Below are 243,793 nucleotides of genomic sequence, written 5' to 3'. Positions count from 1 at the left end.
AAACACACATTCTACAGAAATGCTGATGGGCTTAGAATAATATATAAAAAAATAAGTGGCGGGTTTATATAAGAAATAGGCTTAAACTAATGTGACGGGGAGGGCTGACTAAGGCTAGTCAACCGGAGGACATGCATCTCTTTTTTTCCACTTTGTTGCTAAAGTTAGGGCCTCTTTTCTTCTGTTACGTCTCACCATCCAGTTTTATGGCAACAGGAAATCCGTTAATACGTAAAACTGCACAGCAATTAAGGGCAATCCCCTCTGGTGACGGGGGGAACGGTGAAGGGGTCCCGAGACCAACTCAGCAAGAGTGCGTAGGTGTCAAATCCAAACACTCACAACATCAAGGACAGATGTGCCTTTGGAAAACACACAAAACCCAAACCATTACACACAATACCAAGTTTCAAATGTTCTTGGGACAAACTGATACCCATACAATGATCTCTGAACAAGTGATTCAACGCCTCACTGTAGTAAGGCGTAATGTCTTTGGCTGCTGTGGCAGGTTCGTCATTAACACCGAGAGAGATCGCCCAAACTCACAAACCTTTATTCTGGATGGCCATGAGGGTGCCAGCGTGGCCAAAAATATTAAATATTGCGCGCCAAATTTATAAATTATGTACATTTTCCATTCAAAATTAGGGTTCAGCAAGAAAACACCTCCTTGATTTGAATATTTAACTCTGAGTGTGATATAAGTCCCAGTGCATGAACAAGTAGATACACACTCAGAAATTTGACACTGGCCAAAAACATTTGATTGCTTATCTGACTGAAGTGATTATTGGGAACACTGAGGTATAAATGGTCAAACTTTGGTGGCAGATTGGTTCTAGGGATAACAATATCGGATTGGTCAGTTTGGATTGAGATGATTTTAATCTATTAATATGTTCTCTTTTAAATTAAAACTCACTGAAAAAAGCAAACGCTGTGGTTGAGATGGGAAAAATAAACAAGAGACCAAGCGAAAATTTTAAAAATAAAGAAAAAACAAGTCTTAAATCTTCAGTGTTTTAATCCACCGTTTTCTGCTTCTGAATCTAATCAGATTTTATGAAACATTTTTCTCTTGTTGATCCCAAACCGAGCATCTAAGTAAAACAACAACGCTGCTCTGCTTCCACATGGGGAGGTCACCTTATTGATTGCACAGGAAAGAGAACTGCCATCTCTGAGGCCTATGCATTATACATTATGGCTGTACGGGATTGAGTGATGCTGTCACCGGAATCTCTCATAGATAGTCGGACAGTCTCTAGAACCTCTCCCCCATTCTCGCCATGCAAACGTGTGGCTCTTTGTCCGTGTTCACCTCTCCCCTGCGTCTTCATGCTTCAGCACGGCTCTTTAGTTACAACGGACCTTTCCAGTGATAACTGGCAGGATTGCCCGTTGAAATGGAAATGATATGGCGTTCCCCTCTCTCCAGAGCAACACCTTTTTGTGCGTGTGCGTGTGTGTGTGTGTGTGTGTGTGTGTGTGTGAATACATGTATGTTATAATGGGAGTGTGTGAGCACCGAGGTCTTGGTTTTCTTCCTCCCTGACTGAGTATCTTTATCTTTATACGTGTGTGTGCTATTTTGAGTGTGTGGTGGATAATGAGTGTGCACAATGAAGGCCTCATGTTAACCCTCTAGGGTGTGTGACATCATCGTTTCTGAACAGGTTGGTCAGTCTCTAAAAAAATAGCCTGGTCATGGTACACACACACACACACACACATTAAATCAATTAACGTTTTTGGGGGGCAAACATCCCGTTGCAAAATTGTTTCTACATGAAAGAAATGCACAATATCTTGGCGTATCTAGCACTGCTAGCCACAGGGCTCTGTAGATGAGAATTTTGGTCGTTTAGTCGTTGGCTCGTTGATCAGTCCACCACTTTTGTCTAGACTGAAAAATCAACTGCGATAGATTCAGATGGGACTTTGTACGAGCATTTGTGGTCCCCAGTGAATGAATCCTACTAACTCTGGCAATGCCCTGACTTTTCCGTTTAGCGCCACCACTTAGTTGAAGTTTTTTCACTGATCCAGTGAAATATCTCAACATCCATCATAACCATGGCTCTGAGAGGATGAATCTTAATGACTTTGATGACCCCTTCGCTCGTCCCTCTCATGCCGTTGATGTTTGAGGATGTAAAGTGTAAAGTGTCCTATCTGTTAAGTGCATTGCCACGAAGCGTCGTTGAGATTTTCATGTCCTCCTTGACTTTTCATCTACTCTCATCATCGGGTCAAAATTATAATTTTGGCCATCTTAAAATGTGCAAGCTTTTAGACTGCAGTGCCGCTGTGCCTAAGTACAGCCTTGCGAGGCAGGCCTGTACACTCTTATTCTTGTTAAATATTTATTGACCTGAGGTCGGGTCAACAGTCAAGTCTCAAGACGAAGGTTTGCTCCTCAAGCCCTAATTCCGAATTTAAAGTCTCAAGTTGCCTGTTCTGATAATTCATATTTCAAATGCCCTCAATGATTTCTTAATCTTCTTCTGCTTTTTCCATGAATCTTTTCAACTTTTCTGTTGCTTCCTGTCCACCGTCTTCCCTCCTCCTGTCCTTCCCTGTCCTCTCCTTGTTTTTCCTCCCCTCCACTGCTCTCGCTTTATCTCCTCTCATTTCCTGAGGTATTGGGGGTATCGTCTCGCCACTGGGTCTGAGCTCGTGCTGTCTCTCCTTGCACAGTGGGGCTGATCTCTCCCTTTGGACTCTAAGACTTGGATAATGTTCCTGTTAGTCTGAGGTCTCTCTCTCTCTCTTTCCTCTCCGCTGCCTGCAAACTATACATCCATCCGTGGAAGTAGGACAGGTGGATGGAGAGAGGAGAGAGGGAAAAGATCAATGAGTGGAAGATCAATAGGAAAGCCCTTGATCCTTCCTACTCATTCCTCCCACTGGACATCTCAGACACTCACAGAGAGCTCTCCCTCCCTGTCTCATCTGCCTTTCTCTCTCTGTTGGACAGTGAGCTTATGGATAGATACTGATCTTCTCTGATTACTTAAACATTATGATTTGAACCATACCATACACTGACACTGTTATTAGTCAAAGACACAAATGAAGTCTGAATCTTCAGAATATATTTGACTTGAACATACAGAAGTCTCCAGTGGAAGCATGTTTTTGCAGAAGCATGGCGTTGCTGTTGAGTTCAGTCTGTTTGTGTTGTCTGATGCGACACCTGCTGGTGCCTCGCTATAACGCAGCTTGGTAGTCTGCTGTGCACGCTTTCCCGCCCAAAGTGGCCTAGTTGCACAGTGGAGTTTCTGGCAGCTCCTTTTCTGTGTGGGAGGAAAATGTGCAACTAAGAGAAATCGCTCAGGTCGACGCAGACACCTTATTTATGAAGCCGAGCAAACGAAACACCTCTGACGTTTCCTTTTCACCGTACGTTACTGAAGTGCTGTAGGTTTACAGAAAACCAGGACACCATATTGTAAACCGTGGCCTTTACCATTGTGTTTAATATGCCAATTATTACTCCACATTAACGCCAGGGGTAGACATGCTGCAGATTTCTGCCTTGTGTGATGTGTAACAGCAAACTTCCCCTCATACTTTCTGTGGGTTTCTTGGCCTCTGTGACGTTTAAGCGACTCTGTAAACACGCGTCACACGACTTCTACACCATACATGTTTGAGGCGGGACGTTGAACCCCGCCCCACGTTGGCGGTTCAGTTGTGAGCTTCCACGCACCGCGCCGCGGCTGCGCAGCGCCGCTGACTCCACAAGCCGCAGAGCTGCGCAGCGTCGAGGAACGTGATGTGCAGATCTGCGATCTGTTTGGCGCCTTCACCCAAGCGCAGTGTTTGTGAGAGGAAACAATGCATCCTCATCTGCGCCGCACGAAGGCCAACTAACCGACCCACTAGCCGACTTCTTTTGGGATTTTTGCAAATGACGATGAGCGGCTTCTTTTGTCAAAGGTGTTTCGTTTTGCGCAAGAAGTGATGCTGCGCATGCATGCAAGAGGAAAGGTGGTGTGAAGAAGTCTCCCCCCCCCCAGCCACGAGGATCCGATGACAATAACGCGGCACCACACCAGCACATGACAGGAGCATATTGGCTTTCAGGTGCCTTTTACGCGCAGCCGCCGCGCGCGGTGCAGGAAGAACCGAGAGTATATCTGCGGGCGGCCGCGGAGAGAGGGAGAGGGATGGTGGCGGAGATGGCGTGCTGCGGGGCGGCATGTCAGCTGGAGGACGGGTAAGACTTGAGTTTTTATGGCTGTACCTCAGCGTTTGTTGTGTAGTTGTTGTTTTACGCGGACAACATGAACGTGATGCCTGTCGTGGATGCGGCGCTGAAAGAAATCGCTCCGCGTCGACACAGGAAGTGGCGCTTTTGTTGTTGTTGTTGTTGTTGTTGTTGTTGTTCTCGTCGTCGTCGTGGTCGTTCTCATCTGTTTGTGCATTTTAAACATACAACAGTGCAAAATGAACATAACAGAACTCGCTCCATGAAGGCGAACGACTGAAGGTGGATGGAGAGGGAAGGTCACCGAAAAGAGTCGCGATGTCTTTGTTGGTGCCTGCGCGCTGCTGTGTCGTTACACCGCGATGACGCACAGTGTCGTCATGCTGGAGGACATGATGGTTTGATGATTATTAAAGTTGAGATCTAAAGTTATAGCTGAAGTTGTTGACAAAAAGTAAGTCAAGAAACAGAAATCCTTATAGAAAGTGTAAAATAAGAACTAATATAAGAAATATGTGCTGAAGTAACTTCATCATACCCTGGACTTCAAACAAGCACTTAAATGTAACTAATGTAAAAAAACAACCTATAACTTCTGCTTACAGTTATTCATCATGATTGATTATGTTAACAAAAACGTGCCATGTGACACACTCATGCTTTTACCAACATGCTGTCCCATTTCAAAATATATTTTTATTTTTATTTTCTCACGATCTCTTTTATAATCATTCAATATTAATCGTCAGTTCTATTGTGAACCGCAGACATGTAAGGTGATAGCCATGACTCACTGTTGATACTACTGTGTTGTTGCCTGGGTATCACTCGCCTCACAATGAGGGCTGGAAAAGTCCCTGATAGTACAATACGGCACAAAACATTGTAATTTTTCCCCCATAAACTTAATGTTTAATGTCTATGAGCTAACATGAAAGTAGATTGATTTTTAAGAAAACTTTATTTAAGAAGCAGTGGCACTAACAGGACACCATTTGCTCACCAGGGTGTGATTTCAATAAAGGTAATTAATCATTAATCTCTATTTTCAAACATCAATTTGAAAGTAGAGAGGTAACACACTGATAAGTAGAGGTGTCAAAGGTCAACATTGTTTTTGTATGCCATTGTAGTAGAAGCAGGCCAACTGACAGTTGTTTATCTTACACACAGATGTCCCCTCTTCGAGTTGTGTTTATGGGAGGTTCTACAAAGCACGTACAAGGTTGCAGCCTTTATCTCTAAACCAGAGACGCACCAAGACCCTCACAGAAGATTCTGTTATCATGTTTTTTTTTGTGTAGGAGGAAGATAGAAACAAGTGAGAACAGAGAAAGTGGGAGACCTCATGCAGGGAGTGTGTGTTCACCGCCTGAAAACATCTGAGCAACGAAACGACGACTACCATGGCAACTAATGAGCCTCAGTGTTGTTGCGGTGTGTGACTGTCTGGCAGAACGGCGAACACGTTGACCTTGGGAGAAAGGAAAACTGTTTCCTGGACAGATGTTTGAATACAAAGGAAAACCACACACGCCTTATCACGATTAACAGACTCCAAATAAAAGAACACTTTTTGTAGAGGCACAATATTCCTAATTCCACAATATATCATTTTGCTTTTAACCACCCAGTACCGAGGGAGCGAAACAGGAAAAAGACACAAGGTGCTGTGTGACCTACTTTGTCACGGCTGGTGGTGGTGATCTCGTTCTTCTTGTGGGGGTGGGTCTCCGTCTTTTCCGATCTCAGGCGTGTTGCCTCTTGTCGGAGCTCAACAGGTTGGTCCAGGCCTCTGCTCAGACACAACATCTGAAAGATTGCACTTGGCCATGGCTTTTTTGTTTTGTTTTTTTTATAAATCACATTCCTGGATAATCAAACACAGATCAGAAGATTCAGAGGGTTGAATAGACAAGAAGAACTGGTTTTTCTTTATTTGCCGTGAAGGGCTGGGCAATGTGACATAAACTCGGGTATCACAATATCATAGGAATATTCTTTGACACCGATGTCTTATGGGAGATGTCTGCAACATCTTATGAAAAATAAACTTCCAATGACTGGTGTTAGTTTTTTAATTACAGTGTACTTTGTATCCATAATTTAGACACCTGTATTTTTTAAAATGAAAACACTGTACGATCATACCATCACAATTCCACACCACTGAATGTAGATAAATTAGATTCATGTTATAAATTGATTATTAGAAACTGCTGCACTGCTGTGTCTGGCGCTGAGTTGTGGAAGACAGTGCGAGTGTCCACATGAAACGGGACCGTTTTTTGTTTCATGGCAAAAGTACGTAGCCAGTATCTTTCCACGGCTGGTTTCCTGCATCATCATCAACGCTGCTCAGAAAGTGGGTCAGCGTGTGAGTCTGGGTGGGAAGGTGAATCTCTCATTCAACAGGACGTGTTGGTGCCATTAGTGTGAGAAAGTGAGATGCAGGCAGCTTGCACACACTTCCTGTTTTCTCCAACTCATTCAAAAGCAGAAGTGGTGCACTGTGAGAGCCTGCAGCTGCACCCTTTCAACAGCCATAACTTTTAACCACTAAATTCCATCAATTTCACCCCACATCCCGACACGACTCCATAATGTGATTTATATAGTTGTCTGAACGCTGTTTCTTCTGCCCTGTAGGGACGGAGATATCCCTGCGCCTGAAAACAAAGGTAAACATCATCCATTTTCATTCCTCCCTCCCATCTGCAGCTCTCTCTCTCCTTTGTCGTTCTCACAGAGCACATGTGGGGCTACATATGTCTGTGTTGTTTGTTTTTTTAATACACTGACTGTGCCGTGTCCTTCCTCTGGCACCGTTTCGATATTTAGAATGAGTGGCAATCGCATCTATTATTTGTGACTACTTTTGCTCTCCCTTTACATGCCCTCCCACCTTCCACTCCTCTCACGGTTTGGCCTTCCTGATTTACATATCATTTGACTCAATGGCAAACAAGACTTGAGCACAGTCACGCAATTACCAGTGTTCCCAGTTTTGCATTTGCCTTTTTTTTTTTTTTAACTCTGCACCCTAGTGCACCAAATTCTATTTGATCTGTCAATCTAATATTTACTTTTTTCCCTTAGCGGGCTGGTACCAGATAAGGCCAAGACCATAAAGGCCTCAAGAAAATAAATAATTAATATAAAGTATCAAAAGCAAACTCTGCTGATGATCTGCTTATGCTAGATAGACATAAGCAAAAGGTTGCAGGGCGTCGCAGCACGACCCTGGACGACCTGTCAGAGCTGTATGAGATGAAGAAGGCCCAGTCAGGGGCACTGGATCTTTGAGACTTTATATTTTACAGTTTAACCCTGAGCTTTTTACAACTTGAAAATATATATATATATATTTTAATGAAAATTGTAATTGTAAACATATTTTTTGCATTGTTTATTCTGTAAAGATTTCATATTGGCCCATATTGGTGAACATAAACGTCAATGCCGTTATGTCTGTGACAGGCTCATATCAGCCAATTTTATTGGCCAACCGATATATTATGACAGCACAACAAAGGTACCCTTGATTCTTGGTGTTGGTGATGATCAGCAGTTCCGTGCTGACGTATTCTTGATTACAATACATTAACTAAAGCTGCTCATACTGATCGCAGATCCAATATAAGAACCTGTATTTATTCAAAACTTATATACCACATTGTTTAGAAATCATTGGACCATTTTTTTATGTGCTCATGCAACCACATTTTGCTCAAACCTGAATACAATGTATTTCAAATTCTTGCGGCGATCCTAAAGTTTCGGCTTTACGGCGAAACAGTGCTTCAGGCGGAATTCTTTGGAAATACGTATAAGGTGATTAATGAATGCATCTCTATGAGACATGAAAAAATTCTTCCATTTGACAGAATGTTGCAGCCATAAAAACGTGAGCATGAGTATTTCTAAGCAAGCTATCGGTTCTAAGAGCTGGAACAAGCCAATGCAGAATAGTTATTATACAATCAGACAATGGAGCAATAACATGATTTTAACTGTAAAGCGACTTATGTGCAAACAAGGGGGGTAAACTAGAGAAACGATAAGGAGAGACAAGCCAAGAGGTTAATAACTGCTGCTGTTCGCCAGACAAGCTTTTTATACTCTCGGTTTTGCAATTTTTCTTTAGACCAGCAGATGGCAGGCAACACCCATGAAATCACTCAAACCTTTGAAGCTGTAAACAAGTGTGTGTGTGTGTGTGCGTGTCCTTGTGTGTGTGTGTGTGTGTGTGTGTGTGTCCGTCCGTGCGTGCGTGCGGGTGTTTGCTCTCCACCTTGTTTGTCAGTCTGATGAAGGGAAGCGGCCATGCCAGAGTGAAGAGAGGTGCAGCAGCAGTAGACGAGGAAGAGAATGGCCATAGGAGGCATATGAGGACAAGGAGAGAGAGAGAGAGAGAGAGAGTGCAGAGAGAGGTGAAGCAGACAGATCGAGCGAAATGGAGGAGAGAGATTGATGAGGGTGGTGCAGGCGAGCGGAGCAGCGATGGCAGCATCTGCTTGTTAGTCTAAGATAAAACTCTGTGGGCCAGGGAGGATGGGTTCCATCCATTAGCTGGCCAGGCACTTTGCCAGATGGCCCAGTCTGCAGACAGTCACTGCTGGGAAGAGACGAGTAGTTGCAGCTCCTCTGGACCCATCTGTATAAACGTGCCAGGATGTTAATGCATGGCACTTATCCCAGGCTTCGTCACAGGGTGCCACAGTTCAGCTGCTAAGGAATGATGGATATGTAAAACCTGGTGGGGCCTGTTTTTGACGACCAATTTGGACTATGCTCTTCAAAAAAAAAAAAACACAAATGTAGAAGCAAACTAACAGTAGACGTCTCTCACTAGAGCGACTGTACCTGTTAAAGGAAGACTCCTGGCGACAAAATGTTTTGTCAGACCCATCAAATCTATAAGTACATTTATGAGCTTTAAACGACGCGTTGGAGTTATGGTTCTCCTTCAGTAAAACTAGTCCTGAAACATATAACTGGTCATACATTAACTGCTGGGCATGTTATCAAATCTTTTAAAAGTAGTAAAGTCCCCTCTTATGATGCAATGCTTATCCTTTAACAACTACTGATGATGATGTAGTGACGAATAAGATGGAATATGTCCAAGGAATTTTCTCACATTTTGACATTAGTATAATGTCTTAGTTTTCTTTTACAGACTATAACCTCACAACATGTACTAATGTGTTACAGATAATCTGGCAGAAAGTGACAGCAGTAGTTCAGGTAAGGACACCAAAGTACTCACTCATGGACTTTTGGTCATCTGCTGAAAGGCAGATTTGCTGTGAAATTATTTCCTTTGTTTATTTCCATTGTCGTCCCCCTCCCCTCCCCTTGTAGCCTTTAACTGATTTTTTTCCCAGTGGATATTCAGTTCAAAGTTGTCAGCTCTCTTGCATGCCTCTTTTGTATTGATTTATCCAATAGAGAACACAGGAACATCCGCTGAGGAGAGCTCTGAGGAGGAGGAGGATGAAGAGGAGGGTGAGGGCTCTGGTGAGAGACATATAATAAATAATCAGACCATATCTAAATGGAATAACATCATCATTTTGGACATTTGCTTATTTGTTTTCTTTCTGAAAGTTAGTGGTATCGACCTTTCTCGCTCTCAAGCAGAGAAGCACATTTACCAAAATGTTGAACTACTCCTTTAATTTCTTCGTTCTTCCCCCTCTTTTTTTTTCTTGCATGTTGACTTTCACCACAAGGCTCTGCTGAGAAGGTTGGAGGAGAAGAAGGTAAGAATAACATCCTTTAATAAACCCTAGAATATAATTGTAACTCAAGCATTTAAGCACAGTTTCACTTTGTTTGTTTCTTGTCACGTTTTTCTGCAGAGACAGAAGAAGCTGATGCAGAGGAGTCTCAAAATGGTGAGAGACTTCGTGAAACGGCGTCGCGTCTACAAAACATTACTAAGCAACTGCTCTGCTTTTTAAAACTGTTTGTTGTTTACATCTATACCGACACGTCAGCTCGTTGTCATAGTTGCCGTGACATTAGTGGTAACTCATTTGACCACAGTCACAACCGCATCTTAATGGCAGCCACGCTACATAATTAAGCCACAAGATGTCAGACTCTGCTGGCGTTTTTGGATTGGACCTGAGCGTGCTCCACCCTCACTCACACCCAGAAGACTGGCTCTTAGTGTAAAGCGTTTGGTCGGGTGTCTGCCAGAGGCTCTACACTGGATCTCAGCCTCTGACATACTGTATGGTAATATTGGACTTAAATTCTTTTCTCCAATAGAGTCAGTCGCTGGACCGGAGGCGGTGTTTTTAAATGGGAAAGGTAAGCAGATCATAGCCGATGTCTCAGCAGTGCACAAGAGACAGTGGCACCTGTCTTGTTAACTAACTTCCGATGTGCTGTCATACTTTCTGACAGATGAGAGGCAATTCAGATTATGCTGTGAAAAATGCAAAGCCATCCAGCAGGTGAGAACCGAGACGTTTATCCGACAAAATGTCTCGTTTGCCTGATGTTTTTGAACATACTTGTATAGTTGTAATCAACAACCGTGAGGAACTTGCATAAGCCTCATCAGCTTCCCTCTGCATTTGCATTTAACTCATCTTTTTTTTGTTGTGTGTCTTTACTGTGGTGTTTTAATCTGATGTTATTATTGTGCAAACAAATTGACAAGATGTGTCGGTGTTTTTGACAGAGCCATGGAAATGAGCTTGTTTCACCTTGGAGGACCTCCAAGGGACAATTACAGTGAGTGCAATATTGCGTCGAAGTAGCACGTTCATATTGATTCTGTACGGCGACTCAGATTCCCCCCCCCCCCCCCCCCCGTCTCTGTGTGTTCTAGGGTGCAGCTGGAAGGAGAGGGAACGTACGAGTGTTCGGTCACCGGCCTGGTGTTTGAAGCATCGGAGCGTGTTCTCGTCAGGTACTCGGTCTTGTCCTGGTCCAAGTACGGCGCTTTCCTCCGGGACTCCTGGAAGTTTGCGGGACCCATCTTTAACGTGGACACGGTCAACAAGGATGCGTCTGTCCTCAAGTCCATCCAGTTCCCTCACTCTGTCTGCCTCTATGGTGAGAGCATTAGGGCTTTCTCAGGCCTATGATGCACATAGAAGTTTCAGATGTATATGATTGCTAATTAAGATCTTTCTCCTTCTGCGATGACTTCATGGCCTGCAAGGATATTGCATTGTTATTAATGTCAATTATATCCAATAAAGATGTCACCCAGAGGCTTTCAAGAATTTAATGAAAAGTAAATTTCCTAATTATGTTTTGCCCTACCATTTAGATTAAAATATAATAAGAACGCTCTCTTTAAAAATCTATTTTGATGTAAAAATAAACCTTTCATTCTGGGTTAATTAACATATGACCCACGCTAGGGCCTGCAAGAATAGTTGTAATTATGAATGAGTATCTTTTTTTGAACATTGTCTGAAGAATTTCTCACATAAAAAAAAAATGGATCCATAGTTAAAAGCTCTTCCAGAAAAAACATAAAACCTTATATTCACTTCACACAGACCCAGATAATGAGATGACTTTCAGCGTCCTACACTTGAAGGACAACCGTCCTGTCATTGAGCCGACGGTGGATCACTCGGGTAGTCACGTTAAATGGAACGTGACGTCCCTCTCGCCCCTGGGTCCCATCATCAAGACGAGCCAGCCCGTGGAGCACCACGGAGTCGTCCTGGTCTACAAGCAGCTGGGCAGTGATGACAACAACTGCAGCTTCCATATCTACCTGGCCACCAACAGCTCATCTGACATCAAGGTAAGTGTTTGGGAACGCTGTAGGGCCACTACCACATTAATGCGTTTTCGTTTAAAACGTTGTTCATCCTATTTTAGTTTGAAGTCTCCAGGGCTGCGTTGTCGTCTGGACGGGCAAAACCTGAGACGTTTGGAAAACTATGACGCAGTCACCTGCATTCACTTACTGATTGGTTCTTTTCAGTCCCGACTAGTCTACTAGTGGTGATGGCTAACTGTTGTAAACAGTTACTTGAAGTACTAGTTCTACCTCGTCGTTCCAAGAAAAGCAAACCCTCGTATTAATTTTTCAGCATTGTTTCCCCTTTGCATGTATTTTCTGTAACGAAGCAACTAACTGCAGAGTTGACAATCTGCTTCCTGTTTACACCGGCACGCACATTTCTCAGTGTACGTGAATGGTCATGTGATGTGCATTTTCAAAAGAAAGTGGAAACTAAAGCGCAGATCTGGCAGCCGGTTCTGTTAGAAGAGTTGAAACAATTGTGTTCCAGAGGTTATATCCAGAGCATGGAGCAAAAACTGTCATAGGCACTGCTGTTTTGGCTGACCATTGCATCTTCGAGTTTCAGAACCCTTCAGTGGCAGTTCTACACCCTCTGTTTCAAGCCTCCAGTTCTGGTAATGGAAACGTTGAAAGAAGTTACTGTAAGACGCCTGGTCATATTGTACCTGACTGCCTTACTGCCCTAGAACAAAGCAGATGGCTAAACCTGTGGTTCTGATTGGTTGTTTGCCGTGACGGTTCTCTGCTGCCAAGCTGCTTAGAGAATTCGGAATCCGCAAAGGTTGAACCATTTACCAGAGATTGACTTGTTAGTATGTCAGAGTCGGAACCTGCCATACCTATTCAAATGTTGCGGGATACTGGCGCATTTAAGTTTATACTCTTACAAGGAGTTTTCCCTTTGTTCTATTTGTTGGCGGTGACGGCTTATTACAGGGGAGTGAAATGTCCTATCTTAAAGGGATAGTTCAGTGATTTTGAAGTGGGGTTGTATGAGTTACTTATGCATAGTTAATATGTTACCTTATGGAGATGGTGATCAGTGATGTCATTTAACGGAGTTTGGAGGAGAATTGGATGTAGCGTAAGTCTGAGTCACACTCTTCCAGAGGGGACCAGCGGAAAACATCTTTTTCGCCACATTTTTAAATACTTACCTTAAAAAAACAATATCCGTTCAATTGTACACTAAAGGATGTATTTTTTTGCCTAAGTAACTCATACAACCCCTCTTGAAAATCACGGAAATATCCCTTTAAGGCACCACTGCACACTGTGTATTTGAATTGTGGTTTTGTTCTTGGTACTTGCGCCAGTGGGATTGCACCCTTATATCTCAGTCTTATTTCATGCAATGGCCTTGCTGGTAAAAGGGTGTGAACCAAATGACCAGAAAGATTCAACCTTTCCGAGCCCCCGTTGTGTATCTCGCTTTTATCAGCACTTGTGCTCAATCTTGAAAAGCTGAATCCTTTGGCCTTTCTGAAACCTTGTTGTTGAACTTACAGAAACCACTGAACCACAGCCGGGATTCTTTTGCTGTCAAGAATGAAAGTGCAGGTATTGAGAGTGGTAATGAGTGAGTCATCTGCTTTTTCTAAGTTGTTGATTTGACATTGTGTAACCCCAGTGTTTCTGCCAAAACTCCACTGAGGCTTGGGTAGGCCGGAGCTTGCGGTGTCTCAGAGGAATGGTCCTTCTTCAGCTAATTGTATTTCAGCCGTTAAGACGAGAGGGGACCTGTCAGCTGTCAATGTTGGGTTTTGCCTAAAAAAGTGATGTTCTCATTGATAAACTGCTGTTCCTGGTGCTCGTGACTGGAATTCAACTTACCAAATTTGTGGCTTCCTCTGCGTAGCGCTCACAGATGCTGAAATCTGCTCATGATGATGATATGACTGGCCAGTGGCCACCAAGATATAAAATTGAATACTTAAATTTTTGGGGCCTGGTTTGAAAATCAGACGTTGTTAGATATTGTCCTATATGTCATGTATGTCAGCTAAGTATTCATGATATTCAAGGTTTTCTATTAAGTTCTCGAGGTAATGGTTGTGAAGCATTTGCCAAGAAGCCTTAAAGAGATTTCACCCAACCTGGAAGACCATGCACACTTACTACCTTCAGCGTGGTCCAGAGTGGGATGAAGCTGTGGATGTTTACAATCCATGTTGACCATCCATGAAACCACGAGGGAGTCATTGGGGTTCAGTCCTGCTGAGTTGATCTTTGGCCACATCAGAATCAGTCAGAAGTCCATTTAGGTTGCTGCGTCAGCAGTTAGGATAGGTATCATTAAGATGTTAACAATACGACTTCTCTCATCGATACTGGTTATTGATCTGGTACTTAAATGTCACTTTCATGGTAGTTATTTGTAAGGTAAATACATAAAAGATATCCAACATGTTGTACCTTGAACTAAAACAGTTAGTGTAGGACTTTTTTGTTTGATAGTATTTTTTATGTGTTTAACTGCTGCCTGCTGCCATAAAATTCACCCCTTAGTGATCTGAAATGGAAATTCAGCTCAGATGATGACAGCTCAGATGATGACAGCTCAGATGATGACAGCTCAGATGATGCTTTGACCATTTCAGGTTGGAATTTATAACCACACCACAGCTGGTTATTTTGAATCATTTACCCCTCCCACCAATCCATTTAAGACAGTGGTATCATTAAGGACAGAAATAGCTTTCACATTGATTCACAAATTCTCACGCACATGGAATTAAAAATAATAATATAAATGATGTGAATGAGTCAAGCTTTATTTGCCAACCCACCATCACATTTTAATGGAGGAATTTTCTCATAACCTTTCACTTCAAATGACCACTTTTTGTGTTTTTAATGGAGGAATTTTCCCATGAGGCAAGAGCAAAATCAAAACAAAGCAAAATAAAAACTTTCTTTACATGCACAAAAAAGCACAAAAACATTCTGTTCATGAGACCAGTAACCGAGTCTCCGTAAATTTTCCAACCAAGACTTTAGTTCATGGCAACTGCTCATTGCATAAAACTCCAGAAAAATGCCATGCCTTTTAAAATGACTGAAGAGAACAGAGTTAGAGAGAAAACGTAACTTTCACTTCTTGTTTGTTTGCGCTGTCTATGATTTTGTCAGACTTTTATAGCAGAGGCACCAGGTTTCCAGGTTTGTATAATACAATGAAGCAAAGATCTAACATAAATTTGCTGTGATACGGTTAAACAGTGTATTAACATGCAAATAATATAAAAGATATACTGTTGAAAAGTAACAATTCCAGCATCTGGTGATCATTGATCTTTCAACCATTCACTCACCGCACAAATTACTATAACATACATCACAGGGATGAATGAGGTCATTGACAGTGAGATGATACTTTTATTTAAAGAATGGCCTTCATTGCAAAAAAGAAAAGGTCAGTGGTATTTATTGGCACTGATGCCTGTAGTTTGGGCCTTACTGTAAATGCGTTACGTAATTGTGGCAGCTATGACGATAAAATAAGACTCAGTGGTTTATTTTTTGACACTGCACTTCTAATTTCACTCAGGAAGTATGCTTATGGTTGTGTGAGCATTTTCTGTTTTTGTGAGGTTGCAGCTGGTGAATAATCTTACTACATTTATCGTAACCCTGAAAAATATCACTTCCTTAAAGTGTACTATCCATCAAAATGTACATTATGTTGCTCTGAGGAAACAAACCACTCAGACTCCGGAAATGGAAAGGTTGTTTTTTTTTTTATTAATGTTAATCACCATTCAGCTCATTGCCTGCAAGAAACTGACTTCTATCCTGTTTCATCTTGTCATCCCGTTGTCCTCATGTAAATTAGGATATATGCAAACAAGTGCGGGGCTACAAGAATCGCTACTTCCGGATAGAGAAGCCTCCCACATGTAAACTCGACGAGGGGACGTATCGTCTCCTGAGCGAACCAGAGGGAGACATCAAACCTCAGGTTTGTGTTTAACATGTGCGTGTGTCTGCTCACATTAAGTCAAGGATACACATTGTTGTGACTTTTATGTACAACAGTGTTATCATATTGAGAAAATAAAAAAGACCAAAGCACACCCTCCCTCCCCTTCCTTATTAGGCAGGTATATGTAATATCTTCTCCGTAATAATATTCCTCCTTCCTCTTGACATATATATATATATATATATATATATATATATATATATATATATATATATGTATGTACGTGTATATATGTATGTATGTATGTATATATATGTATATGTATGTATGTGTATATATATATGTATGTATGTATGTATGTGTATATATGTATATATATATGTGTGTGTGTGTATATGTATGTATGTATGTATATATATATATGTATATATATATGTGTGTGTGTGTGTGTATATATATATATACATATCATTTTTTATTAATGCTTTGATATGTAGTTTACCATGATTAGGCCAGGAGAAGCACTGCCGTACATGGAGATCTCCCATTCTTGTTAGTGTTATCCTTTGTTTTGGATTTTTTTCATGCACCAACTAACAAAGTTCAATTATGTTTCTGCGTCTCTGTATAGGATTTGAAATTCACCCTTGCAGTGACAAAGATGAAAGGCTACTTTGAAGCTTTCTTTGAGCAGCCTCCTCCATTTAAATTGTCTCTTATAGAGACTGAATCTGATGAGACCGTGTGGTCCGCCACCATCAGAGAAGGTACCGGTGCATTTAGTCTGACTCTGAACACGTTTGATGATTTGCTGGTGGAAAATACCTGTAGGTGTTGAGGCTAAAATATTTTAAATGTCATTCATTTAACTTCATTTCAGTTCAAAGAGTTTGTCTTTCACATCTGATGAACGCAGCAGGAGATTGTCTGAGTCAGACATGTTTACAACTGCAGTAACATTTCCAGAAAATGCTGTGGCGTCTGGGCAGTGTTTTGGATTACAGTCATCTACACCCCAACTCGCTTTGTCGTGAATTTTCGGGGATATTTTCCTGCTGTATTCTCACAAAAAGTTTAGGAAAATGTCCGAACTGCACGTCTTAAGGCAGCATTAGATCTTTTTTTATCTAGAAGTTAACAAAAAGTGTTTATTGGGCTCCAAATGTTTTTATTAGGTTGTTTCCACTACAGAGTGATGTTTATCTATTGCTCTTCTGTCAGGTGATTGTGTGGATAAAACAGAGAGGAAGCCAAGGAAAAGTGCACTTGGTAAGCTCCTTTCTTCTTTTTAGTAGATTTGATTTTCTTCCATCACAACGTGCTTTTTCAGGTTGACTCGCCTCATTTTTGTCTCTCAGGCAGACGGAGGAGCAGCAGCCCCTCAGAAGACGAAACGTTCTGTAAAAGGCCTCGGTGGCAGGATGAGTCAGGTAACTTTCTGCCTCATTTATTTACTACTGACTTGAGAAGAACTTCAGGCAGAACATTGTTTTGCCCCAGTCTATTCAACAGAAACCAGTCCACACCGGAACCATTTCCAGATGCAGCTGTCTGTTGAAAATTATACTGAAACGAAGGACCTGTGTGTGTGTGTGTGTGTGTGTGTGTGTGTGTGTGTGTGTGTGTGTGTGTGTGTGTGTGTGTGTGTGTGTGTGTGTGTGTGTGTGTGTGTGTGTGTGTGTGTGTGTGTGTGTGTGTGTGTGTGTGTGTGTGTGTGTGTGTGTGTGTGTGTGTGTGTGTGTCCAGATGGAGTGAAGGCAGTCATGACTCATGGACAGGACATGTCAGAGAAGCAGCTACTGCAGTTGGCCAAGCGGCTCGGGAAGGAGTGGAAGCAGGTGGCCATCTATCTGGACTTGAACTCCAGGGACCTGGATGACATCCAGGCAGCAGAGAAAGATGTGACCATGCAGAAGCTGAAGATGCTGGTGGAGTGGAAGAGCAGAAGGATGTCGGGGGAGGCCACGCCGTACCACCTGCTCAAAAGCGTGGAGGAGCTGGATGACTTGCCGAACGAGGTCCGTCAGATACTGCAAGGTAACAAACTGCAGACACACCCAATGGGACTTATCACGGTCCTGCAAGGCTATCTCCTGGACATTTCAGTCACAAAGGGGGCTGACTGTGAGCCAGTCCACTGCACGTCCACCTACACCTGCACCTATTGGAGGGTACTAGCTGTCAATCACGCTGTATGCTTTATTGTCCATTTTACACTAAATGAGACCACAAGTTAGAAAATGAACATCATGCTGTATTGAAGAAGACTTGAAACTAGGGATCGATCCATAAACTCCTCAGGAAAACGTTTACTGATGTTATAAATCAAGTGAGAACTAGAGTAGTGTCCTCGTAGACTTCTATAGAAACTAACTTTGTTTTACAACCAGTGGAGTCGCCCTCTGCTGGTGATCCCAGAGAATACAGGTTTCAGGCACCTCCGCATTGGCTTCACAGTAGCATGCATCATTAGACCCTCCCTGCTGTCTGCCTTCTTAATGCCCACGTCTTAAAAATCCATCACCTTTCAGTCACTTTCAAGCCCAAGCTGACATCACACACTCATACACACGGGTGACCACAAGATATATAGATTCGATATTTGCTTTAACAAATAGTATTGCTGCAAATATACAACTGGTGACGGCTAGTTGGAGAAGATCTGTGACTTAAATGTTCAAAATTGTGGGGGATAGTCAAGCAGAACGTGGTGCAGTGTCAGCTCCATCAAACGGTCACTTGTACTTGTTTTGAAAATGTTTATATTTTTGCAATTTCAGTACCTAAACTACATATTAATTTAGCTACATTATACAATTGCGCAGTGGAACAGACAAGTGATTTTGTTTGTGTGTGTGTGTGTGTGTCTATTTTCAGATCTGATAAACAACCAAGTAGCTAAATGAGAGGGATTTGCTTGAAGTGGATTTCTGGTCCTCTGGCATCACAAAGGAAAAAAAAAAGATCTCAGGAAGACATCAAAGCAGAGTTGACCTCTGGACCAAAAATCTTTTCCTCAATTTTTGTTTCTCTTTTGAATATTTTCTGGACATGGAATTCAAGTGAGGAGTTTTTTTATTTCTGCATTTTATGAAAAGAGCCATTGTCATAACTTTGGACAGGCTTTTTTCCCTTATTCTGTTCAAACGTCTTTGATTTTGTAATACAGAATAGTTGAGCTGTAGCTAAAGGCATTATCAAAATGACCAGTTGAGGTAGAATTGTAGTTTGTTGAGATATTTAGCAGCTAATTATGTAGCCATAGCTGAGCTAAATGTAGGTGCTGCAGTGTTGAAACTGCAAAAAATCAGGAAAAATCCAACCTGTGTATCTTGTTTCACTTTTAGATGCTACATTCCTGGGAGTTTTTATAAAACGATTAGGCATTACATCACATGCTCATGCATGTGACTGTCAAAAGCCTTATGGACTGAATTACTGAACTGTTTTGCGTCTCGTACATTTTTTGTTTATTGTGCACAATATGTCCTGTACATATCTTTTTTTACACCAACTTTTTCAAACCTGTGATTTATTTTTTTTAAGTCTGTTCTGTGTATTCGTGTTGTATTTGAAAACTCTGAATCTGTAAAATATAATATAAGGTCTGTTATTATGAATATGTTTTTATATCTTGAGTTGTGAAACAGTTCCTGCCGTCCTGAGACTGGAGCACTCGGACTCAACATACCAACATGCCTATATTTCGACTCATCTTTTCAAGGCTCATTTAAGATGTAGAGATTAGAACTAAATTTTGAAGAAGAAAAAAACAAACCCTCAAAACTACAAATATTTCAGTTAAAGTTTCTCAATAGTGGTTGAGAAACATTAGTCAAAGTTCTGTTTTACCAGTTTCCAAACATCTCAATAGTATTTTTGGAAAAGCCACAGAAATGGCATTTGTCATGGTGAATCCTTTGGAGGAATGTTTACAGTCAGGGATCAGGGTTTAACACCAACATTCCAGTCAGACCCTTTTTGTATCAGGTCTGTACCGTCCATCCTTTTGTAATAAAGGTATAAAAGCAAATGTTGTCTGATTAAAACATTATTTTTTACAGTGTTCATGCAGTTTCATGCATAAAAAATCACTCACACTCCAGCGCTTGATACCAAAAATACTTTATTATAAATATCAATAAATAACATCACATGCCATCAAATAAATAAATAAATGTAATAAATAGATCTTAAATAAATAGATACATTCCCCCAAATATTGGAATACATTCATACATGTAAGTAGTCCGACGTGGCCTCCACTGCTAACCTGAGCGAGATTTTTGACTGTCATTCAGCTGAGAGGCTGGAATGGAGCCGGCTAGCTTATGCCTGAGCAGTTACCATGCAGACAGTCGTACAGCATGTGCAGTGTAAAGAACGACGTGGTCGGTAGTTGTGATGGTAGTGAATGATCAAGAAGGCTTGTTCAGTGGTGATAATTTAAACGAGTAGAAATTCAGTGGTGTTGATTGGAATGATGGTGATGGTGATGATGATGATGATGATGATGAGGAGGAGGAGGTTGCAGGATGTTTACTTCCTGTGGTCTCCTGAGGAGATGTAGCCCATAGCTCGGTTGATGGTGATGGTTCGGACGTAGAAGCCTCTCATCATCTTACACATCTCCTGTCTGTTAGTGTAGGTGTCGTTTCCCCACATCTTGGCCACGTCCTTCCGAAAAAGACAACCCAGATGTACACAGTGTGAGTACGCGACAATCTGTAGGTTTCGCAAAGCTCCCAAAAAAAGGATTAGGATGTTTTCTTATTTTTACAATATATGAATACATTTTCCTTTTGAAGACTTAAAGATGAGTAAAAAGGGAAAAAAAAACAAAAAGAAGCAACGGAAAAATACCTCAGTAGAGTCCTTCTCCGTATCTGGCACCAGGGAGCAGTTCTGTATAAACCAAGGAAGATTTCATCAGGCACAATCAAATGTTATTTCCCCGGAGACTCCTTCTGATGTTAAATCACGACTTTGTTTCTGTTCTATGTCTCTGAGTGTGTGTGTGTGTGTGTGTGTGTGTGTGTTGTTTACCCCTCCCACACATGCATGATAAACACACCTTCAAGCTCTCTATTATTCCCAGAGTTGTGTTCAGAAGTGCAACTTCTTTGGGACTTCTGACTGGGAACTCATGGTAGGATTTAATAGCAGCGTCATAGTAAACCAAGTCCTTCATGATGTTCCTCAAACATTCACTCTGTCAAGAAAATCAGGAGAAAAGAAAAACTGTCATTGGTCATCTGTCTGCTTTATTAATTTTATATTTTTTATATTATTTTGTTTGCGATATACAAACAATGTCTTTTAATCGCACAAATAATTTAAAAAGAGAACCTAACAATAGCATACCTCACTGAAGGATGAATTTCTTGACGTCACACAGCCGGAGTTCTGTTAGGGAAAACATTTTTATCATGAGCAGTTAGTTGGAGGATTTGATTTACGGGTGGAGTCAGGTGCACATAGTCTTTGGTCCGTTCAAATTATTCATCATATAAGCACAAGTACAAGCACAAGTTCATATTTCCCATGACGATTAAATTCTTGTTTGGATTTTTTTTTTTTTTAAATATGAACAAAAGCTGTGGTGTCTTTATGCTTCATATTTCCTTAAACAAAAGAAAATAAAAGAATATTCAAAGCTGAGCAGGTATTTACTGTAGAGCATCGTTTGACAATTCACAAGAGTGATGAATGAACACGTCACCTGAGTCAGGGTGGGTGCGCAGGCCAGTAAAGTCTCAGCCTCACTCCTCACCACCACCTCAGTGGACGTGATGCCGAAGCATAACACGTCCTAAAACACAAAATCAGGGTGGTCATCATTGTCGAAAAAAAGCACAACAACCCTCAAACAAAGCAGAGGCGTGTGATACAGTCCGTGGGTGGTACTCACACTGTTGAGAAGCTCTTTGATATTCAGCAGGAGGCTCCTGAAGAGCCGCGGGCAGCGCGCGCACTCCTCCGCGCGCACGGGATGCGCCGAGGACGCGCGCCAGCCCGAGGTCAGCAGCAGCGCGCAGCAGGCGAGGTCTGCACGGCAGAAGAGCAGGCAACCAACAAATCAATCAATCAATCAATCTCTCGCATGTGAACTTTGCATGACAGAAGGCGGCGCAGCAGCGGAGCGTGTGTGTCGGTGCAGTGTCGCCTGTCTCCGACTCACAGAAATGGACGCTGGCCATCTCTCTGGTCAGATGCAGATGTTGTGGCGGAGCCTGGTGGATCAGCAGGACTGTGTGTTGTGCCGCCACCTTCTTGTCTGATAGTTTTTATATGCAACTCTCGGGGATTCCCTCCTCGCGTCCTCCTCCCCCGGCATGGAGCCACAGCAAAAAGGAAACTAAGACGTCATACGTTATTTCCTCGTTGAACTTCCAGCACACATTGGTTGAAAAAACTGGACAAAAACTGAAAAACAGAAAAAAGAATAAAGTGTCGAGAGAAAGGGTCTGCGGGGGGGGGATGTAACTGTGGAAAAAAACAAAATTGAATTTGTTTTTAGCATGCGTGTACACTGCTCCTCCTTAAAACGAGTTTTCCTCAATGCTGTGAGTAAAGTGTACATTAACTGTTGATTTCAGCATGAGGTGACGACAGTGATCAGATGGGCGTGGAGAAAGTGTGTGAAGCGCAAACTGCACCAAAGTGAATGATGCATGTGGGATCATAGATCCTGGATGGATGCAGCAGCAGCATCACATGGGGTCCTGCAGCATTTTATACAGCTACAGTCTTTGACATTGGCCACGCCCCCCCCCCCCCCCCCCCCAACGTATGGGATCTTTACCTTCAGTCAGCAACAGCCTCAGCAAGAAAAACAATCACAGCACATCACAGAAAAACAACAACAACAACAACAACAACAACAAAAATTCAAGGTGTCAATTAAAGATATTCTACCCTTGCAGCTTGTGTAATTATTTCTGATACAATAAGACACTGTGCATTAGGCCTAATGCATCATGACTCCAGAACCACAGGGATACAGCAGAGCTGTTGCTGTTTTAGTGATGCGGTACAGTCTCAGCTTGCGTAGTCATTACTGTGTGCTGAATCAGTAGTCAACTCTTATTTTGTCCAACTATGAAGAAAATTGTGGGAAATGAATCAGAGTGAAGTTAAATTGTGGCAGTAAATTGAAGGGCAGATAAACCCCCGGCTCATCTGCATCATAGAGACCATATGCGGGTCCCTTACTCACTTGTGGTGTTTCATTCATATTGTATATATTTTGTGTACTGTGTGAAACATACTGCAGTTACACCGGAATTTCCCAGCCTGGGATCAGTAAAGTAACTATCTATCTATCTATCTATCTATCTATTCACGGTATGGTCATTAATTGGTGCATCACGTTTCATCTTCATCCTTCCTGTCTGAGGACCTCACACTCATCTGTGTGGGCCACAGACTCGGGGCCCAGTCAGTTCTTCTGGTAACATCACCGTAGAGAAGGATTTGTTTATTTCCCCTCTGACTAGCATTTCTTTTAATTTTTTGCTACTTTATTCTTCTACTCAACCACCTTTCAGAGGGAAATAATGTACTTTTTACTCCGCTGCATTTTTTTCCAGACGAACATGGTTATAGTTCCTTTAAAGGTTTATACACAAAATACATGATCAAATATCAAACGACATTTTAAACTACCCAACAGCACATGAAGTAGTTAAATCTAGCTCCACGAGCAATATTAAAATACTGCTTAATGCATTGGCCACAATACATATGATAACTATTGAACATCTTTCTAAATACATTTCAATTTCAAGAACAAAGTCATTAAGATAAATAAGAAAAATTAATAATAGTAAATATAGCTCTAACCATCTATATTATCTTCATGTGATAAGGGTCAACAGGACACCAGTGGACCTGAGTACCCCCCCATGGTACTGTACGCAAAAAGTTTGTTAATCAGTGCCTGACAAATTCACAAGGCTCAAAATGACAATACTTTGAAACTGTCATTGATATGTAATGATGTCACTTTCTTCTCACAGCCACTAGTCCCAGTTTACAAGAGCTGTGATCCATCCGCACTTCATGAAACTGCAGTGGTGAGTGAGTGGTCGGTAGGAGTTTCCTGGCCTTTCTCTTGCTTCACCGCAGGACCATCACCTACAGAAACTCAACCATCACTCTCTAAATACAGTATATGTTCACATAAACAACATACTGCGGGGAGGGGGACTTCCTTGGAGGGACATCTATCGTATTTTACAAAGACAAATAACTTCTTATTCATAACTAAACAAACCGCTCATACCTCGTTTTTTCTTTGCATTTTAACCTTGACCCACAAGGGACCGTTCCCAATATTAAAGTGATGACCTTAGAGGGGTTGCCAACATGAATATGGAATCCTTTTAGAGCAGTGGACCAACCACACCTGGAGCAGGGAAAGACAAACAGTGTCATGATGAGGCAAGACCGAAACAGACGGTGTTGAGTCATGCTGTTTTATGTAATATCTCATATTCTCCCTGCAGTGAGTGACTCCCTATGTTCATTAGAAAGAGGAAGCTCGTGTGAATGAGCAAATTCATCCAGTGGTGCCGCAGCAACATAGCGCAGCACAAAGCATAACAACATAACTGCACAGCAAACCGATGTATATGAAACAAAGTTTATTCTTTATTTTACATATCTGTACAATAACATATCTTTTTCCTCAAATAAAGTTTCTGAATACAACAGGATGAAAACGATATTAACACACTTATTCATTTAAAATGACTCGTGTCAGAAAATCAACATTCACAAAATGTTGAAGAGCAATTAGAGTGAATGTATTACCAAAAGCTACGACTCCACTACAAGGCAGGCATGTTTCCTTAACACTCTTTTAGCACCTTCAAATAAACATTTCTCAGTTGAAAACTACCATTTGTGCAGAATAAAAACAGGTCGACTTTGAAATACTTTAAAATTACTGTCCAACTTAAAATGGTCTGAAGAAGTTAGTTTTCCGTCGTTTTTTTTTTTTTACAATGCTGTTTCCTTTTCTAATGAATGACTTTCTACTAAAGTTTTCACTATTATTTCATTTTTTCCCCCCCACAATTTTTGCATTTGAACAGTTATAATTTAGTGGCAAATGTAGAAAGTTAGAAAGAAACAAGAGCAAAGCAAGGCCGATCACTGCACAGGAAGCTGGGGGACAGAATCCATGACAACAAACAATCGTCTTCTCCCACAAAGCAGGAAGTGCTCCTCCGTCCTTAGCGCTGCGGGAAAACCACAGAAGCAAATGAAAGAGAGTGGTCTACCTCTGTGCTGCTGCTGCCGCTGGAGCCAGTGGACTGGACAGGGAGGGGGACAAGGGGGAGACAGGGAAGCGGGGAGGGGCAAAATACTGGGGACAAGCGGGCATGATTCGGATTCGACTCGGGACAGAGGTTGAATGGCCGGAGGGGAAAAGTCTGGTTTGGATCCGGGGCTAATCTTGGAAGAGGGGAGCAGGGTAGAGCGGGGACGAGCATTTTATTTGGATAGGGTTCTCTCAGCCAAATGTTTCTGCTGGCTCTCAGCATGCCTGGAAAAGAGAAAGGGAAATAACATCATTTAATAAATAAATTTGATCGAATACATATCTTTCTTAATGTCAGCAAAACCCAAGAAAAGACCAAATCCAACACTGAATTCATCCCAATAACAAGTATCATCTCAAGTAATAGAATTACTGTAGCATATTTCTTTGTGCTGTGGACCTCTGTTATTTTATTTTTAAAACTACTTAAACATGATTGTGGTACGCTGGTGTTATAGTCCTTCATTATTGAAGGACTATTACTGAAAATAACCCTAAAAATTAACACGTATTTTACACATCAAATTCTGTTTACAGGTTTCAGGGAATACAAGTGCATTTTTAGTGAAGGCCTTTGTGACTCTTGAGGGGGCCGGTTGAAATGAAGCCATGTCAGCGTTGGTCGGGGCTGAAAACAACAAGTTTAAAAATGAAAGAAAAACCTGGGATGCTTGGTTAGAAAGAAGTGAGCTCACCCCTCACCCTAATGTCTGCTTAAGGCTGGTTGATCACATTGCATAATAATAATAATAATAATAATAATAATAATAATAATAATAATACATTTCATTTATAGAGCTTTTTTCATTGCTAAAAGCAATCTCAAAGTGCTTTGAGAGTGTGGGTAATGTTAGAAAAATGTCTGAAATAAAAGACACAATTTCTCTGGTCCTGCTGCATCACTTTGGTGGAGTGCCCTTCTAAAAACACCATGTTTATATATTTGTTTTATATTGTATATTTATTAAGTATCGCAAGACACTCTGTCTTTTTTACATACAGTTTCGAAACAATACAATCATTCTTTACATTTTTCTCAAATACTCTCTCATAGATGAGAGAGTGGATAAGTTCCTCATTCAGTGCCCCATCACCTGGTGAGGTCCTCGATGTCAACCAGCATGGCATCCTGCTCCATGTGTAGCTCATCTCGGATCAGCAGCAACTGTACAAGTTCCTCATTCAGACCTGGAGGGGTAGATACAATGAGGGATCATATAAAAGGGATGTCGGGCTACACGGATGTATCACGATGGCAAAGTAGGAATTTGTCCACATCATATTTATGAATTCGTCAATATATGGACAGTATGGTGCTGCATAATGTGACCATCTTAAATCTCCCACTCTGGGTTAATAAAACGTCCTCATAAAGCCATAGAAAGCATAACGAGTATTGACAGTAGGACAGGCACATCAGTGGTGGTTTTCACATCACCTATTGTTCCTTCAGCTTTGCCAGAAAATATCATTCTCGGACCAAAGAGAATTTGAGGGGGAAAGTCTGTTTTGGAAGTAAAAACTGGCTCATCGTGTTGGACTCATGGGGAATTTTGCAGCTGTTTTTTTGTAAAATGAGAGATTATTCATCATAGAGCACCAGGATCAATGATGTGCACAGTGTGGTAACAGTAAATGCTCAGGGGAAACTGGGAACTGGTACAGTTCTTTGAAGTGACTAACATATATAAATGTACTTTCACATTCACTGAAAATGGTTAGGGTCAGTATGCATGTGCATGTTATTCCCCATTTATTGTCTTGCTCATTTCTGCCATTGAAAGGTGAGGTCAATAACTTTGTATGTATGTGTGTGTGTGTGTACAGTATATATGTTCTGCACTGCATGAGTGTGTGGGTGTGTGTGGTCAACTCACTCTCAATCTGGGAGTGCAGGTCATTGACTATAACCTGGAGCTGACCCAGTGTCATGTCTCTCAAGTCGGTGGGCTTCAGGCTTCTTTTCATTAGACACTCACTGATATGAGGCATGTGTGGAAGCTGCAGCAAAACAAACAGAGACACAGGAATATGAAAAAACAACAACAACAACAACCCATCAGACAAACTGTTTTCTCTATACGGATGTTGAGACCTGAAGCATTTGTGTCAAACAATTTAAAACAAAAGAAAGTGATATTGTACATGTTAAACTCATAGACTTATTTTAAATGATCTAAAATCCATGGTTATATTAATTATATTGTGACATAAATATGAATCAAAATTAAAATTAATTCAGAAATCGCTTTCACTGCTTCGACGTCATGTACAAATAATGGCAGTGTGGAGTTTTTAAACAATTTATCAGTTTTTAAATGAAAAATAATAATGCAAACATTGACTCATACCAGATTCTCAAATGCGAGGTGTTTCTGATTTTCTCTCTGTATGAACTGACAATAGACGTTTTTCATTATCTATTATTTTTTATACTAAATAATCAATCTATTCACTGAAAAACTTTTTTATTAACTCAAATATGGCAAAAAGCCACAATAACATGACTTATCAGCAAGAAAAAAATTCAGTCAAACAGTAATCGGTAACTGAAAGAGTCGGATGTTTCGATTGAATGACAACAACTTCATTTCAGTCTCTTGGTTTCTTCTGACCATGTCCCTGCTATGGGGAATATTGCTTTTTTCTATGTGGAGGTCAGCACCCTGCGTAGGGACACGGAAAAGTTGGGGGATTTCAAAAAAGGTGCTGCTGTTTGGTCACGAGCAGCTCGAGAGCGAGTGTTTTTACCAGACAGTTTACACTACATTCAAACTGTGATCTCAGAGTGAAGATGAAAAGCTTCCCTCTAATACAGTGTCTGGGAAGTTTTATGGTCTGTATTTGTGCCAAACATTGTACGAACCGGCGCTTGAGCAAATATGGCTCCAAACAGAACCTTTGATTTATAATAATAATAATAATAATAATAAGTAGCATCTAAGGTTTTCAAAACTGAATTATACTCATCCCGGTGCTTCATTTGTCTACATGAGTGTGTGTCCCAGTGCCACCAGTGGTTTCTCCGTGCGCTCAGTGAAGCCCCCACATGCAATAGGATCACAAAGCGTTGTGTGTGCTTTCTCAGGCACACACGTGCCGATAATCCTTTTTGTTTTGTTGACCAGACGCTGCCTGTGTCAACACTCCCATCCAGCCCTTCGACATTCCTTCTCTTTCCCTCCAACACCCACTTTCTCTTTCCCTGGCTGGCTCCTCTCGCCGGTTTCTCACCCCTCTTTCACTTTCACATGAGCACTGGTGCAACTGCGTCGGAGGCTGGCCACGTGTCAGTTTCACTTGTGTCTCGATGGGCACACGGCGGTGACTTCACAGTGACATAGAGAGAAATGTGGTGAAAAAGTCGACGCGAGTAGGTGATGGCAAAGGCTGTAGGTTTTGTGTTGGTCCTAACTCAACGGGCCAGTCTCCTGACCGCAGTGTGTGTGTGTGTGTGTGTGAGTTTCTGTGGTTGATTTATCACACTACCACTAACAAATGTTGAACACCAGCTAAACCCACGTCCAGCTATGACTCGTTGTCAGTCTGAGGGACTCGTGTTTGTGCAGATTTAGGTAAACCAAGACTCCCAGAACACACAGGCAGTCATTTCTTTGCCTTTGACAAGTGAAGAGAGTTAAGTTGGAACAACAGCGTAGCAGAGTTATTGCGCTAAAGAACTGATCACATGAGCTCAAGTATCTCCTCACCCAGTTGATTGTTGCAATCATTTTTTTCCCACAGTTAGTTGGGAACACATGTTAGTGTTTATCAAAAAGGACCTTTTAACCATTTATACATTACTTACAGCAACAATTTGAACTGATTATACATTACTTTTTTTTTTTTTTTTTTTACATTTATCCATATTTTGAGTTTAATTAACTACGGTTTTACATCTGATTCAGGTTGATGGACGGTGAGGACTGTGCCATCAGCCTGTCATGGCTAGTGGCTCAATAGTTACGGAGACATCAAATTTGCGATAGATAAGCTATTGATAAGATATATAATAATCTATTATAAGAATAATATCTCTAAGGGTGTATGTTTTCAATCAAATAATAATTTTGACCTCTCTATTTCACCCAGGCCCATGGCAATTGAAGAATTACCCCCTGGCTAGGAATAACGGTTCCAGGTAAATATTAAGCACATGTAACATCTTCAGTAACAACGGTTCAATAGATCTCTGGTGTTGTGGACATCGCAGGTGGCTGCAGCCTTAATACATCTTAATATTCGCTGTGTGTTTGACCTGGATGTGACAGGGATGTCTACTGACTGCTGAGCATTGCTACATCCCTAAACACTGAGGGAAATGCTTTCCGGCATATGAATTATAGATGGAAGCGACCGAGCTGCCCTTCTCTTCTCTGAATAAGTAAAGAGCTTCTTCCTGCAGGTCCGGGTGGAAATGTAATGTGTATAAGTCGGAAAGTGTCGGCGTGTTGGTGTGTGTGCTCCTGACGAGGCAGTGAGGCATATAAGAATTGATGAAATAATGATGAACAGGGTCGTCATCACATCCTTCTCTTAAACGGGGGCAGAGGAAGAGACTGAACCAGCGCGTGGTGAGGGGAAGGCTTCCTGTTACATCATCACAACATAAACATGACCTGTTAAACTGTCAAACACTCGTGTGTTACGAAAAATCAACCCGCCTATCTGTTCTCCCTCGCTTTGACGAATGGAAAAATCAATGTCATGTTAACCATTCTGTGTCTGACATTTTGTTCAAAAACTTGATAAAAGGTATTGTTACTTATGTGACTTCATGAGAACGGCCACCATATGTAAATTGTACTGCCTTACCACCGCTATAAAGTATTGGGTTATTTCGGTTACAATCTCAGTGGGTGAAAATATTTAAACCGTCTTCCTAATTCATCAGTATAATTTCATCAGTGTATCAATAAGTGTGCAGTCACAACATCTTTTGGTTTTGCTTTAAAATTAACATCAGGAGCAGGTAGACGAAGCAACACTTAATAATAAATACAAGGTGTGTGAGGTGATTGGTCAAATAGGCTGACGACGTCAACGTGCCTACACTCTCTAAAAAACAAAATTATTTACTTTTTCTTTTTCTGTACTTGTGTATTCATGTGTTCATATTTGGTACCTTAGGCACAGGAGACCGGAATTTCCAACATAAGACAGCGTGATGGAGTATGAGATACCAGACAGATAACAACTCTATGATCGATATAGAAAATGAAATGAAATAATTGATAAGAGTAATGGGGCTTTTTCTATTAGCAGACATAATATGAACAGTGGTATGAAAGCAAAAAGGAACTGAACAGCTATATTTATATTGACATTGTCATTAAAATCATGTTGGCCTGTAACATTGTCATCATAATTAATGCAACTGCGCATTATCATTGATTACACCTGCAGTAGGTGATTTTTCTGGCCACTTGGGGGCAGGCCCAACAAGCTGTAAACACAAACACCAACATAGGGCGGCTGAGGGTCGACGGTTCGGTCCTCGGGGGTTCTCCAGTCCGCTAGCCAAAGTGTCCTTGAGCAAGACACTTAACGCTAAAATGCCCCTGACGACTGTGACAGTGCGTGAACAATGTATGTGTGTGTATAGCTGCCCTGTGTGAATGTGACTTGTACTGTAAAGTGCTTTGGGTGGTTGATAAGACTAGAAAAACCCTATATAATTACATTCCGTTTACCATATTGTCACCTTTGCATTGATATAGACATTTTTTTTCTTTTCGACATTACGTCATGTTTCTGGCAACTAGGTGAATGTAAGTGCAGCACTCCCGCTCCTCTACACCGACGCCAGAGAGAAACACGCTGCCAGATGTTCCACTTTCTTCATCAGCTCCCTTCACTGACTTTGTCCGCCTGCCGTTTGGTGCTGGACAGGCAGCAGAAAGCAGGCTGCTATAAAGCTGCGGTGAACTACAGCCGAGTTCGTTGACAGTTTTCTTTTTGGTCGTCATCACTAGTTCCCCTTTCATCACTATGAGATATCTGCCGTCAAAACCAAAATACTGAGCTTCTTTAAAGTAAATCTTTAAAGCTTGATTCAGTAGATAAGCCTCCCCCTTTTGCCTCTTAATTTTGTGTTGTATTTGCGCGCTAAACTTATTTCTAAAACTGCATTCATACAAAGGTACAATGGCCCACTTGAAATTACTTTCATAGAACATTGCAGTGAGGAAGTTGTCTAAATGTTTCCCGTCTTTTGTCAAGTTGTCTTTAACAGACAAAGGCAGCTTTGGATTTTCCGGTACTGACCAGGTCGGCCACTGGCGACTTTTTACGATTCTGTTTCTCCACTTCCACCTGCATCTTGGCCATGGGCTTGGCCATCGCCAGGGCCAGCTTCGCCTCTGCCTGCAGCTTCTTCTGTCGACTCAGGAAGTCCATGTCCTCAAGAGACTCCGAGTCGTCCTCTGTGGTGTCCCTGTCCGAGTAAGACGAACTCTGCTTGGACTGCAGGGAGGAGGAAGAGGGGAGAAATGTATGTAGCATGGCAAGGTGGAATAAAATATGAAGGAGAGAGTGGATTGAATAAGCAATGAGGGAGAGAAAAAAAGGAAAGAAAAAGAAAGAGAATAAAAAAGGGGTAAGGGAAGAGAAGAGGATTAATGTTCATGTACTCTTGGTCTTTTTTTGTATATCGATTTTACACACTGACGGGAACGCCATTGTACATCGGCTGGGACGAGAGGAGAGCGAAGATGTAAAGAGATGATCATTTTCTTGTTCTCCCTTTCTTTCTGTTAAACGTGTCTCGGGCTGACAGGAGGTTAATGTGGCCAGCCATCCATGGCCTTGGGTGAGCGTATTCCTATTCAGCTCTCATTTACTGCTCGTGACTTGGTTAACAGGCCAGAAAACTTGAGAACAGACATTCATAAAGCAGCCAAACCGTCAGCTATCTCTCTGATTCGCGGAGAACACCTCGCCCGTTTCACTGCTCTCACTGTTGTTCTCAGTCTCGATTTTACACAGACAGATCTTCTACACTTGGACAAAGTCAGCCTTGTATATGATGACATCAATTTTGCGGTGATTTAAGTCAATTTCTTTCATTCTTGAACCCTTTGAATAAGTGCACACATGCGCATCCATGCGTACCATGGGGGACAGAGGTGTGTCCAGGCTGGTCTCGGTCTTGCTGTCATCTGCATCACTGTCCTTATCGCTGCCGCTGTCATTGACAAAACAAATCTGCAGGTTCATCCCGCTCTGCAGCCTGCAGGGAGAGACAGATGTAGACAGAGATAGGTTGAAACAGACAAAGTTAATATTAGCATAAGAGTCAAGTCAGTTCAGTGATGGCTGCTCCTGCAGTAATTGACTCGGACCAGGGCCAAATAGACAGCAATGTCAACAGCCCTGCTGCTGATACAAATCACCTAAGGTGAGTTCAACAAAGTGCTTTGTCTCAATAGAGGATTTAGAGCGCCATGAATATGCACATGATACTGAAGTGAGTTAAAGAGAGGAATGAGCACCAAAAACAGAGAGAAAGAAAAAGAAAATCCAAACGAGGCACAAGCTATTCGTCGCCAGCTGAAGATAGAATTAGGAAGGGCTTGTGTTTTTAATCACCCCACCCTCTTGTTTCCAATATGGATCGATCCAGGATGCGTCCATCCTGTTCTAATCCGGTTGGTGGGGGTGTTTTTGTGCCACCCAGGAGCAGAGTATCACTAGGTGTAGATCCAGCCCACTGTGGATCAATAATCTTTTTATTCAATGCAGTAATTACAAACGGAGCTGATTGATTACACAGTATGGATCCAATCACTCCCAATTAAAATAGGACCTGAGTGGTCGATTATTTCCCCCCCCTATTTTTTCCCTGAAGGTGGCAGCATCAAAAACCTCTCTGTAGCTTGAATTTAACAGTTTGTCGGGTCCACTAAAGTTTCCACTGACTCTTTTGGATGTTGCTCGTAACATTCAGCTGAGAGCCTGAATCATATATCACACGATATACATTTAGTGCAGATTTATAAGTATTCATAATCCAGTAATATGTGGCTCTAACGTCTTTATGACTTACCCATCTCAGACAAGTGCATCATATTTTCACACAGCACTGTCATTTGACTGTTTCCCTGCAGTCATAATCAATGGGGCATTTAGCATCACAGTCAGTCATCAATTGAGAAATCCACGAGGTTCAGATCACAAGTGTACAAAGAGAGTGTTTACAGAACATCTAGTTCCAGTAACGATGCAGTGTAGGAGGCAGCGGCATTGTGTGCAAATTTGGGAAGTCACGAGGGCCGTCTGGCTCATTCACACTGCACAAATCCTCTTTGCTTCCTGTCATTCTTCCTCTCTGTCTTTTTCTTTTTTGAAAGGCAGTCATGACGGTAAATCTGGACTTTTACATTTATACCCTATGGTTATTTTTCTTTTTAACCCATTTTTTTTTTTTACACAGCAGAAGGTCATGTTTCTTTTTCTTGTAAGATTCCCTTACAGCAGGGCCCTTATTTGGAGAATTATGGGACCACCGAAACTTGTGTTTAACGAGTTTCAATCACATGATCATTGGTAATAAAAGGCGTAATATGACAGAGGTCAGAGGTGTTACCTTGAGGACAGGCTGGGTTTTCCACTCTTGCTGCAGCTGGTGTAGATGCCCGGCCCATCATCGAAGAAGCTGCCCAGGGCCAACTTCTGCCTGATCGACTCCCTCTCATTCTTTTGGGCCTGTAACAGGAGATTAACAACATTAGAGTCTATTTTGTAGGATTGTTTGGACCAATGAGGTCAGAGGTTAGCGTCAGGGTGGCATGATCTCCCTCAAAGATACATCATCAGATTGGATGTTTGTTGTCATGGCACCATGAAACCAGATACTTATTTTTAGTTGCCAGGGTGCAAGATCACCCTAACACCCTCTTTCCCCACATGACTGTGTTGCACAAATAGAAACGCTGTTGTCCCCCAGCACTTTCTGACAGTCCAAGTCACAAGTGCAAGTATATTAATAGCAGCAACCTTCTCTGAATTTGCAGTAAGCGGTGCAATGTAATTTAAACAAGCTCTGATATGAAGTGATGTGAACAAAACATGTAAAAAATGCCCAAGCAGGAATCCTTACAAGCGGACAATACCAGTATTCACCAGCAGATGCTGCTGTTTTCTCAGAAAACACACAAAGCAGGACTTCTCCTGCAGGACAAGTTAACATAGGGTGAACTCCAGAGGAACAGGAGCACTAGCTGTTTACATGCTTTAATATGCAAGAAACCCCCAAATTGACACAATTCCAGAGTGACTCTCACTTGGCCTCGTCCCAATCATGAATTCCTGACTCAGCGCAGCCTCACGTTTGGCAGCACTTCACACACGCTTCCCCGTTGAGAGCAGGTACACACATCCAGCTGAGAAGCAAACGACGGAGACTGTTTGTGATCAAATTCACACACGCTACTGTTGCACACAAGCATTCGATCTTTTTGATCTTTTGTCATTTGGTCTTAAAAACCATGTAAATCTGTACAAAGCGTTTGGTTGCAGAGCTCCTTCCCTTCCTTCCTCAGATATATTTCTCAGGAACCATTAAAGACTGGAAAAAAGGCAGGGAAGGACGTTTTACATGGCGTTTTCTAAATTTAATAGAAAAAGCGAGGCACTGTGATGCTTCGTTGACATCATATGAGGTGCATGATGGAGAATAGATGGGGCAGACTCCCATGTGTATTAGTGCTCATGTTGTCAGACAGCTGAAGACAGTTATATGATCGTAGAGTTGGTCATATGGACGTGGAAAATACTATGAACTGACAACATGATATTATATTCATTAAATGTGGGGGTTATTGACTTCAATTATGGCCTTTGTGTATAATGAGGTCTGCTTGTTTGGTTTTTTGACATTTCTCTATTATTTAGCAACACGCCAGAAGAAATAAACATAATTTCATGTATTGAAATGTTTGGTGTACTTCTTTCGATCCCTAGCATTATCTTTTGACAGTTTGGGGGAAACACTAATTTATTTTTGAAGGTTTGAAATTTACCCCTGCCTCACATCCAGATATGCAGGGACTTCCTTTCCCTCTCTCCCCCTCCCTCCATAGCATATTTGTGACCTGTTTCTTTGACTACATAATAAAAGCAAAATGCCCAGGAAAAAGAGAAATGAATCAAGGCGAGAAAGTAGAGAGAAGGAGATGCCAGAGGCGTTGGACTAAAGTGTAATCTCTATACTTTGCTTTTCTGGATCTGTCTTTTTCCCATTATTCCCCTTAATCCTCCACCTTTCTCATCCATCACTGTTCCTCACATTCCCATGCTTTCTTCATCCACCTGAACGAGCCTCACCGGTTGTTTGTCTCGCTCTCTTTTCCTTACTATCACCAATTCCGTTCATCTCCGTCCGGCCCCACGCCTCTCCTTCAGCCTCAGGCCTCCATCGATTCTGCCAACTCTCTGTTGTTCATTTTGCTCTTCTCTCTCCAAATCACTCATCACACCCTCACCTCTTCTCGTTTCCTAAACTATCTCTTCGCTTCCTCCTTTCTTTTCCTCTCTTTCTGTCTGTCTGTCTCTCTTGACAATTATGTGCAGGCGTTGGTGAGAGTGCCTACACCACGGACAAATTAACATAATCCCACTCCACACAAGAGCTCGCAAGACGCACTTGCCACTGCCAGCACACATGCGCACGCGCACACGCACACACGCGCACACACACACACACACACACACACAAAAAAGAACAGTGCCAGCCCCACTCTTCCACGTGCGTGCGTGCGTGCGTGCGTGCGTGCGTGTTTGAAAGATAGCCTGGGGAGTCAAGATGAACACACTAGAGAGTCTCAATACACAATTTCAAAGGGCGCAACAACAGCCTGTGAGGTACAGTGCAGGTCAAACACATTTATGTACACATATATCACTCATGCCAGCCCGACAACAATACAGCTGACACACTGTCAGTCAAGTAACTGCACATAAGAAGGAACCAGCGGCTGCAGGTTCGCTGAGATTTGATGATTGACTGATTTCTCCCCTCATGTGGTGATGGGGGCTGTGCAGGTGGGGAGGAAGTGTGACACGTGCGGGAGGGGTCGGGGAAAGGTTTGTTTCAGAACACTGACTTATTAAAACAGCTCCGTTAAAAGACAAGTACTACTGTGACAGGGTTGGGTGCTGATGTGAAGATGTACAGTGGTTTGTACCAGAGTACGATCTGTTTCACTGGCCCGACCCTAAATGTAAATAAAGTTTTTCAACTGCCATTAGAATTCAGAAGAAAATTAGGCCGAAACAGCATGAGACAGTCCCTGCATTTAATATTCAGGTCAGTTAAAACAATTCTTTATTGTCGAAGACAATTAATACATTTTTGGAAGTAATCGTTTGGTCTATGAAATGTAAGAAAGCAGTAAATCTTTAAATGTCTTAAAAAAATTATGTTTGTACAATGTCATTGTAAAAACATCATCTGTTTAGGGCACGTCTGCTTTTGTGTGTGTGTGTGTGTGTGTGTGTGTGTGTGTGTGTGTGTGAGAGAGAGAGAGACTGGGTGGGCTGTTTGTGGTGAACTGTCATCATGGCAGCCCCATAAACTATTCACAAAGGTGTGGAATACACCACTGAGAGGCGGAGGTGCAAGATGGGTAGTAAACACATGCCCCTGCCTCTCTTTCCTTTAGTACAAATCCAAACCAGAAGCTCGTCTTCTAGCTTTTCCTCTTGCCTTTTTAAATGTTATGTGCGATCACGTCAATCCCCCCCAAAAATTCCTTCGTTATAGGTAAAATGGATTAATTTAAAGCAGAAGGCAAACAAATCCTGTCAAGTTCACCGTTTCAGTTTTAGTTTTTGGTGACTTCGATCTACACTTTTCAAGTCATTGCCTGGAAACACACACACACCTCCATTTGATTGGCTCCCTCACTCAAATTGTCATGCATGAGATGTTATTGTAACCTTTTGAGTGTGTTACTGGGTGATTTACGTACTGGAGCTTCGAATAAAATCTTATATAAAACCTGAGATTATCTGAACGCTGGTTTCCACATGATGGTGACATGGCAAATTGCTGGATCCATCACATTAATATTGTGGGCAAAGGGAGTAGAGAGAGTGGAGAGAGAGAAAGAGAGTCCTAACCACCTCATTCATTTCATGGCCTTGAGCACGAGAGCCATAACTGTCCAAATTAGATTGGACACAATTGGGCTAATTCGTGTTTTTCTTTAAATTCACCAAGCAATTTCCCCAGCTGAAAAACCCTCATTGACAAAGACATTTTCTCCTCCACTCCACACTCTAACCATTCATCCGCAGGCCTGGAGGGCGGCTTAGCCTTGGCAACGCAGGGTGCTTGTTCTGAGCCCTCAAATCTTCCTTGAAAATCTATAATAGAGGAAGGACATGAATTAAATTATCTGTACTAACAAACAGCATCCTCCCTCTCCCTTCCTCAAATTGCTGGCTCTTGCGGCCAGAGAAACTGTTTAGCGGTTGAGATCTAAGATGTGTATAAATGTGTGTGTGTGTGTGTGTGTGTGTGCATGCCTATGGCTTTCTGTCCTCAGATTTAACTGTACTTTTTCTAAATTCTAAAAAAATATTCTAAAAGCAGAGGTAAACCTTTATTTATTACCCCTTACATTATGAATATTTCTTTTTTCCCCTCTCTTTTCTTTCCCTCCATTTCTCACTAAGTGCTCTCCCCTGTTCTGCACAATGGAGGCTTTTCACGAGCCAAGACCTCGCTCCCTGGTTGGAGACAAGAACCCACTGTTCACACACACACACACACACACACACACACACACACACACACACACACACACACACACACACACACACACACACACACACACACACACACACACACACACACACACACACACACACACACACACACACACACACACACACACACACAGGTATGTGACTTTTTGAGGGTATGAAAGAAAACACATTTGTTACTTTGTGTGGTGTCCAAACAGGGACTCACTTCACTGCGATATGTTTTTAAGGCCTGACAGTGATCTGCTGCTGAGCTCACAGCTCCACAAACAGATACAAGGTCACCGTGTCTTCCGTGAGTGCATGTGTGTATGTGTGTGTGTGTGTGTGTGTGTGTGTGTGTGTGTTTGAAATGTGTTGTATAGCTCTACAGTTCAAACTGATTTCCTCACATGCTCAGATTTAACCAATCTGCACCTTTCTGCATAAACCCCCCCCCAACCCATTTTGTGGATTTTGTGCAGATCCCTTTCTTGACTGGGTGCGGTGACTACATAAAGGTGCTGTGCAAGCTGCTGTGACAACCTCACAGTCACAACAGGCCTACAGGAAGGTTGGACTTTGTTACCTCTGGACAGAGCTAGGTCGTGGACCAGAGCGAATAAAAAAAAAATTGTCCAACTATTCCTTTAAGAGAACACACTTCAAATCTACATCCTGTCTTTGGATGCTAAAAATGTCTGTGTATGTGTGTATGTAAGACTGACTTCTCTTCTCTTGCTATCTGAGAAGTGTCTGTCTAGGCAGTGCAACATTCCAACCCAGATAAAGGACCTGACCTCTGACCCCCCATACAGTTCAGCCGCAGGTCGGTGCAAGGCTGCTCCTGTCACTCAGATTGTAAGAGAGCAACTCAGCAAGTAGTAGAGGGTTGTATGTATGTGTGTGTGTGTGTGTGTGTGTGTGTGCGTGTGGTGCAAAAGAAGTGGGGGAGGGTCATGGTGGAATAAAGGAAAAAAAGAAAACAGGGGAGAATGACAATGGGAGGGTGGAGAGATGGGGAGCATGAAGTGGGTTTAGACAGGACAATGGGTCGCCGGGTGACATTTGAGCTCCTCTCCACAACAAGGCCCGACTGTGAATCTGAGGGGGAAAGATTCTGTGCGGGAATCTGCTCTTTTTTTCTGCCTATGAATGAAGCAGATTTTATAGAGAAACGCCTGGTTACTCACAGCATTATGTCACGGCTTTGCCCCAAATGTCTAAGCACTTTAATACCCATACTTCGAGCATAACATCAGCCTAAGTCTTTGGCCTTTCTCACGTAGCTGCACGCAACACACAAAGCCCAAGGAAAACAGAGAAACGCGCTCATTTGTTTTCTTTTCTAGAGAGTCATGTGTGATGATTGACACCAATTTCTTTATCGATCTGTTTAATATGAAGCTGGCGCCAAGCCGCCAACAGGTTGTCTTAGCTTAGCATGAAGACTAAAGAACAGGGAACTACGGACATGTTACAGTGTTTAGGTGGGTGAAGTGCTGGACCTTTTCTTGGCTGGAGGCAGTGACTTCCTGAAAACTGCTTCTGGCCATGAAATAGTCGAGCACACAACTGAACACAACGTGTCCTTTTTATACTTTGGAGACAAACAATGATTATTGGTGAGCTTCAGAGGAGCCAGACCTCAGCACACATCAGTTTTGATTCATTAATAAATGAAAGCTGGACCACTGGACAAACACGACGTGGTCCTTTACCTCTTTGTAGTCATCAGTGAGGTAGAGACTGGACGCTTGCCTGATGACGTCATCCACTCCGCCAGATCCATCCACATTATCCAGCGCCTCCCTCATCGCGCATTCCCTCACTGTCTTCCTGTCTTTTCCCGTCTATTCCCCAGTCATTAGGTTAGTCCAGACCGACTCTCGAGGTTGATCCCCGTCAGAACACATCATATTACCAGCCAACTCACCGCGGCCACAAACAAAAAAAAAAAAAAAGGAATCTATTTGTCTGCCGGCTTATCTTTCTCTAACATGTTGTGACACTGTTTCTCTTCCACTTCCCTGCTCTTTTCTAACAACTTAACCTCATCTAGGATTGCTGCCTCTCCTGCAGGACTGTGAAAGCACAGTGGTCAGAGGTAAGGCTCTAGACCCTCCCTACCTTCCACCCTCTGGACAGGGCGGCCTCTCACAGCCACAGAGACCCACGAGGGAGGAGGCAGAGGAGAAACTCACTCTGATGTTTTTTTTTCTTTGGTTTAAACGCCCTGACGTGAGGAGAGCAGCTGCTCACCACCAGTTTTTCGAAAAGACACACCTCAGCGATGGGATAGGAATACTGCGTGAGTGTGTGAGTGTGTGTTTATGGTGTACTTGTGCGGTGTGTGTGTGTGTGTTAAGATGGCTCCTGGTGTGTCTAGAGCCTCTCCTGGACACACTCTTTCCCAGTCTATGTGTATTCTCTCGCTCCCAATCTCATGAGTGTTTGTGAAAGAGAGATTAACCTAACATGTTGATTTGAAGAGGTCAAAATGAATGTGAAAATCATGTTTATGTAACACAGCAGGTAGTGTGCTCCCTTCCTGCTAAGGTAAAAATAGTGCCCTGTGTCGACTCCACAGCCATCAGCTCCACAGCTCCGGCCAGCTGAATAAACCCTGACAGAGCACAATGGACCATTAGTCTCGCGCACACACACAGACACACAGACACAGACACACACAGACACAGACACACACAGACACACACAGACACACACACACACACACACACACACACACACACACACACACACACACACACACACACACACACACACACACACACACACACACACACACACACAGACACACACAGACACACACACACACACACACACACACAGACACACACACACACACACACACACACACAGACACAGACACACACACACACTCAGTCTCTCACATACACAGAGATTTCCTGTGCCTCGAATCAGTGACTTACATTTTCAATCTGAGCTCTCAGTTGTGCGCACTGATCTCATCTTTGTCAGACGCATTATCGACCAATGACTCATGTGTTTGTCATAACCGCCCAGACAGAAGATGATATCCACATATGGCAGCAGAATGACACCGCAGGGGAACATAACACAAACGCGTACACATTCACAACTGGTTACATAGAAAAATGAGACATGAAGGAATTGAAATAAACACATAATTCATTCGCACCAAAACAATGGATCTCATATGTTTTTACTGTGTTAGGATTAAATGGAGTGCAAATCTGGAGCTTGGAACTAATGGCTATTTTTCTTGATTGAATAAACCTTTTAACCATTTTTTGGTTAATTACTTAGAAAGTTAGTTAAATAGTGCAGAGACTGGTTGACATCTTGTTAAATGTTATACGATCTTCCCATTTACCCAATATTTTCTTTAATATTAATTTATTGAACTCTGTTATTTGCAAATATTATTGATATTATCTATTTTCCCTGCTTGGTGAAAGGTTGGAAGGAAACAGCTAGACGAAACTGACACAATAGCTCTGTGACAAGCCTATAGGAGAAATAAATAAGGCTTTAAACCTGCACTTATTCAGCGGGAAAGCTGTTGGAAAGTTTGAAGCACTATTTCTTTTTCTTTCTTTTGAAACATCCAATGAATCTCTCTGCAAACCTCCGAATGCAGACAGATTCAGAGGATGAATCACGCTAAATAGTCAGGGATCTAACGGAAGACAGGGATATGAGATAAAAAAAATAAATAGCCAAGGACAAAGAGGTACAACAGAGACGAGAAGAGAAAGATGAGAGGGAAGAGAGTACCAAGTGATACTGATAAACACAAGTCGCTCTCATCTGTTACTCTGCTGAGAGAGAGACAGGGCGTAGACGAGAATAACTTGAGAAAAATAGAATCACACATGAAGACAGTTGGGGAATAAAGCATTTGCATGATAACATCAAAGAGCATTTGCACGCACGCACGCACACGCATCGAGGAATAGAATAAATGAAAAATAGGAAGTAGGTTTGATTCTGAGTTGATCCCTAAGGATTATGGGTAGAGTAAAGCGAATTGTCTTGCTGTCTCTTGAATCCGCCCACATTACATTGGACTGCTGCTGCTGACAACACACACACACACACACACACACACACACACACACACACACACACACTGCTACAGGGTGGGGCAGAGTCGGCCCCGCTGGTTCTCTGCTTCATTACTGAGGCTGACTTCATGGTGGAGGTGAAGTCACTGCTGATTCCAATGGGATGTGGGGATGTGTGGGGGGAGGTCACCTGGGTTACCTATGCACAGGAAGCAGGTAATGGGAATCTACACACACACACACACGCACGCGCACGCGCACACACACACACACACACACACACACACACACACACACACACACACACACACACACACACACACACACACACACACACACACACACACACACACACACACACACACACACACACACACACACACACACACAGAATGGCTTGTTGTTCCAAGTGAACAGAGGGTGACTGTGGGAGAGAAGGTTCCTGGCACCTCCTGTAAGCCTGGGATCCAAGGCCAATGGCGCTGTGTGTGTGTGTGTGTGTGTGTGTTTGTGTTTGTGCGAGCATATGTTTCATACAAATGCACCTACACTCGTGATGCATTCACTCTTTTTCTTATCAGTGCCACTCAACGTTTGTCTGTATGTTCTGTCTCTACAAACATGGAACATCGCTCTTTAATGTGTACACTTGTGTGATGCCGTAACACGATCACACTCACTGACACATACGAAGGGAATGTTGGAGACAAACATCTGATCTTATTTTGGAAAGAGGAGGAAAAGAAAGGGGGCTGCTACCATAGCAACGTTGTGAGAATTTCTCCATGGCAATGCTCTGTGTTCCAAACAAATTGGGCTGCTAAAGGAGCACGGGGCGGCCCATCGGGAAGTCCACAAACTCACACAAAGGCCATGTGTTCGCGGGAGCTGGGGTTTTGACAAATGGTATAATATTAGCAAAAAAGTATATGCCCAAAATGCCAAAAGAGAATGGCTGAGTTGATACACAAATCAGTTTCACACACATCACAGTGCAGTGAAACAGACACACACAGTCCTATATCTTTAAAAATGGCAGTTACATCAATATGGAAACTTCAGAACTGCACTTGTGTCTTGTTTTTTCCAAGTGCATTTCTTGGAATTCAAATTGTCCAAGAAAATGCTTTTATTTCCCAATTCAACGCTCCTCTCTACATTAATTTAAAAGGCTGGTCAAAATATGACCCAAAATCTATGTTATGTGTTTAGTTGTAACAATATACCTTTAAGATATATTAGTTCATGATAGTTCCTTTCTTGTGTTGTCTCTGCGTGCATATTTCCATAAACAAGAACAAAAGTAGAAGACTGATATTGACCCCATGTTGGTGTGTTTGTAAGTTCGTGCTGTAACAATTTCCTGGCAAACTAGACGACTGTATGCGGTTTTCTTATTCAGCCTTATTGATCAATCCTGTCCTTCTAGCGTGATCCATCTACTGTACTGCTAGTCCTCATTTATAATTCATCAGGCCACACCTCATATACTGTTACACTGACACTGGAGCTCTCCTTCACCCCTCTCCAGTGAGGTGTAACAAAAAAAGAGAGAAGCTGCATGAGCTTGTAGGCACATATGCATATCATGCTGTCAGTACAGTCTTAGACGACCTTTCAGACCCCACTGTAAATCTTCACACACATACAGTGTGTGAAAGGATTCAACATTCACTCAGCGCTCAAGAAGCCTTGGCGAGTTGACAGTATACCTACGGCCGATGATGACATACTGGGGCCAAACTGAGAAATCTCACCATCACCCTTCTTCCCCCAACTGCTGCTGCTGACGGCAATACGTCACACACACCAAGATTTATAGATTTACATGAGAATCTGAAAACAGGAGGACATATGCCTCCAGTAAACACACTGAGGAGCAGTGTGCTTTTAGCTCACTTAAGCACTTAATGAAATGAAGTGCAGCATCTAGATGAAGGAGGCGGTTTCAGGGGATGATTGGTTATTCTTGTTAACTATATCCTCTTTTTGGCCTCATGGTCAATTTGCAAAACCGACGGGGCTTAAATCGATTGATGGTCTTTGTTGACCAGGGGTCAATTGGTTGAGTTATTGTTTTTTCCCCCCCCCTGCATCACCCCGTCATTTAATTGGCTAATGGTTTCTTACATTTGGTAGAAGTCTGCCTCGAACGAAATGGGATGAACAAACAGGGAAGGAAGGAAGATGTTTTTCATTCTTTCCTCTCCTTCCCGTCAGTTGTCATTTCTCTGTTACTTCTTGGTCTAAACCATCAACAGCCAGGGGGAGATGGACCACATCTTAACTAAAGCAGGGGAACACAACAAAGCAGATAAACCAAAAATGGAGATCGCCCCAAGACATGTGCTGTCCCATGAGACACAGGGACAACACCCTGCCTACCTCTCTCTTTTTCCACTTAATCTGTTTACTCCTTGTCCATTTCATTCCCTCATTAAACCCCTCACTCGTTCCCTCTTTGCTATTCTTTCCCCCATTGCCCTTTGCTTCTTTCCATCCCTTGATGTGTGTGTGTGTGTGTGTGTGTGTGTGTGTGTGTGTGTGTGTGTGTGTGTGTGTGTCATATGCGTGTGAGGGGCGCTGTCTGCCTGCTGGTTGCCAGGTTACCAGTCTAATTGAGGGGCCTCTAGAGAGTTGCTTTTATCAGAGTCTGAACCCTCTGTTCCGCTTACCGCTCTCATTCTTTCTCTTATTTGCTCCATCTTTCTCTCCTGGTACGGCCCTTGTATTCAAGCCATCGCATGCTTTAATAGAGCAATTTCATTCACATTCACAGGTTTTTCCAACGTCTTCCTGAATTTTCCTCCCCAACATCGATCTGAGGTCGATTATTTCTTCCATTCTCCCACATCACACATCATCTCAGCTGCCTGAGAAAGCTGCACACCTTTCTCAATGCTCTCTTTATACTCGTCTCTCACTTTGGTTTTCCAGCCACTGTTTCATCTCTGCCTTTCATCCAGCAGCCCTTTGACGTCACTTTTTCTCTGCTTATCAGCTTCTTTTTTTTCTCTCATCCTGCCATTTCTGTGTTGCCCCAGCTAGATTTTATCTGCCACAAAACATGGCAGGAAATCCTTATCGTGTTACACAACGACTCCCTCAGTCAGACAAGCACAAATCCACCATCCTGACATGCAGTGATAATATGTAGAACATTTAAGACTGTTAGACGTGAATTTCTTCATCTGAAATTCAGAACCTGAGGAATTCATTAATCCACAAAACCCTAATCTCAAGCATTACGTGGGAATCGGCAAGAAATTTTAAATGTTGAAAATTCCAGTTGAGCACTTATACAACTGATCACCTCAGCTGAAGGAAACAGCAGCACATACTAGATCAGTCACACTTTCCACAGCATGTACTAAAAAAGCTTCTCCATTTAAACCCAAAAGAAAATTTCAGATTTGAAACTCTCAGGCTTCATGTTGCATGTTGACAAGACACGTTAAGTTCGCCCACAAGGCCATTCCATCTCTCCAGTGTTTCCTTCTCATCACTTCCTCTGCAGCTTTTCATGCATTGCTCCCGTTGCTTCAACACGTTCTTCCTCCCCATCAAAGAAGCTCCATCCTTCCCCCTCAATGCCTCCCCCAGCATATTCAGCTCGTCTCTTTTGCCTTTCATCTACCTCTCTGCCTTTTTTTCCCCACTCTCCGTCTCCACTGCATTGCAGACTTTCTTCCCCAGCAGATAGTGGTTATAGAAGAGCAGATGTACAGCTGTGATGTACTTGCTTGCTTTTAATCACGGCTGCTTCATTTCTCCCAATTCCTCATTACATAAAGTGGGACACTGCTGTCACACGTCACACAAGAATGGCACACTCGTAAACTTGCACACATGTACATTTACACAACTCCGAAAGCAGCCAATATTTAAATTCTCTTTATCACTATGTTGTCTGCAACACAAACTGCATAACCTCCTAATAGCCTCCTCTGCAGGAAACTAACAACTGAGAATACATTTACACACACACACACACACACACACACACACACACACACACACACACACACACACACACACACACACACACACACACACACACACACACACACACACACACACACACACACACACACACACACACACACACACACACAGTTCAGTGGGCACACAATAGCTAGATGGACAACTCATCATACCTCCTTGACATGGATTGATGAAGGTGGACGAGGAGGAGGCGGAGGGGAGGTAGGACATTACTCCCTTGAGTCAAGTGCTCTCTTAGCAACCAGCCAGACATCGGATTCCCAACACAATCAAAACATTACCATTAGAGACAGAGCAAAACTCCTACACGGGTCCGAGGCTAAGCAATTACACATGCACAACCTAGTTTCAACTTGACACTCAAGGATTCACGATAAACTGAACAGAAGGAATGAAACACATTCGTGAAAACAGGAATATCAGCATTTGCTTCAGGATTGTGGAAATGCCAGAAGAATAGTCAAATGACTGCACTGTGTGTTACGCCCTTTAGCTCGGTGAAGTACCTGCTGGGAACAGTTTTCCTGGTGGACCATCCTTCACAGCATCCTACAGCTGAGCTGGCTGAGCTGGGGGAAACAGGAGCGGGACTGGGATAAGATTCCCAGCCCTGCAGTGGTATTCCAGTGAGGAAAGGAGAGGAGAGGAGGGGGGTATGATCCCACCCAGTCCTTGATCCAAACTATACAACAGTTCTCCTGCTTGTCTCTCCAGTCGGTTCAGTCTTCACCTTCTGCTTTCTATCTCTCGTCTCTGCTTGTTTGTATTTTGGGGTCTGTCTGTTCGTCAGGAGAGAAAAAGCAGGGTTTGATCGCTGCCTCCCCAAAGCTGAAAAGAGGAAGGGGAGTGACAGGCTGGAGGAGGGGTGTGAGAACGAGAGAGAGAGAAACGGAGAGGCAGGGAGGGAGGGAGGGGGGCGGTGAAGCGCAGAGTACACTCCCGCTCGCCTTTCTCTGTCTGGTCAGACTGAAAAAGGGGGGAGGAGCTGTCGGGCTGAGTGTGTGCAGAGTTGGCCAGTGGGGAGAGGGGATGGAGGAAGAGGGAGGGAGGGTGTGGGCAGCGCGGGTCAGGTTCAAGATGTCAATCCGCGGTTTCATATAGAGTCATGCCAGACAGAGGGGAATGGGACAAGGGCGGAGGAATGACTTTCATCATTGAATCTTGATCTTAATCCCCGTCTGTGCTGTCATCTATGATGAGATGCCAAACACTAAAACTCAAACTAAAACATGGCTAGGTATCAAACCTTGAATGTGATTTGAACACATTTAGTTGAAACTGTTCAGAGAATAGTTTGAGGTGTGTGAGTCTGTGACATTGTTGCCTCACTGTATTACAGTTTCTCCTCATCTTCTGTCGGTGTCTTTGTCAGATTATAATCCCACAGTGGCAGATGGCCGGTCTATAATCCAAATGCAGGCCAACCTCCTCAGTTGATCGCTGCCCTCTGCATCTCTCCATCCTGACAACCACTCATTACTGTAATCTCTTTGTTTTATTTCCCCAAAGTCCCTTGTTTTATTACTACGAACATTTCCAAAACCAAATTATTTTTCATTTAAAAATATATAAGAGAGAAAAAGGCACATTTTCTAGACAAAAGTCTATAACAGTCATGACATTATCATAATATTTGTCAATTTGGATTATTTCATTTTTCAATTAATTGTGTAAATATTTCACAAATCAGTTCTTTATAATTCATTTATGTTGTGCTCTTTGTGCTGCATTTTGACAAATATCTGTTTTCCTCCTCGGTCAGAGCCATGAAACGTATTTGCACAATGCGACATCGTGATGCAGTTATCTCATACATCTGTTCCATCTTTCAATTTTTCGTCTTTCATTTTGGCAAAGTTTCTGGTGTTGTGTTATCTCATCCCTCCTCTCAGGCCAAATCTCTCTATCTGATATTGATCTCTGTTGGGTGACGCTGCTTTCCCGATAAGACCACTCTTGGGTTTAATGAGCTGGACGTGGATCGATGAACGCCCCGCTCCGATCTCTCTGCTCAACCCTGCACATCACAGGCTCTGGGCTGGTCTTCTATGTGGGGCCCAGCTGGGCCCAGACTGGAACATTGCCCATCCTGTCACACTAACCTTGGATATAATTATCTGTGCATGACATCGGCCAGTGATAAACTTGTTTTTCTTTCAGTGAAGGACACCAACTGCGATTTATGAATTTAAAGATGAGATTACAAGCACAGGGGGGGGAAAAAAGCAACAAATAGCAGATTAAAAAGTAACCGGTTAATCAGAGTCAAACTTAATGGTAAATTGAGGTATCCTCTTAGCAGATACACCAGCCATTAAAACATGATGAATTAATTCAGTAAAATAGGTTTTATTGCTATGAATTTGAGTACTTTCTATCTTCTGGTGATTAACAATTAATTAAGATCAAGATGATGACTTTTAGTTGACATTTGATGAACATTAAAATGGAGGCCAGTACCGAGTGTTGGCGAGTCAATGACCGAATCTTTACAACTTCAGGCTCACTAAAGCCTGACGCTTCCACTTTCTGAGTACAAATGCATCGTGATGATTTCACAACCTTGATGTCCAACATCTGTGAGCCACGCTTTGATAAAAGAAGCCCCAGAAATCCCCTTTCTCTCCACTATCACCATGGCAGCATGGTGATAGGCCCCCCGCTGACCTTCACATGGTTGTCAAGGTTACAATCTGAGTCACAGTAGAGGTGGAGATGGAGAAAGAGACGGCACTTCTTGATCCACAATAGAATAGAAAACAATATCCGACAGTACCCAGACTGAGGAGTGTGTAGCCCCTGATTGTATAATGACACGTATGAGTCGCCTTTTAGAGCTCCAAAACACAATCGCGGCAAACAAACCCCCAACAACTGATTATGTAAGTGGCCTAAATCAGCACAAAAAAAAGAAAGAAGAAAGATTCAAAACAAAGATGATTAAGTGGAGACAGACAAACAGGCAGACGGCAGTTTAGCCTCCTACACACTGGCAATATAATGAGATGCTCCTCTGAGCTGGGTGGTGTGAAGGAACTACTGATTGTACAGAGAATGTCCTGCTATTATGTTCCCATATGAAGAACTGGGCAGGAGACTGTCAGAGTCGGACGCAGGACAAACAGCAGTTACATTTCCGTAACATTCAGGTCTGGGTAGAGAACCCACTCACCGGGAATCTTCCGGAGATTTTCCTGCTGTAGTCTCACATTTTCCACAAATGTTACCAGGGGGCTTGGCAGGAAAAGTTCAGAAAAAATGTCTGGACTTCAGTGCATGTCTGAATGCAGCTGCTGTGTATTTAGTTCTGCTGTGTGGGCATACAGTATTTATACATACAAACAATAATCACATCCAAATAATCCGTCACTGACAACAGAGTGAAAAACATGGTGAAAGCCTCGACTGTAACTATAGTGGGCTGCAGAGAGAGTTGGAAATGATACTGTATAGGTGGTAATTAATATCCTGAAACACTGTACAGCTCATGGAAAACAGATGAATCCCAGCCACTCTGCGACGCCTCCTCCCTTTCGCCAGGCCAACAGCTTGCCCTCTCTCTTTTCGGCCCGTGTGCCATCCACCCCTCCCTTCTCTCTCTCTGGCCTTTCAGTGCAGCTACATTTGCTTTCTTTTCACAACTTTTCTGCCTCACACCGTCTCTTTCTCTTTTTTTCCCCGCTGCCGTCTCTGTCTCAGCAGGAAAAGGGGAGCGCAGATGCTTTTAGTGAACTGACATTTTGTGCCAGTGTCAAAACACTGCATAGCGAAGCAGGTTGGCTCAGTGTGAGGGCCATATTCTGGCAGTAATGAGCTCACTCTGACAGGGAGGAACTGATGTGGAAGGCCTGGCAGCAGCAGTGTGTGTGTGTGTGTGTGTGTGTGTGTGTGTGTGTGTGTGTGTGTGTCTGTGCTCGTTCTTATGATCAGCCACCAGAGGTTGTTGTAATGAGGACTTTACGTCTATAGTTGGTGGTGGAAAGACTAAGCATACGTCACAGAAATGTTTTATACCACACTGAGTCAATGACTTACTCACAATTTACACTTGTGCAAAGGCACAGTCCATTACAAAACAGTATTTGTGAGTCCCAGTGAATAAATAGGGAGCAGATATTGACTAGATCTCTTATTAATCATTTTAATTTTACAGTGAAAAATGCCAAACACTCCCTCATCCGATACCTCTTAAAAGTGGTGGGGCAGTCCTTTGTTTAAAACGTATGAGATAGCAAATATTTTTGGGAGTTAATGTCATCTTAGGCTTAAGGAAATTGAAACAGGTCCTTTTTCTTCTACTGTTTTTTGATATTTTAGATGCAAGATGATATATAATAATTAGTTGCAGCCTTGTGTAGTGGGTATGCAAAAAGATTGGATATGCTCTGTTCTCTACAGCAACAGATGAAGCTCTGCGTGACCTGGCACGAAGTGTCTCTCTTGGTCTGTCTCTCACACCCATATGCATGCATGCACAAACGCGTGCACACACACAAACGCGCGCGCGCACGCACGCACGCGCGCACACACACACACACCCACCCTTCGCTAACTCACAGTCTGAAACATGAAGACAAAAATACCCTTAGTTTGTTGGGGTCTGTGGGTGCAGAAATGTGATTTTAAACACGCCTTGCCAGAAATTCACAACCGCACACACACACACACACACACACACACACACACACACACACACACACACACACACACACACACACACACACACACACACACACACACACACACACACACACACACACACACACACACACACACACACACACACACACACACACTCTATAATTAGCTACAGAGAATAACAGTGTTTCATGTTTCAGCTCCACCCAAATTAACACATGTCAAAGTAAGCACACACACGCGTGCACGCACACACCCGGCACAAACACAGGCCACAGTCTGTGTGTCTGACTCGACCTTTTTATTTGTCCTACAGGACACAGGAGAGGTGATGGATAACAGTTTTTAAAAAATCCTTCACCGCTCGGACAACATAAACCCCCTGTCTCTCATTTTCAATTTCCAGCTCTCTCTTTCTTTTTTGTGGCCGTCTCGCAATAAACCTTGTTTTTTATCTCGCCCGGCCCCATTACTTATGAAGCCGGCCCGTGTGCCGGCGAGTGTGTATTTGGCCGTGCTCCGTCGTGACTGTGCAGTATGAGGACTGACACGAAGCTACAACATTAGAGGCTGTCTCCTCGCTGCTACATAAATCCCCATTTCCTCCACAGCACGTTCTGCCACTCACAGCCCGCACCCCTCTTTGATAGTTTTCACAGGGTGGAGAGGGGGAAACACGCGGTGGGGGTGGGGGTCGGTCTCCTGCTGTATTTTTGGCTGTGTGAGAACACGAGTCTGTAATGCTTCCTGACAGCTCGAGGAAGAGGACAATTATCGGGGAACAGGAGTGGGAATGGTAGTGAAGGTCAGGGGGTGTCTGGAAGGGGAGAGGGAGAGAGAAAGAGAAGAGGGCGGAGATTTGTAACAGGGTCGTACAATGAGTTTGCAACTCGGTATGAGCTAAACTGAGGGGTTTGTGCATTCCATCAACCTTCGTCAGACCTTGGTGAATCACGGAGGAATGAATCAGAGGAAGGGTGTGTTTGCGTGAGTGTTTGTGTATCCACCGCCGGGCGCGACCACCTCAAACGTTATCATTTCTCAGTCTCATTGTCACAGTAACCATCCTCCTTTTGCTTCCAGCTTGTCTGTCTTTGGTCAGTAGATCCACACCTACAGTCTCATTGTCACTCATTCGTTCACATACATGTAGGTTTGTGCATTTCAGGTGGTTGTTTACCGGCTCAGACGTGGTGGGGTTATCGGACAGCAGGTGAAAGTGTACTTTGACACCAGATAAGAGCAGCTTAGACAGTACCACCCCTGTTCAGACTGTCTTCTCAACAATCTTGGGGTTTCTTTGTCCTAATACCCACTAGCCGACAGGTCAATCTAAGCAGATAAAGTTTTGATTTTAATGTGTGTGTGTGTGTGTGTGTGTGTGTGTGTGTGTGTGTGTGTGTGTGTGTGTGCGTCTGTGTGTGCAGGTGCACGACACCCCCCCACCCTAAAAAAAATGATATAGCGGCTATGTCATTTTTTTTTTAACTGCCAGGCTATATTATAGCCTGGCAGTTAAGTTGTTAAGCTGGCTTGGGGTCAATGCTGGGCTCCTCGGTGATAAAACTGCTTCAACAACAAACACTACAATATGTCTTTGGGTCCTAACACATCAAGCCAACAGTCAGCTGTCCCACTGAGCATTCTGAACTGCCAGTGGTGAGAGAGAGCTCCTACTGACCGACTATTCACTCTTGTGAATTTACCCATTTATGGAAGTTTGTTTTAGTTTTGCCTCTGCCTTTTCCTTTCTTCTCCCGCAAGGAAGACTGACAATGCCAGTTGAAAGCAAAGCTTTACAGTATCAACTGGGTCTCCTTATCAGACCTATTCTCAATTTGTCTTCCACAAGACCCTCCAAACACATAAACCGGTTCGCTTTCTTTGTCTTTGTGCAGCATTTTGCAGTAGGCGTTTTTTTTCCTCCATGCAGGTGCACGTGAAGAATGTATGTGCATGTCAGTCGGAAGTCTGTTTTTTTTGATTTGACAGATTTAAAAAGATTTTAACAGAAAACCAGAGTATTCAAAGCTTATGATCAGTTGGCATGGTGTGACACACACACTTTCTCTACAACTCAAGGTAAAAGGAACTTTCAAAACAGGAGTACAACACAAAGCTTTGCTTATTTCAAACAGGAATCAAATTCACATGCAAGGCATATTTGACATTATTCTTCCGCTGCCAGAAAGGGAGAAACCAAAGTGCTACCAAGCAGCAAAGCCCCATATGGTCAAAGTCCTGCCAGCACAAACCTGCTCTTTGTTAAAGGGTCACACAGAATCAGACCGAGGTGCACACACAGATGTACAGCTGGCTCTACTTTATGGCCCATTCCACATTTCCAACTCTTCTGTTACATGCACTACAAATTCAAAAGACAACTTGTCACAGTGGAGGAATGCAGCATCCTGAGCTCAAATAACTTCGGTGAACCTGAACTCTGTGAGGTTTTGTCTTGGTCTGACTACAACCCCATCACATGTGCATGTACAGTTGAAAAGGGGTCTGGCAAACACAGAGAGCACAAATTGAATATTCATGTTAAAGTCACATTCTGCTTTACCTGAGTTAAGTGCCCGACTTGCTGTGAGGAATCCAAGGTTAAAGCTGAGATGAAAAAATACTCCACTGATGAAAAAAAAAGAAAAAGAGAAAGGACACCTACAGAACCAGCACTGGCAGACTGTCAGGATACCATGAGCAGAAAACGATATGCTTAGATCTAGTGAGGTGTGTGTGGACTAACAAAAGACAGGCGGCAGAGGCAGTCCAGTCAGTCTGTGTAACTGTGCATGTATGAGCTTTGGTGTGCAGCGAGACGGGCGTGTTTCAGCTGGTATCGGCACATACACACACTCACAGGCACACACACACACACACACACACACACACACACACACACACACACAAGGAGCTGTGGTTCGGCCTAAGGGGCTGAACCAGACACCACATACTTCACACACCTGGGTTAAGCCCTGCCCCCCGTTTCTGAAGCCTCCTCCCACTCACTCACCACACAGTATACATGTTGATATGAGTTATCCTTCAACTTTCCAACCTCTCTGGCTTGACATCATTTTTCTTCACTACATATTCTGACCCCCACATTCCTCCTCTCACCTCCCTCCTCTTCCTCCTCCTCCTCCTCCTCTCCCAATGGCTCTCTTCCCTCCCTGCTATCCCTCTTTTCAGGCCTGTCCACTTTGTTTTCCACATTCAGGACCTAACTCTAGTGTAACTCCTTGACATTCATTGTTTGAGCCTTATATCCACTATAACCACATGCAAACCCTGCAATTTCTTCCCTCTCCCACTCTTCCTTATACGTGGCACTGTCTGAGCACTGTGTGCAGGCAGTAGTTCGGTTGTTAGTGGAGGGTGCCGAGCGCAGTTCAACTACTGAACTCGTACATAATCACAGGGAGAGAGAGAGAGAGAGAAACCGCTCTCTGCTATTTGCTCTTTTCTCTAACCTCTGTCTCTCTCTACTTCTTTCTCGTCATTTTATTTTCCACAGCCCTTGAGTGCTTTTCTGGGGCAGAGCTCTCCACACTTGTACAATTTGGTTTGGCTCTTGGCCTTTTCACTGTTTATATGGTGTGCTCGAGCAGCACCTTCCTATTAAGCAGATGTTCATCGACTTGTTACTTCTACTGTCACAATCTGTCCCAACTGTGCAGAGATAATACACCGACTTTTTTTTCAAAGGCAGATTTTTGGCAATTTGTAGTCTCAACATAAGTGGTGTGGTAACTTTATAATCACATTGTTGCTCATTTAGAAGACAATTATAGCAATCATTTATTTCATTTATATAAATTTTGGGTTTTGATTGATGCAGCAGAAACTACTTGAGTCAAAACTCCAGAAGCATGGATCCTTCACTACCCAGAATGCAACTTGATACGGTGTGAGGCTTTGTCTGCTATGGGGTCAGTCGCGAAGGTTATAATTAAGGTTTTTTGGGCACGAGGTGTTAAAGTTAGTAACCTGTGACGACGTGTGTGTGTTTGTGTGTGTGTGTGTGTGTGTGTGTGTTTGTGTGTGTGTGTACGAGAGAGAGAGAGAGAGAGAGAGCGCTTTTCTCTAATACTGCAGGTCTCAACACAGGCCATGTCTTTATAACCACAGTTTGCCCATGGGGTGTTTTTAAATTGTGTGAGTAAGTCTGGGTGTGGTTGCACTCCGAGATCGAAGAAGACGTAGCCTGTAGGCACAGATTTAGTGCTTTTCCAGTATGCAGCCCACCACACAGGTACATTTTTTGAGCCATACATGTCCACTGACCCCCGTCGCTGCCTTTTTCACCTCAAGACTATGGCTCGGGAGAATAATATTATTGTTTACCTTTCACGGGTGTGCAGCTAAATGGAAGGTCGGGGGCAGTGTGCTTGAGGTCCCTGTGGGCCCCGATCTGCCACGCGCCACCAGAGTTCATTAGAATCAAATTACAAATAAGGTCAGCATTCCCCCCTCATCCTCCATGAATCCCCGTGACCCCACACCCACAGCCTGCGGGCAGATGCTGAGATTACAGCAACCTGAAACCACACCCTAACTAAACACACCTGCAAAAACATGACTACTTCATTGATAAAAAAAAAGTGTAGTTGGAGTTGGGGATGAAGCAACACAGGATAAATGAGGCTTTTTAAAGGCACAGGGTGCACTACAATCTGCATTCTGTAAAATCTACAAGAGAGCCCACATAAATCATCACCTCATTAATGTAGGCAAAATAATATCAAAGACCTGCAAACTCTTCTGTTATTTTACCCTGTCTTCTACCAGACAGCGCAAAGGTTAGCAAGGACATTGCCATGGAGATGAGAACAGGACAGCCAGTAATGCACAAAGACGGTCTGTCTGGTGATTGTGGACCACAGATTTTACTGCTCCTAACTGCTTTATATTTCTTATATACAAGAAAACGTCTGTCGCTATGGTACAATAACCAAATCAGTCTCGAGGCGCCGCTGCAGATCATTAAGTCTGAGCTTCTCTGCGTCCCGTCTTTTTGAAAGCACAGATGCTTTTGAAGGTCTACTGAAGCATGAATATCTCCGTCCCACCGGACCCCGGCAACATCCTGTGCAGACAGACCCCTCTATACATGAACACATGCGCCCTCTTGGTGGTGGATCCCACCTGAGTGGATGTCTAAATATTTAACAACATTTTAAAAGCACCGGCCCCCTTTCCTCCAAGGGTGTCTACTAAGGCCTGCAAATGTGAGGATAGAGACATCCAGATGCCCCCTGACACACACAGAGACTGGGGATGTCTGTTGGGAATGTCTCAGTTCCTAAATTGCCACTTGACTGCTTTCCGGCTCTTGTGAGCAGGTTAGCAGAGCGTCGATCTGCCTTTGTCCACTTTCAGGATATGCAGAATGTCAGAGATAGGACTTTAAAAAAAGGTCAAATTACATATCCGAAGTTCAGTAATTGATTGTACTTGTGTGATCCACAAGACAGACAGTCATGTATAGAAGTAGCAAAAGCACTAAATGATTTTAAGAGTGGGATTGTCCAGGATATGAGATTGTGTCTCCCGTCTTTTCTGGTGTATCTCTTCCGCTCTAAGCTCAGCCGGGATGACAAGGCTAATTCCAATTTCTTATCTACGCAGGGCAATCTGACTCTGAGGTCCATTTTTTCTTTCTTTCCCGGGGGTAGGCTTGTGCCATGTAATATGAGAGACAGCGGGAAGCTGTGGCAATATCAACATCGAGACTGGTCAGTCTCTATCTATCACAACAGGCACACACATGTAAAACACCAGCAGAGAGCACAGATGGGTCTACAGGGCGATAAGCATTAGTGTGAATGTTTGTGCTAGTGTGTGTGTGTGTGTGTGTTTGTGTAGAAGATAGAGGCTGCATGTGAAGACTGAGATTTTCTTCCACCCAGGTCAATAATATTACATCACACTGCCTAAGGAAAGAGACAGAAAGGGAGAGCAGACTACCCCTCACGACTAAAGCAAACCAGGAGGCGACCTTCCTGTTTAAGATAGACAGCAGGTAATGAACATTGACACAAACACATGAGCCACGTGGCCCTGAACTGCCTGGTCCTGAAGATAGCATCTCCCTTTCCTTTCATGCCCCCCCCCCCCCCCCCCCCCGCCCCTCCTTTTTTCCCACTGCATTCCTGACATGCCTCAGGGAGACAGAGGGGGCCTCCAGGACGGACAAACAAAGACACACAACACACACAACACACTCACAATGGCACTGGCTGCAACTATTGTCTGTGTGCACTGAGGAAAAGGTCTTGGTGCTCGCATACCAAAAGAGAACACCAGTGCCCCTCTCTGAAACACATACTCACACAACACAAGAGCTATGAGTCTACACTGTAACTGTGGCTGGTGTAAATAATGTCCTCCTGCTTCTCCGTAAACATGTTTAAAGCTCCACCCTTCTGGACCCACAAACTGACGATACACCACAGAACTCTGGCTCTGATTGAGTGATGTTAAGACATTGCGAGTAAATCATTAACAGCCTGAAGAAGTGGGGCTGCATCTCAGCCCCGAATCATCATCTCTACAGAGAGTCAATGCAACACTGACCTCTTCTGGTAGAAAGACCACATGACAAAGAACTGACAGACAATTAGAAACTAGGTTGCACAGTCTCCAAGGTCAGCAATTAATCCTTCCTGTAAAGGTTTTGTCCACTTTTATCAGATAACAACAATTACTTTATGCTTATGAAATGACATTTCTTCTTTTAAAAGAGTTAAAAGAGTCTAGTTAGTATTCAATTTGCTTCAACTGTTGGACCATAAGAGCTTCTCTGAATCAATGTAATCCTGTTGATGTCTGTTTGAATCTGCAGGGAGATGTGCTGAATCCCATTTCCCTTGTTGTGCTGCAGCCTCTACCCACCTCCAGCTGTGGGGCACAAACTTCCATGATGGTCATGTTAATAGCTAGGCCACATAGCTTAGCGCTACATTAGGCAACTAAATCCCTCTTTCTTACTGCAGCTCACCCACCCTCGTGTTTCCAGGGTCCATCTGACACGGATAACTGCTGGATTACAGCAGCACACCAGTTCATGGGAAAAACTAAAAATATACACATTTGTGTGTGACATAAACGCAGAACAGCTCAACTTCTTAAAATACCCAACGAGCAGTGACAACATGTAAAGTCCTTGCACACTTACCGAGGTGTAGTTCGTCCTGCCCATGTTGTGGTTCTGGTTGTGGTTGAGGTTCTGATTCTCCTGCTCTCTGCACTGCAGCCCAGCCAGGTGTTTCTCCAGGGCTGCCCAGTCCATGGTGGGGAGAGGCTCTTCCTCTGCAGCTTCCTCCTCTCTGTATCCTCCCATCCGTGCCCCAGTCCCCCCTTCGCCTCCTCCACCGCCACCCCCGCCACTGCTGCGGCTCCCTCTGCCTTGACTGGAGCTGCGGTGGCTGCGCTTGGGAGTCCCTTGGCGTATCCCTTGTGGCGTACCAGGGGAGTGGAGTTGGTTGCTCCTGGGCAAAATCAGATTGCCATTCTGTTTCAGTTCCTCTGGGACGGCTGCGATTGAGGTGGCGGTGTGTCCGGCAGGGGCCGGCAGGGGCGGGACGGTCTTCACATCCTGGAATTCTTCGGCGAGGCTGCGACTGTTCACTGTCTTCCTGTAGCCTTTGCCAAGGCCGTCAACCTCCACAATGCCTCCTCCACTTTCCTCCAGACCAGGAGGCTGAGGAGAGGCACAGTCCTCTCCATACTCACTCTCCCACTCCTCTATCACCTTCTTCTTATACTCTTGGTAGTCCTCGTCCTCCTCATAGTCCTCTAAGGTGACCAGGTCCAGAGAGGGGGAGGATTTGTAGTCATCCAAAGTGGCCAGGTCAAGAGAAGGGGAGCAAGGTGTAACCTTGTTGGAGTTGGACTCTGAGCTGGAGCGACTGGACACATCGCTCCCCAGGTCCATGCCATCCTCCCGGTAATCCTGCAACAACAAAGGAACAGAGACAAAGAAGGAGATTGAGGCCGGACACGGGAACGCGTGAAGAGAAAGAGGATGAGGAGAGGGAAGTATAGGAAGGAAGATTGGAAAATTAAAAGATAATTTAGGGAAGTGTGAAGACTTAGATTAGTCACACCAGTGTTGTGGTTTCACACTGGCAACCACAAAGAACTTCCTGTCCCGTAGAAACTTCCTTTCTGCACAGAATGTTGTAGTCACTAGCTCCTTTGGACTTGTTTTCTCTGCTACAACTGCACTGCTCCAAAGCTTCCCACACTTTCTAGACTTTGCTAACCGATAATCTCATTCCTTTTGCATTCCTCTATATTGGTATCTGTATGCGTGTGGAGGGGCTTGTGCAACACTTAACACACATGCACGCACACACGCACGCACACACGCACGCGCACACACACACAGACACACACACACACGCACACACAGGGGACGGCGTAGTCCATGTGGCTGGATGTGTCAGAATAATATCCCACCACCCACTCCTACATCTGCACAGCACTACGGGAACAAAAGAAGGTGTGAGGAGGGCTGAGGGTGAGTGACACAGACAAGTCGAAACACCAAACACTGACATGGACAGATGAGCCCAGAGTTGTAGTCTAACCTTGACTATGTTGCTCCCATAGAGCTCCAATCACTGCCTGACTGATCAGCTTGCGGCTAATGAAAATGTCTTTGTTGTTTACAACCCTCCACAAATCTTCACCTGACCTGAGACTACTCTTGTGCAGTTATCAGTCTTCTCTCCACAGGAGTGCATTATCATAGTGCCTCACAACACTTTTAAAAATTAATGAAAAGCAAGGAGCAGCACAATTTCTCTCAGGGCAAGGAGAGCTTAACAACGCATTCCAACATGGAGCTGCTCGGGAAAATAAATTAATTATGAAGATTGGTAATTACTGGTTAAAACCATGAGGGCTGACACTAGATGTGCCTCTTACGGAAGATATAAAAGGGAGGGAATGTACTGTATTAATCCTAATGAGAAAAAAGCTTTCACGAGTTATGGCTGCTCTAGACCACACCTGTGCAGACACGGGCTGATGACGTCAAAGGACAACAGGCTACAGAATATATCTGAGGTGGCCAACAGCAATGTGACTCAGCATCTTGGAGATCGGACACACAGACTGCTGATGCAGAGATGCAGAAAGACGTCAACCACTTTGCGCTGGGAAACTTAGCTCAAAGAGAATAGAGGTGATGTTGCGGCAGGGATGGCTGGCACCGGCTGCCCAAATGAGGCCACAAGAACCGTGCACCTTTTGCCTCGACATGATGTCAAGTTGTCGTGAGCAGTGTTATTAAAAATGTCTTGGTAACATGTTCCACCATGTTGGGACCTAGTTAAAGTTCAGTATTAATATTTCAATGCATTACAGCATATTGTTTTGTTTGCTATCCCAAAACACACACAGCAAAACACCTATATCAGTTCACTGGGATCATTTTTAACAACCTGTGGGTTCTTTACATGAAACAATGAAAAACTCCTGGAGCCCCTGTAGGTTTACAACTGACACACGCACGCGCGCGCGCACACACTCAGCATTACCAGCCTACCGGACTAATACTCAAATAATAACCCAATTACACGGTGTATTTGTACAGCTAAAATAACTGCAGTCACAATTGTATGAAAACGGGTCGAATGTCCCATTTGATCGATCTTATAAAATGTCCCACTGTTCGTCAGAGCAGCGGAGATGAACCTTACCGACGTGCTCATCGAACGCGCTGGATCATTACGCGTCATCTTGGCCTCGCCACCCTTTAATTGCTATTTCAAAAAAACCACAAAAAAAACCGGCTGGGTTTTCCTTCTCCAAAGTAGGAGAAGACCTCCCAGGAGTGGAAGCAGAGACTCCAAGCCGCAATCACGCTTCGAATCTCGGTCATCGATTGTTTTCCTTGGAAGTGTTAACGGCGTTCGGTTCCCAGATATGAGCGCGTCAAACGCACGGTGGTGGTCACACGAGCCCGATTACAATGGTGTAATGGTTTAAAGTGTGTGTGTGTGTGTGTGTGTGAGAGAGAGAGAGAGAGAGAGAGAGAGAGAGAGAGAGAGAGAGAGAGAGAGAGAGAGAGAGAGAGAGAGGCTGGGGCGGTAAAGCTGATCCGCCGTGGGATTAACCGAAGCGCAGTCAGACTATACAGCCTGGATCTGGGGCCAACAAAATACATGCAAATTGACAGCTGCACCGATCCCCACCCCGCCGCCGGGCGGGTGTTTTTATGGGGGGGGGGGGGGTTAATTTATGTCAAAGACTTCCCTCACAACTCTGCCCCGTCGATCCACACAGCCGCTGTGCAGGAGGCACCATGGCACACGCCCAGTGTCCGCGCGCGCCGAGCGCGATCCGGAGCGGCATGTTTGCACGCATGACAGTTCCGTGGCTGCGTCCGGCGACGTATGGGCTGTGCACAGGACTCGGCGTGTGCCATGGTGCCGCCGACCGAGCACTGCGAACACGCGCGGGTCTGTCGGATTTGCAGAGTCATTCATAGGTAACTCAAATGATGTAATGTTCCCACAAAAAAAACAGTAAAGTCCCAGGAGGAACCTGATACCCCCCCCCCCCCCCCCCCCAACGGCGGTGCCAGAAACGCCCAATATCGCAGCATCACACGGCGAATGACAGCCACCACAGCTGTGCCCAGACCGAGCCCCTATCGACGCACGAGAATCGGTCAGAATCAAAGTCACCGGCTCTGCGTGAACAGAACCGGCCCCTGGAGACGAGCTAAAAGTAGCCCCCCACCGAGCCTATATATACTCACTGCCATCATCCGTGTAGCTGCCGCTCCGCGTCTCAAGACATAGTAAAGTGTAAATCCCGGCTGTTGGACAACGGTGCCGACTTGCTCCACAGCAGCTTTCTTTTTATTCTAAGGACGGGTGGTGGTCGGGCTGGCTTCGCCGGGGAAATGACAGAGAGCCGGTGGATAATTCGGCGCACTCATCGCTCCACGGAGGAGTCCGTCCACAGAGGGGCCAGCCTCGGGGGCTGGAGTCCCGACAGAAGAAATACAATAAAAAAAAAAAGAAATGAAGAAATAACGCGGAGGGCTTAAAATCCCCGTGGGTCAAAGCGCCGCTTCTCTGCGCTCCTCCCCTGCACGCGGAGCACCAACAGTTCAGCCTGTGCCCTCGCTCCCACGTCAGCTGGAAAAAGAACTAGGCTCTCGGTAAAAGAGCAAACCAAGCACGCTGCTGCTGCTGCTGCTGCTGCCGCTGCCGCTGCCTGGCTGGCGCAGGTCTCGTGTAAGTGGCGGCTCTCCCCCTGACGCAGGCTGCAGCTGCGAGGACAAAGTGACGACGACACAACACAACTAAAGCCCAACCTTCTGCACCCACTGACCTTGCCAAAGGGAGACAGAGAGAGAGAGAGAGAGAGAGAGAGACAGAGAGAGAGAGAGAGAGAGAGAGAGAGACAGAGAGAAAGAGAGAGAGAGAGAGAGACAGAGAGAGAGAGAGAGAGAGAGAGAGAGACAGAGAGAGAGAGAGAGAGAGAGAGAGAGAGGGGAAACTATGTAGGTAAATTATTAAACACACTTCTAATGCTCTCAATTTAGAATAGTTGGCCCCTTCTCCACAATAACAACCCTCGGAGCCATTCTGTTGTTAAAATGTAAAGGTTGCATTTCCACCTGGCTCCGGGATTACCTGTTACTGTTACACCTGTACTGCAACTGCATCACCCATGCAGTGAATCCATCCTCTGAGATATAATGCTCCGTTTGTGTCGAGGTTGTGTCTCACATGGGTGGATTCAACTGTTTCACGCCAAAAACATGCGCAAACACGGTTAAGCACAATCAGTTATATGTGGTGCTCTGAGGCCCAACAGTCCCCTTAAATCCAATCAAGCTGCACCAAAGTCACACACCCATAGATGCCTGATTGTTTTTCTTCATGAAAATCCAAGGAGTGTTCACTGGGAAATTGGTAAACATCTTGCAATGGTAAGGAAAGTGATTAAATGAAAAACTCCTGGATACGCGCCAAAGTCAAATGGGTTCTCTCTTGGCCCGTGGACCATCCTTCTACCGGATTTTGTGGAAATCTGTTCAGTTTTCCCCTAATCCTAAACACCTTCACGTGAACTATTACATATTGCTTGGAGACCTCCATATCAGATGAACAGAGAATTTTCAATTCCCAAATTGAAGTGCAAAAAAGAGCTCACAATCTCTCCAACAATCTCTGCGCCATTAGAAGCTCTTCACACGACCGACCCGACATACTTCCTCTCTCATAGCTAGTGTCAGGTTCACCCTCGCTGAGTACGACACATCTAATGCAACCCAGTGCAAAACAAGCACTAAATACATGTCTCCAGTCAAAATGGCAATCATCAACCCTTCTGTTTTGAATTACAGTAGTGGTCAAACTATCTGTTTATTGATCAGTTAGTCAGTTCGCAGGCAGATATGCTTTATACCCTTAGCTTGTTCCAGCTTCTCAAATGTAACAATTGGCTGCTTTTCTCACCATCATCAATGATAGTTTTTAGGGAACATAGAGTTTTTGTGCAGCTGGTCAGACGAAAAAAAAAAATGCAGTGTGAAAACTGAAGAGGGGTTAGTACCGACACAGCATGGTTTCTTCATGATGCATTATGTTTCCTATTGCAGCAGCTGCTAATTTACATCCTCCAAAATAGAGATCAAGTTAAATGTCAGTGATGAACCGATTTGATCACAGAGGCAGTAAAAGGTACGACAAAGCATTTGTTGACCAAGTGCTATGATTTGGAATTGGATCTGCGTCTCTTGAGTGGTACAGGCTAAACATCTGGAGTTACAAAAGCACAGTCTTTTGCTCCTGTGACGTCGTTGGGAAATCTCACAGAGTCACAACTTTTTTTCTCTGCCCTGCACGGCTGGCTGGGCGGAGCCTAGCTTTGTAGTTGTTTGAGGGATGGGAGCTGTCTTCAGATATGGTGCGTTTAATGTATAATGGCGGCACAAAGGGATTCATCCATGTAATAGCAGAGCAGTACTTCGCAGACCCCTGGCTGAGTCTCGCCCCACACTGCAGTTGGGACAACACTACTGGGGATCTCCCTAAAGAAGAGACAGCAGGAGTCCAGCTTATTGCCACCACTCCATTCCCCACTGCTGCTTTCAACTCTCTTATCTGTCCTTCCACTCCTCCCTTCTGCCTTTGCCTCCCCCAATCCCCCAAACATTAATCGGTCATTGCGAAGTAGCTGCAGTTAACTGAATGTCTTTAAGGAGGATAAGCCACCGTTGGCTGTTTTTATCTTTGAGAGAATGTGAGGAATATAAGTCCATATGCTCATCAGACAATTAACCTTAACTTTATTAACAACAGGAGGTCGTTATTGTTTAGGTCATGCTTGCACGATAACACGCGCACACACAATTCTTTGAAGTCTCCAGTTTTCCCTTTAGTGTCAAAGCCTCTAAGACAGTTTGGACATGGCATCCTTCCCCTCAATGTGTTGTTCCTCAGAACAATAAAAGCACTGACAAGCCTAGAGTCAGGAGGTTCAGATGAAGATGTCCATGATCTGTCACATCAAAGCCCTCTGCCTTCATCACATCGTGGAGAAGAACATGACTTTTACTGTACTTTTTGATTGAGGAGGTGGTCATAGAAAGTTCACCATGAAACACTTAAGGCACTTCGCATCATCACTCCGCACTTTTTGTTTTTTTCTTCCACTCCACTAAGAAGTCAGAGGTGCAGTGTCTGTCTGTCGGATTTACCGGTAGACAAGGGATGGAAACGTTGAAAAAAAACCCATCCATGTCTAGATCTACAGTATCTGGGAAAGCATTGCTCTATCTGACTGCCTAACGGTCCATCCACAACAGCTATCTGGCAGGAATCACTGAAGGCCCATTACTGACAGAGCGATAAGGCCGGAGAAAGGAATGCTCCTCGGATAATACCGAAAAGTCAGGGAACATCTTCCTCCGCTTAAATCTGTCTCACAAGGGTTTAAAAAACAGCAAGCTCCTGACAGTCGGTGAGAAATTGAAACTGTCTCTGCCTTGTCAGAAACTCACCGAAAGTGACCTTGGAGAATTCTCCTTGTCTCCCCCTCTCCCTCTTCAGTGACTTAGGGGAAGAGCTAACCTTGAAATAAGACTCGGGCCAAACCAGAGGACAGAAAATGAAGCGTCACAAACTTCACTGTGGTACAAGGCCAGAGACCTGCAGATGAGAAATGTCCTGCCATGTTATGAGAAACACGAGGCCACCAGAGGCCACTCAGTAGACTCAACACCCAGGTCTCTCACCATGTCATGTCTTTTTCACATGAAGAAGACACAGTCCTGCCTGTCATGAAATAAATCTTGTTATTGAATTGTTATTGGTCTGGTTAAATGTAAGTAGCCCACAGTCACTCCACATCACAAATTCAGTAAGTTACTATGAGAACATTATTAAAACATCATGTAATTGAATGACAATATTACTTCTGAGGCTGAATTATGGCGCCTTGGCACCTACTGTATGATGGACCATGTCATTGCAATTGCAAAACACAGATACAGTACATTTTCTGGAAAAACAAGAATGTCTTTGTCTCATCAAATCATTTAAGATTCAATATTACTATAAAGCAGTTTTGCAATAGTTTCCCAATGACCTACTACACTACACGTTTTTTAAGCTGGAGATAGCATGAAATAAGTTGGCAAATCTCAGCAGCATCAGCAACAGGATGCAGACTGAGTGATGATGAATAGAGATGTCAGATGGCCACAATAAAGGTTGAAGCCTTAACTGGCTGAATGACCCGCCATTTGAAATAGAATGGGGGGCCAAACCATTGAGATTGGCCATCCTAAACACAATGATGATTTACTCTATTCAGATCTCTGGGTGATTGAACAGGGGGAACAAAGAGGAGTGCGTGAGTGTGTGTGTGTGTGTGTGTGTGTGTGTGTGTGTGTGTGTGTGTGTGTGTGTGTGTGTGTGTGTGTGTGTGTGTGTGTGTGTGTGTGTGTGTGTGTGTGTGTGTGTGTGTGTGTGTGAGAGTGGATTTCTGTGTGTTCTTCATTTCCCAGGCAACTATAAATGCAAACGTGTGTAAAAACATGCATTTATATGTACATTTGTGATTGATATGTGCTCATGATGCATAACAATGAATCTCTTTATCATGTTTTCGTAATTGTGTTTACATAATCTGTTGAACCTTCAGCGTCTGTATTGGATTGCACCACTAATACCTGGCTGTAATATATTGATTTTACCTTCTATACTGTAAATCCGGCCAACAAGTTCACTTGCTAATGAAGTGTGAAATGAATTGTCAGAGCAACATCTTGTCCAAGCTTTTTACAAGCACTCAACGCTACTAGATTCATTTGAATGGGAAGCATGTCTGCTTCCAGTCTGCAGTAAGTTTGTGCAGTGTACAGCTTGTCACCCCACGAGGACAGACTCAGACTTACCAAATTTATTTAATCTACCTTGGTTTATAGCGGCTGAATTCAGTGGTAGACAGCATTTCTCGCACATCAGCATGCATCATGAAGCCTCAAACCCAAACTACCAATTAGAGAAAAGATCAGAATATGCACATATGGCAATAACCATAAAGAAAGAGATGGGGGAAAACAAATAGCAATAAATGTGATGAAGGAGAAGGCAATAGTATAACTGAAGGGGAGGAGGAAGGTAATTACAGTGATGAAGACGCTGTGGAAGATAAACATGTTACTCATGGTAATGTTGACAATCACTAAAGAAATCAGAGCCATTACAGCCATGCTTGTGCTAATGAAAATGATAGTTTTAGTTTGATTGTTAGGAATTATGAGGATGATCCTGATGACAAACTTGATTAATCTAAACCAATATGGTCTGGATACATCTGCACACTTAAATTGCACATAACAGAAAAGCAGAAGCGTTTCTGCAACTGCTGGGACCTGAGAAATCTGTAAGAAAAAATGTAAACCCAAATGTTAAATTCAATCAACGATCTCTATGCTGCAGGAAATCTAAATTCAGGCCCCAACTCCCTGGGGGACTGAAACCAGCAGAGTTGGAAAAAGTCAGCCAAGTAGTAAATGAAGTTATGACCAGAGACCCCGCTGTGGCATGAGATCTTAATCGCCTGCATGAGTGGAGGGCCGGGACCTACCTCAGACCCATTTAGACCATGGCACACTAATGTTAATTAGTGGGAAAGAAGGGATGGTTTGTAATCTGTTCAATTAGCCCAGTCTGGAGAGGCGTCCTGTGGGGCTGAGGAGAGACTCAGGTCCAGGACTGAAAACCATTTTCATGAATCAACAGGAAGGCACCTAAAGGTTAATATAATGGTCATGTCCAGATTTTCAACACTTTAAAAAAAACCTCACATCTCTCACATACTGGGTGAAGATTAGGTCAGATGTTTTTTTTCCCTCTCCACCTCTCACTCCTCTTTATGTTTCCCTGCACCTTATTACCTTGCCCTTTTGCTCTTTCTGCAACGTGGCAGAAAACATCCGGCGGTTAAAGAGTCAGATGTAGAGACGGAGAGTCTGAGAGTGTGTCAGGTCCCAATCCCCAGACCCTCTCACTCTTTCTCTCTCTGCTGCCCGCCTGGCTTGCCTCCATGGCAGTTTCTTTGCCCTGTCAGCGGTACAGCCAGGCAAAATGATATGCATCCACCCTGCCTGGTAGCCAGCTCCGCACCATGCAGTGCACAGACGTCCATCCAATTTACTGCCCACACCAAATTGGATGACTTCTCTGGTGTTTTGTGCGGGTCTCGCACCTGCTGTTCTCCACCTTTTCTCATAAACAACTAGACATCCAGAGACTGAGAGGGAGCAAGGCAGTAGGACGCGATTTAAGGAGCAAATTAAACCAGGAAGCACTGAATGAGATAGAAAAAAAAAGACTGGGAAGGGGTTGGATAAAAATGACACTTTTCTCCAATTTTGCAGTAAATACCTTTCCTACACTCGCACATCTTGTGAAAAGATCCTACTGTACCACAGATCACAAGGTTGTATAGTTTGACCTCAGAGGCAGCCTTGTCACCAGCCTGGTCACCAAAGAGTTGTCAGGGTTAAACGCAATCCGGCCAGCCGTGATGTGACAAACCCAATTTATACTAAGTTGATTGTGTATAGATCATTACGTTAAGGGGGGGGGGGTTCAGTGTTTTCTTGTAAAACATGTGTGCAGGTGAACCCTGAGAGACACAGGCAGGTGGTGGCAGACTGTCTAGATCAATTATTGATCCTTCCCGGACTGCCAGGTGAGATACAACTGCATCACAGTCAGATGTGGCCTCATAATTCATCATCAGCAGAGATGGCGAGTGCCGCTCAGCAGCAATCTGACTGTTCAGCCATATTGTGTTGTGCCATGGTTGGAGCGTTGCCGTCTCTGGAGGCCAAAAGACATGACATCCCTGACACCAGACAGAACGCTGATATGAGTTTTCTGGATTATGTTCAATTGGTAGAAGTTTAATAATATAGTTTAAGTTTATTGTTTTTTTCTGACATTTTTTGCATTTTTCTTTGTGAATATCAGTGTAGTTTGTATCGTTTCAGTTGATGGCCAATCTAAGGGTTTTCTTAGTTCCTAAGAGCATGCAAATCAAAATAATCAACCCCAGCTTAATAGTGTATTTTAAAAATATACAATAAATTCTCCTACAAAAGGTTTTGCTGTCCAGGACAATATGGCCAAATATTCCACTTCTTCAACCTGAAAATCCTCCATCTTTAACAGGATGTTATTTCGAAAGTAAATAATTGCAGTCCTCCTCAAGGTGAAGGCTCAGTTTTAAGGGCACATGCCAACATCCTTCAGTCTAATACCAGAACTATGTCTGTAAGTGTTGAAAACTTCATTGATAATTTTATTGCAGCATTTTCACACTGCTCATTTCGGTGTAGATGAGAGACGCATGCAGAGATTAGCTAAACGGTGGAGTAATTGGGGAGACAGTGTAGGAAACGAGATCAGATTATTGCAGTTTAAATCATAATAGCCTTCTTTTTCATGTGGATTATACAGCGATGATTACAGCTAATCCATGACCACAGAGCCTGGATAATGGGAGAACCAGTGAATAGACTGCCAGAGTTTGTATGAAACAATGGTTTGGTTGCTGTAATTATATCTGTCATTTTTTTAATAGAACCATTCTGAGGAGACCACGGTAAATATCAGACCCACCGGCATTGGCTAAATCATTGCAGCTCGGCCTTGTTAACAATGGCAGGTGGACTGGCGAAACAAACAATCAGAGCCTATTTGAATAAGCAGAGGTGAAATATTTGTCATTGTGACAAAACTGCCCTAACAAAAATAATAGAACAGCAAATGGACCTGTCAATTAAGTGTGTCGAATCATTCAAAAGCGCAAGTACAGAGTACAGAGTAGCACATCAATATAGTTGCTGATAGGTTAAACAGCGTACATGTACGTGTGTTTGTGCTTTCACAAGACTCGGTAATGTTCTTCACAGGCAAGTTTTGGGGTGGGTGAGCAAGTAGCTAAGAAGCTGAAACCTCATTCAGAAGGACAATTTGTGCATGTGATAAGCTGCTACAACTGAAAAAAGTGAAGATTTTTCCTTTGAATCAGTCTGTCTCGAGGAACTGTCGCAGAACAAGTTCATGATATGGCACAAGATGTTTTAAAAACACTGAAGGACACCAAGAAATTCCCAGTTTTCCTCCGTGGCCTGCGATGAAACAACAGACATAATAAAATACTACCCAGATTGCCATTTTTGTGCATGTGATTACTGCAGAGTTTAATACAAGGGTGGGATTACTATCTTTGCATGTCATGCATGGTACTATTAAAGGTGAGCATTTGTTTGAGCAAGGTGGTTTGGATAAGAGTATTATCATCATCATCACCAACACTTCCATCTGACATCGCCTCTGACGCCTCATGAAAGAGAAGCAGCTCCAGTCATTGCATGCGAGAGGTTAGTGTGGTTTATGTGCTCAATAATTTACTATGACCAGTGAAGGATGTTATAAAAATGGAAAAGGCCCTTGATAGGAAAAAGGTTTCCCAACCCTGAGGTAAAGACGGCACAAGGGGCTGTTTGTTATCTAAGTTATTTTTCGGGCCTTTATTGGATAGGGACAGTGAAAACAGAGCGGGAATGTGGGGAGAGAGACGAGGAATGGCACATGACAAATGAACCGGTCGCCCAGGAGTCAAACCAGGGGCTCACTGGTGAGGGCATTTTTACCCATGTGGTATGCACCCTGACCACCCGACTATCGGATTGCCCAAGGCAAGGTTCATTTTATGTAAACATGCTGCAATTTTAATGACCACTAACGTCCTTAGCAAAACCCGCCCCCCCTGTGAAGAACAGAGGGAAGGGAGGAAGTGGGAAGCTTTCAGACCTCGTTGCTCCTTTTAATCTGTCAATTTTGCCCTGCTCTTCCCATCCTCCCTCTCGGCTCATCCTTCCATCTTCTTTCACCCAAGGTCTACTCATGCATGTTATCACTAAGCTGGCAGCAGTGGGAGGCTACAGAGGAATTCTTATGCCCAAAATGCTCCCCTGGTGCCATCTAACCCTCTCCTCTCCTCTCCTCTCCTCTCCCGTGCACAGTGGCATGCAGACTGGTTGTGTGCTCTGAGTTGGAAAAATACTCTGATAACCAGAGTGAACCTCAAACAGGTGTGACAGGTTTGCATTTCTCCCACCACCAACTGAATCCCTCCCCTCCAGTGGAGCCAAATTGCTGCGACTAAATCCAAAATCCTCCATCCTCAATTGCTGCCGGGGTTCTATAGTTTACCCCTCCAGTTACTGGGCCATGTCCCAGATATGCGTGTTCCAGTCACCCAATGATTCTCCAGTGACGATGATGACAACCCTACACAACCATTCAACAGCTATATCCTTCAGAGACTTATCCATGTTCCAGTGGGAATGGACATGCCATCAGAGGAAATGGAGTGAGCATACGCAAACAAGCCTTGCATGTGTGGCTTGCCTTGTTAGCATGTCCTGGTTGTATCCAAGGATTTGGGAAGGTGGACACTCTCATCCAGACACATTACTTGAATCCAACGTGGTTTAAAGCAAAGAGAGTTTCCATCCACTTATTAATTTCAGCTCAAACTGAAATATGAATACACAGAAAGATTGAACACTTTAAAAAAAAATGTACTCTTGTTTGAGGTCCAACAGTTTGTTTAAAAGAAAAATCATACAACGATACACTGAAAACAGACTTAGTGGCTGAATCAGGATGTACAAGAAGCACTTACCTACTTGAAATGTCTGCTTCAATGGTGATGAAAAATTGCAGCAGACAAAAACATGACATCTGAGTGGACTGATAAAGAACGGAAACTTTCCTCATCCCACTTAAAGCAAATGCTGTTAAAGGCCTGTATAGCACAAATGATCATGGTGAACCAACAACACTAGTGGATGGAAATACACATTTGCAACGTCTTTTTTTGTCTGGAAACCTGTTTACTATTTGGGTAACTGTAACTACATTTAAGCACCAGTAGGAACCAGTAACTATTTCATTGGTACTGATTTATTACTGTGGAGTGTATCGTAAAGTGTCACCATCATTTGCTCTAAATGTGGATGTGAACGAACATGGCTCGCCATTAGAGAAGAGTAGATGAGCGTTCTGTTTTCTCCAGGTTCACTGAGATGAGATGCAAACAGATGGCAAAACAATTATGCAGCCAAAGGCTGATGGTTTGGCTTTAAGTTGAATTTATCATTGAAAATTTGGTCATTGTGTTTTCACGCAATACAGTGAGCCACACAATTGCCACATGCTCAGTTACTAAATCTGTAGTAAAATAAAACGATAGAAATAAAAGTGAAAGTAAATAATAAGCACGAATGTTTTTATTTTAACAGCAGCCTGGTGTCACTTGTGCATAGTTTAGTCAAAGTAACCACAGAGGATCATCATGTATAATGGTGCTGCATTTTGGCAATATGCTTTTTAATTCAGGGGCTACGGAGACAACACACATACAGTGCATGTCTTTTAACTCTCAGTTTATTGTGTGGGAGTTTAAAGGCAGTTCTTAATGTAAAAATCACACTATAAACTGATGTTTTTCAGATATCCACTACTGTAATTTCTGATGAAAAAAAATACCTCCAAGCCCCCCAGCATTTAAAAAACTCAACGTTTGTCCAGGAGGTCAATGAATAATCCACAGATATTTAAATATGGCCTCAAAACAACACCATGCCTTCATCTTTGCTTAGCTATGATGCTCTCTTTAAAAAAACAGAGACTTTTGTTTGTCCAATACTCCTTCTGCCAGAAGGACACATGAAAAACGAAAAGTAGGGAATAAAATTCACTAGGAGCTGCCAAATATTGCTTTATGCACCTGTTGAACCTGTGGTGGGGGAAAGAGTGCAGGTGGGTTGGGGGAGCGCAGGAGGAGAGGAATGAGTTTTGAACAACTTCCAGCATCCTGGCGCAGTGTGAACAAGGTGAGGTCATCTCTCAGGGAGCTGAGGCTGAATTCTAATCACAACAATAAGGTCAACTGAGTAATCCCTGTCCACTGAAATGTCATTGTTCCCCTGCTCCGACATGTCTCCCCATGCACGGCATCACAACAACCAGCTATCGATCACACACTAATTAGGAATTGGTGAGGCCCGCCGCATGCTGTATTGGATACAAGGGTCACACAAACGCAGGCAAAACTGCACACATACACAATAGAGTTAGAGACAACAGACAACTCTCGTGCCCCTAGTGGTTACAGGTGGTATCACAGTTTGGTCACGGTCATAAAGACGCTGCAGTAGCAAGACACCGGTAAGGACGCAGGACCTTAGAGTGAATGACCATCTTTTTCTATCACTCTCCTTCTTTGCTTTAATGACTTATTACGAATTAACGACTTGCTTTTGTTCCTCCGTCAACGGGAGAAACAAAAGCAAGTCGTGAATTTGTGCCAAACCCGCATCTCCGTGGCCGAGAGAATGACATGGTGAAAGCAAGGCTTATAGGGGACCAAGAGAAGCGTTTTATTATCGCCATTACGCTGTGCAATCAGTTTTAACATCATAATGACAAGTTTAAGACAAAAAGTTGTCTATTCGTGCTCTAAGTAAAACACACACACAATTAGTTGACTAAGTTGTTTGTCTTACATACACTCTCCCGGGGCAGGAATTCATCCGAGTAATCTCAATCTGATCTGATCACACCCTGAGAAAAAAGGAAATGGGATTGGAAGATAAAAACTAACAAGTAAACAAACGATAGCAGGTAAGTAGGAAAACCTCAGCATTATATTTGGATCATTGGTGCTCTTGGGAAAGATTAGTGTGTGACTAACTGATTTACAGCAGTGAGAAATTGTGACTATGCATTTTCACCGGACTGTGATTAGACTGGGAACATAACCGGCGAGTGAACGGCTGACCTCAGGTCAACAGGCTTAATTTGCTCAAACTGTTGCAACCAAATGAAATGTTACTGTATGTTTGTGCGTATGTTTCCAGGGTTTCCAGAGACTACAGAAGATGAGCACTTCTTTGCGCTTCCATGCATGTTGTGGCAGTAATAGGTCGCATGGGTAAAATCATCTATTACAGTAAAAAAATGTGAAGTGGGAGGATCCGCTGGTTCCTAGAGTATCGAGTCCTTAGTAAAAGCAACATTTCTGGCAGTTGAGAAATGTTCAATGTTCTTCACAACAAAGAATAAATAAAGAATGAACCTTTTAAAGTTTGGTGAGGGACCACAACTCAGAGTTATGTACAAGCAGCACAGAGAGTTTTTAAATCAGGGTTTAGTCCCTTTAATACAATATGGTCATGGTCATGGTTTTTATTTTTATTTTTTGTCAAGTTTCCATTTGTACATAAATGGGTTTCTGTTTCTTTTAGTTTTAAGACCCTACTAGGGGAGTTAACCACTGTTTTCCCCTGACTCATACGATTTAAGAGTGCTATAAACTAGTCACTTGAATCGGCCGTTGTCTGTTTTATTTTTCTTGTGGGGTGTTTTGTTGTATTACCGGGAGACTGAGGGAAGAGTAGCCATCGTGCAGACATGCTTTATTGTGTGGTTCACTTTAGCTTGCTGTGAAAAGGGCAAATTTGAGTGTAGAACAGTTTAGATCTGATTGGAATTGGTTTGCTTGATTGTGGTTTATTCATAATTTGAAGTATTTTGTAATAGCATCTTAACAGGCATAACTCTATACTTGACATTTTTTGTGCAGTCTAGCCTCACATTGTTTATTTTCCTGACTTGTTGACTTGATTTATGAATTAACGGTACAATTTACCCCACTTCTCCTGCATTTAGGCCTCCTGATGAAACTCCCTTCTAGCTAGTGGAATGGAGAAGAGCTTTTTACTTCAAGGGTTGTAAATAGATCTATATTTTGGTACAGCAGTCTTTGCCTCCAGTTTAATATAGGTCTTGTATCAATGTGTCACTAAAGGACCTAAGAATGTTTTAATGTACAGAGTGAGAGGCATATGGACTCTTTGTGTGTAATGAGTCTGTATTCACATTGACATTATGGTATTCCATATGGCGCCATGATTGATGAGCCAGGCTCTGGTGACATTATTAAGCTGATCCAGCTCATTAACATTTTAACTACCTGGGTGCTTTGGCCAGAAGGGCAAAGTGAAGTAAAAGAAAAGATGCTAATGTAATGCAAAGATATCATAAAGTTGGAAGTTTTATTCCCTTGCGTGTCACATTTTTATCATCCAGAAAGAGTAAACTCATATCCACACTGGATAGTGACATGATGTGTGAGATTTTGATGGTATCATCGATGTATGTTATTCCCAATACAGCTTTATCTTTCGCCTCTATTCTTCTGTCTCGCCCCCTTTCAATTACCCCGAGTGTGGCTTTATAATATAGTTTGCTGACTAAGACATGCATTATCTATGCATCCACAGAGGATCACAAACAGCTTATTGCTCATAAAATGCAGCCACGCTTTCAACCCCATATACACGCACACCTACCTACACAGGACCTGTTTTTCATTCAAATTAGAAGCATGTCTGTGCAATCTAAACCAACTTAGAGCTGTAAAAATGGGCTGTGAAATCTGGCCTCCCTAACTGTGAGAAACAAAAAAAAATAGTGGCAATCGTTATAGCACTGAGCCCAATCATACCACCTCCGTCTGCCTCTGCTGCTCTCGGGAAAAATGGATAGGTAGATTAGTTTTGCACTTGACTGGCTTTGTCTGGCAGCTCCAGCCGTTCTAGATGTCACACACTGACGACAAGGCCGCCGCTTCCCCCGGTCTGGTCACAGCTAGACAGACTCATTTGATCTGCTGCACGGGCTCTGTCATTGCCATCCAACCTCTACCGTACTGCAAACATAGGGAGGGAAAAATTGATGGCACGGGGGCTATATGACGATATAAGCAATAAAAAAGGTTATTTGCAATGAGAGGTGATGAGAGGAAAAGACGTAGGGACTGGCAGATTCATGGGAGTGGTCGCTGATAAAGATAAAATGTTCCATCAACAGTATATGCAATCTTATACCCCAAAGATATAAAGTACTGAGAAATATTGACAAAGTCAAATGTAAGAATATCCTCGATAAAAACTTAAGAATTTTTCAAATTACCTCGGCATCAATATGTCACAAAACAATCTAGCGCTCACATCTCGCTCCTCTCTCCGACAGCGGACTTTTCACCACATCTGGAACACCTTTGCCTTTAGAGGTGGTGAACACCCCATCTCTCTTTACATATGAATGAGTAATTGTTCATTTATTCTCTCCAGCAGAGTCCAGAGACTTTTAGAATCAATACCAAAGAATTCTCATGCTGTTTCTGAGGCCAACACCTTACTAAGAGATGTTTATTTTAAAGTGTCCTGTAAATCTGCCACCCATTTTGACCCATAACCAGACCCAGACTATATTTGATCTTATATAACAATATAAATATTGTATTGATTTATTACCCAGCTCTCATATGGGGACAATGGTGATAAATGTATTCACAAGTAAATGTGAGGGAAAATTAATGGATTTGTAGACGTATAAATATAGGAACTCACTGAATAAGGGAAGAATAAATAACTATAGAGAAGAAGTGAATAGATGAGTACAACAGAGTTGGTGAAAAGAATCGCAGTAAACCACTTAAAATCTATGCAGCACACTGTATATATCAAGTATCTCTCTATGTGTGTGTCTGGCTCAGTCCCAGTGCAGACAGGAGTAGCTGCAGCCCAATACACAGTGGCTAGTATTTCAGTCTTGTCTCCATGCTAAGATTAGTCAGCCATGTGTCTGAAGCAGTGGCTCACTGAGAGCTCACACATGCTGCGTGACCTCAGCTCACACACACAGCAGGATCTCACTACATTGGCCAAGTGTAAACAGCGCTTCTGTTTATTTGCGTGCACGTCACACGCAGATACACGTGCTCAAGCACGCCATGCTCGTGCTCCATTTTGAACTTCCATTTTGGCCATTCCACAGCCAGACCCTTTCCCATCTCCCATTTCACTCCCCGGGCCTATATGTATCGCTCCTCTTGTTCCCGAAGCACCCTCGGCCCCCAGGGGACAACAGGCTGCTTAGTTGTCAGGGTGCGGAGCCCTCAGAGATGGGAGGGATGACAACGTACGTCCCCTCAGGGATTGGCTGGGGACAGAAGGAGCGATAGGAGATCAGAATGCAGGGATGGAGAAGAAGAGAAAAATTCAAGAGAGAGGAGTTATAGTCTGTGATGTGATTTAACCCCACAATGTAATACTGTATGTGAAAGAAGAGAGAAGAGTCCTAAACCACCTTCCCCTGGCCCAAATCCCTTTTCCTCAAAGTGAAATATTCTCTGCCCTGTCCTAGTGGATATGGAGCACATAGAGACGGTATAGTTCACTTTAATGCTATCTCTACTACAATTCCCTGATGAAAAAAGGGACAATGAAACTTTATAGAGTGAAGAGAAAAGAGTTTGTGCCTTCTGTGTTGCCATAGGGCTTATTCTGTTTGGCCTAAAGGTTCAATTAAATACATAGAGACAGAAACATGAAAGAGAAGAAAGCTCAAGTCAGAATATAAATGAAACAAAGACATCAGACAAATCACAGAAATATCTATGATTTTCATAGTAAAATAAAATAAGATATAAATTAATAAAAATTTTCATAAAACATCCAAAAGTAGGGTCAGAGTAAACATGTGACAGTGTGTGTGTGTGTGTGTGTGTCTCATTTGCCTCAGTGCTGTCCAGCCTCTCTCTGGGGCCCATCTGTGTAACCATAGTGATTGAGCAGTTTCCATCTCTGTGTGTTAGTCTAGTCTTCCCTGTGGGCTGCAATGTGTGCGTCTGTGTGGTGCACTCAGCATAAGAGCTCATTAATTTCACTTAAACTGCTTCTGGCTAACACCCACTGTCTGGAGGATATTTTAGAAAAGGTGCTGTGCGTGCGTGCGTGTGTGTATGTGCGTGTGTGTAGGTCATCTCTAGTCAGGGTTGTGGAGAGAGAGAGAGAGAGCAGGTTGACATGTACTGGGCAGCTGCTAGTTAAATTGAGCCTAAGCAATGTGACATGTAAAACACACACACACACACACACACACACACACACACACACACACACACACACACACACACACACACACACACACACACACACACACACACACACACACACACACACACACACACACACACACACACACACACACACACACACACACATTGAGGAACATGTGAAGGATGGTTCTCAGTCAGTCCCTCTACATATGTGTGTAGGTGTGTGTCTCTTTGTGTGTACACAAGTATATGCGAGATAAGGCTGTGAAATAATTAACTAATAATTAAATAACTATTTGCATTTCTTATGCAGTGCTATGAGAATGGCGTAGGAGGCAAATAGTTCAGATTCAGATGGAGAGTGTGTGACTATATATATGTATATATGTGTATTAGTGTGTTTGCTCTCAATTGCTGCCAAAAAACCCCTCCACTATTGGTCTAGTATTACTCCTTCTACATTGGGGACCAAAAGTTCACTTGAATGGGTACTTGTATTTACTTGAATGGGAGAGATGAATGTCCTTGGTGTTACAGGAACTTGGTGTTTTAGACTGGTGTATTAGATGACGAAATGAAGGGTGAAAAAAAGAGAAGTACTCATTAACATCCAATTACCCATGCACATTCATTCATCGTGCATGTGCATGCTGAAAGATGCATGTACAGTATGTATGTATGTAGCATGGCAAGCAAGCTCCCTCTCTCTCTTACACAAACACACGCTGATGAAATACAAAAGGTCCCTGTGTGTGTCCATGTATCTGGATAAGTTTCTTTGACAACTAGCAACTATGTCTGAATTAAATCATAACTCTGCCATGTCAGGGCCTTCAGTCAAAAACTAATAAGAGATTCAGAGACTGAGATGACTAGGGAGATAGGAACACGAGAGAGAAATCAAAACAATACAGAAGGGAGTCGAACGAAAATGGTATATAAAGAAGAGCGAAAACAGAGAGAATACACAGCATTTATCATCCTTATTGGGAAATTTGACATACAGCCCTCCAGAAAGTATGCTCAACTGTTCACAGGAGGCCCAGCAGAGTGCAAAAAAAAGCTGTCTTCTGGAACTGCCTGGCAAATCAGTCTTCCTTGGACCACAGGGATGGAACCTCAATGGCAGCAAACTGCCTGACATATCAGTCATTCCAGTCCAATGGGACACGAGCTGCACGGGAAGACACAGGTGGCTGAAAGGCATGAGCTTGCAGGTTCAGCACACAGGGAGAGGTCGCCAAAAACCACCTGACCTGTCGGTCAAACAGCAGATATAAAGCTGCACACTTAAGATTTCCACACAAACTGACAGACAGAGACGATCAAGACAGTTTGACAAAGTCATTCATCCACCCATCCATCTAAAATTAAAGAAACATAAGAACACAAACAAATGCATGTTGGTCTATATATATATATATATACATAAAAAAATGCAACAATCAGGCGATCATATGCTTCTGGGCTCTTCTAAAACAGTGGACCCGAGGGAAATTAAACAATATGAGTAATCTCGGTTCCCATTTCCATCGAATTCCCATGACAAGATGCAAGAGTTTTAATATGGTTGTGCATTTACAAGTGTGAAGTAAAAGATAGAGGGAAGATAAAAGCGGAGGACAGAGAGAACAAAAGGAGGCATGTACAGTACATTGTGTGAATGTATATGAATATGTATTGTATTAACAGATGGGCTGGCAGCAGTGTCAGGGGGTTCAGACCATGATTTAAGATGAAACGCACACATTTGTATGAATATGAATTTGGATGCCACCGACACATCCAGACCAATGTATGTGTGTGTCTGTCCCGGGCTGACAGGCAGAGCATCTGTTTCAAGGGCTGAGGAAATAAAAAGAATGGGGATTGCTGTTAATGGTTCTTTCCTCAGTTTCCTTTTTCTTTCATGGGTCATCAACTGGAACCATTGGAACAGTTGGGAGTTGTAGAGTTTTGTGCCACAGCGGCAGGTTTCTTGCTCAAAGGTTTCTGGAGAAGTACTAAAGGAGAGATAAAACAGACGAATAACAGCGACTCAAAGACAGAGGGTGTGCGATTGTCAGGTGCACCTGTTGAAATGATCTTGTTCATACGAGGCGTATGGCCCCATTAATTTATTTGCCTCTCTCCCGTCTTAATGTGGAAAGTGGAGGGAGGATGAGGGATTACAGCTCAATAATAGCCTGGCATTATGGCTCCCTGTCCTCCACCCACACAGGGATTAGCTAGGCGGGGAGAACCCCACGTAAGCGTTGTAGCCTAATAAAATGGCCATCATATAGAGAGGCATTTAGGAGCAATGAATACCAATGAGTGAATACAGAACACATTGCAAACCAGTAAATGAATGCCATGCATCACAGTGATGGAGTATAATCCATCTGCTGGCTGACTGGAGCTCAGCTGGAGTGCAACATGTTGGTTTCCTTGCAGTGAGACTCGTCTTACTGAGTGGCTCGGAGCGGAGCGCCATTTCTTGACATGCAATCAAAAATGGGAACGTGTAAGCAGAAATTTTTTATACATATTACTATCAATTTTGAAATAAGATTGTAACTAATCATTATTTTTGTTGTCAATTAACCTGAAATAATTGAAAAAAACTCCCGCACATTACTACTCGCAGTGATTTATTTATTTGCGAAGTTTCGGTGCTAGATCTTCATCGGGCAAAAGGTCTAGTACAGAACAGTTTCAAATAAATATATAACTGCAAGTGAGTGTGCAGGAGTTTTTTTCCAATTACTTTTGGTCCACCTACTTTTCTCCTAAGCACTTGTCACTTCAATATGTTTAAAATCATTTTTCTCTCGTCAATTAACTCGTCATTTATTGTTATCTGATAGAAAAATATAAAATGTAATGTACGAGAAATATTGGTATAATTTCTCAGATATTCAGGGGATTTCTTGCTTTGTTTTGTCACAAGCAGAGCACGGGAGGTCTCGGGGAGTCTTAGAGCCTTTGATTCACAAAAGGATATTTTAAAGTCTAACTACATGGACTTTCTAATTGCAGGAAGTTGAGACGGCATTAAACAATAGAAAAAGAAAAGGCAGAAGGGAAACAAAATGGAAGCATGGTACTACCACCACATGAGGAGAGGAGGAGACAAAATATTGAATTGCAATTTTCACAGGTTTGCTTGCAGTCTTCACCCCCGACGATGATGTAATAATGTTAGCTGATTAATGTGAACATTTCATACTCATCACATATGCTCAAAGTTAAGCTTTTGGTTTAATCTTAGAGGGAGAATAACTGCTGATGTGAGACAGAGGAGCGCGGCGTGAGGACAAAACCTGGGTGAGTCGGTGTGACGAACAGAGAAGCTGAGAAAGAAAGAAAGGGGCACGACGATGAGTATGGTCCTGCTGTGTTAATAGTTCTGCCCTGGCTGGCCGTCTCTCCCCGCCATGCCAAGCCTCAGTGATTTATGGGCTATTTGGAGATAGCTCTGCTACCGAATGTACACAATCCCTCACACCCAGCGGGGAGAGAGAGGAAGGCTCGAGGTATTGGAGGGAGATAGGAGGGTCATGGACTATTCCTCACACAACCCATGAGAGTAAAAAAAAAAGAAGGAACAGAGAGAATTCATAGGTGGGAAGGAGGGCAGGCAGAAGGGAGAAGTGAACAGAGGAAGAAGGAGAATGGAGGAGGAATAGGTGAGTGAGCGGGGATGAATGCAGCGAGGTGAGGAGTGTCAGAGCAGAGAAACAGATGAGGCAGAAGGCTGCAAAAGAGAAAAACCCCAGTCAGACAGAAGGAAGGGGAGGACAGAGCGAGTGAAGTGAGGGAGGAAATGAAGACAGGGAGAGAGGAAGAAGAGACAAACACGGGGATGGATAAGAGGGGGCCACAGAGGCACTGGTATTCACCTTCAATATGAATTGATAGGAGCCACAGACCCGCAGCTGTTTTTCTAGTTCTCATCTGCTTTCTGTAACCACACCCTGCTCCATCTATTGATTTGCAGTGATAGATCTGTATGAAAAGAGAAGCCGAAGAGAAGCAGGTACGGTGATATCAAGACATGTTAGAATAATCTGTCAGCCTTACTCAAACTTTTGCAAGTGTAACAACTTTTGAAAAAAAAAAAAGCATTTGTATCATATTTTGAATATAATATGAGATCATCTGTCCAAGGCCATGACATTACATTATCATTATAGTTAACTGCCTGTTTCTATTTGTCTCTCATTTTTTGGACTGTGTAATTTCCTCCAAAATACCTGGATGTTTTCTAGACTATATGTTCTGTCTAGCACGGACATGAACTTTTTAAGTTGTCATGTTTTTTGCCACAGCTCTCTTTAATCCTCCATTTCCCTTTTAAGTAAAACCTTCACATCCATCTTTCCCCCACTTCTCCACCATTGCCTCATTTGAACTTAATATTATATCACTGCTCTACAGCCTCTTTGTTTTCTTGTTTCCTTTATCGTCTACTCGTGAATCTTTTGAAGTATATGAATTTCATGCCTTTGGTTTCCAATTGACATTCTTATATTGCTCATTAAACCATGCTGATTTATTGAAATAATAAAAAAATAATTGAGGATGGAGTTTAAATCCATATGCTACTTTTATTGTACTTCAAGGCAGCATCCCATTGTCTTTCATTTCTGCTCAACAATCAGTCACAGCCCTCTCCTTCTTCTCTATCATCTTGACCAGCTGCTCGCAGACAGTCCATCAAATACGCTGCGTGAAGAGCTTTACTGACTCTTCCCCTGCCAAGGAGCCAACGCCAACAACCAAACCCCAGAATAGCAGAGACTACTGACCACAACAGTGGGCAGAGAGGGACTTCTGCTCCACTAAATTAAGCAGGATTTCCTTTTCATGGCCTCCAAGCTGACTTCTGAGGTCTTCCACCTCCTCTGCTACTGACAGACCACTCTCCAAACAGCCAAACAGCAACAGCATATAATTAGAGAACGGCTCTTACCTGATTCTAACCTACATGGGGAGCTGCCAAGATGGGACATCTGCCACATATTTACGTGTTCATTCATGTATGTGGGTTAGTATGAGATTGTAACCGTGTATGGGGGGAAAAAAGGGGATTTAAGAGCTCACGGATCACAATATGACTTCAAAGGAGGAAAAGAGGATAAAGGGGATTTTACTTTTCTGATTAGCCATTTAAAGTGTAGGATTAACATCATGTGGCATTGTCTGGCAACGCATTTAGATTCTCATCAACACACATTTATTGTACACTGTCAGACTGGCTGTTTTAGGCTTAACTGAGACATAATATCAGCTTACAAGTGCTGTTAAAAGGATATGGAATGTGGCCGGAGGGTGCCACAACATTAGCTTGCTGCTGATATGAAAATGCAGTTGCTACGCACTCCTTTGTAAACACTTGATGCTAATGATCAGACCAAACAAATAACTGCTGGTTATTGGTCTTGCTTTCCTACTGCTATTCAGACTGGATTGCCATTATCAGCCGGACACGGGCCTCTTGTCAGCCATTGCGTTGTTTCGCCCAAACCAATATTTGCGAGCTACAGTCATCGTGGAAAGGAGTGGTTACCTTCATCCAATAAAAGTTTCATTATTTGTTACATGTTGAGCAACCTGTGAAAAAGCTAATTGTAAATGAAGTATCTACTATTTCGATTTGGCTGCACATTCAGAGCCATGCTGTTGTCAAGCAAAGACTCAGTTTTCTTCACTTAATCCTCCATCAAGGGGACTGTGGGGAAAAAACAACTATATGAGCCAAATCCTCGCAATTTATTCACTCAATGTACCGCAGGGGCCAAATGATGAATTAAACCTTTTCCCAAAACCTGTGGGGAAAATACCAAAAACATTACTCTTCTGAAGAAACATGTTAAATGTGCAGGGCAGGTCTGATTTGAAAGCTTTCATATCAGTTGTTTTAATTTACCTGATAACTGTCGTCGATTTGCTCTGATCTGGGACAGTTAGAAGATGTTCCCAGCTTCAATCCCATCAACACAGGCAGGCGCTGATTGGCTTTATACGAGAAAGTTAAAGTGCCGAGTAAAATTTTTGATGTGGTGCGTGATTTAGAGGTGGGGAGGCAGCCCAGCTCATTACAAAAAAATATGCCCAATCTGTCCTTTGACTGAATCACAATTACAGACACAACGGTGTTTGAGAACTGAAACTGTGCAGCTGCAGAAGAGAGTGAATGTCTAGATAACTTGGTGTCACATTATGTCATAAAAAAGGAAATTACAATAAAATTCATGAATTGATATTTACTACTAGAATGAAAATTCTCTCCTCCCCTCTCCTCACACACAGTATGCCAGTGGGCTTCTGTGTGTGTGTGTGTGTGTGTGTGTGTGTGTGTGTATGCTTATGTTTTATGTTACTGAGATTGATGGAGTTGAAGGCCAGTGGGTAGCACAGTTGTGCGGGTGTAAAGCCAGCAGCCCTCTGTCAGCCTGTCAGAAACCAGAGGCATGCCAGCAGGTGTGTGTGTGTGCATGTGTGCACGTGTTTCACCTTCTGTGTGTGTGTGTGTGTGTGTGTGTGTGTGTGTGTCTCTGTGTGTTTATTAGCGAGCGTATATTTGCGTGAAAGCAGAGTGTGTGAGTTCTGATGTGTGTTGGTTTGACATGGGGACAGCGTGGTCCACTGCCAACGGCTCCACATGAGCCAAGTGTCCTCTGGATATGACACCTGCTGGACACCGGGGACGGCCTGGATGGATGGTGGCCACTAGATGTGTGTGTGTGAGTGTGTTGTTTGTGTGTGAGCGATCTGTGTGAGGACAAATCTATCACAGCTTCACACTGTGAATATATGAATGAAGCAGACATCTGTGCGTTCATGCGTGACAGTGATGAGCATGTTGGATCCCAAAGAATTAACAGGCTCCTTTGGTATGGGGCTGGAAAGGGAGACAGGGGGGAAGCAAGAGGGAACCCCCAGGCACTTTGACTGCTGCCTCACAGATAAGTGAGCCCAAATCTGCAGCCCTTTACGCTTTCATCCGTCCATTCAACAAGCCAATATCATTGCTTCTTCAGCTACATCAGCCTATTTTCAAAAATCTCCTCGAAGCTTTCCCAACCTCACTTCACTTACTCCGTGCTGCGAGGTACCTTCTTTTCATTCTTTTTTAAAATACCAGCCTTCTCCCATTCATCTAGTCGTCACTTTCAAGTATCTCTTTCCCCTCTCTCTAACATTCTCCATTTTCCTTCTTTCTTTTTTTTTTGCTTCTCTTGTCTCAAAGATTGGCCATTGTTTTCATTCTCATTGCTAATCTGCTAGCAGCAGACATTGCTGCACAGACAGCATTTGCACATCCACACGCAAACATTCAGAGATACACAAAAAAATCATACACACAGACACACAAAGAGCATGGAGTGCAGCACACCCAGACATACAGGCTTAAACAGCGTTTAATCCTCCTGCACAGTGTTTCTGTCTTCCACTGGGCAATACTGGGCCTGGTGCCATCCATCCAGATGAGTGTGTATTCACCTCCCATCCACTCCCCTTCCACACACACACACAGATGCACAATGCCGCTGCGTTACAAACACCACAAGACCACTCCAAATGTGACACAATTGCACGTCTTCGAACGGCAAAAATCCCTAATAACGGTAAAAAGGCAAAAATATTTATTTTACACTCCAGCATATGATTGGGGACAGTGCAGGAAGCAGATGTGATGATACATTGTTGTTACAAATAAGAAAACCGGGTACGACAATATGGCACTATGCGGTTGATGGGATTATAAGAAACCAGATGAAAACCTCGTGCCTACATTGAGCTAGAGGGGCTTAAAGTAGCTCTCAACAAGCCTCTGACTCACAGAGCGAGAAGAGAAGTGGACTCCAGAAAACTGGCGAGAGAGGAGTGAGGGGAGTAAATATGGGTCTTTTGAGTTTTGGCCAGGCAGACGGATTGGGTCCGCATCAGAAACAGAGCACATGAAAAGAGGAAATCTGGGCAATTTCTCAATTTGCCATGATGGAGGCCTGCACAAATGAAACTATCCTCTGTCCATCAACTTCCAGGAATCCTCCATCCCTTCCTCTGCCCGTCTTTCACTCCAGCCTCTCACGTCTCTGCCCGTCCTCTCCACCTTCAACTCTGCTGTATATTGGGTTCCTGTGTCACCATCAGTTTCCTCCGTCACACCTTTTATCCACTCCTTATGTTAATCTGTCTCTCACTTTCTCTCTATTTCATTACCACTATCTCAGAGTTTTTCTCTCTCCCTCTAGCACATATTCCTTCACTCAGCTTATTGGTGGGAGAACGAGGTGCTTTAATGAGTCTGTTCTTTCGCCCTCATTAGAGGGTGGACAATGATTGATGCAGGGAGGAGGTGAGAGCATGCAGACTAGAGAATGTGCCCATGCAAACACACTCAGAATTGTGCACAACGAACACCTGGACCAGATTCGTCGCGTGTGTGTTTGTGATACTTCAGAGGAAATGCCTGCCTGACTAAACCTTTGAGGGATGGTCATTTTGCCAGGGCCCGACGGGAAGAACAGTTGGTAATGACCAATTGGCAAAAACACATGGCACCGTGTGTGCACATAAGTAAACATGAAGGCCCTTGGAGGCAGGATAGCTTTGTCTGTCTCCCTTTGGGCTCCAGGTTTTATGTGGCACCATCTGAGGAGGAAGTGCGCCCCCTGCCTCAGTAACACAGAGGAAACACACAGACACTAAACTCCTCTACTGTAGGAGGGAGTGAAAAGGATAACACCCACAAAGGAAACGAAATGTGAGAAGAACACATTCAAAATCAGTGTGGGAATTCACATTCTCATCTCACACACACACACACATTTTTGATTAAACAATCAGCATCAGGCCTCTCTATATGATGAAGTAATTATACAGTGGTTATTAGATGTCATTATTATTAGCTGATATTAAGGGGATATTGAGATGCTGATAAAGCTCAAGACCTCAATGCAAGACAATCCATGACAAGGAAGCTTGGAAGCACCAGGATGCTGTTAGCCGTCCGGCCACACTGAGTAACAATGGAAGACGGACCTTGGTCAGGCAGGTGACCAAGAACCCAACCGACACATCCATACTACTATGTTCTCATTTTAAAATTGCATTTTAAAACTGAAACCTTCTCGGTCCAGACGAGCCCTTAGCAGAATATACAATGAACAAAAAACCCAACAATAATAGTAAGGCCTTAGAGCGACAACTAGGTGGAACTGTTACTGACAGCAGTGTTTACAACGTCTTGCATTCACATTGAGGGCTGTGCTCAATGAGGGAAAAAAGAATTGTGGAACGGTTACCGTAGGTGAGTATTAAATATTATACATTTTGAGGCTAAAAAAAGCACATTTTTAGCACTTAATATTAGTGGAAGCCCATACAAACAAAACTGTAATTTGGTGGCAGCCAAGGTAGATAAAGCGTATAACAAGAAACATAAAAGCTACAATTTTGCTTATATACTCCTTTAAAAAAACTTTTAGCCCTGAAAAAAAGAGTAGAGAGAAGGTGCGAGAGCTGGGTGGTGACACAAACACAGAGAAAGAGAGCGAGAGAGAGAGCCAGAGAGAGTGAACTGGGGTTTGAGTCCTACATCAATCACTGAGATGAGAGGAGGCATGAAAAGAGAGGAAACCAGAGGGAGAGAAAGGCGAGGCGACAGGGAGTTGTTTGATGAGCTCATACAAGTCAGGTCCTGGAGTCAGGGATTAACCGTTTGAAAAAAGGCTGAAAGGTCAATATTGATTGACATCTCTCCGCTTTATAGATGGAGGATCCTAGTTCTGTACATCCACGAGGCGGTTCTCTTTTGCCTGCGATCTTCAAGCGAGGCTTTCAATTAATTTGTTTTCCAGCCTCGAAGTTTCTTGATGATAACTTCCGCACCTAGCCCTGTACAGAAATATTCCAGAATTAATTTGGTCACTTTAATTATTTACAAGTAAGACTCACAACACAAACTGTTGCAGCTGCGGTATTATCAGTGGAAGGCAGTCGTGTGTTTGCGACAAAGCACTGCATCAACATTCATCTCCCTACAATACTCACCTGCCCTTGCCTTCCGCTTTCCCGTAAACGGGAACAAATGGCATTTTATCTTTCTCTTGTTGTGATAAGTCTCACATGAACCTTTCCTGCTGGAGCCCTGGAGGCTTATTGCCTTCAAAAGCACAGAATGGCGACATTAAGTAGGAAAAAGCTGCTGCATTTACTTTGTTTGTTTGTTTGTGTCTTAATTTACAGTATATATCAACTTGTACCAGATCCCAATGCAAAAATACAGCCCACATACAGTAATTCATAATAAGTCTCACTCTGCACAAGACAAAGAAAGAATGGGGTATCAATCACAGAGAGCTGTTTTTAACCACCTAACAGCTTCTCTTTATGGTAATTTGCACCAAAGCGCATGGTAAAAATATATAGTATGCGTGTGTTTGTGTGTGCAGTGATGGGTCTCATGTGAAGGTGAACAAAAATTGACTGAAACCCGTCAGCCACTGCAATCAATCACAAGAACAGATCAATGCTGTGAGGTTCAGCCCAGCCAGCACTGCAGAAATGAGAGGTGTGGTAAGGGCAGGTGTGTAAGAGTGTGTGTGTGTGTGTGTGTGTGTGTGTGTGTGTGTGTGTGTGTGTGTGTGTGTGTGCATTCTCTGCAGGTAGAGAGGTAAGAAGACGCAGCTGAATGAGAAAGTGAGTGGAAAGAGGAGGTTAAATGAATCGGATTACTGTGTGATATGACTTCCATATCAGATGACATGCTCTGCCTCTCCAGTTCCATGGAACAGCAACATGTGACACACGGAGGAGTTCCTAAAAGTAGGAGGCCGTAATGACGATAATGCGGATTCCAATCAAACATCGGGGAATCCTAGCTATCAGTTTTCCTGCCCTTTCCTCTTACAGTCTTTCTCCAAATAAAACCCTGTCTCATGCACTGTGAATAAAGCTCTGTCTCTGAGGCTCTTGAATCAAATAACATGCTGTAATACAGTTCACAAAACTCTTAACACTGGAAGTGGAAGAGAGAAACAGAGGCAAGTTTCTTTATACTGACATCACACATTTCATTCTATCCTCTTGAGCCAAAGAGGAAGTGTTGGAATATAAGTTCATTATTCTCATTCTGATAACTAGAAGTATATTCTTCTCAGTTCACCAAGTTCAGACATTTCTATTGAGCTGTCATTTCCAAAGGCAGGAAAATGAAAACTGACCTGATGAGTTTGATCCCTGTAGGACGCTGATGCAAAGAAGCCTGTATAACTAGGTTTTGATTGGCAAATAGTTTGAGAACAACAGAAGAAAATGTTGGCATTACATGATAATGCAAAAACAGCACATACAAATATTTATTTGCCAATATGCAGATGCAAATATTTTTTTTAGATTTGCATTTATTTTGAATATTACTAAATACTAGATTATGTTTTTTTTTCAAAATCTATAATGCATGGATATTAAGAATTGCATTTGCATTACAGGTCGAGCTCTTTTGCAGAACCAGCAGCTTGGTTCTGTTTTCTATTATTTTCTTCTCAATCTATAACTGGAACTTTTTCTGACCTGTTCAAATCGCCCCTATTTCAATACTCAATTAAAATGACACTGAAAATCACCAAATGCGTCAAAGAATCAGATCATGGGGGGAAAACAACCAGTTACTTTAACTCCCTATGTGGTTACATTGAATTGCAACTAAAAAGTCATCCTTGGACGAGAATTACAGAGACGGTGTGTGATATCCATACCCCGCAGATGTGATTAAGATAATGAATCTAATGAGGTCAGGAGTTACACGTGCAGAGAAACAAAGGTTAAGAGAGTCCAGCAAAAATGGCTGCAGGTCTCCTGCAACTGACTGGAGTCATCCTCAGTAGGGAATCACAGTCTACACTTCAATACCAGAAAATACACTGCAGAGGGCACAAATTCATCTATACACGCACGCACGCACGCACGCACGCACACGCGCACACGCACACACGCACACACGCACACACGCACACACACACACACACACACACTTGGGAACTGAAGTAGCGAACGCAGCTGGTGAAGTGTCTGGTCAGTCAGAGGAAGCCGTTGAGTAGAGATGAACCATTGACCTGCAGTTCTATCAGGAAGTGATCTAGCTCTGGTTTGGCAGGGCAGAAACTGAGGTGCATTAGATGGCAGAGGGATGGCGTGACTAAACGAAGGCTGTATCGATCGTTCATCCGATGTTTTTCCAGTGCAGTCCGCCCGGCGCGAAGTGTATGAGAAGATATGGGGATAAGGTGTTAACAGGCTACAGTGGAGGAGGATTGCGAAATAATGAGTGTGAGTTAATAGGGTGAATGTGTGACGGAGGCAGATGGACTGAAGTTACTCACTTCTGCTTTTAGAATTATTAACATACATAAGCTTAGAAAGATGTTTAGGAAATAATATGGCGATATGACCGCACCCCTGACTGAACACTTCCGTATTCATTTATGAAGAACTGATAACAAAACAGAACAAATATGTGTAATGTTGTAGTTTTGTAAGGTTGAAATGCTACTGTGGGAGGCGCAGACACAACCACTTGATGAACCTGATTATGATTATATGAGTAAATTCTCCTACTTCTTGGACTCATCAAATCGTTTCAAAACCAACTCAATTTTGTGACAACATGTGGGGTCTTTGTGCTATTACTAAAAAGTTCCCCGGCGCTTTCCCCCGAAAAGAAGAGCCAATATTCTAAATTTCACTTGAGTCTCATTCGTGACTTCGGGATGGGTCCCAAGAGGAATGAGTCAGTGTTTATATTAGCAGTCAAGATGGAACACATTTTCATAGTCAAACTTTCTCTTCCTCTCGAAAGGGTCGGCCTGCCACTCTGTCTCTGGAAGAGAGACACCCAATATCGATCTGGCTCTGACACATCACCCATGACTCAGAGAGGGATGGGGGGATTTGTATGTCAGGGTGTGTGTGTGTGTGAGAGAGAGATACAGGAAGAAAAAAAACTGTGACCCTTCAATCCAACAATGTCCTTTAAAAAGGAGTCAGCAGCTCTTTTTCAGTCTTTCACAGAGGCCCACATTGAAGATAACAGCAGGTTCAAGCATGATGACCATGCAGAAAAAATGTAGATTTGGAACTGGTCGACACATTTGCATGTTGACTCGATCTCTGCTTCAACATCTATGTTTCTCTATAGGTTTTCCCACAGTCTCTTCTTAGGTTTAGAAATCGCCCCCCCGCCCCTCAGTTTTTCCTCTTGTTGTGCCTTCGTGTCACTGATCGTCTCCTCCTCTCCACCTCCTGCTCTCTCTGTCTGTTGCACCACTCTTTACTGGTTTGAAGGAGATGGCTGGCTCCGGTGTACAGATTAGGTCCCAGCTTGCCTCGCTTTGTGCGTGATTGTGAGGTCAGCGCCACTGTTGAAAGCTGGACCTCAACACATTAGGAGAGTTATTACACCTGGGAGGGCGAGGGAGCAAGGGGATGAAGAGACAGAGAGAAGAGGTAAAAAGGCTGACTCGGAAGCAAAATATTCCATTCTCATTCAAAGGATGATCTCCTCAGCTCTTCATACATATAGAAAATCGTTGAGAGTGAAATGAACAAATGTCTGCATTTGATAAAACTGAGCAATGGATAATTTCTTTTAAAGGGGATTTTATACCTGGAAATGAAAAGCCTTCAGCAAGATAAGAGAAACCCAGAGAAGGGGGAAATTAGAAAGAAAATGATTATTCTTTATGAAAAAAAGAAAGTGGGAAAAAGGACAGGAGATATTATTTGGACAGAGAGGGGAGAGTGAGAGAAACAAAGAATGAGAGAAAATAACTGCGGCATGCAGACACTTTATTCTCTCTCAGTTTTACAACGCAAGGTAATGTTCCAGAGCAAATCACAGGCAGCCTGTGCATACTAATAGATTAATACACCAGTCATTACTGCAACCATCAGCACAATGGCAAATATTCCCCTAATTGCATATCACAGATAACACTACAGCTTTATGTTTTCATGTGTGTATATGTTTGTGTATTAATCCATGTTCATGCGGGTGTATGTAAAGTTAATTGGCTGCCACAGATAACAGAGCAGTGTCGCGTGCCATTGCTTCTTTTCTCCGCTGGGTTGGACCATGTGAATGAAATGTAAGACAATAAAGATAAATTAGCATGATGATTGTAAATACACAATCACTTGGATGAGTGAACTGTGAACCTCTGCAATGTTGTGGTGATTCGTCGATATGTCAGTCAACAGGAAATGAACTGCAGTTAGCTGGTTGTAGTTCCTGAAATGGGAGGATTTGCTTCGCTTCTTTGTTCTCGTTGATACAATTGTAAAATAAAAAAATCTGTGTATATATATATATATATATACACATATAAATATATTTGGGTGATGGACAATTGGTCGGACAGAACTAGGAATGTGTAGGAAATGCCCTGCGCCTATGTCGTCTTGTGATTGAGGTATTTGTGATGTAATTTTTCAACATTTATTAGGAAACTCTAATAATCACTACAGCAGGTCTGTGAGGCCGTAGCTGGGCACAGCTGTTATCTGAGCTAAAGTCACAAAATGCAAAACAATGCAGGTGCATTTTGAAATGTTTTGACTTATTAACTTGTAATGAATGTTATTGTCACTTCAGTTCTCAGGAAAGGTTTGCCACAAACCGAACTGACCTTGTAACTGCATGAACAATGCATGAGCTTCTAACTTCTAATTAAAGTGGATTTTTATGTAGTGGTTCGGCACCACCATGCAAGCAAAGCTGAGGGTGCAGGCTAATTTCACTAATGCATTAAACATTTGCATGCACTTCACAAAGTTACATGGAGTGACAGGAACACATGACAACAACAACAAATGTGGGATCAATGGTCTGAGTCTGAATGATCATGTCTGCCCCCCCTCACTAAAAACTCTATTCAACTATTCAGCCTGATTTTCATTCATGAATATTACATTGCTTGTGATTGGCTGCCAGATTATTGCACCGATGAGTGAGAGCAGGCCATCTGGTGGAGGTGTAAAGACTATCATGACTCTGCTCCACTACGCAGCCCACACTTGTGGACTGGTTTGCTGAGAGTATTGTTGTGTGTGTGTGTGTGTGTGTGTGTGTGTGTGTGTGTGTGTGTGTGTGTGTGTGTGCCCAGCTGTGTTTAAAAAGTGTATAAGCACAGAAGAGAAGTGATGAGAGATAAGAAATCCCCTGCTTCCTAAATACAGATCTCTGGGGGAAGCTCTGGTTCTCCTGAGGGGAGGCAGGCTGTGTGAGGTAACTACTCAGCGGGAGAGAACTCATGACAGGCTGCTTATGATGGCGTCCTGGCCCCCTTTCCTGGGACTCGCTGCTCACACAGGTGTTGGGTTCAGGTGGGCGAGCGAAGAGGAAATTTGGCAGGCGGGTAGAACGGAAGAAGTGAAGGGCAGGATCGTGGGCGGGAGGAAAGGAAGGGGGGAGGAAGAAATAAAGGAAAGGACGAAATAGATATAGCTGCAACCTATGAGCTGCACTGGTCTCATTTAGTCAGCTGATGAACCAAAAACATATGATCATCTTTTTCTCTGCGTGCGTGAGTAACCTGTGCAATGAAGGGTTAAGGAAAAGAGTCCTTTGCTTTTGCAGCTCCCTCCCTTTGCTCTCACTTCCTTTTCTGCACTCTAAAACAAGCCGATATGCATCTCTGGGGAACACGTGAGTGAGGAGAGCTGAGAGGTACTCAGTGTCTGTCCTGCTTTTACATCCAGCACACACACACACACACACACACACACACACACACACACACACACACACACACACACACACACACACACACACACACACACACACACACACACACACACACACACACACACACACACACACACACACACAAGCATGGTACAGAGTCATTCACTATTTAAGAAATACCCTTCACCACAGGAAAAATGGACCAAGCCCATTTGCAGTGTCCATTCTGACTCTTCACAACACTCCTGTCATCATATGTAGTATCACCGGCCTGTGCCCCTCCCTACAGGCCATGTTTGCCTGCGCTCACTTGACCATCGCCCAGTCAATATGTCCCTAATTGAGCCTGAAATGGAAACGGTGATAGTGCATGTGTTTATTGCGAGGCAAGCGAAATAAAACAAGACAGTGTTTGTTGCCACGGCATCAATACTAGAAACCCCCTTTGGTGAAAGCCGTATCACTAAGTGGAAAGCACAACAATCATGTTCCATCCCATAATCATTTACCCCATGGGCTGCTTTGCCACTATTAAATGCAGAGCCATCCCCCTGACTTGTCAAATGATCAGTGTTTATGAGTATTTACAGACATGCAACAGTTAGCTAAATCACACCAGTACGCAGAGTTGAGCCTCAAGAATTGCAGCGTGTGATCTTGTACCAGTAGCAGTGTAACAACTAACTGAATATTGGATACGTGGCACCATCTGGGAGCCACTGTAAGTCCATTCAGTCGCTGTAGCAACTTTCCAATGTTGTAAAACCTTCATTACCTGGGTTCGGCATAGTGAGATTAGACCCCCCCTCCAAATAGAGAGCGGTTAAGAGGGTCCGATGTGAAAGTGTATCCTGGTGATTTCCACAGAGCCCTGAGGTAGTGCCACCTAATCTGCAAAGCCGCAGCACTCATTCACGTGGATCAATGGATCACAGGGCAAATATTAGCACACGTTTCCTCGGGCACCTCACCCTCCAGACTATCACTCAGTCTGTCTGTATTGAGGAAAAAATAATCAGCCCAAAAACTATGTTTATGTCCATTGAGGACCGTGCTGGTTAACCCAGACAGACTCTTCAAACTAGAATTCTACAAGAGCTATAAATGTTTTACAATGACTGTCATATATGAATGAGGTCTAACATTGTCAATTGATCAAAAACGCTGAAAGCACTTTGTTGATTTTCAATGAAAACTTCAGATATCGTTTCACAAAAACGCCACCGTCTGAATACTTCCAAGCAATTTGGAATGAACATGGAATCAACCAAATCATTTGATTGACTGTTATGTCCATCACATTTTCATGTTCAAGTTTTTTTCTTTTCTTTTTCTGAACAGTTTACAGACATTACGCATCAATTAACAGAGACGCAGGAGGGACCCACACACTGTCTTTGTTACACTTTGGCTTCACAGGTGTGGGTAAGTGGACCTTGTTACTGCATCACACTCACAGATCTTGCAAGATTACAAATATACTGTATGCATGGTAACACAGATGGTCCACATATTGCATATCTGTCTCCACTTTCCAGACTGTTAGTTTGGTAATTGAAGCACATCGTGGGGAGAATGGTGCATGTGTCTAGAACTCCGAGTGGTTCAGCTTCTGTGGGATGTATAATGTGGAATTTGGAAGATATAATGTTTCTTTGTTAGTGTGCGTGGGTATGCTGTGTGTGGTTTGTTTTATAGGCTGTAGGGGGTGTTTCGCATATGGGGGCGGAAGACAAATGGGTTTACTCTGCGCTGATAGTCCAATGCCATCTCTGCTCACATCCCCTTCATCTCTCGCTCTCCTTGCATCATTAGAGTTGTTGTCTGGGTTTGCGAGGCCCTGTGGTGTGATATTGAACATGTTGTAAAAGTCTCACGCCCCGCACATTAGAGCTGCAAGCTCACACACACACACACACACACACACACACACACACACACACACACACACACACACACACACACACACACACACACACACACACACACACACACACACACACACACACACACACACACACACACACACACACACACACACACACACACACACACACACACACACACAGAGAAAGAGAGAGAGGAAGACGGTGGCATAAAGGCCGTGCATGTGTCACAGTGCTGAATTACTGCAGGGGCTGTCTGGGGCAGCAGTGCAGAGAGGACAAAGAAGAGAAACCGAGAGAAAGAGAGAAATAAGCTTTTCTATCCTGCTTTAATTTTCCTGTGGGAGATGAGGGGAGGGGAGGTATTCAGCAGATCAATAGGGAAGTTTGTCTCTGTCAATGCAAAGTTTGGCTCAGAATAGAAGAGGAGCCGGCAGAGTGAAAACAGGACACTATTCATAGCTCCTCCGAAGAATGATGAAAAATGTGATTCAAATCAAAGTTGTACTGATGCTGATGGGGTGTAGCAGCAATAATCCTAAAAATAAACAATCGCAATTTCTGACTCCTGATTTTAACACACATGCACACCAGAATTTATTAAAAGTATGTTTGTTTTGTCCATATACAGGCATTTTTTTTTTTCTTAAATGCGGGGCTTATTCGCCTTAAAAGACAAGAATTTGAATTTTTTTCACATGACTGTGAGCCACAAAGTGGAATGTCCTCCTGAGCAGAGAAATAAAGAATAGGTCACCCATCACCCATACAAGCCATTTGTATTTTTAAAACAACAGATTCACACTAAGTGAAAATTACAAACGCACACACACACACACACACACACACACACACACACACACACACACACACACACACACACACACACACACACACACACACACACACACACACACACACACACACACACACACACACACACACACACACACACACACACACAAACACACACTGGCTGGATAAAGAATTCGGCCTGTTGCACAGACACATTACAACACAATCTTACTATTCACTAACAAACTTCCTATTTTCCATGTATTGTGCAGGAGCCTGCTCAAGGATATGGGTTCAACCTTCTGCATTAAGTACGCCATGTTGAAACACTATCAATATCAGCTCAAAAGATTGAACCGTGACTGTGCAGATCCTTGGAAAGTTGTCAAGAAGGAAATAAAAACTCTGCTCGACAAGATTCTGGTGAGTGTGAAGTCAAGCTTCTGCTCTGCCAAACAAAGGAGAAGGAAGAGAAGTGCTTTTTATGGTTTGGAAGAACGCAGCCACACTGTTTTGACTGAGCTCCTCTCACTCTGTGTTCCACCACCCACCAAACAGCCCGAAGACTTGATCTGAACTCCGGCATGCGTGCAGCCTATTACTGCAACGCCTCAGAGGTGGGGGGAGAATCAGATGACACAGAATTCAATTTATGTAACGCAACCTTGTAGTGAAATGTAGCAGCTGATAGTATTAGTTAGTGAATAAAATGACACCCTTGATATTCTTTTCACTTTCTCAGTCTTTCTTAATCCTATGATGTCAAGCTTTTAGCAGAGAGAGAGAGAGACTGATTATCGAAAGCTCTCTGACACAAAGAAAAGACATTTACCTCCTCCCTTTCTGGGTTTTTTCCTCCGCTACTTCGTTTCTGTCTGTGATACACAGGAAATCGATAAACCCAGCATCAACATTATAACGCGTTCTCTCAATTCTGTCAGTGCAAAATCGGGCCGATCTTTACTGCGTTCGGAGCTGAATCAGCATTCTGATTGGCAGCGAGTGCAGCATTGATTTATCTGTTACCGAGAGGAGATAGCATTAGTGTTTATCACACAGACTTGAGGTCGAGCCAAAAGAAAGTGATGGACACAATTGGTGTGTACAGTAGGTGTCTGTCTATGTATATTTATTGGCAAGTTAAACTAGAAATGGATATTCTAGCCTGTGGCCAAATTTCAAGGTCAGTCTAGAAATAATCAGATTTTTTTTATGTCTGATGTGCACTAAAATATTTGTCTTCGGGTTTGCAAACAAAATGTCTTGTTTGTCTAATGATGATTTTCTGAGATGTGGAAATAAAAAAAACCAAGGGCATCTGAAACAAGACAAGGCATAGTTTTACACCAATGGTTGCTGGGAAACTGTTAGCATCTGGTCTGGTTGCCTCTGTCGACAACCACTTGTCCTATTTAATAAAAAAAAAGCCTGCAGTATCACTGCAGTGTCATGGAATCTTCTGCCAAGGGGGATAAGAGAGCCGCCCTCACAATGATTCACTCCTTCTGACATGTTGAAACAAGTGAAATTGAGCGCGGGGAAAAAAAAGAAATAAAGTTAAACGATTACCTGTCAGCATCACAGAGAAACCCTCAGGAAAATACTAGTACTGATACAGCAAAACCTGAGAAAAACTTCATCACAGGTTGAAATTGAAAAAAAATAATACAAAAACCGGTGCAGAGAGCTAAAACTGTGAGGCAGAGTGTCGAGAAGTAAAGGCTCGATGGACACAACATGACGATAGCAAACAAGCTGTACAACTAAAACTTGCATCCGGTGTTTTTTTTTTTTTTTTTAATCACAAGCAAACAGCTCCAAGTAAAGGTGTGAATGCAACTAAGATGCACTGAGGACACAAGTTCCAATCCCTCAGACAACATCAGCAGGTGGTGTCTGGGCCACATTTTTACCAGTGTGAACACAAATGCAGCCACAGCGAAGGATCACCTACTCACACACACACTGTTTCAAATGAGTCAAATTTGTGTAGAGGATGTAGTGGCAGGATGTGTCCTGATTGTAATCACTGTGAACAATATCTTGTTGGCGCTAATCATAATCATGCCGGCTCCGATGTGTCCTTGCTGTGACCAGTATCTTGTGGAAGCTATCGAATGTAATGACATGCCTGTCCAATGTCATGTCGAAGATATCTAGTATGATGACGCAGATGTCAACGTGTGTGGACAATCAAAAATGTGACATCTCACGCTGCCTGTTTCGTAGATAGTGGGTACACAAGAACTGTACACCCATACGCACTCTCGTCTTCGTTTTGTGCTATGAACCCCATCACGAAATAAACGTCTCCCGCTGAATCGGCTGCCCCGACTTGCCTTTCTGCAAACCTCCTGAAATTCCTTACACAGAGAGTTATAGATTTCCCAGGATTTGTAATCGTTGGCCATTCTTGATAAGTCCATGACTGAAAAAGAGGTGTTCTCTTTAATCGTCACTTCAAGTACAAACATTTTTTCATATGAAGAAAAAACACCATGTTGTTTTTGCCAACCAAGGTTATGCCTGCTTGCCAACTATTCAGAAAACCTCCATGAAAGGCGTAGTCCATCTCTTCCTGCTTCTATCATGCTATACTCTGCCCAATCCACTTGCTCAAAGCATTATGTGAACGACAGTGGGTTCCCGTAGAGAGCAGATAAGAGGGCAAATGCAATCTGTTAAAAGTCATGTGGCCACCATGCAGCACTTGACCCAAATCTGATTGCCTCGCAGCATTGTTGGAGGCTTTTGTCTTTTGTGTGTTATTGTCATGTGTGTGAATGATAAGTGTCTGAAAAAAATGGTAAGGGGTTATTTCAGCCGGGGCGTGCCGAGTTGCTAATGACTAAGTGTATTCACATCTCCTATTATTCAATGCTGAGCCCTGTATTAAAGTCCACGCAAAGTATCTATTTGCATCCACTTGAGCCAGTGCTCAGCTCAGACTTTTGTATCAAGAGAGCGCCACATCAGTGAGCCTCTAGTTTACTGAGGCATAGTCATGGCTCAGAGAGCATTTTATTGACATACATATGGAGAGCAGATACATAAACTTGTAATCTATCAAAACAAGGAGTTTATGCTAGATTGACAGGAGAGTGATAAAATAATTGGAACGTTTTTTATTCAAGTGTGGCCAAAAAAAGGCTGATGTATGAAACATAACACAGTCTATTGAAAGCATGTGTGCATTTTGTTGGCAGAATAATTACATGACATTACACTCATTTAGCTGACGCTTTTGTCCAAAGCGACTTAGATTAAATGTGTGAAAAAAGTGCTAGAATCATGTGAGTACATAAACATTTATCAAACAGACTGAAACTACATGCAGGGGAATAGGTGTGTAGGTATGGAGAAAGTAATCCAACATTTCTTGCAGTCAATATTTAACCGTGTGGCTTTAAGAAATATCTCCTTTTTTATCTCTTCCCTCATTGCTGCTCTTTTCTCTCTCTCATTCCATTGGTTTCTCTTTCTTTCTTTAGTAATCCCCCTGGTCCCAGCATGAATGCATTTTTTGTTTCCACATCACCCCCCTCACTCTTTTGCCTGTCTTCATTTGAACAGATAAAAGTGCTATCCCTCTTTGACAAGACACATTTGGTTGCTTCCTCCTCCTGAGAGAGAGAGAGAGAGAGAGAGAGATTTTTGATTTTTTTAAAAAAAAAAATGTTTATTAAGATTTACAAGAGAACATCACAGTCCTCCACAAATGAAATGAGAAAAAAAACAGAGAGAGAGAGAAAGTTGGAAAGTAAGTGATTGAATGAGGAGAGGGCTGATACATATGCAGGTACAAAGGTTCACTGCATATATATATGTATATATACATATATATATATGCAGCCTTTGATCAGCTTAGCACCTATCTGCAGCCCTGAGGGACACCACAATTCACCAGGTCAGCAATGCAATAATCTGCCACTCAAAAATGAATGCAATGTAATTTCCAGTGTAATTGAAATATGGAGCTGTAAGGTAACAGCTGCTGTGCACCAGAAATTTCCAAAAGAACACCTCTCATAAATATAGAGCTTCATCTTTTGTCCCAAAACAACCTAAATGCCATTGTAACAGAAGGACTATGATTTTGATAATATTCAGTTTTGAAAGAACATAAGCAGCAGTATTTTGGCCTGATTCGGTGGCAGGTACTGGCCTTTGAACAGCTGGCAGATTGAGCAGGCGTCTTATATTAGAAAGTGAAACACAAGCGCATCAGAGCCAGGGGAGACAGAGCAGCACAGAGGTGATGCCTCCTTGTGTCTGAATAGAGACCGTGGGACGGAGGTGGGTGGAGGTGGTCGAGGTGGGGGCAGCTGGCAGCAGCTATGGGAGCGGCATCCCTGACACAGAGCTGCAGTGTTTGGATTACATCACATACATCTTCCAGACCCATTACTATCACTCCGACTGGGAGGAGGTAGGAGCAGAGAAAGGGAATCGAGGTACGGAGACAAAGAGCGGGAGGTTGAAAAAAAAAAAGAAAAAAAAAGAAACTGTGTGGATGAAAATAGAGAGAGAGAGAGAGAGAGATGTAGGCAGAGAGGGAGGAAGAGAGAGGTTAGAGGGAAGTAGGGCGAAGTGGCGGAGCACAATTCATTATGGCTCCCTTTCTCTCGGAGAAAGCCCAGGAGCAGTGGCAGTGTGAAATATTCACAGAGGAACCAGGGACAGAAACACCAGCTATCGGTGACGTAACACAGCCGCAATGCTGGAACAACGCCCACAGAACCCTGCTCCTCTTAAAACCTTGTTTGTGTGGCCAGCTTTGATTTTCCTTTCCAAAGTTATGGAACAATGAGTCACATTTGGTCTCAAACAGAGAAGTTTCCCAAGAAACCTATTCCAAAAATATCTCATTTGCTACATCTCATTAGATTGTTTGATGCATTTGTGATGCAAATTCTGCATCATGATTTAATGACTGTTTCCAACAAAGAATCAAAATGAATATGCAAAGGGATTGGAACCTTGAAAATAGGTCTCTGCCTGTGGAAGAAGAAGTATTAAAAGAAGTAACAGATGTGGAGCCTGGCATCTTCTAATCCTCCGCTATGAGACTTTACCTCGACAACCCTCTTTCACAACGTCTCCCTCGCAATCTCTTCCTGCTCTTGAAAGACTTCTGCCATTACCCTTGTCCACCGCCTGCCACGAGTCTCCCCCTGCTAAACCCAAGCTTGTCTTTCACCCCCTGCAACCTTTAATCAAAATCTACCTGTCTGTCTCTCGTCTGTGTTACCAACCAAGGTCACGCATTCAATCATTCACCCTCTTATCCAGTCAAATTTACCTTTCTACACCCCCATCCCAACGGACTCTGCCTCCAATATGTCCTGGAGCAACCAGAGGAGAATGTGTGCTTTGGTGTGCATGCGTGAGTGTGTATGTGGGTGTGTGTATGAATGGGCTGTAACATTATGGATGATTTCATTTAGGGGGGCTATTAACAGAGCATGTCCCTGGGCTGAGGACCTTTCATGCGAGTCCCCCCTGGAGAGATAGCCAACAGGGGGAACAGAACGGAAAGCATTTGAGGGTACGCAGAGGAAAGTATGTGTCACTGAATGTGTGATGTGTGTTTGTACACAATTTAAAAGTCAGATTTGATAACCGTGCCCTGAATAATGGCCATTATTTCCCAACTCAGAGAAAAATGTGCTCTAAAAAGTCCCCCGACTCTGGATTGCAGTGGTGTGGTAGAATACATGATTAGGTCCAGGGACTAATATATGCATGCACTACTCTCGCATGTAACCTTGTAGGTGCAAGCATGCACACGAGCACACACACAGTTTAGTGTGAGTGAGTGAAGAATATTGCCGACATTACTACATTATTCTGGGCAGATAGAGGACCCAGCAGCCCCCTTTTACTGTCAGTCTGCCTGCATGAGTGATGATACTCATAATATCCTACTGATGTTGTGTGACCCATCAATCACATCATCAAGAGGGAAAGATATACAAGCAGAATTGCATGAAGTGAAATATCAACCTTGTGTCTCCCTGTATATAAAGAGAGTTTGCGGTAGGTGTTGCAGTTTGCCACAATTAACCGATAGCTCTTCTTATACACTGTAGTTTGTTTTAATAATATAATATAATATTATAAAATATAATACAAGACAACTGTATTTGCAATTTTGCTGCTGTGGAGAGCCGCAACAGCTAAAATTAAATTAAAAGGAAATTAAATCTGCTGTACTGGTCAACCCTCACATGGTGAAGACTGGCTCAGTTCAGTGGTTTAACGGTGTCTTTGTTCCAAGAAAGATTGAGGTGTTGTTGGAAGGCAGACGGCTGTAAAACATGTCACCTATAATATACCAAGAGACAAGTTAAAGGCCAGGGCTCCTGCCCGCTGTCTTAATTGCTGCACCTCACAGTATATAATGCCAACACCTACAAAATGGTCAAAGGGAGTGAGACAGGAGGGGAATGGAGGTAATGGGAATTAAAAATAAAACTGTTCCATTTCTGAGACTGTGTGAGATGTACTTGATAGATGGAAAAAGAGAGAATAAAAGGTGCAAGGGTGTTGGGTAAAGAAGAATGCAGAAAAAAATTGGGATATATACAACACAGTATGGTTGGGGGGGGGGGGGGACATGTGAGCGTGTGTGCTCTCAAAATCCATGAATTCACCTTCAGCTGCTCCGTGCATGCTTGTCCTCGGCTTACTTGGCGGTGGTAGTGGATGGGGGGGCGGGGGTGGGCTGGGGGTTGGGTGGGGGTGGAGGGGGGGTTGAGGTAAATGAGAATCAATAGAGTTAAAGAAAAAGAGGAATGCTTCTCCACCACGACATTGATTCTCAGCTCCTTGGGGTAATGGTACAAATGTTGTGGGCTCTGGCCTCACACACACAGAACAACTTTGATTAAGAAGAAGACCCACCGGCCACTTTACAGCCACATACTACAAGAATAATCTAATCTTAACCTCTCCACGATGAAATGTACATAGAAAATATAATGTCCATGGAATCAGCTGCAGAGATTTGTTTTCTTTCACTGAATGAAATGATTCCTTTGCTGTTCGATGGTGTGGACTGATTAAAAAACTGTCAATATTACATCTGGGCAGTTGTCATTGAAAAGCTATCGATTTAGCTATACAAACAACCCCAGCTCTTTATCTTAGGCAGAATAACGACTGTCCATTTGCAAATTTCTGGTTTCAAAAAGGTTCTAACCAGCCAATAAGTCAAGGATTTTCAGTGATATAATTAGGTTATGATTGGAAGTCATAGCCAGTAACTGGTAACTGAGAGTACATGTCTGTTGCATGTTGCAAAATCTTTGGTTTGGATGCTTTCACTGGAAAACATTGCCCTTTCTGCTTTGTCAAAAAACTCGCTTTTACGTTGATGTCTTATTTCTGAAAACTGAAGACGGTTTATTCGTTGACCTCAACTTCTTGAGCCAAGTTCTTTTGTGCAAGACTTGTGCACACATGTTACATGGTATTTGCGAATTGATGGAATCCTTCGCTCCAACAGCTTACTTGACCCTGCCAAACTGTATCTAAAACTTTCAAAGGAAGGAAGCACCATAGCACGGTGACGCTCCACTGCAGCACATGCAAAAAAATTAAATAATTAGAACAATATGTCATGTGGAAAGCTTGTGACCTCTCAGGCTGGCAATCAAACGCACCTACACACACCCACAAAGACTACATTCCACCACCTATTGGTCGGCTCATCTAATGACAGTTTCTCTTTAGGTCAGAGGCAGGAAATGTCAAACCAATTAACAGCACGACAGAAGGACATGGAGCTGTGCTGCCATAGAAAGACGGTAGACAATGAGGAAGGAGATGTGCTGTAAATGTCAGCGTCTTTGCAGGAAAATATATTAATAACATTCGGGAGTGCTTTGCAATTTACTTGTTTGTTCCTCAACAGAGAGGACACATATCTTTTTATGATTTGTGTTATATATTGCAGTGGTCCTGATGTTAAAAAAACAGGGCATCGCGGTGCACAGCTGTGGTGAGAGGAATGAATAAAGCCATATGGAGGCATAAAGGGAGAAAAACTAATCTTGACACTGGGGTGTAATGATTCAAATTTTCTCCCTCTCCGTCTTTCAATACGCTCTCTCCCACACCATAAATGGATGGAAATGAGAGGCAATAAAAGGATGAGTGAAATCATTTTCAAAGGCAGTATATTTACCCCCCCCATTTCCCTTGTTAAATGCTGTGCTCTGCTGATGATAACCAACATACGGACACACAAACATACACAAGGACACATAGCGAGAAGACATAAATATAAAGACTTACACAGACACTCTCACAGTGTGTAGATGGTAATACAAGGGGAAATAGTGAGACACAGGCAAGCGAAACAAATCCTCTTAATATATTGAGCTGTGTAGAGATATATACAGTACAGCGCTACCGTACACATACTGTACATCACAGAGACACAAGGAGAAAGGCATCACATAGATAAGGCAGAAAACCCTCCCTATTGGACCGCATTCACACATACCAGACTTTTAATGGTCTCTTTACAGGTGATTAGAGGATGGTGGAGCATTGACATCTTGACTCACGGTGGGTGCTGCTGGTAATGTTAAACAGCACGAGGCCCCTGTGACCCTGCCCTCACTGAGAATAGACCCCATTTACATACAAACCCTTTCCTGAAGCCTTTACCTCGGCTCCCACAATGCCACTCACAGCTCAGAGCGGCTTGGCCTTTCATCTGAGGACCAGTATGTTGGATCGTGTGTGCTTTTGCTCAGGCGGATTCGATATTCTAGCACCAACAGCACATAGCCTACTATAGCATGCATGTGTGATGTCAATACAACGTCGATGTTGGTGCTGCCTCAGCATATTTTGGTTTTTGTTTGGGTGGGAGGAAAGTGGGAATGTCCTTTCTCTGTTAGTCAATGGTTTAACATAGAGGGTCATGGCAAACCACCGTGACGTCACCCATTGGTTTGTGGACTGCCGTTCTGAAGCCTCGAGTTTGACATTTTAGCCAGCTGCGACCTGCACCCATTGGACGGTACGAGCTGTCAATCACACGCTTCCCACTCCCCAACACATACAGTGCTTGATCGTCTATTTTACACTAAGGACCAAATTTACAAAATGAACCCCATGCTCTCGTGAAGAAGACTTGAAACTACTGTAAAGAAAGAGACTATGAACTCATCAGGAAAATGTTTACTGAGTCAAGTGGAAAGTAGGGTAATTTCCTCATACACTTCTTTTGAAACTGACTTTTTTTTTAAACAAGTGCTGGTCATTAGAGAGAATACAGGGTTTAGGCACTTCCACATTGGCTTCACTTTCGGACCCGATGACTACGTCCAGGTCCTAGGTGGGAGGCTGGATGTGTGAGCAGGTGGGCAAGTGTGTGAAAGGATACACGTGTTAGTTGTACAGCTTAGGTGTGTAAATCAAAGGGGCTAAAATGAGAGTGTGTTTTCAATCATTACAGTTTTCCAATGACAAGAAGTACCAGTGTAAAGTTGTTACAATACAACTATTATTAACTCCCTTAAATATAGTCTTGAGGTTCAGCAGAAACAAATAATCATCTCTCTGCCCCCGGGTTATTGTCACCATAATAAGTTGTTAATTCGTTTTTAATTGAAAGGAGGAAAAAGCCCTCCGTGATGGGGGAGTGTCTTTTCTCCAGGTGGACATATTCAAGGTAGTTTGATTTTATGAGGATTGCAATAACAACGTTCTCAACTGTAAAATCTCTCCAGAGCAAATAACACACAATGTCACCCTGCTGAAGTACCCACTTTAGGAAAATTAAAAGAGCAAACATTTAAAGAAATCCAGCGGCCAAGTGCTCAGTTTAACATGCAGCACCTTAAGATGCCCCCCAAAGAGGACGCAGTGGTCACCGAAAAGAAATGTTCTTGAGTCTGGAGAAATGGTAGTGTATTGCAAAGGTTTTTGTCATTTGGGCATATTAAAAACTAACCAGAAACAAACGTAATACTTCATGTCACAAAGATAAACCGACCAAAATAATAAAAACAAATTATATGTAATACAGTTGTTTCAGAGACTAAAGTTTAGAGAAAAAAAGTAGTCAATGACAGTTAACAGACAGAGAACAATACAAGAAAATATCAATTGGCGCAAAAACACATGGAGTAGCACTCAGCATAGGATCAAAACTAAAATTACTTGCTCTGAGAGAGTAACCAGCATTACCGGTAACTGTTAAAATGATAAAAGGAGAGAAACACTGTAAAGGAAGCCAGGAGGATCAGGTGTGGAGGGGTGACATTGTCTGCATAAATTGCAGCATGAATCCCATCAGCCCTTTCCCCCTTCTCCTGAATCATTTCCTCCACCCCTTCGTTCACACACATCACTGCCCTCTCAATGCATGAACTTCCCTCCCTTACAACACACACACACACACACACACACACACACACACACACACACACACACACACACACACACACACACACACACACACACACACACACACACACACACACACACACACACACACACACACACACACACACACACACACACACACACACACACACACGGATTGATTACACTCATAATCCCTCACCTCATTAACATGTATGTGTCTTTGATATGTGGGGTTTCACTCGTAAAACGCATCATATGTTATAATCATTTTGCACTTGACATAATGTCCGCTATGGTAAATTGGAGCTATATATATTGCTGGTCAATACTTGTCATGTGCAGCACAGCTGCCCAGGCTCTGCTTAACCAGGAATTTCTGCTGGAGGCTTTTAATGGGATCTTTGATCTCAGTGCTAATATTTTGTTTGTTCAGGCTTTAATATCGTCATCGTTTTGTATCCGTTCTTTATCTTTCTTGTTTCAGCTCCATACAGCTTTTTATCATGGAGTCAGTCTCTCATTGCCTCTCTTTTCGCGTTCTCTTTTTTCTTTAAGCATTTTTAGTATGCAAGATATTGTCTCGTGTAGTGGCAAAGATTCCCTGAGTTGTTTTTCTCCTCTCCTCTCCTCTCCTCTCCTCTCCTCACCTCACCTACTTGGGTTTTAGTTGGCACTCTCTCGCCCATTACACACACTTGCCCGGATCCGACTCTTGTAAGTGATTCTTCCTTGCTCTTTCTTCTGCTCACACAGTGTCTTACATATTTCTCAAAAGCCCTGAGGTCTCAGAGCGACAATTAACTTTGTCTGTCAGGTGTGCAAAACACACGCACATACGCACGTACGCACGTACACACGTACACACACGCGCACACACACACGCACCCACGCACACATAATGTTATTACAAATCGACTGTATGTAAGCAGGATGTGCGGCAATGAATCAATGTGACATCAGCCACGCAGAGAGCAGGCATCTCTACGCCTGTGTGTTTATTATTGGCCCATGTCTTCAAATGTACAAACAACCCACCCGAACTTCCTCTCTGTTTGACTAAGTTGCAATGAGTTGATAGGTCATTAGTCATTCAGCACTTTTGCTAGTTATAATGATTTCTCTCTTGATCTCTCTCTCTCGTTCCCTTTTCTTTCCCAGTCTTGGCTGTGCTCCTTCTCCACTGACAGGCATATTAATGTAGCACACTATATGGAAGTGTTTTTTACAGCCATTGGGGCTGCATGCGGCTGCGAGGGCTGGTGTGCTATGGAGTGAGCTCAGGAGAGCCTGGAGGTTTTGCTTCATGAGAAATTAAGATAGTATGAAAGTTTAATGATCCCCCTGGAGAAAGTGGGTCATTGCAGCAGCGAAGACCATGTGATATATGAGATTATGGACAATAGATCAAACTGAATAATGATGCAACGTCTTTGTGGAACCGATATACTTATCCACTTCAAATAATGCTCACTTTGCATAGTACTGACAGATTGCTCAGTGCATGCTCAAAAACCAACAAGTTGACATAACATATTTTAGGCGACTTTTCAAGCCCAAATGAACTATGGATTACTCAGTGTGACTAGAACGGATGCCAGAGAGTGAAGTCAAAACACTTTGTTCAGGTTTGGAAAGTCAACTGACGCAACAAAGCCGAAGCGGATTTATGACAAAATTAGATTATGATATAACATTCTCTGAACTAAGAAGTCAGAAAATAATGTAAACAACAACAACAACAAAAAAAGGGTGGATTGTGGGTCCACTGTTCAAAATAATGGAAAGAAACTGAGGTGCCTAAGCTTGCCTTCCTCCGCAGATGGAGTTTGTCCAGTAGGAGGAGAGGGATTGTTTTTGTCGAAAATGCGGACAACTGGGCAAAATCCACCTGCTGAAGAAGATCATATGAAACAAATGAAAGCTCCACAGCAGCTATTTACAGTAATGGGCCTGGTGGTGAGATTGTCATTTTGTGTCAATAATGAACTTTGAATCTAAATCAAAGGAGAAAGTTCTCCTATAAATAAGAACAAGCCCAAAGGTCGTCTTTGTGAGCAAAGCAACTCATTTTGACCCATAGCAATGTTGGTGACCTCTAGTGGCCAGAGTAATCCAGACAGGAGCAAAGAAGGAAATGAGGTTAGTAGTGTAAACAGTGGCCACAATGGGAGACTGGTGTGAATGATGCTGCTGTTTGTCTCATGTGTGAAACATTGTTGTATGTTTAATCCAGAACTATTCAACAAGCCTAACCATTTGTTTATTATCAAAACTATGATTATGAAGGTCCTCTAACATTGAAAACGTATTTATTTGAATCCTGACAATGACATTTTTCTAAACCTAGCCAAGTCTTTTTTTGTTCCTCTTCAAAACTACAACTCTTTGAGAACTTTAATTTGTGTTTTTATTGTTACCATGATGGCAAGGGTAGGACAAGCGATTTATATATATTGATATGGTTGAACCACTTGTTAATCTATGTATTGGATTTTAAATTCCTCACTGTTGTATCCCCAGTGGAATTATCGAAAAAGACTCTATACCTGTAGCAGACAAACAGTTGTTAAAAATGTTTTAAAAAAGTACAATAACTAGTCATAATAAATAAATACAAAATACAAAAAGCTGCAATCAAATGAGCTATTCATTTGTGGGCCTTTACTGTGCATAATCATGAAATGTAAAATCGTGTGTTGGGATTCTTGGGCTGTAAAGGTTTAGAGAGCAAGACGGACACACACAGTACAACTACCTCTACGAGTCAGGGCTCTTGAATGGATGATGAATGGGATTATGGGTATGTGAGGTGGTGTGGAATGGGAGTTGACAGGACACTGATGAAGTGAGACAGCAGTCATGTGTTGAATCACGGCTTCAGTCTCCTCCAGTGTTGAGTAACCTGCAAACAAGATCGACAGGTAGGACAGAGCAGACAATTCCCTTCTTCTCTTCAGCTGAAATGAACCCTCGCCGCCTCCTCCATCCCCCTCAGGGCAACTATCTGACACATGGGATGGCTGGGTGAAATCCCTGTGAACAGGAAAAAAAAGTTTCTTACATCTCTCTCCTTCTCTTCTGCTTCATCCCTTTGAGTGACAGCAAAGCTAATTTAAAGCCAGATCTGAATTAGATTATCCATTTTTTTTTCATTGCAAAAAATTATAACTTAAACGTAAATCATTTCCATTAGTCCACACGTTCACACACCTGCCTCCCTCTGACAGGTCTGTCTTTCCATGCACCCATCTGGTTTGTGTAACCAGATGGGTGCTGTGAGAAGGAGACTTGGTGACACTCTGACGAATAGAGTAGAGCTAGCAATTTAAAGTTAGAAAAATGTAAACGAGTGAGACGGAGGGAGGAGAAGGGACAAGTGGGACGAAGGGAGAAATAGGCCATGTGTAGTAGATGTAGACAATTACTCCTTCAGGTTTCCGACAGCTGTGCAGAGGGAGTAGATGCGATTGTGCTCGTGTGTGAGTGTGTATCTACAGTTTTTTTAGTGCATGTGTTTGCTGTCTGTAAGAGTGATAAGAGGAAGAGATCATCATCTCCAGGCATTTTTGAGAGAGACACACACACACACACACACACACACACACACACACACACACACACACACACACACACACACACACACACACACACACACACACACACACACACACACACACACACACACACACACACACACACACACACACACACACACACACACACACACACAGTAATGCAATCCCCCTGCCCCTCTTTTTTTCTTTATTTCTTTAACTTATTGTGGCCATTACTTGTCCACAAGTATATTTTTTTAGAACCCTGCTTCCAGCCATTTATCATTTTAATGACTGGTAAAAGCAAATGGGCTTCATGGGCCACTAGCGGGGGGGGGGGGGGGGGGGGGGGGGGCACATTAATGAATTGATTACATGATCAATTATGTGCGTCTGTGGGCAAGTGTAATTAAGCCACATGCGCCTTGCTGATGTGACGAAATCCCTCACTGAGATAGCCTATCACCACTGTACACACTGCCATTTGGTTCCAAGACAGAATGATTGCGTGTGTATGCGTGAGACAGACTTCTATTTGTGTGTCTCTCATTGTTGTTTTTTTGGCACTATTTGTGCGAGAGAGTGTTTATCCCAGTTGCATGCCAGACAACTCTGAATTGCATTTGCGTATGAGGGGATGGTGTGTGTGTGTGTGTGTGTGTGTGTGTGTGTGTGTGTGTGTGTGTGTGTGTGTGTTTGCGTCGTCCCCTCCAGGCCTGCAGGCTGATAAAGACTTAAAGGTCAGGTGTTCCCTCTCATTTCTCTGGCTCTCCAGGTAATTACTCCAAAGCACAGTTCGAGGCACACAGAGAGACAGGAGGCAGGTACACACTCACCACAGGGATCAGACAGAGAGAGGGAGATAAACTCACTTCTGCTCCTGCCGTCTAACCTGAGAATTAAAGACAGACGCCCGGATAAAACATAAAAGCCAAGCCAAAGGGAGAAGAAAACAAAAAGACAAAAGCTTGAATAAAATTACTTGTGATTTGTTTGAGTTTATTCCCACAAATATACTGTGTGTACAATCTTTTGTTATTACTCAAGACCGTGCCGCATTATTAAAACCAGCATACACCTCTCGCCAGAGCACAGAGCCTCCAGAGAGTAAAGGCTGCCTTGATCAATATGTCATTCAGTGGGGCGAGGCAGGGCACTGCAGTAATGGCACAGGCACATAGTTAATGTTAAAGTGAAGACACGTATAGAATGATTCTGGCCGGCACAAAAACAAGTAACTGTCACTCAAATTGCAAGAAAAAAAAATCTCACATCTTGTATCAAAGCAGAAAAAGAAGCATCATACTTTCTTCTCTATTTTCTTTTTCTTCTTCCAGTTTGATTATTTCTTTCCCTCCGGTGGAAGTGTATGCTCGCGCTGCGGGTGGTATATGATGTTTTTCTTTTCTGAAGATTCTCTTTAACATTTGCCTGTAATCCGCACTGATAATCCTCCTCCCTGAATAGCAGCAGTGATGGTAACAGTGCCGATTACAGTCTCATACAAAATACATGTGGAGAAATCCTCTTAGGGCCAAAACATGCTGATCTAATTCAATCAAGGATCTGATATGGTGGATGAGGACTCAAACATGATTTGGCTTTAGAAATATATGAGCCTAAGTGTGTGTGTGTGTGTGTGTGTGTGTCTGTCTAATGTTTGCCAATATCAAGAGGCCTCCGACAGTGTGTGATCCAAGTAAAAACACTCTCAAACATTCACGAGCGCACGCAGTAGTATCGAAATGCTCAATGTTGCTGTCAGCGTGCTTAAGTGAAGGAATCTCAGAACATGCCCATGTTCCCAGACAGTGGAACATCTCATTCCCACCACTCCCCTCCCCTCCTTTATCCCATTTCTTATAGTCTTCTTGATCCGATCCCCAGGCCTCTCCCTGGTGATCTTGGCTTCAAAGCATATGCAGCCAAGAAAGACGAATCTCTAATTCAAATAAGACTCTCTCTCCGTCTTTCTCTTTTACCCTTGTGTTTATCATCTGTTGCCTGCAGAGGGCTTTGGTTCGTCTGACAAACAGTCAAGACATCACAGAGATCCGATTACAAAGGCACAGGACACGAATACACTGACACAAACAGGCCGACACGTGCACACGCACACACACGCACAGGTGTCACTGAAAATTGTTAAACCAAGTGAGCACACAGAGGCTCTGTGTGTCACCCTGACTTGATCTGCTGGGATTTGCAAGGACAGAAGTACGGCACGATGTCTAGGTTGAGCGCAACGCGCCGACAGCCCTCTGACAGCTCTCCAGCAGCTCCTTGTCATCCTGCGGCATGATCAGAGCCTCAGTGTGCCAAATTAACCCTGCTAATCATTGTTATGGCTGACGAGTGCACAAACATTACACACACACACACACACACACACACACACACGCACGCACGCACGCACACACACACACACACACGCACACACCTTAGCACCAGGCCTCAGGATATCGGGCCGTCAGTACCAACTTGACTGGGGAGAAGTGACCATGCGTGAAAGGAGTCACGATTAAGCTGGTGTGTGCCTGCGGATTAATTGTGTAAAAGACTTCAAGTTGAAAAGAAGTATTATCAGGCAGGCATGAAAAGACACCTATTGACTGCGGGGGCAGACTGACAAGATACATTTCAGTGCTCGACTTTCACCACTGGGCAGGAGCAAAAGACTGCATCCTCCTGGGAAGCTCCAGTGGGACTGGGACTGATGAACATGGACTGTAATTCCGTTTACTGTTCCTGCATTGGAATTGTGTCCACGGCAAAGCAAACCAATAGACCATTAGCTCTAGTCATTAGCCATGTACTAGCACAGAGAGGTGGGCAGCATATGGGAACGCTACCTCAGCTACAATTAGCCAGTAAACTTTAATTAGCATTGTGATTAAAGATGGGGAGGCAGAAAATCCTTACGCAAATTCCTCAGCTTCCCACTCCCTACCAACTTTGACAAGAATGTCCCGAGTTGCGCTGTGTCTGCGTATTTCTAAACAAATATCTGGCCTTGAACTCACGCAGCTCAGCACTTACACGCGCCGAGGATGAGGACACAGCAGCTGACGAAGCGGGGCTGTGCTGCGAGACAAGAGCCTGAATATGCTCCTGCACAGAATCAAAGAATTATTAGGTTTAAACATGACAATATAGAGACAGCCAGAAACATGTGCACCACTGCATCTGCCCCTTCTTTGCACCCGTTCTCACTTTCATTTGCACCAGAGCAAGTGAAATTGATTTACAATAACTTGTGCTTCCTGAATGGACAGATTGATCTCCCCGAAGTTTAACTGACTTTGTGTTATACTGTGATGATTAAGTGTTCCCTTAATTATTCTGGAGCAGTTGTACATACCTTCACATATACCTTCATTACCCATGAGTCTGCCTTAGGCCAGGTAGACATGACTTGAACACGTCGGAAAGAAGAACAAAGACAAAGTGTGGATTATGAAATATACTTTCGAGACGAGACACAAACGACAAAGAAAAAACCCAATTCCTTCTAAACAAAGTCACGCAGGGCCAAACAAAGGAGCAGCCAGTGACATAGCCCCCTCTGCCATCACCACTGCAGGTGCAATGATTCATGGGAGAATTCATCTAGGGATGAGCTGGCAGGCCATAAATCACCTCCACTGCAAGACATCTCCACACACCAAAACTCAACCTGCTCGTTTGGTGGCTGCTTGCTGAAGTTTATGATCGGCTGCGTGCATATGGAAGGGAGTGGTGGTGTGTGCGCGGCTCGTTATTTAAATCTCGACCACAGGATCCCTTCTGTTGATTCCACTACATTTTCACCCACTGATTTGTGACTGAGCAGCGAGGCGTATTTAAAACATGAAGCCACTGGGGGTTCGCACAGATAACTCCACCAACTTCTCAGATTTATTGCTCTGCGATGATACCTGCAGCAGTTATTGCAGCAAACCACACAATCATTGCACACAAAGGGCAAAATATGCAAGTCCGTCCCGAGATACAACAAAAGTACGAGTGCCATGCATTTATGAAAAGGCATCCGCTGAGGAATTATCAAAATCCTCTTGACATAAGCCAGTTACAGACTTCACTTGGTATAACAGAGAAAAGATGACTGCAATTTACTACTGAATCACAAGGTCGGGGAGATGTTAGACCTTTAGCTGCAGTGCATGGAGAAGGCTTCAGATGATCTCGGAGAGTAAAAGAGTGGACACCCACAGGCACATGAACAGCCTGCTGCAAGATGCGGGAGGGCTGCAGCAACAGGTGGGTCATGCGGAATAAAACTAGTCAGCCAGCTTGTTTTCCTCCCTGTGCCAACATTTCAGCCCTTCTACTCGTTTCTGCGTATGTTCTGCATCTGTATGTGTTATGTGTATGAACTATCTTTGTCTGCAGCAAGTTTAGCAAGTAGAGTTTGTCACTTGTTGCAAAGGGTGAGGACCATTCCCTTCTCCTGTGATTTTGTTCATGATGTCATCATCGCATTGTCGGCATTGACTCAACTTTAATCCCCAAAATTTTGACTTTGTAGAAACCTCAACACGTGCAACACCTAGAACTGACGGAATTTACCCCTCCTGTCTGCCACTCACTCAATCTCTACTTGTCTGTCATGCATCATATAGCAAGTATTCGTTATTAGAGCAGCGCTTGGTTAAAACAGAGTTGTTCTGTCCGTCTATGTATCTCCCATGGTTTCATTCTGCCAAACCTCCCTCTCCCTCTGTCTCTCTCCTTCCTCTACCTCTCCGCACTGCGGACTGTCCCTCAGCGGTGAGCTGGTCTTTAAAGCAACATATTTATCTCTGCATCAGTGACATCACCAGCGAACAGAGAGGCGCGGAGAGAAACAGGGAGAGAGTGTGGGGATAGGAGAAGAAATAAAAAGGATATGTAGCAACCAGTCTAACGTCTGTCTGAGAAGAGAGGAGAAGAGAAAGCTTAAGGACAGAAAACCAGGAGAACAAAAAAACCATGACGCCCCTTACATGTAAAGTATGGTTTAACCCCTGTGCGTCATGTCACTCCATAGAGAAATCCTCCTTCTACAGTGATATCTTGCAATTTGTTGCCCCCTTAGCCGCTAAGCCTGGCCTGAGGGTAGTTCTGGGGGTTTAGTCTTAAACTACTTGCCCCTTGCTGTCAGGGAGGGATAAAAAAAAAAACTGAGAGAAAACACAAGAGAAAATGAACAAAATAAAACAAAACATAAAAAACAAGAGCAGAAAACGAGCGTATCAAGCTATAGCGCCCTGAGGAATGCTTTTCTCAAACAGACAAGCTGACCTTTTTGGGTTTTAGTTCCATAAGAGTGCCTTTAGTATTACTCACACAGCTCACTTTCACAGTTTCTCTCTCTCTCTCTCTTTTGTCACCTTTGCCTCTTATTTGTTCACATTTTTCTTTTCTTTATTCTGGATTCCAGTTTCTCCCTCTACGCCTATCAATGCCGATTTTGATCCCATGGCAGTGAGATGAATAGCACAACGGTGGTCTCCATTGTTGACACACATACATGCAGACAAAGAGTCTTCCGGTGGCTCATATGGACCTGGTCAGGTTCACACTGAGCAAACACTATGAATTAAACCTATAACGTGACACACAGAGACACATTTTCCACTCTTCCATGCAAAAATAGTTTAGTGCATTATCATACAGCAAGTGGGAAAGACGGTTATTATCATCATTATTATATATATATTACATCATATAATAATAATATATAATATTCTGCATGATGAAACTAACCTGAAAGGTTCACTCTAATTCTGAGCTTTCAACAGCTTTTTGAACACACAACAGCACATAGTATATTATCAGTCTACAACCCATTAATGTATTAATCAATGAAATAGTAACAATTTGAGATGGCCACCATTCATTTGGTCGCTGAGGGCATAAGCTTAAAAAAGTTAATTATAAATAATTGAATGAAGTCAAAAACATGACAACATGATGTTTTGCATGGATGGGACTGTCCTCCCTGAAAAACACCCCCATAGGTCATCATCATCATCAAAAATCTTATTATCACCCATAGTTAAATGTAATTGTTTGGCGATCTCTATCAACCGTAGTAATTATGATGTGAGCAGAGGAGGAAGTCAGGTGATGAAATATATTGGGTTATAAAATCTGCGTTAGGAGGTCGGGTGGATGTATGGATGGACAAAATGCAGGACCTCCACACTGGAGACTGATATTCATTTCTCATTTCAAGCCATGACCGTGACCTTTGTTAAACCGTGACTGTCCGTGTTGTTTCTTCTACCCAGGACCGTTCCACAACCTTGTTTATTATTGTAACAGTGCCAACAAAGTTTTTCTAAAGTACTCATTTTAACCTGAGCCATGACCTATTCATAAACCCAACCAAGGAGTTTCATCATCAGTTCATTATCGACTGTCAGGGTCCAGTACACCTACCACTGGTACGGTCCTATAGGTCGCATCCCAGGGTAGGGATATGTTGGAGAACTTGTTGGGATGGAAGAGGGGTAAAACATTTGTCCACCACAACAGTAATTACAGTTCATGTCCTGCCACTTGGTTCAGTGTTCCAAAGAACACAGTCTTTGTTCGTCCGTTTGGTTAGGAATTAAGTCAGGGATTACATCCCTCAGTGTTGCTGCATGAATGGCACTGGTTGGTAAATCTTCGCATGTTACACCTTCGTGTTCGAAATCTGTCATAACAGAACTGAAAAAACTGACAGGATTTACACCCTTTTGTATTATCAGAAATAAGCACTGCAGCACACGGTACTGAACACTCTGAACTGAGGAATAAAAAGATGAAATAACAGCCAGTCAAATAGAGTACAAACAATGCACAAGTGTAGGGTGGAATACCACAAAAATGATAACTGCCCTGGTTGTTATGGTTACAGAATATGGCAACGCAGCTCTGAGAATATGTTTAACAAAATAGGACGTGTAAGATGAAGGAGCCCAAGAGGGGAGAGTGGACACGGAAGCGAGGTGTGAAATGAAGAGACTGGGTCCGACTTTAAACAAGCTGTAGCAGTTGTGACCCTATGTTCTCCACCATTGCTTTCCTCTTTTCTCACACTCTCATCCTGCCCTCTTACAACGTGCAGTCTGGGACATATTGGCTACTTTTCTATTTCTGGAAACAGCCAAGCCCACCCTCCCTTGTCCGTTATTTCAACACCATATCAGCTCTTCCTCCCACTTGTCCGTTGAGTCAGATCCAATTATTCACAGCTTGATCCAATGGTTCTTATCAGCCTGACTGTTTATCTGTTTGCATTTTGCTGTCTTATCGGCTGAGGTGTTGTCCATCTTTCCTATAACCAACAAAACACTGGCTCTCTTTATTTGACGCAATTATTTACCAAGAGAAAGTTGAATGAGCACAGCACTGCACATCACATTGATAAGGCAATGAAGAACTCCACAGTTTTCCCTGGGCCCCTGCCAAATCTAAACAGTGATGACCTTATAACCTTATTTCAACATTCAAACGGCTGGGTGCCGAGGTAGTGTAGGCTTCAACACATTGATTTATTTTGTAATACTAAAACCTGGTTGCAGCACACTAGAATGTGTGTAACTGTATTTCAGTCTGTGTGTTCGTAATCAGATTTGTAAATGTGTCAAATAATCTGCAAATCAGTCTCTTACCCTAAGATGGAAAACACAAAAACAGTTCTTAAGGAAAACATCCTATTGTTATTTACTACAATTGTAAATGTCAATTCAACGGTGGAAAACTCTGTTGGCCCTCTGAAAGAGAAGGTGGTGAATCAGGGGAGGCCATAGCTCTGTAGTACGATCCACAATGAAGTGCTTCAAAGCAGACATGGCATACGTTGGAAAAGAGGTGTCACTGCACCAATCTAAAAGAATGTGACCAAGCCTTGACAGAAAAGCATAAAAGAAAGCCCTCCATGATGCCAGAATGTCCTATTATTCATCATTAAATTATGAAAATATAAACATCCCCTGGTTTCTTGTCTGCACTAGTAGTAATGACATCATGAGCGTCTTTACAAGTAAAATTGTAACTATCAGAGTTAATTTTCAGTTATAAAAATATAGAGGCTTGGATGTCAAGGATGTTTTAACTTTAATTAACACGTCAATATTAGATTTGATCAATTTATCTTTACTTACAGACTACTTATCATGGGCTTTTAAGGCTGCAGTCAGAAAACGTCTATGTAAAAAGCCTATTAAAAAACACATACATTTTAGCCGATGATACAGACCTGCAATTTTATCATGTGTTAAACTGAAGTTATGATACCTGGCCCTAAACACCCCCAGAAAACAAACAAACAATGTGATGTAAGGAACCTTGAATTAATTTTTGATCAAGATGTGTCCATCACCTCGCACAAGTCTGGAGAACAGCCTTCTTCATCCTATCTGAAAAGGATGCCAAAAAACTAGACCATGCATTTGTCACCTATACAGTAGATCGGACTGTAATTAATTGGCCCTTAGAAGTTTGTAAAACCAGTTGAAACAAAATGCCACAGTGCAAGCACTGACAGGAACTAGTTAATCCTAAAGTTCCATTGGCTCCGTGTAAAATTCAGAACAGATTTCCAAATCTGTCTCTGAACAAACACAGCCTTGAATTACCCAGCTCCATAGAACCTTATTATCCAAATATCCGAGGGCAAAATAGAGTTGGGGGATGAACCTTCAGCTATTAGGGTTACAGACTGGGAATCGAGAGGGACACGCCTCTTCATTTACGATGAGGCTTGCCCTGACCTCCATGTCCTCATCCTGCAAGCATTGGACTCCAGAGCTGCAGATCTTTCTTTTTCCCTCTAGCTATTCCTATAATTCTTAGTAGTGGTAGCATGAGCACTAGCAGTAATTGGTTCTACTATGATATCTTAATAGTAGGGGACACCAATACACCTATGATAAGTATTGTTATTATTACTGTCAATATAACTGTTGGGGAATTTTTGGTCCTGCTAGTAAGAAAGTTTAGACTTCAGCAAGGTCAGGTTGCCCTGTGTCCTAGATTATACTCAGACAGAGACAGGGGGTTTCTATGTTGATAGGCGAGGAGCCATTCTGTCTGTGAGATGGCGACACGTGATTCTGAGATAGTTAAATGCTCAGGAGGGAGGTTTTTTGACCACAAGTTGACCTGTGTAACAAAGCAGAGATCCTCCTATCCCAGTCTTGTACCAGTGTGACAGTGTTTGGATACAAAGGAGCAGCTGCTCCTGCAACCCCACCCCTCTCTCTCCCCTCTCCTCTGTCCCTCATTTCAAAATTGTGGCTCCGTGATTCATTTTGGTACAACAGTGGAGCTCTAGCACAGATGGGACAGCTACAGCAGCCAGAATGGTAAAGCTTAACAGAATCAACATAACAGTGTTTGTTCACAAATAAGCTCCATGAAGTATCTTTGAATTTATCCATGAGGTATCTTTGAATTTCTTGCTAAGGGGCAATTTAGTGGTACTTTGCAGTTGGGGGGATAAGCATTTTCTCACCCAGTTTGATTCACAAGGAAATAAAATGGCTAAATACCCACTTCTGTAGTCTTGACTGTGGAGAAATGGTGAGATGATTTGCATGAGGTAAATGCAACTCTGATACAAGGTATCCTGAGAGGCTACACGATGGAATATACTTTATCCCATTTCCTGAACCACACCTAAACAGAGCTCCATGTCTCCTGTGGATTGAACTGGGTGGTAGAACACACAGTCAACTCAATGTGGAGAAGATAAACAAGGAGGACTACTTTTGTTCTAAGGTAATGTAACTTTGTATTATTTCCAAAGATGTTATAATATACTTGCAGACTGATGGCTGCCATTGTTCCCCCCGATGATGCGCTGATTGAAGAAAGCTAAGGGGAAGATAAAGTCCCTTGGAAATTGAAAAGAAACTGAGATGTTTGGCAATGCCAATGCGAATGTGTCTGGTGATGCCAGGCCTGCAAAACACTGTGGTTGCCATGTTTGAATTAGATCATGGAGTGCAGACACCACTACAGCACACCTCTAATGAGGGTTTAGGTGGCCTGAAAAAACACATCTGCGGGGCACCATCCATTCAGTCGCCATAAGCCCATAGATAGGGTTTCTTGGTCCCACACTGGCAATCATCATCAGTCAGTAGCAGGCCTAAGCACCCATACCGACCCAGAGTTCTGTCTCCTAACCAATTAAGCAGCAGTTATGAGTCCAGCAACACAGCCCGGATGGGGAAAATGACAAATAATCAGACACGCTCAGTCCAAAATGAGCCTGGGCTTAATTGGTGGACATTAAGCACACTGCAAGTAACTTAGACCAGACAGAATGGTTAAGAGCCTATAAAAGTGTGAGTGTGTGGCAATGGGATTAGAAGGAGGGGGATGGAAAGCATTTACAATTAACTAAGCTGCCATATTGCTCTACATCTACCTCTATCATCAGATTTTTTTCTTCCCCTACCTCTGCTTTCTCTTCCACCTAGCCTGAAACACATCGGGATGCAGATGGCCGCATATCGGCATAAAGTGTGATCTTGAACTGTGAATAAGAAGTCAGCCTGACTTGAGAGTAATAAATGGCAAAAGAACACCAAGAAAAAAAACGGAGCTGAGAACTCCAGAGCATGAAGGATTGAACAGACGGCAACATTTCATCATCTCCAAACGCCAACAAGTAGCCCTGAACTGTGTCGATTTGTTCCAGAGGGTGAAAAGCCGACGATAGGATCAAACAGGCCTTTGATATTTCTGTCATGTAAAAAAGGGGAACCATACTCTTGGGAGGATATACTGGTGAACAAGTTCTTCTTATATTCACTGTTTGTCTTATGGTCTCTGTACATACAGTCAGTATATGTCTGCGAAATCAGTTCCGAAACACACTGCACACTTCTTTTCCCCATTGCATATGGATGCAAAGGCGTTGTGCTATAGTGTCGTGACTGTCTGTTGTTGTCGGAAGAATCACAGCATCGTATTTCTTTGTCCAAGCTTCCCCGGCTGTCATAGACCCCCACGAGCAGCATGCAGTGGTTCAACACAGTGCCACTAAAACGGCTTCTGTGTCCATCCACTTCCTTTTTCTGTCTCAGTGTTGGATCACTGGCCAGACTGATCTTGCCTGGACAAAAGACATCAAGAGTTGAAGCTACAGATGAAGAGGAATGGCTGTGGAGTTAATGTAATACACTGTGGGCAAGGTATTAAATGGGATGAAGCAGAGAGGGACAGAGGGCTAAGCACTGTGCCATCAAATCGTTTTCTATGAAAATAATTAGCGCCTCTGTGATATTGATGGATCCTCTGTTTATACCAGGCTCCGTCATCATGCCTCTCTCTCGCCATCTCTGCGGCTTTCAATACCTCCCAAGTTTGTAATAAAGAAAAATACTTCAGACAAAGTGTACAGTCACCCTGCTGTCTCTCAACCATGGGAATCAATTCAAAAATGAAGAAAAAGTGGACTCTAGCTAAAAGTATGCAATGGTAAATCAAATTACCTCGCTGAGAAATCATTATTCACAAGCCAGTAGAGCTATCTGGCTTTTAGATTAATTCTGTTTGTGGTTAAATAAGGCCAATAACTTATATAGCTCCATTATATGAATGACAATACACACATGCTGCCACACACACCTTCAGATACTTCCAGTCGCAAAGTTCAAAGGTGTAAAAAGAAACAGTTAAATGCTGCACTCTTGGTTGACCTTTCTGCACAAAGGACACACACACACACACACACACACACACACACACACACACACACACACACACACACACACACACACACACACACACACACACACACACACACACACACACACACACACACACACACACACACACACACACACACACACACACACACACACACAGAGAGACACAGACACACACACAGAGACTGCACTCCTATTTCTCAGCCAGGAGAGCTTAGCACATGACAGTGTCCCAAATGAGCTGCGCCGCTGCTGATCAAATCCGTCCGCATTAGAATTAATTTTGAGTTTTAGGGACAATGAAAGAAGAGCCAATTATTAGGATTTTATGTAAATGCAGTTCCACTGATTTATGAACAGCCTGGAGTGGACAGTTGGACAGTGGGGATGATTAGGGGGATGAGACATCAATAAAGAGCCAAGTCATGGTCGAGCTTTGTGCACACCTTGAAAGCCTTTATTATGATGCAAGACAAGGAAATGTGTGATGCCCTGAATAGAAATGTGGCTGTGTGCGTCAGTGAAGATTTTGTATATTTTAATATTTTGTACAAATGTGTTCGGTGTTTATTTATGCATGTAAATAAGATGTGCAATGCTCTATTGGAGAGACTGGGTGAGGGAGACTCTGTGGTCTGTGCTTATGCCTACAGAGTGTGTTTGTGTGTGCAAGTGAGGCAAATAGGTCTCTGTGGATATCTTTATGTGTACTGTATGCGAGTATGTGACAGACAAAGCACGTAGAGGAGCTGTATCTCTTTTGATGGTGGGCCAGATTACATCAGAGAACCATTTGGCTTGTGCTGTAAGTGCCTGCAATAAATCCAAAAACTCTTGTTCTCTCCAGGCAAGCTCATTTTATTCTGGCAAAGGGTGCGTCCTCAGTTCCTTATGGCAACAGAACAGCTGGAGCTTCCTCAACTTGACAAAGCAGGTCTCAGCAGCGCTGCAGTCCCACTGATCCACTGCTCATCCAGGGAAACTGGACCAGTGGGAGACATTCTGGGTCTTAGCTGAGTGCCTCACTCACTCCCATCTGCAGGGATCTGTTTTTGGAGCGCTTAATTGGAAGAGGGAAAATGATGTCCGAGGAAAGTACTGCGTGGTGAAGCATAATGAACCTGCTCTCCCTCTCTTCTCCAAAACATTTTCTCTATTACGTTACTTTGTTGTTTTCACATTTCTTCTCTTTCCTCAATTCTGTACCATTGACTTGCCCTTACTTACAGTCTATACAAACATCCTTGGTGAAAGAAAAAAACAAATAAACTAATACAGGTAATAATTGACTCCTGCTAAAGAATGACAAAGTCGAGGCCCCAAAAATGTACTTCTGCCCATTGGCCGCGGAACTGTGTGCCCCCCCCCCCCCCCCCAACGCCCACAGCAGAAAGCAATAGACTCTGCTATCTAAAAATGTATTGGCTAATTGTGTCATGTGACGTGATTCCAATTTGAAATGCGTCACGCGGTCTGACTGACTGACTGGTACACGTGACAAACACATGCATTTCAACATCGAACAGACAGAAAGAGGCGTCGAAGGTAAAGGACAAAAATGAAGCAGAGGAATACACTACAGATTTATTATTACTTGCTGTATATGATGTTGATTAATATTAGCTTGAGGCGCAGATCCAACAATATTGCATCTGAATATAGAATATATTGGAGTCTGAAGTTTTGCCACATTACCATATTATTTACATAAGTCTTATGGCTCCGCTCCATGTCTTGAGAAATCACGAGATCTGAAATGAAGCCTCCTTAAATACATAATGTCTTCCACCACAGCCCCTAAGCAGCTGCATAAACGAATGGATATGGGGGAAATTAAAAATGGAAATTAATAAAAAGGAGTAATTACCTGTGGATTATCTCTGTCTAGAAATATAACAACATTGACACTGATTTGCCTGCAGTGTTCTATGAATTATGCTGATGTCAGATCAGCCTACAGCTATTGTTTTGCTTCATCCAGAGCCCTGGAGTGGTCACAGAGAGAAATATACATATTTATCAAGGCCATTTTTTAGGACATTGAGTGCACGGGAAGCTATTGCATGAGTATCAGATACAATTTGTTAATGTGTTTTGATTCAGTGGTCTATATACTTATCTCATGCACATTATATAAATTCAATTAATCAAAACATATACAAGAAAATGCAATCCATTTGTGGATATAAATCAGGGAATAAGCCTTTTTCCAAAAATGATTAAAGGGAAATTCACTTTGATCTACCTGATGAAACTACAGTATAAAAAGGAGATTCTGTGCTTAATTTTGAAAGTCAACTCTAGGCTGGAAATTAAAATGACCCCTTTCTATTATACTGGTACAGCTCTTAAATATCAAGTGGAAAGCCAGGCACATGTTGACTGTGGCTCAGTGCTGATAGTTCCCTAAGCTGCTTTATTACCGCTGCCATTTCAGAAGATGTACAGCTGACCTATTCTGTCTCTAATCGTCTTTGTGCAATTACGCCCACAGCTTGTTGAATATTGTTCTATACAGTCATGGAACATGTGCTGAGTGGTATAGGCAAACCAGACAGTAATGACACCGGATGGTACTCATCAGGCTCAGCTGGAATAACTAACTGTTATCCGTTCAATTTTGATATCCTAGGCCTCTGCTGTTATACTGAAAGTAGAAATATTTTATTCATTTTAATGGATTCAGTGCCCTTCAGCCACTCGGGGACAGGCACGTATAGTCATGCATGCTCAAACAAACAGAGAGAGTGAGTGAGAAGGACAGACAGCGCAGGGCGTCGTCTCCCCTCTGTCGTCTCCCGAGCGAGTGTCCATCAGGCTAAATGAGAGATGAGCAGTTCAGCTTGGTCTAACTTGGATGAAATCCTAATGACTGAAACCTGGCTGACAGATGGACCAACCGCATTCAAGCATATGGACGAGCACAGGCAGGAACGCAGGCTAACAATCTTGCATACAATCATGCACAATTATGTAAAAACGCACAGACACACAATGAAAGGAGGGAAATCCAGGATATTGGCAGCTGTCGCCCTCAATGAAAGAATTATTCTCCAGGTCTGTGAGTGTCTGTGAGGCGGGGCAATATAGGTACGAGTTGAAGCCTTAATGTCTCCTCTAAATGAAAGGAAGCAGGAGAAAGGACAAAAGACAAAGGCTACTTATTTTTGCTTGATTACGGCCACACACTCACACAAGTCCCTTTTAGGAGGTATTTATAAGATCTGCTCAATGATTTATGGCTGCAAAGGAGGTTGGTGCACGCGGATGTTTTCACGCTACACAGTCATCAAACAAGAACAAACACACACACACGCATGCACACACGCACTTGCCTCTGTGGATGTGACATTGGGAGCACGGCTGATCTACCTGTACTTAAGCTAATGGAATGGAAGGGTCCCTGCTGGGTGCTGTTCAGCTCGAGTTCCCCCTGACGCCAGTCAGCTGGGACTGCCACTGCACGATTATGCATGCATGCATGCACACACACACACACACACACACACACACACACACACACACACACACACACACACACACACACACACACACACACACACACACACACACACACACACACACACACACACACACACACACACACACACACACACACACACACACACACACACACACACACACACACACACACACACACACACACACGACCATAGCAAAGCTGATGTCTACTCCAGTGACCAAGTCGGTGCCTGTGGTTCTCTCTGTTTCATAAAGCCCTTAGTTTATGTCATTAGGATAATTGTTTTTAGTTTTTGGTTTTTAGTTGTATGTGTAAATAGTGTGGGCTGTAACACAGTATATACTCAAACAACAATTTTGATAGCATATCATCATATCTATATCATATAATCATTAGTTATCTAGCAAAATGACTTAATTGTTTCTTGATAAAGCTTCTCACATGTGAAACTTTGCTTATTTTCTCAGATTTGTTTAACTGAAAATGGAAAATGTACTATTTTTGGTCAGTCCACCACTATTGTCATAAACACATATACACAAAAACATTAATATGTGCTGCACATAATTATATATGTAGTGTCTATCAGTGTAAGTGCGCACTTATGTCACAAAGCTAATTTGTGTGTGTGTGTGTGTGCGCTTTTATCTTTGTGTATGCATGTGTTGACCTTTCCCTGACTCAATTATTTCTCTGCCTGTAGCAATAAGGATTAGAACTTTTGGTCACAGCTACAAAAAAAAGAAGTTAATTTGGAGGAAATGTGACAATAAAAATGAAATTGGTTTTCTTTGGCTGAGGAGATTGCAAAATCTGAAAATAATTTTCCACCCCTAGATGATATATTGCGGTTCAGAAAAGATGTTTGGTTTTATTTTTCCTGAGAATATCACTTCACATAAGGGGCTGGGAGATTAAATAAAGGCTGTGCCTATATAATTGTCAACAAGAATATAACATATTGAGTCAGAGGACCATACAGCAACGCTGTAATTCATGAGGCACTAATGCTCAGTGAGGGCTCAGAAAAGCTGTGGCTTTTAACATCACAGTCCACCTGAAAAGAACAGAGTTTGTCAGACTTAACAAACCGTCTCCTGATTCCTCATTTCTTGTCTAAATTACACAGAAACTCGACAAGTGAAAGATGACTGGAGTCACAAAGGCCATTGGAATAGCGAAAGAATACCTTCGTGTGAGTGTGTACTACAGCTTAGAAATGACTGGAGCTTTTGTATATGCAAAGAACAACACAGACAACACAGCGCATGCGTTTCAATTGCAAAAGTTTTGCCAAAAAGATGCATTGTGAATGTGTGTGTACCACATGTTCAAAGCAATGGATCACTTACAAATCACAGGTAGCAGATTAGGGCTGTGATTATGAAATGCTTCCTGAATGATGTGTCATTGTGTGGGTGTTTGAGAACAGTAAAACTATTTATCTTGTGAAACAAGGTTATTCGTCTCCATGCTTAATATTCAATATTAAATACCAGAGGAGACATCCCCTCATCTATTGATCAACTTGCCTCTGTTTCTTCTTCTCTCTACTTGGCTTACAGTCAGCCACAATTGGCTTCATCCTCTCATCCATCTCACTCCCTGCTTCTTTATAAATAAACAACCCATTCCATTTACTGCCCCGTTTAAACATTTTTCTTTGTGTTAATGCATTAAAGTTAATGTGTTGTCATCATCAGTTTGGTGCAGGCTGCTGGTTTGGTGACTGAGTTGAGTTGAGCTGTGTTTTCCAGAGTCCCTACAAGTGAGGCTGGACGCCATTTCAATTTCTTTTCTCCCTTTTTTGTGTCATCAAAGAAAATCTTTTGAACGCAGCAATGCCATCTTAGCACAAGTATTGTGGCAAGAAAATAGTATAAAACTGACAAAGATATGACATAAACCAGGAAATATCTAATCACAGAATATATAAATAAGATGACAACTTATGGTAAGTGACAGGCAATGCTACACATTTAACTGAAACAGAAGCCAGAACCCAAGCCGATCATGTCAAACGTCTTGGCAACCGATTTTCTTTGGCGTGTGTGACATTGTTGATAGAGCATTCATGCTGCAGAGGATAATTATAGTAAATCTGTAATCAAATAGTCATGGTGGATAAAAGAAATGACATGCATTAAAACCATGTTTTGTTGTGATAATTTTAGAAATGCTTAAACAAATAAAAAGTGAAAAACTAGCAGGACACTTAACTCTCCTCACTCCCTGAGGGTAAAATATCACGATGGTGTCTCAGTGACATTAAGACCAACTGGTGTTAAAAGTAATTTGTAACTGAGAATAGAGAGGAGCACCATCAATTTTACTATGGACTATCAGACACAACTGCTGGTAAAAAGACAAAAACATAAAGTGGAAAGTTTTTTTTGCAACAAAACAAGCAGCACATACATCCAGGATCTTTGACTGATGCTCCCTTAGGAGATCGGGGTGGAGACTCTCAGTATTACCACTTCCCACACAGTCGTTTAGACAGGTTGATGATGAATGCAAGCTGTGTTATTACTGTCAGCAGTAAGGATGAATGAGGGAAGCAGCAGAATAAGAGACGGGGAAGATGGAACTGAATTAGACTGGGGGAAAAAAACCCGAAAATAACAATAGGAAGAAGGTAAGTAAATTAGAGGGAGATAGAGCAATGAGATAAGATTGCCCCAAAAGTAGCAGAATTGGGAAAGTGATGAAAGTGAACAAAACAAGATGGGAGAAGTCGGGGACAGTAAATGAGAGACAGAGACAGTCCTCAAATCCTGGAGATGCCTAATAACCCTTAGCTGCTGATCGGGCTGTTTCTGGCGCCGACACTAAATGTTCTGTTCACTCGTCCTCAGTCCCATAATCCTCTTATCTGAGTTTACTTCAGCAGTCTGAAGTCACAAGCCGACTGTTTGCTGTGAAACTGTCTGTGGCGGAGCCGTGATGGTCGTCTTGTCTTCAGCTCAGGGAACAAAACCCCCCGAAGGAGCAGAGGAGGCAATAGGATTGATGGTAGAGGATTGAGGTGGGCATGAGGCGTGTTCGAATGAAAAGAAACTAAAGCTGCCTGAAGTATTCGACGTGAGATAATGGTTTGCTGCATTTCTGGGAGAAGTTGTGTACCTCTCTGAACTTAAAACTAGCTTCAGCTGGAAGGAAGAAATACTCATAAATCTTCTCTGTTATTCCCTGCAAGGGCATGCAGACAGGGCTCTGTTAAATCCATGAGGGGGTGTTGGGAGGTGATCTGAGGTCAAGGACTCAGTAGTTTGACTCTTGACCTCTCCGTGGAAGTCAAGCCTCAGTCCCGTGACGTCTTGTATGAACTGGTTACAAATTGCAGGGCACGTTTAATCACATTAGCATCTATACAGTATGCAACCTTGGGGTGGAAGTACATGCAGGCTGTAATGCAACAATGCACTGGAGGAGCCATAGGAGGAGGACTGTGCAACAGTGATATTAATAAAAAAGAGAAAAGGCAAACCTTGTATTCAATAAAGCCGCCGTGATGAAAGCTTTCAGCACTTTTTTTCACCTTAATCCCTCCTTTCCACCTGGTTTCCCCTAAAGAATACCTGCAGCTCTTCAATTTGCTCTGGGTGAAGAGTGAGGCAATGAGGATTTCTGAGTGTGTGTGTGTCCCGCTGTGAGGGAGATGGCTGCCCAGCTGATCCGCTCTGCAGGATTCTCCATGCTCTGTTGAAGAGATAACATTTGCAAGGACCGGGACCTATGGCTTCCAGCGTGGGTCACTTATGCACGCATGCATGTGCGTAGGCGCAAACAAACACACATGGATGCCAAATGGAGAAAGTGATTGTACAGAGGCTCTGGAACATTCCAGGTATGGTAAAGATATTTTTCTGTTTCAGCCATGAGTAGGCTATTTTCAGGAGTTCAGGAATCCAGCAGCACTCATGCTCTCGAACAAAAAAATAGAAAGAAAGAAAAAACAAGCTGTTTCCCTTTTCTGCCAGTGACTGCTGCACAGTGAGGATGAGAAAAGTATGCAGAAAATCCTGACACATGCAGAAATTTTCTTTCTGCAAGCGTTTGTTGTGCTCATGCATGCGTAACCAGTAACCACGCACTGTGCGTTTGTGTTTACTGAATGAGAGGTGAAAGATTTATCATTTGACTGGGTTCACTCTTTGATATCATTTGGAAGTCTGAAATATATTTCAGTTATTTAATAGCTGAACAAACTAGTGCAGATGTCTCTGCCGAGGCTGGTTTCATATCTCGTGTCGTCTTATATTACCACGGTGTGACTTCACACCTAAGCAGCTCATAAACCCCGTGAAAGCCAAAATGTAGACATTATTCCACCCGGCTCTTATTGCACACAATGGTGTTGTAATCTCCCTCCGTCTCATCTCTTTCTTTCTTATCTAATTAGAAGGGGCTCATCTCACTAATTTTTTTTACTGAATGATGATCGGGATTGAGCAGGGGGGCAGATAGCACACGAGATATCACGTAATTAAGGCTGCAGTGAGATAGTGGCCAGTGAATTACTGGCTTCAGTATTAAAACTGGACAGAGTAGCTGGGATTTCCATGTTTCAGCTAAAGAGTGAAGAGTCGAAAATGTTCCTTTTAGTGATGGGTTGAGCTCAACTATGCGATCTGGCAGCCAGTGGTGTCATTGAGACTATTCATTAAAGATTTCATAACTCACAGTTTCTCTCCACCCTTCTCATTTCTACTGTAGCTAATATGCAGAATGGTCTCGGGTTGGGTTGGAAAACATGCAGAATGTGTTGTGGCCCTTTCCCGCCCAATGTCCTCATGTCAACACTAAATCTCTTTTTTCCTTTTTTATTGTGGTAGCCATCTACACTTTCATACACTGTAAGGGGAAACCACCACAGACTCTTTGACTTAATAAAGTATCCACAGACACTGCTACCACACATAACCCAGCCTCAGTTGATGGACTACACTAAACTATAGATGGGTATTGTAGCTGGGCACTGGGTGCACATCAGCCTCTACAAAGGAGCACGAGAATTGAACAAACAGCTGCGATAGCAAACCTTTTGGGATAAAACATTTTATTCTTCATCGTGATGTGCCACGTTGTTTCCACAGAGGTAGATAAGACAATGCTGAAACAGTTCAGACGGTGGACGGCGTCTTATCTTGTTTGGTGGAATTAAACGTCAGGGCTGATCAAAGGGACGTGTTTGATCGTGGGACCAATTGGTGAGGGAGCAGGGGCGCAGCGACGCGTAGAGAGCACACCCACGTGCCATGATATGCTCAAATGTGAGATGATCCTAGCAATTTGTGACAGAAAACTATATCTTAAAACAATTGCATTATAGTGCTCAGTCTGTTCACGGTAAACCCCTTACCGTCAATCTCTGTGTGCCCGTCACGCCCGCAGCGGCCTGTTTAGCACATGCGGTCTATTCATGGAAAATTTATTCAAACAACCATGCCATGCGTTCTCTCCTACAGGATAATTAGCTGCGTGGAGATAAACACTGGTTCACCGATATGACAGTTGTTTATGGAAAATCCATCGCAGGTACAGTTTCAAACTGTCAGTGACACCTCTCTGGGTCTACTGCGTTTATGGCAGATCATCAATGTGAAAAACCACACAGCAAACACTGTGTAATGATGGATGCTCTTCTAATGTCGATTCAATCTGCTGTTTCTCACAACAAATCCTTTAGTGCCCCTAGTGGTTGCAGGTGGTATCAGTGTTTGGTCACAGATGTAAAGACGCTGCAGTAGCAAGAAGGCGGTAAGGACGCAGGTACGTCTCCTCAGAGCTCCTGAGCAACAGCTAACGGACGCAACAACTAACGGACGGTGAGGAAATATTCGCAGATTTTTTTAAAACGGGCATTGCTTTAGAATCGCTTACTGCCCCTTTAAGCCACAAAGTTGTCTATTTCTGCTTCAATATGATTTAACAACAGCACACTGGCTATGTTTTTTTCCCCCCACACCACATATGGACCCTTCCGATGCTTGTCCATCAGGGACAGAATAGAGTGATGGACAGAACAAAGTGTGCTGTTGAGCAGAGCAATCTGCCTTGGTGAAAAATGAATTAGCTCATCACAGTGCATAACTCAAAGACAGTGGCTGCATCAAAGCCAGACATATGGAGGCATGGTCCAGTGAGTTCTATTCAACAGCGCACGCACGCACGCACGCACGCACGCACGCACGCACGCACACAGGACTTAACCAGCCAAGTAAGATGAAATACGTGACCACTTGCTTTCATATAATAAAGTTTGCTTTCGGTCAAACTCTTTTAATCTCCCTGTCAGTCTGTATTCATCACTGCTCTCTCAAGGCTTTGACATATTTCCTCTGAGACAAACTATCTCCACAAATATGTAATGTGCTTTAATACAGTGGTCCAACAACCACAAAAAAACTATCGACAATTTTCACTCCCTGCTGCCAATTCACCATTACACCAACACACACAAGAATAAAAGATGAGAACTTTTTTTCAATGTGTAAAAACATCCATTATAAAACATTCGGGTTCCTTGATGTCACTTGAGTGCTGACAGAACTGGAATATCTTACAGTGTTATTAAAAATGGATCTAAAAGTTAACATAAATCGATCTTGATTTGATTTTTATTCATCTCGAACCATCAAAAACAAAAGAAACAAATATCAGATAAAAACAAATTAATGGACTCGACTATAATAGTTGTGGTTTCATCAGATTTAAGTGTTTATGGCCCCCAGCAGACTCCCCAGCTGCAACATGTTTGTACCACTAAAATCATCTTATGCCCCTTGACTGCAGCAATAACTGCTGTTCAACAAATTAGTGTCTGCATAGTCATTTGTCATTTAATTATGACTGTTGACTGAAATGTGGTAGCTGTGTCTGCTATGCTGCCTTCATTCACTGAACAGCATGGATTTGTGTGGAAAACCCAACACAGCTGTTTGGAATAAAGATTTGTGTTCTGCATTATGCATGCAGAGAGGGGTTCCTCCATTCAAAATTGTACTTGTAAGAGCGCGATGTTGAATTTGTAAAAGACTCTGAAACATATGCAAATGACGGATGGTGGTATGGAGGTGTGTGTGTGTGTGTGTGTGTGTGTGTGTGTGCATATATACAGTATATGTGGTGATTGATGTTGAGTGATATGAAAACATTTACTGTGCCAGGGAGACTAAAGTCATTTCCATACTCCAGCCTTTATGGTAGAGAGACAGCTGCCTACCGGAGAATGGAAATCATCCAATGAAATATGTATCCACGTTGATGAGCAAAACAGCTGGTGAGCGCAGAGAAGGACAGACAATAAATGAATAACACAAATATAGGACAGAAAGGGACCTAGAGCTGTCATGTCTGGCAATAGATTCATTTCCAGAATAACAATTAATGAAACACAACTGGAACTTGAAAACGTCCCCGTCTCTAAACGACTCAGCTTCTCCTTGCCAGTACCTGCTGAACTCTCTACCTCAGCTCGTCCCATGTGAGATCTGCCTACTACAAAGCAGTTAAAACGCTTCTTTTCTCACTAGTGATGTGATCAACTTTCTCAGCAAAACCTCTGTTCTGCCCAAAGTGCTGGAAGGCCACTGAAGAGTTTTGCAGGGACGAGGGAGTTCTTGGAAAGACTTCTCTTCTCTGCCTCACATACCGCATCTTTCTCTCATAGCTTTAGGTTTTATTTCCCTCTCTCTCTACTTCTCTAGTTGTCTCAGTGAATGACTGATTTTGAGACAGGGAGATGTCCGCGAGGGGAAAAACTTTGTCATATCAAAGCTGCCAGGCATTCCCTGTTTGCTCTATGAATCCTGCCTGAATCGTTTTCTCTTGATGTGAATAAGCAGATGTCGTATTCGGGGACAGTCTGTCTGCTGTCACTCAATGAGGGTGCACGCGTATGAGGCAACTTGTAGTGTACTACTAAAATACACCAACAAACACAACCTGAATACTTGATAAACTTGAAACCTGACTCAGTTCTGACAATCTATGTATGTGGTTGCCTGTTTATTCGGGAGACCAAGCTATGTAATGCAGTATGATACAACATCCCTACAGTAAACCATCCCGGAGAGGAAAGGTTGTGGAGTGGTTGCTGGTCAGACACAGCAAACAAAGAAAGATGTTCTACAGGCTAAAGGCTTGTTGTCACCAATAGCCACAAACTCTGGGTTTACTGAAGCAATAGATCCGAAACAACAATAAGAAATCAGGTTTCTCTCTCAACATGATGAAAAGCTGGAGAATCCAGTGGAGCTTTGTGTTCGATCCCTGCTCCGCCAGCAGGTCGAGGTGCCAGCTCGGGAAGCCATTAATGTCAGCCTATAAGAACCTTTCAAGCGATTTCACTGCCACGGCCGCATATACAATGTTCACCTTAAAACAGTCTGTGACACATTGTCTTTAAAGTGTGACAAGACGGACTGTAGTCTTTTTCACTGACTACGAGTGCACGTTGGGCATGGGATGGTCACACTACACACTGTGCATTACACACAGGTGTTCAGAGCATGACGGACCACGGGAGTCTTTTAGTCGCTTATCCAAACAAAAAAACAGACGGGATCTCTTTCCTTGGTTTCCAGGGGAGCAGCTGGTGGAAGACTCGTAGGTTATTCTGTGTGTCAGATTCTCGCAGTCACCCAACTCACTATAAGTGGCAACTATTCTCTCTTGTACCACTGCCTCATTCCAAAAAACAACAACTATATAACTCACAGGGAAAAACTGAAAAAGCACAATATGTCTCCCCTAACATATTAAGAACATTGTTGCTCTCCCTGCATGATGTCGTGCGATGTCTCCCCTGTGATTGACAGGAGCAGGGTTGCATCATGGCTTCGGATCTTTTAGGTGTGGTGTGATTTTCTTTTCTTCTTCTCACCTCTATTACATCTGTACACTTACAAATCTTCTATTTCACTTGCCCTCCCCATCATTTCCTTCCTGTCACACCGCAATACGTGTACAGTTCATACACAAAATGTCCTGCTCCCCTTGGCCCTTCTGTATTTCACAGACTTAGAATTAGGAGATCAAAGTGATGCCCTGTAATATCAGTGGGTGAGTGCTGTGCCATGGCACCTGGTGGTGGAGGTGATGATAACACATTGAAATGGGCTAATGAAGCATGAAGGCGCTCCACACAACTTGGGCTCTCCATCATTCCCTTCATCTGTAGGTCTCCTATAAAACCCTCTTATTCTTTTTTTAAATGGAACTTACTCTATATGCTGCATCATCACCCGGCTGCATAATCTTAGAACAGAGCCCACAGGGCTAGTTCACACTTTGTTACCATTTTTTCTAAATTGGTGACGGAAATTATACAAAGTTGCTGTGTAAGTGGAAAGAAAGTTGCGCAGGAGAAGCCCGTGACTTTGTGTTTTGTGAGAGGTCAGGTGTTTACCTCGTGATAACACGTTATCTCCATTTGCCAGCGGAGTAGTTGTTTGATGATAATACTGTATACAGTAGTGTGTTGTTGTGTTCTTTTGGCTGATTTCTCTCTTTATCTGCTGCCTAATCACAATGCCCCCCCCCCCCCCCCCCCCCCCCCCCCCACCCACGCACGCACGCACGCACGCACGCACGCACGCACGCACGCACGCACGCACGCACGCACGCACGCACGCACGCACGCACGCACGCACGCACGCACGCACGCACGCACGCACGCACGCACGCACGCACGCACGCACGCACGCACGCACGCACGCACGCACGCACACACACACACACACACACACACACACACACACACACACACACACACACACACACACACACACACACACACACACACACACACACACACACACACACACACACACACACACACACACACACACACACACACACACACACATCATTACCGAGATGGATTTTCTGGGTGAGAAAGTTAGGTTAGAGGGAAGCCTCTTCTCCATCTTTTCATTAATCACAAATCAGTTTATTTCTCTCCGGAGACCAGACCACTCAGTGGGAAGGAGAAAAGGCCCCTTTCTCCCCTCTTTTTTTTATCTCCCTTCTGTTCAATACATTTCCCTACAATCTTCTTCCCAGGATTTCTCCCGTCTCTAAATGCCAAACCAATAAACCGAGAAACAAAATCCCTTTCTTCTTCTTTTTTTTCCTTCTGCAAAAGACTGCATGTTCAGTATTTTAATAAAAACCATAGCTTAGTTGGTCACGTCTGAAGGAGCAGACACACACACTCAAACCCATGCAGGCACATACACAACAATCGAAGGGCAGTATGCTTGCTGTCTATTTGATATTTCCAGAGTCGGTTTAGTGTAACCTACAGTTCCACACCCCAGCAGTCACTGCGACTATTAGAGGGATCTCACAGGGATGAATAAGCATTGGGATTGTTCAAGTTGAATAACAACATGGTGGGTCGTCTCAGAAAAATGGGCAGGCAGTGGAAATCACAGAGGACTTGTCAGTTTGACAAGAAAGAGAAATGCACCAGAAGAAAATACGAGCACAGCAGTGAGATTATTTGCGTTACTACTATCTCCCTTCGCTGATGTTTCCTCTAAGTGATGATTGCGATGCTGGGACAGCTATAGCTGTGGAATGGTTAATGCTCCACTTCTTGTTATCCCTGTCCGTGTACATAGACAGATGAGTCCCTTCATGGGCACACAAACAGTATATATATGACCTTGTGATGCAACACAAACAGCTTTCTGTTATGCCCAACAGAGCAGTATACACATGCATGACAGAAGACAAGGGGTGGTTTTCTACTGGTAGCAGGGTTGAAACCTTAATCTCATTTTAGCTATCTATCTCTCTCTCCATCCGTTTCCTGTGCATACTAATATAAGCATCAACTGTGGCCTTCAAACCACAGATGTCCGGAGTGAAGACGCACATGCATGCACAATAACCTCATTTTTAATAACTGCCACAGGGATACCGTGCCAATAAATAACAAAACTTTGCACCAATCTCTGCTCATCGCCAGCAGTTCACAGTTTTTTCCTTTTTCGTGTGTATGGGTGCAGAATAATACGAGTATTGTGGGTGAGTGTGAGCGAGATGTGTGTTGATGTTTTGGTGTGCCACCTCGTGTCCCGGTAGAAGTAGCAGTGAGGGATCGGGGGCATAGAGGAGAGAGGATAATGATCATGCTGATCATGGAGGACTGGAATCTGGTAAATGAGGGTGGATATGTACAGTTCGTTCCTTTGCATTGCAATGTCTCTCTCTCTCTCTCTCTCTCTCTCTCTCTCTCTCTCTCTCTCTCTCTCTCTCTCTCTCTCTCTCTCTCTCTCTCTCTCTCTCTCTCTCTCTCTCTCTCTCTCTCTCTCTCTCTCTCTCTCTCTCTCTCTCTCTCTCTCTCTCTCTCTCTCTCTCTCTCTCTCTCTCTCTCTCTCTCTCGTCACAAGATCTTGTCACAAAAATTAACTACAATATCCTCACCCTTACCTCTGTTCCTACTACGTGCCTGTGTATGAATGTGTACATGCATAATGAATGCATGTGAATACCAGAGTACATGTGGCTGAGAGCATGACCGCCATCCGCCTATTAATAAAAGATAGTCACCACCAGCACCAGGTATATGACGGCATTGCTTCTTTCACAGGAACAAGATGCAGATTCGCCGCTGCAACCCCCCCCCCCCACACACACACTTCTACGCCGGTGAGATATTTCACTGTATTAATGCACAAACAGAATAAGGAAGCACCTGATGATGTGTATATAAAGTGGTGTCTAAAAGACAGCCGTTGTATAATTCAAATGAGTTTCAACATCCAGCCATGTGATATGAGTTATACATCATTTCACAAACTACCTGATTAAACTGAAAAGTTGCATGTCAGTAAAAAGACATGTTGGATATCTTTCCTTCATGACCTCCTACCCTCGAGTTGAATAATCCACTTATAGTTCAGAAATGTTGCATAGACACTGTCCTCAGATAAAATATGACATTAAGTGGCATGTGACCAATCTGTTCTTGATTACCTCTGCAAAGCCCCAACTAATAGATTCCATAGTGAAGATGATTCCTCACTGTATCCAGCCTTCTGCTATTCGAATCACTGCTGTTCCCGATCAAATATTAATGATCAATTACTGCCATGTTGCTGGGGAAGTATAGATCAATGAGATAGTGTGGTGGTGGTGGTTGTGGGATCAAAGAAGACAGAGAAGTTCTCTTGGTAGGAGAGAAAAGGCACGAAGAAGGGAAAAAAGGAAGGACAGAAAACAAAAAACAATAACTAGAAAGAAGTAGCATTTAAGCAACCCGCATTTTGCTGTTCAAATGCTGAATGCTTTACAGTACAACACATGTTCCTTTGAATATCATTTTGCATACAAATGAAAACATACTTTCATTTTAATAAATTAAAATGTGTGGATATTTCTTAAACAACAAGAAAAAAATAATTAGCATAAACCAATAAGTTATAGGTAGCTGACTTGCTGTTAGACCACACAAAGCCCAATTTATGACACGATTATAAGATGTAGAATCAGTGCTGTTCATGCTGGGAGTAAAATTCTACCAACTGACCCACAAGTGCTCAAGGCAACATTGTTTACAGTTAACCAATTTCATTTCTACCATTACTTTATTTATCTACTTTCATCATTACTGCATCGTGTTGCAGAACATATTTACGTATATATATATCATAAGACTGGCTGGAGAAAACCCAGCAGCTTGTTCACAAGTCTGACGTAATCCTGAAGCACTTTAATATTTAATGTAAGTGTCATGAAATTAAAAGGCTCAAAGAGGAGAGGCAATGAACAAAAGAGGGGAGAGGTGAGAGAGAGGGAGAGAAGGAGTGATAAGATAAGCCACTGAAACACAAAACAGCAGCTCACCTCTCTTTTTAATTACAATATGTTGATAATGGGTCGTTATCTGTGAAAGAAGAGATAAAAGAGGTGCGTTTGCTGACCGAGTGTCATCTACACAACATCCTCACAAGTCCTGATAATTACATTCATGTACAATGATGTAGAGGAATACCCCCCCAGGGTAGGGCTTTGATTTTGGACCCAGGGTTATATTGGACCTGGACAACTCCCTGATACAGTATTCAGCTAGTCTGTCCCAGCTAAGCAGAACAGTGACCCCCTGTGGATTTCACTGGATGATACAAATGCAACATGACGTCACTCTTAAATAAAGAGCTGCTGACATTTGTAAACAACTGTCCTACAAACATCTTTACAGTTATAAGTCAGATTCCAAAGCACCATCCTGGCAGTTTTCCTCCGAACTGAATTTGTTCCAGCGGCCTTTTCGAGGAACTTCACGTACGAGAGAGCAAACCCTCCAGAGCCTGACTAATTATGACTCAGTGTGCATTTAGATCCACCCCCATCTTCTCTCCATCACATTCCCTCACACACATCACGTCCAGCGTGTCACAGGGCTGTAATGTGTAGAGAGCGTATGACACGACATGTCCCAGGTGTGAAAGGGCCCATGTTTGACTTGACATGCCTCTGGCAGGTGATTAGCAGAGAGGGAGACTTTGCTGAGCCCCCATCAGACATTATTGCATAGAAGGCTCCCTGTCCGTAATACATAATTACAAGAGTGGTATGAATGTCCTTCACATGTCTGGGGGGGGGCTCAAACCTAGAGCTGGAGTGCATAGACAGAGAAAGCTACATCCGTTGGGCTGGTTGCCGTGTCAACAGGACGTCATTTCTGCAGCTTCCACATCTAGAGCCAAACTCACTCCATGGAAGGGGATGATGGAGCGGAGAGGGTCACTAACGATTCTGTCAATCAATACCTTGGCTGGTGTGTCACGGCAGTCCTCTTACATCCTGCCAGGGCTGTCACTCTGTCCGGCCCAATACACCCACACCTGCACTGCTACCACACTGTACATCCTATCTAGGTGTGAGATTGTGTCAAGAGGGATTATGTTGATTAAATCTGCAGACCCAGCATCACTCCTGAGGAATAACAAAGAGTATAATCCCATGTGCACCGGAGGAATGAAGACATTTTTTTTCAGCAAAGAACTTGCATTTAATAAACCTTAACGAATTCAAGGGGATTCTTAATTGCCTGACCTAGGCTTCTTGTATCGTCCGCGGTATTACAGTAACAGGATTGTAAAAGCATTGGCTCCAGTTACACCCATCCTCCAGTGACGGAGGAGACTGGTTTGGGATTGCATTTGCATAATTACCATAAATCATCACAGGGATGTTCTGGTCCAGAGTAGAAGAGATGCGGGAAATGCTATTAGGAAAAGCCATTGCTTGGAAGGGGGACAGCTTGCAATAGATGACTAGATAGCTGGCATTGTAATGATTTAAGAACAATCTCCTGCGCCTTGATACTATACAGTGTATAATACAGTACACGGCAAAGGCATGTCCTAAACAAAAGGTTTCTAAAAAGTATATGCGCTACATTAGCTGCAGCATCAAAGTATCAGTTACTGGCTAAATGTTTGCTGCATTGTATATTTACAGAATTTCAATAGATGTCATGTAATGGAAATTCATTTTCTTGTACATTAAAAAAAAAACAGCTTTAATGATCCTGATCTGTGCACTGCTACCGATTCACTAGGATGTGTACAACACCAATCTAACATTTTACTTAAATTAAAAGTAGTTTTTTTTGGGGGGGGGGGGGGGGGGGGGGGGGGGTATTTTCAGCATAGAGAGTTATATGTAAAAAAAGGTTAATGCTCATTACATAATTTCCTTTACATTATTGTAATACATTATTTTACTATACATTGTGATTTTACCAAATCAGCAGCTAAATTATTTTAAACAAAGACCACGTGACCACCGCTTCCTTTTCTAGCAGTTGACTAATTGAAGATTGGTGAGCTGCCTTTGTCTACCTGTCAGTGGTACATCATGAGGTTAATGTACAGTAAATACAGCATGATGAGTGTGAGGGAGAGTCATTCATTCAATTACAATGCTGGGGTCTTTTTTTTGTATAATAACCATTCTCCTGGCATGATTCATTAAGTCACTTTTTCCTACTTCCCTCCTTCAATAGTAATGGAAGGCTGACTTGTACAGTGAAGAGGAAAAAGGCTGTGAGGATTAAAAATGATTTGAGTTCAGTGATAGGCCAACACTTTGTTCCCTGCACTGGATTAAATGGGTGAAAGAGAAGGAGAGGGGTTAAATGCGTCCGTGCAGCCTGTTGGCTCAGTAATCTGCTAAAGTGCCATCGCTAAGTATAACGACAAATTTGAGTCAGCTACAGAAAAGTCAGTGGGTTATTTCAGGACAAGTCGGAGCGGAGCCAGAGGTAAACCCAGAGCCCGTTGTTGTACAATGTCTGTTTTCCTATGGAGTCCACTAATGCTTTAAGTGCTCGCAATGTACATTGAGATTAGATGGAAATTCCTTCGCTGAACCTTGTTTTATCTCTCCTGCCAGGCCTCCATAGCTGTTACTGCAGCTGCATGACCTGATAAAGTCAAGACAACAGCGGGTGGGTGAGTAAGTGATGAAGACAGAGAGACAAAAACAGAGAGCCAGAGTGAGAATGGCATTGAATTATGAAAAGGAAAAGGCAAAATATAAACTATAGAATGACAGAAAAGTGGACGAGTGGGATGTTCAGAGAGTATTGATGGAGAGGGCAGAGATGGAGAAGCATGACAGCTGGCAGATGGGGAAGGCGGTGCCCAGTCTCACTGCACCTTGGCAGGCCAGATGGACAACCCTGCCCTGTGTGCCCTTCACCAGCCGACATACACACACACACACACACACACACACACGCACACACACACACGCGCACGCACGCACGCACGCACGCACGCACTCACGCACGCTATAGCCCACTGTGAGACAGGATCTCCCTCTAGTGTCTAAACGCAGCAACTACATCACATAGTTATTGAATCAGCACTAGGGCAGTGGACAGCTCCCAAACCCCAAAAGGTAGTGGTGCTGCTGCTCATCTGATGCAACACTCCATCCTAAAATCCAGAATATAAAACTCTTCAGGTTTTTATCAATTAAAAAACAAACAAACCAGCATACACCATGTGCACCCTCAGATCTTATCTGGGTGTTTGTTTTTTGTCCCAATTTCTCAAGTGATTTAGAAAGAAAAACATTCAGCCAGTCCCCAGCTGATTGATGTCTGGTCATAAAAAGACATCTATCATCTAGACAGTCTGAAATTGAGGCTGTAGTGTCCATGTGCCTTTGTCTGTGTGTGTGTGTGAGTGTGTGTGTGTGTGTGTGTGTGTGTGAACGTGTAGGTGGTCGTAGGGAAGGGGCGGGTAGTGGCTGTGGTGGTGTTGACACGGTACAGTATTATGAAACAATAAAATTTAGACAGCTGATTCATATCAGGGCATAAAAGTCAGAGTTTTTTAGGTTCCTCTTTAATGAAACCTATAATTTCTGGCTCCCTCTATTGGTGTTGCTATGGAGCGGAGGGATCGATCATAAAGAGAGATATCGAGAGATGCTCCTTTTTGCAGGATCGCCATGGCGATGAGTGAGCTAAACTACAGCGAGAAAGGTCATTAACACGGTACAGAGTTGCATGTCGACTATATCTCAGTCACCCGCAGCTGAAAACATTACACAGTAAATCAAAAATAGCTTTCTTTGTAATAGAAACCTAGTTTGACATACACTATATACACACTTTACACACATGGTCCAACACACACACGATTTGTCAAAGACTGATGTTATAGACACAATTTGTAATTCAATCACTTGAAAGATGACTGCCACATCACTGTGTCTCAGGAAAATATGACTCCATCCTTGTGTGTTTGTGTTTGTGCGTGCATGGTTGCCTGCATTCAAAGAATGCCATGAATGTATAGACTCTTTTGCAGATTGAGAATGTATCGCCGGGTTGACAGAAATGAAACTTGGAAATTCAAACGGTGGAGCGGTCAAATCCAGAAAAAAGACAAAAAACTACATATCATTGTAAGGAAAGCACAGTCAAATAAAGAAAGGAAAAAGGGCCAGAAAGAGTAAGTGTGTGAGACAGAGTGAAAAAAGTAAAACAGATTTTATGTGGTCTGTTGCCTTCAATCAAAAAAAAAGAAGCCATGAAATCACATGAGAGGAGAAGCTGAGCCTCCGTTTCCCACAAAGCAGAGCAGATCTACAGTATCAGCACATTTCACCGGTGAACCAACATCTGTTTTTCATCTTCCTTTCCTCGATCTTCCTTGACCTTAGGTCTCAGTGCACTCCCACCCACCCACCCACCCACCCACCCACCCACCCACCCACCCACACACACACACACACACACACACACACACACACACACACACACACACACACACACACACACACACACACACACACACACACACACACACACACACACACACACACACACACACACACACACACACACCCTCGGTCTCTCATTGATGCTATGCCCTTGTCAGCAGGTCTGAGTCACTGAGCTAAGCGTTTCCCGGCCGTCCCAGAGGATTTCAAACACAACCAATGTTAACTGCCCGATGATTTAAGATAAACCACGACTCGGTCTTTTAAAAGCAAACTAGAGTCACTCATGTTCCGTCAGGCCTATGGCCAGGTAGTGTCTGCACCTCTCTCACTATCTCTGTTTGTATGGGAGTGAGTGTGTTGCACAGACATATGACAGACGTATTCTATTATATTTACACATATGTATAAACTATAAATTTTATTTGTAAATTTATTTGGTTTGCATGTGTGTGTAAAGCTCTTTGAGAGTACTTCGAAAGAAATATCACATACAAATACATTTTGATAGATTTAAGAGTGTGTGTGTGTGTGGGGGGGGGGGGGGGGGTATGTGTATATACAAAGTGTATATCCACAACCTTCTTGGCAGCTCTCTCACATCATGTGCCACTGTAAAACTCATGGAGTACGCACATCTATCCCAGTTTCTCAACACCCATGAATTCTCTTCACTAATAACACCATTGGCCCCCTTTTATCCACCGGAATCCAAATCAAATAGTCGTCTCCAGCGTTAAAGCTTTTCTCCGGACTGATTGAGTGGACAAGTACCACCTAAGTGTGCTCATACATAGAACTCTCCAGGCTGCCTCTGAGATTTAACCTGCCTGTTGACTTCAGGCTCAGAGATTATGGGAGCCGAGTGTACACACACACTTGCTATTCAGCCTGAGGGCTGCAGCCATCGTCAGTATAGAATTATAATGACCGGAAGATGCAGCAGAGAAGATCCTGGGGATTTACTGTGGTCTGGTTAAGTGAAGGGGAGATGTGCTAAATGAGAATGGCTGTTCCGCTGCCGTTGCTTTGAGGGAGAGAGGGAGAGAGTGTGTATGTCAGAACAAATCCTTTTATAGTTACTCTCTGCTCCCAAAGAAGATGTGGGTTGTGAGTGTGCATACTGACGAAATTATTGGGACACTGCCCCCTTCTGGCAGGAATGAATATGCTCCACATTTGCCATGAAAGGCAGCAAGAAACCCTTTTACACCACAAGTCTGTGCATACACAGACTTATTGAGACAGTTGAAGCACACATTTTAAAATCACAGCATGTGTCCATCAGCAGTCCTTTCTATTTAACGGTCTGAGCAATGATTCACGCACGCGCACGCAAGCACGCAGGCAAGCACGCAGGCAAGCACGCAGGCAAGCACGCACGCACGCACGCACGCACGCACGCACGCACGCACGCACGCACACACACTCCCAGCAACACCGTCAGCCAGAGCGTTGTCCGAATGCTTGAGTTTGCGATGGAAAATATGTCTGACTTACTGGGGTGCTGCCATCTGACAGGGTCGTCATGCTGATTGACATGCTCATCTTGTCAGAGGAGGAGAGGGAGGGTGGGGAGGGGCTCCGCTTCTCTGCTTCCTGTCTCTGGAGGAAGTCACGCCAGGCACGCTGAATGCTACATGCATCGAAGAAGAGACAACATATATGAACACGGGATCGTATTGTGCAAATGCAATGCCTGCATTGTCGTCATGGTAACATTGAGTCAGGTTTGTTGATTTGAGAATCAGTCGGGAGACGGCTTTTCTTTAAGATTTGGAAACGTTCTTAATATCAGTTTGTGTCCCTTAAATGTAAGCACTCCTTAGATAATTCCATATTATATTAGAGGAAAGCGAAGATGTGAGAAAGGTCACAACATGCAAATGTAATTTTGCCCAAGGCATTTTGTTAATTATCTTGGACCTGTCTGATGTCTGATTCATCCTGCAACTGTATGGTGGCCTTGAATGTCAATATGGGAACTACTAGGGTGAGACACACACAGGTAAATATACAAAGAGGGAGCTTTCTGTTCCATTAAGTCATTTGGTATGTAATTAAAATGAAAGGCAGAGATAAAAGACATACTCACATGAACACCTTGTTCTCAATGGGCGGCATGTTGATATTGATGTTGTTATCTAGGTCCATGGTCAGGTGATTACTGACCCCAGGAGAGAAAGGGAAGGGGTGTAGGGGACATTCAGAGGACACACACACACACACACACACACACACACACACACACACACACACACACACACACACACACACACACACACACACACACACACACACACACACACACACACACACACACACACACACACACACACACACACACACACACACACACACACACACACAGGTCCAATCTCAGTCAGGGTCATCAGTAATTAAACAGAGATAGCCTGGTCCCATCTGCAGGGAAATCGGCTTCTACATCAGTACAAAGGCAGAATGTTCATTCATGTCTCTGTGTGTGTTTATTGTGTGTGTGTGTGTGTGTGTAAACCTCACCTCTGCAGCTGGAATCCTCCATCATTAACATGCTTGAAGTCACTCTGGAGGCTCTTCAGCTGCTCCTGTGTGAGAGAGACAAAAAGAGAGACAAAGAAACAGAAATAAGAAAGTAGTTGACATCTCAGATATGTGGCTTTGGTTCAGACACATAGGGAGATGCTTTTGCAGAAAGAAAAGGAAATCCCTACTGTGTGAGTGTGTGCGAGTACGTGTGTGTGTGTGTGTGTGTGTGTGTGTGTGTGTGTGTGTGAGTATATACAAACATGAGTGAATGTTTGGCAGATGTGCAATCATTGTGCTGAGCTCAGGGACCCCTGCAGCAAGTGGTTTGACAGCATTTTGGCTCAGTTAGATGTTTTCTAATGTAGTCAGCGAAGTAAACTTTTGAAGAACTAGGCCAAATTGCTGCCTCAGCGTTTTCCAAGCATTTGGCCAAGAAGCACAGAGAGAGAGAGAGTCAGTGAGGAAAGTCAAACAGAAAGAAACAGGGAAGGCAGAGACAATACGGCAGGACATAATTCATAGACAAAGGCACAGGTGTTGTGCAGATGTGGCTGACACATCGAAGATTAGAGCAGTGAAACTTCACTTTCGCTAAAACGACTTTCGTCTGTGTTCTCTCCTCCTCGCCTGCTGCTCGGCTCCCCTCGGCTCCATTCTTGTGCTTTAATGGTGCTGTGTAATGAGCACAGACCTGCCCCGACATAATGGAGCAAACTAATTCAATTACAAGAGAGCAACAAAGTTTAAGTGGAGCAGTTTTTGGTGATGAGCCAAGAGGGTCACATCAGGGCACCGAGCAGCCACACACTTGTGTGTATGTGTGTGTGTGTGTTTACAGTGAACCTGAAAAATTCTTCTCTTCAAGTTGACTTGTGATTGTCCCATCACTACATAATGAAGTATGCATGAAGGGAACGATTGCGTCTATTTGATGGCAAATTGGCCTTTAATGAAAATCACACTAAGCAATGTATTACATGGTTAACATTCATTATGTACCAAGATATAAAGGTTCCCTCTATGAACGGCTCTCAGGAAGTCTCTTTAAGTGTATAACAAATGTATCTAATTCAAACCAACCAAAAGAAATCACACCAGCATCATATCTCTTCTTTAAAAAAAATAAATGATCTATTTTGTTTGGCTGTTTGCCCGGTTCCGTGTGTGGGGCAGTGTTGTTTTCCTCACTGCTCTGCCTCCCAGAAGGAACAGGCAGCTCATTAGACAGAATCAAGGTTTTAGACGAGTGATCAATGATTGCTTCAAGGAGCTCTTTTTCATCTCTTTCTGTCTGTTTGTCCCTCTCAATCTCTCGCTGATGAGAAAGAGGATCTGTAAAAAGCATAGATGTGGCTCGACTGCGAATTCTCTGCAACCCAAATCTTCCTGATCTTTCTTCTGGTTTTAAAGTCAATGTCACCTCAGCTTTTCCGACCCCCCCCCCCCCCACACACACACACACACAACCAGACAGACTTTTTAAAAAAAAAGGCCATTTGGGAATTTGCCAGACAGGATGAAAAGAAAAAGCAAAAGTAGGAGGCACGGAGAGAGAAGACTGAACATAAAAGACACTAAAATAACTTAGAGCCAGAGATGCAGAAGAAAGACTTTGGTAGTGAGAGAGACGACACGCAGAGAAAGGCGCAAGTGACAATGATGGAGAGATTAGTCGAGTATAAACAAGGAGAGAAGATGTGTCTGTCTGCGTGTTTGATGGTGAGGTTCTGGATAATGGAGTTGCTGGGAGACTGAATGAGCCGATCATTTCAATTTCCCCCTCAGAGTTACTGATGACCCTGTCACAGGTCTGGCCAGACAAGCTATTAGCCCGTCTCAAAGCAAAAACACACACGAAACGCATACAAATCTGCACATGGACAAATGTATTAGAGGTTTAAAGTCTGCAGCACCTGTGCACATTCATGCGCGCTTGAGCATGACGTTGCACACAGAAGCAAATCCATTTACTGTCCCGTAAATTAGACCAACAAAAAGGATGTTAAATTTCATTGTCATGAATTGATGAGGGCATACAAAAGCACAGAAATGATATACAACTATATAGGATATTACTCTATAATTTCAGTTTGCTACAATATATATCAGTACTTTCTCAGTTAAAGATATATTATCAAAAATACAGTAAATCTGAGCAAAAACTTCATGTCGATAATCACATTCCTGCCACAGAAGAGAAAAGAAGAATATTACTTCTCATACTCATAATCTGAACAATCATTTGCTGACATTTGTGCTGGTTCTTTTTGTTTTTGAGGTAAGTGATTTGGATTTCATTGAAAAAAAACAACAACTTTGGTTGCATTCAGACAACTCATTTGCTGACGCAGTATTGATGTTATGTACATCTATAGTTAATGTGCATTCTTGTCTCTTCTTTGTAAGTGTTATACGATATCCCACCTTGTAAATCACACATAGTTGAATTTAAGACCCCAAAACCAACCCCGAGTACATTATTCACTACTTAAACAAAACCTTGACTTCAGCGGGACATTTATGATGGTCTCAATGCATGGTATTGATTTCAAAAATATATAGCAGTAAACATTTTTGCAATTATTGAATACTATACCAAGAGCTGTACATTTGAAGTCAAGTACAATGTATTTTGTCCTGTTGAAACCCCCCCGTGCCTGGAGTAGGAACACCAGAAAAGTACCGGTTCATAAACCAGGTTTGCATAGTTTAGTGGCAGAGTTGACAGAAAATCAATAGTCATTTTTGGGCTTTGGCAGTGCCAAGCAGGCTTGTATTGATTGGTGTATTCACAAGTGTGTGTGCGTGTGTGTGTGTGTGTGTGTCTTGGTGGATTTATGGTAGAGCCAGGCAGAGCAGAGAGAGAGGGAGAAGGAGAGAATCAGGCGGAGGAGGGACCTTGACCCACAGGACACCATACGGCATCGGAGGAAATAGAGCTGCTGAAAGCCAAATACAGACCACGAGCCTCCTCTCCCCGTCTGCACCTCTACCTCTTCATTTTCTCTTCAACTCCACTTTCCAAAATAATGAAGGGGAAATTAAACAAGCACAGGGCACGAGGTGCAGATGACAAGAGAGAGCAGAGACACACGAGGGGAAATGATGATTTGATCGCACTGTGACAACATTTGTTTGGAAGATCTTCCTTGTTATCTGAGGGGAAAGTAGCAGCATCAAGAGAGTTCACCAGGCTCCCTCGTCCTTACACAACCCCGTATAGAAGAAATCCATGGAAGTTTTCCACTAACATTGATTCTGTCAAAGGCAAGCAGGACAGGCTTGCTGGTGGACCTACACTGCAGACTTCTTAAACAATATCAACAAATTGAAAATATATTTTTAGTGGTTGTAGTGGTGTACATGCAATGACACCACTACAGCTGCATTTTCTTATATATGTTATCAAGGAAAAAGCTCATCCCTAAAAGCCCTCAATGACACTTTTTCCCATATGAAATGTGTTTACAGCTTAATATAATATGTCCCTACAAATTTGTATTCATTTAGTATTTAGTATTGTAAAAACAACAATCTATTTCCCCCCGAGTGTTACAAGGAAAAAGTAAGCTTTTTATAATTATGCTGCTCCGGTGACTGTATTTTTTCTTTGTTTGTTTTTTAATTCAAAAGAGTTTTACTCTTTGTAGTGAGGGATATGGCTACAGATCACCTGTTCTGGAGACAAAGCCACTCTTTGTACGTATTGTACTGCTCTTGATACACTGAACACTGAATAGCTCATGCACATGAACAGCTTGGATGATCTCATGGGTTTATACTGCTCATTGTTTTAATATTGTTTTTTTAAGTGTTATTGTTGTCACTGCCTCATAGTGTTTTTCTTTCTTTATTATTTTTATTGTTTTAGAGTTGTGTGTGGTGACTCTGCTGTGTCATTATCATTTTATTATAATATTTAAAAAATGACCTAACCTGACTTGAAATCAAAAAAATGAACTTAAAAAAGATAAATACTATATATTTTTTAAAATTATGGATGAGAATTTTTGTGGGGGTTTTTTGTGGGGGTTTGAAAACATTATCTTGATCCTTCATCAGATCAGTTTCAATAGAACAGAAGACTTTGTTGACTTTTTCTATTGTTATTGTAAAGGTTCGTACGATGAAAAAAAAGAAGCTGTGTTGTTGGGGAGAAACATCAGAAAAGACAGGAGAGGAGGGAGGGGCAGAGTGATTGACGCTCTGCGGGGTTAGCTGCAGGGGACAAAGGGGAGAGGAAAGATAAAGACACAGCACTTTGCAGTGACAGAAAGTGATCCTGTTGAGAGTCCGCGAGGGAACTAAAGAAGAAGGGAATATGAAAGTAGATTCTTCGTTGGCGGCGAGAATAAGGGATATGGAGGTGAAAGAACAAGCCCGTTGGCTCGGAAGAAATTAAACTGGACCAACGCCAACCAGCCGGCAAGAGAAACACAGGAAAGAGAGAAATGGCCTGCCTGGGAAATGGCCTTCATCTCTCCTGCACATTGGGGTGTAAATCTGTCCCTTGCCCCCCGATACTGACACACACACACACACACACACACACACACACACACACACACACACACACACACACACACACACACACACACACACACACACACACACACACACACACACACACACACACACACACACACACACACACACACACACACACACACACACACACACACACACGATTTACATAGCTCTCCTGCTCTTCTAAATGCCCCCTTAACTCAGTCGAGGGGACCGACTGACAGACAAACAGGGGAGACAAATGCACAAACATAACCATATATAGAGAGCCTATAAAAACACAGAGTCATAATCTATTTCCCTCATTGTTGCACTTTATTTTAAACTCTGTTGCTCTTTTAAGGTCACTATCTTCTCTTTCTTTCCCCATCAATATAAGAAACACATCTGTGTGCATTATTCTCCACTCATCTCCTCTGGTTCGCCTTGTATTCCCTCCACAGTCTCTCAGTCTGAGTTGGTTTTCCTCTTCAATACTTGATGAGCTTCCTGATGTGAAGTACTGGCAACAGACCCGTGGCCGTCTTTGCCGTCCTCCAGCAACCCTGGCCAGATGTGTTTGTTTTCCTGATGAACTCCATTAACTATGGTACAGTCTCCTCACCAACACACACTAACCTAAAACTAACCTGGAGTCTGTAGTTAGTTAACATGGTGCAGGCCGACAGCATGAAACTATGTACAAAGTCATATTTTATATAGAAATTATCCATGAAAAAGGTATACAGAAAAATAATAAATAATAAAAGTAGAGTGCAGGTGCCTCATATTTGTAAGAGGAAATGTATGAAGATACATTAAACCATCGCCCTTCTGTTCCATGTCTTGAACTAACGACAATATGTCAGCCATCATCAAACAAACAAAGACAATAGAGCAGACAAACATTAGTTTTGCCTCCCTACATGCAGGGATTATGTCTTGCTTGCTCTGTTGAACAACGATCAGGTACCTCTCACCTGGCAATGGTATAACCCTGAGGCTACAGGAGTCATACATTCCTGTCAATCTTCAGCCAAAAATCTGTCATTACCTGGTCCACACACACACAGACAGAGAGACAGACAGAGAGACAGACAGACAGACAGACAGACAGACAGACAGACAGACAGACAGACAGACAGACAGACAGAGGACTTGGAGGCAGGCTGTATCAGTCAAGCCTCCATGGGGTCCTTTGGCCCAGCCAGCAGCCGACACCATCTCTGCCATCACACTCACATCGTCATTCCTCTCTTCTGCCACAGGGACAGAGAACCTGTCAGGGCACCATGTCAATGTGTGTGTGTGTGTGTGTGTGTGTGTGTGTGTGTGTGTGTGTGTGTCAGTGTCCTTTGGTTTGCAGTGTCCAATGTTGTCCCCAAGTAACTTTGAAATCAGAGCTGCTGGCTGCACACTGAGGAAAGAGGAAATGAAGCAAAGAGGAAACCTTGACAGACACACAATCAGATGCAAGGCAACAACAGTATAACTGAAAATATTCAAAGAACACACACTCACACGCACACACTTCAGTGATCCCTAGTTTTCTGGCAAAAGAAAGACCCTCTGTGTCGAACCCCGTCGTAGAAAACAGTGGTCCACCATGGGAAAACATAACTCTCAGCATATACTGTGTAGTTAGTGTGTGTGTGTGTGTGTGTGTGTGTGTGTGTGTGTGTGTGTGTGTGTGTGTCTGTGTGTGTATTATGAATTCATTCTGCCAGTATTAATCATAATAGAGTGGAGTGAAAATACAAATCTGCCACTCATACTTGTCAGTTGTCTTTGTCAGTGTTGTCTCCAGTCATAAATTGCAGGGGATTTGTTGCACCAGAATAACAATCAATTTATTTGTTAAGTACAATCGTGTAACCGGATATTGACTTGGTGACTGCTGACAGAAAGCATCTGAGGTCAACAGGACTTTCAGTGCATTAAGGGCAGAACAGCCACCAAAACAGATCACTGCCAAAATGATGCCAAAGTAATTATTGAAATAAAATCATTATGTGTCTTCATTCATGTGTATTCTTCATGTGTATTTTCCCTGCACCAGATATTTCAGGGTCAGGAGAGAACACCGTTCGGTGATCTTCACTGTGACGGAATCCACACCCTGAGGAAATGTACATCGCTACAACTTCCTGTTCCTCGTTGCCTGCTGTCTTCTCCCCTGGTGGGCCATAATCACAGCTGTAAAGCCAGCCGTTAAGATGCCAGAACAAACAGACAGTAAAGCTCCTTTTATAACACTACTCAATACTACCTGTCCTCCATGGCAGCCGAGCAGAACGCCACTGTACTAACGACTGCACTGCTGGTTAGAGAGCAATACATATGCAAAGAGCTGGAGGTAAATGTATGCAACTATAAAGTTTCTTTTATTGGGCATTATGGTCAAACGGAAGGTTCGGCATTGTTGCTTAATGAGACAGTAAAAGGCAGTAGTGGAAAGAGTAATAAAAGAGATGCAGAGTAAGGGACACAAGCTCCCTGGGGGCTTTTGAACTAAGGTGATATGATCCAATTCATGTTATATAATGTTATTCTTTTTAAAACACAACTAGATCTATAAAGGGTTACATCAGCATACTAGCTACCAAAATATATGCCAGTGGTGTGGCGTAGTGGCTGAACTAATCCATTCATGCAGCATGATGTGTTGACTGCATTTTTATGATATGTCAGGGGTTTGCTAGCAAGTCAGCTTCATCAGCCGCTGTTTATCTTGTTTTCAGCAAGATCAGAAATGTCGTTGCAGCTAAATCTGCTGGATGATAACGCAACTGATTTGCAAACGATCAGTCAACCTTGTACAAGGACATGTACACCTCCTTACATACTGTACAGTATCTTTAAGGCAGAATTTGTGAAGTTACAAGAGACAAATTTGAAAAAGCATGGCCAACTCAACACAGTGAAGGCCAGGTTTTCCTGGCTGTTCTTATTCCTTCCTTCACATAATCTAACTTGCTACTGTTAGTATTCTATGGAAGACCCAACCTGACTGATATTAGCAAATGTCTTTATGGTTTATGATACACGATTTGTGTTGTCATCTACAAGGCCAAGCTGAGATACCCAGGTGATGTCAATAGATTTTTCCATATGTGGAAAAAGCTCCCCCAAAGCTTTTGTAAAGCTATTGTGACCATTTAAGGGTGAAATACATAGAATGGAGGTCATCATGGTGATTGCTCCTTTACACCCTTGCACCTCTCGAACCATACGCAAATGACCAACTAAACAGAAAACCTGTTTTCTGTACAATGTCTGTGATGAAAGTTTCATCACAGAGCGCAGGTTCACAGACAGCTCTCACAACACTCACCGACCCACGCACACAAACAATTATAGCCTGGCTTGAGCTGTGAGTTAGAGCTGAGGCCGTCCATTAGCAGTGGTCCATCGCTGTTTCAGGCTTAATGAGGTAGAAAGCGAGAAGAAAAAGAGAGCTTGCAAACCTGACTAATGAGAGGGGGAAGGAAGAGAGGAATGGTGAAGAAGACAAAGGGAAAGATGAGACGGTCAAAAAGAGAGAGATCGAGCGAGAAGAAATGTATAATCACAGGTAATCAAGTAAGAAGGGATGGACGCGAGTGCTTGTGCCAGATTTTCAATTGATCCATGTAAAGCGCCTACTTAGTCTTAATTCCTTGAACCTCGCTACTAAACGGTCTCTTCTCAATGCAATCGCTCAATTTCTTTCTTTCTTTGAAAGTCTTTTGAAGAATCTTTGCATCTGTGACTGTAGCTCTCTGGAAAGCCTGGCTTACCTCTCCTCATCTCAGCAGGAAATGATTAAAGTCACGGTCCAGTTAACTGCTGGCCGCCCTCTGCCCTATGGGCTTTGGGTGGAACCACCCACCTGCGCTGGGCCTCTTAGCAAGGCTAAATGCGCACGCACGCACACACACACACACACACACACACACACACACACACACACACACACACACACACACACACACACACACACACACACACACACACACACACACACACACACACACACACACACACACACACACACACACACACACACACACACACACACACACACACACACACACACACACACACACACACGCCGATGAAATCAGTCACCTGTGCAGGGCCATGCAGTGAGCATTAGGCATTGACTGTGGCTCGCTCGAGCCAAAGCTTGGCCATGCTCTAAAAGGCAGCAGCAGGAATGGCACAGCAGGCTGGAGAGGCAGGCAGGCAGTGTGGGTGTTCATTACACCCTGTGCAGAAACCATTCACAGGGAGAAACAAGGCCATAAAAGCAATTAATCTGCACATAAACAAGCCATTCAGCCTGTCCAACGCACCTACGAGCACACAGGCATGGCAGGGAGAGCAGGGAGGAGGGCAGGAGGGTGAGATGTGTGCCTCTCTCGCTCTCTCTCCCGGTCTGATTCTGTTTCTCTGAACTACTCAGTTAAATCGAAAGATCTTAAGGTTTGTCGCTATCTGAATCCTGCAAGTGCTAAGTTGTAAAGCAGGAGGTGGGTAAAAAGGCTCACGTCACACTTGCTGCAGATCACCAGACTGAGCCTATAGATGCAGCAGCCCGATCCAGATCCATGGTTCTTTTGAAGCTTTCACCTCACAGGTCTGTGACGTTCATCCGTCGTTACAATGTGCTTACTCGCTTCGATTCCGGATTCAGAAGATGGCCCTCGCAAGTCATTCCATTTCACTTACTATTGGCTGGTGAAAAGGACACAAATCGTCAGTTTCCATCCAGTCACAACCCGACGCGCTCGCCTTGAGTTAACCAATGACAAGCTGTGAAAGTTGAAATATCGTCTCTCTCTCCTTTCATTCAGCTGTCATTTCAACAGCGCAATCGCTGCATGACCCACCTCCGCCCGTGCACCACCTCAACTCCGGATGCCTGGTCATGTCCCATGATCAAACCCTCCATGAGACAAACCATCTTCATGCTCCATTCCTCATCGCCACCACTAGTGTCTATGCTTCAGTGTCTCCTCTCGTGTCTGATGCACCTAATTCATTGGACAGCGTCCTTGTTGTTCTTCCTCCCTCCCGGGGTCTAAGTGCCAAAGTCTGTTCCTCCTACTCACAACACATTTAAACGTATTCTAATTTACCTTCACACTGAGTCTCTACTGGTTGATACAGCAAATAATAATAAATGAATAAAAGACACGACAAGTGAAATAATTGCCCCAAAAAATTCAAGTCATATCTATCTGGGGACCTGATCAGGTTCCATTATCTTGTTAAGTGCAAATATAAAAGCTCCCCCCCCAACACATACAGTATCTGTTTTTTGAAGTCATCTTCACTAATCCTCAGAGTTGCAGTGATGATTATTACAGCACAATGAGAGTATCAGTCAGAGTATCTAAAACCTAAACTCATTTCCCACATATTGAGTATAGGAACTAAGGACCTTAATCAGCACTGATACCGCTGTACAATTGGTATTGATGAACCTCCCCTCCTCTCCTCTTTTCAATTCCTATCCCACTTATAACAATACAAAAAAACGTGTGATACACAATAGAAGATAATGAGCAATTGAGTTGGTGTGTGTGTGTGTGTATGTGTGTGTGTGTGTGTGTTTGCAAAGTCTTAGTGAGTGCATTTATTGCCAGGGGCAGAACAGATGATGAGAGATGATGGGTTGCATGCCTCCACCCTATTGTGTAATAATGAGAGTGGTGTGATTGCCTGAGCTAAGAATAGTAGGCTGCTAGTACAGTAGCTTTGACAGTGGGATTTTCTCGCTGCTATACGTCCCTAAGGCTACACTGAGATAGATTTAACACAAGGACAGGCTGTAAAAACGTTGAAAAAGACACACACACAGAGACACATTCACAAGTGAATGAGCACACAAACACAAAGGCCTCATGCTTTAGCTGCCAGGGGGGACTGGTAATAGAGGACATATGGTAAACAGAGATGGAAAGACGCTGAAGGACGGGTGGATTCAAAACTAGGAAGCTATACTGTACATGCAGTTTGGAGCATTAAATGTTTTTCCTCCACCGAAGGTCAACTCCAGAGATTAGAGAGAGAGCCAGAGCTCCCACACCTCCACTCTCACAACATCCAATTATCCTTTTTATATATCCTCTCCTCAGCTTCCTTTGGAATCCACTCACTGTGCTCACTTTCTTTACGAGACTTTGTCATTCTCCCCATTACTTCAGAAAACCATTATATTGAATATTGAATGAAATCCTGCATGGACATACATGTGCAGCATATTTCTGCTCTTGAAACCCTATGGAAATATTTAACGCAGATAAGTACGACTGTAATGTACAAACAGTCAAGTGGGAGGGGAGATCCATGAAAATGGGCAGAATAAAATGTACATATAGGCCTTTGTAAACCTTCTACTTAATCTGTACCTCAATGACAGACTGAGGGATGACAAACACATGTTCCTTTCCCAGTGCAGGTCCCCTTAATTTTATATTTCCCCGTCTCCCAGTCTCTTCTTCTAGTGAGAGGCCATCACTCAAAGCCAATCTTGTGGAAAATGAAAACTATCTGAATATTCTCGGGGAGCTCAGGGAGAGTAGTGTGCTCTCCGAGCATCATTTCACCTGCTGTGTTTACGGCTCCACGCTGAGCTATTGCACGACTCGTCTTTATTCTCCCGATCGCAGAGGGAGAACGAAGTTGAAATTAGCTCCGGGGATATATGTGTGCGGTAAGATCATGCACTTCAAGTGCATATAGGAGCACACACAGAGGTTCAATTAGTGACCAGTCCTATGGGCGAGGGATAAGTCATGTTCAGTGCACCTGTCTCTCCACCAGGACTCGCGCTAGAATTAAGGTAGTGAGTTTGGGAGGTTTGCTGCAAGAGCATAAACTGGAGGTCATAAACACACAGAGGAGACGAGCTGGGTCTATCCTGCTTACGTGATGACTCTTCGGGTTGAAAGCAATAAATAAATCACTACATCCCCCACCGTCAAGCAGACACACTGCTTTAATATGAACTCAGATATGCTGGTGCAAACATGAATGAGCTAAAAACTAAAAACAATGTGCAACTATCCAGCAACACACCAGCACACACCACAGCACCTTTCCAAGGACGTGTGTGTGTGTGAGAGAGTGTGTGTGTGTGTGTGTGTGTGTGTGTGTGTGGTGTTCACTGAACTCTACCCACCTCACACTCTGAGTGACAGGTACATGGGTAACCGTCAGCCGAGTGAAAACTCACTCCATTATTCACGCACACACATTGTTCATTCTTTGAAGCTTGCATTTTAACTCATTTGAACCAGTACATTCGCATACAGACTCAAATACAAAATGAAGAAAGACAAACATGGAAGCAGTCGGACAGGCTGACAAATTTCCATATCTGCAGCTAGCAGCTGACAACAGGGAGAGAAATTCTGCCCACTGGAGTTACCTTGACCTTAAACAGACTTTGACACACAACAGTTAACTCCACAGTTACAGTGGAAGTTGTCATTAATCTTCATTGTGCATTTGAACCTGTCAGTTGCATGCATCACTCTCATCCTTTCCATACCCTTCAGTCGGACAGTCTCTCCTCGTCTAATGCCATTCCTGAATGTCGGAGATGGTCTTTAAATCCTCCTCTCAGATTGTGTGCATGCATGTGCATGTGCTCGTATTATGTGTTTTAAAGCGAGAATGAAAAGGAAGCGACTTCCTCACACCACTGAATAAAACATCCCATTCAGAGCCAACAGCCATACACCACAAATCACCTCTCCACCACCACCGGGTCACTACTCAGAGAGAGAAGGAGAGTTGGAGGCAGGGGCACTGGATGTGTGTGAGAGATAAAAGGGATAAGAGAAGCAAGAGATGATATAGTTTTGAAAGAAAAAGGATGCTTGAAAAAAAAGGTGTTAGATGATTCTCCCATTTTCTCATTGCAATCCAAAAACGGCCAGTCATCATCTCATCTTTATAGGTAAAGAAAACTGATCTCATGTGAACGATCAGGAAGCCAAAAACTAAATTAGCTCATGTCATCAGCCTTGAAATTTAGGATTCTGTAAACATCCAAGGCTTCCGCTGATGAACGAGCATTTGACTAAAAATGTAGCTGATAAAATTCATATTTCTACAACGAAAACGACGACAGTCGCTCAACAGACGTCACCTGATCCGTCGCTCTCACTGGTTGTAGTTCTGTCCAATTGCGTCCGGAGGCATTTTGGTCTGCGTCCGTTGGTGACGCCTCTTGGAAAAAAAATGAACAGACTAAAACGCATTTGAGTATTAGTCTGGTTACGTCAGACTAATAATTTGTGCGCATAATAACGTCTTTGTGAACTTTAATTGCCCTTCCCTTCCCTACAGAATGAGCAGAGTTGAAATAAATCTGAAAGCAGAATGAGGTAGGAGGGCAGGAGGCAGCAGTCATGCAGGGTAAGTGCTCTCTTTTCCAACAGCATGTTTTTTAAGAGCAATTTTAATACAATACTTGGAAGAGGTAATCATATCAGAGTACCAATCATTTCTGCATTAGGGGGGAGAAGAAGTGGGTTTCCGCAATAGGCTGACTATTAGGAGGGGGTATCTGACTCCGAGTGGCTATCAAACTCTCTGTCCTGGGTGAAAGAGGAGGGCTGTGGGTGTTTAACAGCTTGTGGCTGTTCATCTGACCATCTGTCTATGTACCTGTGAGTGTGGATGCACAAGATCAAGGTGGTTCTTGTGTACGTCCACGTGTCTGAGCCTGTGGTGTGTTTCGGGCAGCTATAGCTGTCCAACCTTTTCTAATAGCTTGCCAGTTATTTACAGCCAACACACGCTGCTGCATTTAGCCCGTGTGCCATATATCAGGCCGTGTGTTCCAAGAATGGGCACATGACCACACGCACAAACACCCAAGCACACAATGAAGTAATGCTCTGGACGTGGATGCAGGCACCTTACAATAAATCTCACCTCTCAATTCTCTCGCTCCGATAAAAAAAGGAGGAGAAAATGATACTAAAACACAAAGAAACTGAAATTGCACATAATCAGTGTTTTTAAAGTAACAAAGGGTCAAATGACCTTTGTGTGTCACACATACTGTAAGCTGTTTTCAGACATGAACCCCATGAAAGAAATGGGGTCTGGACATTTTCCGTTCACCAGGGAGGAACGCAGACATCTCACATGGCTCATTCGGATATATTTTCAGGAAATTTGATGATCAAGTTCCAGAAAGTGTGCGGGCAACATTTGCGGACATGCCTTTGCCTTTTCAAACATAGTAATGCCCCGTCTGGAAAAGTACCTTCATCCAGTCTAAGTGAATGGTCATTGGTCACAGTAAAGATGTGCACTGAAACCTTAAGGCAGAGGGGAACAGCCAGACAGAGCTATTGATAATCATTAGTTTAGTGGGACTGACACTATTAAATATGGCAGGCATAAAATCTTACGTACTCGATTAAGGTTAAAATTTGGCCGCTGTGTCATTTAAATTGCACAGTGAAAGAGTTTTTTTGAAGTAATGGGGCAAGCAGGCAGAGGAGTTGTCCGGTAGAGAAGGGCCACTGCTCCCCTGACCAATATGGCATTTTATTTCATTCATCTTGCTTGTGAAGAAAGTGGATCTGAAAAGAATTAAGGGGTTATGCAGATTTTGGGGAATGTTGTAGTAGTTTTTTCATAATCTGTCTCCACTGGCCAGATCACATATCCGATTTTTTGTCACCAAGCTATATGAAAATCAGGTGAAATCCCAGTCTGTGTTTGGTATCTGCCATAAATTCCTCCCACTTACCTATTTGGTTTGACCGATTTCAATTTAATCCAGAGCAAAGCAATCCACCAAATGGACACACGGTGAATACAATTGTAAACTGGGTTCTACATAAAAGTGAAGCTTTGTTTAAAAAAAAAAAAAATCATAACAGACAAATGTGTACTAAGAGCAGAAAGCACCAGCTTACATTTTGTACACTACGTGTGGTTTAATTAAAGCGCTCTCTCTCTCTCTCTCTCTCTCTCACACAAACACAGAGGAAAAAAAAGAAAACACATTACGGGCATGTTGCAGGGGTAATGGACTTGGTAATTGCTTAGCAACAGGCAATGGCACCACCACCTGTCTACCAAGGTACCCACTGAAGGTCAGTGTGTGTGTGTGTGTGTGTGTGTGTGTGTGTGTGTGTGTGTGTGTGTGTGTGTGTGTGTGTGTGTGTGTGTGTGTGTGTGTGTGTGTGTGTGTGTGTGTGTGTGTGTGTGTGTGTGTGTGTGTGTGTGTGCGCGCGCACCTTATCACAGGACACAAATACCCACAATCACACACTATCACGGTCTCATTGTTTTTTCTCTCTTGTTAACTCCCCGCTGGGTTAAGCTCTCCTGCTGAAAGCGGTGCTGTAAGGTAAATCACATTACAGTACACGTCATCCAGCAAAGTTACAGTTGGAAAGCCATATAAAGCCCATCTAGTGCGACAGACCATGATCTTTGTCTGTCCATGTGTGTGGGTGGTTTCCCTGCTGTTGCGTAGGGGACCCGCTGGGTTGTGGTGCTCTTGGTCTTTAATTTGCCTCACAGAAAGATGGAGTGATCTTTCAGCCCCGGGAGAGAAGGTGCGAGACGAAGCTCTGCTGTTATGTCCTGTGTTTACTGTCCAGCCTCTCTCGGCCCCACCCTTTCAAACCCCCCCACCTCCATCCCTCCCTCCCTCCCTCATTTCCCTCCTCACTTTGTCACCAACCCGAGCTCCTGAGTTATGTCACATGAAACGCACCCTCCCTCTCTATCACACCCTGACTGCCCTATCCCTACGTAGGGTGAGGTGTGTGTGTAAGAAAAAGAGACCTTGAGGGTATGCTTGATGGTTAACAGATGGATGAGAGAGAGAGAGAAAGGGGAAGATTGCTGACTACTGCATGCACTGAGCGTGTGCATAATGTATAAGAGTGGGGGCCAACAAGCAAAGCAGTGGGGGGGGGGAAAGGAGCTGGGACCTCCTCCAGCAGTGCACCGACTATATTTTCTCCAGTAAATGAAAAAGGATTGGGCCTGCCACCAGTGTTTTACAGTAGGGAGACAGGCATGAGGTTCAAATCAAATGCAGGACCAGATCACAGTCACAGTGAATAATACATGCATTTCATATTCATGGCTGCTCCTGCATTTCATAAATACTCCACGAGATGACAGGACAGGACTGTTCAGGGTTACTACTGCTAGTTATTGTTATGCAAAAAACATAAAGAAACGCAGAGGAAAACGCTCACCATTAGTACAGCTGGACATTCTGTACCGCCTGTGCCGTTATAATGAGAAAAGCCTGACAGTACACTGTGCGCAGGTGGGCAGCACTGACAAGCTGCGCGGATGTATGAATGAGATAATGGATTATTTTCATCATTTCATTATTTCACCGGTTGATTATTGTTTTTCTTAACAACCAATTCATTAAAAAAATTCACACACGTTCCCAGTGCCCAGGCCGATGTCTTCACATTGCGTGTCCAACGCGAATCCCACAGATATTCACTTAACAATCATGTGGAACAGAGAAAAGATGGCAAGACAACTTTTGTTATGTGATATTCATAATTGCAAGAATACAAAGGGTCACGAACACATACACCTCAGAGGGGCCTATTTTATAGCCAGCAGGGAAAATTAGCAGTTGTTCACTCGACAAGTGCAATCAGTACGTTCCAGGTCAGTGTGACTCTCTGCACCGAACATGTCAGTGCTCCTCCAATCCAAATCTTTTCCTCTTTGTCTGGTTCAACCATGCAATTTTTCCTCATCCTCTTTTTTTCCCTTAATCCTACAACACTTCTTCTCTCACATGCAGCGACACCTCCGGGTTTCTTCAGAAATGTCATTTTTTCATTTTCGTTTTGCCTTTTGGTGAGGTGACGAGCGACACATTGTGGAGTCCAGCCAGCCCCGGGCCGGTGAGTAGAAGAGAACCGTGAGCCGGTGAGTCAGGGAAACGGAGAGAGACCAAGGCAGTGCAGAGGGACGGCGGCAGAGTGAGACAATGATGGGGAAGTGAAGAACCGAGATTGTCATCGGAAGACATAAAATGAAAGGGAGTCTGAGGGACACAGAGAACAAAGTATGATGGAAATGTAAATTACAGGAAGAGGGAGAAAATGTATATAAAGCAGTGGGCCATAGAAAGAGGGCAAATTTGGAACTGAAAGGTTCAGATAGAGGAAAGCGTAAAAGGGACAGAGGGAGGATAGGAAAGAATATGTGAAAAGGAGAGAGCGAAGACCGGACAGTGAGGACATAGGAGATGGTCGGGGGTAGTGGGGGGGAATGGGGGGTAGGCGGTAGTGGAGATGAAAAAATGTTTAGTTGAAGTGAAAGGGCAGTGGAGTCAGAGAGGTGGAGGAGGAACGGAGCAGAGAGGGATGAAAGAGTTCTGCTGCCCAAATGAATAATTCAACCACAAAAACAAGGGATTCAGCAGAATAAAGCTTTTCCTTCTACAACCACCAACACGTGGTCACAGTCATACAGTAATATATGCCAACACTGTATGAACATCACTGTATACATAGCTCATGGAAATGTTTGTTTCAGCCCATAAATAGTGTGTCCTAATAATGCAGTTCTAGTAAATATCCTCTTCTATACACTTTGACCGGGTCTCGATTTTTTTATTCCACGACTCTGAGTTTGCAAAATGTTTGCATGCTTCAACGTGTGCATTAAAAGCTCGGGTGCCACATGCGGCTTTCCAGCGGGTCCTAACCTGACTTTCCTTTAAATCTCTCAGTCTCAGAGCCCCCTGCTGCTTCACACCAGCAGCCTTCTTCTCCCAGATCAGTAGCTATAGCAACACTCAAAAGCAGACCAGGACAACTGAATGGCTTGGCTGGATATTTAGGATGACAGGGAGAAACTGGGGAGATGAGGGGCTAAAAAAGCAAAGAGAACTGGAGAAAAGTCCAAGGTACGGTGAAAGAAAGAAAGGAGGGACGTGGTGTTCAGTTTATAAGTCCATTAATGACATGCTCAATCCCATAACACCTTAAAAAAAAGAGCATAAACAACAGATAAAAACAGCGATGTCTGTTTTTCACGGCACTTATCACTATTGGATTTGAGTATTTTACACGAAGATGTAACGTTAGTCAGAGTCATAATTTTAAAAGAGTTGGCCCCTGTCGTCGCGCACTGCTTCATTGGCTGAGTTGTGGCTACATCGCAGCCAATAACCTCATCAGTAGATATATACCACACGTCACGGCTTTGCCAAGTAAAGCAAAAACAACACTGACGGCAATGAGCTGCGAGGGGAGTGGTAGTAAAAATGGATTTCTCTGCTGATCCGTTTATTTCTCGAAGAATAAGTGTTTCGAAAGCTGGCGGATATAAAATCTGCATTTGTTCATACTCAGCTGCATTGATGTCAGGCGGTCAGTACGCGCACAGTAAATATCGAGTTTTTGGTCGTGTTTCACAGCGCGATCGCTGACCCTCTCTTTTTTTACTGTTTCATCTCTGCATCGGCTCGCCTGCACACAGCTCATCCTCATCCCTGTTGGCTTTTGGTTTTGTTTATATCTTTAAATAAATCCTGTGTTATGGTGCCTTGTAAACAGGTCGACCCTCACCCAGACTGAACTCCAACGTGCACCTTTTCACATAATTTGAGCAGGATGAATCAAAAACGGTGGATCCTGCGCATGATTAGTTTGATTAGTAGCACCAGGATGCTTTTGGCTTGTGTACGTGTACGAATAGAAAAGACGGCGCCTCTGTTAACCTGAGCAGTGGTTTAATAGCGTATGGAATCTTTTTTTTTTTCTTTCTCTCTTTGGGTGACATTCAATTGATCAGTACTTTCTACATCCTACTCTGTGAAGATTACAGCCGGCAAACATCCTCATCAATCAGACGCGGCGAGCGCAAACCCTATAAGCATTTACGGTCTCTTCACACTCACATTTTCTCTTGTGTTATTGAGCTGTGACTTCGCCATCATCACCCCATCGCTCCTGCTCTCTGTCTCTGTCTCATACTCTATCTTTGAGCTAATCTCCTTAAAACACCAATCTCTTACTTCCTTCCCCATCCCTCTCCCTTTGCCTCTACCATCTCTGTTTCTTCCCACAGATTGCCCTCTGCCCATCACCAGACCTCTCTGTCTTCTCACCTGTCCGCATGCCCCCATTCCCTCATTTCTCTTCCTTCGCATCTCCACCCATCACTCTTTTCACCCCAAACAACTCTGTGCCTGTTTCCGTCCATCCCCCATGATGGATAGCTTATTTCTTTTTTTGCTGTCTGCAACTTTCTTACCCTCGCGTCTCATTAGCCTCATTTCAAGGTCAAGTTCATATGAAACAGATCATTTTCCAGCTGATTCAAACCATTAAAAAATATATTATGGATGAAGCAAGTCAGCAAGTAGCCACCTCTAGGCACAATGTTGATCCTTTAACAAATCAGAAAGGGTTGTACAAAGGCAAAGGAAACAAATAAGCTGCCTAAAGCACGCACACACACACGCACGCACGCACGCACGCACGCACGCACGCACGCACGCACGCACGCACGCACGCACGCACGCACGCACGCACACACACACACACACACACACACACACACACACACACACACACACACACACACACACACACACACACACACACACACACACACACACACACACACACACACACACACACACACACACACACACACACACACACACACACACACACCTTACATTTTCATTAACAAGAGGAGAGACAGAGGAGAGGAAACATGTTCAATAGGTAGAACACAGAAAGAGGAGAGGAAATGATGTCTGGCTCTCTGAAACACAGAAGATGAATGTGAATAAAAAATTGGGAAATAGGACAGACAGGACAGACAGGACAGCAGGCTGCAGAGAGACAGAATGGGAGTGCAGGGATAGGAGATGTGAGGAGTGATGGAGGACCAGCTGAAGGGAAAGTGTTACACAGTGCAGTGAGGGAAATGGAGACAGGTGGCAGGTTGGGCTGCTGGTGATTGACTGGTGTTCAGGGCAGGAGGAGATTAAAGCAGAGTCATGAGGCCACAATAGAAAACACACAGAGGGACAACGGGGAGGGGTTGGACTCAAAACAAAAGCAGGGGAGAGAAATGTGAAGGTAAATATAGTGGGAGGCACTGGGGTGAATAATACTCTAGTTAGTGTTTTCACGCTTTGCTACAAGTGACATAAATGAGTCATGGAAAGGGAAAATTATAGTGTTTGCCAGCACAGTAAAAACCCTACGATTGAGAAGTTGAGAATCAGCAGACAATTAGGAACGAGCAAAAATTGTTGGATTGAAAAGAAATCAAATCTTTTGGTTTTTGGAACATTAATCAATTCTAAGATGTCACCATGGACCAAGATGTCACCATGGTGATGGGGATTTTTTGGGACTTTCTTCTTGACATTTTATAGACTTAAGGAAAAAAAACACAAGGGCTTGAACAATTCAACATAAGCATTATTCGAAGCCCCTACAACATTACATGATTTTTTTTTTATGTGGTGTTCATTCTTTAATGGTTTTAAACACTATGTGCAAACCTGATCATTACATAATTCATAGCACAAAATAACATCAAAAGAGAGAGAAAAAAAGAAAGAGAGTTGGTTGGTGAAAATGGTCATCTTAACATTATCTGGCTGCTGTTTTTCTACCTGTATCAAACTGCCTGATGTCTGTGATAAGTGACAAGATTCAGGTAATGGTCTTGTACATATGTACCCTGGTTGTGCTCGTTTATATTGTAATTTTGACCATTTCACTGAAGTTTACCGCAGATGTGCTAACACAATTCCATGTCTTCGCTGTTTCTCTTTAAACTTCTTTCTCAAAACTCCGTAGAATATATTTTTTCTTCTATCTTATGACTTTGTTATTCAGCTGGGTTCACAAATCAAGGATACACTGTATTTTTCACAGGGGAGGATGAAGGCTAAAATATTAGGGAACAAATGGGGACTGAAAAGAAACAGAACCAAATGCAAAAAAGCTATGTGGATGGAATGATACAAAAGCTGAATAAGAAAGAATAAGAAATAAAGGCTGAATAGGGAGACAGCAGCTCCGAGAAAGAAATTGCAGCTTGTAAGAAAAGGAGAAGAAAAGGTGTGAAAGTACAAAGAGGGGCCCGGAGAGAAGAGTATAAAAAGTGAACTATAGGAAGGATGTAAAAATGGACAGAGGTGTCATAGAGGTAAGAACGGGACAATGTTAAAGATTGCAACAACAAAAAAATCATATAAGAAAAGGTGAAAGTGGAGAAGGTGAAAGGAGGCGGGATGGTTGGGGAGGGAGGGCAAGTGGAAGAAGCTGGAACAAAAAAGGATGGATGGAGCAAGAAGGGATGAGCTGGTTGGGTGAAGAGAGGATGTTCAACGAGCCACAACGCAGCCGCAAAAACGCTCATCTCACTCCCAGTATGACATCTTTCCACTCAACAACTCACAGGTGGAGGGGACACGCACGCTCACAGGCATGGACACGTGCATGGTCGCATGGACGGACACACACACACACACACACACACACACACACACACACACACACACACACACACACACACACACACACACACACACACACACACACACACACACACACACACACACACACACACACACACACACACACACACACACACACACACACACACACACACACAGAGAGAACTCCCGTGCGTCCTACACCATGTTTCAGCTCCAGTTTTCCACATGTGTGTCTCTGCTGTAGCTGAACTGGGTGCTAAGGGCTCTGGACAACAACCCCCAGTGACTCCAGCAGCCAAACGGGCTCAATGTGAGGTTGAGAATACACAAGTGAGTGAGTGAGTGTCTGTGTCTGTGTGTGTGTGTGTGTGTGTGTGTGTGTGTGTCCATGTTTTATGCAACAACATTGGAGCTGTGCACAATTGCAAAGTCTTGCATCCAATTACCGTGTCGTTGCTGTGAATGAATAATAAATGTCTCTGTGTTGATTTGACCTGATGTGCATTACGGGGATTATGAGTTTAATGTGACTGCTCATGTTGAATTTATCAATATGTTTCTAGGCTAATCTGATGGACTAAGACTATTAAATGTATGGATATGACTGATAAAGGAACAGAAACCAAATGATTATGTTTAAAATAAATATAAAATTAAAGGGTGCATTAGAGTCAATTAGAGCAGTGGCCACCTTGACACAGAGGCGTGTTGTTTGAAGAGGATGGATTGGCCAACCATCTAGACTGGATGAATTTATATGCTGTACTACGTATGACCTGACATTTATTTTACATATTGCCACCATTTCTGCATGAGATTTTGATGTATTCATGAAGAAAGGGTTCAGAAAATCATTCTATACGCTTGCCTGCCTCTGCCAACAGGAGTTCAAGTTCAGTGCAGAAACCTCAAAGTGATCCCTGACACTTGGAAGTGCTGCCCGTGGCATTAAGATTTATTCAGGTCTATAGGTAGAAATCCTATACTCACAGAATCTGGAGAATTTATTACTCAGGACTGAAATGGTGTTGGGAGTATGAGAGTTGGGAAGGGTCTTCAGGCAAAAGCCTGCAATAGACCTTTAAAGAGGCAGTAAGCGATTTTGGAGAAAGATTGTTTCTCTCTTTGTTCTTATTGATGTTTTAACTCCACTGGCCGGGGCTCGAACCCACAGCCTCAGGTATGTGAGACAGACGCGCTAACCACGAGGCTAAGACCCCTGACAGTGTCTGTCACTAGCACGTCTCTTAACACACAGTGTTGTGGTACAGTCCGCACCAAATTTTTCTTGGTTTCAATATACAGATATTCACAGATATTTTTTTTTACAAAAGGTGGATTAAAAATCGCTTACTGGCCCTTTAACTCTGAACTCAGCATAACCCAGCTCACCTTCACAGCATCTCACTTCATCATGATTGTGGGCACTTTGCCAACACCACCTGCAATCTATAAGTGACTCATACTCAGCTGCCTCTCAGTAAAGAACATAATCTCTGTAATTGCTACATTGGTGAATGTCAATATTTCAATATTCTCTTACAGAGAAGCGCTAAAGCCAATAAAAGCCATTCTCGGAACATGTGCTGCCCTAATTTGGATAAATCCTTAACAGGAATATGAAGCTGGATTCGGAAATGCGCCACGGTGTCCAAAATGGGAAAGTGTATTTGGCCGTGTTGGTCAATGGGTCATTATTCCTGTGAAATGTCTGTCCACACTGCGTCTGCTTCACTGTGTGTTGCGCGTGTTGTTTGTGTGTGTGTGTGCGGGTACCACAGCATATGCTATATTGCTTGATAGGAGTATATCTTCCAACCTGCTTTCTAAGACACACTGACTTTAAAGCTGCTTCTGTGTGAACAGTATGAAGTAGTTCAAGCACAAACATCTCTCATGTCTATATAATGTCATAAAGAAGCCATTTGAGCGAGATCACATCACATCTCATGTAGAAAGAAAGAGACATTCTGTACACATTATACCAACAGTGGACAGTCAGAGAAGTTTTATTTCCCATCTTCCTCAGCTATGCCAACAATGGTTGGCTGCAAGTTTTTTTTTTTTTTTTTGGTGACAACTGCATTTTTCCATTTTCCAGAGAGATATATTGAGACATTGCTATATCTGGCCCTGTGACAGCTGCCAGACATATCGACTAAAATATTTCTGACATCCAGTAAGAATGACAACCATGAGACCTGATATTTGTTGATCTAATGAGTAAGTGTAGCCCATTTACTTTTCGCTGCTTCTTATCATTATCCGGAGAGATGGGCTAATATGGATGGAAATTGCCTCATACAATTACCACCACAAACAGGATTGTTATCAGCGTAATATTAGTCCATTAGTCATGCAGCTTGATGCTGGGGTTAATAATGCAGGGGGCTGTGACAGTACAATAGCACAGCCCGCGCAGAGATGGAATTGGCAAATGTAGGATGGTGCAAAGCAAAACTACGGCTGCTTTCACCTCAATTAAAAAATAAACTAAAATACTGTGTGTACTAATGAATCCCAGATTTCATTCTCAATCATTGTCCAATAATTCTGCCATTCTCGCTGTGAAACACAGTCATTCAAACACAGAGAGAAGGTGATGGTGGCGTCTCTAATCCTGTAAAAGCAGGAGGAAGAGGAGGAGGAGGAGGAGGAGGAGGAGAAGGGGGGAAAGCCTTGTGACAGATAGAGAAAACTTGCCTACAGCGATGTCTCAGCTTTTGGATACACGCCGCATGGTAGAAAGTCATGCGGCAACACACACTAAAAGCGCGCACACACACTATGCTAAAGAAGAGACACGCGTGGTACAAGCACACGCAACACACACAGCCACAATATTCGCTGCCTACTGGACGCTCATGCAGCCTGCGGAGCATGGAAAACAAAGGCAGCGAGCAGTGAAAAGTATTTTGCCTCACTGTGGGAGTGGGTGACTGAACTCAGTTAGCACACACCGGGGACCTGTCAGGTACACCGTCACACGTACGTGCACGCACGCACGCACGCAGGCAGGAAGAAGGGTCGGGCCAAAACTGCTGTTTCGTTCTTTGCAACGCAGTGCAGTTGACTCAGTGTGCCATTCGTGCATCGGCAGCGTGTGGATCATTACAAAAAGGCCAACTGCTCCTGTCACACAGGACACACTCCTTTGTGTGATACTTCAGAAAGTCCTTTGTGCGTAACATCATTTTACAATCTGAATGTTAAACTCAGCCTTTAAGTATTGATCCACAGTAGTGCTGTGGAGGAACACAGATGGACAGGATGACGTTTTGTTCCCACCACAATATCACCAGTGGAAGAAGCCAATTCTCAAGGACTACCAACAAATGTGGGCCATTTTTTCAATAGTTGAAAATCAAGTGTGCTTTCTTTTTATGTCAACCCCAAAAGAAGAGTGATTCAACCAAATTTGGCTCAGTCTCTCGCCGCTGAAGGAGCAGTAGTCAGAAACAGTTTCCCAGGTAACCGCAGGACAAGGTAGAGGGAGAGAGGAGGAGGGGAAATGAGGAGTCATGAGCAGAGAAGAAGAACAGAGGATAAATACGGATAAAAGGCTGCATTTAAAACGTGTGACTCAATGGGAGATATTCAACAAAAGAAAGCCGACACGATTTAAATTAATTCAACAAGTTGAAATCATGCTCACAATCTATAGCATAGGATCATATTCAACAGCACAATAAAAGTCAATCTGGTCTTTCTATCAGCTTGGTGATGAAAACCCGTCTGAAGCTTTGAGGTATTGAGCTTTGACCTTCTCATCCCTTCACACTGTTGCTCCCTTTCATTGTCTCCCTCCTCTCACAAGGCGAGGTGAGCTCGGGAGAAGACAAAGTGTTCGTATCGTTTCCTCCCATTCTTCTCTGCACTGCCCCAAATGGACGCTGAACAAGTTAAAGAAACCTCCGTCACAGCTACTCACAAAGGAAACTAGTTTGGTGTGTGTGTGTGTGTGTGTGTGTGTGTGTGTGTGTGTGTGTGTGTGTGTGTGTGTGTGTGTGTGTTCACCAATGCACATGCAAGTTCACATTCGCGATAGAGGCCGAATTTACCCTCCTTCAAATCTATAAATAATAAATGATGCCGCTTAAATTAAGAGAATGATGTTGTTCTTGAAGGTTCTGTGGCCTGATATAATTGAAATGGGCTCGTAAATGTTGGAGTAAATACTTGTCAGGGACAAAGTGGCTCCTCAGTGGGTCATCGGGAGAATTCATTTCAAGACAGGATTTGTTTTACAAACACTTGCAATGGACAACATTTAAACTAGTTCATGACTATTGTTCGGTGTTTATTTCCATAGTTTTGTTCATACTGCACATAATATTTGCAGATACTTAATAAATGTTATTTGGGTTTCATATGAGTGAGCTTCCATGAGGTTATAATAAAATATAGTTCACTTCAATGTTGCAGTAAATGGGCTTTAAAGGAAGAAATATTTAAATCAAAATTAAATTCTCATTAAACTAGAATAGTCAATGTTAAAAATTATAATTAAAATTAGAATAAAGTTATATTTTTCAGAACATAGTTTTATTCGACAGGTACACACATCAATATGAAACAGTGACATTTAACTTCTAATGACCCCGGCAAAAAAGGGCAATAGGATATAGAGGAATAAATATTTAGTTCACATAACAAAACATTTAAAGAGGTACAGCAAACTGTGAGGGACAGATTCTTAAAAATAATTGTTAAACCTAGTGAAGCAAAGACCAATATAGTGGCTTTTAGTCCCAGTATGGGTCAAACCCTGACAACAGCCTACGTTTTCCATGATGCAATCTACTAACATCATTCATCAGAATTTGGACGCCTGGTAAACCCACATAACCAGCTCATGTCTTTTGCTGTACACCCAGTTTTTTTTTTTTCAAACATTCTGTGCAGAATTTATTTGAAATTTAGCACATAAAGTGATGTCTTTCTCTTGATTTCACTAGGAGATGCCTTCCTGCACCCCCCCCCCAAAACAAATTCATATACAGCTGGGTTTTTTAATCCCTTGTGGATTAAACCAAATGTTTAGCATGACACAAATGAAATGACAACATAAATCGAAAGTTTTCCTTAAGAGCCGTTAAAGTGTCATAAGGAAGATGGTCATGTGATGTGGGTTTTACTTGAAGCAGTTAAGAACCGAACTCCAAATTAAAGAGGAAATTAATTATCTTTACAACAAATCTGTCAGTTTTTAATAGGCTGTGCTCTCATCTTTTGCAAAGGAGCCAACAAATCGAGGGCTGTCTACTTGATTATGCAGTGAATCCCTTCTGCAAGCGCAGAGCGCGTATCCTGCTGCATCACATTACAGTGCAGCCTTCCAACGCACCTTTGAGATGGGAGAAGAGGGCAAAGCAACACCTGGAAGCGTGTTTGCCTCTTTAACAGCCCAAGAACATCTACATAAAACCCCAATTACACAGCCTCGTAAAAAACTCACACAAGCTCCAATATATCACCGCCTCTAAATGAGATTGATGAGGAACGGAAAGGTGGGCATATTTCAAAAGAGCGAGGATTACCGTGGAATAGAAGGCATCAAACTTGCCCACCAGCAATTCTTGGCTTCTTGTAATTAGAAGCCAACATTGATGCCATATTAATGAGCATCGGCACACACTCGCACAAACTGGGAAAGAGGAGAGAAAGAGAGAGAGAGACAGAGAGAGGGGGAATTAAATCATGACGTCAAATTTATGTTCCGGCCATATTTACTGCAAAGAGAACTGCTAGAGGGCACAGAGCCTATGTCAGCAGATATTGAAGCAAACACACACACACACACACACACACACACACACACACACACACACACACACACACACACACACACACACACACACACACACACACACACACACACACACACACACACACACACACACACACACACACACACACACACACACACACACACACACACACACACACACACACACACACACACACACACACACACACACACACACACACACACACACACGTCCTTGTTGACGTGACCTGCTTTACATAATACTCTTTAACCAACCAGCAGCCTTCATGTTGCCCACCTTTATGCAGCTGCCATATTTACACATTACAGGCACACGAGAGCGTGTGCACGTATCACAATGTATTTCAGCCGCACTCCTGGCATGCTATAGGGGTCATCCCTAAAAAAGACAACAAAACGAAAATTGGCGCGTGTGCATACATCTCAGTGTGATCTACCATGAGAGAGATAAGAGATGGAGAGATGCCGAAGGAAAGAAAACGTATGTGGGGACGGAGGACAAGTGAGAAAATTGGTCCGACCTAATTAAATGCCCCTCAGACAAGAGCTGCCTGCAGAGCCGCTCGCTGATAAACCCGTCATTACTCTTTGTCTGTGTACACAAAGCCGTAACAATATCGCTCTCATCATCCCTTTAACTCACTTGAATGTTCACACCTGCATGCAAGGACAAGAATGCATGTAAGAGTGTGTTGTAGCTTCTGTTCTATACACTGTCTGCCATGTAACTCATCCCCAACAGTGAAATGGCTCATTTGATGATGCTGGTGGAGGAGGTGGTGAGGAGGTGGTAAGGTGGTGGTGGTGGTGTGGGGGAACCGGGTCGAGAGCAGCTGGCCACCCTGGCAGCTTGCGGGGCCCAGGGGCAGGCTGTGCTATCTGACTGCTGGGTTGAGGTGGGAGGACGGAGGTTGTGGAGAGGGGGGTGCATGGAGGAAGAGGATAAAAGTCTACTGATAAAAGCAATGAGGGCAGAGATGGACAAGAATCTTAATTAGCCAGACAAAAAACAAGGGAGGAAACCGTGGTGTTTTTGCATGTGTGGTTAAGCGGTTAATTGTGATATATTTACTGGTCTGAGAGCAGAGCTAGGGGGTAACTTTTGATAGGAGGAACAATCCTTGTGTAAGCTCTGCCACACATTACTGAACATATACACAAATGTAATGAGACAGATGACAGACAACTGTACAATTTTCACAGTAACAGAAATTTAATCACGTTTAGTCAAATAATCACAAAATGTCGTCGGACAGGTCATCTGCTGACGGGTGATCTCCTCCATATCAAGGCTGTGGAATTTGAGACTCTTTAAAGTTGCTGTCATTGGTGCATCTGGCTCTGATATTTAAAGCTAACTAATGCGTGAAAATGATTTGCATCCTGTGACAGCTTTAGGCTCCACAATCATTTTCAGAGCCTATGTATCCACTCAATACTGTCCACTTGCGGTTGTTGTGACTGTGATCCCTATGAACATGATGGTATGATGGTACCTGCTGAAGGGTTATTGTTGGTAATATCATAAATTGTAGTGTTTATTGGACATACAGTATAGTGAATCCTCTTTTTCTGTTTTTTTAGGTGACGGTACACAGGATGGCACAGTAAAGCAAACATTTGAAAGCTTTAGGTGGCGTTTCTTGATGCCTTCAAAATATTTCTCTCGCTCCCAAGATGGACAAGTGCTAGTCACCTGTTTGTTACTAGCAATGTTCCCAACTTTCAAGCCCGTTGAGGAATTTTCTGTACAAATTTATGTGTCGATTAATTGATTTAAAAAAATGAATTATAATGGTCTTAACCGGGCCTAAACAAAGTGACACAAGGCACTCCTCTTGTTTTTGGAAACACTGGAACAGATGTCTGCATCACTTGTACCGATATGGACCTACGTGACTGAAATACAAGTTAAAGTAAAGTAATGCCAAACAATGGAACAAGCTGCATAACTTGAATTAGCTTTCTTCGTCCTGGACTGACTTTAGAGGGGTCAGTTCACCTCAATTACATATTACACACATGACCGTTTTTGAAGATATCTGCCCCTTCAAAGTTACAGACCATTTTAAAGCCACGTTTGGTCGAGACTTCAGATTTTGAAAGTGCTAAATGTACGACTCTGATCTCCGGTAATGGGATTTTCACAGTAGAGTTTCATCCTCTGTTACTTTCTCTGTAACATTTTTGAAGCTAAAATTGTACTCATCACGGCTCACTGCTGTACTCATACTTCCACATTGGTGAACGAGATGAAAAAATGTAAAAAAAAAAAAATTCAGTGCCAAAGAGCAGCTGCATCTTCATTAACACACACACACGCACACATACGCACATGCACGCACACACATACGCGCACGCACAAGCACAAGCACACACACGCAAGAGACAAAAAGCTATTTCCCAGTCTGAGGGCGGACTCCTTACTCATGAAGATAAATGTCAGTCTGCGCCCTTCTGTCCCAGTGGATAGGTAGGCCGGAAAGTTGGAAAGAAACAGAGGAGGAGTGGAGGGAGGTCTGACCTCTGGCTAGCTGCCCCCCTGGGGGCAACAGTGACGGGCGGCCGGACAAGAGAATGAGGGTGAGAGAGAAAGACCAAGAGATGGATGGAAGACTGATTCAGGGTGGTGGGGCTGCCTGACATGGGAATAGGGGAGAGAGAGACATCACACACCATAATAATGTTCTCTGGATCCCATAGACCATGTTATGCCTGTGTGTGTTTGTGTGTGTGTGTGTGTGTGTGTGTGTGTCCGTAGTGTGAGCATGTGAGCAGTCAAGGTTAGAGATCAACCTCAGCGCAAGATAGAGAAAAGCCCAGAGGCATTCACACCATCCAGTCGAGCAGACAGACAATGTTCTCATTTGTTTGTTTTTCTGTGTATTGGAGTATATGTGGAAGAGCCAATCAACAAGTCTTCATAGGGAATGTGTGTGAGCCAGATCTTCCCCAGCAAACAGCTGTCCTCCCTCTGCCTCTCTCTTCGTCTCTCTGGGAATCAATGGCCTTTAAACAGGTCCGTCAAAGTCTGACCAGAGGAAATTAAGTTCAGGGCAGAATTTTGAGAACAACAGTGTCGAAGCCAGGACTGAAGGTTAATTTGTTGGAACCTCTGGTGCACACAACCAGACCTTAGTAAGAGCTGGGCCGAGTAAAACAACCAGACAGAGGCGAGAGTTAGTCGACAGATAGATGGAAACACCACGACAACACCCATACTAGTCACGATTGCCACAGTCTATAAAAGATATCAGATGAGACAGTCACTATAGATGATTATTTAGACAATTTGTCCTCATGCAGAATACATCTCAGAGATGTATTCTAAAATTCCAAAAACAGGACCCAAAAAAGAGCCAAATGAACACTTTAAGTTGACTGCTTGATTATAAGCGCATTATTAAAGCAGCATTTGTATAGGAATGATTCCGTCACAAGCTTTTTTGATCCAAATGAGTGGTCGATTGTTGTGACTGTGATCCCTATGAACATGATGGTATGATGGTACCTGCTGAAGGGTTATTGTTGGTAATATCATAAATTGTAGTGTTTATTGGACATACAGTATAGTGAATCCTCTTTTTCTGTTTTTTTAGGTGACGGTACACAGGATGGCACAGATAACGCACGTGTCAGTCTTGTCAGCATGCTTCTTCTATGGTAAGCACACTTCTCTGCCTCTGAGGAGCTATCCGCAAGTGCCGACAGGCACTTCACATGTACAGTGTGAGTTTTCGAGTTGTGGCGGACGATCGGACAGTACAGTGTGATTACATGATGCACTCGGACAGCATGTGTTGGAATTTTAATCATAGCATTTCTAAAAATGCACAGTGTATGCCCAGCTTTAAAAAAAACTCTAGTGGAGCAAACTGTTATGTAACAGCGTGTACTTATTGTGAATCAATGTCACTGAAATGGCTCCGCAGTTTGTGATATGTCTGATCTCGTTACTACTGTTTAATATCTTTAGTACTTCCTTCCAGAGTGTCCTCCTCTGATGACGCATGCACGATCACAATGGGTCTGCTCAAAACTGGTGGAAATGAAGGCCGGTTTGGGAGATGGCACCAAAGTTCAACTAAACCTGAACAGAACCAGCCAAGAACAAGTTCCCCGTTGCCGCAAAAGGGCTAAATGAGGGTGCACGCTTGCAGTTTTACAGTGGAATTTTGTGTGTGTGTGCTTAGTGACTAGCTGCAATCCGCTAAAGGCTAACCAGCAGGGAAGCCTCTAAGCTTATGTTGTTGCTTCCATACACACAGGGCAGCATGCATTAAAGATGAGAGCTGCTCACACCAAGAGAGCGTCCTTACACTTGTGGACACGTGTAAAGCACAAATGTACCATGACATGCGTCGGCTTTGGCTCGTCATGAGGTGTAAAGAGCCACCATGCAAAAAAATCTTAGAGAGAGACAAAAGCAGAGAGCAAGGGAGTGGAGAAAAACTTAATTTAGAAAGCAAACATGCTGTTCACAGCTTCCTCATCAATAATGCAGTGGAGAAAGCCCCAGTGTTTTAGCAGCAGCAGAATGTACTGATGTAATCTAGAGCCCTGCACACATACTTGTAAGTATGCAAGTGTGCACCAGCCGCACATTCATGCATATGTTTTTAAGTGGGTGTGCAGGCCTCTGAGAATATATGTTTTCCATACCTAAGTTTTCACACACACAGTTGTGTTTGTGCATTTCTCATGTTCGTACAGGATGTATGGAAAAATCAATGCCTCAGCTCAACCCGGTTCCTCCGCACACGCAGAAACACAATGACAGACGGCCTTTGGAGGCGGGATGGAGAGTCTGATGTAATGCAGCTTCAAACACTCGGAGGGATCAGAAGTAACATCACACACTGCCACAAAGAAAAAACGAAAAAAAAGCAAACCCTCTTTTCTTACTCTCATTCTGCCAGACAGATTACCAAGGGAAATGAGCTTTGGGAGAGTGTGAAAGAAGGTAAAGAGACAATACAGGTAATGAGAAAACACAGAAAAAAAATGAGTGAAAACTGTATATCTGATGCTACAAGTGAGGTTGGGATGGAATAAAAGTGACAACCGCTCATTACACACAGGAGCAAGGATTGCCAAAGTGCTTTTTGTCCAAACAGTATTATTTGAGGCTGTAGTATTGTCTGGGCATTAAATGTTCCCAGATTCCACACTTCTTCACCAGAATCGTCTGTTGTGCCAGGCGACTGTGTGCTCAGAGAGCCGTCTGGGAGATAAGGAGCTAAATATAACCATTACAGTGCCACATGCTACTACAGCCACAAGCCCTTCTGTCACTGATGCAAACAAGCTCCTTCCAACAGGCTGCAGAATTATCTTAGTGCATCTGCCTTCACAGGCACACTAATTTTGAAAAATGACAGATGTGTTTTGCTGTGAACATCAACGGTTCTGTCAGATTCACCGTTCTTTTGTTCTGTTGATATGGATGAAGTTGGTCTATTGACTCATTATTATCACAAATGAGCTCACCTGAGGCAAGGATAATAAAGGAAATGTTTGACATTTTGGCAAATGTGCCCGTCTGTACTGTAAATATGACACGACTGTCTGAAGCCCTAGTTACAGGTTTTGTACAGATTAAACAAACAAGATATAATATCTTTAGTTAGTGGGTGAAAACGTGAATAATTTCATTTCTCAGAAGGTTAGACTTCAAGATGCAGTGGAGAAACCTCTGTAATAACTCTTCTAGAGTAAATGATAATTAGTTTGAATAAAGCTACTTGGCCATGTATCCATCATGATTATTGTTTTACTTTTAGAGATAATATCGAAGCATCTGTCTGTTGGGCATCTACAGTTAATATGTATAAAGTTCTGTTTGTTTTAGAGACAGAGTGGCAGGGGTCAAGGTGACAAAGATGGAAATTTCAGGAGATTAGACACACACACACACACACACACACACGCACACGTACACACATGCCCACACAAACGTCTCATCAGAGGTTAATGATGGGGTAATTAGTGTTTTTGCAGGTGGAGATAAGGTAGCATTGAAATTCAGATTTCAACACATGAAATTACATATCTGCTCTATACCTTGTCTTTGTACGGTAAATGCGTGCTCCATATATCCATCTTATACAGCAGTAGCAGAAATAGATAATTAGGCTCTTTAGTTGAAGTGTGGAGTGGGGAAAAAAAACGAGATAAGAAAGCGTGTGCGTGTGTGTGTGTGTGTGTGTGAGAAATAGGTCCAAAGAAATGAAAGGTATGAAAAGCGAAATATGAAAGACAGTTGGAAAATGGTTCATCTTTGACAATCCTGAATTTAAAGGTTAACTCTACTTTAAAAAATAAAATACATGAAATTAGCTCTATGCAAGTATTTTAATTTCTTCGAAATTGAATACTAAATTGAATTACTTCATCTAGACTGTAAACATGCAGCGGTTTATACTACAGTAATGTTGGCTATGTGGCGATAACAAGTACTTGCATAGCATCTGTAAATTCTTCAGGTCTGAATTTGTTTTTCAAGTGCAGATTCTTGTCAAACAACAATATCACCTTTTTGCAAAAAAAGAAAGAGGCTGAAAGAAAACGGATATTTATAAGCCTCACGCAGCAAGGAGAGAAAATTATTTGGTGGTGACAGACAAGCCAATTAATAGTCAACACACAGTGTGTGTGAGAGAGGAGCGGGAGGAGGAGATGTAAAAGAGATGCAGCGATTGTAAGATGAGACATAGTTAAAGCTGAGTTTGTAACCCCGGTAATTCTTCCTTGTGCCGTCTTGTATTTTATGTGGACTTCCTACACTTGTGCAGCCATTTTCACCACCGCAGTTCACCACTGCACCAATTAAAGCAGAAATTGTCATACGGAGAAATGTTTAACCTCTTGAAGTCTACTAAGCGTCTTCAGTGCTGAGTAAGTATAACTTCAGAGGAATAATTGGATCCCAAAGCCATGTGGAGTTAGTAATTAGCCGCTATGCTGTAATGGTGCTACAGTCCTACAGTATTTAATCTGGGTAACATACTCTCATTGCTGCCTCACTTGAAATCCTCCATGTGTCCATAAATTGGAAACAGTAGTAAAATTATTTTGTGGGTCATTTTTCTTCCCGGAGCTGCATATTACAGTTTCACAGATTCGTGCCCCCCATTCTTCACCTACGTCTTTAATCTCCTCATCCCTCTGCAAACCAAGTCTCTTATGACTCTCTGCCAACTTCTCATTGAATATAAATAATGTATCATGTTCATTTTTTATGCTCAGGAAATAACTGCAGTAAAAAACCCAACTGGTGACCCTGCAAAATATTAACTCTTTTTCACGTTCTGTCTCACATGCATATGTAATGCATATCCCTGCTTACTGTACAATTAAGCCTTGAGCCAGATCTCAAATTATTAGAGTCAGAGACAAGTGAGCACTCAGTGTGAATGATGAAATGTTGTGCAATGTGAGGGTGACAAGGAGCAGCTAGAACACCCACATAGGTTTGAAAACCCATGAACACTAATTAAGTGTATACTAATGCTGAAGCAAAATATAAAAACAACTAATCTAGTTGCTATAAATGGTCAACTATAAGGAGAATCAAATTGATGATCTAAGTCATTTATCTAGCCAAATATTATTTGGTTAGAGCTTCTTAAATGTGATTCAGAATTTTTTTTTTGGGACTTTCAGACGTAAGTTTAGGTTACCTACTATTTTCTAACATTTAAAGACCTACTCGAAAATACGCAAATGCAAATTAATCAATAATTAAAAATATAAATCAGTTACAGCTCACATTTCAATTTGATTCTGAATGATTTGTCACAGACTCACTATCGGAACGTTATTTTGCTGAATGGTTTGGGATCAAAATGTATTTGGAAAGAAAAAATCTAATTACATATATATATATATATATATATATATATATAAATGTATATGTGTGTGTGTGTGTGTGTGTGTGTATATATATATATATATATATGTATGTATATATATATAACCACAGTATTTATACTGAAAACCCAGTAGTGGAAATCTGCATCAAAGTTACTGCTATGGAGTTTGAAATAACACACATAACAGCGGAACATCTGAATAAAAGATTAGATACTAAAAGAAGAAACTGAAAAGGTTCATTGTTGAGTTAATTTCTAACTTGCGCCATAAACGTATAACTGAAAAGTAATGATTAACTAAAACATTGTTAAAAATAATTAAAATGATATTGAGATGTTACATTTGGTCTGGCTCAGTCTCTAGCCGTCACTGTAGAGACATTGTTTGTAGACAAACAATGACCCCGAGTTACAGCAAATTCTTTGGTCTCGAGAAAATAACCAAAACCAAGCTCAAGAGCTAAGGCTCAGGGCAAACAAAACATTTTACAATATGCTTTGGGTTGTGATTGACAGGTTGGGGAGTGACAGGACATCATTTGAACAGTAAATAAGGACACCTGGAGCAAGTTCAATGTTGCCACGGTGATGGATAGAAGATTCTAAGTACTCATTGGGCCAATGTTTAAATTACCAGAGGGGAAACTACAGTATAGGTACTCTGTGCATGCACACGACACAGCGACACACAAAGTGCCTTTACAATTGATGTAAATGCATATGCAAATACAAGGTCTTTGACAGTGGCTTCAAAGATTCAACAATCTATAATAGACAAAGGCATGACTTAAAAGTGAAGGCTCTTGGCTGAGAAGATTCCCCAACACACTAAAAGCGCAACACACCGAAACAAAACCAACACAGTTTTACACACTAACATGTACACGGGGAGAGCATTGTGAGGCCTGGCATTTGGCCCGCAGCAATCCTCGGTCTTTCCAGTCCTTTAATGTGTTGCAGTGTTGTTTTGTCTTTGTGACACTGCGAAAGAATGGATACCCATTATGTGGATCAAAATAGAGGACAACACCTCATCCCTTTATCCCCGACTCACAGATCAAAAAGACATGAGAAAGGGCAGACGGAGATCAAATGTGCCGGCGAGAAATCCACCCACAGGACATCTCCACAGCCTCCACTGCCATACTTAACACATGTATCCATAAAAATGTGGATGAGTGCTTTGCAGTACAGCCAGCCTAAATCTCACAAGGTCAGTTTTCAATCTGAGATCTTAGAGTGGAAAACATTGATTGAGCATCGACTGAGCTCCGCAGCTACAGGCCTGATCAAAAAGAAAAACGCTGAGGGGATAATATCAAGACTTGCTGCCTCACAAATCTGCTGTAACTTGTGTCCGTCTATTTAACTTTGGCATTGACTAAAAAATAAACTGATGCATGACTCTGCAACTGCATTGCCTAATTCCAGTATGTCTTTCGGAGACCAACTGCGGTCGTGACGGCTTTGAGAATAACTACGGAAAACTCACCGAATCCACTTGAAACCAGAAAAAGACAAAGCAGCAGCCCACTGAGCAGAAATAAAAGATCAGTGGGCTGCTACGGCATGGAATCCTGCAGCCGACACGCCACCACATTGAAAATACTCATTTGCATGCTCTTTCACTACAATCACTTTCAAGACCTGAGGGAAATTGTACAGTGTCTCTGTAGGGGCAACTATCACCACAAAAACAACATCTTCTTAAATGGCTGGAAACATGTTCCTTACCATTAGTGCAGAAGATAATGAGACTAACAGCCAACTAGCTGACACGGCCTGGACTTTATGATGTGCAGGGAGGTGCCTCGAATTGAACAGCCACTGGACGGCTCATCACTTCTTTCTTCTTATGGTTGATGCTTGAAAAACTACAATAATACCACCTGGAACCACTAGGGGCAAGGGGCAGTTGTCTGTTGCCTCTTTAAATGAAAAGAATAGATCAGAGGTGTGTAAGAGAAAATGTGTTTTTTAGAATCATTTATTGGGCTTCCTCTGTCTCTAAGGGTTGTGGTTAACTGACAAACAAGGTGCACATGATCAGATCCCAAGAGAAGAAGTGAATACGTTATGGACCCCACTGTATAGTACATGAGATAAAACACAGCTTGGACTTAATTTTCTCACAGCATCCCCAACTCCCTCCCCTCGCCGGCCGTAGCTACCGGCTCCCGTCTCCACAACCACCAAGCGCGTTGTACACGCAGCAGGGTTGCTGTCAGAGCAGGATTATAATGCCTCTGATCTGGTTAATGGACAGTAATGGTAGAGGGCTGATGAGCGGAGGAGGGGGAGGAGGAGATAGTGGAGTGAGGGAGGAAGAGGGAGGGGCAGTGGTGAGAAGGGGAGAGTTTGATGGGGGTGAACCACTGCAGAAGTTTCCTATCTTACGGCAGGTCAGAGAGGAGATCAACCAACTCTTCTCCCCCTCCTCTCTTACTCCTCTCTCCTCCAGGGATCTCATTATGGGCCGCCTGACTGGCCATGAAGACTGAGCCCACGTGTGTGTGAGAAAGGCTAAAGATGGGGGACAAGCCCTACATCCAAGAGGATGCGAGTACGTGTGGGTGAGAAAGCAGGAGACTGAAAGAGATGGTGGAAGGAACTGCTCGCTGCAGAGCAGGAGGAGAGAGAGCAGAGGAGATAACTGGATAGAGAGACAAAGAGAGAGAGAGAGAGAGAGAGAGAGAGAGGAGGGTGCTGTAATAGAACAGTAGATCCTATAACCTGAGGTACCAGATTGTTATTACTGCTGCAGATGGTTGGTGGACGCTTCCAGCAGATTTATGTTTCGTTATAGTCGGTGTATGTGTTTGTACGTGTCACATCCATGCCTGCATGCGGATATACGCTTGTTTAGTTCAAGTAATGTCAGCTAAATGGCATGTTTTCTACATAAATAACCAATTAGAAGCTCAGGGGAGTTTGCAGTGAGCTGCCGCATCCAATCAAATCCCCATACACCAGCTGTAAACTATCGCTCTCATCACAAACAGTCTGCTGTAAATATTCCATCAAGTGACACAAGATCCTGCGCACGCACGGACAACAGTAAAGGACATAAAATGAAAAGACTAAAACGAGCTGAAACGCTTTCCACTCCGTATTCTTTCTATGTTCCCCGTCTCCTGATCAAGATTTATCTTGCCCTCTTCTCTTTCTCACTTGTCAGTTCTTCTCCATTTGTCTAACATTGATTGATTTTTTTTCTTTCGAGGGGTCATAAGATGCATTCATGTGCCATGAAGACTGTTAATGTGTTTACATTTGTGCACACGAGCTAACGTAAGTGTATGTATCTTTGCAGGACCACATATAATGGTCAACATTCGTCTTTGGACAGTGACAGTGGTGAAGAGGAACTGAGACGTTCTGGCACACATACCAGTGCCTGCGCATATGTTCGATCTCACACACCCACATGAATGTAGGGTCATTGAGGCCCTAATGCAGAGTTATTATCCTCATAATCTCAAAAATCCACCACATCTTCTCTCTATTTACTCACCTCCTCTTTTCAGCTGTTGAGCCATCCATCGTTGTCGCTCCTCCTCCTGGGGAAATCAACTCTCTCCACTCCTCGTTTTCCCTCTCTACCGTAGAGCCATGATAAATCTCCAAGATATCTTCCCAATGGGCTTTCACAGAATCAATGGCTATTTTGGAGCATCACTTTCTAGAAATGAGCTTGTGTGTCGCCATCACTCTGCATCAGAGTAGATCCTGAAATGCTAAATAATTTTCAAATAAAATCTGTCATAAATTATTTCTGGGTCCTCAAATAATAGCTTGTGGGTCACCAGCATGAAAAACTTAAGGAAGGGAACAAAATATTGCTGTGCTCAGAACAGTACAGCTGGGTCGTGACACACGCCCATCTTCGACCTTGGCCATGCTTTTGCCATGATGAGTCACACACACACACACACACACACACACACACACACACACACACACACACACACACACACACACACACACACACACACACACACACACACACACACACACACACACACACACACACACACACACACACACACACACACACACACACACACACACACACACACACACACACACACACACACACACGAGTGGTAATGATGCTGAGAGGCTAAGGCTAATACACTGTTTGGCTGGATATGACATTAAATGCTCTCTGACCATCAAAGAAACACCGTATTAAGATGTAGATTGTCATGGAAAAATTTGTAGCTTATTTTGGAACAAAAAGTTCCTGCCTGTCATGCCTACAGTAGGTACAGTTACTAAGCTATGATTGGACATTTGCTATTCGGGGGACAGGTTCGGCAAAGTGTAATTAGTAATAATGAGAGTAGACGTAACACTGTTTGAATTTTTGCTGTAAAAACAGAATTTGACAATAATAAACACATAAACAATGAAAGCACGTAAAGGCATAAGTCTAATGTAATCATGCAGAGTTCAAGTGAACACAAGCCCTGGCTGCTCTTTTTAAAATGTTCAGTGAAGTAAATTTGTGTTTTTATATGATGGGTATTAAATTTTGTATGTACTGTACGAGTCCATGTCTGTGAATATTCTACTGGAGTTTATATTTTGCACAAGCAATCACATTTTCTTCTCTAATGGATACAAACGCGAGAGCCACTGTCTCTCAGGAAGCCAGCTGAGCTTGGGCCTGTTTTGACTGTAAATAAGCTAATAGGCAAGTCCCATGGCTATTAAATGAGTTAAGCCTGATCGATGTCAACTCCGGGGCAGGGGTATATAAATTCATTTCAAATGAGACACCAACTGTCACCAATAAAGCAAGTAATCTGTTAGCATCTGTCTGCAGAAACACGGGACGGGTGTGTGTTTGTGAAAGTGGATGCGTGCATGTGCCCGTCTGCATCAAGAGGCAGTGGGAGGGAAAGCGAGGGATGACATAGAGTGAGGGTGGGAAAAAGGGATGGGGGGGGGGTGGAGGCATAGATGAAGCCGTCACTTCGCTTTGTGAGATTCTTGGCGGTGAGAGATGAGAGAATGTTCTCCCACGCAGGCTGCAGGAACGCTTACGCTAACACTTTTCCCCTCCGCCTGGGCACTAGAAAAGGAGGCGAAAAAATGTGATGCAAACACGCCACAGTGATAGGAACAGATCAATGTCCACAAAACACTGTCGGCAAACAAACACAACAGCCACAGACACAAACTTGTATTAGCAAAGCCCAAGCAAGCATAGATGATGTAGTGGGTTTTCATCTAACTTCACATTAAACTCTCCTCTTGCATTTCTTTCTACCCCTCTCCTACCGACAGTACTCGTCTTTACTATCCATCACTGAAATCATTTCCTGTGCTATCAGGCAGCCCAGCAGCAGCAGTATTAGTTATGTTGTAATGACAGGCACAGCACTGAAGCATTTCATCATCATTCTCATCTCCAACACTTCAGCTTTGATCGCTGGTTTGTGTCTCTGAACAAAACTCGCCATATCATCCCAGAGGGCCTCACTCAGCTGTAAATCACAGGGATCCTCTCAAAAAAACTAAATCAGCACGTACTTATACTCACATGTACAAATGCACATTTACACATTAAAAATCACCATAAAACAGCACAGTCTCAAATCTATGCAGGGCAAACGGTCAAACAGTGATCTACATTAATGCTAACCACCATTAAGTCCACATCATGTCCAAGCTTGCAGGTCTTCATCTATCCGACCTCACCGGTTTGGGCTCTCTACTGCGTTCAAGACCATATCTGTATTCAAAACTGCAGCCAGTCAGTTTTTAGGTATCTTTCCCAAATTCACCCAGATAAGTGCACATGCAGAATGTGAAGTTTAGCCTGAAAGGTAAGATAGAAATATGGCTTGCACTACAATTAGTACTACCTCTACTGCCTCAAGTATTTTTTTTTTTTTTTTGCCTTAAATATGTTAAGCATTTTGGTGTATACCAGTATTTTAACTTGGGTTAGATCAGAAGACTGGTACCATTCTCATATCAACATGGGTAGAATGAAGCTATTGCCAAGCAACATTTAGCTCAGTTGAAAGAATGGAAGCAAAGGGGGAACTGGTTGTTCTTATTATGTAGTTGCCAGGTATATGAGAGACGCCAGGAGGTCACTGCACCTGGCCAAGAAGTCCTCCCGGACAAAAATCCCTTTGTTTTTTCAACTTTTTGGCTTAAACAACACACCATCCGTGCTCATATTGGTCCCAAATAAGCCTTGGTTTAAAATATAAAACATATAAATATAATATTTTAATTCATGACCTTTAGAGGTACTCTTATGCATATTTTGTTAGAGATTAATAGCAGGCGTGTTTTTTCAGTCTTTATGGTTAGCTAGACTAAGCATCTCCTGGGTGTAGCTTCATAATGAACAGACACGTGTCATCTCAATCTTCTAATTTCAATACTTGGCAGGAAATCAAATAAGAACATTTACCAAGATTTCAAACTATTCCTTTGAGTAAGAATGTCACCGTTTCATATCAAAAAAATATCCTCAGGGGATTTCATTGCATAATTGATAATTGTCTTATGAGTGCTCGCCTACTGGCCGTGTTTTAACTCTACAATCCCCACACCCAGCCTCTTACTGTACATAGTCATCCATGCAACAATCCCAGGAGGTCAGCCGACAAACAGAAGCGGTGTCAGAACAGTCAGACCTATTGATTTACTATCAACTGACCAGGAATGACCAATGCAGGACATGGAGGGCTTGGCCCCTGGGTGTATAAATAATACATTTGGGTCTAAGGTTACTGCACGAGCTTGAGCCAACCATTTCTGGGCACACAACTGCAGTATATGGAAAATGCGCACAGAAAGACAGAAGAGACGACCTGACATTGATAGGAACAGAGTTGAATTCTGGAGAGGCGTTATGAGAGGGAGAGTGTTGATCGGGGATGTTTTGCAGATGAGAGAGAAAAAAACCCCAGTGTGTGCTGCAGTGTCTTATCTATTCCTGTGTGTGTGTGTGTGTGTGTGTGTGTGTGTGTGTGTGTGTGTGTGTGTGTGTGTGTGTGTGCAGGCGTGCGTGCCGACATGCATGTGTGTGTACTGTTCAATATCAGTTCCATGAAATATGCATGGACCCCCCCCCCCCCCCCCCCACACACACACACACACACACACACACACACACACACACACACACACACACACACACACACACACACACACACACACACACACACACACACACACACACACACACACACACACACACACACACACACACACACACACACACACACACACTCAGGCTGTAGCAAGGTCCTTCACATGAACACACACTGATGAATGTCTGTCCTTCAGAGAACACAACAGCCACAGAAGAGGGATACAGCGTGGATGAGGACAGACAAAGAAAGCAAGACAGAGAGCGTGACATGTGGCCACAGAAAGAGAAAAAGGGCAATATATGAAAAAAAAAGGTGGAGGCATGAGAAGTGATGCAGAGGAGTGGCGAGGGTAAAAGAGCTAGAGGGAACAAACTGCAGTGTCTGTCCAGAATTTCTCTCAGAAGATAACAGCAACCAATAAATGATGGTTAGGAAGATAGTAGGTGAGCGATTGTTCTCAAAAGAAATTTGTCCCTTTTTGATGACTTTAAGCTATATATGGCCAACTTTACATATTCAGTGGCAGAGGGTTACTGAGTGCATGAGGTCCAGTAGGAACTGTGAGTGGAACATTCCTGCATGGAGGGGAAATACAGTATATATCTATTTTTTATTCTTTAATTTCACTACTTTCAATTTTAATGTACTTTGTAGTTACTTATGTACTCTTTCGACGAGGATACAAGGCAAGGAAAGGATAAGGGATGAACATTGCTCCAACAGTGCATAAAGGCCCACAAAAATAATAATGTATAAATAATGTACAGTAAACCCATCTCAGGTTAGGGGGATTGACTATACCTACCTTTAGGCAGAGTGTGTGCACAACTTGCATCTTGCAAGACAGCAGACAATAATATTGCAGTCTATTATGTATGTCATGTGTTTACTGCACACAAGAGACTTTGGTTCCCTGAAGTCAGGCACTAAGCATGAAGAGAAATGCGGTCTTAAGGACAAACCCGGGGAGGGGGATGGAAAAGAAGGAGTTGATGAGAGGAACTAAATGTTACCCTTACTTACTTATTCTTTTCTAACTGCTTTTTTTTCAGCCATTTTGTCATGTTGATTTTTAAGTTACACTAACTTTCTAATTAGGAAGAAATTTGCTGCTGTGCTAATGAACAACAAACTCCTTCAAGCAGAACAAACAACCTACAAACAAAGCGCCCCACACACAGACACACACACACACACACAAGCACACAAGCACCCGCACACACACAGTCTCTCACCAGGACACCAGCCCATCTGTTTGCTTAAGAAATCTTGCTTTCCTCCAGCACTTCTTAAAAAGACGCGCGTGCACACACACGCACGCACACACACAAATAGGAATGCAGACATGACATCATGTTTTTCTGTGCTGGGTCTCTGCAAAGTGCGTGGGCAGGGTTGTGCAGGTAGTCTGTGTGTCTCAGTGTGATTACTACACTGTGAGAGCCACAGACTGAGAAACCTGCAGAGCAGAATGTCACGGTGTGTATGTTTGTGCCTCGTCTGTCACTCAGAACTTGGGGTGGTCTAAAGGCATCTTTTTTCCACATCTCTGCACTCATCCCCTCTTCTTTGCCACCACCACCACCCATATTCTTACACCATCCTTCTCCTCTCATTGTTTATCTACTGCTCTTTTTTTTTTGTGCAGCTCTACCTTTTGTTTGGCTGACATGCCCCGTGAGCATTGTTTAATTCTCCCCTTCGCTCCCTTGGGAGAGGGGAAGGGGTGAGGAGAGGGAGGACAAAGGCAGAAGCACTTCATTAATCAATCAACCGCCTTTGAAAATTTACCTAATTAATGGCTAATTACAGATCTGGGCACAGTGCCAGCTGGCATCCCGACCACCTCCACCAGTACGACCCCTGCGGTCCCCCAGATGACACTAGAAGTAAACACCCCTCCCTCCTTCCCTCCTTTGCTCTCTTCTTTATTACTCTACCCATCCATGCATCCCCTCGCCCATTGTTTTTTTGGTTCTGTGCAGAAACAACAAATCACAGCTGACATCTCACACGAGACAGCCGATAACTCAAAGATGTCTAGATCTCTCGCCACCTGCCTCATTCTCATGTTGCACCATATGGTCGTCAGTTGGATTTTCTTGATGCGCTCTTACCGGAGAAATATCGGTGGTCATCCCAGGGTCCTGCTGCTGGCTCTCCGAAGGCACCGTCTCACCCTGATGATGGCTCGTCAGGCTCTCGTCTTGCCCCTGCCAGCTCCCTCTGCGGGACATTCTTGCACGCCAGGCACGCTGGATCCTGGGACCAACAGGAGACATATCAGTGAATTTACTTTCCTTTCCTACATGTATTTCTTGGCTCTTCTCAAACAAATAGAAAAATTGCAACATGTTGAGTTAACTCTAAAAGCCCTTTTGGTTTTTTTCATTCAAATCCATCTATGTTCCTGACCTCCCCCCACACATCCCACATATCTCACCCCTATTCTCAACCTCCACAGACTGCTTTCTGTCTCTCACTTCCAACCTTTCTTTCATCCCTGCATTCACCCCAAAGCCAGGGTTGAGTGTAGGATCAATTACCCGATGGAGGAACACATTCACCTCCAGTGGAGCAGAGAGACAGCTGAGCCAAATGGAACAAATTGAATTAAGCCATAACTCCTAGCTCCAAAACCAATACCTATCCCCCTCTTCCTTCCTCGACTTCTATTCTCTCTCTGATTCTTCTATCTCTCCATTCCTGTTCCTCTGCGAGTCCATCCTTTTTTTTTTTCCTATCCGTTTTCTACTTTCTACACCCCAATCATCGGGTCATCATCACCTATAAAACCGTGGTTCCATGTTGACGTAAAAGGACTTTAGGTGACCGTCTATGAGAGATTGTGCTCTTTGAACCTGCCTCCACAACCTAATCAGAAGTAAGATTGAATTAAAGCCAAACGTTTATTGATCTCACCCCAGAGAAATACATTTCATGCACTTTTGAGGTCAAATGGGTGACAATCACTGTAAAACTGATGCAAGATAAAGAAAATAAACATGTTTGAAAAAATAAACAATGATAGAGCTAAATAAAGGAGCCACAGATGATACTCACACAATAGCCTTGCTCTCCCGGCGCTGTTGTTGTTCCCGGCGATGTGGGCTATGATGATCCCCCTCCTCGCTCCTACAAGGACGGCTTCTATTGGGACATCGGAAACGACAAAGGAAACTCACTCTCTGTTTGCAACTCACCCTGTATGCTGCAGATCAATGGATTTATATTTGACACACTCCTGTGTGGTGGGTTACCTCTCCGCCTTGGGAAGCGCTGGCCCTCCACTATGGTTGCAGTAGCGATGATACCTCTTCACCTCTTCCTGTGCAGTGAAAAGCACCAATATGGTTTTGAGTTATCCATGCCAAGGAAATGATACAAGAGGATATGTGCTGCGATAAGAAGCATCTACAGCATTTTGTGTATGTGTAACTACTCCTCCGCCCACGCATAGCGTCTGTCTGGCATAGCTGCGTAACTGGGCCATAACAGAGAGAACTGCTCTGTTTATGTTATCTGTTTATTAACCTAATGAGTGGCAGCATGTCTGGGTCTGTTAACAGGGGCAGCAATAATTATAATCACAGAGGAGCAGGGGGAAAAAACAACAACTGGTGTGTCATTGCTGGTGCATATAATAGCATGCGTGTGCTCTGCCGCTGCCAACCATTCAGACGTGGGCTGCAGGCCAGGGGGGGAGGCCCATCTTAGGCATATCTTGGGCCACTGGCATGGAGCTCAATGGAACTAGGTAGACGGATGTGCTCGCAAAGCGGCTCCACTCCATCTCTCGTATTCTACCAGCTCTTTGTTAGCCAGCAGGGTGCATGCCGTGAGTGTCTGTTCATGTGTGCGCCCATGTGCTTGTGACTCCATCGAGGGTGCAAGTACACATTCAGCTCACAGCTCAGTACGATACGGACACTAATGACTATATGCATGTGATGAGGATAAGAAGACCCTCGTTGTGATCAACCAAGAGAGTTTTCAACTGATGCTGTTGTGTTTATTCTAGGGCACACAGCTTCACTATTGGTGTCTGTCACTGGTCTCGCCACTCTCATCATCATCATCCATTCCAGCTGCAGCAGACTTCTGCATTTAGCAGCTAAAAAGTCCATGTATTCCCTCAAGAGTTGTTGGAGGCCAAAGTAGAGCTAAATAGAGAGTAAATATTGGATTCATATTCACAGGTTCCCCATATACAGCTTTATAAGTTGATATTATGTCAATGTTAAGTTCATAGTTTCTTTTGCTGCCCCCAAGTGGCCAAAAATGTTAAAACTTCAACTGATCCAGGCTCAAGCATAAAATATGCCAAAAAAAAAATTATATATACTGGATGAGAATTTGTATCCATAAAATGAGGGGGAAACGTTTGAAGTTTGCTGGAATTGTATTTCCCAACTCCTCCAGTCCCCCAAAAACCCAAATTCAATCATCACACACACTGACTAACATGTTGTTAAACCATGAGCTTCTTAACATTTTCAGTTGACATCTCACGAGTACTCAAGAATAATTTAAGTCTGTTGAAATGTACTTGCACCTTCTGGAATTTAATGCATACAAAAGAATTGGCTATAGCAGCCTATATACAGCGTGGCTATGCATCGCCCATTTTGTATTTGAGTTTTGTATTTAACTATTCAAGATTGTATCACTTGCTTGACACACAGCACCTCATGTCGGTCATTTTAAAGCGAGTATGTTTTGTGTGTTTACAGCCAACTGTAAAGTCATGGCTCTCTGGACCGAATAAAATGCTCTAAAGTTATACGAGAGCAAAAGAAATACCAAGGTGCCAGTAAACCTGCAGCTGATGACACATCACTTGTAGCCGGGGTATTAACAGAAACCTCTCCTCCTTGGCATGTAAGCAGCTTAATTGCATTATTATCAAAGTAATGGCAATCAATGCAGTGATAAGCGAGGGAATGTGAGGTAATAAGACAGTAATAAGAATCATGTCATTGAAAAATGAGACAAAGGTGAAAAAGAGGAAGAAAACGGCTGCACATCGCAGAATGTGGGCTTTCCTTTAATTGATGAGTTATTAAAATCATAATTTCTGAGAGACCTAGTTCTATCACAGTGACTGATGGTAGGCGTGGCTGGATGTCCGTGCACGCACGCACGCACACACCCACGCACACACGCACGCACAGACTAAATCTAATTCCCTGCAGCGTGTGAGAGATGGTCAACTCTTTGTGCCCTTCAGACTGTGTGGTCTCTCATTTCGATTAACTATCACACAAATATAAGAACACGGAAATGGACACACGCCACAATGCAGGAAGAAAGCAGACGTGCCTGCATGTGCACATACTTGACAGACGCATCCACAAGTAGACAAACACACATGCATTTTCACCACTCTCCTTGTGAGCACTGCAATGACTTCATTTCATTGTGGACAGCAGTAAAAACGAATCCTAACCTCAACCTGGACCTCAGAAGTGAGGTTTTGCCTCATTAGAACCAGGCTCTGGTCCCCATGAGGACTACAGGTCATGACAAGGTCGATGTTTATACTGGAGAAGGACTCAAAGAGGTAGCAAAAATGTGTACACACGCACACCAATCTGATCTCAGAGGATTTGATTGCAGCACACCGATGTGTTCAAAGATCTGCATCAGACTACTGGATGTTGAGCTGCAGCTCGACTTGCCGATCAGCCCGGGGAAATGTCCAATCAGGAGAAGGGCCTACAAGCGGACATTGCTTGTTAATCGCAAACATCGGAAATCAATTTACATGCGCAGTGCGTGCAAGGAGTAATATGGAAGTCAACATTTACTCTTTGGCCTGCGTCCCTGAGTAAAAAAAGAGTCCACTGAGAGATGGAGGTGTTACTGATGTGTTTGTGCGATTACATTTGAAATGCTTTTTTTTTTTTTACAGGTATGGCGTAAAACAAATACTTGCTACTGAAGGGAATGGGAAAGTCTATGTTGCTTGATTGTGCTCGAACCTTTGAGGAGGGTGGAAGGTCACAAAGGCAAGAAGAGAGATAAAGCAAAAAGACACTTATTGTTGGAGTCAAAATGGTAAACTTCCATTGAGTAAGAAACTGCAGTGAGAGAGGAGTTTCATACTGATCAGATAATAAGTGTGTAGAGACGTACACATTCACACAGTAACCAGGGCACACAGCCGTCATTACCAGGCTGGAGCAGGCACTGCAAACTGACCTGTAAGGCCCTTATAAAGGAGCACACATACAGATGTGAGGTTAATTTCATATCAATAATGAAGCAGCAGCTGGAACAAATACATGCTTGGGATCTCTGCTTGATGAATAATAAGAGATTCAATTACTCACTATCATTAAGAGTAAATGTATTTCCTGTTGTTGATTCCAGCTGCCTGATCCATCACAACCATACCGATCAATACATGCTACATACAATATGAGTTCATGAGATGAAGTGATGATAGCGCAGAGAAGAATGTTGAACATCGCAAATCTGGAAATGTGCGATGAGGGACACAAGAGGATATCAATAAGGAAGAGGAGGAGGAGGGCACAAAGTTATCCTCAAATGGAAAAGGAGAAGACGACGTCCTGAGAAGTGTAGAGGTGGGTGAGGTGCGAGAGTGAGAAAATGATCATACAGTCTATCAAAATGCAAAACGGAGCACTTGAGAGTATAGTCCCCCTGCTACTATTAACCAGTAGAGAGCTGCGCTGATTAACATATGGTGAGGAAGGGAGAGAGAGCATGTTCACACACGCACACACACATATATATATATATACCCAACGTCGGTGAGGGAGCTGCTTTCAGTGATCAAAGACTAGGCTCACTCATTTAGACCAAACCAGCCTTCCAAGACATGGTAATAGGAATGGATGGAAGTAACGGGAAAACTGACAGGAGAGTGTGTATGAGGGACTTGTGTATGAGGGGCTTGTGTGTGTGTGTGTGTGTGTGTGTGTGTGTGTGTGTGTGTGTGTGTGTGTGTGTGTGTGTGTGTGTGTGTGTGTGTGTGTGTGTGTGCGCACGCGCGCCCAGGCGCCTTGTGTACATGTAGGAGTAATCGTAAATTTAAATAAATGCATTTTATTTTCTGTGCACACACACACACTGTACATTTCCCGTCATGTGGCCGTGGCGGCCTGAGAGACAGCTATCTGTCAGTGCGCCGGGCTCATCTCGCTCCTGCGAAGGTTATTATGACTCAATCGCATTTGAGTGAGCTAGCGCAAACAGCACCCAGCAGAGCTCTGTCCCAACCGGGGGAGAGGCGATAATGCACTTCTGAAATATGACACCCTTCCCTGGCACGGCACTCCCACTACATCCTTCTTTATATTAGGAGAACTCTGCGTGTCTGATTCCCACAGTTTGTGTTGATGAACTGACGACGCCCTGCTTCGCAGGGTCTGAACGACACCAGCGCACATAAATGTTGGATTTTCTACTCCCGTTGAGCACAAACACCAGTTCAATAAAGAAGGCCACATACAAGGATGTTTTTCCTGTTCCTGTTTCATGTTTATTTGATCAAGGCTTTAATTTGGGCTTCATGCATGATATTGCTGAAGGATTTCAGAATTCCTGCTGCAAGTGCTGTGTCAACAATATCACCTGTGCTGTATATTTCATGCTTAACCCCCCTTAAACATGCCCCCCACCCCCTCTCCCTTTGCATGGTGTTTAAATGAGCTTTGCGTGGCCGTAAAAATTCTGCTGTCCCATTGATTACCGAGTAATAGTTGGATAGATTAATGGGTTTCTCAGGGGGTTGATGCCTCGGCAATGATTCTGAATCACTCACACAGACACGGAGCAAGTGCAGCAGCCTCCATGTCCAATGCCCTGCATTTCTTTCTCCACTCATATTTCACACACCAATTACTGGTTAGTCCTTCATGAAGCTTCTCCGTGTCTTCCTCACCCATCTGACAAGAACCTCCTCTGACACGGCGAGTGCACGTAGATCAATTTGGAAAATGTCATTTTTGAAAAGCGATAATGAAATTCAGGTTCAAACAGATAAGAATAACAACAGAGGTCAAAATGAGAAAGTTTAGGGTAACATGCAATGAGTATATGTGTGTGTGTGTGTGTGTGTGTGTGTGTGTGTGTGTGTGTGTGTGTGTGTGTGTGGGGGTGGGGGTGGGGGTCGCTGCAGCATTATAATTTACTGTATTGCAGGTTCGAAAGCTGTGATGGAACAGTGCTTTCAGAGCTCATGCGCTCAATATCCCCTGCTGCCGATAATGCGCAACACTACATCACTGGCATTAAATATTCACAAGCTCAATACAACCAGGTGAACTCTTGCACCTACATTCACACAAGCACATGAAGGAAACACTTCTGTAAAGATAAGCAAAACTGATTGACATTATGAAGTCAGTTACAACAACCACTGTGGTCAAACCACCGGTTTATTTGTTCCCCCTGCACATGAGCTCTGGTCTCAACTCGAAGAGGAGGAGGGGGAGGAAGAGGAGAGCATAGCTTCTCTGTTACAGTTCAGCTTTAACTATTCCCCTGCTGAAAATGAAGTCATTTACAGAGGGGGGGTATCAATACGTAGTATTAATGAGACCTTTTCAGCTGCTGCCATGACAAAAATCTTACAGTGGCCTGGAGACAATATTAAAAAGCAATTTCCCCAAACAAACTGAATTTAGCAAATTGTGCCATTTGAATGGGTGAATAATGTAAAAGCAAATATTAAAGGAAGTTCATGTTACTATGTGGAGAGAGGGGAACATATTTACTGTATCCTTACAGCAGCACTGTCCATGGTTCTGATACATGTCTGATGGAAGCCGTCTGTGGGATAGTTGCCTAATATTGTCACACTGTTATTAAAATGCACGTTTGTATGGATTAAGGTTTGTTTTTTTTCTTCCTCTCGGACTGTGACTGGGATAAGTGTCAATTCCCTGCTCCACAAAAATAGATAAATCAATATACATTATATTATTAAAAGAATTGTAAAGATCATAAAGTGAATTGCATCATTGCCGAGCATTTACCTCTGAGGAGACACCATCATCTACTGGCAACATATTCCCAGAGAGGGAGGACACTCCAGTTTACTCTTATGACCTTTCCTCTGATAGACTGTCTGTCTGTTCCGGATGAATCTTACCTGGTTGTTAATGCACAGAGCGAGGTGTTTCCTCTCCCGAGCCACAGTCAGACTCCCGCTGCGCAGCCTCGCCTCCTCTCCCTGGTAAATGCTTCTGGAAGGACACCGCGAAAGTTAAGACGCGCACACACACACACACACACACACACACACATGCAAACACCAAACATCAAATCTGTCTGAATCTCTCTGAGCGCGCGAACAGCCTGTCCTCAGCAGCAGCAGCAGCAGCGAGTGCCATTACGCAGGATTTGTATCGGTCCCCAGCGCCTGTGGAAGCGGCTCCATGCACGAGTCACACATCCATGGATCCCCATCCACACGCACTGTCGCCTCGCGCGTTGCGACGGAGGGGAGTCGGCGGACGTGGCACTGACCTGTGCGAGCCGGTCCTCAGCATGACGAGCTCTTCCCGCGCGGTCGGACAGAGACGAAGTGAACACTTCGGGTCGGGCGCAGCCGGAGAGAGAGCAGACTTGGAAGAATCCCCGCAGCCAATGGGATGCTGCGCGTGTGCGCACCCTCCGCGCGCGCGTGTCCACGGTGTCATTTAACTTGGCGGTGGGCTTTTTATTTTTTTGTATTTTTTTATCTTGCTCTCTGGGGAAGGACAATCGCATACTACAGTATCTCTGCCTATTGTGTCAGGCTTTTTGAAATGATTCACACAGTGTGTGCCAATGTATTTGCTCATGGCCCAGATATGGCGTTGTAATGGTTTACATTACACAGGTGTGGGGTGGGAACAAGAGGGACGCACAAGTTGAACAAACACCTGCATTTGGCTCCCCCCCCCCCCCCCTTTTTTTTTTTTCAACAAGCACGTCACCTCTTCACATCAGTTGGGCAGCAGGCCACAGGCAAGTGAGGAGTCAGGAGAACTCGTCCATTTGTCAGATAATCACGGTTTAACTTGTGTTTTATTATCAAGTTACTAAACCATCCCTCTTGAATGGAGGACTTCAAGATCTGTCCAGTGACCAACTACTACAAAAGGATCCTGCTGCCGGTGTCCTACAGCCTGGTGTTCCTGCTGGGCCTGGCCCTGAACGGGGCCCTGCTGTGGTCCGTGTGCGGTCGCACTCGTCGCTGGAGCAGCACGGTCGTCTACATGACCAACCTCGCGGCGGCGGATCTCCTCTACGTGCTGGCCCTGCCGCCCCTCGTCATCAGCAACGCCCGCGGCGACCTGTGGCCCTTCGGCGACGTCATCTGCAAAACAGTCAGGTTCTTCTTCTACGTCAACCTGCACTGCAGCATGATGTTCCTCGCCTGCGTCAGCGTGCACCGCTTCCTCGGAGTGTGCTTCCCCATCGCCGCCGTGCGCCTCAGGACCCGGCGGCTCGCCCTCTTCGCGTCTGGCTCGGTGTGGGTCCTGGCCACCGCGGAGATTCTGCCCACGCTGGTCTTTGCGCACACGGGCGTGATCAACAACATGACCGTGTGCTTTGAGATGACCAACCCGGCGCGGTTTGGCGCGTACTTCCCCTACGGCCTGTTTCTGGCCATCGTGGGGTTTCTGATCCCGTTCCTCGTGGTGGTCACCTGCTACTGCGCCATGATGAAGGTGCTGTATTGCGGGGCCGCGGGCGCCGTCTCCGGAGCCAGGACGGCCCGCGTGCGCAACAAGTCGCTGAACACCATCATGGTCGTGTTCCTCGTGTTCGTGCTGTGCTTCGTGCCCTACCACGTCGCTCGCACCGTCTACCTGTTCGTGCGGGTGTACATGCCCGGAGACTGCGGTCTGCTGAACGTGGTCATGATCTCCTACAAGGTCTGGAAGCCCGTGGTCAGTTTCAACTGTTGCGCAAATCCTCTCCTGTACTTCTGGGGCTCCTACCGGCGCCGGCACACGCTCCGGGCCTGGCCGTGCAGGAGGAGGAGGAGGAGGGTGCAGCCCAGCGTGGGTCTGGTGGAGGTGGGCTGCGCGCACGGGTCCGGAGGGTAGACGACCTCCACCAGAGGACGCAGTCCGCACAGTGACTTCCACCATGAGTGGCGGGCGGCAGTAATGACAAGGACATGTGCCAGCATTGTCAACAGGTTGGGTTTATCAACTCTTTATTATTTGAGATATAAAAATATGTATTTGGCAATACAGCGGCCCCCTGACTCTTGAGGCATGCTTTTTGAACACTGTCATTCATTATAGTGACTTACTGGAGCCTATCGAACCCGGAGGAGCATCAAACGCAAGGTACTGATTGCAAATGATGAGATTGCCAAGCAGCGATTCTGTGGCCAGAAGTGCTATTAAACATTTGTGGGAATTGGTGCCCTCTGTCGTTTCAAGAGGCTCTAAAGCCGCATCCAGGCACCACAAAGCCACAAACCAATGTTATGACAACTCCCTGTGGTTTCCATAGAAAGGCACAACACCTCAAGTGTGGGGCGAACGGAAAAATATTCACCAATAATCTATGCTGATGAAGTTAAAAAAGCAAACCACCAGGCGTCCATCGTCATATCTGGAACAGAACGTTGTATATTTAATGTAAAAGTGCTACAACAGCTTGTTTAAAAGAAAGAAAAAAAAAAAGAGACAGTGTGTATGAGCATCCTTTTTGTGTGTGTGTGTGTGTGTGTGTGTGTGTGTGTGCATACTTGTCTGGAGCCCCAGTGCTCCAGTGCAGGAGGAGCAGGCAGACGAATGAAGGGCATCATTTCAGAACACTCCTGCGGGCAAGCGATGACAGATGGGTAGAGCAGTGGTCTGGGATCTGAGAGCAGAGGACACAAGACAGCTTGAGTAAAGAGGAATGAGAGACCACAGGTTTAGTTTTAGTAGCAGAGTTACTGGTGTTTAATTGGTGGTGCTGTAGCAGAACCAATCCTCCGGGCCTCCTCGACAGATGTCAAGATTAGAAGCTGGAGTAAAAAAATAAATATTTTAATGGTCTTATCAAAAGGTGTGTGTGTGTGTGTGTGTGTGTGTGTGTGTGTGTGTGTGTGTGCGCATACCTGTGCTGCGAGCCTGGAGAGGTACCGGTTGCGTAGGCCACAGGGAGACATGGGTGCAAATCTAGCAAGATCACCCTCTGTCAATTTACCGGGCCGCTTTTTAATCCTGCAGGAATAAAAATGTGGCCATCTTCATCATCTCTAGTACCCGAAGACTAACATGAGCACAATTATGTAAATTTACCAACAGGATTAATCACCCGCAGCCTGTCGCTAAAGGGCGAGAACGTAAATTATTACCACAGAAAAAAGAAAAAAAAATACTGTAGAAAGTCGTCGAAAAACAGAAGAATCCAATGCTTTCAAAAATGTGTCTTTAATCAGATGTAGTGAACAATCTTGTATCAAATGTGATTTGGTTCTACAAAAAAATACTTATTTTAAGTGGCTTTTCCGGCAATGTCACTGTCATCAATTGTTTAATACATCTTTAACTCAATTTACATTGAGAAACAGATCAGCAACAGTTAACACTTGTATTTTCCATTGAATTAGGTCACTGCTGTCATAAGATCAAACTAGTGCAAATGAGAGACCGATCATTTTAATGTGCAATCCAGACATTTTAACTTTACGCTACTGACCGTTGTTGTGCATTTGTCGGCGGTTTTGTTTAGAATTCGACTGGCACTCAATTGCCCAACTGAGGTAGTGAACGTTAATCCACAGTCTGCGACCCCGACATCATCCCAGGGAGACATGTCCACATTACTGAACCGGAAGAGGGTCAGCAGAGTGCATGAGCATTTAGTTGCACCATTCAAAAGAAGCAAGCAACAATTTGGGGGCTTGATAAATGATCAAAACATATTCTACAAAACATAAGTTATGTGCAGAACTGTTGCTTTATGAGGTCACATTAATAAGACGGTTGGAACTGTGCACACCATTAAAGGAATAAATGCACTCATATTTTTTTTTTTCTTGTTTCATTTTCCTTTCATTATAGTAATGTATCATTTGATGATATGAGAAACAAAACGGTTTTATAAACACCCAAAACAAGAGAAGAGCAGAATTTAAGAATTAAAAGAAGTGAGCAATGGTAAAAATTTAGAAACTAAAGAGCTATGCTCTTTCAGAGATTATCCACCATAAAGGGCCAGTGACGCATATGATTAAAATTGAATATGAACTCAGAGGAGCCGAGTAAAAAAGATTTTGTTTGGGTTACCGGGGAATGCTGACAAATGATATGTACATAAATGAACTGCTGAGTTGTCTGTAATAAGGCAAGTAACCCATTTCTAAAAACAAATTAAAAAAAAAATTAAGAATCATGCCTATTTACAAATAAAAGAAGTGAATTAATATAGGAACCCTATATTAAGAGTTGCATTAGAATGTGTAAAAATGAAGCGCCATTTATCTGCAATACTGCTTTCCACAGTATACGAGTCTGATCTCCCGCTGATCAACTGACGTTAACGTCTTCAAACATTTTTAAACATAAAGCATCTTAATTTTCTTCCGTAACTTCCGGCTGAAGTTGAAAACAGAGTCAGTGGAGAGTGAGAGGTAGAGATAAAGTCAGTGTGAGGAGTCACTGTGGGTGTCTTGATGGGGATGAAATCGGCTATTAAAACAGGATTGTGTAATATCCAGGGCCAGACAGTCAGTTCAGGTGGGAAGAGCCACAGATGACAGCACTGGGCGGAGTCAGTAGCTCAGTCCTGCCCCGTGGCAGTTGATTGACAGCTTTGGGGTGGACAGTGCAGCCTGCTGACTCTGAAGCTCAGGACCATGTGTGATCCCCTCAACATCATCATCTGGAAAATATCAATTACAGCACGGACCGGAAAATATTAGTCAGTCATATATATAACAATATATTATAGACGAGATATATAAAGTGAGAGATGAGTAGATGTAGAGATAGACAGAAACAGAAGTGTGGTTTGTTAATATGTTCCAGAGACGAGACAAACCAACCACAGGTGGTGGTGTGCAGCCAGTATATATGATTATGACAGCTGTAACCTAGATAAATGACCCCATTTCGGGACCACCATTTCCTCCATGAATAGTCATGTTTTTTCTGCTCATAAATAATGCTCTGTATGAGTACCTTGCAATTATTAAAGAAGACAAGTAAAGCCTTTATACAAAGAAAAGTAAAATCAATTGTGGCTTGTTTTTAGTCCCAAAATTACAGTACATATAGCACTGAAAACATAAAGTAGGCCATTAGGTTTGCTGTAACAAACACTCAAGAATGAATGAAAACCAATCAACCAACACGGCAGTGATAATGTGAATTACTAAATCGCCATCACCTGAACCTTGTAAACTGTTTAAAAGTATGCAATATTAAGCACGAGTCTGCAATTGCTCATGTGAGTCATGAGTTTGGAAGATGAGATCAAAGAACAAATCCGTAAAAATGGAATTTGAGAGTCACTTAACGAGGAAAAGATTGAAATTGACTGCAACTACATATAACATTTATTGCCAATTTCAGTAGATTTGGATTAAAATGACTGCAGCAGGTTCAGCTGAGGACACATCCTGTGAATTAGCACAGAAGCTCCTGCAGAGGATCCTAACCCAAGTATGTGCCCCTTGATTATATGAGTGGGTTGTTTATTAAGTTTCTGAGATTCTTGTTTAATTCTTGGGTAAGTGGGTGGAACAGTAGTGGTGGAGGGTGAAGGGTCAAAGCTACTCACTCTGCATCTGAAGTGGCCTCTTTCTGAAGTTTGGCTCTGGCTGAAGCCGACAGGTTCAAATCTCCTCCTGGAGAAAGAGAGGAAGGAGGCGTTCTTAACAGAGGCAAAATTCAGGTGAAGAATTAGTGAAAACGTGAGAAGAAGAGGAGTGACGGAGGGGAAGAAGTGGAAGAGTCTTAAGGCCTCAGTCTTCCCTTACCTCTGACATAATCCACAAAGTACAGCATCACCGCTGCCACCAGTGCAACTGGGAAAAAAAGAGCCAGGAAAAGCGATGTGAAAAATCACTGACAATGTCCCTCTCAAATGTCTATCAGGAGTTTGAAAGACTCCAATCTCATAAGCACACAAAACAAGACAGAAAATACTGACCGCAAATGCAGGCGCAGAAAAACACTTCCAAAACCAGGTATCCTTTGTTGTCTAGGATGGCTCCTGCTGCCATGGCAATGAGAGCAAGTCCCAGGTTCTGGATCGACTGCATGCTGGTGTACGAAGGCACAAGATGTTAAGACAAATGTCAATGAAACAAACAAAACTAATAATATTTATGATGCAAGTTATTGCGGGTACATACAAGCCATAGGCCGTCCCCAGCTGATGTTCAGGCACCACAAAGGCCACCATTGGCCACAGTGCACAGGCCAGTAATGAGTAGGAGACACCAAGAAGGGACTGGAAAAAACAAGAGAGCAAACACATCCTCTCACATTACTTTACATGTTCCCAGGATTTCAACTGAATCCCCTTGTTAAGATATGACTTAGCTTGTATATTGTATGATAACATGCTATTAACATCGTTAAACATCTGTCGTGGAACTTGAGAAATGGCCTATTAGACGCAATGAGGTCTGAAATGAACACACCATTTTCAAGCATGTATTGCTATATTATTTCATTTTTAACAGTTTGGTTTTTTAAACATTTTAGATTTTTTTTTTCTCACTGAGGCTTGCAGCATTAAAAAGGAATCTTTTAATTTCTTGAAATGAAAACTTCTACAGTCCGTACCAACTTAGACTTGAGGTTGGACTCAAAGTTGCCACCAATTAGGCTTCTGCACATAAAATTTCATGTTTGCAATTACAAGTTACAATTCATTTTAAGCTTCAAGAACATTGTATCCACAACATCTGTGACTTGTCATTTATCCATCGACCTTGTACAACATAAACCTTACAGGCCGACAATCCCAGCAAGTATACTGGCTGACATCAAAATTCATTCATTGAACTCCCATATGGGTGTTTATGACTGTACAAGATAAAAAAATTGTTGAGAGAAGAGTAGAAAAGGTTGTCAGGGGCATTACCATGGCGATCCATGGGTTCCAGAAGGTGAAGGCCAGCATCATGTGAGCGGCGAGTGTGGTGACCACGGCGGTGATTACCCACACCACGTTCCTCCCAACCTTATCAACCATAAAGCCCAGGACTGGAGATGCAGGGGCTGAGATGATGTAGACAATGCTGGGACAGAGAATAGCATGAAGGGTGTATTGAACATACAGTATATCCTTTTATGGAAAATGTCATTCTAAAAAAACCTGATGAAGGACATATACGCTGCTACTTAAAAAATTGAGACTGAAGCTGCTTTCAGACATGCACTGAAGTCCGAACATTTTCCTCAACTTTTCCGGAGCGGGCTGTGATATTTCCAGAAAATGTACGAAAGAGTCCACGTCTGAACACAGTTTCACACTGTTGACTACTGTATTTCAAATATGTCTGATCCTTTTTACAATAACCTCATAAATGTGTAATGCAGCTCTTAGGCACGGCCCTTCGTGCTTCTTGCCTCGATGACTATGTCGCTTTGGAAAAAAAGCCTCAGAAAAATTAATGTTATGTAATGCAGAGTTGTTTGCTTTACTTGGTTTCCAGCTTTCAGGTGCCTGAACTTTTCTCAGCAAATTCCACTGGAAATATAATTTGGCCAATGCTCCACTGGAATAAGTACCGCAGAGGTAGTGCAAGATAAATCAGCAACAGCCGACTATAATACTTAAGGTCTCAACAGCCTATCACACCTGATCGGAGTTACCTGTTGACAGCTCTGGCTTCAGCCGGGGAAAAGTTGAATTTTTCAATGAAGAACAGCCTGTAAATGAAAAAAGAAAGAAAAGAAAAACAGTACAGTGGGCTGCTTAGCCTTTATGCTGGTATGACCTCAAGGGGAGGAGAAATCCACCGACTGCACCAGCTAGCCCTCGCTCTTTCATTCAGTATATTGTTTTCTACCACATTAGCATAACAACTATTTACTCTGTAAGCACTGACCCTCTGTGGAAAAGAAACATGACAGTTGCTAAGTGATTTGAGTTTGCCTTTCAGTGATGGAAATACAGGCTGCGATAATTTCAATTGGTTTCTTTCATTGTAAACCCATTTGTCAAACCTCTTTACATTTCGGACTCCCTCTGCCTCCGCTTGTGGTTGGATGACAACGCAGCATTGTGAGGTTGCACTGTTGAATCTTTCCTGAGACATGCATTGTTCTTATCGACTGGAGGAGCCCTATTGAATTCATTCCACACAATCAAACCACATTATCTTTTTGTTTAGGAGGGGATGGTCATTACACACACACACACACACACACACATGAAGTTCCTGTCTTACAGGATGGCATCTTTTAATCTATTCTGATGGAATAGTTTGCAGAAAGAGAGATAATCCCGCTGGTAATTGGTATCAATGGACGCCACCATGTTATTCTGTCAAAAGCATCAACCTTTGAATGATGTCAGCTCTAATGCCGCAGTTAAAAAAAAAAAATTTCATTCATCAAACTACAATCAATGACACAATGCCAAACTGACAATATAATTTTAGAATGTATTTGCACTGTATCACACTGACATAAGTATTAAGACACTCAAAAACTTAGCCCGGGTTTGTTCCATTTCTCTTTATCATCTTTGAGATGTTTCTACACCTTCATCCGAGTCCAATTTAATTCACTGTACGAGATTTCACTGTACGAAAAGATACACACCTGTCTATGGTCTCACAGCTGACAATGCATATCAAACCAAAACCCAAGCCATGAGGTCGAGAGCTCAGGGGCAGGATTGTGTCGAGACAACCCTCGACACAGGATTGTCTTTATTAAACAAGTAATATAAAGACACGTGGGAGACCACAGCAGGAAAGTATGTGCTGGGTGCGTGCGTGTGATAATGTGTGAAAGAGAGATGGCACGAATGCAGTACTCACTGTCCCAGTCCAATAAAGGGGAAAATTGCAACATAGTAGCCGACACAAATGAGGAAGATGAGCCACAGGGGGAGGGGGAAATCTTTCACGTCTGTCAGCTTGATCACCTCACCTAATATGTAAGATAAACACATACAGATTAACTTGAGACCATTATTTCCTTTTAACAACTGTAAAAACCAACAGACTGATACTGTCAATCAAAAGAAGCTGTGGGATCTAAACATACCACATGTCGAATTGAACTGTCCCCAACACATCACAAGAGAGAAAAAGCTGTCAGCCACTGTCTCCCCAGAATGACGATTTTAAGTAGATAACTAAATTAAACAAACTCTGTTGTGGGCCACACTGATTGTGGGACGCACTCTGGTTGATTGGATTGGTTTTTGGTCAAAGAGGAAGATTAAAAATAAATTAAAATCTTAGAATACATTACCTGTTTTGCCTTCTTCCTTTTGGAGGATTTTCTCTGCTCTTTTGTCGAGGAATCCCAACACCAGGGCACAGATTAGTGAAAACAGGCAGGTTACAGAGGCTAAGGAAAGAAAAACAGAAATTAAAACAGAAATACAAGTGGAGAGAAAGATTAAAGAAGTAAGGAAATGTAGTTTTCAGTCATATTTTGTTGACAAGATTATACAGAAATTCAAACTTTGAGAAAAATAATAAAAGAAAACCCACAACTGCAAGGTGGAAGCACTTTTCGCTTAACTCAGACGTAGATGTAGAAAAATTACAAGAAAAGACACTTCTCCCAACGCTGAGTCATTTGTAGCAGCCATCAGCACTTTTACTTCTCTATACCACGTCTCTCTGCCTCTGTTGGCTCTGTTGTGTTATCTGAGATCATGAGTTACAGTATCTCTAGGACACACAGAGCTCAGCACACATGTAACCAGAAACTCAATGTTTAAGAATCCAAGTCCCAGCTAAACCCCGGGAGTATAATATTTACCAATCATGAGTGATGCGCCGAGTGTGGTATGTCCCGGAGAGCCGACAAGGTCCGCCACCTTGCTGTACACCCAGCCCATAATGTTCATGTTCACTGTGCTGCCCTTGAGACAAATGGAGAGTAGTGTGAATGGACTTAAAATCACTGTATCAATGACACGTACTGTATTTTGTTAAGCTGGTTAATTCACCATGGTTACAGTAAGAAAAAGAAAAACATGGATAACTTAATGTTCCGTTGGCAGAGTCCTTACCAGTCGAGCCATGCTCAGCTGAAGGCCGAACACCAGGTTAAGCTCCTTTCCTTTGAACCAGTTGACTGCATAGGTGTTCTGGGCCACAGCCAGTGACTCTCCTCCAATACTATGGAGCAAAGAAAACAGGGAGGGGAAGCTGGTGAGCTACGTGAAAGTACAAGAGCAACACGAGCCTTAGATTTTAACATCCTTGTACGTTGGAAAGACTGTGACCACATAAAAACACACAGGGCTCAGGTTTAAGTACTCGATGCAGGTTCAGAAGAAAAGTTAAGCATGTGTGGCAAGACTACAAAATATGTTTTTTAGTTTTTTTTACCCAAACACAAAACGTCCCACTTCCATCAACCAAAAATGGTTTAGCAAAGCTCCAGAAGCGAATATTACCTGCGTAGAAATGGGAGAAGAAAAACAATTAATTGCCATCCAATCTATGTATGCATTTATTCCGGTTATTACATTATCTCTAGAATATCTTTACACATCCAGATTTAGAGTAAACCTACCTGTCCAACACAGACAAAGAGGGAGAAGATGATGGTCCCCAGTCTAAAAAAAGAGAGGAAAAAAAACGGAAAGATGACACCGACCAAGATGACAAGCGAAAGAGATTCACCATCACTCCTCTTTCACTTTCGCTTATGGTGGAGATTCACCACTGTGACACCTGCTGCACTTTTGTACCTGATGCCAAAGACCCTGTCGAGCAGGAAGCCTCCGAAGAAGCAGAGGACCACATTGGGCCACGAGTACCAGGCATACAGCTGCATGAACTTTGCGGTGTTGAGGTTCAGATCCTGGGACATTCGGGGAGGAAACACGTCAGACTCAAGTTGATGACTGCAGCTGTGTCAGTTTGAAGTTCTACCGATCAAATCTAGATGTAAAACACAGCGTGTACAGTCTAGAGCCTGAAGTCATGTAGTGGAATAGGGTGATTTGACTAGTTGGGCAGTTGCAGCCCTGAAAACAGACGTCTTATCTGTCGTTCAGGTAAAAAAATAAGAAAATAGTAATAATAACTAAATGGGTCTCAGGCAGATATTAATATGAATTGCTGCATTCGTGGCAATGCTCTGGTGTACAACTTTCAAGGATGAATTACCTGGAGGACTTGAGTTTGAAGAGCAGCCGGGTTGTCATAACAGAAGTAACTTCCTGGAACAAATTAAATAAATGAATATCAAGAATGCACAACGCATTTCTTAAAAGTTAAATGAGCCCATAGGGGAGAGAACACTACGTCATTTCTAGACGCCACGTAGAACTAATTCAGTTAAAAGTTAAATCCCCCACAGTGACGCGTCGACGCGCAGCAGGAAGTGAGGGCTGTCTGCTGCTCACCGAATCCCAGGAAGCACATAAACACGAGGACGACCACCCGGTGCAGAAGGTGGCCGGGGTCGCAGATGGCAGACATGGGTCTGCCGGGTCCCCTGGCCGCCTGTCCATCGGCGAGCGGGTCCTCGTGCTCCTCGCCCAACAGGCTCCGGCGCTCCCCGTAGTCCGCCGCCATGTCCGCTTGTTTGGGATGTGGAGGGAAGCGGGCAAGACGTGGGCGGCGGGTCATGTGACGCGCCAGGCGGGTCACGTGGCGCCATGCCGCGTTCGCGTAACATCGACAGCGTGGGAATGTTTTTAACGCAATCTTATTCCGGTTTTCGGCGCATTCATTCATCCAATAGCTACATTTTTTATTAATTCATTTAAATTTAGTTTTGTCTTTTTAAGTCAATTTCCACAACTTCTGCTTTGATTGCAATTTAGATATTTATTAAAAGCTTTAGCAGGGCCAAGCAAATAGCTCAATTAAATGAAGATGCGAAGATTATAAAACACTTACATTTAATTAACTAATAATACTAAACAGAAATAGGTGACGCGATTCGTAGATAACTTATCAATTTGGGGAGAGAGGGAGAGGGTTCAGTCATCTGGCCAGAGCGACAGTGAAAGTGAACTTTTTCTCAGTTTGCTGCTATGAATTACAATTTAAACCATGTATGAACACACACTGACGAACTAAAAGTTCGAAGATGGAAAAAAAACCTCTGTGGTGTTACACAATAGAGAGTTCACCAGGTATGTAGCCCGCTCTTCATGCCTGCAAGAGACAAGCAGCTCAATGCTTCGTCAAGTGTCCCCAGCTTCAGTTGTAATCTGGATCCAGTTTTCTTCTCTGAATCTGTTTAATGTGTGACATGAACCTATGGAGAGTTAACACCCAAATCTAAAGTTTACTGACTGAGCTTTTCCTCCTCGATCACATTTGGCCTTTAATTTTACTACTTGATTTTAAAGGTAAAGGTTTATTTTTATATGACAGCCTGTAATTTATGGTTCACTGCTGCGGCTCTCATTGTCCTCTTTTCAGCAGCAGTAAGTCGACAGCTACCTGTGTGGCAACAACAGACAAGTAGCGTGTGGACTGGATTTGGATTTGACTCAGAGATTCCAATGGAATGATGTTGCGTTATCAAGAAGAATATAAACTCATACTAGCATAATACGTCTATAACGCTCTCACAATTTGGAGAGGCTATTGTCCATCTGTCTGTATTTACATTTTCACAATCATTCATTGGACTCTCAAGTATGATTAGAATTTGGTCGTCAAAGGTGAAGGTCAATGTGAGCTCACATCAGTCCCATAAGGGGAATTTCATTACATCCCACACAAACATCCACTTGGGCTCAAGAATGAAGTGATTAGAATTTGGTGGTCAAAGGTCAAGGACACTTTGACCTCAGAAAACGGTGACATCATAAAAATCCTCAAATATATATATATATTTATATATTTCCATACATTGGAATCATACATGTCCGTCTATTGATAACTTAAATTTCGCTAAATAATAAAACACCTAATATATTTCATTAAATGCCTTCAAGGTCTTCTACATATCTACTACATATATATAATATGAGTTGGGACAGGCATGGATGTAAACTGCAACATGGTTATTCTTGTTTAATTCAGTGAAAATTTGAAAAAACTTAAACCATGTGTCAAAATAACTTTTTTCTACCTACAGCTTAAGGCTAAAGCTCTAATAAGCTGCCCCAAAGCCATCTCTCAATTCATAAACCTCTGCTGATTGGCATCAATGACATATAGACCTGACAGGTTTCTCTGACATGTAAGCTGTACCACCGTGTTCCTCCACATGTATGCCGTTACATGAAACTGTCAGCCCCTACCTCTACCTGCCCCTTATTTATCTGGCTCTTTTCTGTGCCTTGTGTCTGTGCATACTGCTAGGCAATGCTATCTCCTGGGTTTATTTAATTTACATGAATGTCATTTAGAATTTCTCATAATTCACTACTGCAGGGTCATCTGTCAGAGGATTTAATCTGAGTGTGACGAACGGTCCCTCCCCTGGCTGGAGTCACCGCTCCAACTGCTCTGTAGCTCATTAATTTCCTGCCCAAATATCAGCCTCTGTTGTAGCTGACAGTGGGTGGGATGGAGGAAGATCATATTTCATTATTACATTAATCAGACCCACATGCAGACGTGATTGTAAATCAGGTGGGAGGTGACATTAATCCTGCAGGACCAGTTAGTGAATGCCCTGAAACCCATTTTCAGATTTTGCAGTGTTGTAAAAAGTCAATTTATTCCAGTTCTATGCATTTTGTCTCCTCTTGTTCAGTTCAAAAATTAATCAGACTTCTACAATATTGTCAAAGGCTTTTGCAGCCTTGCTCTGCGTTGTCAGATTTGGTTAACATTCAGTGTTATCAAGCATCTCATTTCCTGCAGAGCAAAGAGCTTCCCGTTGGCCTAAAAAAATGATAAAATGTGCCTCAGATACTGATCATCACTGGTGGTACTAGGAAGGTAAGTAAACTTATTTCAAGCTTCTAGTCAGAAGTATAAGGAAATAACCACAAATATATTCCTCAGCAAGCTCCACATTTTAAGAATCACACAAATTTGGTATATTTTATATTTGCTATAGCCTGTTGAACCACGCAGTATGTCAACCGTACTGTGCTAGAGGAAATGGGTTAACGTTTTTCCCCCCTACACTCTCATGGGCTGTCTTTTTATTTTTTTTTCTGCTTGGCTCTGCATGCATACTTTATTTTGTTTTCCTGTCTGGACAAAAATAACATTTCACCACATGTTTGAGACTCATTTTCTACCCTCTCAATCTAATTTCAAACATGTAAATGTATATGTAAATATTGTAATGCAGGATATTTGTGATGGCCTACAAAAAAATGTCTCATTAGTATGGCTACTATGAGTTCAGTTATTATGCATATTAAGATTTCCAGCACAGAGCCTGAACACCATGTAATTGTAGCATGGAAAATATTTATTATTATTGGTAAATATATATTGCACAGAAGTTAGGCCTACAGCTATAAACAAAGCCTATTGCAGTCTTTTGCTCCATACACATTTTGCTATCATTCAGTGCATGGTCACATTTTGCTTGCTGTGTACTCATTGGAGAATATATGCTGTCAAGATGTTCCCCCTTCAGCCAAAGTTGTGTGAGGGGAAAGTGCAGTTTGAGAAAGATTAAAGAGAAGGAAGTTGAACATGACGATAAGCACAATTAAGGAAATGTGTTGGATGACTTTGCAAACAAAGGCGAGAAATGCTCGGTTGGGACAGCATCAAAAACATGTCATGGAACTTGAACTTTCAGACTTTTTTTCTGTACTCACACAGCGTTGTCCAGTTTATCAGATTTTTGTCACCTTGCTTTGATTCTATATTTTTACACCCTTGGTTATAGATAAAATGCTCAATACACATTCTTTCTGGCAGTGCCCCATCTTGCCTTGGTATTACAATTCTGTCCCATTGTTGACTGTCCATTGTCTTACTGTGGCGTCCCTTTACTTGACGGTTTGTTATTGGTTGCCAATTGTGACATTTCCAGCTGAGTGGATGTTCCTGTGAGCGATTCCATGGTACCTTTGTGGAGTGGCTTACGACAGAGTGTAGCTGTCAGTCTTTTCCTGAACACCTTACACAGGAACACGTAAATGAGTGGATCCAGACAAACATTAGTGGCCGATAGCCACAAGGTGGTTTCCTTGGCAACGTAGATGGCGTTCTGAACTTGGCAGTGACTCACCACGCTCCGGGTTTGGGTCAGAGTGTAGGGGACGCGAACGAAGTGGAAGGGGGCAAAGCAGATGAAAAACACCCCCACCACTACAAATACTTTTGCCTTGGTTCTGCGACTAGCTGCCTGGCATCTGCTCTTTGAGGCTTTGTATGACTCATAAACCTTCTTGCTGATGAATGTGTAGCAAACCACCATCAGGGCCAGAGTGCCCCAAAAAATCACCTGCAAATATACAACAACGAATCATTAAGGTCACAGCTTTTCCCACAGTTTATTTTCATATCTTGCAGTAATTCAAAGGTCAGTTTTAATAATTGTGTAGAGAATAGTCCAACGTAAATCTGTGATGTGAAGATTGAGACAACTCTCATGTCTGTACAGTAGAATGGAGCTATAGCTTAGGTTAGCCTATACTAACCTAAACTAGTATAGGTGAGAAATAGATAGCTTGTCTCTGTCCAAACAAAATCCAGATACCACAACTGAAGTTCACTAATTAACATGTTAAACTGTATTTTGTTTGCTCACTCCATGTATAAATCAAAGCGTTAAAACTAACTGGCCAGGAAATAGTCAATCACGTAATTCACTATAAAATCTTTTTACGCTGGTGGATGATGGTAGGCCTTTGCATAAAACCAGGTTGTTTCTGCTTTTGTCCAGTAATTCATACTGCATATTCATTGTACAGACATGAAAATGGTACTGATCCTCTCATCTCACTCTGGCAAGATTATTGGCAATTAGCAGTCACGTAATAGTTACCTGGCAGAAGTAGTTGAACCCTTCATGCCACATCAGGCCGGCTTTACTCTTCATGGAGGTGCACTTCAGCTTGCCTCCGGTCACCCGGGGTGGCTGGTCGCTTAGAATAACGTTGGGTAGTGCAAGAGATAACATCACTACCCAGACAGCTGCACTCAGCACCTGACCAACACGGACCCGCTGCAGGGAACCCTTCCCAAAGGGCCTTACTATTTTCAGGTAGCGGTCCAGGCTGATCAGACCCAGCAAAAGGATGCTGATGTACATCGTGATGTAGTAGAGAACCGCAGAGTATCGGCAGTGGAAGGCACGCAGATGCCAGGAACCCACACCTGCATCACTTAAGACTCTAAGAGGGATGGTCAAGGTCATCAGCAAGTCGGCTACGACCTGTTGTTGAAGGAACACATGTTTGTTTGTTTTTCTGATCTCCTTGCTTTACAATCACAGCAAAATTGAAATTAAATGTAACACCTCATGTCTTACCACATTTTTTAGAAAAACCACAAATGTTGATGTGCTGGGGATCCTGAAGAAGATCCATGCAGCCAGGGAGTTCAGTATCAGGGCAACTATAAAGAGGAGGCTGTAGAGACAAGGGAAAACCACAGCTGTAATGCTGGTATCCCGGACACACTTGATGGAGGTGTTGGACAGGGTGCTGTTCATCTTTCAATCCCTGGTGGGCCTTTAGAGGGATAAGAGAGACAGAAGAGATAAGAGAGATGTCATCTAAAGAAGAAGGAACAGTGTTACTATGCTGTTCTCAGAACATGCTTTACGTAAAGTATATATATAAAGATTATAACATTGTGTCTGCTGTAATGATTTTCTGAATCACCCAGAAATTACTCAAAAGGACTAAATCAGGGTCACACAAGATGTTTTCCACTGAATTTAGTCCGAATGGTCATGCACAATTCAAAAGTTTATGTGATCTTCAAGAGCATTTTCAGTACAAACATTACATAAGACGTAGATGCTACATTTAACAATATTTAGACAAGAGGTCGTCATTGAATCGACCTTTGTCGCAGCCGGCTTATAGTTGATAGACCATCAATTTAGTTCAACAGTCAGAATGCAACTAACTACTCTGATTTCTCCTCTTGTCTTATAGTATATCTATCTGGTGTGCTGCCTTCATAGTGTAAACCTTAACAGCTCAGATATTAATTAGGTCTGTTACAGCTATTGTTACACAAATTCTCTCTTTGTACCCAGCTCAGACTAGTATTTTATCGAGAAGAAGCCAATAATTGAGTCTTACCTCCGTGTTGAGTCCTTATTGTCTGTAACTGTGGGGAATGTGAAGAAAACTGACTAAAGCTATGAGAAACTACACTATTTCCCCCAAAAAAGAAGAAGTGAATTAACTCTTGTTCCTTTTTCTCACCCACAGGAGGAATAATGAAACAAAAGAAAGCCCTTCTTCTCTTTGATCAATTAAGAGACACTACTTCTGAACTATAGAGGTTTCTGTCTCTCAGTATTTCTCTCTCTCCTCCCCTCTTTAAGTGTGTGTGTGTGTGTGTGTGTGTGTGTGTGTGTGTGTGTGTGTTTGATGCTCTTACAATGGGTGGTCTCTGGAGCTACTGTGTGGCTGTCTTGTCACAATCCCAAAGACTTTGCCAGTCTTCCTCCGGGTGAAAGAGCCTTTCCTTCCTCGCTTCCTGTTGCAATTGTATGCTGAGATCCTTGTTCTGCTCCGTGCCAGTCCTCCTGCCTCCGCTAGCTCGCGTCAGTCTCAGTGGCTGTTGACAGGCGGACACTAAAGTCATGGACCCATTTCTCGACGCACATGTACAGACCTTCTGCACCCCGCAGCTCCTCCCTCCACCCTGCAGCTCATTTACCACCTATATCTGGTCTCATCATGAGACCCAATCTCAAAAAAAACCTAAAGTACAGCTGTGGTTTTAGTGGGCGAGAAAGGCATAGTGTGTACCATGTATTGTTCCACTTCTCATGAAATGTTTTTACCTTCAGCTCTTTTATAGTAAATGCAAACTTTTCCCCAACAAAGGAGGCAAGTTTGTGCCAGAGGTTAATTTGATATTATTATATTTACTGTTAATAGTACATGGAATCTGTATTGTTGTGATGACATCTTATCTGTCACATACAAGAACAGTATTAAGTTCCACACATATTTTATTTTTCTTCCAGTTGTATTCCCTCTTGTTCTTGCTTGATAAAAATAGTGCCCTCTGAGAACGACACAACATGATTTCCTGTGTGATATCTAGTCCAAGAATTATGACAGATGGGGAAGCACTTTGTTTTGCTGTTGTTGCATGTGATGCAACAGTAACTTACTTTGTGATGGCAAGAGTTAAGCAGGACCCACATTGACTGTACATTCTAACTAATAATCACAAAAAAAAAAACTCAAACAAACTCTTTTTAGTTTCAGTTTTCATCACATTATACCGGAAGTTAAACCAAAGGGTCTGTCCATTTGTTTGGAAAAATAACCCCACCTATATATACACACCTAGAAAGCTATGAGCTGATACCTCCAGCCTCCAATCTGAGGGATTGTTAAGAAATACAAAAAAAAAAAAAAGCTAAGAAAATCTTACAATCTTACAACAGTACAAATAAATGTATTTAAATTTAGGCGAATAACATGTACTTCAGGCTGGTCACTGGCTGAAAAAGTGTCAGGTCTTGGTCAGAGTGAACAAAACACAGCTCATATATGTCATCGATGACAAGCATCATGGCAACTGTCAAGATGCCCAATGTGTTCTTTCCAAGAGAAATGGACAAACAACTAATAGATTCCCCACCCTTGTTCTAAATGTAGGCCTTCATTTGGTGTTGGTTTTGTATTTTTTTTACTACAGTCAGAGGATTTACAACAAAACTTAATCTGTTTTACATCTTAAAATATTTGTGACCAAAAAAAAGACAAATCAATGCACGAAAATACAGTTCTATACAGTTAAACTGATTTGGAACTTTTTGCACACATCTTTTAATCTTTGCAGTAAACCCTCAATGTCAAACCCTGATTGGCATGCCACAAATTGTTGACATGAGTAGATAGACAGATCGCACATCTGGAGAATTTCAATAAAGACATGACTCATTCTACTTTTACAACAAACCTAATAAGAATTCAGTCTCATTCAAGTATGAGACAACTCATACTTGAACTTGAACCTTAAGAGCTACTGTAAAACCATGTTTTGTTGATATAAAAACTGCAAAATAATATCACCCTTTTGTCTCATGTACTGTTTATCTCAGCCATTCTTATTTGACTTCCTGTTTATGGTTTTCAAGCTTTTTAAGGCCGTAGTGACAAGACACAAAACAGCACAGCAAATGTCGACGTGGGTTTAAAAAGAATATGTTAAGTAAGTAAATAGTGAAAATGTTAATTAAAGCAAGAAGCAATTATCTGAGTCTACAAAGTATGCAGTAACATCTGAGCTCAGTCAATGTGGTACCATTTTCATGACCTTTGTCAGATTCTACTCTGTGGCACAGTAGCCTCTGCCTTGTCTGCTGGAGCTACTTTAGATGAGATGGAAACATTTTTCATCATTGACACCAGTTTCTCTTTGAACTCTCGACACAGAAAGACATAGAGGAGTGGGTCCATGCAGACGTTTGTGGTGGCAAGCCAGAGGCTGATTTGTTTGGCGAACTTGCCCTTTAAGTAAGAGCAGTCGCTTCGGGAAGAATAGTTGAGTTGCTGAAAAGTGTACGGGATCCTGACAATGTGGTACGGTGCGAATGACAAAAAAAAAACAGCGACAACCAGAAAAACACGTAGTCTGATCTTTTGGTTTCCCTGGTTGTTGTTGCTGCCAGAGTTTTTAAAAGACTGCATCACTTTGTGTGCGATGCAAATGTAGCAAACTGCAATGACCACACTGACAAGCCAAAAGAAAACATTCAGGTAAATCACAGTCCCATGATGGAATTCAAGTCCAGCCGGTCCTTTCAACTTCATGCAAGTGTTGGTCTTTGTCAAATTGGCTGCTGATTTGTTACTCAAAATTATATTTGGTAAAGCTGTACCTCCAAACAGTATCAACCAGACTGAGGCGGATATCACTTTGCTAAAGGTCAGATTTTGACCAAACAACTTGTTCTGGGGTGCCATGATCTTGAAGAAGCGGTCCAGACTGATGAAGCCCAACAAAGTGATGCATGTATACTGTGTACTGTAGAAAATGGTGCTGAAATAACGGCACGAAGTAACAGATAATACATGTGACAAATGCGGCAAGTTACTTGCAGCAATGAGTGGGATTATCAATGTCATGGTAATGTCAGCAGCTACTAGATTTTTCAGGTACACCACAAAGGTGGTGGTGGACTGCAGGTGCAGACACACCCAGGCCGCTACGCCATTCAACAACAAAGCTATGGGGAACATCGAAAACTGGAGGGCTGGGACAATATGTGGGTTGTAGATGAAACCGTCACACTTGGGTTTATAATGAGACGTCTGATTCAACGGCATCGCTGCACCTGAGGACAATGAAAGAATTTAAAACACAAACAGAACTACTAAAGTGTTGTCAAAAAAACTAATCACCACATAGGATATGTAGCAACACATATAGTGTTATTTTAATGGTGTCTCAAAGTCACGGAGAAATCAGTAAGCTGAACAAATACTTCTATTTACCTCAAATTAATTTACTAACAGCTGCTCTTTTTTACTGTTATTATTAATTCAACTCATTGACTAGAGTAATAATACTGGTTACTATACTTTACTATAGTTTACTACTCAAATAGTAATACTTTCTAAATACAAAGCTCACAAATTTCTTTTGAACGCAAATCAAAACCTTTAGAAAGTGTCTTAAAAATGTAAACAGGTAATTTTACAAATAAGAAAGGCAATATTGATGGATAGTCATTAATATCGAATCTTCAAATGAATGCCATTAATCGTTTCACTGTGACACTACAGAACAAATGCAATCAATGTACAATATCATAATGAATTATATAAAGTGTTTTCTTTCCTCAGAGGAGAATGTGAAAATAACTATTTGAGTGACTATCTTTGTCATCGTAGATTAACCTGTCATAGCTCAAATACTAGGCTGTGAACTGACCACATTAAGATACATTTTGATAGTAACTTACGGTTGATGACTTGACTCACTCTCCTCAAACACAGTTGTGAGATGGCCCTGTGTTACAATGGCACTAACATGGTAGGTGTTGAAAAAAATGCTGTTGATTTTCCTAGGAAACAAATCAACAGTTTGGCTGCGATGAGATGGGCAATCTATCAGGACATATGCAAAAATAGGGAAAACTTACGGGTCTTTAGCCAAAAGCCAAACAGATGTCATACACTGAGCTCAGAGTGTAAACACCTTGCAGAGCTGAGCTTGGATGGGCTGAAGGCTTGGACTCATGGGGACCAAATACTTCCTTGGGTCCCCCATCAGTCATCGTTCACTACGATTGATTGCACCGGTGATAGCAAGAGTTGACTCAACTCAGCAACTGTTGCAGTGGCATCATCTGACCAAAAGGTGGACTCAGTTGTCAAAGTCAACCAAAAAGTCCCACAGGCAACACCGGAGCGTATGGTCTCCTTGAACAAAAGAAGGCCAGCAGCTGACAAGCAAATGTATTTTACTGATGGGGTTTCATTTCAGTTTACAGGAAATCAGTTAAAATATCTGGTATATGGTTTAAATCATTGTTGCAGTGTAGTCTACAATATTTAAGTATTTAATTGTTGAAATTTGCGGAGGACACTCATACAAACATACATGAACATATTTGTTTGTTTCTTATAAAGCAATTGAAGATAATCAAATCATTTTATGAGGCCATAGAAAACATGAATGTGAGAAATGAATTCAAATGAAAGAAACACATTTGGGCTATTGTTATTCTGCAAGGAAGTTATTACACTTGGATACAGGTTTTGAGAAGATGCTTTCAAATAATATAAACCGTGCCATTAAATTGAGCCATTGCAATAATGGATCAAAACTATGTCTAATACAATTACTGTTATGGCCTTTTGTGCGGAAGAAGATACTTTCTTAGGGGACATTTCACAGGCAAAATAATATTCAAAATCTTCCCCATGTACATTTTTCTATCATACTAACAGGGACTGACATCATTCATTTAAATGCCCCTTTAAAACCCCATGTGAGACAAGGCTGAGTTATATCACAACAAAGACAAGTGGGCTGAGAGGAAGACTACTTTCAGTAGAACATAAGAACATCTTATTTATCAATTCTACTTAACAGTACTAATTTTCACGACTAGCCACAGAATTTTTGTCCTTGGAAACATCCTCATTTTCACCTGAGTACAACCCAACACAGATCCCTCCAGCTTTCATCATGTCAACCAGTTTGTCTCTGAACTCCCTACACAGATAGATGTAGAGAATCGGATCCAGACAGGCATTTGTCGTAGAGACCCACAGGACTACCTTGTGAACGTTCACCACCCACATTTCAGTGCAGACAGTAATGTTGAAGAGTTCATAAAGTGTAAAAGGAAGGCGCATTATGTGGAGAGGCACAAAACACACAAAATACACAAGGAGGATAAGGAAGACTCGCAGTTTGGTCTTTTTCTTTCCTTGGCTGTTGTTGCTCCCAGAGTTTCTGAAGGACTGCAGGACTTTCATGGTGATGCAGATGTAGCAAAACACAATCAGCATGCTGATAAGCCAGAAAATAGTCTCCATAAATAAAACCACAAAGATGTGAAGTGTCAAACCAGCTGGGCCTTTCAGGGACATACAGAAATCTCCTGTTGTATTATTAACAGGATCCCGGTTAGTCAGAATGATAGTTGGGATTGCTGTACTGCCGAACAACACCACCCAAACCAAGGTGGACATTACAAGACTAAACGTGACATCTTGTCCCAGCACCTTCCCCCATGGTCTGACGATTTTGAAGAATCGATCCAGGCTGATGAGACCCATTAAGGCAATACTTGTATACAAACAGCAGTAGAAAATGACACTAGAGTAACGGCAGACAAACGCCTTTAACCCAACCGCTGCTCCAGGAAGCATGCCAGCTGCCATCGGCGGGAGTGTCAGAGTCATGAGCAGGTCAGCGGCCACTAGGTTCTTAAGAAACACAATGAAAGTGGAGGTGGAGCGAAGGCGCAAAGACACCCACGCTGCCACGCCGTTGAACAGTAGTGCAATGGGGAACAGGAGGAGGAAGAGGTACGAGACAGCCACATCTATGGTCACATCGCTGGAAGTGACACACGCAGAGGAGAGATTTGATGTGTTGTTGGCCACCATCATGAAAGCTAGAATTGGGGGCAAAAAAAAAATTCAAAGAATTATTATCAAAACAACGCTCAATTATTGCATCCTTTGCATTGATTTTTCATTTGTATTTCTTAACAGTGTTGCAGCAAATATGGGATTTAAATAAGCAGATTTGATGAACTGCTACAAGGGTCCACTGGCATGAAATAATGTATTTGTTCAAGATTCAGCGATGTGAGAGAAATAAGATTGAGTTTTGAGGAAGATGCGTCAAAGGCTGAGGGGTGTCAGAGTAGACGGGTGAAGTCTGAAGTCAAGGGGGCAGTGTTCCCCTGCCTGCTTGTCATTTGAGACAGAGAACTGCTACTGCTCTAAATGTTTCCAGCTTGCCCCGTTGAACCTGATTTGCCTTTGTCATTAATCCCAAAGACATTTGCTACTACAATTTGGTTTTCAATGTTCAACCAAAGCATTTGAATGCATCCTGGTTGCGAACTTCACTCTTCCACCTTTGCCATCGAATGACTGTAGTTATACGATTGCTGCAATCGTTTTCACCATAATGTGTACAAAACAAAAACAGTGGATAATGTTATATTTTGCTGAATATACTAGATAGCTTCTACCACATGTTAGGAACATCTAAGATCAGATCTAGGTTGCTTTATTTACTTCTTTGCAATTTGACCACTTTTTAATTCATCTGGATATAAAATACATGTTGATACAATTACTGTATATTGTTATGTTATGCCAAACAATATACGTTGAGCTGAACCATTTCACAGGCAATACAAGTGACTGCAACGACCAAAGGAACAGCGAATATCCGTCTGATCTAAATGAATCAAGGAAGCAAGGAAGCTAAATGAACCGGGGGAATAAACTTTTATTTGAGTTGGAAAATAAATGTGTGAAAAATAATATTAAGCCACTTACCAATAATGATGATCCCCCTAACTCCACCTTCACAAGAGAAATTACAAATGTGTCAACCTCTTCCACCAGACAGATTCAAATCCACGAACAGTGAGCTGCCATGGGAAGAAAAAGAACTATTCAAATGTCCTTCGCCATAGTAAACCATGTGTTTTTTTTAAGGCTACAGTGAAGCAATTTCTGACTTTGAATAACAAATCAAGGTTGCTTTATTTTTGCAGGTCTCTTCCGACCATTAGCTTCACATGCTTTAAACTTAAATGCTTGTTTCATTTTGACACACAAACCTGCTGTGTGCTTTGATGATCCTGAACAATCAGTCACTACAAACACACACGCCAACTTTCATGCACATTCATTGGAGTTTATTTAGACTTGAGGTTTTGTGTGCAGGCAGACCTTTTAAGGGGAATGGTTTTCCATGACATTGGAGTTATTTTTCAGTTTGTAAATGAATATTTCAAGATAGGTATGAACACGGATGTTCATATTTTTATTAACTGGAATAGAAATCAGAAATTAATGTAAAAACGTGTCCTGCTGTAAAAAAAAAAGAAAGAACTGTTCACACAACAACATTTTTTACTGTTAGTTACGGTGTATTATTTATTAATGGAATGACATTGTGATTTTATGTTGATCGTGAACACAAATACTGTATTTGCTGTGCCATACACATTTCCTTTCTATCTTCAGGACCGACGGTGCGACTCAAACAACATGATCATGGTGTTTCTCACCTGCAGCACATCCTCTAGGCACAAAGGTACATTTCCAACAGCAGGACATCATCGTGAAACACCTCCACCACTCTACAACATTACAAGAGTCTTTGTGGTGTGTGATGTCCTGTGACTTTATGTACACACGGAGGAGTCTCTCAGTGGGGTGCTGCCTGTATCCGTGGCTGTCCCTCTTCCTGTCAGCCAGCTACAGGTACCAGGAGGGAGCCGCAGGGTCTTGAACAGGGTGGTTCTGAAGGACTTACAGAGGAAGAAGTAGATGAGCGGGTCTAGAAGAGAGTTCAGGGATGAGAGGAAAAGAGTGCTCTCTTTCAGCTGAAAGAAGAAGAGCTTGAGTCTACAGTCAAAGAGAACCCCGCGGGTCTGGCTCATAGTGTACGGCACGCGGGCAAAGTGAAACGGCACAAAGCACACAAAGAATACCGCCAGAACCAGGAACACATTTGCATTCATTTTTCTTGCGGCCGTTTGGGGAGCGCGAGTTGTCGTCCCGCCCTGTGCTCGACATATAGTTCCTCCGGCGCTGTGGGATTTGGTGCGGGAGTAGGATCTGTAAAGCTCTTTGGTTATCAGAGTGTAGCATATTATCACAGTCACCAGGTTGCCCCAGAAAATAACTTGACAGACGTGATTCACCACCTCATGCCAAAACAGCCCGGCCTCAGTCTTCAGGTTGCTGCACTTGAAGTATTTTGAAGTTGGGGTTTTACACGTCAGGATCACATTGGGCAGACAGAGAATGAGCAGAATGGCCCAGATGGCCCCGGAAAGGAGCTTTCGACGAGCTAACCGGGTTGAATTAGTCCCCCTGAAGGGCTCAAGGGTCTTTCTGCAGCGATCGATGCTGATGAGGCCAAAGAACAGGATGCTGATGTACATGGTCAGGTAGAAGAGCACTGAGGAAACTCGGCAAACAAATACACGCAGACCAGTGGATGCCATGTTGGAGTCTGATAACACCTGGAGAAACACAAATTGTTCTACATTGTTCAATTTTATTAAATTCCATTTCAATCATTTTTTTCCAATTTTTTTTCTATTCTCATTCAATGAAAGGATTATCTTAAGTGTTGCTGGTATCTAATTAATACTGATTGATACCGATTTATAAGCATGTGTAACTGCAAATGATGATGCCCATTACTATGTATTTTAAATGCTTATCTGAATGACCTCTCAATGATTCATCAGCAAGAGAGATTTTTCATCATCAGGCAACCAAAAGATTCCTATGAATATACTTTAACTAATCCATTAGAAATGGTTTATTAACAATGAATAAATCAGTTAGTTATAAACCATTAAGTGTAAGTAACTGCAAGTGGCACCAGTGTAAACAAACCTTGAAAGGGAACGTGAAGGTCATGATGACATCTGCGACCACGATATTCTTCAGGTATATAATGAAGTGAGATCGCGAGGGGATGCGAAAAAACACCCACACTGCGACGCCATTGAGTGACAGCCCCAACAGAAACAGGACGGCGTAGAGAACAGGAAAGACCACAGTCTTCAAAATGTTGTCACGGGAACACGTGAAGTTGGTGAGGCTGTGATTGCCAGCTGGGAACTGATGGAAAGTTACGTTTCTCTCCATAAGCTTTGTCTAAAAAATACAAAAGAAAAACACCATTAAGTTGGATCTGATACTCCCCCAGAAACTATAATTAGTTTTCCAAGAAATGTGAGTTCTTTTTTTCATTACTGCTTATAGTCCAGACCACTTGTTCTTCAGGCTCTATACTTTAGCTCGTTCAATTTAGAGTAAAATGTCAAGTCTTGTTTTGAGACACCGATTCTGAAAACTGGTTGTGTGAATCTGTTTGATACTTTCACAGTATTTATATAGCACCCACATCTGCTTTATAATCAAAATAGACATGGACATCACATTTTTTACAATAAAATACAGTGTCCAAAGTTTAGGCGTTCAAAAGGAATATGACATAAGCACATCAATTCAAAGAAATTAAACATTTTGTTGGACAGACTTTACATTCAATGACCACCTGAAGTCTTTGACCCATACTTTAGACATGAGCAGACATGTTATATCTTCCCTAGTAATGCGCTTCCAGAACTTTGGTGCAGCCGCCTTCGGCTCTTGCCATTTGCGGCCCTTAAGCAGGTTGAATGCAGCTCACTTGTGCTGATATCAACCTCTTCATCTTGAGATGCTCTTTGACTGCATGAAGATCATTGTTATGCTAAACGGTTAAACAAGGTCCAATGGGTTTTGATGCTTTTCACATGAATCAGAGAACACTGAATGTTCCAGTATATCTCTACATTCTTCATGTTGCTTCCATCAGAAGAGAGATCATCAAAACTTGTGCTTGCCATGTCCAAGGCAGCCATAACAGAACCACCATCAGTTTGACAGACAAAGTGACATTCTGCGGCCATAAACTGTTCTATTTTTCCCCCTCTATAGTTTGATTTTCTGCTCATCCATAAGGTTTGTGTTCTTTGGTATACATGGTTTACACCACCATTTTGGCAAACCAACTACCTTTTCCCAACTTCTCTGATAAACGCTGGCTCTTTTTTTGTGCCTTAATGTTGTTGTCTCCTGCTTTTGTATGGTCGCCTCTTCATTTCTCAAATTGACAGACAATTCCACCTCAATCTAAATGGCAACTGTCAACTCTCAGCCACATGTCAGTTTGCATGGACTAACATTGTAACAACACAGCTGCCTGAATAATATTCAGTTTCAGTTCTAATTACTTCTGAAAAGAACAACATCCCCCTGTAGTTTTTACAGCTGCTGGATTGCATTTACGATATATCTGTTTATTTGTAAACTGTGTTAAATGGCATTTGAAGTAGGCCTTAAATCAAAGTACATTTTAATCTATGCACAATCTGTGAATACACTGTATTCTGCACATCAATACTAGCTTACTGTAATAGATTCAAGTTATGTTTTGTAACTGACCTGTTGATTTTGCTGAATGAGAAGATTAAGTTCCAAGTCCAAGTTTGTTTTCCCTTTTCTGTATTCTGTAAAAATGTGATCTGAAACTGACCACTTGTCTGTGCATATAGTAGTTAAGTAACACCACGACTTTCTCTTTGCCTTCTCCTTTCTGTTTCCTGTCATGTGGGAAGGCTGGGGGCAACATTTCTAAATCTATTTGAAGCGACAAGGAACTTTTAGTTCACTTATCAAATTTCCTCTGGATGATAATAATTTGCGGTTAATAAGAACAAAATTAAACACAAATACAATACATAATTTAAACAGCCAATGGGCATAGTAAAAGACACACAACCACAGTATCAAATAAAACATTCAATGGTCATCATCAACACTGGCAATATAGTTGCAGCTGTTAAAGCATTTAGAAGCTGTGAATATGCAGCTCTTCATTGTTTTTCCATAATATGATACAAGCCAATGTTCTTCCCCTTCTTTTCTACTTTCACTTCAGGCAACCACTGTTGTGTAATCTCCACTTCTTTTGCATTATTTTTAACATAATGAACATTGATGTATTGTTATCAATAATCAGGGTTATCCAGATCAAAATGATTAATCACATGATGAGTCATTAAATGAAACCTCTCTTTATTTTCTATATCCAGCTTGTTCCTGCAGCCTATCCCGATGTGCCCTGGGGGGGGGGGGGGGGGGGGGGGTGGGAATTAGGAAAACACTCTGGACAGTCTCAAGTAATCAAAACTTTCACATTCACATTTTACAGGCACATGTAAAACTATTTATATTGTATCACCAAATAGTGTAAATGAGGTGCCCTGATTAGACCTTTGATGCAATACAATGCAGGTTCTTTAAAAGGCTTGGAAGCACATGGCAGTAATACCCTCGGTTCCATGGTGGAAAATGTGTTTGGCAGATTTTGAACTCACTGTCTTTGCATGCTGGCCCATTAGCATATTATACAATATAATAACACAAAATTTAGATTAAAAGCCCTTTAAAAGGCATTGGGATTTTGAAAACCTATTCAAAAAGTAATGTATTTTGTGTTAATTCAAATGTAGAACTATGACAAAAATATTAATATGCACATTTATTTATTAATTCATAACCCTGTTGCCTGAAATCTATTCATTTTACATATCACCATGCACTTGTAAATGTAATCAATCACAATTTGACTTTGTTATAAAAAGCAACACTTAATTAGTTTATTTTAAATAAGGCACTTAAAATAAATTAAGCCTACTCCGGACTTTCAACCTGCATCACTGGTGTTTACGTAAATGTTCATTATTTTAAATTTTAAAAAATATCTTACAGATTAAGTATCACAACTGTGACAGGGGGATTACTGCACCACTGCACTGTTGGTAGTATTAGTTAAGACTTTGCTTTGCTGTTTCAATATTATACTCTATGTTTTTATGTCTCTGCCTCTGGAGTTTTAGTTCTCGTTTCCCCAGTGGAAGTTTCACAGTGGCTTTATAAAAAAAATCATTATTTATTTTGGAATTGAAGAGCAATTTCTGCCCAAGTTGGTTTCTACCTCTCTCCTCGTCACATGACTCTTATGGCCTTCTGCCCCCCATTCTCTGGAGTGCCAGCGGATAGCATGGCAATGCTGCAACTTCCTGTGTCTGGGGCAAGATTGGTATCGTCAGCAGCATTCATTTCCTAAATAAATGTGTAACACACACCGACACACCGACACACACACACACACACAAATGCATGTGTTTGCATGCAATAATCTTCCCCACAGCTGTGATGTCTGCACATCTGGGTCTGATCAGGGCACCACACATGCACTCTCCTGGAGAGGGCTCAACGGCTACACACAGCTACACTTGTTGCTTTTCATTTCAGTCTATCTGTGTGTCTTTCTGTTTACCTTTTTTATTTTTCTAATTTCCTTCTTTTCTTTTGCTTCAATTCTTTGTTAAATGTCTGTGGTTTCAACTAATGTCTGACATGATTCTGTCTGTCAATCTGCTTTTGAAATAATGTGTTCTGCTTTTACTTTGGTCCTCAAGCTCCAAAATAAACTCCCCCCAAAAAGGTTTTATCGTGCAGCTGTACCTCGTGTATTGACATTTTAAATTGACATGAATCGTTCACACAAAGGCATGATCAAATTGAAGCGCAGCTGCAAACTCACTGGCAAAAGCTGCTCTTTACACACTTCACCTACACGGTAACACTTGCCAGCTCCCCCTTCCAGACAGACAGGAAGAAGGGAATGAGGAGAGGAAATAAAAAGAGTGTGACGCAAGACCTGACTGAAATTTCATTCAAACCCCTCTGAGCCTCCTAACCCCCCAAATCCAAAATGCTTACACACACATTTTCCCATTCTGTAGGTACACTCTTTCCTTACCTCACAGGTCAAACCTTGACCTTTGAGTCACCACCAGCCACAAGCCCACTGTTGTCAAGATAACCCCTGTTCTTTCAGCCTGTGTCGATAATGAAGCTGGAGAGTGGAGGGAGAAAAACCTCACATTCCCGGCCTGATGTATTGTTTCAATGCGCCCCTGTCTCTGCACATGGTGTTTTGCCTTTCAAGGAAAATAGGTTATTTTAACATAAGCTTTGGAGGGGCATTTATGACAAGAGTGAGAATGAGGTTTTGGAAAAGGTGATGAAAAGAAACTTTAGTGTTTAAGGGCAAATACAAAGCTATTAACAGACACAGAACTTTTAACAGCTGTGGTCTGAAGAGGCAGAGGCATCCGAGGGCAGGATGAGGCTGAACTGTGACCCTCGCCCTTTACAAACAGTTGACGGTTGATCATCTTGTCATCATGACAGGTAGACAGACATAACCTCTAACCACATAGAGAGAGAGAGAGAGAGAGAGAGAGAGAGAGAGAGAGAGAGAGAGAGAGAGAAACCATTCAGGGTGGTCCTTGTCGCTTGTTTGTGTGTGACTGTCTTAACCTATTTATGAATGTTTATGTGTATACATTTCCTTTGGCAGGTTTTCACATTAGTTTCTCTCACACAGTTGAAATGTGTGGGCCACGCTTTGTTTTGACAGTGTAAGGTTTCTTTAGCTACTGCTGCTGGTGTGTAGTTGGGTGTGGATTCCAGTGGGTCTGCCTCCCATATGCTTATCCAAACTGACAAATCTAAAGCAGGTCTTGTGGAGGTGACGAGGGTCATGGGTATTACTAAAAATACTACTGTGAGCCGCAGTGTTTCTACCTTTTATTGAGGATGAAACCACATTCACTGTCATGCATCATTAGGGTGCAGAGCACCACTACACGTTTGTGATAAAAACATTCACTGAAAGGGTCTACTTGTCCTTCTGCAGCTGCACGTTTTATTTCTTTAGTAGCTTCGTAAGGGCTCTACATTGGTAACTGCTGACTTAAGTACATTCCTAAATCGCTCATGAGCCCCATGTGTCCAGTGTGGGTGTGTTGAAATCAAAACCACACACACACACACACAAACACACACACACACACACACACGCACAAACACACAAACCCACACGAACACACACACACAGACACACGCACAAACACACACACGCACGCACACACACACACACACACACACACACACACACACACGCACAAACACACACGAACAAACACACACAGACACACGCACAAACACACACATGCACACACACACACACACACACACACACACACACACACACACACACACACACACACACACACACACACACACACAGACATCAGTGGGTCCAAGTGGCTCCTGGGCTTTAGATTCTTCTGCTGAATGATGTTGCTGATTCCATCCTTGGATCCAGTTTGTTGCTCATAAATATTGTTTTCCTAGCAACTGCTTTTGTTTGCGTACTGCTACAAATCACTGCTCATCTCTTGGGTCTGGGATATGCATCAGTGAATGATCTACTAAACACTGCCTGGCTCACAGACATATTTCACAATCTTATGGTTTTATTCAATTGGAATTGCACAAACATACACATCTATATGTCAAACACATTTACTGAAACCAAAGTGTGGACACTTTTGAAATGCCCCTGGCACGAGTTGTCAGTCGCATTCCTCCTCTAAATTCTCATCCACAGTTCTTGTCTGATAATCCTTCGGCCCTGTGTCTGAGAAAGCAGAATGCAGCTGAGCTGTGGCTTGAGAATTGGAAAAAGAAAAAGAAGGACAACAGCTTCTCTTGAGAGGCTGTCGTCCACTCGCGGATACCAGGCATATTTGACAGAGTGTCTCTGTGTGCTCACAGAGGGCAGCAGATAGGCAGAGGGACAAGTCGAAAAGTCAGCCTCAGCTGTTAACCACACCAATGGGCAATACGCATGCAAAAAGGTCAATGTCATGTACGTGCTCTGACAAATTAGGTGCAAATGGTTTAAACTGGAAACACATTATTCATGTAAAAATGAACGTTTAACGCTTAATAAAATCTGCAAATCCAAACTAAGAAATGTCAAGGCTTGCAGAGAATACAAGGCAAGACGGATGTTCTTTGTTTTATCATTTAATTAAAAAAACAAACTAAAAAACATCCTCGAAGATTCCCCGTCTGCTTTCAACGTTGTATAACAAACCAATATGTAATAAATAGATGTAATAGAAAGCTGCTTTAGGGATTTTCTATAACAGCTTTCATGATCCAAGAAGCAAACGTCACTTCATTGGTAACCAGTGAGCTCAGGGCTATAATGAGAGTCTGTTTACCCTGATGTCATCCAGGTATTCAAGTTTACTAGCTGCTGTAAATACATTAATGTCAGGCAGACAAGCCGCAGCAGGTGGTCTAAATGATCTCTTATTAGCATAAAAGCTTTGACTTGACTTTTATTTTGGAGTTACGTGTAATGCTTAGTTTTTTTTGAACAAATCAAATGTTATACAGAAATGTGTGAATATGGTTACTATAATGTGCTTCACAATATTTACAATAGAGAATCAGATTAACCACCAGAGATTACATTTTAATATCAATCTTTAATCTAATCTAATCTAATCTAATCAATCTCTTTAGTCCGTCCAGAGAACACATATAATTCTTACTTAAACCAGAGAAGGCTTTTATACAGCGCTGCCCAAAGCTAACACCTCCGTCCTCCTTGTTCAGTGTTTCCTCAGCTGTGTTGCAGCTCCTCCAGATTGCATCTAAATTGCACTTTGGCTTTACTACGCAGTGATATATTAAACTTTATTTCCGGAGGAAATGCTGACCGTGGACATGTCTGAGTAGAGGAAAGCAATTTGCAAACACACAGCACTCTTTCACAACAACAAAACAACTTGTCTACAGCTTTGTCTTCTTATAATGGAATCAGTCAAACAGGATAAACATAGACAACCTCATTCCTACAACTACGGACACATCATTTTCGAATGAAATTGTTCCGTCATCACTGTAAATATCTATTTATATATTGTCTATAGTAAAGATATGCAGGCCTCAATGAAATTCAAAACCGTGACCAACACTTTTGATGGGACTGCTACAACTAAACTGCTGCTATGCGTATTGCAACTGCTGATGGCGAGTAAAGAAAGAGGTTATACACTTTTTAATTTCTATAGTTCCTTTCAGACATGCACAGGAGTCCGAACATTTTTCTGAACGCAAATGTCCGCGAATGTTGTTCTCAACATTTTCCGGAACTTTTCCTGCCAGCCCCCTAGTGAAATTCCGGAATTTTTTTAAGGCCGTATAACATTACAGCAGAAAAAACGAGCAAGTGGGCAAGTTGATGACTGTAATGCTCCTGCATGCTCCAACCAGATGCCGCAGAATGTCGCGTCAATGTTCTTGTTTGTGTGGCCGCATCTGAGTCTTACAATCTCGTGCTGCGTTTGTCATATGTAACTGGAAAACTCCAGAAACGTTTCAGAGTTCATGTCTGAAATGAGCTTATTTCATTAATGCCGAACCTCTGGCGAAAGTATGGCTAGTAGACATTCCTTTACCCTGAAGGTCCAACTGACTCAACTTACATTTACTACCTCATCAGTGAACTTGAAAAGTTCACCTGTGAGGCACGAACATTAGCCTTTGCTGTAAAGTAGGGGTGCCAGTTTGTTGATGCAGCCTAATTGGGTAAAATGGCTTATTTTAAAGCCCCCCCCCCCTCCCTCAATAATTTAGAGGTACTTTGATGTGTGACTGAAGTGAGTTAGTTATAGCACAGTGGGCTACACCAGTCCCCCTAGTTACTCTCTGGAGACTGAAGGACCACATCTGCATCCAATCAGATTAGAGAAACCCCATTAAGGAACTTCCACTGCCACCAGAGACCATGGAATATGGCCCTATTAAAATGAGTATACCAGTCCTTGTAATATAAATACACTATGCGCACAATGTTTCTTTTAAATTTATTAGAACCCATTTATATTTAATGGTTGGGGTATTTACTGATTGAAAGCTTTGGGCAATTTATAGCTAATGTTAGTTGATTTATGATTGCGCCTGTGCCCTTTTACCTGGGTCTTATATCTGGCTTATAGTGCTTAAAGGCTCCATCTTAACACCTGCAGACAAAATCTGTGGAAAAGTAAGAGCTTAAGAATTAGGGCTGTTTTTTAAATGCCACAGTGGGAGCAAGGTGACCACTGATACCTGCATACTTTGTCTTTCCTTACTATATTAGCAGATTCCTAAGCTCATGGTAAAAGGGGAATATGATGAAAAATTCTGTAGTCCTGAGAAGAAAGGGCTTGAGAATGGCTTGGAACCGCCATTACAGCATGAGAGATCCTACCTGGAAGGGAGGTGCAAAGGCCGAATTGTCATACTTGTGGCTGGAGGGTGGAGGTGAGGAATCTGTAATGCCGAAGTGAAATTCCAACATCACCACAGGTATAGAGAGATGATCTTCTTTGTGAGTCTGTGTGCATCCACAAATCTGTGTGTAATAGAAATATTTTGCAAAAGTTTTCTCACGTATGGGCATGGATTGCAGCACGAAGGAAGCAAGTAATCTATTTCATTCTGCTGGGGACTTAACTCGTTTCCAAGTTTGCAGCTTCAAAGAAACAAGACTAACTGAGCTAACAGAGGAGCACTGTCTGAGACTACTGTTGGTCAGCTCCCAGTAGCCCTCTCCTGAGATCTCATCTCAGTTTCCATGTTAAGACTGTTAGCATTCTAGTTTGAGTATGGAATTCAAACCGCAGACCAAAAATATGTCTCACCGTTCCCTGGTGCCCCTCGTCTATCCACTAGACTATATTCTTCCTTTCCACTTTTTTATCATTCAGCTCTAAGTTTCCTTTAAAAAAACAAAAACTCACTTCACTCACCTTAGGCATCCGCACACACAGAAATGCATGATTCTCACTTGTGATATTGTACATTCAGTTTCAAAAGTAGATATGATTTTTTTTTTATTAAATGGATGATGGCACATTGATATCACTCTCATGGGACACTTGTATAGAGCTGGGTGATGATTAGATTGTTAGTCCCACCGTAACTTTTCTTGCTGAGAAGTCAAAAGGTCTTTGAAGTAAACATTATCTCCATTTAAAAAGGTCTATAGAATGTTGATTGAAATTTAATTTGATTTAAAAGAATATTGGAAACAGATAGTGTTATGAAGGAAGTGGCCGTGACACAATTCAAAGCTGCAATAACTGAATATAAGTCTAATAGTCTGAAATGGCGATCCAGCAGATAAGCAGCAACCTTAGCATAGACGTCCAATATTCTAGGATCTGTTTTTGGCTAGGCAGATGTAACAGCCAATATCATCTTATGACAGATTGACTTAATTAGAATAATTGGCCGATAAGTAACAAGAACTTGCAGAAAAAGAAATGCTCTTAAGAATTAGAGTTTAGAGAGCATTGACAAATTGATTTTCCAACCGAGAAACCTAAATAAAAATTGTTCAGGGATTACTATCACTTTGAGTTTATTAAATAAAATGACTATCAGCTACATATTGTCATCAGATTTTTCTAACTCCTTAATGTTAATCAGTATCAGCGTCAAAAATCAGGCATCATTCAGGTTATATTGCAGCTAAATCGAACCAACATTTCCGGAATATTTTCCCTGAACTGTTCCGGAATGTCCCTGCTGTTGTGAAGAGTCTCGGACAATCTCCTGCTGCATTTTTCACATGTGAATTCTTCATATGTACACTCCGGAACATATCTTCCATGTCTGAAAACATCTTGAGAGGCTTTTCTGTGCAACGTTTATAGCATGCATTAGTTAAAAAAACCCTGGGTCACTAAACACTTGGGTGCTAGATATGCAGAAAAAAAAATACTGCAGATAAACACTTGTGTGGCTGAGAAGGATAACTTTAATCACTGACATATTAATTGCCAGAACAGATCTAGCCTCACATTGGTCCCTCGAATAGTGATCAACAGCCCCACCGACAAATGTAAACATGGAGAACACAGAGAAGGGGCTTACTGATTGAACAAAGCATCTATTGTTAAATGTGCCCTACAGTTTGGGAAGAGTTTAGAGACCATGTTGCGGAAAAGGCTGTTATGGCACTCTAATATCAAGTAATGAAATTAGCAACCCGGCAGCTGAATCCAGTTAAAATAGCAGAAGTAAATAAATGTGAAAAATCCACAATCTGATACTCTGAAATAATACTTGGAGGAGGTAGATTTGCTGTAACTTCAGGGTCATCAGGACAAGCTTCAAAGCAAGAAGTCATTTGATTTCTGTGCAGATTTCCTCTGTTTTTCGAAAGTTTTCAATTTGGCAATTTTTACCCGCCTCATCTATTGTAAAAATAGGCTTTGTTTATTTTTATTCATGGTTATGTTTCACCTCACCAGCTGAGAGTAGAAACAGGGTTGAGCGGTACAGTACACTTGGTAAATGGTAAACGTAAAATTCACACAGACACAGAAACACACACTGCTCCTTTCAGAAGCTTCTTTTAAAAGCATGTTTTAAACGGTGCATGATACACTTCAAGTCTTTTCCTTTAAACACCCAAGAGGAATGGAGCAAATGGGAAAATCACATGATCCTCATGAATAACCAAGCCATTGGAAAGAAAATGCCCCAAACATGAACTGCACAAATAAAACTGAACAAATAAACTCTTCACCATCCACAGAGGCCACGTAGGGTGAATGATGAACTGTCTTTCTCGCTGAAGAGCCAGACATAAGGAGGTGATTTTAAACTAGCGTAATTTGCATTTGATTGTCACTTGGTTCACATGTGAAAGCACTTTTCTCTCACCATTGAGCCAGTTGCCCAGTGTTTATGGAAGATAAATACCTGCCTCGGTCATATCATTCTGCTGTAGAATGGCTATTTGAAAAAAATCCACTGACCTCTTTTTTGAGTCTCCATTAAAATTCAGCTGTTATATTGGAAGCCACTGTAAATTAATCTTGTCTCTGTTTAACAGCTCAGTTTAAAATTATCTTTCACACTCCAGCATTAACAAGACACTCTAGTCTAATCTACTAAAGAAATTAGTCAAAATCATATAAGCCCTATGAAATATAACTATGGAAACAAGTATATGAAATCAAATTGATTACAAACAAATTCATATTATGAGAAATGTCTCTATTTCTCCTCTTCCTCCCCCATCGCTGAGTTAAATTTGCAGGAGGGCAATAAAATTAGCACACAAACAAAACTCCGACACTGGAAAAGGGGGGGGGGGGGGGGGGGGGGGGGGGCTGGAGCTGGAGAGTTAAAACTGCATGTCTGGAAGATTTCTATTGTAGCCACGGATACTTCCTCCTGTATCGTATAGTACAACTATCTAATCCTGAGCACCTTTATCATAAAAGCCTTATAATAGCCTAGTAGCCACCAGCAATGATATATTTATATAAGAGAATATTGGTGTGTCAATAAGAAAAACATGAAAAAAAGCACGAACCATCTTTCATTTTTATTTTCTTATTTTCATTCATTCACCCCATACGTTGATAAAGTAGATACTACAAATAGAAATTGTATGTACTGTATTATTACAGATTAGCATAATGTATAACATTATATAAATTCTTGTGTACAACACAATAGACTGTGTTTTTGTATTTTTGACCAACAAACTGTGCTGTAAAGAAACATTAAGGAATCTGCTTTAAAATTTTATGAAAATATTAAAAAAATATAATAACACAATCTAATTCTGGTATGAAAGCACTGTACTGTCAATGCAGATATGTATCCAGTGTGAAACAAGCCATAGATATTTTAGGAAAATAAGAAAAATATAAATTCTTCCACTGTACACTCAATTAATTGCTCTTGAAATATATTTTACAAAAGGACTTTTGTCTGTTATTTGCTGTAAAGCATTACCAAACATGTCATGACAGTGACAACTTCGGTATAGAGGGTATTAAAATCCTCTTGGAAGCAAATTTCCCCCCCTGCATGTGAAATAGTATCCCCATGTGCAGTGAGCAATGTCTGGTCAAAGAAATCACTTGACTCCATGCGCTGGCCCATTTGTTCTCATGGGAACCACCTCAAATGAGAACCCACCTATGAATTTCCAGGCCCTCAGTTCCAAAGTTACAATAACAACTTTCTTACCTCAGACGGGGGTTTCCAGTTGAATATCTTAATATGTCTGTTTCCTTTCTCTCCTTGAGCTCTGTTTATTTCTATAATCCACATCTGTAACATTTTTTTAAATACTATTCAGCAAGCTGTAATCCTCAAAAATCCACAAGTAAGAAAGCATGTACTGTACATAGCCGGTGCAAATTGCTGTGTCGGTTAATTTTTACATTCAGATATACCACTTTCCTCTCTCTATCATTTTTCACAGAACATGTACATATGTGACCTGTGAGTCTGTACCTAGGTGGTTCTTGGCTAGGCACTTGTACGTGCCTGAGTCGGAGACTCTGGGCCTCTGGATGATGAGTGTGCCCTGAGGATGGAGCAGCTCACTACCCATGGGCCGGCCCTGTTCTGCCGTAGACAGAACTGAACGATCAGGCAGCTCCCAGGTAATCTCTGGCTTGGGGATTCCAGTGGCAGCACAGTTAAGCTGGATAGGTGTCCCACTCACTGCCCTCACACTTGGAGGTGGCCCTGCTGTGATCCGTGGAGGGTAAGCAATAATAACAACAGGTACAGTAAGCAAAGCCTCCCCATCATCGCTCCGAGCTCTGCAGATGTAGTTCCCGCGATCGTGGAGAGTAGTATCCTGAACAACCAAAGTACCATTCTCTAACAACTGGTAGCGCCCAAGGATTTGAGGCCGAGTAAGGGTGTGTCCAGCAGGAATGGTCCAGTAGATCCTGGGTCTGGGACTCCCATCAGATAGACAGTGAAGGAAGAGAGGTTCCCCAGACACACTGCGTATGATGCCTCTTGGCCTGGTCAGAATGTAAGGCTTCTGCCCAACTTCCAAAATGATCAGCTTCTCTATGTAGCCCAAGAAATTCTTGGCACCACAGCGGTACTTTCCAGCATCCTCTTTGTGAGGGTTGTAGATGATCAAAGTTCCATTGTTGCCTAGGTGGTGGTGAGAGCCACGATCGGATCCACCAGTAAATCGTGTTCCATTAGGCAAAGTCCACGTGATCTCCGGCATTGGGTGTCCATCAGCAGAGCAGTTCAGAACTGTGGTTTTCCCAATACGAGACACAATACGTTCGTTGTATGGGTTCTTGAAGATAGGCCTTTGGAGCATACTGGTCACCTCCAGCTGCACCACCATTACTGCCTCTCCTCCATCATTCCTCGCCATGCATATGAACTCTCCTGTATCAGTTGGTCGCACATTACGAATCTCTAAGGTCCCATTATGGTGGACATTAACCCTGCTACCAAAGTATGGTGCCCTCAGAAAGATGTTATCAGGCATAATCCAAGTGATACTAGGAGTCGGGTCGCCTTGAGCCTTACAGTCTATTAATTTCCTGGTATATTTGGCAGCTACATCTTTGACTACAGTCCTGTTCGCACGGTAGCCATTGATAACTGGTGGATTCCCGTCTATTTCAAGCTTGTAGACTTTTCTATTTTCCCCAGCAGGGTTGCGAGCTATACAAACATACTCCCCAGCATCGATAAGCTTCACATCCCTGATATCCAGAGAACCATTGACATGCATTAGGTAGCGTTCATTTGATGCTGCAATAACATCATTGGTGGGCAGCATCCACAGAATCTTGGGCTTGGGTTCCCCAAGTGCTTCACAGTCAAAGCGGATGTTCCCTCCAGGCATTACCCTGGCATGGGGCTGGCTGGGTAAACGTATCCTGGGGGCAGCAGTCACGACAGAGATATGTACATGCATCTCATCCTTGCCCACTTTGTTCTCAGCATAGCAAGTGTAGTCCCCTTCCTCTGACATACCAACCTGGAGAAACATGACACTGATGTCATTTTTAAAAAAATGTTTTGGAAATTGTGTGGTTGTTTATGGTTAATGCAATAGCATACCTGGTTTAGGTAAAGAGTTCCATTGTCAAACAGAGTGTAGCGCCGTGCTCGTCCTCCTCCACTGCTTGCATCAGACTGCAGAGCGCTGTTGAGCACTGTACCATCTGGTAGACCCCAAGTAATTTCTGGCTTTGGTGCTCCTGAGGCTTTACAGTCAACCTTGAAGTCGTTACCGTAGGGTACCTGCTTCTTACCATAGAGCTTAGGATCTATCTTGGCTGGCTTCATTGACACACTGACCCTCATGAGTTGGAGATCATCGCCAATCTCGCTTCGTGCCACACAGAGATAGTCTCCGGCATCTTTATCATTCACAATATCGATAATTAGAGTACCATTATCCAGGACCTGGATTCTGCTGCCCATCCTGTAGAAACGTGAAAGAAAATTAGAGTGATTCAGCATGAGTGTAAGGCAAAATACAGGCCTCATTTATTATAGCATAGGACAGATATAGTTATATACAGTTAGATACAGTTATATATATATAATATACAATGCGGTATATATATATATATATATATATATATATATATATATATATATATATATATATATATATATATATACTGCATTGCATTGACATGTGCTTCTGAAAAATTACATGCTTCCGCTTCTTTCCTCAGTATTTTTTTCTCTGATGTTAAATGCACAGAGCAGATTTACAGCTATAGCATCATAAGTGGCACTATCTGTTTAACTAAACGTTTTTTTTAATAATTTTTCCCCTCTACTCAATATAGAGCAACAGAGAAAAGACTGTGTGATAATTATTAAGATTATACTGAAGCTTTTTTGTTCAAAATGTATCTTGGCTTTTATTCTTCAAAACATTTTGTTTTACCTGTGCCGGTGGTCTACCACAGCTTTAGAGGGTAACCTCCACATGATCCTAGGTTTGGGATCTCCTGTCGCTGAACATTTTAGTCTCAACTGATCCCCAAAGGACAACTCTGAGATGCGGTTGGATGTCTCCAGTATTTGAGGAGCCGACTCTTGCCTCTCGACTGCCAGAGTCACCACCCTTCGCTCTGAGCCAGTAGAGCTGGTGGCAATACATTCATATTTCCCACTGTCTGCTGGAGTCGCATCCTTAATGTGCAGAGTCCCGTTCTTGTACACTAATATCCTTGTGTCACTAACAGGTCTGTTAGATTGTAGCATTGTCCCATCATGGTGGACCCAGTGAATAGCAGGCTGAGGGCTGCCTTGGGCAGTGCAAGGAAGCCACAAGTTTTGGCTTACACTAACTGTTAGCTGTTGCCGTTTCCCCTCCATGATGCCGGGCGGAGCTGCCACCACCTGCAGTCGCACTGTGGCAGTATCAGCTCCAGCTGGATTACTGGCAATGCATTTGTAATGACCTCTGTCATAAACAGACACATGCTCAATAACAAGAGTCCCCTCAGCAGATACTGATACCCTTTCCTTTTCTGTGTTTTGACTTCTGACTTGAGTCCGGTTGGCCATGATCCAGGATATCACCGGTGTGGGTCGACCCTCTGCTTTACATTTCATCTCTACAGTGTTTCCTGCATGAGATTTTATCTCACGCAATTTTGGCTCCAGAATGCGTGATGGGTAGGCCACCACAGAGAGGGTGACAAGAAGTTTGTCTGATCCATGATCATTCTCAGCTAGACAGAGATACTGGCCACGATCCTTAATGCTGGCATTCTGGATGAGCAGTGTTCCATTGCTCATCACCTCAAACTTGTCCATCCTCCCCTTAATGGTAAAAGTGCTTCCTGAAGGACAAAGAAAGACAATTTCTTTAAGGAAACATTCACTTAAAAACACATCCAGAAAAAAAAAGATTCACATATTTTTTCTAACCCCATGTCATAATCAAATACATTATTTGGGAACCCCTTTATCAATAGAATGGTGCTTCCTACTCTTTAGCATCTGAAAAAATACAATTGTTTACAGGTTAGAGAATCAAGATACCCTAGATGTACAGTTACACCTAAAATTAACAAAGGGGTTTAAAATAATAAAGATGTCATTGGTTTTGTTTGCTGAATAATAAAAAAATAATGAAACTGTATTTCTGTTTTTTTTGTTGTTCATTATTTTGTACCTGTGATTGAGGAAAAGCGTTTCCAGGTTATATCAGGCTGGGGGTTTCCAACAGCCTCACATGGCAGGAAAGCATCTGAGTTGGACAAAATGGTAAAACTGGCTGCATTTCCCCCAACTATCTTCGGTTTACTTGTCATGACGTTTGTAGTGGGTTGAAAGCCATCAATATTGGCACTTGTAGCTTCATTGCCAGTGACATGATTGTGAGGGCCTATGTTGTTGTATGGTGCAGGGGTGTTAACGTATCCTTGCTCAGCGGTAAGAAGGGTCACTATGTCAAAGTTAAGGTCTTTATCTGCACTGCCTCTGGCAGAACTACTTTGCACAGTAGGTCTTATTCTCCTCATTGGTGGCCTGTGAGTGTTGTGACCATGGTTTCTCTGTGTTGGTGGTTTGATGTTGTTGTGGACTCTAGTCTGAACTGTTGTGTATGACCCCTTTGTGGTAGCTGGTATCGATGTGGTGGAAGGCTTATATGTCGAGGTGATGAACGGTGTCTTGTTTGTAGTATAGGCAGGTGAACTGCTAGATGTGATCCAGTCAAACAAGTCAGTATCCTCCTTTGACATTAGGTCAGTGGAAACAGCTATTGTGGTTCTGTCCTCTTTCCAAGATGGTGTGTAAAGGGGCTTGTAGAGTGAAACAGTCCAGTGAGGTAGTGGGGTTGTCTCTATTGTAGCTTCCATAGATGTTGCCTCTGTAGTTGAACCTTCAGTTGTGGTAGTAGGTAGTTTATTAATTCCAGGTTTCTTGAAAGGTTTCCTGCCCCTAAAGGGCCTCCTTCTCTGCCCTTGCCTTCCTCTTGTCCCACCAGGCCTCTGTCTGATTACAAGCCAATTATCAGGGAGTCGACCAGACCCAGATGATAAGGATTCATCAGGATTTCTATTTGAGGGTGGTTTTACAGTAGGTGGGGAGGGTAGAGTCTGTAATTGTGGTGGTGTTTCAGCAGTGGTGGAGTAATACGATGAACTGGTTGTGGTTATATGTTGAAAGCTGGGTCTGAGTGTTGTGAAATCTGTAGAGGCTAAATCTTCAAAGTCGTCATCTAATGAGCTCTCCTTGCTCTCTATGTGTTTGGATGAGGGAAAAGTCTCAGGTTCAGCAAGTGAGTTTGCAGAGGTGGTGGGCATAGCAACAGGGGTTGTAGTTAGGTTAACTGTTGTTGGTACTGTTGTTGAGGTTTTTTGGGATGTGTAGCCACTGGATACATAATCAACTGGCTTAGACACAGTATGGGTGAGATGGCCATTTGAAGAAGCTGCGTTTTTTTGTGTTGTGGCCGGTTTCTCTGTTACGTGTAAAGATGAACTCGAGGAAGCTGTTGTTGAGACCATGTGCACATCAGTTGCTGCTGGTTTCCTTTTGTCTTCATCACAGCCAAATGCTGTGGTAAAAAAAATGAAGAAGACAAAAGTAATAAGAAACAGCTAAATAAACACACATTGAACATACAGGTGAAAAAAACATAACTATTTTCAATCTGTAACAAAATAATACAAAACAACGTAGCTTACGTGTAGTCAGTTCAATTCGATATGGCACTGAGGCATTCCCTTCTTTCTTCACTGAAGACTGTTTAAGTTTATTGATGACGGACTGTATGTCAGTGATCCTGTTAGGTTTTATAATCCTCCTACGGCCTTGAAAAGTCCTCCTGCGGCCTCCACCTCTGCCATTCTTGTGTGGAATTATATGAATCTGTTGCCGGGAGATGATGGTGGATCCTGCGGGCAAGTGTGGGGATCTGATGGTTTGTGTGGTGTGGAATGTGATCTCGTCTTGCTGCCTCTCTGTTGTGGTGACAGCTGTGAATGTGGTTTGGCTTTCTGGGTCTGTGTGGACGACTAGCCCCACTGAGCCTGGGCCATCCTTCATTGGAGTAATGTTAGGGTCTGTGGTAAATAAGAGTGCCGACCCCGTGTATGTCTCTGGCTCTGCAGGTTGTTCTCCTGAGAACTGGAGCTGAGTTTCTTGTGAAGTGTCGGTCACAGTTAGTTGGAGAGTGACTGGGTGCATGTTTGAGGGTGGCCTGCTGGTTCTTTCCAGGGCATAAAACTCTGTCTTTCCAACAGAACTTGGATAGTCTGTGAATGTGGATTTGATTGGTGTAGAGTCTGACTGCATATAGGACTCTGTTGTTAGTGTGTTTGTATTTTCTTTTCTTTTACTTAAATCAATGTTATTGCTCACTGTTGTTTCCATGACGACAGTTTGATGAGCCCCTGTGGTTGCCAAAATATGATCCTGACCTATCTGTGTCACTGTTGTGTCAGTCTGGCTATTTTGCTTGAATATTCCATGTTCTTGTGGATTATCTATAGTTGGTTTAACTATACTTGGCACAATGATGAGATGATCTTCATTATGACCCACACCAGAGCCAATTTCACCATCACCGGAGTAACCAGGGAGGGAGTCTTCAGATTTGACCTTCTCTTTGTCTGTGTCACTTTTTTTTCTTGATCCATCTTGAGCCTTCTTCATTAGTTCAGCAAATTTCTGTGGGTTTACTTTCCTGGAAGCTTTATCAAAAACTTTTCTACTCCAAATGCGTCTGTTGCTGACTGCCCCCCTACTTCTCTGTCCCAGTCTACCTACAGCGCCTCCTCTGCCCTGTGACCCGAGTTTGGGGTAAGGTCGATCTGAGGTGATGGTCCTGGATTCCTGACTATTTCTGTCTAAGGTACTGGAAGAGGGGATCTCATCAAAGTTAACTGTCTTTTCTGTCAAGCTAGGGTCCACCTTGAAGTCCTTTTCCATCCCTGATCCCTCTCTGTCTAAAACTGTCACTTTTTCAGAAGTTTGTTCAGTTACTGTCACCTGAGACACAAGTAGGTCAACTCCCAGGTGATTAGCAACCAGACACCGATAAAACCCTCTGTCCCTCGCTGTGAGGCCCTGAATAAGCAGTGTTCCATTCTTATACACCTTCCTGTTCCCGTGAGACTCATCTATTACTGAGTGATCAGGGAGGATCCACTGTGCCGAGGCCTCAGGACTCCCTGAGGAGCTACAGTCAAATAGCAGATTTTCACCCAGTGGCCTTGAGAGTTGGACACCATTGACCTCAGTTTCTTCCACATCAGCAGAAAGAACAGTAACCCGAAACACAAGGACATCTGCATCCAGGTAGTTTGAGGCAATGCATTGGTAGAGTCCTGTATCTGAAGCAACCGCACCGCGTAGAGTGAGCTTCCCTTCAGCAGTAATGATGATCCTCCTGTCCTCATTGGAGTAAGGTGCTCTGACCTTACTTCCGTCAGGTAAAATCCACTCCAACAATGGCTTTGGTTCACCCTGGATTTGACAGCTTAATTGTGCCACACCACCTATGTTTAAAACAAAAATTACAGTTATAATGTATTTCATATTTAAACACATAAGACATTCTTAGTCTTTAAAATTCTTAAATGTATACCGTGCTCCATATTTTGGCTCAATGAAATGGTCAGTTAATCAGCTATGAGCTAGTTTATTAACAATTAATCTCTAAAGCCCACCTGTAAGTACAGTGTGCTCAGTCTTGGTTAGATTACTCCTCTTGATCATGGTCCAGGAATAGCGGTCCCTCTTAGGTGATGTATTTTCCACCCGTAGGTTGACCACAGACTGATACTTAATGTGCAAGGTGGAGAAAGTGGTAGTTGTGCGGTCAAGCTGGAAGCTCACCTCTCCCTGCATCAACCATGCAGGAGAGGCTTTAATCTGTGCCTCTATGTTTGTGTGAATTCTTTCCTCTTCCTCTGTTGTTTTTAACTGGCTGTATCTGTACACCATTTCTGGGCTTCTGGCCAGCATTAAACCTCTCTCTAGCCTCATGGGAGAGTCACTGTAGGAGGCCAGGATCTGCCATGGTTGCTGGATGTGTTCATAGTCAATGTTACACACCAAATAGGTAGTTATGCTAGTGGTAAGCACATTGACATTGTTTCCCTCATCTTCTTCCAAGGTTTGTGTTAGGTTCTCAAAAGCAGAGGGTCTCTGGACAGTGCAGGATAAACTGGCATCACTGTGAAACTGGTCAGTCAGGTTCATTTGAATGGAGCCTAATGGGGCAATGAAATCCTTTGGGGAAACCGGAGTAAAGTCCCCCTCATCTAAGGTCATGTTTTTCTGCTTTAGATGAGGTTGGATCCAGGGTTTTGTACAAGTGAAGGCGTCATTGGAGAGAAGGGATAGAGGTCTGTTGTAGTTAGGGGCAGGATTTTCACAAACAGGACACAGATGTCCTCGCTGGTATCTCCTGTCTCGCTTGCATTTCAGCACACCTGGAAACATTTAAATCAAGTGGTGTAGTGATTAGTGGTTTGCAGGTAAGAAAAGAACCGATCAATATAACTTGAACCATAAAAGACCATCATTAACCATGGAGAATTATAATTTATGAGTTGACTTTAGCATTAGACAAGTTATGGATACAAATGTTTGTTCTTCTGAATCTTCAGTGTTTTCTGTAGCCCTCATGATGAGAAGATGTGCTCTCTAACTCTACCGCAATGCAACTTCACCAGATGTGTCTTATTAACAGATGTGCTTGTTATAGTACCTTGTAAATATAGGTTCAAAAATGTGTTAAGATTAAGAAGGATTTCCCAAATTAGAAAGGACAATTCTCTTCCCTTGTAAACATTACTAACTTACACATCTGTAAATGCTTTCAGACTGATCCAAAGCAAGCAGTCACAGCTCACCTGTGTTCCTCTGTGTCCACTTTGGGAACCAGTTCATACGGCAGTCACATGTCCAGGGGTTACCGTGGAGGAACAGGTTCTCTAGCTTACTGCAACCTGCAAAAATATCTGCTGGCAGCGTGGTGAGGAGGTTGTCAGACAGGTGGATGTTCCTTACTGAGGACACCTTGAACACTTGGCTGTGTCTCAGTGTGATGAATGTGTCTGGGTGGAGCTGCTGGAGGTGGTTACTCTCCAAATGGACCAATTGTAGGTTGGTTAGGCCATAGAAAGCATCTGGGCTAATGAACTCAATGTGGTTGTGGTCCATGTGGAGTCTTAGCAGACTATCCAGGCCTTTGAATGTCTCTTTGTTGATTTTCTTTACTTTATTGAAGGACATCTTGAGGACCTGAGAAAAGGATTGAGAAGTTGGAAATGTCAAAATAGTGTTGAATTGAAGGTGCTCTGTGTGTTTTTGCTATTGCTGCATTGCCAACATTAGCATTAACAGCTCTTTACGTAATAATATATTACCTCTGTTGCATTTACAAGACAAAACTATAAAATACAGCCCTTGGACCGAACGCTTTGGGCCTCTACTTAGACTGGTCTTAACTGCTAAGACTGTTTCTGTTCAGAGCAGTCTTTAGAATGGACTTAATGTTGGTTGTAACAACCGGACTTTCGACTTGTCTAAATTATGCCTGGTCTTATGTCTTAGTGATGCGCCTGAATGCCGAATTTTGTGCCCATAGACAATGATCCCTGTGACTGATGATAGTCAGTCCCAGATGATTTACAATTATTGACTGAACTGAACCATAGGATGCTGACAGGTGTAATGTTTCTTTGTGATTAAAACCACACTGGCTGTTATTTTCCTCTCTATTATTACTCCTTGTAAGTTTTCATCACCGTAGATGCATGAATTTGACATTATAGTTTGGCAATGTGCAACTACCAGAAAAAAAAAACATGCAGACGTTTGTGCTGATAATTTGAAAAAAAAAATTTCCACTTCAAGAAGAACTCCACTCCAATATTATGCTCACAAGAGACTGACATACACATGATTTTACCTGTAAGGACCTCAGGTCTTGGAAGGCTCTGTCTTCAATACTGTCTATAGTGTTGCTATGCAGCATCAACAGTTCTAGGTTCTCAAGTCCCGAAAGATCATTTTCTCTCAAGACAGTTATACTGTTGTACCTAAAAGCAGAGAAAGGAAAAAGAGACACCACCTTATGAATTCAAATATACAAATTTTTATTTGTTTCAATGAACAATGAAAACAGTCTA

General features: G+C 42.8%; 9 protein-coding genes across 14 annotated transcripts in view; 2 read left to right on the top strand and 7 right to left on the bottom strand.

The window, feature by feature from the left end:
* Positions 1–3,737: 3,737 nt before the first annotated feature.
* On the top strand, positions 3,738–19,969 carry si:dkeyp-97b10.3. 2 transcript variants are annotated; one of them, XM_035622671.2, is made up of 17 exons: positions 3,741–4,228; positions 6,869–6,900; positions 9,437–9,469; positions 9,674–9,742; positions 9,958–9,987; positions 10,087–10,122; positions 10,502–10,543; positions 10,640–10,689; positions 10,920–10,972; positions 11,070–11,296; positions 11,752–12,005; positions 15,847–15,972; positions 16,568–16,703; positions 17,158–17,205; positions 17,295–17,366; positions 17,683–17,973; positions 18,814–19,969. In XM_035622671.2, exons 1-17 carry the CDS (start codon positions 4,071–4,073, stop codon positions 18,840–18,842), a joined length of 1,686 nt encoding a protein of 561 aa, XP_035478564.2. In that variant the 5' UTR covers positions 3,741–4,070; the 3' UTR covers positions 18,843–19,969. The 2 variants fall into 2 exon arrangements, with proteins under 2 accessions (XP_035478565.2, XP_035478564.2); XM_035622672.2 differs by lacking the exon at positions 18,814–19,969 and having other exon boundaries at positions 3,738–4,228; positions 17,694–17,967.
* A 58-nt stretch (positions 19,970–20,027) lies between these two features.
* il12a (interleukin 12a) lies at positions 20,028–22,677 on the bottom strand. The gene is made up of 7 exons (XM_035622677.2): positions 22,118–22,677; positions 21,848–21,984; positions 21,659–21,748; positions 21,301–21,342; positions 21,011–21,148; positions 20,800–20,841; positions 20,028–20,613 (listed from the first exon to the last, which is right to left on the bottom strand). Exons 1-7 carry the CDS (start codon positions 22,134–22,136, stop codon positions 20,476–20,478), a joined length of 606 nt encoding a protein of 201 aa, XP_035478570.1. The 5' UTR covers positions 22,137–22,677; the 3' UTR covers positions 20,028–20,475.
* Positions 22,678–24,569: 1,892 nt separating this feature from the next.
* Positions 24,570–196,042, bottom strand: schip1 (schwannomin interacting protein 1). Of its 4 annotated transcripts, XM_035622150.2 has the most exons (15): positions 195,900–196,042; positions 195,523–195,616; positions 189,656–189,723; positions 189,459–189,545; positions 188,513–188,657; positions 144,600–144,664; positions 144,172–144,243; positions 143,577–143,712; positions 57,917–58,693; positions 33,855–33,973; positions 32,381–32,498; positions 31,535–31,732; positions 27,145–27,268; positions 26,362–26,455; positions 24,570–25,492 (listed from the first exon to the last, which is right to left on the bottom strand). In XM_035622150.2, the coding sequence occupies exons 1-15, from the start codon at positions 195,920–195,922 to the stop codon at positions 25,441–25,443; spliced, it is 2,172 nt and encodes a 723-aa protein (XP_035478043.2). In that variant the 5' UTR covers positions 195,923–196,042; the 3' UTR covers positions 24,570–25,440. The 4 variants fall into 4 exon arrangements, with proteins under 4 accessions (XP_035478043.2, XP_035478045.1, XP_035478047.1 ...); XM_035622152.2 differs by lacking the exons at positions 143,577–143,712; positions 144,172–144,243; positions 144,600–144,664; ... (3 more) ...; positions 195,523–195,616; positions 195,900–196,042 and adding an exon at positions 61,514–62,012; XM_035622154.2 differs by lacking the exons at positions 57,917–58,693; positions 143,577–143,712; positions 144,172–144,243; ... (4 more) ...; positions 195,523–195,616; positions 195,900–196,042 and adding an exon at positions 46,602–46,958.
* A 292-nt stretch (positions 196,043–196,334) lies between these two features.
* Positions 196,335–198,448, top strand: LOC118298943 (P2Y purinoceptor 3-like). Its single transcript, XM_035622162.2, has one exon. The coding sequence runs from the start codon at positions 196,475–196,477 to the stop codon at positions 197,468–197,470; it is 996 nt and encodes a 331-aa protein (XP_035478055.1). The 5' UTR covers positions 196,335–196,474; the 3' UTR covers positions 197,471–198,448.
* Positions 198,449–198,780: 332 nt separating this feature from the next.
* On the bottom strand, positions 198,781–207,150 carry mfsd1 (major facilitator superfamily domain containing 1). The gene is made up of 16 exons (XM_035622155.2): positions 206,934–207,150; positions 206,695–206,747; positions 206,274–206,386; positions 206,096–206,138; positions 205,909–205,976; positions 205,587–205,695; positions 205,334–205,436; positions 204,815–204,913; positions 204,376–204,487; positions 203,201–203,257; positions 202,467–202,623; positions 201,730–201,827; positions 201,525–201,637; positions 201,352–201,399; positions 201,153–201,219; positions 198,781–200,252 (listed from the first exon to the last, which is right to left on the bottom strand). Exons 1-16 carry the CDS (start codon positions 207,103–207,105, stop codon positions 200,249–200,251), a joined length of 1,416 nt encoding a protein of 471 aa, XP_035478048.1. The 5' UTR covers positions 207,106–207,150; the 3' UTR covers positions 198,781–200,248.
* Positions 207,151–209,902: 2,752 nt separating this feature from the next.
* Positions 209,903–213,244, bottom strand: LOC118298940 (P2Y purinoceptor 13). Of its 2 annotated transcripts, none has more exons than XM_035622158.2 (4): positions 213,031–213,244; positions 211,943–212,144; positions 211,457–211,846; positions 209,903–210,913 (listed from the first exon to the last, which is right to left on the bottom strand). In XM_035622158.2, the coding sequence occupies exons 2-4, from the start codon at positions 212,123–212,125 to the stop codon at positions 210,440–210,442; spliced, it is 1,047 nt and encodes a 348-aa protein (XP_035478051.1). In that variant the 5' UTR covers positions 212,126–212,144; positions 213,031–213,244; the 3' UTR covers positions 209,903–210,439. The 2 variants fall into 2 exon arrangements, with proteins under 2 accessions (XP_035478051.1, XP_035478050.1); XM_035622157.2 differs by lacking the exon at positions 213,031–213,244 and adding an exon at positions 212,727–212,968.
* Positions 213,245–217,576: 4,332 nt separating this feature from the next.
* LOC118298941 (P2Y purinoceptor 13-like) lies at positions 217,577–218,741 on the bottom strand. Its single transcript, XM_035622160.2, has one exon. It carries the CDS (start codon positions 218,739–218,741, stop codon positions 217,719–217,721), a length of 1,023 nt encoding a protein of 340 aa, XP_035478053.2. The 3' UTR covers positions 217,577–217,718.
* Positions 218,742–220,228: 1,487 nt separating this feature from the next.
* Positions 220,229–223,468, bottom strand: p2ry12 (purinergic receptor P2Y12). The gene is made up of 3 exons (XM_035622156.2): positions 223,335–223,468; positions 221,736–221,999; positions 220,229–221,353 (listed from the first exon to the last, which is right to left on the bottom strand). The coding sequence occupies exons 2-3, from the start codon at positions 221,988–221,990 to the stop codon at positions 220,508–220,510; spliced, it is 1,101 nt and encodes a 366-aa protein (XP_035478049.2). The 5' UTR covers positions 221,991–221,999; positions 223,335–223,468; the 3' UTR covers positions 220,229–220,507.
* A 9,568-nt stretch (positions 223,469–233,036) lies between these two features.
* Positions 233,037–243,793, bottom strand: part of igsf10 (immunoglobulin superfamily, member 10) — a 12,835-nt gene continuing 2,078 nt past the window's right edge. The window contains exons 3-10 of the mRNA XM_035623420.2: positions 243,574–243,703; positions 242,513–242,903; positions 241,322–242,089; positions 239,336–241,150; positions 237,817–239,205; positions 236,578–237,481; positions 235,734–236,100; positions 233,037–235,650 (exon numbers count right to left, since the gene is read on the bottom strand). Coding sequence (XP_035479313.2) covers positions 234,100–235,650; positions 235,734–236,100; positions 236,578–237,481; positions 237,817–239,205; positions 239,336–241,150; positions 241,322–242,089; positions 242,513–242,903; positions 243,574–243,703 — 7,315 coding nt within the window. The 3' untranslated portion in view covers positions 233,037–234,099. The remainder of the gene's footprint in view (positions 235,651–235,733; positions 236,101–236,577; positions 237,482–237,816; positions 239,206–239,335; positions 241,151–241,321; positions 242,090–242,512; positions 242,904–243,573; positions 243,704–243,793) is intronic.

This window comes from Scophthalmus maximus, chromosome 11 (assembly GCF_022379125.1).
Source record: "Scophthalmus maximus strain ysfricsl-2021 chromosome 11, ASM2237912v1, whole genome shotgun sequence".
Classification (NCBI taxonomy): Eukaryota; Metazoa; Chordata; class Actinopteri; order Pleuronectiformes; family Scophthalmidae; genus Scophthalmus; species Scophthalmus maximus.
Note: the sequence above shows the minus strand (reverse complement) of the source record. Positions and strands in the feature narration are given on the sequence as shown.

Excerpts from the sequence above, each read along its gene's own strand:
- schip1 (XM_035622150.2), bottom strand. The coding sequence starts at position 195,922 with ATGCTGAGGACCGGCTCGCACAG. Across the intron at positions 144,665-188,512 it reads TGACCACCGATATTTCTCCG|GAGCAGCTGAAGAGCCTCCA; the intron begins GTAAGAGCGCAT and ends TCTCTCACACAG. Across the intron at positions 25,493-26,361 it reads GACATCGAGGACCTCACCAG|GCATGCTGAGAGCCAGCAGA; the intron begins GTGATGGGGCAC and ends TCTCTTTTCCAG.
- p2ry12 (XM_035622156.2), bottom strand. The coding sequence starts at position 221,990 with ATGGAGAGAAACGTAACTTTCCATCAGTTCCCAGCTGGCAATCACAGC. Across the intron at positions 221,354-221,735 it reads CCTTCACGTTCCCTTTCAAG|GTGTTATCAGACTCCAACAT; the intron begins GTTTGTTTACAC and ends GTGTTTCTCCAG.
- LOC118298941 (XM_035622160.2), bottom strand. The coding sequence starts at position 218,741 with ATGGTGGCCAACAACACATCAAATCTCTCCTCTGCGTGTGTCACTTCC.
- mfsd1 (XM_035622155.2), bottom strand. The coding sequence starts at position 207,105 with ATGGCGGCGGACTACGGGGAGCGCCGGAGCCTGTTGGGCGAGGAGCAC. Across the intron at positions 206,748-206,933 it reads TATGTGCTTCCTGGGATTCG|GAAGTTACTTCTGTTATGAC; the intron begins GTGAGCAGCAGA and ends AATTTGTTCCAG. Across the intron at positions 205,696-205,908 it reads GTGGGACGTTTTGTGTTTGG|TATTGGAGGAGAGTCACTGG; the intron begins GTAAAAAAAACT and ends TTTGCTCCATAG.
- si:dkeyp-97b10.3 (XM_035622671.2), top strand. The coding sequence starts at position 4,071 with ATGACAGGAGCATATTGGCTTTCAGGTGCCTTTTACGCGCAGCCGCCG. Across the intron at positions 11,297-11,751 it reads TCACTCTGTCTGCCTCTATG|ACCCAGATAATGAGATGACT; the intron begins GTGAGAGCATTA and ends CACTTCACACAG. Across the intron at positions 17,974-18,813 it reads GGTCCGTCAGATACTGCAAG|ATCTGATAAACAACCAAGTA; the intron begins GTAACAAACTGC and ends GTCTATTTTCAG.
- LOC118298943 (XM_035622162.2), top strand. The coding sequence starts at position 196,475 with ATGGAGGACTTCAAGATCTGTCCAGTGACCAACTACTACAAAAGGATC.
- LOC118298940 (XM_035622158.2), bottom strand. The coding sequence starts at position 212,125 with ATGAACAGCACCCTGTCCAACACCTCCATCAAGTGTGTCCGGGATACC. Across the intron at positions 211,847-211,942 it reads TGGTTTTTCTAAAAAATGTG|GTCGTAGCCGACTTGCTGAT; the intron begins GTAAGACATGAG and ends CTTCAACAACAG. Across the intron at positions 210,914-211,456 it reads GGTTCAACTACTTCTGCCAG|GTGATTTTTTGGGGCACTCT; the intron begins GTAACTATTACG and ends GTATATTTGCAG.
- il12a (XM_035622677.2), bottom strand. Across the intron at positions 21,749-21,847 it reads TCAAAGAGCTTCTCAACAGT|GACGTGTTATGCTTCGGCAT; the intron begins GTGAGTACCACC and ends TTTGTGTTTTAG. Across the intron at positions 21,149-21,300 it reads GAAATTCATCCTTCAGTGAG|AGTGAATGTTTGAGGAACAT; the intron begins GTATGCTATTGT and ends TTTTCTTGACAG.